The 257,197-nt window shown below is 39.5% G+C and overlaps 9 protein-coding genes across 21 annotated transcripts in view; 5 read left to right on the forward strand and 4 right to left on the reverse strand.

Annotated features, from left to right (window-relative positions):
- zcchc9 (zinc finger, CCHC domain containing 9) overlaps positions 1 to 1,931 on the forward strand; it is a 5,387-nt gene extending 3,456 nt beyond the window's left edge. For all 3 annotated transcript variants that reach the window (XM_085166168.1, XM_085166167.1, XM_085166166.1), the window contains 4 exons: positions 266 to 416; positions 499 to 591; positions 1,005 to 1,073; positions 1,346 to 1,931. In XM_085166168.1, coding sequence (XP_085022294.1) covers positions 266 to 416; positions 499 to 591; positions 1,005 to 1,073; positions 1,346 to 1,458 — 426 coding nt within the window. In that variant the 3' untranslated portion in view covers positions 1,459 to 1,931. The remainder of the gene's footprint in view (positions 1 to 265; positions 417 to 498; positions 592 to 1,004; positions 1,074 to 1,345) is intronic.
- Positions 1,932 to 9,203: 7,272 nt separating this feature from the next.
- LOC146513776 (DNA repair protein XRCC4-like) lies at positions 9,204 to 35,765 on the forward strand. Of its 2 annotated transcripts, none has more exons than XM_085166165.1 (8): positions 9,204 to 9,343; positions 14,514 to 14,651; positions 16,349 to 16,539; positions 20,431 to 20,597; positions 21,213 to 21,344; positions 21,587 to 21,726; positions 27,819 to 27,960; positions 34,742 to 35,765. In XM_085166165.1, exons 2-8 carry the CDS (start codon positions 14,516 to 14,518, stop codon positions 34,842 to 34,844), a joined length of 1,011 nt encoding a protein of 336 aa, XP_085022291.1. In that variant the 5' UTR covers positions 9,204 to 9,343; positions 14,514 to 14,515; the 3' UTR covers positions 34,845 to 35,765. The 2 variants fall into 2 exon arrangements, with proteins under 2 accessions (XP_085022291.1, XP_085022290.1); XM_085166164.1 differs by lacking the exon at positions 9,204 to 9,343 and adding an exon at positions 13,859 to 14,405.
- A 105-nt stretch (positions 35,766 to 35,870) lies between these two features.
- On the forward strand, positions 35,871 to 71,592 carry vcanb (versican b). Its single transcript, XM_085166159.1, has 16 exons — positions 35,871 to 36,552; positions 37,791 to 37,868; positions 38,829 to 39,251; positions 41,822 to 41,996; positions 42,769 to 42,896; positions 44,471 to 44,767; positions 49,601 to 50,305; positions 53,893 to 54,050; positions 54,317 to 55,640; positions 56,815 to 56,928; positions 57,032 to 57,145; positions 62,872 to 63,030; positions 63,700 to 63,782; positions 67,948 to 68,092; positions 69,507 to 69,689; positions 69,795 to 71,592. The coding sequence occupies exons 2-16, from the start codon at positions 37,802 to 37,804 to the stop codon at positions 70,040 to 70,042; spliced, it is 4,323 nt and encodes a 1,440-aa protein (XP_085022285.1). The 5' UTR covers positions 35,871 to 36,552; positions 37,791 to 37,801; the 3' UTR covers positions 70,043 to 71,592.
- hapln1b (hyaluronan and proteoglycan link protein 1b) lies at positions 71,577 to 93,899 on the reverse strand. 2 transcript variants are annotated; one of them, XM_085166162.1, is made up of 6 exons: positions 93,558 to 93,899; positions 81,012 to 81,144; positions 79,422 to 79,585; positions 78,875 to 79,073; positions 77,845 to 78,147; positions 71,577 to 76,344 (listed from the first exon to the last, which is right to left on the reverse strand). In XM_085166162.1, exons 2-6 carry the CDS (start codon positions 81,115 to 81,117, stop codon positions 76,055 to 76,057), a joined length of 1,062 nt encoding a protein of 353 aa, XP_085022288.1. In that variant the 5' UTR covers positions 81,118 to 81,144; positions 93,558 to 93,899; the 3' UTR covers positions 71,577 to 76,054. The 2 variants fall into 2 exon arrangements, with proteins under 2 accessions (XP_085022288.1, XP_085022289.1); XM_085166163.1 differs by lacking the exon at positions 93,558 to 93,899 and adding an exon at positions 81,540 to 81,785.
- A 25,213-nt stretch (positions 93,900 to 119,112) lies between these two features.
- cetn3 (centrin 3) lies at positions 119,113 to 124,121 on the forward strand. The gene is made up of 5 exons (XM_085169185.1): positions 119,113 to 119,262; positions 120,450 to 120,585; positions 120,782 to 120,896; positions 121,008 to 121,199; positions 123,494 to 124,121. Exons 1-5 carry the CDS (start codon positions 119,246 to 119,248, stop codon positions 123,535 to 123,537), a joined length of 504 nt encoding a protein of 167 aa, XP_085025311.1. The 5' UTR covers positions 119,113 to 119,245; the 3' UTR covers positions 123,538 to 124,121.
- A 12,859-nt stretch (positions 124,122 to 136,980) lies between these two features.
- On the forward strand, positions 136,981 to 178,917 carry LOC146513780 (myocyte-specific enhancer factor 2C-like). Of its 5 annotated transcripts, none has more exons than XM_085167148.1 (12): positions 136,981 to 137,224; positions 142,687 to 142,797; positions 157,890 to 158,059; positions 160,151 to 160,354; positions 169,912 to 170,055; positions 170,153 to 170,336; positions 171,138 to 171,182; positions 172,709 to 172,872; positions 172,974 to 172,997; positions 173,437 to 173,566; positions 173,650 to 173,770; positions 174,174 to 178,917. In XM_085167148.1, the coding sequence occupies exons 3-12, from the start codon at positions 158,006 to 158,008 to the stop codon at positions 174,511 to 174,513; spliced, it is 1,410 nt and encodes a 469-aa protein (XP_085023274.1). In that variant the 5' UTR covers positions 136,981 to 137,224; positions 142,687 to 142,797; positions 157,890 to 158,005; the 3' UTR covers positions 174,514 to 178,917. The 5 variants fall into 5 exon arrangements, with proteins under 5 accessions (XP_085023274.1, XP_085023278.1, XP_085023275.1 ...); XM_085167149.1 differs by lacking the exon at positions 136,981 to 137,224 and adding an exon at positions 142,514 to 142,534; XM_085167152.1 differs by lacking the exon at positions 172,974 to 172,997 and having other exon boundaries at positions 136,986 to 137,224.
- Positions 178,918 to 189,092: 10,175 nt separating this feature from the next.
- On the reverse strand, positions 189,093 to 197,685 carry LOC146513781 (arrestin domain-containing protein 3-like). Of its 2 annotated transcripts, XM_085168150.1 has the most exons (8): positions 197,124 to 197,682; positions 194,066 to 194,147; positions 192,378 to 192,525; positions 191,950 to 192,052; positions 191,580 to 191,836; positions 190,932 to 191,085; positions 190,691 to 190,845; positions 189,093 to 190,276 (listed from the first exon to the last, which is right to left on the reverse strand). In XM_085168150.1, the coding sequence occupies exons 1-8, from the start codon at positions 197,401 to 197,403 to the stop codon at positions 190,199 to 190,201; spliced, it is 1,257 nt and encodes a 418-aa protein (XP_085024276.1). In that variant the 5' UTR covers positions 197,404 to 197,682; the 3' UTR covers positions 189,093 to 190,198. The 2 variants fall into 2 exon arrangements, with proteins under 2 accessions (XP_085024276.1, XP_085024274.1); XM_085168148.1 differs by lacking the exon at positions 189,093 to 190,276 and having other exon boundaries at positions 190,283 to 190,845; positions 197,124 to 197,685.
- A 4,387-nt stretch (positions 197,686 to 202,072) lies between these two features.
- Positions 202,073 to 240,576, reverse strand: mctp1b (multiple C2 domains, transmembrane 1b). Of its 4 annotated transcripts, none has more exons than XM_085168140.1 (22): positions 239,907 to 240,576; positions 227,351 to 227,465; positions 227,115 to 227,257; positions 226,898 to 226,977; positions 224,831 to 224,954; positions 221,291 to 221,332; positions 216,007 to 216,045; positions 214,048 to 214,215; positions 213,824 to 213,954; positions 212,961 to 213,147; positions 212,778 to 212,871; positions 212,563 to 212,665; positions 210,128 to 210,230; positions 209,283 to 209,384; positions 208,961 to 209,035; positions 207,688 to 207,807; positions 207,484 to 207,594; positions 207,348 to 207,401; positions 206,670 to 206,779; positions 206,406 to 206,515; positions 205,631 to 205,728; positions 202,073 to 204,808 (listed from the first exon to the last, which is right to left on the reverse strand). In XM_085168140.1, the coding sequence occupies exons 1-22, from the start codon at positions 240,399 to 240,401 to the stop codon at positions 204,737 to 204,739; spliced, it is 2,676 nt and encodes an 891-aa protein (XP_085024266.1). In that variant the 5' UTR covers positions 240,402 to 240,576; the 3' UTR covers positions 202,073 to 204,736. The 4 variants fall into 4 exon arrangements, with proteins under 4 accessions (XP_085024266.1, XP_085024269.1, XP_085024267.1 ...); XM_085168143.1 differs by lacking the exon at positions 239,907 to 240,576 and adding an exon at positions 227,554 to 235,585; XM_085168141.1 differs by lacking the exon at positions 221,291 to 221,332 and having other exon boundaries at positions 239,907 to 240,575.
- A 4,232-nt stretch (positions 240,577 to 244,808) lies between these two features.
- septin5b (septin 5b) overlaps positions 244,809 to 257,197 on the reverse strand; it is a 14,859-nt gene continuing 2,470 nt past the window's right edge. The window contains exons 3-13 of the mRNA XM_085168152.1: positions 255,556 to 255,646; positions 253,466 to 253,552; positions 253,215 to 253,338; positions 252,760 to 252,894; positions 252,560 to 252,677; positions 250,409 to 250,510; positions 250,062 to 250,158; positions 249,817 to 249,952; positions 249,108 to 249,210; positions 248,549 to 248,909; positions 244,809 to 246,941 (exon numbers count right to left, since the gene is read on the reverse strand). Coding sequence (XP_085024278.1) covers positions 248,847 to 248,909; positions 249,108 to 249,210; positions 249,817 to 249,952; positions 250,062 to 250,158; positions 250,409 to 250,510; positions 252,560 to 252,677; positions 252,760 to 252,894; positions 253,215 to 253,338; positions 253,466 to 253,552; positions 255,556 to 255,646 — 1,056 coding nt within the window. The 3' untranslated portion in view covers positions 244,809 to 246,941; positions 248,549 to 248,846. The remainder of the gene's footprint in view (positions 246,942 to 248,548; positions 248,910 to 249,107; positions 249,211 to 249,816; positions 249,953 to 250,061; positions 250,159 to 250,408; positions 250,511 to 252,559; positions 252,678 to 252,759; positions 252,895 to 253,214; positions 253,339 to 253,465; positions 253,553 to 255,555; positions 255,647 to 257,197) is intronic.

A 257,197-nucleotide genomic window follows, 5' to 3' on the forward strand; every position in this document is an offset into this window, starting at 1 on the left:
ATAAAAAATTCCTAGGATAACTAAAATAAGATAAACAAAAACAGTAGATCAATTTGGGAAGCTGTGAGTTGACATATAAATATTGAGCTCACACACTTTTCAATGAAAGTGTTCAGTGCGCATCAAACTGGTATATTTTAAAAGGTTTTTAAAAGTTGTGATGTTTTTTTTTTTTTTTAAATCTTTGTGAACTTATAGAAATTCTGTTGACCCCGATGTGATCTATGATGCTCCTCTGAATCCTCACTCATGTGTCTCTTCTCAGTTCTGTTTTAACTGCAGGAAGCCTGGTCACGGGTTGGCAGACTGTCCAGAGGCTGACAGAGATGAGGAGATGGGCCGAGGCATCTGCTTCCGCTGTGGCTCCACTGAACATGAAATCTACAAATGCAAAGCTAAAGTGGACCCTGCTCTGGGTGAATAAACACAGAGACTAACACCTGAACAGCTGTATCAGATTTGCCTGTGACACTGCTGTAACCATGCTGCTTCTCTCAGGTGATTACCCATATGCAAAGTGCTTTATCTGTGGTCAGACTGGACATCTGTCACGATCCTGCCCTGATAATCCCAAAGGACTTTATGCTCAAGGTAAAAAGACAGATATTCATACATCATGTCCTCCATAAGTAATTTCACACTCGCATGAGAGGGGATAGCTGGTTCCATGTTGGCAGTTTACTCAGTCTTTAAGCTACAATGGCAAGAGGTCTTCATCTAACCTTTTAGCTCTCTGAGGTAGTTTTAATCAGAAAGGAGAACATTAGCATTCAAGTGTTTGTGTTTTAAAGCGCCTTGAGGCAACTGTTACGGTGATTTGGTCCTATATAAATAAAATTGACCCAGCATCTTTTTATGCATCCGGTTCCTAAATCCGTAAAGCAGATCCATTGTGCTCATTTCTAGCTTTATATTTGTATTTTTGGAAGCTAGCTTTGCACCATTGAATGTTTAAAATAACCCTTTACGATGACAGAACTGCATCTGCATCTTGTGTTTTGCAGGAGGTTGCTGTCATATTTGTGGCTCAGTGGAACATTTTCAGAAGGACTGTCCAGAGCACCAGACTCCAAGTGAGTACCTTTGGAATTAAACGTTTGCTTTTGGGATTTCAGTGCACCTGAAAAATGATCCATTTTAGATTAATTTGCAAAATCACTCAGAAGTCTTATATTAATTAGAGAACATCTTTGGCTTAGGAAGCTGAAGATGTAAAGGTCTGTTGTAGGTCTATAACAGATGTGTTTCTAGCCTGTGCTGTGGTGGGTAGCTAGAAATAATGGGAAAGGATTTTGGCGGGGCATGGCTGATGTTTCTTATTCTTTCCCTCTTCATATGCTTCCAGATAATCATGTGACAGTGGGCTGGTTGTCCAACAACATGAGTGCAGACCATGAGGAAGTGCACATTCCAGTAAAGAAAGCCAAACCCAAGCAGCCTAAAGTGGTGACGTTCTAATCACAGAACTGAGCAGTGCTAATGTGTATCCCTCGTTGTACTTCTCTGACCCATCTCAGCTTCTGGACTTCATAAATGGACAGATTACCCACTAACAGGGAATGAAGTCTTGTATACCACTGTATATGAATGAGATCTTTTTAATAAAAAGTTTTCCACAGCTACTTTTGATATGCTATAGTTAAGAATTCTTGTTGCAGGAAGTAGTCATAAGTGGACACAGACTAAGGCCCCTGCAATTTCCCTCAGCATATGGATTGCCCACTCAAACAGTGGATTGTAAATTAAACAATCAGAATGTGATTGAAGGGAATTTTTATTTCACCAAGAATTTTACAGTCATCCACTGGGTTGTCTTCAGTTGTCCAATTACTTTTGGGCCTCTGAAAATGACAGGGTGTATAAAAATGGCCTAAATGGCTTGTGCAATACCTTTGTTATTAAAGCTGTCATTAAATAAAAAGTCTTTGTACAGCAGCTGTTACTTAAGGACTGTATGTGTGGATGTGGACTCCACTTGCTGCATAATCAGCACATGTGTGGTTGTGATGCTTTGTGGAGCTGCAATGTGGAAGCACGGCCACTCAGAGGCAGAACAGTTAAGCTTTGGCCTGCAAAATGTAGAGAACTTAGTCAGTAGGCTGCAGGCCTTCCTCTAAAAAATTGTGTCTTTGATTCTCGCAGTGCTGAAAGTCCTGTTTTTATGTTTTGCATAAAAATCTGGTACAGTGTCAACAACCAACATCTTTTTCTCTTTAAGGGATGTTTTAAAGCTGCAAGGAAAATTTCCTTCTCATAGGCATAAGGGAATAATGTGATAATATTGCAGTGTGTTTTCAGTTTTCACAGCTCACCAGGGGGGCTTATATGACTGATCAATAAGAATGTCAGCAGTCCGACTTGATAATAAACTGAACCGCAAACATAATACACTGGCAGCTACAGTGAGGAGGCTCACAGACTCACAGGAAGCTTCAGGAATAACAGATCATTTTTTTGGACTTTACTCAAATGTTCACTCCAGACTTTTTCTTTCAAGATGAAGATAAATCTTTGTTTTCAGTGCAACAGCAAAGGCCTGTGTTGCACTGAAAACTTCCCCCTGAGAGCACAAAGAAAAGAACTTACATCATTGATGATGCAAAAGGTTTCTTGGAAATCCAGTGCAGTCCTCAGCAGACAAAACAGCTTTAGTTGATGAGAAAAATAGTGGCTATCAATGCTGATCTGATGTAGTGCTGGCCTAGAAAGATCTTTCTTCTTGAGTTTATTTATATTAAAAAGAAAACGCTTTACATATCAGAACATAATAATCATCTTGTCAACAATGAATAACAGTAGTCCAGCCTAGAAGTAATAAATACATGGACTAGTTTTTCAGCATTAGGATATTTCTAATTTTAGAGATATTGTGCAAAAGGAACATAGCACTCCTACATATCTGTTTAATATGTGCATTGAAGGACATATCCTGGTCAAATACGAGCCCAAGAAAAACATCAGCAATCTAATTACTCTGGAAAGAGTTACAAGGCTCTATCCGGACAATGTAAAGTCCATCATTGTAGCCCATGAAAAATTCTTCACGAGTGGAAAACAATTAAGACCCAAAGGTCTGACTGTGCAATGTTCAGAGAAACTGCAACAACCCCCCCTAAAAAAAAACAAAACTCAAGAGCTTGATCTTGGACTCATTACAGTCATTACAGTATGATTTCTGTAAGCAACATGTCAGCACAGAATCAGAATACTTTATTAATCCTTAAGGAAATTATGTAAAAGCACAGTGTAGCTTTGCAGAGCTGCATCTAAACAAAACATTAAAAACTTCTGGAACAATAAAACCAAACTGGAGATGTTTGTCCATAGTAACAGCAGCACGTTTGGAGTAAGCCAAATGGCACAAACACCTCAGACCAGCTGTGAACATAGTGGTGGAGCGATGAGGATTTGGGCACCTTGCAGGCACTGAGTGGAGCATGAACCAAAGTTTTCTAGAGTCAGATGTGAGGCCATCTGTATCAAACCTAAAGCCTGGATGAAACTGGGTCATCTACAGGGCAATAAATGCAAGCACAGCAGCCAATCTACAAACGAATAACTGAAAAAAGAAAGAATCAGTGCTGCAGTGGTCCAGTCAAAGTCCAGACCTCAAACACACCTGAAAGGCTGTGATGGGACCTTCATTGAGCTGTGTATGAACAAATGCCCACAAACCTCAATGAAATGAAGCAACACACTTACATTAAGTAGTGGAGCACAATGATGACATCGACTCGTCCCCATGCAATTCAGTTCAATATTATTCAAATAGTGCCAATTGATAACAACAGTTGCCTCAAGCCGTTTTATGTTGTAAAGTAAAGACCCTACAGTAATACATTAATGCACGGTTGAATTATGGCTCGTGTCTAAGATAATGCAACCACAGTCTTGAGTTCATATGCATTAGTCAGTTGTAACTAATCACAATTGTATGTTAAACTGATTTCATGAATTAGACCATAAAGTCCTCTGTTTCTCCATCTTCATCAGCCACATCTCTGCTTTACCTGGATGTGTTGTGTTCCTCTTGTTTCTCTGTAGGATTGCTGCCATTTCTCTCACCTATTCACAGCTATGGTTTTGGTTAAACCTGGATCATGCAGACTGAGTTGGTCTCTCTCTGTGACAGTTAATAAATAAAGGACTTTAATGCCTCTGTGGAACAGATTTGGCTGGTACTCCACATGTTGTTTATGTTAGGGTTAGGTTAACATCTTGGCTTCACTTCCAAAAGAGTTAATCAAAGAAAAGTCTTACAGAGGAAATTATGACAAATGTATATTTGCTTTATATGCTTGCCTGTTAATGATAGTATATTTTTCACACAGTTGCTCATAGGAAGGATAGTTTCTGAAAATTCTGACACAGTAAATCATAGCAGAGTGAGTGGGGGAGAGTGGCTATCCTCATAAGACACCCCCCCCCCCAACACACACAGACACACAGTCTGCACACAGCTGGATTCTTTCTCATGGAGGCAAAGTGAAACTGCAGCCAGACAGCTCCTGCACTGTGCCAGCTCGCAGCCCACAGTGGAGGATTACACAACTTACCAAAAAGTTTTCATCCGCAGGAGAGTGTGCCTTATAACAAAAGCACAGAGGCTTCATTCTCTTATGTCTCCTGGTTCCAATTTCAGAGAAGCTGAAATGGGGTCTTTCCTCCAAGTATTGTTTTATGATTTTGAATTGCCCAACATCTTGCCTCAGTCCTGTTCTCCTCTGAGCATGCATACATACGTAAATCTTCAGAACCTTGAGGTCATATCCCTACCTACCATAATGATGGCAACATTAAAAGTAATCATACACTATACTCTTTTCGATATATTAGCAACATGGCTCAAGCATCGATGCTACAAACAGCTATCAGATGCTAATGGCTTTTTGTACATTTTTTTTGTAGTTGTTTTGTGTTTCTTTGCTGTAGTGCTGTAATATTTTGCACTCTGTACTTTTTATGCATTTCTTTGCTGTTGTATTCTTCCTCCTTTGAGTTTCTTTTTATCTATCTTTGTGTCTTATTTTATTTTTTCTGCCTCTTTTGTGTCTCTTTGGAGTCTTTCTGTCTGCTAATAATTGCGTGACTTTTTGATTTTGTGTCTCTTTGTAATCACTTTATATGTTTTTGTGCAGATTTTAAAGTTAATGCTAACCACTAACACTAACCGTCTAGCAATTCTATGGATAAATGCACGTAAAATTTGTGCTGATTTTATAAGATGGTAAAAGAAACATGGGCTAGTAATTATATAACACTATTCTACTCTGAGTACTCAAAGCACTCTTTTACAAAAAAAAGCCTCATTCACCCAATCACACACACATTCATACAATAACTTTTTTCTATACCTTGTCTGACATTCTCACACACTTAGACTCTGATGAATATTTCAGGGACAACTCAGGGTTCAGTATCTTGCCCAAGGACACTTTGACTTGTGGAGAGAGGAGGCGAGCCACTCTACTCCCACTCTTCCTTAAAACTGAGCTTTAAAACATGTGTTTACTGTTATTAATTTAACCCAACCTATGATCTGTTTCTGACCCATGTCATGTTCTCCTTCTGTCTGCTCCTTCTAGCATATAATCTACCTCCATCTTCCCCTATCCCAGCATAATGGCCTCCTTCACTACATCCATGAATCTTTTCTGTTTCTGTCTTTGTCTTTTTCTGTCTCTCTAACTTTGTCTCCAAACTGCTAAATTGAGGCAGGCAGCCAGTGGAGTGAGGCTAGGACAGGGGTTATATGCTCTCTTTGAAGAGTTCCTGTTAAAAGTCATGCAGTATTTTGTCTCCAGAGGGTTTTGGAGTAGTCACCCAATGTGTTTGTTCAATATTCAGCTCTGTAGCCAGGTGAATCCCCATTGTGTCTTGTAGAAGCTTCTTCACAAAATCCCTCCATCCCTTCAGGAATAGTGAATATTCTTATTCTTTAAAGATCTCCCTTCTTTCTCAAGTAGTTGGTTTTCCTGATATTTCATCTTTTTATCATCTTGTCTAACTGTTCCACATTTTGAACAAAATCTTCCACCTTTTCAGTTCGTATCTCAGCCTCAGCTATTTGTCTGATTGATGTTAGTGAATCCTGATTGAAAATCATTTAGCTGTTATTTTTTAAGTTTTGTATGGACTCCAGTTAAACTTCCAGTTTCATTTACATTCATTTTAGTTTAATTTTCATTTTCATTTGCCATCTTGTGCCATCGGTTTTTAGTGGTGCTTTTTTTTGTTTCTTCCCATTGTCACTCCTCTTATAAGTTCAAATATTAACCAAGAGTTTTGAGAACAGCGGTTTAACATGACAAGATATGTGGGATTGGTTACTTTATGCTTTTAATTAATAAAAACATATAACCTTATAATTAACATAATAATTAGTAAATGACCTGCTTAACCCCCTCAGATACAGACATCCCAAGTCTTAAAAACAAACTGGATGACCTCTAATTCCCTGATGTTTAACGGACACAATAAGCACAGTTTTCTTTATAGTTAAATAATCAGTCCAACCTAAATTTGTTTTTCAAAAACCTGTCTTGTCTGGCAGCTTTTGCAATCAGTCAGAATTTTGATCAGAATATAATGTTATGACAAACACATTTTGCTTTTCCAAGATGATCTCTATAATTTCTCTATAGGTTGTTTGTGTGTATTATTGATTTGTTTATTTGTTTATTTCTGTTATTTTAGTTATTACAGTATATGTGGAGTATGGCAATGTCTAAGCTGACAGGCAAAAAATAAAAAACTGAAGGGGGGAGAAAACAGAAGAAAATATAATCAAAAATAAATAAATAAATAAATGAATAAAAATAAAAAGGTACCCAAGAACTGCCTGGCACCCAGTAGAGTTGTATAAAGTACTTACAACAGTACTGTACAACATGCCTCATTCACCCAATCACACGAGTGCTTTTTTATGTCCTTAAGTGCTTTCTAACATTCACACACACATTCATATGAGCAACTTAGGGTTAGTATCTTGCCCAAGAATATTTTGCATGCAGACTGGAGCACCCAGGAATTGAACCACCAACCACCACCAATTGTATACTCAGTAGATGACCTGGGTGTAGTGACAAAGTTGTTTATCTCTCAATAAAGGTCTTTTTTCCATATGTGCCATATGTGTTATGGCACTAAGGTTTCTGCAATTTAGGACAAGACCAGATCGACATCAGTTTAAAAAGAAGCAAGTAAAAAAAAATATTACTATGCTATTATTGTTTCAGTTTCCTTGTCACAGAGGCCAAGGCAACAAGCAAATTGCCACGTGTTGATGAAAGTGAAATGAAGACCTTACCACAAAACAGGGATTTAAGTTTGGTAAGCAGTTATTTCAAGAATAATGGCTTTGAGAGGCTGTCCTTTCACTGATGTGCTTTATACTATGTTAAAGCACACAGAAATACACACAGAAGCCCATAACAGCTGATTTTTTGTAGTGATTTACTAAAAGTGTGATCAGAAGTTCAGAGATGTATGTATGACAGATTTGATTTGGAGTAACCTGTACAGTTTCAGTTCTGATCTTGACGTTCATAACTACATGAATGGGACTGTGCTAAAAAAAAAAAATAAGACAACCATGGTTTCCAAACGGACAGGAAATGAGTGTATGCTAAATCCCTCCCAAAACACTGTCTAATTAAACTTTCATAGCTATAACAAGGTCAGACCCAAATGCCCTCGGTTTAGCTATCCATAAAGTTTTTCTTGCAGTTGGTAATTAAGTTCCTGTGGGACTAAAACTGTTCCAGTAGCAAACTACACAAGGTCAGACACAAATACATCTGAAGCAGTGTACAGTCCAGCCTGATCTCTTTTATTCTTTCAGCCTCAGTGGGATCCATTGTTTTCTTTGCTTTTTTTTTATTACTTGGCTGCATTTCCTACCCTGAGGTGGAGCCTACTAATGTAACGGGGTCACTCCAACAGTAATTCCTTCCTGTTTATCTATTTGCATTTCCCACAAACCCTTCATACTACACACCCAAAATCACTGGGTTAAAATGTTCCCAGTTTAGTTCACTGTTTACACACTTTTCTGACAGGATCAGATATAATTTTCTCTGTAACCCACTGTTGAATTGTTGGATGTTGTGAGTAATATATCCCAGAAAGTTGATTCTGTTCATCTGGATGTTGTGTTTTTAGTGGGAGAAACATTTCGTCACTCATTCAAGTGACTTCTTCAGTCTCAGTTGACTGCAGGTTTCCCCAACCTAAACAGTACAGTTGCATAATGACCAAAACTAGCATTACTGGCTAACAATGGGTCATGAACTCAGTTTCATAAACAGTAATATGCAAATTGTAAGGGCCAATGATCAAGGGCCATGAGTACCACTCACTGAGAGTTGGAGAATTGGCTGCAGTCACAGCATTTTAAGATGGTGAAAGATGTACCCTTACCTTTACCCTGAGATTTGATTTTCACTCAGGTGTCATACACATCCTTGAACCAATGTGCTGAATCAGTGGTGTTCCAGGATAGGATAACAGAGCCCTCTCTTCCATTTCCTCTATATACAAATTGGTCACAGTGGGGGAAACTGGGAAACAATGGCACACCCATGTTTCTGCCTGTAGTACTTGTGTGTGAAATATGTGGCATGAAGACACAGCAGACACACTTGGTTCATGCTGATCATGGTTCATGCTGTTTTTGGAGGTAAATCCCCTGTGGATAAGTTAATTTATTGGTCCTCTTGCTTGTCATCATTCCACACTGTAAGAAATCTTGTAGTGTTTTTAGATAGCTCTTTTAAATTAGAGAAGTAAGTGTCCACAATTGTGAAACCTGGACCTGGACACACTGGAATTCCCCTGGATAAGCTGAAGGAGGTGGCTGGGGAGAAGGAGGTCTGGGGTTCTCTGCTTAGGCTACCAGCCTCCATGAACCAGTTGCAGATAAGTGGAAGAAAATGTATGCATGACATAGCTGTTTATATCAAATGTGCAGTATTTTTTGGTAATAGTTTAATAAAACAGCTAGATATTCTAACTTGAAGTCTATTATATAGCAAATGCAGAAAAAATGTTTAAGAAAGTAAATAAGCTGGTGTTCTAAAGGATATGAATGTTTGCCTGCAGGACACCTGGAGAGATGTATATATTTTTCTCTTTTTCTTGAGTCTTGAGTGATATTTTCGTAGTTTCCCATCATTCTTACCACACACACACACACACACACACACACACACACACACACCTCATCTGTTTGGTTGCTGGATGTCGCTGGGTGATGACGTACGTCCACGTTCCCGGTGCAGCTTGTCAACAAAAACCCAAAACAAATTGGCGGACGCATAAAGGTGCAACTGAAACGCTGAAGGTAGGACATAAAGAGATGTGCGGTTCTCATATAGACGTGAAGGAGCACTTCTACCCTCGTGCTTGTGTTTACAAACAACTCGTGTCTCACTCTGAGCTGAGCTCGCTAGCATTTGCTAGCTGCTTGTTCTTGTCATGTTAGCATACAGTGAAGTCGCAGGATCTGTTCTCAGTGTAAATCTCAAATTGCCGCCAGTCTTGGAAAAGCAAAGATCGCTGACGCGTTTCAATAGTTGAGACTGAGTTTCCTGCAAGTAGCAGCAAGAAGTTTGTTTGATTCGGAAACAGACGTCCAACTGTGAGAAGGAGCGCATTTCTTTTAATCATTCATGGGACAGTTGTTTAGACATACATCCTAATACTGTGGACTGTGAGAAAACATTAAACGAACGGGATTTTAGTGCATATATTAGTTTCCCAAATGTTGCTGCTCAGCACACTTGCTCTGTAACTAGAAATCCTGTTCAACAAAGTCCGAGTTTAAAAATAAACTCTGAGTTGATCACCTCTGAGATGGGCAACTTTGAATTTTCTGTTTGAGAACAGCTGATCAGAGTAAATTTAATCAACTTAGAGTATGTTCACCTTGAGTTAACTGCGTGCGTGAGTAAAAGCCGTCGTCAGTGGAGCTCTATATATGTTATTTTATGACGTCTGTTATCATTTACTCAAATTTTCGTTAAGCTAATTATTCAGCTGTAACCTGACAGGAGCGAGATGTGGGAGCACAACCTGACGATCTGGAAAAGAGATCAGACACAGTTAGTGTGTCACCTTCTATTTTTAAATTCAGTCGGTTGAGTTGGTTTTGTTAAATTACTGTTGTGTGTTTCATGGAGGAGGCCACAGTGATGCAGTGGTTAGCAGTGTTACCTCACAGCAAGAAGTTCCATACCTACCCTGCTGCGGTCTTTTTGTTTGGAGTTTGCATATTCTTCCTGTATCTTTGTGGGCTCTCTTCAACGAATCCAGCTTCCTCCTACAGTTCAATGACATCCATGTTACTGTGATTGGTCATTATAAATTGATCATAGGCATGAAAGTGAGTGTAAATGATTGTTAGCCATTTACAATGGACTGGGCTAAAAACACAGGCTGTGTAAAGGGGCATCGAATTGAAGGGCTCACTGCATAGGTCTTATTTTCAGAAGAGTCTGCTCAAGTTTTTATTTTTCCTTTTTCAGTTTGTAAAATTCTGTGTTGATGTTGATGTTGAAGAGTTGGTGATGTTTAAGGCTTTCCAACGGTCCAATTCTGAAATGCAAAAACAATAATATCTGTTGCAGTTATCCAAACACTGAGAATCCATTGTAAGCAAAAACCTTATTGTATATTTGTAGTGTTTTTATTTCCTCTGGAAATCAAAGACCGTTGATTAAACCTTTAAATTGACCCTGTGCACGAGAAAATGCTAACTTCCTGGTTTGAGACCGGATGTGGGGTTGTACATTTCCGGTAGCTTTACTTTGCGGTCAATCGCTACTGCAAAGATATACTCCAAAATCATGTCCAAAACTCGAAAACGGAAAGATCGTGTTAAGTTACAAAGAGCAGAAGGTGGGAACACTCACCACTGTTGTGTCATAAAAAATCTAATGATCAATTTTGACGTTTAAAGAGTTTAGATCGATCAGTTGTTTACATCACTCAACACAAGCAGAACTGCATCACTGCAGCAGAAGGCACATCATCCACATTCAGAAGCACATCTCTGTACAGTGACTGGTCTTATGATTTAAACAGGTAAATGTTCAGCATTCAAACTACAGGTGAAGAATAGTCAAACCAGATGTTTCTCTGTTATGTCGATATCAGCTCGTCAAGTACACACCTACACAGCATGTTAACAAACCATGAAAAAAGCCACACAAAAAATGAATGATTGCTGGTAAGGGTTTTTATACATTAGTATTTACGAAGGGTATGTTGTGACTTCATTCATTCACTTAGGTGCACCTCAGCTGTATGTGTATAAAAGTTTATTGGTTACAAAAAATATGAAATAGCTATTTGTGATCTTTAAATTAAAATAAATTATAAAGCATGCTATAACCGGCCTCTAGCCACATACATAAAATGCGATTCATTGGAATGGCAATGTCAATTTTGGCTACTGTGTTGGCTACAGTGGCAACATGGCCAATTTGAGCTTTTTACAACCATGTTATCATAACTATGTAACTATGTAACTGCTCTAATGCACTGATACACAGCCTTTAATTAGGTCTAAACACAAGCTGTGTGCAGTGGAGAAGATTGTTGGATGGACAAGCAGCACCATGAAGCCAGACACGTTTTATGAGCACTGCACCTTTAATTACATCCTTCCAACATCTGCTTCAGTACTAAATGCTTATGTCAATGCTCTGAAGTGTGATGTGCAAAAATAGCAGCACTCTTACAAATTGAAAAGCAGTCTTGTAGACAGTGTGAGGACAGGTTTTCAGGAGACCCACATGGACTGATTCTTATATAGCGCTTTTCTACTCTTCCGGAGTACTCAAAGCGCTGTATACAACATGCCTCATTCACCCCATTCACACCCACTCATACAAGCACTTCTAAACACAAGTGCAAACTAACCAACATTCACACTCCGATGAACGCTTGGGGAACTTGGGGTTGTGCCCAAGGATATTTGGGCCCATGGAGACTGGGGAAGCCAAGGATCGAACCACCAACCTTCCAATCAGTAGCTGATCTGCTCCACCACCTGAGCCACCCCTGGCTTGAAAGACCTGTAGAGAGTCAAAGCTTCTTCTGTTTAGATCCTATTGACACAAGCTCTCTTTTAATCATTTTGGCTTGAACTAAACAGCAAACGAGTCTGCCAATTTTTTGTGACAAAAAGATGGGCTGAATTCCACAACATCAGAGAAAGTAATGTGAAGCTGAGACATCCAGCCATGCTTATGCTTATAGCAACTGACTCTTTTTAGTGAGGTTAATTAATTTCTTTTATTTTGGTTTCTAGTTTTGATGTATTTTTTGTTTCCCTAAGTTGGAATGAAACTAGATACTTATTTTTTGGTAATTTGTGAATACCCTTTGATACCTTGTTGTGTCCTAAATGTTATGCAACCATCTACCACGAGATGGAGCATTGTTGTAGGAATTAGACTAGCTGTCGTTTGGATTTTACAAGGAGGATGTCGAACAATTTGCAAATTTGCAAAACCTGTCGTAAAACTATTGCTGTTAAAGGTAGCACTACAAGAAATTTATTCCACTGAAAAATTAAGACTGTTTTCAACTCTGCATGTCAATGTCTCCCCGCATCCCAAAGAAAACTTTAAATAAAACCAGCTCTGTTACCTGTGACTGTTCTTCATCAGTTGTTTTTTTTGGCACTATCCATCTTCATGGATACAAGCAGTGGAAATGAGATTTCTGTGAAAGGTGGATGGGCTTTCCCTTCGTGACGGGGTGAGTTCAGTTAGTCAAGAGAGGCTCAGAGTAGAGCCGCTGCTCCTCTACATCAAAATGAGTCAGCTGAGGTGGGCGCCTCCTGGATAAAGTATTCCAATTAGTCATGTCCTAGTGAGACGAGGCTCCGGAGGAGACCCCTGACTAGACCCAGAGAATATATATACTGGATGGCCTGGGAGTGCTTCGATGTTTCTTTGGATAAGCTGGAGGAGGTCGCTGACAAGTTGAAGGTCTGGGCTTTCCTGCTTGTCTGGGATTTATGGTCCTGTAAATTTATGACCATCTGCGTACATTTTTTGGTTGGACAGAGGAGGGGAGACGTGGTTTTCACCGATGTGAGAAGAGCTGGCATGTAGTCCTTCAAGATCTTGACTGCACAGATGTCCGAGTGACATCTGTTGTCAGATGAAGGCAGTGTTCAAAGTATGTGCTACAGCTGGTCTGTGGGCAGCTCTTGCTTACGGTTTTGTTGGTCTGTAAGCCACCCACAGAAAAGAACGAAGTCATAACATACAAAGATCTGAATTGAAGCAGAGTGTTAAAAATAATAAGTGTCCGCTGCAACCACTATCTGTGCTTTTCATTCTTTAAATTGTTGGTCTTAGAAGTTTTTTTGCCATTCTCCCCATCACGGGGAACTCCGCTATGCGTCATGAAATATTAGATATGTTTACATCGGCAGGACACTGGTGGGACAGGGCACTGGAACATGTGTAAGGCAACATCAAGCATGCCCACAAAACGACACCCATCCCCTACCTGGGACTCTGCTCCTGCTGAAACGCATCCAGTCGTCAGGTCTGCCAATCCCCATGCTAACAGTCTCTAGCTTTTAAAGAGCCAGAGTTTTAGCTTTAGTTTCAAAAGATTTACATCAGTAATTATCAGACCATGGTCATACAGAAAATTACAAATTTACAAAACCAAAGAAGTAAAAACCATTTTATTTTATTTTCTGAAAAATACTTTGCATTCAAGAACCTCTTGGTTTCTTAATTTCTGTATGTGAGAGAATGATGAAGAGTTGCAAAATGAGACAAGCTCACTCTATCTATCTATATTTCTTTATGTCATAAAATAAAATAAAATAAATTATTGACCACTTTGACAAGTACAGTTACAGGTCAAGTACAGTGGATAGAAACATTGTCATTTTTTTTTTCTCTAATGAAGAGCACAAGCATGTGGCTGCTCGATGAGGGAATCCAGAAATGCGCTTCAATGAAAAGACAATTACAAACTTGAATCTTTTTTTATTTTTTTTTATTTTTTTTAGGTGGTATGTCCTCTCGACTTAATTCCTTAAAGCAGGCTTGGCCAACTCGAGGCTTCGAGGGCCGGTGTCCTGCAGGTTTTAGATCTCACCCTGGGTCTACACACCTGAATCACATGATTAGTTCATTACCAGGCCTCTGGAGAACTTCAAGACATGTTGAGGAGGTAATTTAGCCATTCAAATCAGCTGTGATGGATCAAGGACACATCTAAAACCTGCAGGACACCGGCCCTCGAGGCCTGTGTTTGGACACCACAGCCTCAAAGGGAAATCAGTACAAAGTTGTTCTGAGTGATCGTCTTTGTCCTGTAATCAAACATTTCTGTCATGCTGACCTCACACGTGGGGCCATTGAAAGGTTTGATGTAATAAAATGATGTTAACCAAATGCAGTAGTAAGTACCTATTAAAGCACTCGGAAAACTTAAGTGATCTTTTAATCAGTTTGTGGTCTGTCTGTCTGCAGGGATGCACACGTCAGTGCGTGAAATTAATCTCAGCTCAGACACCTCATACTTCCTGCAGGTGGACTGGGAAGGGTGCAACTTTAGTACCGGCTTCCAGTTGCTGCTTACTGATGGACAAGATGCATGGAGAGGGGAAGGTAAAAACAAAAATTACTCAGCATGACTTCACAGTTTATTACCTTATATTATATACTCTTATCTCTTTTGTATCACATGCCATTTTTATACACAGTCCTCAGTTTTCAGAGGCTCAAGATAAACTTCAAAGGCTTAAAGTCCTTTGAGATAAATGTTGCCTGGGACATTGGAAATTGGTACCAATTTCACTGAGCAACTGCTGGCAACCTCCAGTAACCACCTGCTAATCATTCCTGAAAATACATTTTTCCTTATCAACCGGTGGTTACCAAGGGGTCACTAATGGGCTCCTGGGCCTGTGTGACGGGGCCAAGTTGTTTTCTGCTGTTCTGGTGTAGCTGACTTGGCCATTCTGAAAGTTTTTGCTATATCTTTGATAGATGAATTTAGTTTGTTCTTCAGAAAGCTGCTGCATGCTAAGCTGAAAATTAGTTTAGAAAATGCTAAATGCAAAAAATAACGACAAAGAGTGTTTTGTTGCAAGCTCAGTAATTCAGACAAAAATCCTTGATACCATTTATCTAGACCCAAGTGACTTCTTCTGTCTCTACAGTCTGAATCTGAAGAGGTTCAAGAAGTCAGTTGGATGAGTGATGACTAAAAACCAGATGACTATAAACCAGTGAAAACCGCTGTATTCAGAGGAACTGAATGACCTTTTTGGTTGATTCAGTTCAGAAACTAACGATTCTTGAAATATATGTGAAACTTAAATCAGTAATTTGTAACATACTGATTTGAGGGATAGCTCAGGATGTAGGACAGGTCATCTACTAATGGGAAAGTTGGTGGTTCTGGGATGTACACAGTGCTTAGTAAATGTATTAAATCAACACACAGTGCAACGTTTATACCACAGCAGCCCTGTATTTACAGTAATTAACAAAATGTGTGAAGGCCTTATTGTAATCACTCCATTCATTATTGTTATTATTAAAGCAAATGAAGTGGCTTTTTGGAGGGTTTAACATATTTAAAAACTCATGAAATGTTGCACATGTGTCAAGTCTGGTGAAAATTTTATTATTATTTTTGTTTCAGACATGGGTGGGGCAAAATGGCTCGGCAAGCCCCCCTACACAGTGAGGAAAAATTACGTCTCCGTGCTGGGTTTCACATAGTTGTATGAAATTTGGTACACGCGTGTAACATGCAAATCCATGGGTCCGATAGACCCATGTCCCAAAGCCAACAGAAAGACCGCCACTTCGAGTTGAATGTGACATTTTGGCACAGATTTGACCATTTCCAGTTGTTGTACTTTCGAGAACTTCTCCTAGGGGTTTTATCAGAGGAACTTGACATTTGGTCAGTCTAAACTACAGACCTAGGCAATATTGAATTGTAGAGCTTTTGAGTTTTTGTCAATGGGCGTGGCCGTGGCGCCCTAGCAAATTTCGATTATTCGCCATCAAATTTTATTTGCTCAATTCACACATACATTGTCCAATCTGGACCAAATGTCTGGCTTCATTTTTTAGCACTGGAGGTTCCAGCCTTAATTCATTAACAGTAACAGATTCTGATGTTGCTAAACTTAAATGTGCCCACTGTACACTTATTTTCCCTCAAAAATCAACACTGTTTCCATCTCATTGAGTAACATGCTGAATTAGCTGCTAGAGGATTTGGGATAATCTTTTTCTTAATTTTAATTTTAGACGTGATGCTCTTTTTATTCATTTTTCCTATACAGTGAGGGGTGAAGTGGTGTGCAATGAGGCAGAGGAACTGGAGATGACATTGGAAAGATATATCGAGGACATCGAGCAAGCCTTTACAGGGAGAGAAAACTCGAACACCTACAACTTCACTTTGACACCTAATCCCCCAGGTCACAGTCCCACTTTGACACTGACATATGAGAAGATGCAGAAGGATATCTCAGTAAGTGCTGCATGTCTAACTCACGAATGTCACCCTTTCCCTAATATCTCACTATGACACCCAGATAGCAGTGGGTTAGATAAACAGTGTAGTGTGGTTAAGCTGGCCCATTTTTGGCCCATTTTGAGTCGACTTTTCAGTCGAGCAACGGTTTTGGGATCGGCCCGAGTTTCGCCTTAATCGTGTGTTGTGCATCGTGTAGTATACATGGGGTAACGAGAAGCGATTAACACCTCACGACGAGCTCCCGATCAACAATTGTATGGTTGCAAGAAAATCAAACCTGTTTGAAATCCTGTCGCCCGTCGTGATGGTATCAAAGCAGCCTCTCACACTGCACACGCGCAAACACAGAAATGAAAGTGAAAAAGATGGAGTAGCATGGCAGTGCAGCGTGTGATCTGGACACAAGAGATGGATGCCCAACTTGTAGAACTTTGGCAAGCACAGTGTGAGCACTCAGGTCGCATCAGAGCATCGGGCCATATAGTGTGAGACCCTGCATCATGACCTACAAACTTCTAACCCCTGCGATTTAATCGTACAGTTTGAGCAGGAGCTGAATAACGGGACTGAAAAAATCGCACAGTGTATGCCCAGCTTTAGATGTATTTCACACGTTTCTAACATTTTTCAAACATTTTGATTAGTTAAAAAATCAGCAAGCCTTGTATTTTGACTTTTGCACTACTTTTCTGCAGGTTAAATGAAACTACCATGTTTTCTGGTTGCCGTGGTTCCTCAATGTATTTTTTTGTCTTTTTGTGGTTACTTTGTATCTCTGTAGTGTGCTTATTTTTGTCTCTTTCTTCATATTTTGTGGTTATTTGTTGTAGTTTTATGAATCTTTTTGATTAGTTTCTTGTATTTTCTGTTGCTCTTTGTCATTTGAATCTTTGTTCTTGGTTTGTGGCTTCACATTTAATACTGATTAGTGGCTTTATGAAGTATGACCTTTAGTATATTTGCACTGCTGGTGTTTCATATTTTGACAGACGGAGTGATGGTATTTGGTAGTTGACTGAGCAATGCTTCTTTAAAGGTTCACTGTGTGAATACACGTACAAGATTTAGACACAGGGCCTACGTTCTCATTGTAGTTGTGAAAAAATGGAAATGTTGAGTGCTTCCATAACAGCAAAAGGGAAATGAATCTATGTTGCAATTTTTAAAAAAAAAATGAAAGTACCATGTGTCAGTTTACTGACGTGTGCAGCAATGTGTTATTAGAGGTGGCCAAGGCTTTTCTTCCGCAACAGAGAAAAGCCCAGTTATTCATCTGTCATAAGCTTTTGAGTCATAACATGAGCCTTCACTGTAATGTCTCCCTATTTCTGCTCCTGTCAAGCTCTGCTGAATGCCAGCAGAGCCCAGAAATGAGTCTCACACTTGGACATAGTCAACCACTTCAGGGAGCACCTAACTTTAGTATTTTAGATGGTATCTTTGGACACTGGCTGCGTTTTCTCTCCTTTTCACTCCTTCCAGTCCTTGTATCTGACTATTTGCAGCTGTGGTTTAGGTAGTAGAGCGGGCCGTTTACCATTCCAGAGTTTTGAAGCATTCCTGAGCAAGATACTGAAACCTGAGTTTTGAGTGTGTGAATATTAGATAAGGAGCTTGCATACAAAAAACAGCATGTGGATGAATGTGTGTGTGATTGGGTGAATGAAGCTTGTAGCGAAATGTGCTTTAAGTGCTCCAGGTAGAAAAGTGCAATATAAGTATCAGTCCATTTACCATTTCAGAGGAAAATTGTATTTGTTTGTTTGTTTGTTAAGCCACTCCTTCCATTTCTGATGAGGCTTTAAGAAACAACAGATTGATCAACTAGAAGCCCATATACAGCTCTCAGGTTCTGCATCAGGGCTGCTAATAACAAATTGCCTAACTATACAATGTAACACTGAATTGAGGAGCCGGGATTAAATTGTTTCTATGTTTAATTTTGTTTTGTTTTTTTGACACCCTTGAAAATGTGCATAAATGTGCATAATATAATGTTATTATGAAGGTTGCCGGTTCGATCCCCAACTCTGTCTGTCCTGGTCGTTGTGTTCTTGGGCAAGACACTTCACCTACCGCCTACTGGTGCTGGCCAGAGGGGCCGATGGCACGATATGGCAGCCTCGCTTCTGGGCAGCTGTGGCTACAACTGTAGCTTGCCTCCACCAGTGTGTGAATGTGAGAGTGAATGAATGGTGGAATTGTAAAGCGCTTTGACTGTCTAGAAAAGCGCTATATAAATGCAATCCATTATTATTATTATTATTATTATTATTATTATTATTATTAGTTGTTAATGGGAATACGTCTTAGATTTTTAGTGTTAGACTATTAGGTGGGGGGATAAAGGAGAAATGCAACATTCACTCTTCTTGGTTGTAAATTTGGAGTAAGTGGGGGGCCAGTCCTGAAATAAAAGTGTCTAGCTGTTAATTTATGTGAATCAGTGAGTCAGAGTTCCAAACAGTACTGTTGCTATGACGACATGGGAATATGATGATATTGCTCTCAATATTTTGTGTCCAGCCGGCCTGCTGGTGCCTAAAACCAGTCAACAACATCCAGTTTGATTAGCAGCTTTACAACCTACTGCCCCTTACATAAGCCCTCAGGTAACAGTTGGAGGTAGGCTTATGATGACTAAGAGCACAATACCAACTCAGTGAATATAACGAGAAGATAACTAGAACGTTTTTCCCAGAGCATCTTAGAAAAGCCATTTTCATTTCAATATGTAACATTTCAGTCACATGTTATTTACTTACCATTTGTAAGAGTTGATGAAGTAATAGCTGGCAAAGGTTAGACACTGAGAAAAAACAGAAAGTGTGGAAATGCAGTAAGGGATAAATTACTGGTTTGTCTATTCAGTAGAAATTGCAGTTCCTCAAATGTTCTGCTGAAGCTGCGTCCAAAAGTGAGTAAATAGTGAAATGTAAAGTCTTCCACTTCAGAGAAGAAAAGATTGTTTGTCTCGTAATTCTCCCTTCATACAACCCGAACAAGAGCCGAATTGTGACTGTAACTCACCACAATTGGCTTTGTTGATACTTAAAGTCGCGGTGTGGCTGTGTTGATTGAAACACAGGGTAAAACTATCCTTAAAGAATAAAACACTTTTTATTTCTTTTGTTTGTGCCATGCTTTAAAGATGCTTTTTAATGCTGTGAAGCTGAGTATTTTTACATTGTAGTCTGTGGGTAGTTTAAGTTGGCATCAAATGATTAATCCAGGAACTGCTACTTAATTAAAACAGTACGTGGGGGATATTATATCAGCATTTGGTGTTGATTTTCTGCTGTTTATCTCTCTTATCCAGTCTGGAGACACACAACTATTACTCCCCCCATGAAACACAGTTATTTAAGGAGCTGTGGATCACAGGGGTCAGAAGTTAGAGCTGATACCCACATTTGTGCTCCATGTCTTTGTGTGAATGCAAACATGTTTGAGAGAAACGTTTGTTTCCCAGAAGACACTGATCACTATGCTTGTGATGTGAGTGAGATGGCCCATAACCTCAAATTAAGTCTAAACATAGTAGTTTAACTTTAATACTGTCAAATCAGACAGTTTTGATTAGTTTTATTTCATTCTTTAAGTTTTCGCTCTCTCTAATAGCCTTTCTTTAGTATTTAACCTCTCAAAATAAATTTAGTAGTTCATCAGTAATGAAATACTTGGTAGTAGGGCTGTCATGTTATGATATGGTTATGACAGCCTAAAGATCTTATCAAGAATATCAAATCATCTGTCAGTTATTTTGGATAAATATGTTATGAACATGTGCCAGTAATACAGGTCCATGACAACACACAAAGTGACTGCCTTTACAAAACTAAACAAGTCAGTTTGTTTGGTTGATTTTTCACTCCTTTCTTCCAGTTCAGGCTGGGCTACGTTCTGCTGGATGCTGTCCCAGATCCAGCAGAGGCAGTGAGAAGTTTACTGATTTACAGTCTGCAGAGGGGAAATAACTTGCAGCACCACAACCAGAGACTACAGGAGGAGAACGAGAGACTTCGAGGAGAACAGCAACACATCACTGCAGAGTAAGTACATGCGTGGATGAACACACATGCATACAAAATCACAGTAAAGTCAACTTTACACCCAAACCACACAAACTGTGGAAGGTGTGAGTATGTAATCTTGTGCTAGCACATAGTGCACAGAAAATACAGGAATATTTTGGTCCACACCAAAACTGTTGCTTTGTCTTCCTGTCACTGCACACTCTGTTTCAGATGTTTTTTTTTCTATCCTTGGCTCTATATAATGTCATAAAGTGTGAGCATTTTTAATATGATCATCTAGTTTAGTCCATGTTAAATGGACTGTAATTTATGTTTTGTTTTGTTTTTTACTCTCAACCTTTTACACTTTTTCAAAATTCATTACAGGATAGAAGCAGCTCTAGTACATGTTACAAATGATCTCCTTAGGAATTAAAAGTCCTCTTCACACACTAAAGATAACGATAGAGTTCCACAGGGTTCCGTGCTAGGACCAATTCTATTTAAAATATACATGCTTCCCTTAGGCAGTATCATCAGAAGGCATGGCATACTTTTTCACCAACTTGATCTTTCCATAAAGCCAGATTACACAGACTAATTAGTATATTTGGGTTTGCTAAAGAACTTTTTTGTTTCTGTACATTCAAGACTGAAGCGTTACGTTGGTGGTAAGGAAGCCCTGGAGGCAGAGCTTTACTCTCGGTTTGTCCTGGTTCTGAATGAGAAGAAAGCAAAGATCCGCAGTCTACAGCAGGATGTCACAAACCTGGAGGAAATGAGGTGCACTGCTTATACCACATTGACTCTCAAACACTGAAGCTTTTCCAAATGTTTAAAAAGTAGTTTTTTTAGCTGTGAGTTTCGAGGCAAGCGTTTTTTAAAATGAAATATATGCCATAATTGCTTATTAAACAGGTCAAGGGTATTTTTCCTTAATTACAACATTCCTCTGATTTCTCTGTTGCAAAAGTTATGTTAAGCAGTCTGAGTGAATCATGTATAATGTATGGTTTCTGATACAGGAGTAATGACCAACGAAAGAAAGACTCAGTAAAGTCAGGCCAGACAAGAGGTCAGGATGATGGTGTTGAAGAGGATGATTATGGAGGCAGTACTGATGAGGACCCAGTGGAGACACAGTCGACTCCAGCCTCCAGTTTGGGTAAGACTGGTGACATTGGGAAAAAACAATTAAGTACAATTTCGTCAAAACATCAAAACAAATTACTAAAAATCAAACTGGGAATCATTGTTGGTGAGTTTTTAGCTGCTTTTAAAAAGAGATCAGAATCGACTGTTCTCAATCTCAGAGGAAGAGACTTTGAGAGTCTGGGGTTACAAAAGCTCTGTCTCAGCCTTGTATGATGCACAGGCAGCAGGCCCTCAACCTGAACACCCAGAGTGAAAACTGAGTCTGAAGTTACACCAATGTTCTTGACTGAAGATTTAGCACAAGAGGTAAAAGGACCTAGAGTTTCCATTACCTTAGCCATCAATCTGTCAGGGATACAAAAAACGAATTTCTGTTTTCTCTTCATTAAGTTGGAGAAAATTGTCATCCAAATAACTATTAATAGAGTCTAAGCGCCTATGTGGGATAGATTAGAAGTATCTTGGGGATTAAAAGAGATGTACAACTAAATCTCATCTGTGTAGCAGTGATAAGAAGTGTATTTAAAAAGGCTCAAAGTGTGTTGAAGAGTGTGTAAGTGTGTAACAGATATAACAGAAACAGTAAAGAACCCAAAACAGAACCTTGTGGCACAACCTCAATAAGAAAAGAAGGAGCTGCTCTTAGAAGCTGCCACAGAAAATTAAATAACCAAGTAAACTTAATCTTAATCTCTTAATTAATCTCTTAAATTAATCTCCAAACATTCTTGTTAAACCATTCCTTTCAGGAGGTACTTGTGCTCCTCTTATCATGACCAACTTGTTTTAGTTCATAAATAGATGTCACAATAATTTCCTTGCGAATTTACTGAAAGATTCCTAGCTTTTAATATCATTGATGGCAAGCTTTTCTGGTTTAGTGGTAACTAAACAGGTAGAAACCATAATACCACCACCACAGTGTTTTACAGATGTAATAATGCCAAATTCCGTTATTGTCTTTTCTCCAAACTAAACACTTATTTAAAGTAAACATGCTATTTTGGCCACATCCATCCAAAACATTGTCTTGTGGCTCATCTATGTCATCTTTAGTAAACTGTAGATGAGCAGCAGTGTTCTTTTTGGAGAGCAGTGCTTTCTCCTTCTAGCCCTGCCCTAAACACCAGAGAACATCAGGGCCTTCAGAGTTACCTTGTCTTCCTTTGTGACCTCCCTGACTCACATAGAGGGTAATGCCGATCTTCAAGTCATTTTGTTGAATAAAAACAAGGTGCTCACCTGTACTGGATCATCCCATTGATTAAAAGGCCTGACTCTAATTTCTGCTATAAATTTGCTGGTAATCCTAGAGGTTTGCATACTTTTTCTCCTCACTCATAATGTATTCTCAGGAAAATGTTTGTTTCATTTCTTTTACTGGTTTCAGTTTGTCTACTTTTAGATCTTGCACATATATTATTAAATATAAAAAAAAATCATGAAGCCATGTCCATTTTAATCTGAGTCTTACTTACATATTTTTGTACTTTGGAGTTTGGCGGAGAAGTGCTTTTACCGTTTTTCTTTACTTTGCTAGCTGATGGAAAACACCTGTTAAGATGAGTGTGACATGTCACTGAGAGCAGATCTGAAACACCACAACCTTCACATTTATTGCTCTAAAGTTGGCAAACCAGCAAACGTTGGGCATTTCCACACTTTGACTTGTCAGCTATGACTTAAAATACATCATTGGGAGCTGTTGTCGTGGGAGCTAAGTGTGTTTGGACTATCAAGAGACTTTGTTTTCCTACTCAGAAACTAGCCATGACCTCAGTTAGCAGTTATGCAATGCAGAGTAGTGTGCGTCCATGTAATGACTTCAATAAACACCTTTAAATGTGTGGTGGAAGCAGGGCAGACAGCAGTTTTGGAAGCCTCGGTGTATATCCCCGACTCCATTAATGAGAGGTGAGCCATTATTGAACAGTCATCAGCCTTTCTCTTGCCCAGTGGTCTGCTGGTGTTGTTAACCTGCCAGCTAAGAAGCCCTGTTAACTGCCAGTTGAATAAAAATGAAACCAATCACAACATTGTTGTCCCTTCAGGCTGTGTGCTAGCCAACATTAATGCCTTAACCCGAGTCCTACATACAGAACAAATAGAGAAGGTGCCAAAACCCTCAGACCAGTCAGAAGAGTCGTACTCAGTCTAAAAAGATCAGTTTTGACTTTGGAAGTAACTTGTCTGCTGAATGGAAAGATTGTGTCACAAATATGCTTAATTCAGTGCCAGAACTGTTTTCACCAAAAGAGCCATTTGGCCAGAGATGGACTCACAAATGATCTGTTTCAACGTTTACCTCAGCCCCAGTGTTGGGTTTTGCAGGCCCCAAACTCCCATATATCCTCCACACGGACGCTAGTACCATTGACCTCGATGCAGCTCTTTACCAACTTCAGGATGGACAGTTGAGGGCCATAGCGTTTGCTAGCAGAGGATTTGATCAGTGTGTGTGAGTGTGATGTCTGCCGGAAGTGTAGACGTGAGAGGGCAGCCCCTCTCATGAACATTCAGACAGGTAGTCCCCTCGAGTTACTCTTTATAGTTTATCTATCTATTGAGCCAGAGCAGTCTAACAGAAAAGATGTATTAGTTATGATTGATGACTTCACTAAGTTTGCAATGGCTGTCCCTACACCCAATCAATGAGCATGCACTGTTGCAAAAGTCTTCTGGGAAAAGTTTATTGTTCATAACGGTGTCCCAGACAGACTTAAGCGATCAGGGCCCCGATTTTGAATTGAACACAATAAGCAAACTATGCAAGATTGATGGCATGAAAAAGATACGTACAACACTGTATCATCCCAGAGCCAATGCCCTTGAGAGGTTCTATAGGACGCTCCTCCAAATGCTTGGTACTTTGAGTAACAATGAAAAGTTGCATTGGAAAGAATATGTAAAACCTCTAGTACATTGGTTCTCAAACTTTTCACAATGAGTACCACCTCTTAAAATATATGGCTCTTAAAGTACCACCTTTATGAACAACATTAAAGTACAGTAGTATAGGCCTATTTAACACCATATACAGTTTACACTAGAGATGGGCCGATCCGATATTACGTATCGTATCGGTCCGATACTGACCTAAATTACTGGATCGGATATCGGAGAGAAATAAAAAATGTAATCCGATCCATTAAATATCAAAAAAGCATCTCACAAAACTTGCGACATGGCGTAACTCGGCTCATAACCGTAGCACATCGGAGCAGTGTGCTCACGTGATAGAGCGGCTGTGGCGTACGAGACCTGTCGGTGGTCTGGTTGAGCATTTGGAGCCTCGCTACCAAACTGGCATTTCATCTCTGAGAAAGTTATCAAGTAAAGCAAGTGTGTAACTTCATCTCTGAATGTTTGTAAAGCATTCCAGCGTTAAGCTTAACAACCAATATATGGAGCGACTACCTCTTCTCTCCCCCTCCCTCTCCTGCTGCTACTTAAATCATGAAACTGATTAATGATCAGCTGATCGGCTTTTCTGTCGCAAGTCCGTCTCTCTTGCTTATTTTTGGCCCACTTCACGCCAGAAAGAGGAAACCAGCGGCTGAACAACAGCTTGATAATCTGTTGTTAGAATTTATTTAATATTACTTTCTACACCAGGATCTTTTTCTATGTAGCTGACGGCTGGTAACTGCAGGGGCAGATCTAGAAAAGTTTAGCCAGGGGGGCCGATAGGGCATGAACAGGGAAAAGGGGGGCACAAAGACATACTTTTCTTTTTTATTCTCATTTAAAATGTCTAGCTTTTAATAAATAATTATCTGAATCTTACACCCAAAGTTTTAATCTGATGTAAAATGTATAGAAGTCCATTACTGTATATAGTAACTGTTAAGTCTAATATACGCTAGTAAGCTATAGTACTTTTTCCTTTGGGAAGATACCATCTGGCAGTCTGCAATTCTGTTGAAGAAAGATGTTGAATCTATTTAATTATTCTTGAAAAATAATTGATTTCTGTGCATTTTTGTTTCACATTGCATCAAATTAAAGTTGATTACATCGATTAAGCATCATGAGGTGGGGGGTGGTTCCCTATTTTTTTTTATTTTTGCTGGGAGTATGAAACCCTATTAGTTAGGTTGCTTACTCTTTAAAATACCAGAATAGGGAGGATGGAGTAGGTTTAAGTTTATTAGATTGATCAGTATTGCTAAACTATGAAATATTTTGGGTGCAGTGTATTTTTTGCATACAGGTATAACAGAATAGCTTTAGTGTTTTGTTTTGTTTTTAACTTGAGTTTGAACTTATACAAAATGCAGCAAGATATTTAAAAAAAACAAAACAGTTTTATTGATTAAAAAACACACTATATCGGATTCATATCGGTATCGGACGATATCCAAATTTATGATATCGGTATCGGACATAAAAAAGTATCGTGCCATCTCTAGTTTACACAAGACAATTTTACTTCTTATATGAATGTAATTTTTTCTAACTGTCATAAACAGGATGTGACAAGTAATAATAATAACAACTGTACTGCTTTAAAACATTCACAGCAGGTGGGATATCCGGTCTTTAAGTGATGACATATGAACCCTGCTTCCGCGTCCAAACTACTCTAATGATGTGATGCGTTAAGTTCAAAGCTATTATCCAGTTTTGCTTCTCTCCGCGAATGTTTGGTTGTAGAAAGTCAGGGCTTAGAGGTGGTGCCATTTCATGCTACTGTGGTCTCATCTTGTGAGATCGGTGAGCAAATTATTTTATCTTTCCATGGTTTATTTGCACTTTTTATGAGTTCACTGTAAGTAAAACATGTCTAACCTTTACTGAAGAAATAGTTTACAATGTTTTGTACTTTATTTTGCAGAAAAACATTTTTATTCAGAATGTTTTTTAAATTGTAAACATTTAAACTATTGAGATTAACACTGAAGAAGCATTTAAAACCAATGTGAAGATTTTTACATACTTCACTATTTTATTTTCCATTGTAAACAAGATTAATGTTACAAGCAGTACTTTTATGTGCTATCAAATTTTGAAGTGTAATTATTTGAAAACTTGGTGTGTCCTATTTCACTGACAGGTCAGTTTTGTTTTTTTTTTCACACCCTTTCGACTTTCAAACCTTTGTTGAAGTCTCATTCATTTCACTGCTTCTGTACATAGCCAAACCTTCTGGTCCAAATTATTTGAGCTCCTTTAAATGTTTTGGTGAAGTATATTAAGGTGAAGTTAAGTTTTTTTTAAAGTAACTATAGTATTACATAAGCAGCTTCTACCATTGACATTACCCTTCATCAGCCACTAGATTTTTACTCCCAGATGGCATGGATGTAATTAGTGTGCCAAGTATGTAAGTGTAAGTAGTGAACATAAGTTAGCAATAAAGACACTGCAAGAGGCTTTTAGGGGCCTTTTGCCTTTCATGATTTTTCCACTTTGAAATGGTTTACTTCCAGATTAGATTTCTTTTTTATACGTCAACAATTTTTGGATGCTGTTTTCCTTGCTGGGCTTTCCCTTCCCATCACCAGGCAAAACCTGCACCATTTGTGTTTTTTCTGTTGCCACGACAATGACTCAGATGGCTAGTAGGGAAGGGGGGCGTGAAGGGGTAAAGTGAATTCTGTGAAATGCTGTGTGTCTGCATGGGTCCGTTTTGTGTAGTGTAGAAACTGCTGCTAAGGTTCAAAATGTGTTACTTAAACATTAGATTAGTTGGTGATTCCATTTAAGGTTGGAAAATATGTGTGTAAGATTCTTTCAGTGGGCTAATCCAATGGGACTAGTAGCAAAAACCACCCAGATGACATCCACTGAACGTGACACAATGAAAACAAACACAAATAGAGACCGCATCATTGCTTTTGCAGGGGGGCAATGAAATGAACATAATATATACAAAAATCCAAAGAACTGGGGTTTATAATGAATCTTTTTTAAAAACACATAGATGTAAATAGTTGCTGTATGTGTGACAATGTTGGTGCAAAGTTTTGTTTAGACTGGCCCACTGGTTAAGGAGGAGATGGTGTCCATACTGTACAAAGATTATCATCAGTATAGTAAGATTGCTCTCATTTTGTTTGACTACTGTTTTCCACTCTCCTGACTCCATGCTCTTCTCAGAATCACCGACTCCGGGACCACTGGATGAAAGCCTGAGTGACCTCACAGATGTGGCCCCGTCTCGCAAACGGCGCTTTCGTCACCTTAGGGCCCCAGAGGCTGCAGTAAAGCGACCAAACCCAGAGACATCTCAGAGAAAAAGGTATGAGTGTCTCTGCGCTGCCTCATTCACATCAAGATCACTGCTGGTTATGCTGCTGTACTTCGTCTTGTATTCAGAGTAGCTCCTCCAACTTAACATCGCTGCCTTTATAGTTTCAAACACATCATATATTGTTGAAATGTGTTCAGATGTGACGGGGAGGGACAGCTCCACCTGAAATAACACATTCTATATCAATGAACTTGATTGTCATAATTCACACACACACACATCTCCCTCTATTGCTGAGGAACTAAAAGCAGAACACAAAGAGCTTGATCTGTTTTTTAATCATTCAATGTCCCAGTCCTTTCTGCTGTGTCATATTTTCCTTTCCTTCACATCCATCATCCCTTCTCTTCCTAATCTTACCCAGGGGCGGCTCTAGAAGGGTGGCATGGGGTGGTATGTGCCACCCTAAAATGATCTCTTTCCACACCAAGTGCACCCTAGTTTTGCATATGACAGTGTTGTTTATTAAAACAAGATAGCATTTGTTAAGTCTAATTGTTGAATGTTGTCATTGTGTTTCTTAACTTTGTAGAGTCTTAGTTCAAGCAGTAGGATCAAAGCCATTCCTTTGATCCTGACCACCTCTCCAGCCACTCTGTGCTGGGGGAGGTTTTATTGTAGATACATTCTATCTGACAGATCTGTTTCTTGTGTTGTAAGCTTCCTGTTTCTATGATCCTTTTGGTCAGCAGGAGGTTACACAAACGCACCCCCATGACACACACGCGCACACACACACACACACGTTCTTGCACATGCATACAGGTGCTTACACATACACACACATAGGGCCTTGTCTTTGTAACCATTGGGGGGTTTTACGAGGGGAGGTGCTTGTGCAAACTTGTAACTGTTTTTTCCAATAAAAGACAGCGAGCGGAGGCCGGAGTCGGGGTCATTTTGTGGTAGGATTCAAAGTGTGTTCCTGAGATACCGACGAGGCTTCCCTTGCGCAAGTAAATCGATGGACCGCTGTTGCTTTGTTTTTCCTTCGTGAGAATAAGTCTCTAAACTAGCGGGGCATGTGGAAACACAGACCCAACAGCATTAACACTTTGAGCGTAGTTACAGTTAACAGTGAATATAAATTCTAAAACTAAATATATTGCATAGTGTCCACCCCCTCCACAATTAACAAGTGGTTCAGCCCATACCGCAGACTAGCTTTTTTTCTTCTTCTTGTTTTCAGTAGCATGTGATGCCTGTGATTGTGCCAGAGCACATTTTGAACAACACCATGGGATTTTCAGATTTTACACAGGTGGTTGGTTGTTACACTCTGGAAATGGAATGAGGGTGAGTGTCATTAACCCTCTGGGGTCCACGGACATGCCGCACCTCCAAATCACATGACTGATATAAGCTGACATCAAGCCGCAGAGTCTCAGCCGGTGTTTAAAGTTCTGACTTCAAAGTATACTTAAATAAAGTGTTAAAAATAAAGTGTTTAAATTTTAATGACAGGCCACTAAATCCAGAGTTTTATGATTAGAAAGTATATATAAGCAATGCTTTTTTCTAAATACTATTGTCACGTTTTTTGTTTTTTCTTCTTTTTTAAAAAGCATTTTCTAATGACAGCGCGAAAACAGTAAAGAAAAGAAAAATAGCCACCTCTTTCCTATTGGTGGAAAAATGTACCATGTCGACCAATTAAAAAAAGTCAACACGTGGGATTTGGTTGTTTAGGAAGAGGGGCACGTTTTGGGAGTGACAGCAGAGAGACAGAGCGAGCGAGTGAGTAAGACAGAGAGAGATAGAGATATTGATAGCGATTAGATTTGGGAGATTTGTGACGTTTAGCGTGGAGTGTGTAGTTAGTGTGTTGCGTTGTCTTGTGTAGTTAGTCTGTTGTGTAGTCGTTGTTTTGTTTTGTGTCAGTGACGGCACTAATGACTTATTGTGACACCTGATTGTTCTCTCAGTTCAGTTAGAGTAGTATTTTTTAAATGGTTGTACAAAATTTAAAAAACAGCAGGTGTATTGGCTGCAAAATGTGTGGATAAGTTTTAAAAAAATGAACAATTTATATTTGCATTTCAAGTTATAAAAATAATTTACTAAACATGTCTGTGGGTTTTACAAAAAAAAAAAAAAAAAACTACTACTAGGATTTTATGTCTTTTGTGTGATTTCAGATGAGTTGTGATAGTACAGTATGTCAATGAAAAGACATGTGAAGTTGTGCTGAAAAGAATGATACCAAGCTAGGCAAAGCAAACAAATAAAATTAAGCAATTTAAAGGTGAAATACAAATGTAAAATCAAAAGGAGTCAAAAATAGCCAGTTATATTTTGGACCTCAGAGGGTTAACTCAACAAATCATGAAAAATTAGGTTTAAAACTTTGTTCATGACAGTGCAAATTTCTGGCATTTTGTGAAACAATTTTCTAACAAAATACAGTGTGAAACTCAAGTTAGCTAGTTGAGCTACATATTTATTTATTATACAGGCTATGCAGTACATAAAATCAAAATTTTATATTATAAAATTAGTTATAGACTATATTTATGGAAAAATGTGTATACTTACTGCATTTGAATCATTTTAACAATATGTAACCACCTGCATATGTGTTTAGAAAAAAAAAGGCTTTGATTTTGCCACCCCATTTGTTTTCCTTCTCACCCTAAGAAAATTTCTCTAGATCTGCCCCTGATCTTACCCCTTGGTAGTTACTTTAATAAAAAAATATCAAACATTCACTGTAGGGAATCATCTTTATGCTGTGTTATTAAGCCCAGTGTGTAGAGACAACTAAAAGAGACCCCTACTGCCTTGCTTTTAATTTTTAAGGCACATTTTTGCATGGAAGCCACATCCTTCTTTTATATACAGTCTATGCAATGTGCAGATTTGGATAAATGTTTGTAACACAAATTTTGGATTAGGATTCAGATATGTGTGTTCACTTTTAAAAGAACGTGCTTTATTTTTACATAAGTGGATAATATATATTTTTTCATAATCAACCCTTTTAATATCTTGGATATCAGTGAATGCCGTTATTGTCTGGTTTGAAGACAGTTTGGAGTGGGGCTGCTAGGATGGGGGTGGGGGATTGTCAAAGGAGGTCTAGCATGTGAAGTGAGGAGCCAAAGAAACAATTGTGCAACTCTCTTCTATTCTCCTCGCTGTTGTTTCTATAGCCCCTCTTTTCAAGCTCAGTCAGACCATCACACTGCTCTGAAAGCCCCATTGCTGCACATCCAAAACCTCTCAATACCATTGCTCTTGTTCCCGTTTCGTCCATTTGCCAGCTTCTTTTGGAGGTGTCTGTTTAGAAAATATTCTTAAAAGCATGTCTCAATCTGACATTGTTCCTGTAGCAGTCCCTACCAACAGAGTAAATATACTGTGTCCAGGTTTCTCAGAGTGCCAGTGACTGTAAAACGTGCCACATGCAGATAAGTGTTGCCATCCATTTAAAGCTGCTGTCAGGATTTGTTACTGCTGCCCATTACCAGCTCTGCCTTCTCTAACAAGAAGCAGCAGTGAGCTAATGTACAGTTGTAGCTGCTGGATGTTTGATCACTGCAGTGGCTGCTAAAACTGCCCCCCTCTGAGCTGGCACACACAGCAGAAAAGAGGCCCTTCTCCTGGTGGTGACTATTAACCACTGTTACCTCCACAGAGAAGATGGAGACCAGGATGAGGAAAAGTTAACATAGCGAAAGAGCCACATAAACAGAAGCATGGCTGGCAATGTAAAAGAGTGCTCAGCATTTTGGGAAATTCCTTTTTGTGTCACTTAACCTCACTGTGACTCCAGCAGCACCAAGCAGGTGTATAAAAGCAGTCAAGTTTGTATTTAACAAAATATTTATACTTGAATGATATATAGATTAGAGATCAGTGGCTTAACAAAGAATCCATTTTTGTCAAATTGGTTAGGTACAAGGACTGAAAATGTGTGATAAAGCAGGGAATGCCAAAAGGAACAATTTTAAAGAGCTACAGGAAGCTGGAGAACTGTTGCTCAAGAGCACTTGAGCACAAAAATACAAGAAAGTCTGACTCCTTGGATACAAACTGTGAAGAAGTGAGTTTTTCACAGTACTGCAGGCTAGCAGCTGTTCTGCTCTTTGCAGTAAATATGTATTCCTACACTAAACTAACCATTTCCCATAATCTCTTCTTTACTTCACTAATACACATATTTCTAACCCAAACTCTTTGTTTGATGAAAGAAAGAAGGATTTCTCAGTTCCTCTGAAAATAAAGAGAGGTTTTCAGTTTACTACCCCATCTCCCTCTCCTGATCTTTGAACATGTGGTTAGGATATAATTGTTTGTGTACACAGAGGACTGTTTTCCCATGAAAGGAAACTAAAAGAAAGTTACAGTGAAATCCTTCCTCCCTTTTACACATGGACTGGTTCTGTAAACGATCAAATATCGCTCCAAGCCATCACAGATAATCACTACAAGCCATGGCACAGTGAGGGTCTCACAAGTGTTTTCATTTTGATTTATACTAGGATCAACACAGAGTTTATACATCCTTTGTCCTTTGAAAACAGTCGAAGTCATATATTTTTTCTCTCGATATTTTAGGTTTAAAGTGCCACAGTCTAATTAGCTAATTAATCCAAAACACCTGCATAGTGAGCCATTTAAATGGTCTCTTAGAAGAGGTTGGATGTTCCCAAAGTGCTCTATCAAAGCACATTAATAGAAAGTTGCGTGGAAGGGAAAGGTGCACAAGCAGCAGGGATGACCACAGCCTTGAGAGGATTGTCAGGAAAAGGAGATTCAAAAGTGTGGGGGACCTTCACAAGGAGTGGACTGAGTTAGTACATTAAGAGCCACCGCACACAGACGGATCCTGGACATGGGCTTCAAATGTCGTATTCCTCTTGTCAAGCCGCACCTGAACAACAAACATCAGAAGCATCTTACCTTGGCTAAAGGAAAAAAAGAACTGGTCTGTTGCTGGTCTAAAGTCCTCTTTTCTGATGAGAGCAAATTTCGCATCTCATATGGAAGCCAAGTTCCCAGAGTCTGGAGGAAGAGTGGAGAGGCATACAATCCAAGATGCTTGAAGTCCAGCGTAAAGTTTCCACAGTCTGTGTTGATTTGGGGAGCCATGTCATCTGCCGGTGACGGTCTACTATGCTTTATTAAGTCCAGAGTCAGCGCAGCCATCTACCAGGACATTTTGGAGTACTTCATGCTTCCTTCTGCAGACAAGCTTTATGGAAATGCTGACTTCATTTTCCAGCAGGACTTGACACCTGCCCACACTGCCAAAAGTACCCAAAACCTGGTTCAATGACACTGGGATTACTGTGCTTGGTTGGCCAGCAAACTTGCCTGACCTGAACCCCAGAGAGAATTTATGAGGCATTGCCAACAAAAAGATGAGAGACATGAGGCCGAACAATGCAGAAGAGCTGAAGGCTGCTATTTAAGCAACCTGGTCTATATATATATATATATATATATATATATATATATATATATATATATATATATATATATATATATATATATATATATATATATATATATATATATATATATAAAATCGTAAATCTGGGTTTAGTAGCTTGCCATTAAAATTTAAAACTGGTGTTCACTTTAGAGTCTGAACATTCAAAACAAGCTGAAATAGAGAGTCAGGGTGGCTGCAGCTTGTTGCTATGTCAGCTTAAATCAGTCATGTGATTTGGAGGTGTGTCGTGTCCTTTGACCCCAGAGGGTTAATAACATTCACCTTCTTTCCATTTCCAAACAACCAACCACTTGTGTGAAATGTGAAATTCCCATGGTGTTGTTCAAAAGGTGCTCTAGCACAGTCATAGGCATCACTTGCTACTAAAAACAAGAAAAAAAAACCCATTTGTTAATGGTGAGTGGGAGGGGGCACTATGTAATATATTCAGTTTTAGAATTTATACTCAGGGTTAACTGTAGCTACGCTCAAAGTGTTAATGCTATCTTATTATAACAAACAACATCGTCATGTCCAAAACTAGGGTAGCACTAGGGGTGGCAAGAGATCATTTTAGGGTCTTACATGCCACCCCATGCCACCCCTTTAGATCTGCCCCTGCTTATGGATTAACTAGTTTAAAGTATAAAATGTAAAAAATATTCATTGCTTGATGAAGCTCAGTTTTAAAGACCTTCAGTGTGACCTTCCACCAAGGCAGCTCACTGTCTGGGCATTATTTCCTTTTAGAGCTCAAATGTGACATGATATTTAAAACCCCTGTGTATCATTCCCTATATGCTTGTATGTAGAACAACAACCGTATGAAACATAGTTTTAAAAAGCTCGATATTGATTTACTATGGCTTTAACCATGTCAGAGGTCAAATGTGACATTTTTGTCAATTTTCCACCAATAAATCATAACATTTAAAATATTGCATACAACAGCTATGATGTATATAGACCGAACGCACGCTTATGCTACAGGAAAAAAAACCTGCTTTGGGGAGGTAACATCATCAGACTTAAAAACTGGTGGAGAACATGAGCCTCTATGTGGAAATGCACAAAAACAAACAGAAGTAGTGATGTCTTTGATGTAGAACACTTAAAGTAGGGGAATTGCTAGGCCACAGTTACACACACGCACACACGCACACACACACACACACACACATTGCCCATGTGTTTCTTGTCTTGTGTCTTATAGAGCACATGACATATTTCCTGTTTCAACAGGAAAACGGTCCTGTAAACCAGTCTCATTAGCCCACTGACCTCTTTTCTGTGTGTGTGTGTGTGTGTGTGTGTGTGTGTGTTTGACAGAAATGACTCCCCTGCAGGATCCAGTAAGCATCAGACTCCCCGGCTCTCTGCAGATGTTGCTGCAGCAAGTTCTGCAGTGGAAGACCTTTTTGAGGAATTCTGATGTTCCATGTCTGCACCTTATAGACGTAGACAAGACCACAGCAGTGAAATGCCAAGGCATCATATTTTTATTGTGATTGAATGCACCTAGTGCTGTATCTATATGGAAGGATAAAGCACTGCAAAAAAGGCGTTCAATGGATGCTGATGAGAGAAATGCTTGGTGATTCTTTATAGAGCACTGTAGAGGTTGCTTTTTTTTATGTAAAGTACACTAATGACCAATGTTTGGAATAGTAAAAATAATAAACATGTTTTTACCAAAGTTTACGTTAGCTCAGGACTTCTTTGAAATGTATTTTTTCTGATATACTTTGCAGGCTACACATCAACAACTAATTTTGATATTTGTGTAAATAAAAAGTGAAAACAAATAGTTAATGGACTGATTCTTACATAATTTTCTACTCCTCTGGAGCACATAAGCAAAGCATCTATAAAGCGCTTTTAGTACTTTCTGTCTAACATTTATGCTCTGATGGATACATCAGGGTTAATATCTTGCCCCAGGATATTTGGCAAGCCACCAACCTTTTGATTAGCAGAACTGATCTAACTCCTAAGCCACCGGGCTGTAGCTTAGGACTTGAACAGCCAGGGATCAAACCCACAACCAATCATCAATACATTTACAATTACTTTATTTTATTTGTCACATACACAGTACAACATATAGTGAACATGCAGTGAAATGCTTGTGTCCTGAACTGCAGACAGGCTGCAGATGTAGCCGCGCCATTCCAGGGCTGGTTTTTAGCAGTAAGGATACCCACCTGTATAGTGTATAATCTGGCTTAGACTCTCAGTGTGTATTTTGGCATCTCTAGAGGTTCAGGATAATTTGACTTTAAAGATTTATATGGTTTGAATGAATGCTTGCTGTAATTTTCACACAAAAATAATAAACAAGAAAAAGATTCTCACATTTAATTCAGTGTCACTTTTATAGTGCCCAATCACAACAGCAGTCGCCTGATATTGTAAAGACCCTGCACTGATATTCGTAATTTGAACATGAACTGCAGAAGCCCCTGGCTCTCTATTAAAGTGCATAAAACACTACTCCACAGTCCGTACAGATGTTCAGTGAACGTGTGTGTGTTCACGATCTGCTGATTAGCGTTACGGACACAGACAGTTATTGCCTTTCCCCCCCGGAACACCCTTCATTGTAACCTCCCCCTGCTCTTACTGATACACTTGTCCAGATGTTAACTTGTCGTCACTTAACCGATTAAATACATTGCAGACTGTGTTCCTACAGAGTGCGAGAACAACATTACCAAACAAATCACACTCGTTAAATGAATATGAGGCAGTTAGGGTTCCAAAGCCATCCCGCCCAGGAGTCAGGTCTTTCTGCCAGTAATACAAAGAAAAGTCTCTCCCTGCACTTCTCCAAATTCAGCCTATCTATACTTTCCTCTTTTTTGTCCCACTCAGATCTCCTTCCGCCCCAAGTCCCTCCCCCGTTTTTACGTTACTTTAGGGATTGTGCGCTCCTCCTCCTCTTCCTAATATCAAGATAATAACGCGTGCAGAGTGGATTTGAACTTCCAGCCAGACCAGTGAAGTGGGTGAGTACAGTGGTCTTAAAAATAAGCAGCTCACGCTCCGCGGATCATTTGGAGTCTCCGGCAGTTTCGTTTGGAAAAGTTTTAAGTGATCAACCCGAAACGAGCCAGCTGGATTGTGGATACACTTCCAAGGTTGTATTACATTATTATAATTATAATAATAATCATAATAATAATTATGATTATTATTATGTTTTCTCCGTGGCTCACCTGATGTTAACTAAGGGTAATATTTGTGTGGTTATTTAGCGATATTACTATAATGTCAGTGTTTTATTCCCATATCAGGAGCTGCTTTTTAGGTGACGGGAATGTTCCCACACTAATAGAGCCAAGTGATTAGAGACTCATTGATAAAATTGAGCCAGGGACCAATTACGTCCCCTCAACCAGCTGATCACTTGATAAGCGGTATCACTGCGGCAGCCTCAGTGAAGCCCTGGGACAGCTCTTAGCACACACGTGGTCTCAGAAGCAGCGCTTTTCTCTTGTTTTTGAATTATTTTTTAATAATAATAATTATGCAAACTAGAGCTATGTAAAACATTAAAGCAAAACCTAAATGTGATTCACCGACACGAAGTGTCCTGATAAGATTAAGAAAAGTTTCTCAGTTATTCATAATTACTCAGAGACAGTTAACTTTATGAATTAATAAATTTTTATTTAACGTTGAAATAGAACAAATAGTACTTTATATAGTCCAGGTAATGTGAATTCCAGACATACATGTCCTAGTTCATGCAATAATGGAAGAACATTGGGAAAACATGTTATTCCATTATGTCTGTTCATTTATTTTAGTTAACAGTATTTCAAAATTGTAGGTTATATGAGCTACAATAAAACATCTGATTTTATTTCCATGCGATTAAGTGAGTAAAGAAAAATACGATTTTAAAAGCCTATTTTTGTCCAAGTGAAACTGTCCTATAGATTGCTGAAATGCTGCATAAAAATCCACTTCACCTGGAAACACAGTCTAGTCTTTTTATTTACAGTGTAAGGCTACAGCGCAGCAGTATTTGTGCTTGTCTGCACCAACACTACTGGTTGATATTCCTGTACAAACTACTAATCTAATAAATAATGGCTTGATTGGTCAGTTGAGACTAATTGACTACAGTTTAGAGGGTATTACTAATTTTTAAAATCATTTTAGAGGTTATGCTACTAGGTACTACACTAGACTGCACTTTCTGTGGTTTGTGGTCACTGTGTTGCTTCTATGTTTAAAAAAAAAAGCTTATCTCATTCGAACATTATAACATATATTAACTAAAGTTAACTGTAGTCTTACAGTAGGCTAATATTTGGCATTTATTATAAGGTCCCACACTGACTGTCACTCCTTTTTTTCTTTCTTGCAGATACTGTTGAGATGATTAAACACATCCTTATACTCCTGCTCTGTCTTGTGTGTCCGTGTTCACCCCGTCCTCAGCCAGGTAAGTTGAGTCTAGCAGGATGTGATGATTTTGTAGCTGAATCCAAACTTTGTAACCCGCCCTGGTGCTTTCTCTCTGACGTAGCTGTAATTATGTGCCAGATTTTCAGATCCAAGACTGACAAAGTGGAAAATGATTATACTCTCAACATAACACAAATTCACTCTGCATACACACTTAACCAGCATTCCCTGGTTAAGTGTGTATGCAGTCACACACACACACACTCTTTCACTTGTTTTTTTTTTTCCATTTTCTTCTTGCAGCTGAACGCTCCCACACTTTCTCAGAGCAGGTATTAGTGCAATACTTCTGCAGATTCCACAGTTGTTTATGCAGGTTAAACATATATTTTTATATAGAATTGCAATTTATATTTGATTTATAGTTGAACTCCACAGAAACTGCTTTCCTGCTTTGAACCAAACCCTGCTCAGGTGTAGCTGGTCACTACTCTTGCTTTCAGATTGATCTGCAGCTATGTGTATATTGAGATCAATACAGCCATTAGGCCATGGGCATAGACTTCTGGGTATGACACATGGGCCTGAGGGGTCTGGTACTTAGCTATTGGCAGCAGATCCTACTTTTCCTGATTCTATTTGGTGTCCTGAGAGCTAAGGAGTGGGTTGCTGTGGATCAGTGTTTCAGTGGATGGGAAGTGACGTTGATTCACTGCATTGGGCCTCTGCCTTGTATTTTTGGAGCCAGACATGATCATATTTAGACAGGGTGGAGTACTAAGTTATCAGCTAATGTCAGCAAGCTGAGTTAGCTAGCCTCACACAAAGACTCGGTGTAACACACAGACAGAAATAGCAAAACTAGTAAAATACTGGAATTGCACTCATGAAAAGTGGAGTCTAGACTTCTTAGTTAGGTTGTACGTCCATTAAAATGTTGCAAAAAGCATTGCTTTTATTCATTTTAGACTCAAACTGGTTCCTGTTTTCCTTCCAGCACCTCCAGAGATGGCAGTGAAGATGGAGGAGAAATTGGCTGTAGCTGGCTCTCTAGCAGACACAGTGGTGCTACCGTGTTACTTCTCCATAACGCAAGCTTATTCCAGCAGTTCCGCACAAGCTCTGACGCACACCCCTACACCTGCGCAAACTCACAGCCAGAGCTCTGATGACTACGGCAGGATCAAGTGGACGAAGCTAGACGGGCAGGAGGAGAAAGTGGTGCTGGTGGCCCAGGGACTGGGAGTAAAGTTGGGGCATAGCTTTGAGAGCAGGGTGTCAGTGCTCAGCTACCCGCAGTGGCTTGGAGATGCTTCTCTGGTGATAGAGAAGCTTAGGGCCAGCGATGCTGGGTTATACCGCTGCGAGGTGATGCATGGGCTAGAGTCCACTCAGGTCACAGTCATCCTCACTGTCAGAGGTGAGTAAAACATACAGGAACACTAGCAACTCACCATTTTATAGTCAGGTTAGGAGTCTGTATGCAAATCTACAAACTTGATTGTCTGTATCCAGATGTGCCCAGCTGGCAGAGACTTCAAAGTTGAAGGTGTCGCCAAAAGTATTAACTGAAATGTGTGCACGTGCCATTTTCTTTAAAGTGCCCTTCCTCTCCGGTCATTGTAATGGTCTGTTTTCTAATCCATCTGCTGAAAGAGGAAAGATTCTCTGAGATGACCTAAAAACTTTTAGGCAACTAGTCCAAAGCTAACTGTGTCCAGGAAACACTTTACTCCAGTGTAATGTGGAAACCTAAAGTCTGCTTTACACAAACACTCGCACCAGTCCCAAAAAGCTGATTCTGTTCATCGTAGCGTTTTCAGTGGGAGAAATGTTTCAGTATCGTCCAAGTGACTTCTTCAGTCTCAGCTGACTGCAAGTTTCCCAACCTCATAAACAATACATTGTGCACAATGACTGAAACTAGCACCACTGGCAAACAATGTGATGGGAGGTCTCACATCAGTCTTTCACTCATTCAACTTGTGTCTTGTTGTGTACAAAGATATTACAAAGATATTACCACTATTTTAAGCAGTGTACTGTATTGTGAGGAGAGAGTGTTTTTTTTATAAAAAAAAAAAAAACATATGCTGGAGATCCAGATCTGCATTATTTGCAGCCTAGGAGAGTGGCTAGCATTCATTTTTTTTTAAAAAGTTTAATTCTGATTTTTTAAAATTCTCAAAACACAACCTTTCAATTTTAGACAAAACTTTATTTAACACAGGCATCACTAAAGTCAAAGCATGGTGGACAAAGAAATTCACAGGACTGGGAGCCACTGCGATAGAGGGAGAGGTGTGTTATTTCACAAGCTCAGGTAGAAGGTGTGTATGATTGCAATGGTGAGTGAAAGGAGAAGGGTAAGAGGGCGAAGCAAGGCTACAGAGAGGGGTGGTTCACCGGGTGAGAGGGTGAGTGATGAACGAGCAGATGTCCGACGTCCTCTTTTCCACAGTGGGGGTATCTTGCAGCAAGCAGGAGGGCAGGCAAGTGAGATTTCAGGCTTACCCCAGGAAACCTAGAGGTAAGACCAGTGGCAGCTGGCAGGTAGCAAGTGGGCGAGGAAGACCAGCATCAGAGGGAATTCGATTCTTAGTGGAGATGAGTGAATGCTGATCCAAGGATGCAAAACTGGAAACACAGAGCAATGTTACACAGGGAAATGAGTATGCTAACGGAACATGGAGACATAAGGAAAGGTGGACCTGGGAACTAGAAACAAAGCCTCAGGAGCAGAATGGAAAATATGCCAGAATACCAAAACACACCAGATCTTGACAGTACCCCAAGAGTTACCTCCAGGCACTGATCTGACCTGCAAAGACACTCGTAGAAGTAAGAGATTAAAGAATGGTCAAGGATGAATGCCCGCAGGACCCAGGAATGCTCCTATGGGCAGTACCCCTCCCAGTCCAACATGAACTGATTGCGCTGGCCTTGCTGACAAACGTTGACGAGCCAGCAACAATCATAGGCCGGGTGGCTGTCGATGAGCCGGGTGGCTGTTGATGAGCCGGGTGGCTGTTGATGAGCCCGGTGGCTGTTGATGAGCCGGGTGGGTGGTGGGGGAGGATCGCATAGAGGGCACAGTTGACTGGAATACACCGGTTTGAGTTGAGACACATGAAAGGTGGGATGACTGCGCAGTGATGGGGGCAACTTGAGTTTGAAAGTGATGGGACTAATTACAGTCTATTTCATATGGACCAATAAAACGAGGAGCTAGTTTTTGGGTTAATGATTTTAATGGTAAATCTTTAGTTGGAAGCCATACTGTCTGACTGGGTGGAAGGGAGCAATGACAATCAGTGTACTTTTTGTTGTGGTTTTAAGCAGATTTGAGTCCAGACCTGCTGACTCAGTTGGAGGTGATGTAAAAGTAACGCTGCTCATCACCCTGAACACACCATCCCCACTGTGAAACATGGTGATGGCAGCATCATGCTGTGGGGATGCTTTTGTTCATCAGGGACAGAGAAGCTGGTCAGAGTTAATGGGAAAATGGAAGGAGCTACATACAGGACAATCCTGATAGAAAACCTGTTGGAGGCTGCAAAGGACTTGAGACTGGGAAGGAGATTAACCTTCCAGCAAGACAATTATCCTAAACATACAGCAATAGCTGCAATGGAAGTGATTAGATCAAAGAATATTCATGTGTCAGAACGGCCCGGTCAAAGTCCAGACCTAAATCCCATTGAGCATCTATGGCAAGACTTGAAAATTGCTGTTCACAGATACTCTCCATCCAATCTGGCTGATTGGCTATTGATTTTGTTTTGATTTTAAGTTTGATTTCCTGATATGTAGATTTGTTTTTCAAGCATGAACTGAAACCTTGACTTTTGGATATTCATAATTTTGGTCGTATATGTTGATATTTTGTCTCGAGGACCTTCAATAATGGATCTAAAATTATGTTGATTTAATAAAACACTATTGAAGGCATCCGTATATTCCTGATTGTTGATAACCCTCCTGCAGGTGTGGTGTTCCACTACAGAGCTAGCAGCAGCCGCTACAGTCTGAACTATTCTGAGGCCGTGGAAGCGTGCCACTCTGTAGACGCATCCATCGCTACACCTGAGCAGCTGACAGCTGCTTATGAAGATGGCCTCGACCAGTGTGATGCGGGCTGGCTTGCAGACCAGTCAGTTAGGTATGTTCCTCCATTTCTTTAAACAAATAATCTCAAGTTTAATGTCCCTCGTAATTTCATGATAAATTAGCAGATAAAATAACCGAAATTCAAAAGTTGACGTGCCATTTTGAATCTCAGCGAGCCCAAATGTGATGGTAAATCAAGTGCGGTAGGCCAACTCTGCCACACCAACCCTCTGTATTTCCTCCTTCATTACATCCATGGATCTTCTCTGAGATCTTTCTCTTTTCCTCCTTGCAGCATCATCTTCATCATCCTGTCCTCTCTCTCGTCTGCTGTATTCAGACCACCTCAGCCTCACCTTTCTAATTTTGCCTCCAATGTGCTAAACCTGAGATGTGTTCTACTCGTTGCATGTTCACCTTTCCACCTGTCTCGCTCTTTTATTTACACACAGAATTTCATTCCTCTTCTCTCCAGAGAATACTTCCCCCTCTCGAGGCTCTCCTACACATGCTCCCTACTTTCACTAAAATATGTATAAAAATATCTGTAATTCCTAAATGGTCAAAGCAATAATTCAACTTGAATTAAGTTTGTTTTTGATTTAAAGCTGAAACTCTGCACTTAAGTCACATTTTCATCGTGTGCAGTTCACTGTGTTGGTGCACAGAGGCAAAACTACAAAAACTGTTATTGTACACGTACTTAGGGACCCAACTATAGAACATGAAAACGGAATAAACAAATAAATACGACCTCGTTAAATATCAGATCATGTCTTGCTCTGCTTTTAAAAATATTGTCATTATTATTGTTAATTTTTCAGATATCCACTCACAGTGACCCGTCCAGGCTGCGAAGGTAATCTAAAGAATCGGCCAGGTGTGAGAACCTACGGCATCCGTGACCCCATGGAGAAATACGATGTGTACTGTTATGTAGACAAACTACACGGTAAATACACATGCAAGACAAATACATACTGAAATACAGAATTATAGAGGCAGTGGTTAGCTTAGCTTAGCTAACCTGCTGCTAAGTGTTTAGCAGAACACTTTTCTGAAGTTAAAATTTCAACCTTATAGCTCCTCCACTAGGGATGGGTATTGATAAGATTTTCACGATTCCGATTCCATTTTCGATTCTGTTTAACGATTCGATTCTTTATCGATTCTCTTATCGATTCTTTTTAAAAAAAGGAGAACACTAAGGTCAAATAGCTTAGAACTTTGTTTTATATCTTCTCTTTGAATGAGATAGAAATTTAGGAGTAACATGGCCTTACAAACCCAACAGTGAGATCTTAAGAGATCCACAGCCTACGGCTTTTCAATGGGGTGTCACAGGGTCACCAGGAAAAAAATTGTAAATGTAAAATAATAAAATAAATATTCTTCTGTAGCAATAAAACAAGAATATCCAGTAATGTTCCTGCCTACAATTAAACACATTCACTTACCTAAAATCGGGGCATCTGCTGTGGCAAATGGGTGCAAACCTTTGACCACAAACTTAGTCACTGCTCGGTGACATTCGTCTATCCTGGCCTGAAAGGAGACGCTAACGGTAGACTGCAGCGACAACTGCCAGCATCTGAGCCAGACTCTGTCTGTCTCTCTCATCATGGTCACCTAAATGCAGCGCACAGTAATGGCAGGTTTTGTAATAAGGCAGATCGCGCTAACATAATATGCACTGTTAGTTGATTATTTACCTGCCGCATTAACGGGAGAGGACGTGCAAACGTTACCGCTGCTGCTGGGTTGAGATTCACGAGTCCGGAGCGGAATTAAAAACACAACATTCATTTAAGGTTATCGCGTGTTTTGTGAGCAAATGCTTTTGCATATTCGTAGTGTTTCCTCCCTTAAATGAAATATCTACTTTGCAAGTATTGCAAGTTGCCCTGTTGTCATCCTTTCTCGTAAAGTATAACCAAACTTTTGAGCGTTTGAGCCGCTTAGGCGCCGTGTTTCCTGCCAGGTAAATGACGCTCCGCAACGTGGTGACGTCATTCGGGGCGACTGGAATCGATAAGGGAATCGTTTGCAAAAATGGCAAACGATTCCAAGGAATTGAAACAGTGGGAACCGGTTCTCAACAAGAACCGGTTTTCGATACCCATCCCTATCCTCCACTAGTTTCTGCTAGTCTGCTGCGGCTCTATACCAGGGGTGGGGAACTCCAGGCCTCAGGGGCCGTTGTCCTGTAGGTTTTAGATGTGTTCTTGAAACAACAAAGCTGATTTAAATGGCTAAATTACCTCCTCAACATGTCTTGAGGTTCTCCAGAGGCCTGGTAATGATAATAATCATTTGATTCAGGTGTGTTGATCCAGGGTGATATCTAAAACCTGTAGGACATCAGCCCGTGAGGCCTGGAGTTCCCCACCCCTGCCCTTTATCCGGCTGATTTTGTCGAATTTGGTTGAAGTCAGCTTATTGTTACAAATGTAATTCATTTAAAATATCAAGTAAAAAGACTGTGGTTAGCTGTAAACTGACTTTGTGTATCTGCTCTGTCTGTAGGCGAGGTATTCTATCCTACTTCCATCAGCAGTAAGCTCACCTGGCAACAAGCAAGGGAAGAGTGCGAGAAGCATGATGCCGTGCTGGCATCGCCCGGTCATCTGTTTGCAGCCTGGAGGGCGGGGCTAAACCGCTGCGACTTTGGCTGGCTATCTGACGGCAGTGTCCGTTACCCCATCACCATCCCCAGGCCTCAGTGTGGAGGAGGCCAGTTGGGGGTCCGCACACTTTACAAGTATGAAAACCAGACTGGTTACCCAGACCCCACTGACAGGCACGGGGCTTTCTGCTTCAAGGGTAAGACAGAAACATACATTGATCCAAACTGGACAGTAATTTACTCTGCTTATTTTCTTATTTGCATGAACTTAGTCTTGCAACAGAGTGGTCTCATATCTATTAAGTGTTTATCCCATTATCTAGTTTCAAAGGGTGAAAAAGGCTGCGAAATAAACAGTTTTAAAAAGCATGTCAGTTTCGGCAGCTTCTTTCATTTAAGCCACATACATCGAGCTGGTTTCACAGGACAGGAGTCTGTCACTGTTATTTAAGGGTTATTTTACCTTACATAAATATTAAGCACGTTGACATGTCTGTGCTTGTGATTTGGCGCTAAATAAAATCAAATTGAATTGAATCGAATAGTTGAAGTCTCTGCATCCTAGTTGACTTTTGAAACTCTAAAAACCACAAGCTTTAATTACAGATACAGTCCCGCTCAGGACCTTTGCAGGTCACAGAGCAGTGTGTCACAAGACACCGAGTCTCAAAGGTAATAATAATTTGGAGATCTATAAGCATGTATGTGCAAATTGTTTGGTCATATTTTAATGAGGAATTCTGCTTAGAGCAGCTTTGTCTTTAGATGCATTGTGTAACCTGGTTAAGAAAATTAGTAATATTACAGATAAAAAATTAAGACAAATTACAAAGTGTATGGAATACAGGTCCATGCCGCACTGTTGAGCTTGCAATACTTGCCCTCCTCCAAACATCCACAACACTTTGTGGATGTTTGGTCAATGAACACTGAGGTGTCACAATCTGCAACCACTTAAAAGCCAAGTAAAAAGAAGTTACAAAGAACAAACCCAACCAAGAGAAGAATGATCTCTCAGTAGCCATGTTAATGGTGGGCCATATTTTTTACGAGGGGAAAAACCCAGCACGTGCACTCTAACACAGATAGAACAGAAACAGGACAGGTCCCTAATGTTTCACAGCTGGGACCCTGCCCAAACTCAGACAGACAGACGAAGGAGGAGATGTAAAAGAGGGGGATTTCTCCCATAAGTGACATCATTGTATAAAAAGCACAAAACTTTAACAGTGAGCCCAGCTCAGTCTGCAGTGTGAAGTTGCAGCATCAAGTATGAGGCACTAAACATATAATTTCACTCACTTGCCTTTCTGAACATGAAACCTGTGTAATGTGCTTTACCGAGACTTAAGTATAGTGGCAGGACTGCAAGAGAAAGTAAATGTACAGTGACGGTGTACGGACAGACCCCAGCCAGATGGTTGAAGCTCGCCAAATACATGACATCATATCTGGGCAGGACTTAACATGCAGCCAGGGTCTCCTTCACAGTGCAAAACGACAGACTCAACCACAGTTAAAGCACAAGTCTGCAGGCAATCCACACCTTTAGCAAGCTCTTTGATAGATGCAGTAATCAAAAAATGCAGTTTAACAAGTATTCCTTCAATAAAAGTCACAATAAAAGTACAGACGTATAACAGCTTTTACTTAGTAAAAGTAGTGCAGAAACATTTGATTCAATTCAGTTCAATTTTATTTATATAGTGCCAAATAACAGCATCGGTTGCCTCAGCATCTGCTCTGTGACTGCTTCACCTGTTCTGTTACAGACTTTCTGAGGACTTGTGTAACCCAGTGGAGTCTAACTGAATGGAGCATGACCGTAACATCATTTTCAGTTTTGTTTTAGGTTGTCAGAAAGGTATTTTCTCTAGATTATAGAGGATAATAGTGGTGTTGTACCTGCAGTATAAAACATCATATAAGAATCAGTCCATTTACCATTATGTTGAAAAGTCTTCCTTATATGTCTCTCTAGATCTAAAATTATGGCTATAGTGCTAAAGAGAAACAGGAAAACAGCACACTCACAAAACCCACCCAACCAAACACCCTCCTGCACATTCACACATGGAGGGGACTATGTTACTTCCAGTTTATTAAAGCATTATGTATGTGACTTTCAAACCCCCCACTCATTCCCAGGACACTAACCATTTGAACTCAGCACTTAGACATACACAAAGGAATGCATTGTATGTTCAGGAGCCCTAATTGTTAGTTTTTCATGTGGTATATGCTCCATTATAACAAGGCATTAATCTTCCCTATAATCAGAGATTACTTGGAGAAGGGCCTTACAACAAAACTCTTATGCACTGTCTAAAATTCTTTTAAAAGCCTGATCAATGTGAGACAGTTACAGGCTTAAAGAAAGTACATCTTTTTCAGCTGAAAGTTGTTGTTTTTTCACAAATCACGACATAAAAATTATCTGGTTCTCACCAAGTCTGAGATAAACAACAGCACATGTTGTGATACAGCGTGTCAATAACGAGAGTATCATTTAATAAAAATGGCAAAAGCATTGTGGGAAAAGCTAAGCACACCTCATGACTGAGCAGCTTCTAGAGACACCTGTAGCAGCAATAATTTGGACTAATTATTTTCTGTCTGACTTTATCAGTCTCTCACATTGTTGTGGAGAAATTTCAGCCCATTCTTCTTCACAGCATTTCTTCAGTTCATAAACTTTGTGAGGATTTAATCATGCACAGCTCTCTGAAGGTCCACATCATTTCTATCAGGTTGAGGTCTGGAGCACTGATTCTATGCTTTTTCAGTTATTCTGTTGTAGATAAGATGCTGTGTTTGGGATTATTGTCCTGTTGATGACCTAGTTTCACCCAGGCTTTAGCTGTCAGACAGATGGCTTAACATTTGACTCTAGAACTGTCTTGGTCCTGGGTCGGTGACCCAGTGTTTTGGTTTTTGTCTGATTATTGATCTTTGTTTTTATCTGGAGTTTGACTGCTAGTTTGATGGTTTCTGTTTTGTATTTCTAGTTCATAGGTTTTCGTCCCTGTACTCCGTGTCCCCTGTGTAGTTTCAAGTCCCTGCCCTTGAGCCAGTTGTATGTCCTGTTTTACTTTGAAGGTCCATGTCTCAGGTCGTATTCTGTTTTGCTTTCCCGTTGTCTTGTCTAATTAGGTTCAGCTGTGTCTCACTCCTGTGTGCCATCTCCTTGTTACCTTGTGTGAATATTTGGTGGCATTTTAGGTCAGGGATAGCTCAGTAGGTAGAGTGATGGCCCCATGATCGGAAGGTCGGGGGTTCGATTCCATTGAACGGTGACCCTGAGCAAGGTGCTGTCCCTACACACCACTGCCCACTGCTTCACAGAGTGAATGGGTTAAATACAGAGAGGAATTTACCCTCTGGGATCAATAAAGTATACGTTATTATTAGTGTGTGGTTACCTCTCTTTTTTGTTGGAGAATCTGTGTATCATTCTGTGTATTATGCCTGTTGGTCATCTTGTTCATCTTCCCCAGTGTCTCTCCAGCTAAGTTTCCATCTTTCAGTTTGTTTAGTTTTATGTTTCTAGCTTCATGTTTAGCTGTCCCCAGTTTAGGTTTTTATTAGTGGTTTTGAGGTAATTCTTACAGCCGCAATAAAGGCTCATTCTCAGTTTGAAACACTCTCCTTCATCATTGTCTGCACCTGGGTCCACGCCTCTTATCTCCACACTGTTTGTGAGGCAAACCGTGACAAGAAAGCAATCTTCTCTGCTAAGATGACTGGCAAAGGTCTTCTGTGTTTTCCACTTATGAATAATCGTTCAAACTGTACAATGATGGACTTGGAAAGGTTTGGATATAGCCTTACATTATAATCCTTCCTAGACTGATTAATTACTGATGTACAATTGATAATGTGATCACACTTACTGATGATCAGATAATCAAGTGAATTTGGTTTGCAGCTTAAGTCCCGTGGAAACACAGAATTTTACGTAGTTTTTCACACACTTTCTGTATTTTGTCTCAGTTGATACGGTGTAATATGTCATGTTTTTGTTCTTTATCTGAGGTTGTATTTAACCAATTTTAAGATAATTTTTATTATGTCTTGAGGGTGTGCTATTTTTTCTGGGGACTGAAACAGCATTTCCTTTTATAGCTTGCTGTGTGCTAGCTGCCGTCTGACAGCTTCCCAGACTCCTGTTTCTTTATTTAATGACTCATTGGTTTTGCTGATTTCATTCTGTGAACATTTTTCACTCAGTATAAATGTTGCTTGCTTGCCTAAATGGTTTTTAACACACTCATAGTTTTCCACATTTTCCCACTGCCAGTGCTGTGTCTTATTTTCCAAAGCAGACGGGTTTATTTTCTACCTAATCATTCTTTACATTATATGCCAGCTTTACAATATGATTTTTGCAAATACTCATTTGTAACTCACTGCTACGTTGATCACTAACACTTCTTCCTTCCCAGCATTTGTTTCTGAATGACTGACAATAACATGGACAAACTGAAATGAAAGAAAGGAGGAAATGAGAATGATTTACTTTAGTATTAAAGGGATGTTTTAATGTGAATTCCTACTTCCCGAGGTTTTCCTGTAATTATTTCCTAAATGCTTCTTTAATCACAAGTGCATGATTTGTATTTGATTTTGACATTTTGTGACCAATAAAGGTGAAAAGTGTAATCTTCCATATTGACCTTTTGGCCTTCGTTGTTCTTGCACTCATGTAGCTTTATGAATGATGCCACCCATTTGACATCAGCCCTGGTGTTGTTAGGCCCTTGCAGTGATTCAAACCAGTAGGGAGCGCTTCTTGCTGCCACCACATTTGATATAAAGAAAGACTTGTGAATATGGCTAGTTTTAGTGAAAATGTTGCTTCCTTACATTAGTATTATGTGTTTTGCAATTATTTTTTTGTAGTGACTAAGAAAAAATTATGCCTTTTTCATTAACAGAGTTGCAGTTGGGCAGGACTTCTTAACTGCCGAGCTCTTTGTAGGACCCACTTCTAAATTCTTGTCTTGCTCCTGTGTTCCCCTCTTTTACAGTTAGACTGGAAGAGCCAACTACTACGAGTTCCCTGATGACTCCAATTGTGTACAAACCTGATATTCCTACATATAGCCCCCATGCTACAATAGCTTCACATGTTGAAAGAGCTGAAATCCAAGGAAAAGGACCAGAACCTGTTGGACATTTACCCACAGACAGCCCACTTACTTCTACACACACCACAGCCTCAGCAACTCTTTTTACCACTTCACAAGAGCTTGTATCAGGAGATATCTTGCAGCTGCCTCCATTACCCACCACCCGCACTCAGCCTCCACGTCTGGACATCTCCCAATTAGATCCGACAGGATCAGGAAGGGGTGAGACCAGTAGCAGAGGGGAAGAAAGCAGCAGCCGGGGCAACTCTGGTGGGTCTGAGGTAGGAGCAACGGCAACCCCGGAGATCACATCAAGGCCTACTAAACTTCAGGACATCAGTGCACGGGTTGAAACGTCATCAGTTGAAGACGCCGCTGCACACCCAGTTCCATCAGAGATCCTTACACCAAAGCCAGACATCGCAGCTGGGACTACTGAAGTGGGGGAACAACCTGCAGTTGTTTTCAAAGAGGATTACACCATTAGAGCTCAAACGATATTTGACCATGAGGAGTCTCTGGACATTCCTGAGACGACATCAGCAAAACCTCCTATCCATCTCATCATTGTCAATGTGCAAAGCACCAATGGGTCAGAATCAGGTGAGCTGGGTGGGGTGTTAATTAAGTCATGTAGTAATTTAAGTCATACTGTTAGGCCCTGGAAAGCATTAAGAGAAATGACATATAGATGCCAGTACTGTGTTGAAAATTTGGTTGCAAGTACTGGCAAAAATAATAAGTACATGTTAGCATGTCATGTAAGCATCGTTCTCTAGAAAGAAGGAGAAGTATGATGACAAAAACACACATATGTCCATGCCAAAACATGTCTTTTTTTCTTGGCGTGATTTACGTAATGACCTATCCCACGACAGAACACATTAACCGGAAGCCAGCAGGCATTTAAAGCCCCAGTTGTGGGGGCTGTAGAGGTAGACCTCCAGAGTGGGAATTTTTCACCATTGGCAATAAAAAGATTATTATCTAACATGTGGTGCAATGTGCCCTCCTAAATCTTGTAAAAGGCTTTGGCTGAGAACATTTATCTTGGGAATTATGTTTGTTATGTTGTGCTGTCAAGGACTGAAGAACAGCTGATTTTGTTGTCTCAGTGGAGTCACATACACCACAGCCTTGAACTTGTCTAAATGCTAGTCTAAAGAGGTTTATGTGTAAACATAAGTGTCGACACAGCTTTAAAATGATTGAGAAATCTTGAATGTAAGCACACTGATTTGCAGCACTGTGATAATAGTGCAGATAATTCAATTCAATGTTATTATATGTTAACAATATTACGATACAGCGACAAATCACAACAACAGTTGCCTCAAGGCTTTATATTGTAAGGTAGACCCTAAAATAATACATACAGAAAAAAAACCCAACAATTATATGACCCCCTATGAGCAAGCACTTTTGCGACAGTGGGAAGTAAAAACTCCCTTTTAACAGGAAGAAACCTCCGACAGAACCAGGCTCGGGGAGGGGCGGGGCCATCTTTCACGACCAATTGGGGTGAAATGGCGATAACAGCACCTCGCAAGTGGCTCTCCTGTCTACTGCATGTTATACCAAGGCAGCATCCATTGCAGCAGTGCAATAACACTGAAACAAACTGTAGACTGACCCGATTCTATCAACAATTTGTAGTAAGAACTTCATGTGTAAAATGGCAAAGGACACAGCTCATGGTGTGCAACCTTTTTTTTTTATATGCTCACACATTTTCACACAAAACATGCTGTATTTGTAGAGCCAGATGTGGAAATGATGAAGTCAGTCATTGCTGTGCAGCCAGTTTGTAGTTAAACACACTGTAAACACACCACAGCACTGGAAAAAACAGGATGGGTTCGACAAAAGACAAACACTGTATATCAACAGTCTTTCTGAACACTTTCTTTTCTTTTCACTCACACGCAAAGAGACAGTGGTGGTCTGATGGAGTGATTAGTCTGCTGGCTTTAGACATGCCTACAGAGTTTGGTCTTCAACTTTCCCATCAGGATTTCTGCACAAAGAGTTGCCAACCAACCACAAATACTGGACTGTAATAATCTTTTCTCCAGGGAGCAGTTTGAGTTGCTAAAATTAACAAGTTCTCAAACAATCCCTATATTCTACACTTCATTTTGCCTTAATTCGTGTGAATTAGCACCATTACCACCAATGTTTGATTACATTAAACAGGCTAACCAAGAACTGGCAGACAGTCATGTTATTTTTTCCCCTTCTGATTAGGCTGGATATGACCACAGTAGGTCCTGTGTTGTGTCTTTAATCTAGGTTCTCTAGAGAGAAGAGAAATTTCTCTGTTCGAATTACAACCATATCAAAAGTACATATTTATAATTAAAAAATGAAAATCACTTGCTGACAAATGTGAGATGTAGGGCGTGATTTGCAGTGAATGCAGTGGGATTTACAGCAGTAAAACTAAGACACTTTATTTTCACCAGCTTGCTCAGATCTTTGTTTTGGCATATTTTGTGCCTGGAAATGGTTAATAGCACTTGACAAGAGAGAGGCCCTGTCTGCCCAGAGCCTAATAATCATTGATTCAGATTACAGTGCATATGTGTTTGCTACCCTTAGCCAAGTGGTACCATCTTCCAGAAGTTGTTTGTTATTAAAATAATGAAGGCATGTTCTGTTACATGTGTAATATACCATCACATGAGGCCCTCCAACTCTCAGTCTCCATATCCTCAGGAAATTAGGAAAGTTGAACCATTGAGTGTTACAATGAAGAAGGACTTCTTCATGTGGTGTCAAGTTCAGAGTGACACAGAGGCTGACATGGACCAATTAACTAGTCACTTAACAGTAAAAGCATGCTTCTTGGTCAACTCTTTTTTTCTGCTGAAGTTTTGTATATATTTATTCAATTTAAGGTCTGTAAGTTCTCTGTTATGACTTTGTATACATTTGCATACTCTGCTTCCCCTCTGTATAGCTTCCATGTGTACCACAAAGTCTTAATGAAGAGACACAAGCATGCATTGTTTTGAGAGAAGCCGCTGGCACAGACTGACCTTAATCATAGGAAACTCAAACTTTTAACTGTTAACCATCTGAATATGCTCTTCGGCTCATTTTAACAAATATCAGAAATGCGCTACTGTGGGTTTGTGCCAGAGCTGTAAGATCTAAGATCCTTCACTGAAGTTGCAGTACCACAATGCAAAAGCTCTGCTTTCAAATGCTTTACTGATGTTAAGGTGAAGAAATGTCATCAGGAATATTAAAAAATTAAAAATATAAAAACCTCTGCAGGTTTACGATGAAAAGATCACCATAGCTAGTGTGTCTTCGAAGTGAAGCCTTTAAGCTTGGATTCTGATGGCAAACCAAGATTTCCAAATGTATTGTAGTCTGTGGTGAAGCCACCCTGGCTGGATTTTGTGAATGTAGTACAAACTCTTCTGATTAGTCAATGGTCTCGATCACATTGATTTTTAAAGCTTAGTAAGCAAGATATGCTTTAAAATGGCTACCTTGATTCTAACTATAACTGCATGTCTGTCAGTATCACAGTCAAATCTGACCCTTGGTCTTGAGTTTTAAAAGTTTAAGGCAGCAAAAATGTCTAGCTTGACGCATTATAACAGAACTTAACATAACAACATATGATGTTATGGTGGATACATCCATCTTTTTTTCTGCTGTCTGTGATTCCTTCGCTCAAGAGCACACTTAACTACGACGAAACCACCAGAATGTCACCTGTTGTTTGGGATCACTGACTGATCTTTAGCCTGTGCGAGTGGGGCTTTAGCAATCAGTTTCACATCAACTGCCAGCAACCTGTCTAGGAACATATGTATTTCCTCTCAACTGCTGGTTGCTAGTTCATGATTGACCCGTCTCTAGACCTGTGTTTCCGAGGCCTTCATTATACATGACTTTATGCTACAATACCAAATGATCTAGTTTAAATATAATAAGCAAAACTTTTTTTCTACCAGGCTGCAAACAATTTTAAATTTGCTCTAAAGTTAGTCATTTTAACATAGAGGCTGTATGGTGATTTATTTGATTTTTCCCAAGAGGCTGTGGCCTGGTACTGACATTGCACTTTAACTAAGGAATAAAATCATAACACTTGTTGCTTGTTTTTCTTTTCTTTCTTTCTTTTTTTTTTGCCTTGATGTGTTATATGGCTGCTTCTCATCTGCCTCTAGTTAATCGTCTCCTGGACCTCCTGAACCAGCCTGTGAACGGCTCTGACATTTTCCAGATGACCAGTAAAGGTATCCAGGGCAGCGGGGAGATCACTTCCCTTGAGGTGCCTCCGATTGATATGGCACAAATAGTCAGCTTTGTCAATGGAAAACATGAGGTACTTTCTATACACTGATATGTCTACTAAATAATTCTAGTTTAATCCTCCAATATACATATATATGTATGTCTGTGTTTGTGTGTTCTCCCATTTTTTTCTATTACTGCTAGTAAACACAGCTGTGTCTTCAGCAAACGAATTCATTCAAATCATTCAATCCTCTCCGTGAATGTGTAAAATAGTCTAATCTGGTCTGAGTCAAGCTACTGGCTCTTTGTCATTCTTTCTCATTTGTTAAAAATAGCCAATTTGTTTCAATCCAGGTAACACCTGAACCACAGCAGCCAGAGGAGGCCAGAGGAGATCAGTTTGAGACGGCCACTCCTGGAAATGTGATTGAGACAGAAGTAGAGGAGGAAGAAGACATCAGCATGACTCCCTTTACCTTTGAAATTGAAACCGGGGAGATATTTCCAGAGGAAACCACGGACAAGATAATTTATCTTCAAGCTACATACCCAGATGATGTTGCAGTCTCAGGCCTGGATGAAGACACAGTTTCTTATGTTTTTACAGATGCCATGAGAATCAACACTCAAGAACCACATGAAACAGCAGTCTCAACCACATACACTCCCCCTGTCTCTACAATATCAACTCCAGTCCTGCTTGGTGTTTCCAAGGATGTTGCTCATGTTGCCTTAACTGATGAGGACACGGAAGGCTCTGCAAGCAACTCCACAGATGATGAGGTTGGCAGTATGCAGGAGGGCTCTGCAGATGGTGCTATACCCACCCTGGCTACCGGACACCAGTTGGATGCGAGGACTGATGAGACAGAAATCGGAGGAACAGAGATTGCGACTTTTATCCCAGACACAAAGTCACAGGAAACCACTGAGCAGGCCCAGACTGAGGACTTTGAAGGGTCTTCCTCTGGAGAAGATGAGGCTTCAGGTCAAGATGTATACCCGTCAGACACACCCAGTCTTAGCACCATGCTTAGCACTATGATTTCAAATGACCTTTATACCCAACAGCCTTCACCTGCAGTACCTACAGAAATCACAGATGTGCTTGGAGTTTCATCAGGTGATGTTGCAGTTACAGACCCAGACTCAGGTGCAGACCAGCTGTCTGATGAGGAGGGAGCTTCTGGGGAACTTTTCAGAGAAGTCGCTATTACTGTTTCACCAGCCATGGCAGCTGTAACCTTCACCAATATAAAGAGCACAGCTGCAGAAATGAGCAAACTTAAACCCTTTGCCCATCCCTCCTTTGAAAATAAGAGCCATCCAGCTGTTGCTACTGAGTCTCCGTCTGCCTCCTCTGACATCCACGCTCAGTTTTACAGAAAACATGCTGACCTGTCCACCATGGAGAACATAGACCAGACCACACTCTCCACTACTTCACCCTTTTATACTTCTGAGCAAAAAAGCTATTCTGTCCCCCAGTGGGCTCTAATTCCTGACCCAACTGCCACTGCTGTACCAGAGGAGAAATTTGTAGACTATGATAAAGAGATCACCCCCTTTTTTGTGGAGTCCCAACCTCAGATGCCTGAAAAGACAGTGGCCACAGTTCAACCTGAGACCAGCTCGGACACAACTTATTCAGTCATGACCAGCACTATAAACATTACAGGTACATGAACTCTGTTGTTGTTGGTTTGGTTCATAGCTGCTTCAGTTGTTTTAAACAGCACAGCAGCTTGGTTTGGTTCCCCTGCTTAACATTTTTGCCAGTTACTTGAGTCAGCAGCTATAATGTTTGAGCTGAGCCCTCTCTCAGCCTTCTGCCTTAGTTAAAAGGGATAGAACATGCCTTTTCAATGATAATATCCACTTGTGCTATCAAAAGTCTGTAATACACTTTCAAAGTTCCCAAATACAAGGTTTTCCCTTTGCACATCAAGTATTAAATAGACAGCTTAACAGCTGCTCACAAAAAAATATTACATAGTTTCCACCTTCATAACAACCCACCCATTGTTAACCCACCCTCATGGATTTGTAAACCTTTAGGGGCATGATGATTTCAGTCAGATGTGAGGTAGCTAGCAGGTGTCTGGTAGGCCTGACCTAGCAGTTTTAATGAAATTATACGACAAATAATGTACTGTCAGATCCGTGAGCTGACCTTACTGTCCTTAGCTGACATGTTAGTCCACCTGCTTGTTCAAATGCGGTTACTTCATGGCTCCAAAAAACGAACATTTTGGCATTGTGTGATGTTTTTCAAACCAGAAGTGACCAAATCCAGCTTAAAAATTCAGAGTCTTAAACCCAAAACATTCAATTTAATTGTATTTATCCATCCATTCTCTTGTGCTTATCTTTGTCAGGGTCGCGGGGTGGCTGGAGCCTATCCCAGCTGTCTTAGGGCAAGAGGCAGGGTACACACTGGACAGGTCGCCAGTCTGTCGCAGGGCTGAGCAGCATTTAGCATTTAGCTTCCAGGTTTTCCTATGTGATTTGTTGCAACAGTGTATTTAAGTTGTCCCTTGTTGGCCTCGCTTTTCTAGAAGATGGAGAGGTTCTACAAATATATGCATTAAAAATTCACAGCAGGATAAAAGCCTGTCCTGTTTGCAATTGAAGGTTCCTTGTAAACATTTGTGCAGACATTGAATTTTCTGATATACTTTAATATGAGCAGGTCAGCCCACCAACAAACCGAGTGTCTATTACCACAAACATGGACAGCCCTGCTGTGCCAATAAGGAGCTGCAAAGCCTTTCTGAACTGCAGTACGTTTCACTGCTCTTAATGATGTTGATGATTTTAATCGTTTTCCATTCTCATTGTCTCCTTGGCAGATCTCCTGCCATGCTCAACCAATGTGTGTCAGAACGGAGGCTCGTGCTACAAGAAGGGACCACAAAATGTCTGCATCTGTGCACCTGGATACACCGGGTGGCACTGTGAAACAGGTACAGAGTGCCTCAGAGCCAGGTGTGCTCTTTTAACAAGCCATCCTGACCCTTCCTGACAGGTGGATGTATAATAATGCTGGTCTGTGTTGTATGTCTGAAGATATTGATGAGTGCCAGTCTAACCCGTGTCTGAATGGAGCCACTTGCCTGGATGGGATCAACTCCTTCACCTGTCTCTGCCTCCCGAGCTACAAAGGAGAGTTCTGTGAACAAGGTCAGGAAACAGAATTAATAAACAACTGTGTCAAAATCCTTCATCTATGGAAATCAGTTCTCAGATATATATTCTGACCACCATTCTTTTCAAGTAAGTCTGAAATTACTGCAGAGTTTGGGTCTTTGGGCCATCATTCAGCTTTGGGCGTTGGCTCTTCAACAGATGAGTTCCAGCCGTAGGACTAATATTTCTGCCGTTACTCAGCAGATAATCAAAACTCAGGCGCACAAGAGGACTCCGAGGATTAATATTTTCCAAACAAGGAAACAGCTCTCAGCAGCAACAGTTTTTTTTTCTGCTGCTCTGAGCAAAATGTTTGGTTTCAGAATGAGGCCCCATAGTTTTTCTTTTGTATCATGTAGTCATGATAAGAAGCCATTTAACTAAATTCTGCTTTTATTTGCTTGCTTCAATTATTTTACTCAGTCTATTAATGGTTTGGAGTCATACATTATACACTACTTAATGTATTCATATGCAGTCATTGTAGAATAAAAGTACAACAACTGGATCTGTCAATTATGAGGTTTTAAAGGATATTTAAAAAGTTATTTGGTCCTTTGCAAGTTTTGAAATGAGTTAAATACAACCACAGATGAGCAAGAACAAATTACATATTATGTGCTATTATTTATTTAACAAAAATGTGGCGGAGGTGTAGTGTGGTGTGCCACTCCACTTGCTAGTTCAGTGACACTGGGACCTGGAGAAGGGTGTGTGCCAAGCAGAAGATGCGACAGCTGTAAAGTTTCCGCCACGAAAAGCAAAACCACAAAAGTGTATTTGTTGTGGGGTCTTCCAGTCACAAAAAGCTAAGCCAAAATGCAGAAGAAGTTGTAGATTTGCTTCTGTGCTTGGGATCACTGTCCTGTTGATGACCCAGTTACAGCCAGGCTTTAGCTGTCAGCCGGTGGCCTTACATTTGACTCTAGAACACTTTGGTATACAGACGAGTTCATGCTCCACTCAGTGACTGCAAGGTGCTCAAATCATCATCGCTCCACCACTGTGCTGACTGCTGGTCTGAGGTGTTTAGGCTGTTTGGTTTACTCCAAACATGCTGCTGTTATTATGGTCAAACATCTTCATTTTGGTTTTGTTGTTCAAATTTATCTCTGCAAAGCTAAGCCATGCCAACATCTTCTTTGGGGAGAGAAGAGGCTTTCTTCCAAACATCCTTTGTGCTTAATATTGTGGTACCTACACCCCTGAGGAAATTTGCATTTTGTTCTGCTTATCCAAGTCAGCATTGTTGGGGTCTTGTGGAAAAAATAGAAACATTGGTGCTATAAGAATTCCTAGTTTGCAGGGCGTATCTATTTGAATGATGAATACAGTGTGTAAAACTAAATGTAGACACTCAGACATAAATTATGGACTGTTTACTGCTTATATTTCCTACCTAATATATGCAAGAGTTCAAAAATCAGAGACACAGCTGTCCTCTTGCAGCTTTTTGCCAATGGAAAGAATGAGGGAAGAAAGATAATTGCCCTCTATTTTTCCAGAAAGCTTTTGCAGCTGTGTGTGGAATTGAATCAATACTGACAATACTGCTTCAGTTTTTTCAGGCTGGGCTTAATATCCTGGGTGATGCTGAGTGATGCTATGTTTCATACTCAACTGACCACTCTGCTAATTTCAAACTGGCAGACAGAGAGCTGTGGCTTATAGTGCTGCATTCATTAGAGACCTCACCTTTCATTCCAGGTAGCTGCACAGAGGCAGGATTAAAATGAGGTCAGTTGATGATGGCTACTACCTTACAGATACTGTCCATCATGACTTTACTGGCATGTATAATTCTGGTGCCACTGATACAAAACAGCCATTGTTTGTATGGTCAGACAAAGCAAAGGGCTGATTATGTGACTTGTATATGAAGTTGAATGTGTGTTATACATGAGCTCTTTGTGTGTGTCTCTGTGTGCTTGACCTGCAGACAACTGGATGTTTGTGAGACTTAATGAAGTCCAACTGTGTGTTGCTGAGCTCATTCAGTGAGGGGCTTTCACTCCCCAGCTGGACCTCAGCTCTCTCTGTGCCTCTCTTTCTCTCTCACCGTCTCTGGCCAGAGCACAGAAATAAAATTCAGAGCTGTTGTGTTGCTGTTAGCTTCACTGTTACAACAGCATGTTTCCAAAACAACATGTAACTTCATCAACAAATGAAAATCTGATTCCAGATTATGAAGTGTACTAGAAGGCAGTGATAGGCAACCAGGGAAATGTAGTATAGCTACTTTTAGACAGGAGTTCGATTAGCTACACATTAACACCTAAGGAGTGGGTAAAATGTGGTTACGAAGCAGCAAAGTCTAAACATTTTCTTGAACATACCACATGAAGTTTGAAAAAAGGCACTTATTCATAGTAAGAGATATTGTGTCTTACAGTCTGTTTAGTAGAAACCGCATACTAATGCTGGTTGAAGCTTCCCCATATGGAAAAGAAATAGTAAAAACTTATATGATTTACTCATGAAAGTGGCCACTTTCTCATTACTTTCATATATTGTTTTAGTAAGTATCCAAAACATACAAGTTTCATTATATAATTTTTCAAGGGATCTTATATCTGTTTTCACTCTTGTATGCTTTTCATACATACTTTATAAGATTTATATATATCTTTTCCATATGAGTCCCTTTGCTCTCAGACAGCTTCAGCTCTTTATTGTCATGATCCTAGTTTTGGTTGTTATAGTTTTGATTGCTAGGTTTTAATTTGTTATCTAGTCTTACATTTTCCCTTATCCTGTCATATTGTGTCTAGTTTCCGGTAGTCGTATCCCTCTTTGAAATCAGTCCTGTCTCAATGCTCAATTTGTCTGTTTCCCGGTTATGCCTCCGTGTGTAGTCCATGTCTGTTATGTATTTTAAGTTCTATCCCTTGTTCGGTGTCTCCATAGTCTCGCCTCCGTCTCCATGTTTATTCACTTCTTTCCCAGTGGTGCCTCTGTCTCTTGCTCCCTCTGTTCCTTGTATTTAGTCAGTCTGCATCTCAGTGTGTTTCTCATACTTCCTGTTTTACTTTGATAATCTTCTGTCCTGTTTTCAGCATGTTCTGTTTTGGTTCCCATCTCGTTAGTTAGACTATGTTCAGCTCGATCCCCACCCGTGGTCTGTTTCCTTGTTTGCCTCTGCTCATTGTCATGATCTCCCTCAGTTTTGTGTGTTCTGCCAGTATGTTTGTTTAGTTTCTACGGTTTTTATTTTCATCATCAAATTAGTGCTGCTGTCCTGCTGTATCAGATCCTGTGTAGTATCAGGTCCATAGACCATACTGTATAAACACTGATTTACACCTGTGGTCTTTCTAATGGTGATGTCTGCAAGAGCAAAAAGGTTGGTTCTGTCACGATCCTGGGTCTCTGACTCAGCGTTTTCAGTTTACGTTTTGAGTTCTTAAGTTATTCCTTTATTATGTTGAGTAATTGGATTATCTTTTGGTTGCCTTTAGTTTATTTATTTTTCACTTAGGTCTTCGGTGTTAGTCTGTCATGTTTCTTTTTTTTTTTTTTTTGCCTGTCCCGTTTGGCTCTTTTGCCATCAGAATTATTGTCTAAAGGCGAAGAAAGATGCCCAACGGATTTTCTTTACCAAATTGACCATCCCGGCTTTGCCGTAATGGTCCATTTGATTCACCTTTTATTATTTATTTTATTTTCACTTGCTGAATACGGGACATACTTTACTGGGGGAAAGAAAAGGGAGAAAGAAGGAGGGAAAGAAAAACAGTTGAGAAGAGGGACGGGGGAGAAGGGCAAAAAACAAAAAGCAACAGAATAAGCAGAAAAAAAAATACATATATCGATCACCTGGATCACCTGTTGAGAAAGAAAAAAGAAAACAAGCAGAAGAAAACGAGAGTAATAGAATAAACAACATCACAACTTCTGTCATGTTTCTTGTCTTCTTGTCCTTGTTGTGAAGTTGTATTGTCATGTCTGCTTTCCGTTCAGTTTCCTGTTTTATTTTGAAGGTCTATGTCCTATGTCAGTGTAGTCAGTTTTGCTTCTTTTGTCTCGTTATGTCAGATTAGTGTCAGCTGTTTCCTCCTGTGTTTCCACTTCCCCTATCACCCTTGTGTGTATTTGTTAGTTTAGGGTCATCTTTGTTTGCCTTAGTATTTTTCTACCAGCCTTAATAAACAGCTCGCCTTTCGTTAATATTCAAGTTTTGGTACAAGTTCCTTGGTGTCTACATTTTGGGTCCTCTTTGCAAATTCATACAGTGTGGTGCCGCATACTGTGACAGGTTCTATAGAAGTCTTTCCCTCCTTTGAGTTGTGATATTGGTAAACACTTTATTGATTAGTTTAAGATCTCAGTCACAGCTTTTAAGTGTTAATGAATACACTAGGATCCATCCATCACAAGGAGAGGTGACTTGGATTAGTTTGCTTTTGGCTGACACTACCACGTGATAAGCTGTGATAAGGCATGCAGTGTCAAACCTGGTTTTATAACACCAAAAGAATGTGCTCAGCTCAAGGCTTTACAATGCGACCTCACCAACCAAAGCTGAAGTCACTATCTAATATTTTATTTCCAGTCAGTGATCTAGTTACTCAGAAGGCCACTGAAAGCCACTAAATTAATTTTCATCTTCATTAAATTGATTTGCCAAACAATTTCTTTCTGCATTATCCTGATGAAAGTAGCTGTTAAAAGTTGCCAAAAGGGATTCAGGTGATCTGTCACAATAATCAGTCAGAACGTGGTATTTAATTCAGTAAATGGCCTGTATTTGTCTAGCGCTTTACTTGGTCCTAAGGACCCCAAAGCGCTTTACACTATACACAATCATCCACCCATTCACACACTGGTGATGGCAAGCTACATTGTAGCCACAGCCACCCTGGGGCACACTGACAGAGGCGAGGCTGCCGGACACTGGCGCCACCGGGCCCTCTGACCACCACCAGTAGGCAACGGGTGAAGTGTCTTGCCCAAGGACACAACGACCGAGACTGTCAGAGCCGGGGCTCGAACCGGCAACCTTCTGATTACAAGACAAACGCCCAACTCTTGAGCCACGATCGCCCCACCCACGATGAGAGGTGTACTATGAAACAGATGTACATAGTCTTTGTTAGCTGGCCTAATAAAACCAAGAACCCTAGTCAGAGATACTGGCTATCACAACAGTGGTTCAGTTTTTTGGGTTAACCCATGGTAATGTTAATTTCTATTGTAACAGCTGTATATTAAAGCTAAGTCCTTGGAGTTAGTCCTACGAAATGCACAACGTTTGGTGAATTGAAGATTCTAGACTGGCTGTAGGTGTGTAAGACTCTTACCTGTTAATCTAATAGAAGGGCATCCCACGGATACAGGCAGGTTGACATTCAGGTTGCAAGCACGGCATCTGCAGCCAGATTAAATGTAGCTTTATCAAACATGGCTATGGTTTTAAGTCTTCAGGAGTGCAGTTTCAGTGAAACTGTTCATAGTTAATGACAGTAGAAACAAACATTCTGAGATGTAGTTGTTAACCGAAGCTCCTGGCATGTCCTAAATTTGATATTGCAGTATGTCGATTTTGTTTTATTGCCTTAAAGATATGTAGGGACTTGTCATTAGTTATGATATAACCACATACACACCACATTTTTAATTCTGCACCAACACAAGAAGTCAAGATAAAGTGTATATGATATGAAATATTTTTTCCACCTGCTTTGATGGTTCTTTCACATTTTGTTTTTCTCTTTCTGCAGACATTGAGATGTGTGGTTTTGGTTGGAAGAAGTTTCAGTCTCACTGCTACAGGCACTTTACGCACCGTCGGACCTGGGACGCTGCAGAGAGGGAATGTCGGATACACGGAGCCCACCTGACCAGCATCCTGTCGCATGAGGAGCAAATTTTTGTCAATAGTAAGTTTGTGTTATTTCGATGAGGTGTCTTAAATGTTGATATAATGCTCAGTCGACAGTATAAGGAATTATGGGTCTAGAGAGTCTGTGAATAAGTCCTTTGGGGTACAAATACTACAAATCCATATCATAAATGGAACAGTTTTTGGCCATGCTAGCAGCACAACTTTGTTGTTTGTGGTCAACCACTCGTCCAGACTACTTTTGGTTGGATAGTCTAAAACTAAATCTGATCATATTTTTGAAAATACAGTAGAAATGGCTACCTAAAACATTAGTTACATTTTGAGTAGCTGCTTTGTTATTTGATTGCATTGATTTCAACATGTCTTTGGGTTTCATTCACAACGAATGTACGTAAAAAAACAAACAAGCAAACAAAGAAACTTTGATGATAAATAATAATTTGATTGTTAGTTTTACCAAATTTGAAAACGCAGGCAAATGCTACACGATTTGCAGTCACTGCTCTACTACAGAAATCAGTCTGAGAATAGTGATGGAGCTGCAAGTAAACTCTGGTGAAGCTACTGACACTGAGCTCAACGGTGCTTCTCCATAATTCTTTGTCTGTTTACACTCCTCTCCAAAATGCTTTGTTTGGTATTGATCAGGTTCTGCTTCAGTAAAATGATCTCGGACTCAGTGCATCGTGCTTTTTCCCTGCAGATCTAGGAAGTGACTACCAGTGGATTGGCCTGAATGACAAGATGTTTGAGAGAGACTTCAGATGGACTGATGGCAGACCAATGGTAAGATAAGCACTATTGATAAGATAAGTGGCTATGGATATAGTTACATTTACAGACATCAATGTTTATTGTTCCCCAGTGTAACCATTTGCAATTTGATTTAAAATCAGCCTTCAACAATACATGATGGCTCTCATATAGCAGTAGCAGAGATGTTTTATTAAGGTACTGTTAATAGCTAGAGTATAATAGTTTCATATTTAACTGAAAGAAAGAAAAACACATGGCGGCTTTCCAAGTCTTTAATAAATTTAGAGCAAACATGTTACAAGAAATGTCTCGGCTCTTAGGGAGCTGTCTACTATCTACATTAAGATGAACCATTTTACATTAATGAATCCAAAATAGATCAGAACCAGATGAAGTGCCTGTTTTTTAATGCCGTGCCACCTGAGGGCCCAGATTGATTTTTTTTTTATTATGAACTGTAGCTGATGAAATATTGAGGCCTATTTTTTCTTCATTGAAGAAAATTATTCAGAAAATGTCCCACAATTAGTAGACAGGGTTTTTTTTTTGCAGATTGGGGAACCTCTGCCCATCTTTACTTCTGCATCTCTAAGGTGCTGATTTTATCCTCAGTCAAGTTTACGACCTGTTGCTATATTTAACTTGCTGCTGTACCACTCTGAGCATGCCTGATCTCATTTGATCTCAGACTCTACGCAGGCCTAGTTAGTACAGTACAATCTGGGAATACCAGGTGCAGTAAGATTTCAATCTTAAATATCATCAGCCTCTCTCTTTTAATGGGTTATGTGCCACAGGCGTTCAAGCTGGCAGTAATTAAACCACTACTTAAAAAGCTACTTAAAAAGCTGGGTCAAGATCACCTGAGTTAATCTGCAGGAATATCTTAAAGATATAATGATGTGGATGATTAATTTCCTTCTTCTAAATTCAGATAAAATTGGGGTTATTTTACTCGGCCATAAATATCTTAGAAATATGATATCTTACACTTACACTAGATGGCATTACCTTGGCCTCCACTGTTAGAATTCATGGAGTCATTTTTGACCAGGATATGTACTTCAATGCGCAAATTAAGCAACTTTGTAGGACTGCTTTCTTCCATTTGCGCAGTATCTTTAAAATGTAAATGTGTTTCAAAGTGATGCTGAAAATCTAGTTCATGCATTTATTACTTCTATGCTGGACTACTGTAATTCATTATTATCAGGATGCCCTAAAAACTCCCTGAAAAGCCTTCAGCGCTGCACCAAGACTACTGACAGGGACTAGAAAGTGAGAGCATATTTCTCCTATATTGGCTTCCCTTCATTGGCTCCCTTGTAGATCCAGAATAAAATCCTGCTCCTCATATACAAGGTCTTGTATAATCAGGCTCCATCTTATCTTAAAGACCTTTATAGTACCATATCACCCCATTAGAGCACTTTGCTCTCAGGCTGCTGTCTTGTGGATATTTAAAGTAGAATAGGAGACAGTGTTGAGCTTTCAGGCCCCTCTTCTGTGGAACCAGCACTTAGTTTGGATTCAGGAGACAGACACTTTTAACATTAGGCTTAAAACTTTCCTTTTTGACAAAGCATATAGTTAACTTTGGCTCAGTTGACCCTGAACCTGCCAAAGTTATCCCACAGCTAAGAGAAGATTCAGGCTACTATGGGGCTTCTCATCATGCACTGAGTGCTTCTTCTTCACTGATCTTTTATCACTCACTATGTGTTTATAAACCATTTTGCATTAGTTATTATTACTCTCAGGCCACCCTTCCCTGAAGCTGGTTCTGGTGGAGGATTTTTCCTATTAAAAGAGAGTTTTTCCTTCCCACTGTTGCTAAAGCACTTGCTCATAGAGCGGCATGTGATTGTTAGGGTTTTCTCTATATTATTGTAGTCTTTACCTTTTAATATAAAGCACCTTTGGTGATATATAAAAAAAAAGTGAATTGAATTTAAATTGCCAATAAACCTTATTCGGGGCAAAATGTTCATGTGATGTAGCAGTTGTAGGCAGTGATGACGCAATCTCAAACACATGGTTCATCTGCTGGAATCTCAGAGCAAGAAAATTGAAATCTGATCCTGAAGAGGGAGGACTGTGTCATGTGTTATCATTCTTAATACAGACACACCCTGAATGGGGTCAAATCGGAGCCATACACCATGTTAAGTGCGTGCAGTGATAAGTAGATATACAGTATAAAATGAACAAAAATGAACTTTTTGTGTATTTCGACTGGTATATAAGGCCACACAACCTTGGGTTTGTTTAGGCCGGTTGTTTTTTGTCTCTGCAGCACCACTGTCTGTATATTTTATGAATTACATCCAGTCATTTGTAATGAGTATTGACTGCCTTCTGAAGAGGATAGGTGGGGACTTCATAGTCTGTATTCACAAAAGAGATATTGTCCATAAGTAGATACAGCTATCAGTAGGTACGATCGTAAAGAGGACATTAATGAGAAAAATACTGGCAACATCCAGTGCTGCCCCTTAACCACCCAGCAGTTTCAAAATCCTACATTACCTAATTTCTGAGTTATCGCATTGACAAGTTTTTCAGAAAACCTGACTTCGAATTTGAGTTTGAGGCCACTAAGATTCTAACTTGTAGATTTTTAGCAGATACAACTCAACTCAAGTTCTCTTATTCACAAACCTTGGTGTCCACACAGTGTCAGGCTGACAGGTTAAAAATCCCCCCAAATTATCTTGTTTTTTGATGTGTGATTTGACTCTATATAAATAAACCTGAATTGAATTTGTTTTTTTTCTGTGCATTTTCCGAGAACAGGAAAGGTGTTTAAATCACAACTAAGATCACAAGTGCCTAAAACATTTGGCCAGTAATGCATGTTTTTGCTAAATATGCAGTTCAAGATTACTTTATTTCTATCCCTAGGTAAATTTGCTTTACATAAAAAATTATAGCATTTGGCATCCCCTCACAAAGCACACACACACCCATTAAACCTGACAAACACATATTTGATAATTAGATGCATGATTAAAAAACAATATAAATAAGATGAAGATCAATCAAATAAAACAGTAGCACCAGTAGGGACAAAGCTGTTTTTATAACGCTAACTTGGGACTAGAAACCTCCGTCCAGAGGAAAGAAGCTGAAATTCACCCCATAGAGGATGGGGGGCCATTATTAACAATTGATAAAGCCATCCTTTGTATCTGTTTAAAGTACAGGGAGGCTAGACAGGGCTGTGACTCACCTGTCAGGACCATCTCACTATCTGATTCAATGAGTTTTTTCTCTGTGACAGAGGTCTGACTGAACCATGCCACCAAACAAAAAAAGTGCCTGCAGCTTATGCCCTACTTCTGTGATAATGTTGAGGTGGAGGGGGAGAGGTGAGCCCTCGGGTGAACATAGACTATAGTACTGAAAAGTTGTGGAAACTCATGAGGGGGGCAAAAAGGGCACAGTGGCAACCGATAAAAGTTTAACGTCTGGTTTGCAAATAAACTCTCTAACAGTCACAGCGCTATAGTAACGTTTATTCACATACAAACATACTCCCCCTCCTTGGGATTTCCCCGTTACCCCCACATCCCGATCCCGATCAAATGGAGCTCTAAATCTGTCAATTGAAAAATCGACGTCCTGGTCCTGCTCTGTCAGGCATGTCTCGGAAAAGTCCTCACACAGCTGTCCCTGTGTGAAGTCTTTCTGGAACGTTCCGCTGGAGTTTATGCAGTTTGCTGCTCACAGACTGAACATTTCCCAGGATAACAGAGGGCAGGGGAGTTCGACTGACCTGTTGTCTCCTCAGACACAATTTGACACCTCCGTGTCTCCCTCTTTTTGTCTTCCTCTGATCACTTGTTCTGTCTTTTGGTATAAAACCCAGCATACATGGGGTGAGGTCCTTACCACCATACAAGAAGTTAAGTTGTAGCAGCTCCTCACGGGAGTAAACAATCCTCAGGGGGCCTCACCTTACTTACAGCCTCACACGCATCATGGGAAACAGATCAGCACAGCTGGGGTGTTATTTAGAAAAGGAAAAAAAACAAACACAAAAAAACAGAAAAACAAACTTAGGATGCTAAGCTCTTGTTCATTGCTGGTCGCTAAGTGCACATGCCATCTTAAATGTAACAGCACTACTTTGTAAACTAATTTAATTAGACAGTCTGTAACATAATGCCCTTTGTAATTTGTCTTCTGATAGCAATATGACCATTGGAGGCTAAACCAGCCGGACAGCTTCTTCCAGTCAGGAGAGGACTGTGTGGTGATGATCTGGCATGAGGGAGGACAGTGGAATGACGTGCCCTGCAACTATCACCTGACATTTACCTGCAAAAAGGGAACAGGTATGCACATGGAAAAACATATGTGTCCTCTTTGGAGACTAAAGGACAGCTGGGGAAAATGCTTTCTTTAAGTAAAAAAGTAACTTTGAAGCTTAGCTTCAAAGTTATTGGCTAGGGATAGTAAACACAGAATAAGCTGCATTCATAAACTGTGCAGGTGTAATACACAGACACATATTAGCTCATTTGTGCAGACTAAGTCTGCAGACCAAATAACAGTCTTTTTCAATTTAATTCAGTTTTATTGCCAGCAGTTGCCAAAGCTGTGTTCTGTACCAGACTCTTCAACATGGATTAGGTTTAGGGGCCAGCCTCAAGTGGCCACGAGAGGAACTGTACTTTTGCGTTAGCTTTGTTTTGTTCAGTGCAGTACTTAAATGGGGTGTGGATGAAAAAGTAAGTGTTGTCTGTTGCTTCTAATTTTGTCTCGGTGATCAATCTAAACTTAAACAACAAAATCACAGTACAGTCTTTATCTTTTACTTATCTTTATTTTATCTTTCACTTACAGTGCTGTGCATTGTATTAAAAAATGCACATTTTTTGCATATTTGACACATGTTTCAGATCATTAATCAAATTTTGACAAAGAGTAAAAACAAAATACAAAGATGGTGGTGTGTGGTCTAACGGGTGCTAGTTGCCATTTAACACATCTATAGTCACATGGAGGTTGAGAACATCATATTACAGTGTCAGGGTATAGTTATTAGAGAGTTCCACTGGAGTCATGTTGTACAGCATGCCAGATATAGCCAGACTGCCAGAATGTTCCTGGTGTGTTCTCAACCCTGGAAAGTAGCACAGGTGGCATAGGGAGCACAGACAAAAGCTAGGATGCCAACCAAGCATGCTAACCATTTAAATCCCCATTACTCACCATATGGAAGAGCCATCTTGCATATGAAGACCAACAAACTAGAGCTATTGCTGGAAACTACCTCCTCTATTTGGAACTGCTGCATGTTAATAATCATGGAGACCTGGCTACATCATTAGAGACCATGTTTATTCACACCAGAAGCTAAGGATGACATGAAGTCCAGTTACCACTACTGAATTCCAGTCACCATAGTCAGACTGGTAGTCTGATGTTCTGTTTATGAAATGCTGTGTTAGTTTGATGCCAGATGTAATTGGACTCAAATGTCCAAAAAGTCCAACTTTTGCCTTGTCAGTCAAAGTCCAAAGTATAAAAGTCTTGGAGATCATCAAGATGTTTTTGGCCAATCTGAGATGAGCCTTTGTTGTGTTTTGGGCAGCTGTAGTTTTCTCCTTGGGACTCACAGAACTGCAGCAAATATGTAGAGCTTTGCTTATGTTTAGAGTTTCCTGCACTGTCCCAAGTGTCAATGGAAATGATTGGTACAGGTTTGAGAATAACATTATTAAACTCTGCATCTCCTGCCAACAGTATCATGCAGTCAGCCTCCTGTGGTGAAGGATGCCCGAGTTTTTGGGGCCACAAAATTGCGCTATGAGATCAACACCCTGCTCCGTTATCAGTGTAAGCAGGGCTTCATTCAGAGTCACACCCCAACTATACGCTGCCAGGCCAACGGCCAGTGGGACTCCCCTAAAGTCACCTGCACAAGCCGTGAGTCTCCTCCTAATTGTACTTTAGCTAACTTTTTAATTAAAGGTCTGTAAAGTATTTTCAACTGTACTCACTTTTAGTTAATTTCTACATCTGTGCTCTCAGCTGCAACCTACCACAAGACATTTGTTCTTCAACGCCGCCACACCCAGAACAAGCATCAACACAGGCACTATCAACACCACACCAAGAGTCAGGAGGAACAAATACAAAACCAAGGGCAACAGCAGATTTCCAACATCCTGCAGAGCAACTGGATCGCCATTCAGAGTTATCGACAGCTGAGTAAGGAGAGGCAGCTGCAGGGCCGCACTCGCAGCCAGGATCAGATGAAACACTCAGTGGGTTTGTAGTTGTGGACATCAGATTTTTGGTGATGACTAATTGCAGTAGGCTATCTACAGTCTGTCTAGAGGCATTGATAGAGAGTGATGTTCCACTGAACTGTCTATCAGTGTCTCTTGAGGGGACATTTTTACAATTACATTCCAGGATCAGACACCAAGGACAGTTTAGCTCAGGGGTGGGCAATCTCTGACCACGAGGGCCGGTGTCCCTGCAGGTTTTAGATGTGTTCTCGAACCAACACAGCTGATTTAAATGGTTAAATTAGCTCCTCAACATGTCCTGAAGTTCTCCAGAGGCCTGTGAACTCATGTGATTCAGGTGTGTTGACCCAAGGTGAGATCTAGAACCTGCAGGGACACCGGTCCTCGTGGACTGAGATTGCCCACTCCTGGTTTAGCTTCATTTCCAAACTTCATGTATTGACCACATCAGTCTCCCCACAAAATCATGGTGCTCAGATTATTGATATGCTTCCTTTTCACTGCTTCAAACAGCAGCTAGTGCCATTGTTCAAATACTTGGATATGTTGTGTCTGATATAGATATACACAGCCATGTCTCCTAAGGAGGTCGCCCTAAAACCAGGTCTATCAGTCACAACACAGGAGCACTGCAGCCTTTAGCTCCTCACTGTGTTGTACACTTAATAGTGTTCAGTGTAACTTAAGCCATCAGCTTTTAACCTGTGCTCATAAGTCTAGTGCCTTCTGTCAGATTTTAATGCAGCCCAGTGGCAAATTTTTCATTAAAAGGAATTCAAGTCTTTATTCTTTGTTAAACAGTGTAGTCACGTCCAAGCTGGTTAAAGACACTCACACTTTGTTAACTTTGAAAAGGGATGGAAATGGAAAAAATAAATGGAAACATTTTAGCAGTTCTTGAGCAAAACTAACAAAAAATGACAACTCTGATGAGCAAGAATTCCTCACCTCAAATCACCTCAGATTGTTACCTTTGACCACATTTTCAATGTGTCTGCCTATCTGAACTCATTGTTTTTCATTGTTTTTCTATGTTTGTCTATGATTTTGTGCAAAATATTTTACCTGAGTTTTTTTCTTAATTGAGATTTGATGAACACAAATAGGAAATTGTGATGAATATGTCGTCTGTCTGTGCTGTGGCTATTAATCATAGGATATATATTATAAATATTATCTGAAGCCATAAGAATTTAATTTATTGTATACTTCAAAACTATGAAAGGACTGTGATATTGAATAAAGGTCAATGGAACTGAAGTGATATCTTCTGCACTGTTTACAGACTCTTGTCACCTTTCTTATTGAGAAATCATGTTATCATTGACAGTATGTATACACAATGCCGTCCTGTAGTTTTATTGAGATTGTTGATTTTCTTTATTGTGCTGTGACTCAAAATCGACTTCCTCCATTGTCAATGAAAACACTTCTGGTTATTTCTACATTATTTTTACATTATTAGACACATACCTTCATGTTGCCATTTCCTGTAGATCTGGAATCAGTTTTATTGTTTTCAAGGAATAAGAGAATGTATAAGAAACAAATAAACATGACCACCTTCTCTATAAGATTTTTTTTATGCATCTCACATTGTCTTCATGTCCTTCATACATTTCCCTCTAGTATGTAGCATGATAGTATGTAACAATATGAGAACAGCACCACCAAGGCTGGAGGCGGAGCAATATTGGAAAAGCACATGGGAGAAGGACGCAGCCCATAACTGTAATGCTCAATGGCTCGTGAATCTAAGAGCAGACCACAGCAAACTCCCTGAACAAGGTCCAGTAACCATCACAGTGGCAAACATTCAAGAAAGGGTCTCCAGTACTAAGAGCTAGACAGCACCAGCCCCCGACATGAGTTGCACCTACTGGCTGAAGAAGCTGACGGCACTCCATGAGCATTGGGCAGCACAAATGAACCAGCTGCTAGATGATGAGAGACACCCAGAATGGCTTACTGAAGGCCAGACAGTCCTGATCTCCAAGGACCCCCAGAAGAGAACTTTCCCATCCAACCACTGGCCAATAACCTGCCTCAGTACCACATGGAAGCTCCTGTCAGGCATCATAGCAGCTAAGAAGAACAATACATGAGTGGGGGGACAAAAAGGAATTGTCAGGAATACCGGAGGAGTGAAAGACCAGCTACTGGTAGACAGGGCAGTGTGGACTAGGCTGACCAACTTGAGCACTCCCTGGAATGATTACAAGAAAGCCTATGACTCGATGCCCCACACCTGGATCCTGGAATGCCTAGAACAGTACAAGATCAACAGGACCCTAAGAGCCTTCATCAGGAACTCAGTGGGGATGTGGCCTGAACCCCCTCAGTGAGATCACTGACAGGGCTGGCTACGTATACTAACTACAGAATGGAGCAATATGTATATATACATACACACATATATAACACATAACACTGCTGTTATGCAGACAGAGGGGGTTGTAAGTGATCCAGAAAAGTTGGAACACCTGTAGGAATTAGTAGCACGAGCTTTGAGGGCTTGATCAACCTCCATTGCTGCAGAACAGCTTTAAATTGTTAACGCATTTTGTGTTCCCTGAAACAGGCCTTTTTGTATAATTCTGAAAACTTTTGACCGATACTGCTGTCTTTGTTGATTATGGATGTCTATATATAATCTGTGCTCTCTTTGTAATGTTAAACAGACAGCTTTCCTGAAAATAGCACAAAAAAAAGAATCAGCATGAAAACCAACATGCCGTCACTCAGCTTTTAAAACAGTCATTTACTTTGGCAACATGCTGTATTTCAGTTACAGAATTAACTGATGCAGCACCATGAATGGCCTCAGTGTTCCCCCTGGAAAAACATTTTCATGTAAGCAGGACCCCTCCCTCTGCAAACATTTACACATTACAGCATTACCCAAGAACTACAGCTCTGCAAATACACATCCTAACAAATAAAGGGCAGACATTAACTTTGATGATTTTTCTTTTCCGCTGCAACTACAGTGGAATCGCTCATCGTTGCTATGCTGTATTTATGTTAATTCAGTTATGGTTGTATAAATTGATAGAGGCTGAGTCATGGTTTATATATTCTTTTATTATCCCTTTGTCTGCAAGTCCCTAAGATTTTTTTCTATGCTGTGGTTCTCGAAGAACAATATCAGAAAGACAATAGAATACAAAATAGAAGCTTTTAAATGAACAGTTGAAATGGTGAAAACTTCATTTAACATAAAAGAAAGGCTAGTAAAGAGACGTGAAAACATTTGCTGAAATGTGATATTCCTGACAACTACTTGAACTTTAGCTACACACAGAATGTAGACTAGCAACTGGTAGAAACAGGTAATCTGGTTAGGAAAAATGTAACATACTAAGTAAGGCAAGTAACAAATGTAAACAGGTAGCTGAGCTGCACTAAACTTGAAACACTGGACAACTAATTAGCAAAATTTCCCCACTATTTTCTTCATTTAACGAGTAGCAGGTTGAGACAACTTGACTGTAGGAAATATGGATGATGTAACATCAATTGTAAAATTGCTTTCAATCCGCACTGATGCACTGAAGAACTGTCTTGCATATCTTATTATATATCTTATATATTAGTTTCATTCTATTTATTTTACAGGATTTTCCAGGTATTTTTCTATGCTAGCTAATGAGCTTGTGGGTGTCCTAAATTTAAACACTGGTGTGAGCTTGGTGTCAACATGTAGCTCAGAATCTTACCAATTAACACATAATACTGTTTACTTTCAAAAAAATCTTGATTTTATAGCCCATTATGAGATCTAGCTATTACACAGCTGTGTGTTAGCATACCAGTTTGCACTTTCACAAATGTCAAACTATTCATTTAATTGACTGTAACTTCTGCAATAATTTTAATCAATACACAAATACAAAAGGAGTGAATTAAATAAACAGATCTTAGTAAGGGTTTACTTCATAGCTGTTATAGCATTTATCTTCCACATCATCAGTGGTGTGATCATTACAGGCTATTTTCATCCAGCAGTTCACTGATGATAAGTATAGCAAAACTCTGATTGTGCAGTGACTTGAGTAGCCAAGTATAGCCAACTCTGCACCATTCCAATTAGATTACCTAAACTTCAGTCTTTTCCATCCTGGGCTGTGTACAGTGAGCTTACACATTACATTTACTGTTATACCCTTAAATGGAAGAAACCTTTAGAGGCTCCTGCAGGAAGAACTGGTTGGCTGCTTCATGGCTGTGCCTTGCAGAACTTAGATTCTGTTCAGTTCAGGACCTTAGACTTCATCTCTATATACATTAGTGTGTAAGTCAGTCACAGAGTGTTATCTCTGTTAACCTCAGCACCTTATTCTTTTACCTGGTATCCATTAGTAGGTTTTCTGAATACTCTGACCTAGCCTAGCATTAGTCCCAATTTATTAAAAAAAAAGTTGCATATTATTTTTAGTCACAATTTAGTTTCTTGTCAACAAAAACTAAGACTTTATTAAATTTTTTCCCTAATCCCCCCCCCCCCCCCCCCCCACACACACACACAAAGCATCAATACTATATGACTTGTTAAAGAGAGGGTAGATTTTTGGGTCCAAAAGTTTGCAAGTCTTGTTTAGGCTGACAATCCACAGTGTGAGTAGTAGTCATTGGCCATGTGTGTCTGTTAGCATAGTAACAGTCACTATTTTGGTTTTTTCTTTGCATTTGGCACAAAGAACTTCAGTGGTACAAACAACTAAATCTTTGCTTTTGTGACATGACTAATATTTATTTATTTTTATTGTTTTGCTTTTTTGTTGACTAAAATAGATCAAACATAAACCTGAGCATAACCTGGATTTAAATCTAAATTTTCCAATGCTAGCTACAATTCTAGTTAACAGCAGCCTAGCACCATCATAGGAGAGGAATGCAGTAGAAAAATTTGATTTAAAGGTCAAGCAACACTGTATGCAGAAAGCAGATTTTTATGATATTACAAACACATGCTGAAGGTCAAACCCACAACTGAATAACAGGATTTTTTTGATTGTCCTCTCAGGTTGCACTGGGATTGCTGGGCTAATGAGCAACATGAGTCACAAGCAGGGCAAAGCCTGGCTCTGGTAATAAGCTAGAAGAATCTATGGCATTTGTATCAAAAATAGCAGTCTATAAGGCGCTAAATAGATAGCAAGAGTAGCTATACTCTAATAGCGATTTTGCTGTTGAAGTCAAGGCATGCTCTGAAGAACAAATCGTACTCTAGCACTGCAAAGTATTTTTTCATGCCAGGCATTCTGTATTGCTGCAAAGAGCAAACTGCTGTCTCTCCTCTATGCATCATATTCGGTAAATTCAGTGCAAAATCATTTTTTGTGGTGTTTTTTTCCACCGTTATTGTATGTTTCATGTAAACCCAATAGACTTGGATAGTTTGACCAGAAAGATAAAAATTATATTCTAAATATTTCTACAGTATATCAAAAAATAGTCATTAACAGAAATACATTTCTAGATTATCACATTCTAAATACTTAGAAAACATAAACAATGCTAACAGTTAAATGATTTCTTTTCATTTGGTGATGAGACTAGTGTTTGGTTCATCACGTTTGTATAAAAATAAAACACTGGGTGGTAGGATGATTTACAAAGTACCTGTCTTAGCACCTTGTTAACATTGAACAGCAGAGATTGGATTAGTTACGCTTCAGACTTTCAGACTTTCAGACTTTGACGAGCCTAGTCCATTTGTAAATGACAGTATGTCTGTAGCCGTAGGTTATCTAATCCCCACAACAATGTGCCCACCTCTCTGAAGGGCATTGATTAAATAATATAAACCTTAAATATGTGTAAACTATCCCTTGTAGAATATAAGGTCCCAGTTTACAAAGCACAACATGAATCGGTCTGGATAAAACATCTTAAGGTTTCCATTAAAAAAAAAACTATCACAGTTTGAATGTGCTTTTTTCTCTGTTTTTTCTCTCTCAATTATTATGCTCATTATTGTATGTGTTGATGCATGTTAGTGTATGTAATTGTTTGCTGGATGTGTGTTGTGGCTCAGTTGTGGCCCTTGAAACAATACACTCCATACAGCTTATGCTTCTTGTCAGGGAAGCCACTGAACCTAACAGCAGCTTCAGTGGGACTGCAGCGCCGGCGCGGGTGGGAGATGGGGTAACGGACACTGCCATCTTCCAACCAGCCTGCATCACAGCGGTCATAGCCCAGCAGCTTCCAGGCAGCATACATCTGGCCAACCTTGGCAATTTGAGCACCATCTTTTTGGCATGCCCTGACTGCCTCATCATAGGTCAGCTTGAAGGGTTGGATCAGGTAGTAGAAACGACCTGAGGTGACAAGAAAACAGAAGGATGAACATAATGGGTTAGAACATACAGAAGAAAATATATCAATGTATCATATTCCTGCAACCTAACCAGAGTGACATGATCCTGTCACCACAACAACACAGGATATACATGCTTTGATGCCTTTACAAATTTGACGAAGTTAAAACATCCATCATTTCATATTATACGCCATCGTTTGTTTTGTGGTGTTGCAAAATACACTGTTCACGGCAATATTGAGATGATGAAGATCAGATGAGAAGCAAAGAAGAGCCATCAGGTGCTCAAAAATAAACCTTATACTCAACGTTAGAACAGCCCTTTTCACACGGCACGCCATGTAATAAATAGAAAGTAAATGGCGACTGTTACAACAATCTAAAGATATATAGTTTCATGCATCAGTCACAGGTACACTCCAGGTACACAACGCCCAGCTGAAAACACTTTACACAAGTCGAGTTGCCCGAGATTCACAGAATTTACCGAAATATAATATATATAATATATAATATAAGATAATATATCATTATCTGGATGAGAAATGTCTTACATCGGAATAAGAGATTTTGGTCATATCGCACAGCCCTCAAAATCTGTTGAGACCATGTGTAACATTCAAACATTCCAGAATATAATAAAATAACTGTAATTTGTCATTTTCATCAAAAACTAATGATGTGATTTACTATCTTTTTTCAGCTATTTTGTAAAACTGTACATTAAAAGAATTTGGACCAGACTATTTGTATTTTATGATTAAAAATATCATCATAAAGAGCTTGCAAATATTGGTGGAAGCATAAAAAAATAATTTTGATAATTACCAGTACTTAGTACGCAGCTGCGACATAAAACTTACACTGAGTGGTAGTCTAAAAAATCAGATATCACATCTTAACCCCCCAAGGTCTAAGTTACCCTCTGTTCCACACTATTCAGTATTGTGGCCTGGGACACCTGAACAAAGAGGGAGGAGTCCAGTGGTGGAAACCATGGTCTGTCTCCTGAGCCACATCTATTCTAGGTGCTACTAGTAGGAAGTAAGATGCAAGCTCACATGGCTCTTCATACTAACTCATATTAAAGCTGGATTGAATAGTGTGTAAAAAACCAAAACAACAAAAAAAAAAACAACAACAACAATTTGATAAATATGAGGTCACTAGCTACATTTTAAAGACATGTTAATACCAAGTATTAATTAACTTCTTTAGTCTAACCTGCTATCCATCAGGGCACTAGCATCCCATTTGTGGTTAGGGCTGGATTTTGTTTTAGCCACATAAAAAAGAAGCACAACTCTTACATGTTGGTATTATAGTATTAACATTCGTTTCTTTTTCAATTTTAGGTGGCCAAACAGGTAAAAATGTTTTCAATCAACTCATAACCCAGTAACCACAGAGAGGGTTACAAACCAGGGCATGTTGCCCTCAGTATTGCAGATGTGTTTGTCGCCAATACCTAAAACACAGTTTTAGTGCTGTTCCTCACCTTTGTAGTGGGAGGTAAAGCAGAAAACATCATAGTGGTTCTTGTCCTTGTCTCTCAACCCATAGTTCCGAATGCCTGGCACTGTGTTCTTGCCACCACAGGGTTCTCTGGGGGTGTTGATGGGATACTGGACTGTGCCATCAGACAGCCAGCCAGCATTGCACCAGTCCATCCCTCCACGCCATGTGTCATACAGCTGGTCAAAAGATGCCACGATAGCATCCTGATCGTGGCACGCCCGCTCTGCATCGTAGAAATTAAGGTTGTAGCGTCCCAAGCGGGGGTAGTATGGGAAGACAACACCTGCACAGACAGGGTGAAAACAGAAAATGAGGGCAGAGAAGGAGATGCAAAAGAATAGAATATAATTTATTTTGAACATGTCAATATAACTAAAATAACAAGAAAACACATACACAAAACAAAGGCATCAAAGTTATCATTAATATCTCTATATCCACTCAATTAATACGCTTGAAAAGAGGTAGAAAAGGTTTACACCTATTTGTTGCTACCCGTTGTTTCAAATACCAAAATTTGCTAAAAATATAAAAAATGAGACAAGGATTCAATAGAACACAATGATACAGCAATATTCATGTAACTTATTGTTTTTACATGAATCCTTACTACATAGGGTTTCCTCTAAGAGTATTTGGTCTTATTTGGAACAAGTTCTGAATGTTGTGGCTCAAAGATTTGTTTCCTACTTTATACAGTATTTGTGCAGTTCAGGTCAACCAAGTCTTTAAATTTAAGAATATTTAATTTAATAAAAAGTGGATTTGATGGTTCTTTTTTGCAGAATACATATTGGATGAGTGTGTGTTCTATAGGTGGCTTCCCACAATTCCACACAGTACAGAACAGAAGTATAATGGAACAATACAAAGTATATAATGATGTTTGATTTAGAAGATCCTTAACTTTATAGAGATGATCTGCAGCCAGGATAAACTGGATGTGTTTGCCCCCCGCCTTTTCCATATTTAAATTCTAGTAATTTTTGAAGTAGTTCCAAATATTATACCTTCAAGGTCCAGCGACACCACTGCTGTTCCATCTTCCAGCCCGTCAATGACTTCACATTTATACCTCCCATAATCCTCCAAAGTGATTTCTGTAATGACTAGAGAAGCATCCATGGCCGAAGAACCTTGTAGGTAGACACGTCCATGGAATCTGCCATAACTCCTTTTGTGATAATCCATGGCAACAAACACATCCACCTAGAGCACGATGAAAAGTGTTCATGTTATACTTTTCCACTGCTTTCAGTTTTTGGAATTTCTTAAGAATAGTCCAGCACATTTTGAACAGAATAAACAAGAAATTCAATTAAATTTTATTTAAACAGCGCCAAATCACAACAACAGTCGCCTCAATGCACTTTATATTGTAAGCTAGACCCTTCAATAATTCAACAGAGATAAGATAATAAGGCCACCATTAGACATGTGTAACAAAACTAGTTTATAATGCTTCTACATAAATGATATATTGATACTTTGGAACGCTACACACAATGTTTTGAAAAAAAAAATACTAATGACAGTTCATTTCAAATAAATGATAACCTCTTTTAGATAGTCTGAGGTCAGCTTGGTCCATTTGATCCGCATCTTACGGTTTTGTGCCAGTGTTTGGTCCCTTAGAATCGTGCATGGTAAAGTAGCATTTCCCCCTCGTCTCGACACCACTTTGGTTTTTTCTGCTACCACTGACAGTTGGGGGCCATTTTCTGAAAAATAGAAACAAAACATTACCTGAGACATTGACTGGAGATCCACATTCATTATATACATAGGACAAACCTAAGATAGTGATGTGATCAGTTGTGCGATGAGGAGAATAAGAATTGATGAAAAGGAAAGGGATTATTCAGGGACACCTGATTCAAACTGGGAGTTCATTGCACAGAAGAGGGGCCTGAAAGTTAAAGGCTCTGCCTCCCATTCTACTCTTAAATATCCTAGGAAGCACAAGTAAGCCCGCAGTCTGAGAGCAAAGTGCTTCAATGGACGGTTTTTTAAGAAATGAATGCAGACTGATTATTAGCGACTTTATATGTGAGAAGAAAGGTTCTAAATTCGATTCCATATTTACCAACGAGGCAGTGAAGAGAAGCTAATAGACAGACAGGTATTTTAGAAGTATGATTTTCTTTCTAGTCCCAACCAGAACTCCTGTCGAATGGTTTGGATCAGCTGACAAGATGTTTCTAGTTTTAGCAATTGTGCAGGTGAAAGAAGACAGATCTGTGGGGTATGAACCCTCTAAAATGTTTTGTCCTCCAGTTTAAAGAGGGAAATTCTATTACATTTTAGTCTCTAACTGAGATCAGACTATAACAAATTTGAGAATGCTGCAGCTATACAGCTTGAATATCCAAGCCTGCTAGCTTAGCTGAAAACTTTGAGGTTCTGGCATTCTGCCATCTTCTGTATGTATGGTCACTTTAGACTAGAAAACAAAAATAAATAAATGAATAAACAAACAAAAACAAAAAACCCCCAAATGAAGCAAAAACGTTAAGAAATGCTAGTCCAGTCAAGACAAAACTGTTCCAACGTCTCAAACCAAACAGCAAAGAATATTTGTGCCATAGATCCAAACAGTGCCAAAGACTCAGCTGCTGCTAAACTGCTTTAAACTTTACTTTAAACAATAACTAATAGAGATTAATTTATCATGTTTTATTTTACTAAAAATATTATACATTAGCTAGTGATATTGAAAAAAAAAGGAAATTGGAAGTCATGCTGGTAAAGATTTATATCATCGTTCTCACTGAATCACGCAGCCTAAATGAAAAGGGCTTTGGTTTTGTTTGTATCTCACAAACAAAGAAAACCAAACAATAGATAAATAAATACATTTCCGAAGTGACTTGCATATCAAAATAGCTGTTATGTGTTGTTGGTTTTTTTTTTACTATGTAAAAACTAGAGATATACAATGTTTTAATTTGCTGATAAAAGCCAAACTGGATAGCTCTGTCTAAGTTAGCTAAAAGTCCCTACATAGCAGTCTTATCACTGAGAACATGCTGATAAACTGAGGGAAGAAAGGACACTGCAGAGTGAGTGTTGTAAACGAAACACAGAAACAGACGCTGGAATGACATTGTCACTCTCACAAAGAAACACAAGTGAACATGTACTCACCTGTGACATAAATGGTTCTCGAATGCTCCAGGTCAGGGTACAGAGCATCTAAGTCATTTTCTGCTACATTCAGTGATATCAAAGCCCAGATCAGCACAGGAATCATCTTCACTCACCAGCTAGGTTCTGACCACTGCAGAGACACAGACAGAGGGTGGGGTTATGCTACAGTGAGGATGCTAAGGAAAGTTTTCCATGTATAAGCTAAAACAGAAAGCCCGTTTATAAGCTTCTTCTGTATGCAACTGTATGACCCTGTGTTTTTATCTGCAGTGCTTTTTCTCCCGCGAGAGCTCCGTAATTACAGTTGGTTAACAGGACGCCTGCCTGCTGGGTACTGAGCACATCTAAAGATAACACACACATCTCAAAATCCCATTTCTAAGTTGTTGAATGCAGTTAAACATACAGTCAGACTCAGCACATTAAAAGAAAGCTTCTCAATGCACAAAAAAGACATCCCTACAAGCTACAGCCCACAGAAGACGTTCACACAATACACATTCTGTGTAAGCATATAGTACATACTGTGCAGGAAGTATTCTGTCATTCAGCACTGTGAGAAAGCAGCATGTCCTGATGACAGCCCACACTTTTAGAAGGAGACTGCCACCGTGCAGCGTCACCCCTGCACCTCAAGCTTCATTCACACTCACACACTGGCGTAGCTGTAGTTGCATCCTTGTGAGGACACCAGCTGACACAACAGAAATTCTTGACTTAACAGCTAACTAGCCCTTTGAGGTTCCCCACATTCTGTTCATTGCCCTCAAATTGACTTAAAAAAAGTCCTCACTATTTCAAGTGGCATTACATGTAAATATACATGTAATGTATTTACATGTAATCTATATATATATATATATATATTGGTGTTTTTGTGGTATTTGTTTAGGTGATGATGGGTGAAAAATTATTGTTGTACCCTTATATATCTTATACAAAATATAACAGAAGAAAAAAACCCAACAATTTCATTTTAATATTGGCAGGACAGGTTTTGTATATGTGCTGGAGGATGGTTAGGAGTGCTGGCCGACTTTGCCAGGTGGAGTTCCTGAAGTCAGCAGAAAAACTGCAGCGTATACACACACACACACACACACACAACACACACACACACACACACACCACACACACACACACACACACACACACACACACACACACACACACTTACTTTATACCCCTCCCAGCCTGAGAATAGTCGTTATGGGCAGAACAACTGGGGAGGGTGCAATGATAAGGAAGTGAAGTATGTCATTTAAAAAAAAGGTAAAAATGCTTGAGTCAGAATGTGCACTGCAGGACACAAGAAGAACAAGTGATGTGTGAAAATGATAATAGAGAAGCAGACAGAGAGAGACTAAGACTGGGAGATACGGCGAAAAAAAAGAAGCTAAAGCAGGGAGGGAGGGAGGTGGAAGAAGCTGAGGGGACTGCAGCAGCAAAAATGATGCAGTTTGAATCTTCACTGGCACCATTAGTAGTATGTTAGTAGTAGAGGGTTAGTAGTAGTAGGTGATGAGCTTCAGCACCTCATCATCCACAGCTGTCATGTGCTGACTTTATTTGAACAAAATGTTAACATTATTAAATAAATATAAAAGTTAATAAGTAGTGTTTTTTCCATACAGCTGAAGAGTGGAAGTTTAGATCAGTTTGATAACATTTGCATTTATAGTACACCTCGTACAAAGAACCATTTCTTTTACCTACGTAGATACTTACCAAGTTATAAGTTCATTGAGTCTTTTTACTTATCCATTTAATTCATGTATTTCAGTTGTGTAATTCTGGACATGTTACAGCAAGGGAATGTTTTTAATGCCTCTACATTGAACTGCAGGTATGTCTGTGATGTTTTATCAAATTCTTGATGCCTGATTTACACTCACTTTTAAGACCTTGTAAGAGAAAGTCTTATCTAAGTTTCTGAAGATGTTTCAACTCTTATTCAAGAGGCTTCTTCGGTTCTAAACCAAAAGGTGGAGTGCGCCAGGTATTTAAATCCTAGTGGGCATTGTCCCCTTTGGAGATTAAATATACTGATCATGTGCATAATCACATGAGCCGAGGTGTGAAAAAGGGTATGACTCAATGCCATCACTGGGGGTTGAGGATAAAACCACTGTAAGACTTTGCCTCACCCTATCATGTGACCTATTGAGTCATCAGATGCAAGTTGTGAGTGGGGGTTTAGATGCCTGGTAAGGGATTTCAAGACTTAATTGTAGGTGTCATAATTCACCAAAACATGGTCAGTCACATGGCCTTTTTTGCTCCTCTTTCAAACCATCTGTCTTCTCTGTCCAAAATGTGAACATTGGCATCCTCGAGTGACCTTTGACTCTGCATTAAATTATTAGTTATAATTAATCTCTGGCTATCTACTGCAAGATCTCTTTGATCTCTTTCTCCCCCCCCAACCAGTTGCTCAGATGGCCGCCCCTCCCCGAGCCTGGTTCTGTTGAGGTTTCTTCCTATTAAAAGGGAGTTTTTCCTTGCCTGACCTGCTGTAAAGTTTGGTTTGGAGAATGAAATGGACAAAGGATGTTGAGCATGGAGCTGCCAGGCAAGAGAAAAAGAGAAAGACCAAAAAGAACATCCATGGATATAGTGAAGGAAGACATGCAGAGGGCTGGTGTGACAGTGGAGGATGCTGGGACAGTGAGATGGAGGCACATGATCTGCATTTGGTGATGAAGACATGCCAAAAGAGATATCATGTCATTTTTCAAAAAATAATACATTTATACATTTGTTTTCCTAACGGCATCTTGAGGTAAAGCAAACTGTACCAGAAACAAGTGCATTCATGGGGTTCCTACCATTTTCAGCATTGCCTGTAGTCACTTAAAATGAGTGTTTATGGTACAAAATTACATAAAGCATTAAGTTGGATATCTTCATGCTTGACTTTGTTTTTAAGCGTATTAGCAAAAGGCACTCAAAGTACAGGATCTCCAGGATTTTGTCAGACACGGGAACAGAAATACTCTCTCTTAGTTAAGTAAATGGTAAATGGCCTGTATTTGTATAGCGCTTTACTTAGTCCCTAAGGACCCCAAAGCACTTTACACTACATTCAGTCATTTACCCATTCACACACACATTCACACACTGGTGATGGCAAGCTACATTGTAGCCACAGCTGCCCTGGGGCGCACTGACAGAGGCGGTCATCAAAAAGGTTTGCTTCAAGTGCATATATTCAAAATTTCCACTCCTTGTTTGTTTATGAAGATTTTTTTAAACATTTTTTAATAGCAGCAACCAACCAAATTTAGTTTAACAGTAATTAAAGAAATCGAATGTCCAGTCACCGTCTGCTAAATCTCTCATATTCTAATTAGCAAAAAGAAAGAAAGCACCTTTTTAAAAAGAAGCTATTGAGTTGCATAAGGAGGATTGAAGGACTGAGTTTTTACACAGTTTGTATTATGCCATAAAAATAGAATTAAACCCATTTGGGATATATAAGTAAATTCCTTCTTTAGCACTGAAAAGACATTGTGTATACATCATAATGTGCCTTTACCCTCAGTTTTGGTTGAGTTTGATATGCTCAAAATGAGAACAGCGGGTATTGGTGAAAAGGGCATATATAGCCTGAGGCCGGAAGGGGTGTGAATGGTCCTGTTCCTGAAATTCAGATGCTATCTCCACTTGCTTCTTATCTGCATTTACATATAGATAATTGATAATATGCTAATATGTCCTTTGGGCATGCTAGCACAGGGGTCACAGCAGTCATAGTTTGGAATCTCTTGAACTTTTAGTGTTCCATGAATAACAGAGGACCAGAGCACTGATGTGATTTACAAACATAGCTGTTTGAACATGTGTTTCTTGGTAACATCATTCTCATGAAAATGGGAGTTTTCCAGTTGAATCTCCAACTTTAAGAGCTATTCCAGGCTACTTTTTCAAACAGACTGGATTATGAGCTGTGAGTTGAATCAAATGCAGCATTAACCTTCTTTAATTAGTCTTTAATCAACTGCCACTGGAACACTGTGGCCTATTTTAAGTGGACCCTTGAATTCATTAAACCTTTAACATTTCTAATAAACTGCTGTGGCAGTGGATGTGGATTGGAGACGGGCATCTGAACCACCTCAAATCGCTCCTTTTAATGTGGGTGGAGTAGCAGCTCTACTCTGAGCCCGTCATGAACGACTGAACTTCTCGCCCTTTCTCTGAAGGCCAACCACCCTTCAGAGAAATCTAATTTCTGCTGCTTGTATCCATAATCTTATTCTTTCATCACTGCCCCACATAGCAGACAGGTCTGACCCGGATCTGGTGTTAAGCCGGCACTGCTGGCTGACTGCTGGTATGGCAAGTGGTATGTCATCCAGATTTGGCCAGGCCTGGCAATGATAGCACTGTTTATGTGATGGCATGCCACATCTGGCCCGATTGTGGATTGGTTTATCTGGCCAAGGCTCATAGAAAACAGGTCTGGCCTGTAAGCTGGCACTTCTGACTGACTGGTGTCATGTCAGGGTGTATGTCAACCAGATGTGGGCCAGGTCTGGCAATGATAGTGCTATTTATTTTCCTATTTTCCTATTTTAGTTAGAGGACCCAAATGCCATGTTGCAATACTATACTGCTATGGTAGCCAACTTTTCAAATGCCGGTTTGACAGGTTTGTGAGTGTACACTTCATCCAAAACCTAGTGAGGGTTTACTTATGTTTACCGCCGGGTTCCTGTAGCTCAGGAGGTCGAGCGGGTTATCGACTGATCGGAAGGTTAGTGGTTTGATCCCTGGCTCCTCCAGGCTGCATGTCAAGAGTGTGAATGTGTATGAATGTACAGAGTTGGCCGTTGGTGATATTAAAGTCCTTTTGTGGCACATTAGTATATGTGAGGGGGAAACTCCTCAAGATGAATGGTGGCCATCTTGGATGTAACTTATGTTTTTTCTATAGGAAGAGGGCCATGTGACAACTTATTGGTAATGTCACAAGAAAAACAATGGTGTGCTTGGTTTCAACGTAACTTTATTCTTTCATGAGTTATTTACAAGTTTCTCTTTGTTCACAGCCATGACATGTCAAAGGGTTAACACGTGAGGAGCGGATCGAAATTGTGTTGATATCTGGTGAACGCAGTAACCGGGTCATTGCAGCAGATTTCAATGCAAGACACCCTACGAGACCACCCATCTCCCATGCTACAGTTAGCAAACTGCTTGCTAAGTGTCGTGAAACTGGTTCAGTGTTGGATTTGCCAAAATGTGGATGCAAGAAAACTGTCACTAATGAAGACACATCAGTGGCTGTCCTAGCTTCATTCAGCAAGAGCCCACAGCGTAGCACTCTCACTCACTGGAGAATGGCATTAGTCGAACATCCCTTCGGCGGATATTAGCTACTCACAAATGGCACCCTTACAAACTCCAGCTACTGCAAAAAAAAAAAAAAAAAAAAAAAAAAAAAAAAATCTCAATGAGGATGACCCATATTGGCGCACAGAATTTGCAGAATGGGCAAAACAAAAATTGGAACAGGACCCTCAGTTCACGCAGAATATTTTGTTCAGTGATGAGGCAAACTTTTATGTGAATGGTGAAGTTAACAAACAAAACCACCTCTATTGGTCTGACACTAACCCACATTGGATGGATCCCTCCAAGACTGTTGGAACAACAAAAGTGATGGTTTGGTGTGGTATATGGGGTACAACGATAGTGGGCCCATTCTTCATCAATGGAAACCTCAAGGCCACTGGATATTTGAAATTGCTACATGATGATGTGTTTCCCTCTTTGTGCACTGAAGTTGGCATTTTCCCTGAGTTTTTCCAGCAAGATGGTGCACCACCACATTATGGGTGCCAGGTCCGAGCATTCCTAGATGAACAGTTTCCTGGAAAGTGGATTGGTCGTCGTGGGCCAGTTGAATGGCCCCCAAGGTCTCCCGATCTGACCCCCTTAGACTTTTATCTTTGGGGTCATCTGAAGGCAATCGTCTATGGTGTGAAGATACATGGTAAAAATGGTAATGGTCTGTATTTGTATAGCGCTTTACTTGATCCTAAGGACCCCAAAGCACTTTACACAATCATCCACCCATTCACACACACATTCACTGCATTGCATTGACATGCTCATGAACTCGGCGGGCAGCCAGCTGCGCCAGAGTGACCGAGCCCCGGGCCGAAAGGCTGAGGGCACCCGACCCCCGAAGTGGCGCGAGCGAGCCCCAGGCTCCAGGCCCCGATAAGCAGCCAACAAGGAGTGAGCCGGTGTGTACCTGGGCGCCCACCCCCGGACACAAAGAACCACCAACGCACCGATGTCTGAGTGCAGGGGAAGTGGTGGGGGGAGATAGGCCTCCATACCTTAGAGGGCCTGAGATGTCCCCAGAGAGGTGGCGTCTGATACCCAACCTGACATATAGACGCAGACATACAGGCACACACAGATACAAACATTCATTCCCACCCTCATGCGCTCATATGCACTTACTCAACACTCACCCAACTGTGGAGACAGACATAGAAGAGACACTGTACACACAATCAACACTCCCCAAGCGTACTCTACAGAACTGGGTCTAGGTACCTTGCCCCTGGAGGGGGAAACTGCACCCAGACCCAAGTGGTGTTACCCTTTTTCCCTGCGGTGGGGAGAAGCAGACCACCCCGACTCCGCAGCAGCAGGGAGGCCCCACACTCCAGACCCCAGTCGGACGGCCAACTCCTCCTCTCTCCCCCCGCTCCAGCCGGTCGCAGAGAACGGGGGTGTGAGAAGACTCCAAAACCTCCCTCTGCCCGCTCATATGTAGTGTTGATGCATGAGTGTTCTAAGGTGCATTTAAACCCCAGGAGGGCATGGAGCTACCTGCCAGAGAGCAGCAGGTAAGCGCATAGCCCCTCCTGATAGCCCTCAGTGTCTACGTGTATTTAAAATTGAGAGGTGGGCAACGACGCCAGGGGTGAGGTGTACACCCTGATGGTCTTTTGGACTCCGTGTAGCACGCTACACCCCAAGATCCTATATGTATGTGTTATGAGAGTGTGAGTAATGTGAATGTCTAAGTTGTGAGATGCACCTTTTTCCTACTGAGGACCACGGCAACAGATCTGTGGGTGCTGATTCTCATTCCCGCCGCTTCACACTCAGCTGTGAGCCACTCCAGTGCAAGCTATAGAACACCTCCTGATGGCTAACTAAGCCCAATAGGACGGACTCCTCCTTCAGCTTGATGGCTCTCTTCTCAGATTACCACCACAAAAAGCACCAACCACCTTGCAGTAAAACTGCAGTAAAAAACAGATGCCACAGATGTTCAAAAGCAGCAACAAAGCATTAAAGTAAATAATAACCACTTAAGTGGAAGCATTCTCCAGCTGCACGCTGGTTTGCTCAACATATTCTAGAAGACCCGTGCTGGCTACAATATTCTCATCAGGTTGAAAAGAAGAGTAAACATCCTTTAAACTTCTTTAATGTCTCCTTTGCACACGTCATTACTACATGTGATGCAATTTTATCTTATGTATTCAGAACTGTTTTTTTTTTTATTAATATCCAGATACTCTGGGTTTTTTTTTTTTAAATTTAATGTTCTTTCCAAATTCCAGGTTTGGAATATGGAAATTGTTTACATTTATGACTAAGCCACAAAACAGAGTAACTTGAACCTCAAAAAACCTCCTTTAGAGAGAAAACAAAATTTAGTGTAAAAACCTTAAAAGAGAGACCTGATGAGCCACTTAGAGAGAAAGAAAAGTCTGTGTTATTTTCTTTTTTATTTGTAAGACATTTTCTCAGTTATGGGTTATCTCCTTTAAGGTACACATTTGTGTGTTATAACAGGGAGCCAAGCATCTCTGGACTGTTGCCTTCTTTTTAAACAAAAGCAGCAAAACCTCAGGACAATGATAGATGGAAAGGAATGCATGGATAATGACATTAACGAGGCAATGAGATGTGAAGACCACCACAAAGAGACAAAACAATCATTTATGTCATTGTAAAGTGACACTACTTGTTCTTGTAAGAAAGTGATCATGAGATTTGGAATGTTTCTTTGAACACTCAACTGTATAACTAGAAAATAGTTCACAGGTTAATGCAGACATCTCTCTATCTTCTTCCACTTATACAATTCAGGGTCACAAGGAGTTTAGAGGCTATCACAGAACAAGGGACAGACTCCACCTGGGAGAGGTCACTAATTTCTCTTAGGGCTAACACATACAGACAAACAACTATCACCAATGCATGTTTATGGACTGTGGGAGAAAGCAGGGAGTCCTACAGAGAAGAACATGCAAACACCACACAGAAAGGCTGGATATAAGCCCAGGACCTTCTTGCTGTGAGGCAACAGCAACCACACCACACACTTCCCCAGTGTAAGCTTACAAATAAAATAACCATTATGAATTAAAGAGGCGGAGTTTTGTTCTGCTTGAATGGACCTCTCACTTCTGACTGAGTGAGAAGATGATGTAAGAGCTCCTGAGACTTTGTAGCCTGAGCAATAAACACAATACTTTCATTACATGCAAGTTGTTAACCTGGCTTATGCTGAAAACCAGTACAAAGGAGATGCTTTTTTCCACGTGTTTATAGACCACTCTGCATTTAATTGTTAATCATTTTAAACTGTAACTCTTTTCCACAGCGTGTCTTTTATCCTGTCTTCCTCCTCTCACTCCATACTGGTCGTGAACAAGAAAAAAAAGAGTAAAAGAGTCTGTGGAAAACTGGTTTCAGACAGGTATCAATTTGTAGGTTGAATGTGAATTCAATAAATGAGATTGCATTCAACAAATGTAACAATGCAACTGGCCAGATCAGGCTGTTGTGGTTGGGTGAATGACTTCATGGTACAGATAGTGACAGACTCCTTTAATGTGCTGCTATCTCTACTGCAACCTGCAAATCTTCAGAGCTCTGGACAACATTTAGGGTTACCTGGCTTACACTGAAACTTCTGGCAAACAGAGAGGCATTCAGTCTCTGCAGCACCAGTGCAGAAGTATAAATGCTAAACATATTTATTTTTCTTATGAAGGAGTCCACAAAGATCACATTAAAACTCTGGCACAGAAAAAAAAACATGTAAAGATTACATAGGAGAATAATTCTTAAAATAAACTCAATGGAAACTTGGAGGTTTAGTGTAAACCTTAGCCTAGGGTATGCTTATGCATTTCCTTTCCTCGTGTAGTCTTTCCACAGGGAAATGATGCAGAAAACATTCTATATTCAGCATCTCTAAAGTGGAGTATGAACACCCTGTTGGAGAACGTTTTTTAAAAGCTGTGAGGCAACTTGCTTTGGAAAAGCAAACCCTGCCAAGCATACAGACATTAGCAGTCACTAGAATCTACTATGTGTTTGCATGTGGGTGGGGTGCAATTTGATGGGTGTGGTATTTACTGTATATGCGGCCTTAGGTATTCACAAATAGTCTGTGTCCTTATTGCGCAGCTGATATATTTTCCTCCTATGGTTGACGTGGTGAGTTCAAACTAGTCTATTGAATTCTTCATTATACATCACCAGCACACCACGTCATACCTGCTACAAAGAGCCCTCAGTACAGAGCACAAGATTTTCCTTTTAATATTCCATATAAATATTATGAGAAAATAGTAATACTGTTGGTGACACTGATTCTATTGCAGGAACGAGAATAGCTAGAAATGGATGATCCTACAATCCTGCCCATCTGTTTTTGTTTCTGCTTTTGTTTTCTGTGGGAAATCAAGCTTTGGTTAGGGTTAGATACACTCCTTATAAGCATCTAAATGGATACAGGGTACTCACTGCTAGCTAAACACAGGAGGCACTACCAGAGCTAAAAGTAACTAAGTGTTCAAGTGCTTTTTAAATTGCCTTGCCTTGTTAACTGTCCATCCATTTTATTCCACTTATCTAATTCAGGGTCACGGGGTTGCTCTCCGATGTGTTCATAAAGGTGTGAATTTAGATAGAAAGCACTTAGACTTAGAAAAAAAGTGCTTCTGTGAATGGGTAAATAAGGTAAGAAGAAAAGTACTATATAAGAATCAGTCCATTGGAATGACCGGCCGCATCTTCTCCTTAAATTGCTGTCTGTCTGAGTGTTGTCCAGAAAAACTATGTGGGCTTTATAGATAATTGGGAAACTTTCTGGTGGAAACCTGGTCTTGTTAGAAGAGACAGCATCCATCCCACTTTGGATGGAGCAGCTCTCATTTCTAGAAACCTTGCCAAATTTTTTAACCCCCCCCCCCAAAACGTGATTATCCAGAGTTGAGACCAGGAAGCAGAATTGCAGTCTTACAAGCCTCTCTGCAGCTTCTCTCCTCTTGTTATCCCCCAAAACCCGATCCCCTTAGAGACTGTGTCAGCTTCCAAACAGACAAAAAACAAACTAAAAACCAGCAAAAAAAATAGCTTCAGTATGAGAAAAAGTTACCAAGAAAAATATTTCACAAATAGTCTTGTAGTGAGAAAAATCTCGACCTTGTGATTTCATCCATCCACTCAACACCACAATAGACTCGCCTACAGCATTTAACTGGGAGCACGGTTAAATAATAAATAAGGTAAGGTAATGTTACTGAAGAGACAAAACGTTCAGAAAATTTGGCTCATATGTCTTGCTCAACATTTGCTATATAAAGGCGAATACACAGACATAGACACACACAAGACATACTGATGCAGATTTTCCCTTTCAAGCTAGTAGCCAGTAGATGCTGCTGTTTCCTGCTCACTACTAATTCATATAAAATGTGTGTGTGTGTGTGCGCGTGCGTGCGTGTGTGCGTGCGTGCGTGGTGTGTGTGTGTGTAGAATAACACCCCCTTTTTGATTAAGGGTTGACGTGGTCCACTGCAGGCCCCAGTCTGAATGTATGTTTGTGTGTGTGTGTGCTCTGGGTGGGTGCAGGGGTAATGGGTGGGGGTCCGGGTGGAGCCGCAGAGTCTAAGCCAGCACACAGAGAGGGGTTGTTGAGCTGAGAGCTGCTCACAGTCCTGATGTTTTCAGCTCTAAATCACTTGGCCTGTTGCTGCACAACATGGTCGACCACAACTATTCTCAGAAGTCTCACAAATATGATCAGCTGCACGATTCCATGATGAGCAGATGAATGAAGATGGGGAAAGAAAACAAAACCTTGGTTTATAGCGCAATAGAGTTTATAGAAGCAATTTCTGCATTCCACTTGCAATAGTCCAATAAGTCAATCAGTGAAAACTGTCAATATCAACTATTCTTAAAAAAAAAAAAAATTCATCCTTGTTATGTGAGACACTGCTCTTTGCTCTTTGCAGGTTGCTGCAGTGGGACATTCTTCTTTATTCATAGATATTCACTTCACTTCTGTGGCTTGGTTAGATGTTCCTCCAGAACAATTAGTGTTTCCATGGCCGGGCCCCTGAACAATCAAGCAACCTGGCTTTGAATAGCACCGATTTCCAATTCCCTGTTCGCAGTGTATAACAAAACCTGTATGTACATCAGTTGTAATATGTCTTGGTCTGCTCATGCTACAAGAAAAACTACCTGACTGCCTTTACAGATATTAGGAAAAAAAATTCAGGTTGTATTACTTTGCTTCAGAAAACAGTAGACTTATCACTGATAAGTTGATAAGTATCACTGAGCTGCAAGTCCCTCAACAGATGTTCCTGAACTGTGTGAAAGTACTACCCCAAGCAGGAGCATTTTGTGGGTAAAAACTCCTGAAACCTAAGCGAGACCCTGCCTCTTCTTCACTTCATCAAAAGGTTACACCCTCTAGCATGCATATTGAAAACTCAACTAAAGCTCAAGTACCTTTAAACCTATGTCTAAATATAGCACTCAACGAAGGGTGTTTGGAGTCTACTGCAGTGGAAATCCTTAAAAGTCCAGCTCCACAAGGAGACAAATATTTCAGTTACCTTTTACAAAACCCCCCAAAATGTTCCAGACCTGTACACAGGACACCACCTCAGGCAAGTATTTATGTTGAGGAGGAAAAACAAGCAGGACTTTTTAAAAGGAAAAGTAAATAGTTTTTGATCTGTGGCAGTCAGAATGCTTTTTGTTTTTTTACATTTTAATATTTGTTATACGATAGTAGAGTTGATAATAATAATAATAATAATAATAATAATAATAATAATAATAACAGTAACAACGTAACAACAACAACAATAATAATAATAATGATAAGAAGAAGAAGAAGTAGATTTACAAGGCGCTTAGTGAGTGAACGTTTGTTTCTGCTGTTAAAAGGACAAGTCGGTTTTCTTTTATGAAAACAGTTATATAGCAAAAACAAAAACAAAAAACAAACAAAAATAGTGTTACTGCTTATTCCTAGGTTTGGTTTGTGATATGCACTTTAATGTTTCATTACTGTTACACGTCTTTCCTTTTCCCTAAAACACCTTGAGATTATTACAAGGTGTTATATTTATCATTCCAATTAACATCGCATTAATTCTCATATTCTTTGTAATGCGTCAAAGTGACAAGAGTTTCACAAGACTTTTTTTGTAAACACAAAACGAAATAAAAAACCCAGCTCTTTACCTCGCCCTGTGCGCTGTTTGGAAGCTTCAAACCTGCGGCAGCCAAGAAGGTGATTGAAGCGTAAACCGTTTACGCACCAAGTTAAGAGCAGCAGGCGGTGCGGGTGTTTCTCTATCTACTCCAATAACAGGTTCCACTATCAGCACTAATAGCAGTGCGGCAGCGCGGTCCTCCAGTTTACACGCACGTGGGTAAGAACAGTCCGACTTGCACGCGGCACCGTGCGCATGCAGGTGAAGTGCGTGAAGTGCAAATCCACACTGTGAAGTGGATGTTTAGCCTTTTTGGACAACTATTTCCAAATGCCTCACACCCATTTCAGGAAAAGTGTCAAACAAAGGAGGTACCCGGCCCTGTTGCTCAATCTGTGCTTACAGACTAGATTTGCACAAGCCCATCACCCCGCCTTCTCGTTGCTTCTCAGCGCCTCTCAGCTTTAATCACACGTCGTGTTTAAAGTTAGTAAACATTCAAACGTGCCTTTGTCAGCAGTAGTGATGTACTGTTTATGTGTTCTTCTCTTTTTACCTGAAGAGAAAAAAAAATCAGACATCAAATCACAAACATGCTCATGAAAAGAATGACGTGTCTCTGAGAGAGAGTCAGTCTTTCTTACACTCAGTAAAATGTAGTTCAGTATTTGAGTTCCACCATGATGAGCTCTTTTCACTGCTATGACAGAACAAATCAACAAAGTATTATAAACTGAGCCTTTACAGGGTCACCAGTAAACTACTTTACTGATATTTGGCATGCAGAATGGAGCTACAGCCACCCCATAGTTTAGTTCAAGTTTGTAACAGGCATAGTTTCAGAAACTAGTAAATGGGAGGTGCATTTTGGCCAGCGATTTTAATTCAATTCAGTTTTATTTATACAGCATCAAATCACAACAACAATCAACTCAAGTTGGTTTATATTGCAAAGTAGACCTTACAATAATACAACAGAGACCCGAACAATCATAGGACCCCAGAAAGCGCTTTGGCGACAGTGGGAAGGAAAAACTCCCTTTAATAGCAGAACCAGGCTCAGGGAGGGGTGGCCATCTGGCATGACCGGTTGAGGTTAGGAGAGGGAGACAAGACAAAAGACATGCTGTACAAGACAGCCACAGATTAATAACAAGCATGATTCAAAGCAGAGATGTCTATTAACACATAGCCAGTGAGAAAGGTAGCTGACTAAGAAATACTCAATGCATCATGCGAATCCCCGCAGTCTACGGCTATTGCAGCATCACTAAGGGAAGGATTCAGGGTCAAATGATCCAGTGAAAAGGAAAGTTTTAAGCCTGATCTTAAAAGTAGAGACAGTGTCTGTCTGCCAAATCCAAATTGGAAGCTGGGCACGTGAAAGCTGAAGGCTCTCCTTCCCATTCTACTTTTAACCTCTTAAGCCCCAACACCCCCTGATACGGGGCAAAAGGCAGGAGATCAGTTAGGGCCTAACTGATCTCCAGGCTTAAGAGGTTAAATACTCTAGGAACCACAAGTAAGACAGCAGTAAAAGAGCAAAGTGCTTCAATGGGATGATACAGTACTATAAGGTCATTAAGACAAGATGGAGCTTGATTATTCAAGACCTTGTATGTGAGGAATATGACTTTAAATGCAATTCTGGATTTAAGAGGGAACCAATGAAGGGAAGCCAATATGGGAGAAATATGCTCTCTCTTTTTCTAGTCCCTGTCAGTACTCTTGCTGCAGAAATTTGGTTTATCTGAAGGCTTTTCAGGGAGTTTTTAGGACATCCTGATAATAACAAATTACAGTAGTCCAACCTAGAAGTAATAAATACATAACTAGTTTTTCCCAAGTCACTCTGAGACAGGATATTTCAAATTTTAGAGATATTGTGCAAATGGAAGAAAGCAGTCCTACATATTTGTTTTAATATGTGCGTTGAAGGACATATCCTGGTCAAAAATGACTCCAAGGTTCCTCAAAGTGATTACTGGAGACCAAGGTTATGCTATCAAGAGTATAAGTATCTGGTTAGATAACATGTGTGCTATCTGGCTTCATGAAAAGATAAAGTTGGGTGTCATCCTGCATAGCAGTGAAAATATATGCTATGCATACTAATGGTACTGCCTAAAGCAGTGGTTCCCAAACTTTTTTTTGCTAGGCCCCCCTTTGTTTTACAAGAAAAATGTTGCCCCCCCCGCACGCACACACGCACACACGCAAAAAACACATCCTCCACACACCATATTTTGCTCCATTGCAGTTTATTTCACACCTCAAACATTTAGTAAACAATTAAGCAAATACAAGTAATCTGCAATAAATTACAGGTAGTAATAAAATAAACTACTAACTCTTTTACGCTACGTCCGCACCTACACAGGTATTTTTGAAAACGCAGCTGTTTCATCCACACGTAAACGGCGTTTCGATCACCGAAAACTGAGATTTTTAAAACTCCTTTTTTTGCGTTTACGTGTGGACGAGGAATACAGAGTTCGTCACGCAACGTCAAAGGTATGTGCCTTTTTCACGTCACGCTGTGTGCCACGTTATTGTTTACATGAGATAAATTGCAGAATGGCAGATCGAGACAAATACTGTTAATCTGACTATCTGCAGGTTTTACACGCTAACATACACACACAGTTACTGTCGCTCCATTTACAAAGGCAGAGGCGTCGCGGTGTGATTATTTTACGTGTAGGTTGTTTTTTTGCTGTGAAATAATATTCAACATTGCTATCAATACATTTTTCAAAAAATGCCTCTCTGTGCAAAATGGGTTTAAAAACATAAACAGCTGTGGGATACTGTTTGTCCCGTGATTTGAACGAGGGAACAAATCGTGGCAGGATCAGCCTGATATTATTTGTATCCTGCTGTAACTTTACTGTATAAAGAGCTAACATCTCCAAAATGTCAGGAGTAGTTAGTCATTACAACAAGTGTTTGTGAACTAAAAATCTAGAATGGGGATACGGTTTGTCCGTGATTTGGAGAGCCCAGCTCCGACGAAGGAAAATCAATTCTGCTGAGGAGACCTATCTCGGCACTTGTGCAGATGAAGCCAAAGGGAAGATATGCTTCACCATATTTTCTAGTATTTGGCTTAGAATGAAGTTGGTTTGGAAACATATTCAGCTTCATCTCCTGCTTTGCGTTTTGTGGGAGCCCCGTGCTAGCAGTGTCCAAGCGTTGTTCCCCCACACCCTTTTCATACGCCCCCCCGCGCGCAATGGCTCTGCGTCCCCCAGGGGGCGGGCCCCAACTTTGGGAAGGTCTGGCCTAAGGGAAGCATGTATAATGTAAACAGAATTGGTTCTGCCCTGAACCCTGTGGAACTCCATAATTAACCTTAGTGTGTGTGAAGAGGACTCTCTGTTTACATGAACAAATTGGAGTCTATTAGTTAGATATAATACTGTACCTGTAATACCTACAGCATGCTCTAAGTGCTCCAGTAAAATATTGTAATCAACAGTATCAAATGGTGCACTGAGGTCTAGCAGGATAAGCACAGAGATGAGTCCACTGTCAGAGGCCGTATAAATCATTTGTAACCTTCACTAAAGCTGTTTTCTTTGCTGTGATGAGCTCTGAACCTGACTGAAACTCTTCAAACAAGCCCTTCCTCTGGCAGATGATCTGTTAGGCTGTTTGACAACTACTTATTACGAATTTGTTGAGATAAAAGGGATAGAGATACATTTCTTCTGTTATCAGATCTCCACTCTCTTAAAACAGAAGTGTGGAAAGCAGTTGTAGGTAATCCCATGCACCCTTTGCAACAAAACAACCTAGATAGAGTATCTCTTTCAGTTAAAAAAAAAAAGTGCTTGGCAGGCAATTTTGGTTACAAAGTATTCCAAAATAACCAGTTACTGTAATTACATAAAACATTTCAGTAACATGCTAAATTCAGTTATCACAAAAAAGTTGTAATTGTTGCTTTTGTTACAAAGATCCTTCAGTTAGGCTGCTCACAACCGTTGGACCAAAGAAAAACAAACCAAAACAAACAAACAAAAAAAAACCCCAGGCATACATTTTTTTCCCTGTGCAGATAGTCAGCTGATTTCAGTTCCTATGCAGGGAGGTGGAACTTTTAAGGGGTGGAGATATGGACATTACTTTTACTTTTATTGCACAAAAGGACAAGAGCATGATGTTAAAGTGTAAGTTGTGTCCAAGACATAAAACAACTGCATTATGCTGCTAATACAACTTTATCTCTTTGCAAGCATCTCCACATATAGCACGCTAACGCAAACCTCACCCAGAACCTAGTGAGGTGTTATAGTTGAGTGCATGCTGCTGTTGAGCCAAAAAGCGATCACCTGTCAAAAAATGATTGCAAGTGTTTCTACTCATTATTGTAAAGTGTAATATCTTTGCTTATATTGGGAAATAGACATTATAAATACACACTGGGAAATTGGGTATAGACAACAGGAGTTACAAAAGGATTTTATATATTATTGATAACATATAAAAACCATTTTAACTAGCATCTTTAAAGAAATCCAAGGATACTTTACAGAAGAAAAGAATTAATAAAAATATGAAAATAAAAAGGTTTGAACTACAGTTTCTCTTTGTTCTACATTAGAATAAATGCATTTCTTTTTCACCACTTAAAATATTTTTGTAAATAGCATTATGTTTGTTGCAATTTCTGCTTCCCTCTTCACCACATCTGTCTTGAAAAATACATTTGTAACTTAAGATTTGTAAATTATGTTTTTTAGCTGCAAAGACAAAAAGAATATCTAAGAATCACTTTGCCAAAATTGAGCAGTGTCACAGGCCCGGTGGTCGATGTGTTGTAAGTAAGAACTAAATGTAGTAAAACAAGACAAGGAAGCGGGAACTTAACGAAAGGTGAAGCGATTTATTGGCTGATTCAAGGATAAGAAACAAAGGCCACGGAAACTAAGGCAACACTAACACTAAACACTAGGGATAAGAGACAAAAAAAAAAAAAACCCTGAACATGAGATACATTGAACGTGATACATGATAAAGAGATAAACATAAGTTAAGCATTACGAGACATGAGGAAGCAAAACAGAACACACTAAACATAGCACATGACACTGTCAAAGTAAAACAGGAAACACAAGATGCTGACTAATCACACACCAGGAAGGAAGGAAGGCTCAGGGAAACTGGACGGGCTGGAGAGACAAAGAGGGGGGACACAAAGAGGGGAACACAGTAAAATGTCAAGGGAGATGAGAGGTAAAGAGGGACGCGAAGCGAGAGAGACACAAGAAGAGCTGGGGAGAACATACACAAAGGAAAAACAAGGAGGGAAACATGCAAACAGGAAGATAAGATAAGATAAGACTTTATTGATCCCACGGTGGGGAAATTTGTGTGTTAGGGGAGATGAGACACACCAACAAGACAGAATGAAAACAGAAATATAAATAAAAAGATAAAGCAATACTAAATAATAGAAAGTAAAACATTACAACACAATGAAATCACAAAAACACCATAACCCAAAATGCTGGATCAAAATGACCCAGAACCATGACATGCAGTTTCTACCTTGTGACAGGAATGCTCATTCCTGCTCAATATAACTTAACATCATTCATAAGAGATATAGGCAAACAACTCATTCGAAATATTTTAAATACTGGCATTGAGTTTTTGGCAAATACTGGAAATTGCAACCCACCAGCTAAGTCTGAACTTAAACAGGTAACAGAGGTACCAGTGAGCAGGAGGACTGTAGCCTCTGTTTCTACCTGTTTACGTAGAATCACTGTGATGATCATCTCGAAGTCTCTTTGTGCTCATCTTTGCTTTGCTGGTTTTATGTTCATTTGTGTGGTCTCACTAGGGCAGGAGTTTGTGTTGGTATGTGGAACTGTAGCCTCAGGTTTATATTGTTAACTAATAATTATGGGGTCATGTATCTTTGGTCATGTTATGAAGTAGCAAGAAAGTAATGTAACAAGTTACTTTCTCTGAGTAATTACTGCATTACTGTTAAAAAATAAATAAATAAACAATTTTTAATAGATTGCTTTTTTTAAACAACTACATCCTTTGCCATGGTCCCTGAGATTAAATGTGTTCTTTGCTTAAAATTCTTAGAGAATATAACTGAGGTTGAGTTCTAGTGTTGGGAGATTTTGACTCTTGTGTAATTCTTTGATTGTTGTTTTCATCTCTTGCTATCCTGGTATGTTAAACATCAGTTTTACGGTATTATTTGAATCTCCTTTAATGCCGTTTTGTGGAATTTGGCATGTCTGTTTTGATGATGTACTGATTTGACTTTCTTTGAGTTGGTTAATTGTGTGTTTGAACCTTTGTGCTTTCTTATTTATGCATCCCCTTTCTTACATTTACTTACTTTGCTTTCTTTCTTTCTTTCTTTCTTTCTTTCTTATCCATCCGTCTATTTTCTTCTGCTTATCCAATTCAGTTTCAATGGAACATTAAACGAACAGTAAAGTGGAAAATTAAAGTACTTATTGTGCTGTGATGAGATGTAAACGTATTACAGAACATTATGTCCATAGTGAACAAACAGGCACTGCTACTTGCTTTTCAACATTCAAATTAAGAAACTAAGAGCTAAATGGAAAGTGTCCTATAGGAAACGACCTTCTTCTGTATACATCTGTTTGCCCAGTCTTTAGGCTAATTAGGAGCATTTCTCAAGTGCCTCCAGTATGAACCAAATGCTGTGGGAATGTTTCACAACACCCTAAGCCTAGAATTAATTACACTCTTGTTATCACACCCCATCCCTCCCTCTATGTCTCTCCAGCTATCATTACTTATCTTCTTCTAACTGCCTCACCATTGTCTGCTTTACAGCTTTTCTGGACACTGTGCTTCCTTCTTTTTGTTTCCCTATCTTCTGATCCTGTTGTTTTGGGGGTACAGTACGAGACTGTTAAAGACAAAAAGGCACAAAGCCGAAGTCAAACAGTTAAACAACAAATAATCAAAGCAAACAATTACTTAAGCTTAGAGTGCAATTCAAACTTTTTTTTAGAAAGCATTATACTAAGTAAAATGTAATCTGTGCTGAATGAAGACAGACAGACATAACCCTGCTAGCTGCTGTTTTTCGCTTCTTGAGAGTCGTGGAATAAGCTTTTTCAATTTTCGCCCATTAACTTGGGCTTCACAAACAACCTCTACCCAGGCTCTGGCTCCAACAAGGATGGCTCTAATACAGTCCTGATCAAAAGTTTAAGACCACTTGAAGAATGGCAAAAATCATATTTTGCAAGGCTGATATTAACAAGGTTCCAAGTAGAGCTTCAACATGCAACAAGAAGAAATGGGAGTGAGACAAAACATTTTTTTAAGCATGCAACTTATTGAAAACAACGCTTAAACTGAAACAGGCTGTTTTACAGCTGATTGAAAGTTTAGGATTGCATGCCTTTAAACAGTTAAATCTGTGCAAAAATGGGGATTCTGTCACGGCGAGTGGAGTGAGCAGTGTGGAGAAAATAAAGGAGGATCCAATTGCAGGCAGTCGTGAAGGTAGTTTTTTGAACACAGAGCACAGGGGAAAAAAATGGCAAACGAAGATTAAACTAAACTATACTGGGAATAACTAAACTACTAAACACAAACCAGAACACGAACATGAAGGAGGGTGGGCAGAGGCAAACGACGGTTGACAGCAGGTAGAATACACGGGTGAAACATGGTAGATACACAGACAGACCAGCAACTATTACGACAGAAGACACGGCTTAAATACACTCAGAGAAAAACAGGGAGATTACACACAGGTGGGGGACACAGCTGGGAGTAATTAACAAGACGAGACAAGGGAGGTAAAACTGAATACACTCACATGAGACGCAGACCTTCACAATAAAACAGGAAACAAGAAATCACTACACAAAGACGCAGACTGGGCACAGATCAAAAACCACACCAAACATGAGAACACAAAACCTGAGAGCAAAAACCAAAACCAGAATCACAGAAACAATAGATAAATAATAATAATAATAATAATAATAATAATAATAATCAACAAAGTGCCAGCGAACAAAACGATCATTCAAAAATAAACCAAAACAAGAGAACTCAAAATGCTGGGTTGAACCGACAGTCAGTTTCTGTCAGGTAGTCACACTGTCATGACTTTTTGATGGCAAAGGCAAAACACCTTTCCCTTTTTGGTCGAGTTGTTGAGCTGCATAAGCAGGGTCATTCGGTAACCTCAATGGCCCTGATGGTTTCCAACATTACTGGCATGACAAGCAAATCCTACCTGAGATGAATTCTACGCGCCACAGTGGAGGGGGCGCCATAATGGTCCAGAGTGCTTTGTCCTCCAGTGGAACAATGGAACTTCAGGAGGATCCCTATCAGGATCCAACAATGCAAAATATAATTTTTTTGCCATTTTTTAAAGTGGTCTTAAACTTTTAATTGGGGCTGTAAATGTGCAGTCTTTTGCAAATAAAACATTCATTATACATTTTTTTTCTTCTAATGGGTTGGATCTCCTTTTTGAAACATGGATGAGAGTTGGTGAATCTAGCATTATGTATGAAATGTTACTCTCCAACTGCTCATTTCTTAATGCTCCAAGGATGTCAGGTAGAGGAGGAAGAATATTGACTGTTTTTAAATATAATTTTCACTGCAAACTACTCCAGGTGCTAGTTTCCTCCTCCAGCTTTGAACTTGCATATTTGAACAGGGATGTTCTCAACTAGTAGTGTACAGTAATCTAATCTAATCAGTTTAAAAAACATTTTTTAAATGACTTTTCATGATTTTTGGCTGAAATTGTGCCTAAATATTTTAATAGTTAGTGATTTTAATATTCATGTCTGTTGCCCTGATAAACTGTTAGCTTAATTTATTTAGTGTTTTAACCTTGTACAAAAGACCCTACACACTGCACACTCTTGGCCTGGTGTTATCATGTTATATGGTTTATCTGTTTTTAATTTGGAAATTGGGATTCAGTGTTTTCTGATCACAAACCTGTTTTATTTGAAATTTCTCTTGTGCAAGCTTGCGTTCCACCCAGGCGCTGCTGTACAATTAACTCTTCCATTGCGGCTCTCTTCTCCTCCACTTTTATGAAGAAAATCTTTAGGCCAAGCACCCAAAACGCATTCCTCAGTCCTGGTTAAATGAATCGTCCCAACCCCGGCATCAGTGTAAGAGAGCAGAGTGAAAGTGGAAGAAAGACAAATTGCAGGTTTCTTTTGAAATGTAAATAAAGAGAAAAACAGAGATTTTTCTCAGATCACTCTGCCATCTGTCATAATCCCTGTGTTCTTTTTAAGACTATCAGCTCTGTTTTAAATGTGCCGCAGTCTACCACCCTGAAAGCCTCTGCTGACTCATGTAATCAATTCCTTTCTTTCTTTGTAAACATGTTGAGGTCAGGTCAGCAATAGTACTTCCAACATATGACCCACCCATGCTAATTCCCTGCTCAGCTGTTTTACATCAGTTTGAGCTTGTTTCATTTAAGTTCTCAAAGAGGTGGTTAGGCAAATGAAACCCTCTGGCTCTCACGAGATGTTATACCTGCATGGCTCTTTAAAGAGGTTTTTCCCTCGACTGGAACATCAGTCCTTGCCATTATAAATAGCAGTATTACTTCCAATGTGTTTCCTGGTGGTTTTAAACATGCAATTGTAAATCCTTTATTTTAAAAAAACTGGCCTTGACCCTTTACTTTGCTCAAATTTTAGATCAATCTCAAAACTCCCATTCCTTTCAAAGTTATTAGAGAAAATAGTTTTTACCCAGTTGAATACCTTTAATGGTCTCATCGAGGATTTAAACATTTACATTCCACTGAAACAGCACTCTAATGGGTTTTTAATTACATCCTTATAGCAAATGATTCTAGAAGCTCTGTGATTCTTGTGCTTTTAGATCTTACTGCAGCATTTGATACTGTGGACCACAGTATTCTTATCTCACGTTTGTAAAACTGGGTTCCAACTGGGTGGAAGAACATTTAGTGTTACTATTGAACATTTTTTATCCACCTCTGTCCCCCTTTCCTGTGGGGTACTTCAGGGGTCAGTCCTTGGTCATCTTTTTTTCCCTAGTTATTGCAGCCTTTGGGCTCTATTCCTAGAAAACATGAGATATCCTTCCACTGCTACGCAGACGACTGCCAAATTTACCTGCCTTTAACACCTAATAATCCAGGCACCATCAAACTCTTTTAAAACTGCCCTTAAGATGTCAAGGCTTTGATGGCTCTGAACTTTTTGAGCTTCAATGAAAGCAAAACAGAGGTAATTATATGCAGGCCTAATAATACCTGACGCAACCCAGTTATTAATTATGGTTGGCTTGGGTCATACATCAGACAGCATGTCACAAATTGGGGAGCCATTATGGACTTGGATTTTAAATGTAATAAAGAAATCAGTTCTGTGTTGCAACAAAACTTTTTCTACTTAAGGTAAATAGCAAAGCTTCAGGCAGTTTTGTCAAGGCATGGCTTGGAGAAAATAATACTTGCCTTTATCTCAACTCGGCTTGAGTATTGTAATGCACTTTATGCTGGAGTCAGCCAAGCATCCCTCTCACGTCTTCAGCTTGTTCAACATGCTGCTGTCCAACTCTTAACTGGTACACACAGGCATGAACATATCTCTCCTATCCTGTCCTCTCTTCACTGGCTTCCTGTTTATCACAGAATTAATTTTAAAGTCCTAAAGTTGGCTTATAAGTGCCTAAACAGTCTTGCTCCTCCATACTTTTCTGATGTACTTCAGTCTTATATTCCCTCCTGGGCCCTTAGATCTGCCAACTGCTTTCTCAAAAACAAAGCTGGCACTTAGAGGAGTACAGTCTTTTTCAATTGTGGCTCCCAAATTTTGGAACATGTTGCCTTTGAGAGAGGCACCTTCACTTCCTGTTTTTAAGTCTCTTTTGAAAACACATCTTTTTTCAAAAGCATTTGGACCAGTGTGAGCTGACATACTCTTTTTATTCTCTTTGTTTTACTGGTGGTTTAGTGGTTTTGTCTTTCGTTTTATCTCTTGTTTTGTTTTTGTACAACACTTTCTGTTTTTTAAATCTGCTATATAGTCAGTATTGCATAATAAATGCCACTTCAGGAAGTTTCAGTTATCTTTAGTGCACAATTTTTTTTATTTGACCACATTTTGAAATAGACTGTTAGTAACAACACATGGGAAATACAGTGGAACCCCGGCTTACGAAGACCCCATTTAACGAAAAATTCAAGTTATGAAATCACTTAATGGCAATATTTCTGCCCGTGGTACGGCAAAATGCCCACGTAATGTACACGTACGTATGTATGCTTTCTTCAGCCTCCACCAAGAACTTCGTCTTCAGCCAGCATCGCCTCACTCAAAAAGGCGATGGAAAAAGGCTCTTCGAAAATTTGGACTTACGAAACACCCTCTGTTCCACTGCATATTATTCTGAGACAGAAATTGTGGTATTATGATATGGAAGGCAAACGTCTGCAGTTAACACCACTTTCCTGATTAGTTTATTGGATGAAAAGTTAATTTCACTTCTTGAGGGAAACAGTAAGCTGTTTAGTTTATTTTGTAGGTTAGAGGTCTCATTAAAGTGAGAAGGGGGGTAAAGCAGTGTATGCTTATCAATCACTTGTCTGCCATTGCAGAGCAGAGTGTTGGTTTTCCACATCTGTGACATGTGATTAAAAAAGCAATTGATGCTCAGCTTGAGGCTTTGAAATGACACTTGACTAACAATGGTTGCATCTGTCTTGTATTTACAGTCTACAGTTATCTCCATCCACACTCAACTCTGCTGCTTATAGGATAGGTGCGCTGCTCAAGCTGGTCTATAGTCTGCATAAGTATATTGATAAAGAAAAAAAATATTATTTTGATCAGCCCACAAGTGCAGTGGCACACCAGACAAATACCCGGTATTCCAGATAACCAGTGCAGGACTGCTTGAGACTGTGCGAAGATGTAACTGCCATTAATTAATGCTTAAATATGATCAACCTAATCGGTTATATACCACAGACCTTCAAGTCTCAACATCTCTTGAACCAGCTGTCTTGGCTAATTATAGGCCAACCTTTGTTTTATCTTAAAAAATTCTTGAAAGAGTAGTTGTAAAACAGAACTAATCCCCACTCCAACCACTCCAAGAAAGGCCAACAGCAAAGCAGGTAAAGGTGCTAAGCAGCAATTTATTTCCTTCAGATGTAAGCAGTGCCCAAAATAACAAAGAAAAAGTTTCTAATTTTCCTTAATCTTTCCTATCAGAAAACAAACAAACAAACAAACAAAAGACAATTCTCTAACCTAAGCTCCTATCCAAAAACCATGAGAAAAAGGGTTAAACAAAAAGGACTTCTTACTGCTGCAATGCAATGCTCAATATATACAGTGAATAGGAAATTACAAGAAATGTTTACAACAACTATTTACAAAAACTCTTAGCTCCAACAACATATCTAAATTATAAATGGCTTTCAGTTTACAAAAAAGACCAAAGATTCTCACAGAAATGCTCAAAAGTACAAACAACTAGATGGCACTTTGTTGGTATAGATGAGACATGGAGAGGGGCGAGGTGGCTGGCAGGTGTAGGTTAACAGGCTGCTGTCCAGTCAATCATCCAATCCTAACTTCAGGAGCTTGTTGGAATCAGCCAATCACAGACACACCCACACAACCACACCAACACCCCAGTGGGAGGAGCCACACATCAACAGAGACGGCATGTGATCACAAACCACAACACTGAATCATAACTAAGGTTAAAAATGATCTTCTTATGGCCTCTGTAGTGGACTCATCTCTTGTTGACCATAATATTTTATTACAGTGAGAAGCAATGTTCCCTCTAATTTTTCCCGTGTCTGAGCGAACACACAAACTCCCTGAGCGATCCCTTGGACCACTGTGAGCAACAGCAGACGTGTGCACTGTGGTCACGCCAGCATCGAATCCATCCAAGTTGCATTGTTTATTAAAATAATCAAATTACAGCATTTACATTTATGTTAGACTACTTTTAATTAACTGCTTTAGCCCACTTACAATGAAAATTTTAATAAATATTGTTCATGACCTGTGTAGTATGTTAACACTATTGGAAGTAAAAATAACTTGAACTCCAATTTTGAAAACAACTTTTTTTTAAATTTTTTTTTATTATTATTATAAAGCTCTGACTTGTATTATGAGTCTGTAGTCTGGGAGAGAGTCCTGTAACTCTCTGTCTGCAAAATACAGTATATAATGACCACTATTCCTTCAGTGGGCTGGTTTCAGTCATTATGCAAATGTACTGTTTATAAGATTGGGGAAAACTGCAGTCAGCTGAGACTGAAGAAGTCACTTGGATGAATGACGAAATGTTTCTCCCACAAAACGCTACGTCCAGATGAACAGAATCAACTTTTGGAGATTTACTTTCCTGGATGATTGAGGATGCATCAAGACTGCAAAACAGAATTGTTAAAGTATTAATTTTAATTTCAATTAAGGTTTGATTTTTTTTCTGTGCGCAACGCAGATTTTCTGCGCGCAGAGACCGTGCCAGCAGTGTGCAATTGCGCACGTGCGCAGCTTACAGGGAACATTGGTGATAAGAGCATTCTGTAAATATTAGATATTCAAACCTGCAGTGGTTTGAATCATATCTATCAAATAAATCCCAGTCTGTTCATCTAAATGGAGAGTCCTCTTCACACACTAAGGTTCCACAGAATTCTGTGCCAAGACCAATTCTGTTTACATTATACATGCTTTCTTTAGGCAGTATCATCAGAAGGCATAGTATACATTTTCACTGCTATGCAGATGACACCCAACTTCATCTATTCATGAAGCCAGATAATACACACCTATTAGTTAAACTGTAGAAATGGCTTAAATATTAAAAGACATGGATGACATCTAATTTTCTGCTTCTAAATTCAGATAAAACAGAGGTTATTGTAGTTGCCCCTAAAAATCTTAGAAATATGGTATCTAACCAGATTCTAACTATAGATGGCATAACTTGGACTGCAGTAACACTGTGAGAAATCTTGGAGTCATTTTTGACCAGGATGTCTTTCAATACAAATATTATACAAATATATAGGACTGCTTTCTTCCATTTGTGCAATATCTCTAAAATTAGAAACATTCAGAGTGACATTGAAAAAACTAGTTATGGGTTTATTACTTCTAGGCTGGACTACTGTAATTTGTTATTATCAGGATGTCCTAAAAACTCTATGAAAAGCCTTCAGTTGATCCAAAATGCTGCAGAAAGAGTACTGACAGGGACTAGAAAGAGAGCATATTTCTCCTGTACTGGCTTCTGTTTTTTTGGCTCACTGTTAAATCCAGATTCTAATTTAAAATCCAGATCCTCAGATACAAGGTCTTGAATAATCCGGTCCCATCTTGTCTTAAAGACCTTATAGTACTGTATCACCCCGTTGAAGCACTTTGCTCTCAGACTGCAAGATTATTTTTGGTTCGTAGAGTACGTAAAAGTAGAATGGGAGGCCGAGTCAGCTTCTAATATGGACTCGGGAGACGGACACTGTCTCGAAGATCAGGGTTAAAGCTTTCCTTTTTGCTAAAGCATATAGTTTAGGCTAGATCAGATGATCCTGAATCCTCCCTTAGTTATACTGTAATAGGTATGGGCTGCTGGGGGATTCCCATGATTCATTGAGTATTTATTTTTCAGTCGCCTTTTATACTTAATAGGTGTTTATACACCTGTCTGCATTGAATCATTACTTGTTATTAATCTCTGGCTCTCTTTCACAGCATGTCTTTTGTCCTGTCTTCCTCCCCTTACCCCAACCCGTTGCGGCAAATGGGCGGCTCGCCCTGGGTCTGGTCACCAGTGTTGCCAAAGTACTGCCTCTTAGGGGGTTAAATGATTATTGGAGTTTTTTGTGTTGTATTATTGTAGGGTCTTTACCTTACAACATAAAGCACCTTGAGGCAACTGTTGTGATTTGGTGAACTGTCACTGACATGTTGTTAGGGCGATTCTTGCAGATATTATGGTATGTAAATAGGGACGACGGTAAAAATATTAATTGCATATATAAGTTGCTGTTTATAAGTGTTATAATTGATTGCGGTAAAAGCAATACTAACCAGCAGCTGATAGTGTTTGTACCACACTTAACATGTTAATAATTGTTAACTGTAAAAGCTTTACATCAATAGTGTATGAAAATCTTTTATGTTTTCAGCATTTACAAAACAGTAACGTCATACCTTTGGTAGGCCCAGTCTCCAGGACTAAATACAGTGTGGTTGCTTTTTTTCCCTATACATCAACCCATTTCTTCTACCTTTTGAAAACACTCCTGATAACATGTAAAGATCACTTGATGCACATTGGTTTATCCAATGTTTGATTTACAACTTATTGGTGCCAGAGAACAAGAAAATCAGCTACACTTTAGATTAGACAAGTGGATCTTGATTTGCACAGTTTAAAATCACTTTGATAAAAATGTCTAATGGATCACCAAACAGCATACATGACTCAGGACCACATGCAATACATGCTTTAGTGTCGCTCACTCTGCTCAACTTGCATCATTAACTACACCATTATGTGACTTTTCCAGCAGAATAAGTAATAAAACGTTGTAAGTGTCAGCAGTCAGGCTGTGAGCCGTAACAGCTGAGGAGGAGGTTTGTCAGAGGAAGTAAATCTTCCTCTGAACTTAATGAGTTTTGCTTGGAAAAAGTGCTGTTGTCATGTTACAGTCAGCGCTTCAGCAAAAACTGTTATTCTTCTGAATAACAAGAATAACAAAAATGAAGCCGGTTTTAAAGACAACCCACATTGCATAAAAAATTGAAATGGGCACCCAAAAGTTCTCCCTGTACATTAAAGTGATCTTAAAGGTATTCTTGGTGTCATCGTATAACAGCCTCACTTTTCTGATTTCATTTCACCACAGTCACGTCACCATTAAAACTGCGAAACATAACTTTGAAATACATTCATTTCAGCAGTGTAGTAGAGTCCCTGGCAAGGAGCTTAAATGAACCCCCTGAGGAGTGGCGACCCCAACCTGATCTGAACACTACACCTAAGAGACAAGGAAAAATAACTTTTTTGAAAGACATATAAATACTTCTTAGGCTTGTCAATTAGAGTGATTACTGTCATATTCCCATGACAGGAGACTATCAAGATTTTGGAGAACAATTCAAAAGCAAAAAAAATGGTGGCAGACATCAGACTGGATTATGCCCTAATAAACGTGTTGTATGTTGAGTGTTATCTAGGCAACCAGTGCCTGGAGTACTGACTAGTAACTGACTGTCAGTCATAAAGCCATGCATGTGAGTGTCTTCCTGTATAGATATCCTTTTTTGTGTTTTTAACCTCATAGATTTAAAAATAGTGTTATTGAAAATCTTTAAGCAAATCTTTTAGATTAGATTTTAGATTAGATCTTTTAAAGTTTGACAGCTATAAGTAGCTAATTATAACTCAATTTATAAAGGTCTGCTGAAAAAGAAATACAGTACACTGTACACTGAAATAGCCCAGGGTTCATGCCTCAGACTCAGTTATCTGTGTATGTAGAGTGGAGTCCTTCAACAAAGCCCCTTTAACCAGAGCTAAGCTTCTGAAAAATGTGAATCAAACTCTGTCCGAGTAGAAACAAGCACTCCTTTCTGAGTCCAGCTTTCTAACCTGCCACTGATGTCTCCATTAGCCTACCTCAAGCAAAGTCAGACACACACACCTACATACATGCACAGGCTGACCGTTTGCTGATCTGTTTACATAGCATGTGCTTCAAGCGTTACGCTCACATGTGGCTTCTTGAGAAAGCCACCTCTGTGCAGCCTGCTGATCCTGAATGTGCTTGTTTTATTAGACCTAAAGAACTGGGTTCAACCATGGAGAGGGGGTATGAAATACAAGCTTGGTCTGAGGCATGGAAGTCTGACACACAACTAGCTACAGTCAAATGCAGTACAGCGCTGCGGGTTATTTTTATTACTCGGCTTCCTCCTCCTGACATAACTAGAACACATTACTGATTGTATTCACCTTCATTTGACAATGAAGTCCAAGTCTTGAGATTTAGACTCTCTTTTGTGAAGACCCATGGAGACAACCAGCGCAACCACCGGGAAAACATCCAGAGTTAACATACTAGAACCCACCATAGGTTTAGTAAAAAGCAACAGTCCTAACCACTAATTAAACAGAGCTTAATACTCCCAGTTGCTAGTTTCAAGTCTTCTTCAAAAAGCATGGATGGCTCATATGTAAAACATGTGTCCATTTAGAGTAGAATGGGTGATTAAAGGTGTGCTTTAAGGCATGTCTGTCATGATCCTTACCCACTGTTTTCTGTTTCATATATTCCGTTTGAATTTGTTGTAGTTTTCAGTTTAAAAGTGACCTTTGCTTAAGTTAGGTTATGTTTATTTTTTTCTGTCAAGTTTATGTGTGTAGTCTCAGGCTTTTAGTTTCCTGTTTTATTTTGATAGTCTTTCATCCTGTTTGTGCCATATTCAGTTTTGCTGCCCCTGTCGTTAGTCTGATTTAATTCACTTGTGCCTTGTTTTCCCCAAGTGCATCCCATCTCTTTAATTACCTCCTGTGTATATTTATATCCTCAGTCTCCCTCTGATCCCTGTGATATTGTTCCCATTTGCTGTGTGTTTCCATGTGTTCAGTGCTTTCTATCAATTTTTCCTCATTCCCAATTTCTAATTCTTGGAATTTTGTACTTTTGTATTTCTTTTTAGTCTAGCAGTTACAGCAAATAAAGCGGCATCTTTTAGTTACCGCTTTGCTTCTGAGTGCTGTGTTTGGGTCCTACCTCTGCTTGCCACTGCCTGCTATGATGACAGTGACTGATGAGGTGCTGCTTTGTTAGCATGTTTTCACATTACAAACTGAACACCTTAGCTTACAACATCACAGGAAGAAGCCCAAGAATTCTCCATAAATAAAACTGTTAGATCCAGCCTTTGTCTGCAAGGTCAAGTTAAAAAAAACAACAACCAAACAAGGCATCTAATCTAAAAATGCCACGCTTCAGTTTTCAGAAGTACATAAACCAGTGAGCGATGCCAATGACCCATCGTTTGGCCAATTTCTCTCATATGCTGTAGATTTTTATTTTTTCAGACAGGAGGAGAAGATTTATGGAGGGCACGCAGAGGAGGATATTGGAATAGTCATGGCAAGGCAAAATTTTCCAGAATTCATCTGTAAACAGCCCAGGATTTTTTTTCCTCCAAGTACTATAAAAAGCAGTAAAATAATAACAACTACATGTTTGTGTTTGTAGCTGACCAAGTGTTCACGTGTTTTGACTTTTACGAGTGTAATTCATTTGACCTGCTGTAGTCCATCTGTTATGTTTGTGAAACAATATTTTGCAGCAACAGCCCAATTGAAAGCCTAACAGTGAACTCTGGGTTTTCCACTGTAATGCTGAAACTATTTCTAGATATGAATACCATTTTTGAAAGCTGCAGTGTCTACAAATTAAAGACCACGCCACAAATTTCTGTGATGATGGATAAACCAATAAACCTTCAGAGTTCTCTTAAAATGACAATACATAACGACAATCTATTTTCATAATCTGAATGAAACACAGCTTTAAACACAGCAAATAATTACTGGTCATTTAATCTCACCATGTTCAAACCGATGGAACATCTGTGCAGGAACAGTCCCACCCATCTCTTCTTCGGTATGATGCTTTACTGCACTCGAGGGAACCCATTCACCGCAGCACGGTGTAGTTTGTCATTTCTGTCATTTTGCTCGTGCAAAAGGGAATGAAGCCTCTCTAGGTAGATTTACAAGAACAGTTTACGCCTGGTTGGACATCAGGACATTATCAAGTAAAGAAGAGACTTTGAGGAACAGAGATCTGCTTTCCTTCCAGCTTCTATCTCAGCATACACATGTGAAACAGGAGACTCACTTGGAGATAACCAGAGACCCAGTGGCACCTACTTCACACAGTGCTGTCACTGCCAGTGAGAACTCTCTGTAGGAAGTTCATGACAGTGGTGAAGAAAGTCTTTGAAGAGACAACATTCACATGGACTGGAAAGATAAGCAGATCTAGAACCGTTTTATCTGAAATGTCTGCCTTCAGATAACTACAGAAGAGTGGTCAATGAATGAACCCCCAAGCACTATATACAATAAACCACATTCACCTACTCATACAGCTTTTATTATATGTGCGTAAGTATTTAAACACCGTGCTTCATCTATTGCAAATTTAGAACCACCAGATAATGGAGGATGCACGTTTTTGGAACTATCTGGCTGTGACTAAAATATCTGAAACACTTGTGATGAGATAAATGACAGAGATCATCTCATAAAAGCTCCTACCAAGAGTTTTCTAATGTTTGATCATTTCACTGGTTATACATACTTTCTGGACTAATCAGACAGGAGAGTGTGCTTTCAGCCATCTGATAGCTTTGTCTTGTTTGTTTTGCTTTTTAAGTTTCGAAACTTAGTCAATAAACACTATGTTTTTAGGTTAATGTTCTGAGAATTACTTGGTTAGGCTTAGGGAAAGATAGTGTTTTGGTTTCATGGACGTTGCCTGCATGCAAACAGATCATACGCTCCTCACAGCAATCCCATAATTCAGCATGTCAGAGATCACTGCCAGAAGACACCTTGCACAGAAATGAGCAGTGTCTTTGGCAGAAAAGCATGAATTGACGTCCTGGAAAATAAGATAGGCAGATACTTATTACCTTTCGGGCAGATAGTATCTCTTAGATGGACTGTGTGAATTACATTTTTAAGTTGGGTTGTTTGGGATAATTTTGTATGGGGTAAATTCTGTGTTTAGTTCATTGGCCTCCCCATTCATTAGGTCTCAGTCTCACAGAACACCTTTGGAAAGCGCTTAAAGATCTGCTTAACTGATGTGATGCAATGACATGCTAGCATATGTTAGCAGATTATCAAAGAAGGTTCACCTTTAATACAGAACTGAGTCTTTCTGAAAGTAAGGAGCCATTCCTAATATAGTGGACACTGTGTGTAATATATTTGAGCAGTGCAAAATAACTGATGGGAAGCATAGCAAGCATTGGTATGTTTTGTTTCATAGGTGTTTCTCTATTGCTGAAGACAGAGGCAGCTCACATAAGCAGCACAAGAAGCCTCTGTCTGCTGTTCCACAGCTGACTGTTTAAGTTGAACTCAGTTCTACAAGAAACAGACTCGGTGGATGTCTCCAGGTGTGTGTCTCAGTTCAGCTCTGACACCCTTAATGAGATGAATTTGTTGCTTTTATATACTGTGTTCCCATGTTTGGCTGACAAAAATAAATAAATAAATAAATAAATAAATAAATAAATAAATAAATAAATAAAAGCCTAGTTCAATCTCAGTGAAGTTATAAAAAAGGTAGACCAGTTTTCTAATTTGGTTTGGTTTAATGTATGTGAAATATTAACTGCTTGCCTCAAAACAAATATGCAAATACTTTTTGCAAGCTTGCAATGCAAGCTTTTATTGCATTTTATGGGAATTTTGGTAAGGAAAGCAAATCTTGAACCCACAGTGAAAATGCAGGCTACAACATGATGGAGGAAATAAGCATGAGATATCTCCATGGTGTAAGTAATGTTCATTTGGAGCATAATCACAGCATAATCCCTCTGCTGCCCTGCCTGTAACAAAAGGCTCAGTGAAGAGAGAGGCTTTCTCATCATTATTGAAATACTCAGTTTTAGACAGCAGATGTCTTTATCTAATTTAGAGAAAAGACTACAGTTTTTATCATAAGTGGTATACACTGTATACTGCTAAATAAAGATATAATAGAGCAATGCAGCTAATGTCTTGTAAGAGAAACTGCAGGTTTTGGCACTTAAAGCACTGCCTTCATTTTTCATCCCTTGAGGTAATTAATACCTCAGTTATACAGTACTGACGGAGGGGATGGCTGTGGCTCAGGCAGTAGAGGAGATAGAGTGGCAAGTTGGAGGTTTGAGTCCCACCACTGTTAGTTATGAAGTACTTAGAGCAGCATAAAGTATCACATGCATGTATGTGCCAATGGGTAAATGTGGCTTTTATTAAAATATGCTGTAAGTGTTAGAATTGAAAGTGTAGGTGATAGAAAACAGAGAAGCTCATTTGGTTAGCAGGAGAAAGATGCCCATTCAGGAAGTGCTGGGGATGCACCTGCTACTGAAATCAAACTCATGTCTGCACCTCATCAAAAGGTTCACACTATGATATCTGCAGACAAATAAAGATTCAGATTGAAGATTGTTATTAGTGTATGTATAAAATACATACACTTGAAGTGATCTTCTCAAACAATAATCCATACTTTGCATTTCAGAGAGAAACAGATTTTTCATTGCACAGCATTCATCTTATTCAATTCAATTCAATTCAATTTTATTTATATAGCGCCAAATCACAACAAAAGTCGCCTCAAGGCGCTTCATAGATACAGAGAAAAACCCAACAATCATATGACCCCCTATGAGCAAGCACTTTGGCGACAGTGGGAAGGAAAAACTCCCTTTTAACAGGAAGAAACCTCCGGCAGAACCAGGCTCAGGGAGGGGCGGCCATCTGCTGCGACCGGTTGGGGTGAGAGAAGGAAGACAGGATAAAAGACATGCTGTGGAAGAGAGACAGAGGTTAATAACAGATATGATTCAACACAGAGAGGTCTGTTAATACATAGTGAGCGAGAAAGGTGACTGGAAAGGAAAAACTCAATGCATCATGGGAATCCCCCGGCAGCCTACATCTGGGTCACCTGGTCCAGCCCTAACTATATGCTTTAGCAAAAAGGAAAGTTTTAAGCCTAATCTTAAAAGTAGAGATAGTGTCTGTCTCCCGAATCCAAACTGGAAGCTGGTTCCACAGAAGAGGGGCCTGAAAACTGAAGGCTCTCCCTCCCATTCTACTTTTAAATACTCTAGGAACAACAAGTAGGCCTGCAGGGCGGGAGCGAAGTGCTCTAATAGGGTGATATGGTACTACAAGGTCATTAAGATAAGATGGGGCCTGATTATTTAAGACCTTGTATGTGAGGAGCAGGATTTTGAATTCAATTCTGGATTTAACAGGAAGCCAATGAAGGGAAGCCAAAACAGGAGAAATATGCTCTCTCTTTCTAGTCCCTGTCAGTACTCTTGCTGCAGCATTTTGGATTAGCTGAAGGCTTTTCAGTGAGTTTTTTGGACATCCTGATAATAATGAATTGCAGTAGTCCAGCCTGGAAGTAATAAATGCATGAACTAGTTTTTCAGCGTCACTCTGAGACAGGATATTTCTAATTTTAGAGATGTTGCGCAAATGGAAGAACGCAGTCTTACATATTTGTTTAATATGTGCGTTGAAGGACATATCCTGGTCAAAAATGACTCCAAGGTTCCTCACAGTGTTACTGGAGGCCAAGGCAATGCCATCCAGAGTAAGAATCTGGTTAGATACCATATTTCTAAGCTTTTTAGCGCCGAGTACAATGACCTCAGTTTTATCTGAGTTAAGAAGCAGAAAGTTAGTGGCCATCCAAGTCTTTATGTCTTTAAGACATTCCTGCAGTTTAACTAATTGGTGCGTGTTATCTGGCTTCATGGACAGATAGAGCTGGGTGTCATCTGCATAGCAGTGAAAATGTATGCTATGTCTTCTAATGATGCTGCCTAGGGGAAGCATGTATAATGTAAACAGAATTGGTCCTAGCACTGAACCCTGTGGAACTCCATAATTAACCTCAGTGTGTGAAGAGGACTCTCCATTTACATGCACAAATTGGAGTCTATTAGATAGATATGATACAAACCACTGCAGTGCAATACCTGTAATACCTACAGCATGTTCTAATCGCTCTAATAGGATATTATGGTCAACAGTATCGAACGCTGCACTAAGGTCTAGAAGGACAAGCACAGAGATGAGTCCACTGTCAGAGGCCATAAGAAGATCATTTGTAACCTTCACTAAAGCTGTTTCTGTGCTGTGATGAACTCTGAAACCTGACTGAAACTCTTCAAATAAACCATTCCTCTGCAGATGATCTGTTAGCTGTTTGACAACTACTCTTTCAAGGATTTTTGATATGAAAGGAAGGTTGGAGATTGGCCTATAATTAGCTAAGACTGCTGGGTCTAGAGATGGCTTTTTGAGTAAAGGTTTAACTGCAGCCACCTTGAAGGCCTGTGGTACATAGCCGATTATTAGAGATAGGTTGATCATATATAAGATTGAAGAATTAATCAATGGCGGGACTTCTTTGAGCAGTTTTGTAGGAATGGGGTCTAAAAGACATGTTGATGGTTTGGAGGAAGTAATTATTGAAGTTAACTCAGAAAGATCGATTGGAGAAAAAGAGTCTAACTTAACATCAATGGTACTAAGAGTAGCTGTAGATAATATTACATCTGTGGGATGATTATTGGTAATTTTTTCTCTAATGATAAAAATTTTATTTGTGAAGAAGTTCATGAAGTCATCACTGGTTAACGTTAAAGGGATGGTTGGCTCAAAAGAGCTCTGACTTTTTGTCAGCCTGGCTACAGTGCTGAAGAGAAACCTGGGGTTGTTCTTATTTTCTTCAATCAGTCTGAGAAATCAGACAGAAACTCTGTGTAAGGCCCAGGTGGACGATAGATGATAACAAGTAAGACTGGTTTCTGAGTTTCACAGCTGGGGTGGACAATGTTAAGCATCAGGCTTTCAAATGAATTAAAAGTCTGTCTTGGTCTTTCATTAATTAATAGACTGGTGTGAAAAATTGCTGCCACACCGCCCCCTCGACCTGTGCTTCGAGATTTCTGGTAGTTCGAATGACTCGGGGGTGTTGATTCATTTAAACTAACATAATCATCCTGCTGCAACCAGGTTTCTGTAAGGCAGAGTAAATCAATTTGTTGATCAATTATTAAGTCATGTACTAACAGAGACTTGGAGGAGAGAGACCTAATATTTAATAATCCACATTTCACTGTTTTACTCTTTGGTTCAGATGTGGATACTGTATTGTTCTTTCTTTGTAAATGTTTAAGTTGTTTGTTGCTGGTTTTTAGTTTGTTTTTTGTCTTTTTGGAAGCTGACACAGTCTCTATGGAGATGGGTTTTTGGGGGGGTAGCAGGAGGAGAGAAGCTGCAGAGAGGCGTGTAAGACTGCAACTCTGCTTCCTGGTCCCAACTCTGGATAGTCATATTTTGAGGGGTTTAATAAATTTGTCGATATTTCTAGAAATGAGAGCTGCTCCATCCAAAGTGGGATGGATGCCATCTCTCCTAACAAGACCAGGTTTCCTCCAGAAGGTTTGCCAATTATCTATGAAGCCCACATCATTTCTGGGACACCACTCAGACAGCCAGCAATTTAAGGAGAACATGCGGCTAAACATGTCACTCCTGGTCTGATTGGGGAGGGGACCAGAGAAAACTACAGAGTCCGACATTGTTTTGGCAAAGTTGCACACCGATTCAATATTGATTTTAGTGACCTCCGATTGGCGTAACCGGGTGTCATTACTGCCAACGTGAATTATGATTTTACTGAATTTACGTTTACCCTTAGCCAGCAGTTTTAAATTTCCTTCAATGTCGCCTGCTCTGGCCCCTTATATGAAGGTAATTGTGTACAAAACACCTTAAAATATGATAATTAAAAAAATTGTTATAGATTTAAAAGACTATGTTTGACTTCAAAGTTTATGTTTGAAGTTGAGAGTTCTTGTTAAAAAGTCAATAAAATCTGAAAAGATTACAAAGAGACACAAATGACTAAAACAGACACAACAAACAAATGAAAAAAACAACTACTGATTGCTGAAGAAATAAATAAAATGAATTTTTTTTTTTATTCAGGTGGAGGAGATCTAGAGTAGGAAGATGGAGACATAAAATACACATATGTGAAAACATGAAAAATGGTTCATGGTTCGACATTTTCTTTTTGCATTGACTGCAAAGGTCCAGCATCATTTTCTAAATGCTTAAAAAACAGTCAATCAACTTACCAAGAAAATATCAGCACAACAATATTAAAAATACTTTATTTATCCTAGATACTTTTGTTCAGCAGTTGAAATACTACTACTACTACGACTGCTAAAAAAATAAATAAATTAATAATAATAATAATAATAATAATAATAATAATAATAATAATGATGATGTCAAGTACATTTTAAACATTAATTTAAATAATAATTAGTCGCAGCCTCGTATAAAATAGCTTTTAAACATAGCTGGCACACAATAAAATGCGGTAAAGAAAAAAAAAACCCAAAAAACACTCACAGGATTTTGTTCTATGGTGAATACTGTTCAGAATTATACTTAAATTCTTACAACATTTTAGGGACCTTTACGTGTTATAATCGTCGTAGTTTAAATTATTTGTATTGATTTGGCAAACACATGTGCATGTCTACTGCATTGTTATACAGGGCAGCACACGTGGAGCTGGCGGCGATACTGCTCCGATCCGCTGCGATTGCACTAGAGGAAATATTAAAAATAAATAACTAAGCAGAAGAAGAAGAAGGCGAAAAGAACACTCTAAGCCAATCAGAAAGCAATTTGCTGCTGCCTGGTGACCAGCTACCAATAGGAAACGTGAATGTGAGCGCGGATAAACGGAATTGTTGTGTGTCGGCCTCGGTGATATTGTGTTTGGTGACAGTAATAAGAGTAATTGTTTCAGGGTCGTTAAATCCCCTCACAATGAGCCTGTCTCTGAGGTAAGCCGATTTGTCGCAGTTATTCCAACATTCCTCAAACCAGCGCACAGAGCTGGTCGCTAGCTCTTTCACATAAGAGGCGCTAGCATGTTAACTTTGCAACGTGTTTGCTGTGTTTGTTCGGGAGGGATAGTGCATAGGAATTAGCTGCATCTACTAATCCATGTAGAGTCGACGTTAGCTGCTTACCGTTTTTTCGTTTTTCGTTTCTTTGAATGTGACTTGGACGACTACAATGTACTGTACTATAGACCACATTTAGTTGCAAAACTACTGTTCAGATGCCACCCCTGTGCGTCGTTTGTCTTTCATCAGACGTACACGTTCAAGGATCGACTGCATAGCCACAGCACAAAGTCATCAGTACCAGTACAAAGGAGCGTTTTTTCTCATTTATTTTTTAAACAAATCAGCATTCTTGACCAACATAGTTGCTGATTCCGTTTTATTCAGTGTATGTGTAGTGGAATTGTAAGGGGAAAACCCTATATTAAATATTATACATGGATAATCTTGTGTTGAATTGGCACAAAAAAGGGAAAAAGGATCAAAAACAAAGAAAATCTAACCGAGGAAAGTAGCTGTATCAGCTGTCAGCCAAACACTTCAGTGTTATGTGTATCTGACAATTAATGTTATAATGATACTACAGTCAATTTGTTTTGTTATGTTATTTTGTAATGTTATTGATATTTAGATAAACAGGTGTCAGAGTATTACTCTATCATGTTGTTAAGTTGCTGATAAATCAGATATTATTGAATAAGTATTTGGTCGTAGATACTTCGTTAGATTGCAAACGATATATCCACTGCACTCTGCTTGTGTTGCAAACATAGTGTAGATACCTGTAAACTTCAGTCTGTAAATAGTTACAGATTTTAAGTTTGTTTTCTCAGGCTGGGTAAAACTGATCACAAGGCTGTGTACGTTGTCTAAACACTGAGTGCACTGCCTGCATATTTGTCTATTGTGTGTTTTGTCAGCCCTTTGCTTTTTAGCTAACCTTCTTCTGTAAAGCTGTGGTGTTCTGCCATACGCTGTACAACATACTCTGTATTGAAGCTTTAATTTGGGGTAACAGCAGATACGTGTGTCACTTAAATTAAAGAAAAATGTTTGCAATATGATTGCAGCTGAAACCTGTGTACATTTGTGTATCGCGTGCTGCATGTGTCTCTCTCCAGAACGGAGCTCATGGCAGACAAAACCAAGCGTAAGAAGAGGAGAGAGCTCACTGAGGATCAGAAACATGAAATCAAGGAAGCATTTGAGTTGTTTGACACAGACAAAGACAAAGAAATTGACTACCACGAGCTGAAGGTGAGCACTGGATGATGAGAGGAAAACAAGTTTGAAAGCTAAGAACAGTCCGGTGACGCAGTATTTAATCTGCTGTGTATAAAATGTGCCATATGTCTGTCATAATGAACTCAAAAAGCAGTTTTCCTCACATGTTTACATCTGCTGTGCTGCTGTTGGAATACAGAAACATCTCACTGTCACAAACTGTCAACAGGTGGCAATGCGTGCACTCGGCTTTGAAGTGAAGAAAGTGGATGTTCTCAAGATCCTTAAGGATTATGACAGAGAGGGAAATGGGAAAATAACATTCGAGGACTTCAGCGAAGTTGGTAAGTTTGCATGTGCCCCTGTGCAGACAGGGACCGAGAGGAAGAAAATCTCTGACATCTTTAACTGAAGTGTTTCAGTAACTCTGATGCATGTTATGTATGGTTCTGCAGTGACTGATCGCATCCTAGAGCGAGATCCGAAAGAGGAGATCATGAAAGCCTTTAAGCTGTTTGATGATGACGAATCAGGAAAGATCAGTTTGAGGAACCTGAGACGTGTGGCTCGGGAACTCGGGGAGAATATCAGCGATGAAGAGCTCCGCAGCATGATCGAGGAGTTTGATACTGACGGAGATGGTGAAAGTAAGTCAGCACTTGCTCTTTTCTTTGACATTGATAATTATTGCTATACATTTAATCCCTAGAAGGGAAATGCATTCAGTTTGTTTAAGTGAGCAGGAGTGGATGAGCGGGACTTTTGTTTGTTTTGGTGTACGTACAAAAGAGGCGTATGAACACCATTTATAAGGTGCTCATATGGAGACATATTTATCGTCAAGTAGTTTTAGAAAAATACATATCTTAATAGTTTTTTATCTTTACCTTGTACGGCTCTGGCTACTGAAGCTCCTCTGAAAAAGAAAGCCTCAAATCTCAAAAAAATTTTGTGGTTCTGTTAAGCGCTATTGAGTCAATCATTCTTTAAACTTACTTAATAATGCCTTCATGAGATTTTAACCATTAGAGCAAAATTACTCATAACCATCTCACAGACGTACTACTTTCAGGACCATTGATTTTACTCCTATTGATCTTTGAGTTAAATTATGCAATTACTTCCTCCAAGCTGTCAATGTATCCCTTTTTTTCTACCCTGATTTTATTTTTTTTTTCTCATTTTAAATCTGAAATATACTCAAATTTTAGAGCCAGTTAGGGGTTAAAGTGGGATTCAGCTGGTGGGGGAACCCTTAAATTGGTTGTAATGGCTTAATGTGGGGAAAAGACTCATAACTCACAATAATTTCTACTGAGACTTCAGTAGATTTTCTTAGTGTAAAGGCTGTGATCAGCTGATCAGATGTACACAGCTGAATTCAACCAGATGTAAGCAGATATTTTATGAGTTGTCCTGACTGATTTCCATCTTCTATGCTGATAGTAAACTATTTAAGCTGTCTTTTTCCTATACGGTATAAAGTGAGTATGAAGGTAGAATTAAGTCAGTGGATTTCAGCATCAGTGAAAATTCATGTGAATTTCTGCTACACTAAATGTAACCTCACACTGACCATGGACCCACAGCCAGTGTGCGCTAGTCACACACTGTTCTTTATTTTAAATCCATCACAGTACAGCAAACTAACTTGTTTACCTGCACTAACCTGCAGAGGATTTTCATGCAACTTTTAAATAACACAACAGTTAGTCTATCTCAGTTTGATTTGCAGCATGTTTCACAATATGAAAAAACATAATGTCACATGTACAGACCTGATATCTGATTTAGAAACATGAGGACTGACATGGAAGCTTTTAAATCTGCATAATCTGCATTTAAATCAAATACCATTGAGCAGTCCTTACCTTTAAATCTAAGCTCTCTTCTTCCTCTCCTGTCCTGTCTTTCTAATCTTTCTCCATCTTTCAGTGAAGTTAGCTCTCTTTCTTTTATCTTCCCTGTGAAACACAGCAGCTGGACCTGTAGCTAGCAACACACTGTGAGACAAACTGCACACAGTTTGTGTGTTTGTTGACCTGATAGAAACCTTGCATTTGAAATTACCTGACACAAATAGCTTGACCCAAATACATTAAAGCAAAAGTAATGAACCTGTTTTGAGTAAAAGTAAAAAGAAGTTGGAAAGATAAATACTGAAGTAAAGATACCTGAAAATTGTACTTAAGCACAGTAACAACGTATTTTTTACTTTGTTAATACTTCCTACTTTTGGAAGCTAGGTTGCACAGAGAGATGGGGGTGCTGGATTTAAATGCCTGCGTGTCAGGAAAATGTGAAGAAACAAGCGAAAAAGTAAATTAAGCAGCATCTGGCTGCATTTCAGTGATTTTGTAGACTGCAAAGCTTAGTGTAGAATTGATTAAATGGCTGAAGTGATACCCTTTCCATTTTCATTTTAGGGGGACAAAAGGTTTCAAACTGAATGGCAGAGATGTAGAAATGTCTGCATGTACCACTTTTTTTTTTTTTTTTAAACCACTACAGTTTAAAACAAACAAACAAAAAACCCTACGGGCAATTAGCTACCAGAACCATTTCTGTAGTTTTATTTCTTACAATTTAAGTCCAAAGAGTCCTGTTGACAGATTTCTTTCTTTGTCACAGCAGCTTTTTTTTTTGTCATGTAAAAGAACAGTAAATTATGTAACATGTTCACACTGACAGAAAAAGGAGTTTCACAGCTCCAGCCCACTTAAGGTCAAAGTGGGCTGAACAGAGAAACTGTAGTCAAAAGAAAAGAATTTAAATAAATGAGATAAAAAGATTACAAGAAATTCATATATACACATACATGCAAAAAAAAAAGGGAAGTTTTTTTGTATTTTAGAGAACTGAAACTGACATTTTTAAAACTTTTTTTCTTTTGTGTTTGGTGCTCTCATTGACTGACTGGACTTGTTTACCCCCTTTCCAGTAAACCAGGAGGAGTTCCTTACAATTATGGGCGGGGAGTCCTGATGAGGGATTTCTCTGTTGCTGAGGACTTCTTGGTTGGATTGGTCGTCCAATTTGTGAGCAGTTAAGCGACTTGACTGTCAACAAGGGCGCACAGCTTCCTCTGAAGCATCGCAGGTGGACAGAAGTTGTTTCTTTGACCCTGAGGGTTGTACTTGAGTCATTCCATAAAAGTACTGAACTGTGTGACAGATTTAAGGTCAGCCAAACTCATTTCTTATTGAAGGTGAAAGTTAAAGTATCAATATCATGCTAGTCTTTAAAATTAGCTAATTGTTGTTGGGTTTTTTCCCCCATGTCATAACATCTTTGTTAAATATTTAATGTGTTTTGCAACCATTTCACACCTTTCTGTAATTAGATCTTGTAAAAAGATCTTTTCACTCTTTTATAAACACATTAATTTACTGTTGGGGAAAATATAGACAAATAGGAGTAAAATGTTGTTGCTTTTATCAGAAGTGTCTGTATATTGTAAAGGACACATATTTCATACATGGCTATTTTGAATGGTTGTATTTCCAGTTTACATGTGCATGTTCAAGTGTTCTATTTATTTTTGACACAATAAACTGGTTTCCCAGCAAGTCGCACCATTTTTACCATTTTACTTTCTCTGAGTGCTGGTAAGTGTGTCTCTGTTGTGGGACCTAGTTTGTAGTGATGGCCAAATGAAGCCTTGTGAAGTATTGAAGCTTTTATTGAAAAATGGTTCATCACTCGAACCTTTTCAACACAGTCATCTTCAGTGACATCTGGTGGCCTTAAATATGATGAACACCTTAAGTCTACAACTTACAATGAACTGCTTCATTATGATTGCCCACTCTACAGCGCTGAATTGACAGCTTCTGTGTGATATTGGGCTGATATGGTGCTTTGTTTAAACACGTGCCATAGTGTGTTCTGCTTTTGCTTGTGACTTTAAGTTTATTACTAATAAAAACAAACAAACACTATATATAAGATGTACAACACAACCTTATAATAGGTGTCTTGTGCTGTGAGGTCCCTGGCTCCACGTGATTATATAATTAGCCAAAGGACAAGTACACTTATTTATTTATATATATATATATATATATATATATATATATATATATATATATATATATATATAAATAACTTCTATAATTATAGCTATAGTATGTGTACTTCTTATGTACATTTTAGACCTGGGAGTAGAACTGCTGATAAACTGTTTTTTTTTGGGGGGGTTTAGGAATAGGCAGGGCGTCCACTCTTCCTGGCTTTATGTCTGTAATTTTGTCACACACTGATTTGCTATCACACAAAATCACCACCAAAATACAGCATAAATCCCACCAATGATTCAATTCCTTAAAAGCCACTAAATCAAGTACTGAAGCAGTCGCATGACAAATGAAGCTTTGATCACGTCATTGATCATGTGACTCTTTCAGACAAACAAAGCCTCGACACTGTTTCTGAAGCAGTGTGTTGATTTTTTTTTTTTTTTTTTTTTTTTTGACACATGAGCTTCAGCTTCAAACGCGCCATCATTTCTAGTTTGTGTTCGTATTCTCTGCCATTTCCTCGTTATGTAAACCTTTTCTTCTGTTTTGTGGCCAGGCACAGGCATAGTACTTTTTCTTTGGTCTTAACCTAGAATTTAGTGTGTTCTTGTTTTTCCGGGAGGAGTGGGGTTTTTGTTTCTTGTTTTGGCCTTGGAGACCCTGAAAATTAATATGCTTCCTTTTCCCCTCCTAATTAAGTTAACAGTGTTAAGAATTTGTAAATGGTTTTCTGGAAATTGTAAAATCTTTGACGCTGTTTGTAGTCTGAGCTTATATAGCTCGTGCTGTTGCCCTTGTTGTGTTGCACCCCTCATGAACCCTAGACTTTGCAGATAAGTGGGGACATAAGGGTATCGGCACTCTGCCGGGGTCTCTCTGAACATGTTTTAGATTATCCTGTAGGCTCGGTTGTTCAGTTCATGTCATACGGTACAGAAAGTGGACTCCATTTTCTTAATTTTGGTTGTTTTGCAACTGTGAGAAATGAGGGCTATTTTTGATCTTCTCACTGGGTACCAATTTATGGTTGACAAGCCATTAGCCAATGAGCATGCAGTTTCAGTCAGAGCTGACCCTGTTCATTGCATCTGGTTTCGAAACACCAAAATGATGTCCTGCTAGCTATATCCATACTATATACTGTAATGTGACTGTGATGAGCTTTGAATTCTTCTTCACTGATCCAGCATGAATGACTGATATGAGGTGTGCATGACTGCACAACCAGTGAGACTGTGGATCTTGATTAAAAGGAAACAGTGGATATTTAACGTGTGTGAGCAGGGAGCAGGATGTTACATGCTTCAGCTGTGCCCTCTTCTGGAGGGTGGGTGTTGTTCAGCTGCTTAGGGCTGCCAGTAACAGTGAGGGGATTGGTTGTTCCTAAATTAAGAGTGGAGGCTTGTTGCATCACTCAACTTCCAACCAGGGCCACCTAACTTCATAGTTGAGTGATGCCTTACTCAATTATGTAGAGACTTGCTGTGGGATTTAGGAGGGATTTCACTGTGTTCAACTGAAAAAAAAAAGCATTTTCCCTGCATTTTCTGTGGTTGTTTCAATCACCAGTTATTGCAATACTGTTATTGCTCATGAAAGATGACTAATAAAAACAAATTTCTATGTAGCAAAAATAAAGGGCATGTCTACTTATTTTTTATGTAGTTAAATATGGGCTAAAAAGGCAAGGCTTGTGGAGTCGGTACTGAAGACGGTTTCACTCTGGAAATTAAGCATGACATTTTGAGCATCGATTGTTAATCTCTTAACAGTTTATTTCTTTTTTAACCTCTCAGCCTTAAAATGCTCAGGGGGCAGGCGTGGACACCCAAATAAGTGGTTTTTAAAATTTAAGTTTTCTGACATTAAGTGGGAAGTCCTCCTTTATTAGCAGCATATGTGATAGCATGGGATATCAAATATCTCCTGTGTCTGTGCTCATGGGAGTGGAGCTGAAAAAGATGGCACAGTCCCTTGTGGAGCTCCTTTATGCACATCAGACATTTACTTGCATACTGTGCAGCTTATCTCTTTAGCAGTGGGACGGTGTGGGGTGTACTTAGGTTTTCACAGGACTGTGAAAACATTCCAAATGGCTGCATAGTAATATTCAAGGTCATGTTAGTTACACTGAATTAGGGCACGCCTTTGCCTCGTGTACATTGCCTCGTAGTGGGAAAAAAATGACATTCAAAATTAATGGTACACAATATAATTGATACAGACTAGTATAGCAAAACCACAAATTACTACAAAATATTTGATACCAGTTACTTAAAATAATATGTAAATCCAATCGGTCTCCTGGCTTGGCAGTTATGAATAAAGCAGACAAAGTGTTTGCTGTATGTTAATGTCTCCACCTGCGGACAGAATGCAAACATTGCATGCAGTAGTTTTGAACCAAGCTTGTACAGCCTTCCTGCTGTACTTCGGCTGCCCACAAGATGGAGGGATGTGTGCCAGCACATTATGCACCTGATCACTGCATGCACTCTGTGTCCTTCAGGTCTTTGTGATCACTACTTCTGGTAAAGTTTCTATTTTAATTTTATTACTTTATGTTAAAATTGAAATAAAAAAGAGGACAGTGGATAAAAGTACAGTAAAATTTTAGTTGAGTGTGATTTACAAACTGCAAATGATGTCACAGCATAAAGCCACTAAGCTCATGTTTAAAACAATAAAGGACCTTCCATACTGACTATAAAAATTAGATACTGCTAAGAAATCTCATCTCATAATGTGATGTATGTGATGAAATAATAACAGCAGTTAGTCAAGGCCTTTGTCACACACTGCACTTGTGATGCAGAATACTGCCCATAGAGCTTTTCGGCGAATCCTCATGAACGCCGTCACTTGACACCCCACAGGCTTTTATATATTGGTTTGGTTGAAGGCATCTGGATCGCATTGCTTCACACTTCATCTGTCCCAGCCCCCATCAAGTACTCAGATGTGGAAAAAAAAAGGCTGAGAAACAAAGTACTGTATGTATGTACACGACTAGGCTGAAAGTCATCATTAATGTTCATTATATGAACGTGCATGTGGTTATTACAGTGAGGCCCTGAGCTTAGCCTTCCTCTGGTACATGCTCAGCTGTCACGTCCCGGACTGGAGCAGCACATGCTCTAGAAATAACCCAACCCAGTTCCTTCCTAGTTACAACCTCAAAGTCGCCCCCCTGTGGTTTCCACTATATGACTTTCCACACTCACTCTCATGTATTACTAGTAGTAATCTGTGCTGATGAGAATTCTACAAATGCGTCAGATGGCAGACCAAGATCTTATTGCTCTGTGATTGGGGGTAAAAACATAGGTTACCTGGGGTTCCACATGTAGATGGGCTATTGGGCTTGGTTAAAAAGCTTTCTGGTTTCTATGAACAGTCCTTTTGCAGTTGATGGTTTAATCATGTCATCCTTGAATTCATCTAAATAATCTGTGAAGTGAGAAAACCATCTGCTAACATGTAATCTTGAAATAATTTGATGGGATCAAATAATTTAGGTCTTTATTCAGGTATTAACTGCATTTGTACGAAGAAAAAGTCTTAGACAATAATGGTGGGCCATACAATATTATTACCAAGGAATGAAAAAATGGGCCTTTTGCACAGCATTCTGTGTTTTTATCTTATCTACTTTGTCATAATGGTTAAAAACAGATGATTTGTATGGGACACATCAGTGAGACTAACATGCTAGAATCGTTTTGAGGACTCAAAACAAGTCCTTCACCAGATGCTCCTCCATTTTTGTCTAGTATTTAGTTGTACTGAAATATACTGTATGGCTGTTCAGTTCAGTTGCTTCAGGTGCTCTGCTGGGCTCTTCTTCCTTTGGTTCCATCAAGATCGCCAGAGGTCTCTATTATACAACAGCCACAGAAATCTGATGTTCATCTGGGTGTCATGAGATGCCATCAAAAAAGTAAGCAACTGGACTGAAACGCTAGCAAATCAGTGGCTTACTGCAAAAACATGAAACATGTCTGCAATGGATGATATTCTTCTGAGCTAATACTTGATGAATCTTTCTTGTTCCTGTGATGTATTTCAATGGTTGCACGAGTATAGTGTCATAAGATATAATGATAATCTAGTGTAAGTGTCTGCCATCTACAATGTCCTCACCTCTCAACACAACGGGGTCTGCACATCTCTTCCTGTCGCCCCAATGCCATCTGGGGCACCCTTGCCATGGGATGGCATTCCATGTTGCATTCTTGAATCTCAGTTGGAGGAAGACAGCAAAACTGTTTGCTTCGACCATTATATCTTTCAGGACATGATCCATGTCGGTTCATATGGCTGCTGCATCCTGGTGCTTGGACTGAAGTTGTGAAGAATTCTACCTTTTCATGTTTGGTGTAAAACATGCCCGTGTGAAGTGTTATCTGTAGGAGGTTTTGTCCATAATGGCAGGGTTGTATTTCTGAGCTGAATTTGCATTTCCAGGCCTCAGAAGTCGACATGCACAATAACTGTTGTTTCATTGCAACTTCTTATGTTCCTGTACTCCTCATGTTTGATTTTGAAGTAGGTGGACATGGGCGGTTGTTTCACTTCTTAATTTGTCTTGGTTGAGAACCATAAACTCTGACAGAGTACCACTATGTTTCTGACGTTTGGTGTGAAAGTGAGCTCCATCTTCTGTTTGCCTTTGAATGCTTTAATCTCTTTGTAATGCATTTTTTCAAGCTATGTATCTTAATGATTCGCCAGCAAGTAGCTGCCTACTACTGCTCAGTTCCTCAAAACTGATGTCTAAAGGAGTCTGTGGGTTTATGTTTACATACTGCTGGACTTGTTGATTTTTTTCCTTCAGATCACCAATGTTCTTTAATTTTTCTCCACCTTTCTGAGCTTTGACTGGCTGTTAATTTTCTTTCTCATTTTTTGATACTCCCTGTTCCTACTTTCCTTCTTCTACTAAAAAGTTAAGTTTTGCCATTCTAGCCTGAAATTGACCATTTTATACTTACTAGAAATTTTTCTGACACGTATTTATCCTTAAGTGTTATTTATATGCATATATACAGATTATGTATTAAGCAACAGATCCTATTACAATGAGACTGTAAAGCTAAATTATACTTTTGTTGTATAAACATTGCCTTGGTTTGCCTTTTAGTTAACTGGATTAAGACTTTTATGCGTGTTTTTAGCCCAAAGATAAGGTTTTATCTGGGGGACATGTTTTGTCCATTATTTTGAGAATCGCTCAGCTACATTTGGTTTCAAAAAAAACCTTAAAGACAATGGATTCAGTGAAAAGTCAGAAATTATTGAAGCATAACATTCAATCACTAAAACTAATTTTTCAGGAATGCAAGTAAGTATCTGTTTTCTGGCATCTTAATAAAATGTTTTAAAAAGCCAAATATTTTTACTTTACTTTTTTCAACTTTTTTTTAAACAGCATGGATAACGACTCTAATTAGATTTTAATATTAAAAATATCCTTTTGATTATACTAGTCAATTAACCATTACAGATAGATTTTTTTTATTTTAAAAGGAGTTTGGTAATTATCAATACTTTTAATTTAAGGCAGCTGTGGAATAAGCCTTACTTTCTGTATTTGCAGGAAAATACTGAAAATGTCAAATATTGTTAATTACACAGGTTGACCACCAGAGGGAACAACAAGATTTCTTGTTCTTAACCAAAAATGTCAGTGTTATTATGTATCTTAATTATAATTCACGTCTCACAAAAATGTATCCCTTTTTAAAAGAAGCTTGTTGAGTGACTATTTTCAGACAGTCCCTTAGTTGTATGACCTAGACATGCACCTCATGGGGGTTGACTTAAAATGCACTTCATGAAATGTAACAGGAATGCCTCCTTAACTGTGGTGTCTCCAGCTGTTTGTGTCCGAAACAGAGGGTAATCTTAAAGAGGTGCTTGTAATCAAGTCCCAGTCCAAAGATAACTACAGTTTTTCATCACTTCTTGTGAGCTATGTTTACTGTTCACTCAGATTTTGTTGTTATGCAAAGTACATAAAAAATATCGTGGTAATTTTTAAAAACTTCAATATCCAAAGTTATTCCTATTCATGAGAAACCATCTAATAAATTCACAAAAATGTATCAGCAAGGATTTCTCAACATTTTATATTTTTCAAACATTTTCAAAAGAATGATTCTACAATACTTTAATTTTTAAAATTAACAAATATTTTACTAAATAAAATATTTGTTTGGAATAATTCTTCATTTAGTTGGGTTTGTGTATATCTGTTTGAACAAAACCAGACCAATATTTAAATTTGTATGTCAAATGCTTCAAAACTCTGATGGGAAACCAGTGTTCATATCTGGTGCCCACCTGTCAGTCATTAGGCGAGCTATCCCAAATATGTGACAACAGTTACCCTCTAACCCTGACAGGAGAACATGGGAGGAAAGACCACTGGACTGTTTACTGTTGTGCTTGGTTATATCTGAATGAAAATACATTTTATATATACTATTAAAAAAAGAAAACATAAGACAAATTTTACTAATGGGTAAATAAAAAAAATGGGGGGAATGTTTTAAAAAGTCTTTTTAATATTTGTTTTTATGTCACATCTGTGGCAGTTTTGATACATTACTATTTAATACACCAAGTCAAAAAAAGGAAACTATATTGAATCAAAAATGTAAACATTGGATTAAACATCTGGATTAGACTGTAAAAAGTTAAAAGGTTAAAGCGCATACAAGTAAGTTAAATCAAATGGTTACAAATCTGAGACTGTGATGTATAGCTATTGCTTAAACATTAAATATGTAAAAGAAAATGTGGTCGGTGTTTTTTTGGGTTTTTTTTTTTTGCAGCTTATGAAGGTGAAAAGGGCAGTTAATCATGGATGGACAATGTTGGGTATCATTTGCATAGCAATGAAAATGTATGCTATGCCTCATATGTAAACAGAATTGGTCAGAGTTTAGATACAGTTCTTGCCTTATGTTTGTGTCCTCTCTCTTGCTCCCTCGGCTCTGTCATGTCTCTGTCCATGACTCAGTGTTAACGATTTCCTGTTTTATTTTGGTAGTCCTTGTCCTGTGTGGTTCATGTTCAGTTTTGTTTCCCCTTGTCATTCAGTTCAGCTGCATTCCCATGTGCCTCCACTTCCCCTAATCACCTGCCTGTGTATTTATTGTCTCAGTCTCACCTTGTCACTTGTCCGATCATTAAGTCAACTTTCCTTCATGTCCTGTCTCCTCTAGTTTAATTTCCTTGTTCCCTTTTGCTTTTTATGTTTTTTGCCTTATGTTTGTACCGGTCGTCAAGCTTAACAAACTCAAGCTGTTTTATCAACACCTGCCTGTGAGTTGACATTTGGTTCCTTTACTCCACAACACCTGATATGCGTTCCTGTAGATCATGACATAGCTGGATCAGGTGACCCTGAATCCTCACTTAGTTACACTGCAATAAATATAGGCTGCTGGGGGGATTCCCGTGTGTTTAATTCAGTCACCTTTTTCACTCACTATGTGTTTATACACCACTCTGCATGTAATCATTAGTTCTTATCAATCCTTGGGGCTTTTCCAAAGTGTGTCTTTGTGATTTGGCATTATATAAATAGAATTTGAACTGAATAACTATCAGGTAATTCAACAGAGGGATAAAGCATTTTAATTTCTTATTTCATAGCATAATCTCATCTAAATGTTTTTATATAAATTGGCGGCACAGACCACTGTCCATCCTCGAAGCCAACAGACATGCTGGGTCTCCAACTCCAACAAACACACAGCACCTGAAGGACACATAGGGAGGTACACAAATAAACACATAATTTTGCTGTGTGTTACACACACAAAAGACCCAGGAGACCCCAGCCATTGGCAACAAAAGGGCTGAAGACCCAAGGCCACACATCTCGTTGACAACCATGCGCTCACCCCAGCAGAAGGAAGAGGGAGGCCATGTTCCTGCATTGTAACAGGAACATAAAGTGATAATATACCACTGAGAGAGCCAAAACCAAGTAATGGCCCTTGAGACAATATTTTTGTTATGTTTTTTGCACTTGTGAAGGCCATGAATTCACAAAATTGTTTTTTTAATGGTCTTAAAAGGAAGGCTGGCTGGCACAGCTGATACCTGTCATGCTAACCACACCTTCCCCATTTCAGTACCTGCTGGGGCCTGGAGGTTCGAGCCCTGTGGTGTGAGCCGAGCTGGAGCAGAAGGCTGAAAAGCTGCACATACTGAGCTAAAAAATAAATAAAAATCACTGCCATCCAAACTGCCGAGCACCAACTCCTCCTTTTTACACACACTTGCAAACAGCTTACTGAGCGACAGTGACACAGGGAAACCAGAAACAGACTGTTCACCTTCAAATAAAAAGTTGGGCCTTTTCAATTCCTTTTTATTTATTTGTTTTGTTTCTATGACTTTTCTACCTCAACTCACAAGTCGGGAAAACTCACAAATCTTTTTTATGAACAGTTGGTTGTTCTGGACTATTGGAATAAATGGCATTTATGATTCTCCTGCGATGCGATATAATACGGTTCTAGTCCTGGCTGGGACATTTCTGCATGGAGTTTGTATTCTCTTTGTGTGGACTTCCTTCAGGCAGTCAGGTTTCTTCCCAGAGATATGCATGCTAAGTAAATGGTACTAAAAAGGAGGACAATTTTGCAACTATTTAATTAAATAATTGGTGATAGGTCAGTAGCATAATTGGGTATAAAAAGAGCATCTTGGAGTTTCAGAGAAGTAACGATGGGCAGAAGTTCACCAGCGTGGCTTTGTAGTAGAAGAGTCCGAGTGCTGAACTAGGCTGCCTGCAGTCCAGACCTTTCATCAACTGACAACATTTGGAGCATCATGAAACCAAAAATGGGACAATGAATTTGTGAATAAAAGATTGATTTATAAGATTCTAAAATCATTGCTACTCATCTCAACTCTTTTGGAACTGTGATGGAACTGTGGAGAGTTAGACAATATCTGTGCTGTGCATGCTTTATATATTCACCATCCACCCCAACCACCTCTTATTAATAAATCAAGTACTGGATTTTAAAACAGTGAGTATGATTCTGAGACTAATGACCCTACATACAGTAGTGTCACAAGTATTATGTTGTTCAGCAATTCTTTGCAATAAAGTATTTCATAAATTGTATTGTATAAGATAAAAGAAATGGTTAATGCTGATGGAGGAGCTGGAGGAAAACACAGACATGAAGAGGGAATGTCTTGACACACGCAGTGGATTGTGGACTATGCTTGGCAGCTGGGTGAAGATGGATTCGTTTTCACACGCTCATGGATTTCACAGTAACTTCATCTCTCGACATCCCAGCTTCACCCAACCACACTGCTGTGGACCCTCAATGGCACTGAAAGAAAAAAAAATCCTCCTAACAACATTGTAGTTTCCATACATTTGATCATTTTATTGGAATTTGGCAAAGTGATGGAGTGACTTTTCTATTATAGTGACACATACTTTGCAATAAAGCACACAGAAAAGTTGTAGTTGGACAAAAATAAAACTTGCCTCTAGTAATAACATTTTTAGGATTATCTGTACATTATCTGTACATAGCAGGGGTGTACCCCTGCTATGTGCCTATTGTGGGGAGGGAGCCTGTGACCACTAGGAGTATTAGGAGGTGGTCAGAGGAGGTCTTAGCAGAACAGCAGAGCTGTTTTGAGGTTGCAGACTGGGAGACACTCTGTGAACCTCACCTCACAGGACATTAATGGGCTTACTGAGTGTATCACTGATAACCTTCTACATCGACTCCATTTTCCTAGCTTGGACTGTCCATTGTTACTCAAATAACAAGGACATGACAGAGGACATCAAATCACTCCTGAATGACAAGAATGGGGCCTTCAGAGTGGGGAACAAAGTGGAGGTAGCCTTACCTGTAGTCAGCCTGCAATCCACAGCCACACCACTCTCTCTCCACATTGCACCATAGCCTCCTGTGAAAGTCCTGACACTCCTTCCCCACCTTTTACTTTCATTCATGAACAAGTTCAGAGACAAATGAGAAGATTCCACTCAGGCAAGTCTGCTGGAACAAAAGAGGTGAGTCCCCGTGTCCTTAAGGCCTTTGCCTCCAGCTTTGTGGAGTCTTTCATAAACTTTTCATGATGAATCTGAGTCATTCCTGACACCACGTCCCAGTGGCCGCCAGGATTACAGACCTTTGGTACTGACTGTGGTTAACTGCTTTATCACGTGGTGTGAGCTGAATCATCTGCAGCTCGACATGACAAAGATCAAAGAATTGATTGTGGACCCCTTTTTCAATCCAAGAGGTTGATGTGGAGGACTATAAATATCTTGAGTACACACTGACAATAAACTAGGCTACCTCTATTTTAGAATAGAATAGAATAGAATAGAATAGAACAGAATAGCCTTTTAGTGTCAAATTGTGTTCAACAAAATTGTGGGGTTTTTTTTATTTTTTGTTTTTTGCTTTTTTTTAAAAGAATAGAATATTTTTTTTGAGATGGTTGAGGTCTTTTAACATCTTTTGGACAATGGTCAGGATTTTCTCTGAGTCTTTTGTGGCCAGTTCCATTCTCTAGGCCGCTGAATGCTGGGGCAGCAGGTCGAGGGTCGCAGATGCCAACAGACTCAATAAACTGATCCGCAGGGCCAGTAACGTTGTGGGGATAGAGTTGGACACCCTTAATATGGTGTCAGAGGTGGATGTTGTCCAAGATAAAGACAATGCTGGAGAATACCTCTCACCCACTCCATGACCTGCTGGCCAGTCACAGGAGCATGTTCAGTGACACACTGAGTGGCACCACTGAACGATCTCCACTAGTTTCCCTGTTCAACAGTTCTATCTAATGTACAGTACACACTGCAATAGTTACACCCTTTTGCACATCCTCTAAAGTGAAAATAACAAGTAGCAAAGTTGTACAGTTTGCAGTAAAATGTCAGTCATATATATTCTGTATTATTGTAATTGAGCTATTTGTATATATTAGAGCTATTTCTTATATTTTGTAACTTATATATGGAACTTATACTCAATTCAGTTTAATTTTATACAGTGTCAACAACAACAGTCGCCTCAAGGGGCTTTATATTGTACCTTTTTCTACTTTTTTTATATGTTGTACATATATTGGATATATATTCTATTATTTAATTTAGTTCAGTCTGTTACCGTTCTTATTGTCTTAGAGGAACTGTAGTCACATAATTTCCTTAGAGATTAATAAAGTATTGATTCTCATTCTGATTCTAATTAGACATTACAGCACATGTAAAACAATGAGAGGCAATGTGACGCATGGGTATGTGTGACTTTCAAGATCCCTGGGTCATTAGTGTTTATTAAGGATATCAGGGACAACATAAGCAGCCTGTTGAATTTTCAAGTATATAAGTTTAAACTTTATGCTCACACTCAACAAACGCTGCAAACTACCGGACAGAACTCCAGGCTCATGAGAACATAAGAAAGAGAAACCGCATTGTTTGATGAAATTGCAGTCATTTACTCAATACAGAAGCAATCACAAAGTTATTAATGTTAATGGTAGTACCAAACAATATTATTTAGGCCAGTGTTGTATATACTAATGTGTAGCTCAAACCCTGAGTTCCTGCTATGATGTTAGTCACCACTATTGTTATCATTCAGCCTGTTTAACATTGTGTGTGTGACAGGCTGTTGAAAAATAGGAGTACATATAATATTTTAATTGATTTTATAGTATTCAAATTCTTATCACCAGTGGTTGTTTTTAAATGTAATGGAACCAACTAGTAAATGTATGATTTTGTGATAGCTCTAATTTCCATCTAAAATTTCAATTAACCTGCTTTGGCATAGTTGTCTCCAGTCTAGAAACAAGTAGGGCTGTTGTCTTTGGGGTTTTCAGACGCTCAGCCTGCACCCTTGTCTGATGGTTTCATAGACTAAGGAATTCAACCGAACACGCTTGTCCCCTTTCCTCCCTCTGCTCAGAAGTGACAGAAGTGGACAGCTGACCTAATCCTCTGCTGCAGATGCTTGGAGTGCTGATATCTACGACATGCTCACAGGTTTGATCACTCTCTCTATCTCTCTGTAATGTGTAGAGCCGATGGTCTATGGGAAGTAATCCAGGGTTCTTACACCACGGCCCATGTAGGCTTCTGAGTGTCAGCAACACATTTCTGTCTCTGTAGCACACACACACACACACACACACACACACACACACACACACACACACACACACACGCACACACTGGTAGCATCTGTGGCAAATCTAAATATACCATGAGTGATAACAACAGGTGAGCCTGCTCCTTCAGATACATACACTCAGCTGGCTCGGACATAGGGGGTCACTGGGTGTGTGTGTGTGTGTACAACTGTGTGTGGTGGTGGAATGGAGTGGGCGGTGTTTGAGTGTGTGAGGGGTATCTGCTGCTCAGTGCAGAGAGAAAGCTCAGATCCAAACACTGCCCAGTTCTGGGTACCCCTTCTTCTAAGCCAGCTGGTCTGGCTTAAAATCTCTTCTCGTGTTTGAGTTCTGTTTTTCTTTTATAAAAAGAATCCTTTCTTGTTTGATACAAGGGATTGACTGAGCAAACCCACAGCTGGAGCTGCTGGGGAACCTTCCAGGTGAAGACTGAACCAAAAGCACTGGTGAGTTAGAGAGAGAAATATGTCTGTTAGTAATGGACAAATGGAATGACTGAATTAAACTAGAACACTCTTGTTTAGAAGGTGATAAAGCGTTGTTATTACACGGGAAACAAATATTAACTTTGAAGACAATAAGTAAAGTTGAGGTGGAAGTGGTAGACTTTTGACCACTTGGTGGCAGCAGAAACAAGCTGTTAACGAGCTAAATACAAATATCCATGAGATATGAACACTGACACTGATCTTAAGTCACTTTGTTCTTTATGTCTTTTTTTTTGTTGATGTCTATCCACTCCTGAAAAAATGCTTTAGTTGCTAAATGGTCCACTTTTAAAAAAAAAAAAAAAAAAGTATCTAATTCTAGTATTAACAAACAAATTTCCCAGAGGAACCCACCCGAGGGATTAATAAAGTTTTATCTTATCTCTTATTAAAGCACAAAATGGTCTGTTTCAAAAAGTTATGTAATGAAAATAAACTAATATAGAAATTGTGTATGTATTTTCACAGGTGGAAGTATTTTATTTTCATGTTAAGGTAGTAGACATGCTAATTTTTCTTATTTTATATACTATTTCCTCTTTAATTATTACTAGAGCAATGTTTTATAAATTCAATTTTTGTATATGTGGAAAACATTTATTTTGATTGTAATGATCACTGCCAGTGTTTCATCTGACAATCACGTTACAGTTTTTTTATACATAATTTTATGTTAAATTATGTCATGAAATCTTTTTTTTATTAAGTTATCAACTAGACCGTACCACAGTTAATAACATAATCTCCTCGGTGCTCTCTGGTGGACAAAAATATAGAAAAAAGGCCTCGTTGCGGGATTTTGTTTTGTCTTTACTAGAGACTTGTGCTGACATACCGTATATATAGATGAGCTCTATTAAACCAAACCAATGATCATTTGCATTGTGTTGGCCATTCAAGTGAGGCTCATTTGATTCAGTGTTAATACAAAAAATATTACCTCCACGCTCACTCCCGTACATATAGTGTAAATATTGCTCTTTGTTCAGGATGTTTGATGGGCTGGGGTTCGATGCTGGTATGTATGTGTTTACTGCTCACGGAGTGAATTGCACAGTGTGTTTTTGAACTGTATCTGCTTTTGTATGTGCTTGTTATATAGATCAGAAATGTGCAAACTGTATATATTGTTATTTAAATTAACGTGTACAACAAAAAAAATCCAAATAAGTGAAAGTTGCTGAAATTTAAGTACTGACATACATTTAAAAATTTACTTCATATAAATGAAGGCAAAATAAAGATACTTTAAAGAAAAGTTTTGCAGATAATACTGAACATAAAGGAATAATAGTATAAAAAGTGTAAAGGAGAACTTAAGGATGAGTAATATTATTTATTTTATTTAATGTACTTATTTATTTATGTGTATAAATAACACAAAATCACAACAGCACTCACCTCAAGGCGCTTTATATTGCAAGGTAAAGACCCTACAATAATTTGAATCTAACACACGCACACACACACTACCAGTCAAAGGTTTTAGAACACCGAATGACATGTTGCCTAATTGGGCAACATGTGATTTCTTCTTCTATAACGTCCTCCTCTCCCTTCATATCTCAAATTTGTTCACAGTATGAGCTGGATACATTAATGCATACATGCATAATAAATCATCTGTCAATCAAACTTTATTCATATAGCGCCTTGCGCACAAGTTTGAAGGCTCTACAGCTGACTGAAGAACTAATAATAAGAAAATGTAAACAGTATAAGAAATTGGGAGTAATGCACAAGAGAAATAAAGTTTTATAAATGAAAATTGTGGAATGATGGGCTGTGGTTCACAGCTAATATATAGACCGATGACAGGCAGATGAAAGTGTCACCAAAGCTGTTTATGCTGCCTGTCAGATAAAATAGGAAAGCTGATGACAATTAAAGCAGATAAAACCATCACTCTATTATGTATCTGTTTATGGTGAAATCCAACTAAACCAAGTAGAAGAAGCCATGTGTCTTTGGGTTCATTCAAAGAAGTTATGTAGTAGTGTTTGTGACCAGCTGTTTTCATAAAAAAATAAAAAATAATCTTATAATTATATGTGATATTGTACATGCTGCATTTATCCAAGACTTTTACATTTTTAACACTTTTAACTTTTTAAAATTTATACCCTGCACAGCAACAGCTACCTAGTGATATGTACAAAGCAAACATAACCAACATATGCCACATATTTCAGCATATGATGACATTAAATTGTTGCCATCAGGAATAAAGATCTAAAAATATAACAGATAAAATATTTAAAAATATAACGGACACTTCTTCTGTACTTTCATGGAAATAAAATAGACTTAATTTCTGAGAAGTCTTCCACTTACTTTCTCCATATGAAAAGGGGAATACACAAATTTCCACAAAGGGATTTTCCAGTAAAATGTTTTGACTTGTCATCCTGTCAGCATTTGTGAGGGGACCTATTAGATGCAAAGTTACTCCAGTAGTCTCTACTAGAGTAGCTTTGTATCATAGTTCAACAGAATCCTTATTAACCTTATACAGGGTGTTGGTGGAGCTTAGGTTCATGACTGAATCCATCAGTTTTAGCTTGAGCTTCTGTTTTAAACAACTTTCTTCTGATTGGCTGCACCTCATAAACAAAAGACCTGAACAGCATGTGGACCAGGAGTCAGTGCTCTTGAGGAGACCATATTAGAGATCTACACACACTATATGATGCATGGCATCATATAGATCCAAGAGTAGAAAAAAATGTGTGTTTAATGCACCCTGAAGTGTTGGCTTTTTACTCAGTGATACTTGTACATACCTTGAGTTCAAGTGTTAAATATAAGCATTCACCAATGAAACAGGACATAGATGACAGAAGATAAATTCCCTTTGAAATAAAGACACTTAAATGTTAAGTTCACACTATGAGCAACAAAGGCTACATTCTTACCAACTTGCTGCAACGTCGTCTGTGGACTCGTGTGTTAGTGTGACAACATGGCATGTTTCATCACAACTGCAGCACTGAAAAATTATAGTCGAGGTCAGCTTTGTTGCTGTCAAACATACATTTATAGCTTCCACTGAAAATGAGTGTGAACACATAAAATACTCTTGAGAAATTAATAAATTATGACAGAAAGTGAAGAAAACAAAACAGAAACTATCACCAAAAAGTGAAGCCTAATTAACAGGTGTAAATTATATTATGTCTTTGACAGTTCAAATTCTTAACTTAGTTGTCTTGTTGCATCACCCAGGCAAGGAAACCCCCAAATGTTGATTCTGTTCATCTCGACGTAGCATTTTCAGTGGGAGAAATGTCTTATCACTCACTGACTTCTTCATTCTCAAATGACCAGTGTTGGGTAAGTTACTTTAAATTAGTAACTTAGTTACATTACTAGTTACTTCTATCAAAAGTAACTCAGTTACTTCAAGTTACTCGTTACTTTCAGAGTAACTAGTTACTAGGGAAAGTAACTTTGGTTTTACTCAGAATTCTCTTGTTAATGTGTTGCTTCCGTAACTGGATACCCAGCAAGATTGCCAGTCTTCTAGCTTGCTTACTTGCCACAAGTGCACTGTGCCACCTACCAATAGAAAGGAAAAAATAATGTGCACATTTCCACGAGAGAAATCCCACGCCTGATTCTATCCTAGCCTGCTTTTTACATCCAACACAAAAACTGCAGTCATGGTGTTTTCGATTGTACTCAGAACTCGGAAATTCTGCCTTCTGAATATGAAGATGTAGGTAACACCAGACTGCAGATGAGCTGCATACAGGGCTGGACTGGGACAAAAAAAATCGTCCCGGGCATTTTGGCTAGAGACCGGCCCACCATTATAGGAAAAATCATAAAGCCTTTGAATGAAAATAAACACTGTTGTGACAGTGATGTACACTGTTCTGATGGTGTATATATATATATATATATATATATATATATATATATATATATATATATATATATATATATATATATCAATCGTTTGTTGTAAGACTCAGATAATTATTTTTTTTTAAAGTGAGACATTTTAAATAAGAATAAGAAAAGTATTTCCTTGTGCCCCCCTTTCCCTTTTAATGCCCTACATGGAACCCTGGCAACACTTTGCTAGACCCGCCCCTCCACAGTTACCAGCTGTCATCTCCTGGTTTTATCTTCATGTTTCCCTCTCACCACATATTCAAACCGATATCATGACCAGCAGGTTTACAGCTGTGGCTCCAGCAAACATCAGCTGATACTTAATTAATATTAAATAAATTCTAACAACAGCTGATCAAGCTTAAAAGTGCTGCTGTTGTTTACCGTGACATCCGCTGGTTTCCTCTTTCTGGCGCAAAGTGGGCGATAAATAAACAAGAGAGAAAAGCCGATCAGCTGATCATTGATCAGTTTCATGATTGAAGTAGAAACAGGAGAGGGAGGGTGAGAGGATGAGAGAAGAAGAGGCAGCTGTGCAGCGTAAACACAGAATAACTCCAACTTTGTGTCTTTTTCATTGTAGCTGAAGTCCGGGACAAACTGTGTTCCTTTTCAGCTCACCCACCCAGCTGTATAGAAACTCCGGCATGCTAGCTAGCAAGCAGTACGAAAAAGTCAGCATAACGAAAATAAACTCCACCTAAACTTGGTTCATATCTGACCCAGATGGACTGCAGGTTATAACTTCTTACCTAAAGTTCAGTTCACCTGACACTCTCGGACCAGCGGCCGCTTCGGGTCTCTCCTCTTGCCTCCCTTTTCCTTCATCCACCTGCTGGCTTCCACCACTTGCTAATGTTATTGAATCTGTGGAAGCTCCGCGATAGCCACCACACGAAGTAACGAATAACGAGCCTATCTAAATCCCAGTAACGAGTAACGCGTTCCTGGTTTTGGCATAATAACTAGTTATCGTGCGCGTTACCACAATAATAACGTAGTTACTGTAACGCGTTACTTAATAACGCGTTAGTCCCAACACTGCAAATGACTGCAGGTTTCCTCAACATTATAAACAGTCCATTTACATAATGACTGAAACTAGCACCACTGACGAACAATGGACTGTGAGGCCAATTTCCTGATCATTAATATGTAAATTGTCATGACCACTAATCAACAACCACTCATCATGAGTACCATTTGCAGAGAATTGGTGCACTTTTCAGTAGTTTCCACAGAGAGACAGTAGTGAGCCTGAACAAGAGTAAAGAGTGTGTTCCCGTGTTTGTAGACCTGTTGAAAGTATGAATTCAAATGGAAATAATCAAGAAACAATCTAGACTGTGTCTCTTCAGTCTAGATTGGGTAACTAGAATCTAGTTACACATTTATTTTATTTAACCAATATATCTCGTTGTTTTCCCTCGCAAGTTTCGTTTATTTCATTTTTGTGTTTCTGCCTCTGTGTGTGTGTGTTTGTGTGTGCCCGCGTGACGATGCCGCCTCCTGACGTCCAGGTGCTCGTTGACAGTCAGAAGCGCGTGCTCTAGGAGGAGACTCACCGATGGAGTGATCCGCTGGACGGAGGGAAGTCACAAATAATTAGACATGCGGGAGTGAGCGTGGAGGTAAGCTGGTTCACCTCACGGTACCAATGCGCTTTGTGTGTGTGTGTGCGCGCGCGATGCTGGCTTGACACGGCATTTGACAAATAAACAAGAGGAAGCAAACAGCAGCGGGTTATCCTTTTCTGTCTGCACATCGGATTCCACAGTCAGAGGAGGCTCGCCGGTTTCCGGACAACTTGTATTCCGGTGTCTGCTCCCTGCTAACTTAATTTAATTGTCTTTATTTTGTCCGGCTTGGTCGTACTATCGCGTAGTTTATTCGGATCGGTACTCGACTTGCCCTCCGGTTCAGACTGGTGGAGTCACTCGGGACCTTTCCTGTACCGTCGCCGCTCCGCCTCAGGAATGTTTCCGCTGTGCTGCAGCAGCGCAGGTAAGACAGCTGGAGTGAGTGCTTGGAGAAAGTTTGCAGCTGATGGAAACCACTGTACTTATTTATCCGCCTGCTTATCGAGGTGCTTATCTGGACGGGATGAATTCCTGATGAGGCAGGTTTGTTGTAAGTGACCACTATTAAAGGCTGAAGCTGTGTAACCCAGAAACTGACCAGCTGTAGCCACTATGACAAGAATCTTGATAAATAAATAATAGTTGAAGTTATATGTCTGTACTGCATCTTCTCAGGTGATCTCGTTCACCAGTTAAGGATCTAAAATTGTTGTGTAAAAAAAATGACAGTATAATCACTGAAAGTTTAAAAAAATAATCATATTTAAATTTGGAAAGCAGGCATCATATATATATATATATATATATATATATATATATATATATATATATATATATAGAGAGAGAGAGAGAGAGAGAGAGAGAGAGAGGGATATATATATATATATATATATATATATATATATATATATATATATATATATATATATATTGCTCATAGCAACTTTTAGAATTACATTGGTGAGATTAACAGAGACAAAACATACAGCATGCATCCAGGGGGCATGTACAGAGGTGGTCACAGGGTGTCCCCCACCCCCTTTTTACTTAAATTCTACTAGAAACACTGTCAAACCTAAATGAAGTTGTGGTCCCAGCTAATAATATACATTTATAATAGGGCACGCAGCCATACACAAGCCTGATGTGTTCCCCATTATATCTATGTAGTATTCTGAGATCCAGAATCAGAATAATTTATTAATCCCTGAGGAAATGATGTGGTCAGAGTTGCTCTAAGAAAGTAAGAACAGTAACTGACTAAACTAAATTAAATAATACGAAGTGTTGAAATATATACACTACCGGTCAAAAGTTTTAGAACACCCCATTTTTTCAGTTATTTATTGCAGTTCAAGTTGTTCAAGTCCAATGAATAGCTTGAAATGGTACCGCCATTGGTCTACTGAAAACTGGAAGAAGGTATTATGGACTGATGAATCAAAATTTCAAATCTTTAGTTCATCACACAGCATCTTTGTATAATGTCCAGTAGGCAAAAGCATGGTTATACAGTGTGTGGCATCAACTGTCAAACATGGAGGAGTAATTGTGATGGTCTCGGGCCAGCAAAACCCCATCAAGCTGGTTTGAGATGAACTGGACATAAGAGTGAAAGCAAAGCAACCTACAAGTGCCACACATTTATGGGACCTTCTGCAACAGATATGGTCCCATAAATATTTGATTTCCATTGTAGAAAGAAAGCCACGGGTGTATTCAGCTGTTATACCTGCCAAAATTTGTGTCTTCCAACAACAACGACATTTACTTGCACTCCAGTTCATCACAGCTTTGCACAGATAAATGTAAAACCCTTTAAAGATGCTGCAAATGTCTGTATGATGTCATTCCCTTATGCTGAGCATGTGTTTTAGTGTCTGTGCCACAAAGTGACTCATCTGCTGCTTATAGAGGGATGTCCCTAACCAAACCCCATGTATTAGATCAGGTTACACATGTCTATATCTGAAGCCTTAAAAGGAACTTTAATCAGTAGTTTAGCCTTGCATACTTATTTGTTGGTAAAAGTTTATGAGAGACTTTGAACTTTGCTATCATATTGCTCTGCCTCGTATCAGGCACCCAAACATAACCAATATGCTTTTTGCACTTTTGAAGCATATTGCACAGCTCTCCCACACCACACACCAGCTGTTAGCCTGCTGTGTGCAGTACTCATGAGGTTGCTTTCCTCCCAAAGTTCAAATTTGCCAATAGTAAAAGTCTTCCAACATTTTTTTAATGTCCACTTCCACAGTAGGTAGAAAATTGAACAAAGTATTGTACAGAGGTATCAAAACGCCCGAGGTCTGAAATGATTTCTTAATGCCACCGCTGGACAGAACAGCCTGGATGTTTAAGTGTACAATAGTAGGTCCCTTATCAGTGTTTCTGTGAGACAGAGCTGGGTGGAGCCAGCTGGTTTACGGAAAGTAGGCTTTCAAAATAAAATGCACTGGACTTTTCTCAGCGAGTTCTGTTTATTAGCAGTAGGTCCTCTAAGAGTGATGAGACATCCACTTCTTCTGTAGCTTCATGTGTTTTTGTCAAAGTGCAAACACAAAACAGCTAAACTTGATTGTAGGTTTTTTAAAGTGTGAGCTCAGAAATGCTGTAAAAAACACTAAAGTAACATTTTTATCTTTTGGGGGTTAAACATTCTCTCTGAATTTTCATTTATATCCTGGTTCTTCCAGGATAAATCCCCCAGAGAGGTCATCTCCAAAGAAGATCAGGTTACCAAACTTCAGTGTAAAAGTGCACCCTATAAAGAAAACGCTGTCAAAGACAAAATGGGTGCTTTATAGAACAAAATACAAAAAAATCATCATAATAGTATCCAAGTTATCACGTTTTTATGGTCATTAAAATCCAGAACGTCAATTAAGATTAAAATCCAGCAGGGAGAAATCAAGTGAGAGTTCATTAAATGGGTTCTTTTGCTCCAAAAATGTGTTTTGAGTGCACACCATTAAAAAAAAAAACTACTGTGTGCTGTGTGTTACTGAGATATTTAATAATTATCACATGGCTACACAACCATAAATACTTGTTGATCTTTGCACCACCATTACAATGTGTTATCACTGGGTCTGTCAACTTAGCAACAGTATATTTGTACTAAATCAGTTAAGTTGCCAGTGTTATCTTCTACAATAACTTTCAGACAATATCACCTCATAATAAAAATCATCTTCAAAGTTTCTTAACTAGCAGTGTCTCGATAAGCTGAGTAAACTGATGCTCTATTTGGAGTGTTCACTGTCTTTTAGCTCTTTTTTTGGTCATCACCTTCACAGGTAATCAACCTGTTAGGAACAATTTAGCAGAGGTCTAAACAATTGTTTCTCTCTACCTTGAGGAGTGTTGCTAGCAGGAACGAGTCCACACATTCAGAACCAGTTCTGGAACTGGAACTCATCAGGTGTGATTTGCTCCTGTTCCTGATGTCTGGTGGTTCTTGTGAACTGGGATGCCTGGGATGGAGTCAGATTTCCGGCATGATTTACTGCTGTCCTATGCCTCACTGTGTCCACCAGCTAGTTGTTAAGTCTGCCTGCTGTTTGTTGTGTCTGTACTGTAGCTTAAATGGAGTTTGTTTGCTGCGAAAACGCTGAGAAAACTGTTTGCAGTCAAGAAATATCAGAAAATTCCCATCTAGACCTGAGATTAAATATTTTCTATGCTTACAGCTAATTTCAAGCTTTGTGGCTTGTAGCGGAAAATCACATTTTGTGACTTTTGTTGATACCCATTTAGTAAAACATGGACAAATCCAGAGAACTGCAGTACCTGTTACCAGTGTTGGGAAAGTTACTTTGAAAAAGTAATTAATTATAGTTACTAGTTACTTCTTCAAATAAGTAACTGAGTTAGTAACTGAGTTACAAGATTCTAAAAGTAATTAATTACTTGAAAAGTAACTATTGCGTTACTTTAAAAAAATGTTTAACCATGGGGTCCAGGGTATAATTGGCCATTTTTTAACTACTTTTGATTTGACCTCTGCATTTCACCTTTAAAAACTATTTACTTTGCCTTGTTTGGTATCATTCTTTTCAGCACAACCTCACGTGTCTGAATTTACAGTTGTGTTTTCATTTTGACATACTGTCTTAACACAATTGATCTAAAATCAGACAAAAAACATAAAATCTGAGTAGAAAAAGTTATATTTTTTACTGTAACAACCACAAACATGTTTATTGAATAATATTTCATAACTTTAAATTCAAATATAAATATAAATTTTAAAATCATATGCGCAAGTTTTGCAAACAACAAAGTTATTTGCATCCATTTACCTTTTACCCTTTTTTTTAAATAACCTTCAAACTATTTAGATAACCATCAGCTGTTCTGCATTCAATAAGATGTCACACAAATTATTTGTGCCACTCCAAAAAAATAATTTCTGTCCACTATAAAGGAGAACATCACAGCCTGATACCTGCAGGTCTGACAGCAGCAGGTGTATCACTCCTTTTTTCATTCAGCAGTCGCCTCATTGTTCTGACACACAACACAAAACCATCCACAACACTACACACTAACTACACAAGACAACACATTAACTACACACTCCAAACATGCTAAACGTCACAAATCTCTCACATTTCAAAACTCTCTCTGTCTCTCTCTGTTGCCGTCACTCCTAAAACTTCCCCCTCTTCCTAAACAACCAAATGTCATTGGCTCAATTGGCTCTTTTAAAGGGAGAGTACCCAGCCACTGGTACAGATATGTAGACGACACCTGGGTCAAAATCAAGACACAAGAAGTACAATCCTCCACTGCGCACATTCACGCCGTGGATAAAAACATCAAGTTCACCAGGGAAGACACAAAGGACGACTGTTTGCCTTTCCTGGACTGCGCTGTGCACATTGAAGAGAATGGCAACCTCAACATCGAAGTTTACCGGAAGCCCACACACACGGACCAGTACCTCCTATTTGACTCCCATCACCCTCTGGAACACAAACTTGGAGTAATTAGGACCCTACACCACCGGGCAGAACATGTTCCCTCTAAGCCTGAAGGAAAAAAGAAGGAACACACACATGTAAAGGAAGCACTCAAAACATGCGGTTTTCCTAATTGGGCATTCATAAAGTCAGCAAAGAGGCACAGAAAAGAAGATCAGACACCAGCGAGGGAGGATAAGAAGGACAGACCCAACAACACTGCCATCCCCTATGTAGCCGGTGTATCAGAAAAACTCAGGAGAGTTTTCTCCAAGCATGACATCCCGGTGCATTTCAGACCCAGCAACACGCACAGACAAAAATTGGTTCACCCGAAAGACAAAACTCCTAAACACAAACTTAACAATGTGGTGTATGCTGTACAGTGCAGCGAGGAATGCCCAGACCTCTACATTGGAGATACCAAACAGCCACTTCACAACCAAATGGCACAACATAGAAGAGCCACCTCCACAGGACAAGACTCAGCAGTCCATCTGCATTTTAAGGATAAAGGTCACTCTTTCGAGGATGCCAATGTTCACATTTTGGACAGAGAGGACAGATGGTTTGAAAGAGGAGTGAAAGAAGCCATCTATGTCCACTGTGCGCGACCATCTTTGAACAGAGGCGGTGGTTTACAACACCAACTGTCTGCCATCTATAATCCAGTTTTGAGCTCCCTCCCCAGACGCCTTAACGCCCACTCACATCCTGGGCCATCTGACTTCAGGAATTCACATGATAAGGTGGGGCCAGGATTCACAATAAGCTCGCCCGAAACCCTGGCTGATTGGGACCCACACCCAGTTTCACACCTTGGCTCAGGCGATTAGAGGATCATCAGGGGGTCCTTTTGTCCCTCTTTGGGGGGACACTCCCACTAGGTTTAAATCTGGGACTCCCCACCATTTGACCTTAGAACTGAAGAAGCTTCTCGGATGAGAGGTGAAACGTCTTCAAGCAACTTAAAGAAGTCCAGACGCTTTTCTTTGCAAGCTCCTTTGACTACGATGACCTGGATGACTGAGAACCTTCACAGACAAATGTCATGGTGCGATATCATTTTTTGATTGGTCGACATGGTGCCTTTTTCCACCAACATGAACGGGCTGTTTTTTGTTTTGTTTTGTTTCTTGTTTTTTGGTCATAAACAGAGAGTACTTGCTAGCGCTGTCCTAGTAAATGTGACAAAACTATTGAGGAAAAAACGCCGCATATATATTGTTTATCATGACTGAATCAACACAATTTAAAAACTGGTATATGTCACCTTGTTACTTTGTCATCTTGAAGTGGTCATGTGATTGGCTTACCACGACTACTTTATTGTTCCTCAGTCAAAAAGCAGCACTCAAGCGATGTTTTGCCCCCTTAACTCCAGGTGTTGTGCCAAAAGTGACTGCCACCTGCGGGAGCGCGCGCAGCTGCTTAAAGCTGCAGCGCCCAGATTACTTACAGCTACTTCCGTGCAGCTGATATAAGATGCGATAAGCTGAACACAGCTTCAACCGTCTGTTGAAAAATAGACATTTTCTTGTTAGTGACGGTAACAGCGTTGTAAAGATACAAATAGTAATTAGTTAGATTACTCGTTACTGAAAAAAGTAACGCCGTTAATAACGCCGTTACTTGTAACGCCGCTATTCCCATCACTGCCTGTTACTGAGAGAAGACTGATCACAGCAGGTGGTATTAGCAGAAATAACACTCATGCAGTCTTCTCGCATGACACATTTGATTCATTGCATGTTGATTCCAGCACCCTTAGTTCTGCTCACTCTGTAGCTGCTGCTTTTCAAATGATTCCAGGTTGATCTAAAAACACTCAACATTAGACTCACTGAAGGCAGTGATCACATGGGACCATTCAGAATTCCCCATCCACATCCTGTATCTGTCAGACCCCTCACACCCGCAGTCTCCACCCACCCCCACCCTCTCTGGCTCTATGTCTCTATATAGAGACATGCGGTGTCCTGCCAAGAAATACAAGGGCATTGCCGCATGTCAGCCATTAGCCGTTCCTATGTAACAAGGCACACGCACACAGAAAAAATGTACAGCACATAGGCAATCACATACACACAGCCACACTCTGTCTGTGAGGTTTGGTGTGTAGGAAAATAATTGCCGAGGGAGCAGCTGAGGGCTGCGTGAGACGGCTGATTTTCATCTTTTCCTTTGTTTAACAGTTGTTCCTCTGTCTGCGAACCAAAAACCAGCCGTATTGTTGTTCAGGGTAAAAAGTTCATTCTTGTATTTTTGGAATCCTGTTTTAAAACGAGTCTAAAAATACCTGGGAGGTTCGTGCATGTGGGCGTGTGGAGTGTGAGCTGGGTGTAGATTTGCCGTCATCCAAGAAAAGATCAAACTCTGCGTTAAATCACTGGCAGACAAGTGCCCACATACTGATTTTTATTGTTTTACGCAATCTTCCTTCACCAGCTTACATCTCCATTTGGCCTAAAATTCCCTACAATATGCTGACTGTGCTCGCCTGTGAGGCCCTAAATTTAAACCATGTTGTTCCTTGTAATGTCCTAAAATGAGGAAGGCTCACAGGCAGGATGACTCACACACTAGATATTCATGTAATGCTCTTTAGTCGGCATGCTGCCACTTGCTGCAGACGATTTTGATACTGTAAAATAACTGCTTAATTTTGGTCATTTGTTGTGGCAATACCAACAACAACTATGGGGCTTCATGTCATGAACAATCATTCTGTACAATACGATAATTATAATTCTACAACTGTTTACAACTGTTTATAGCTTGCATATTTCTGTATAGCTCTATATTTATATCCTGTTCATAGCCTGTACATAGCTTGTATACCCACTACAGCCTGTACATACTTTCAGTTATAGCATATTCATAACATACCTTCTTACCGTGTACATTGTAACATACCCATAATCAGTGTTGGGACTAACGCGTTATTAAGTAACGCGTTATTAAGTAACGCGTTACAGTAACTACGTTATTATTGTGGTAACGCGCACGATAACTAGTTATTATGCCAAAACCAGGAACGCGTTACTCGTTACTGGGATTTAGATAGGCTCGTTATTCGTTACTTCGTGTGGTGGCTATCGCGGAGCTTCCACAGATTCAATAACATTAGCAAGTGGTGGAAGCCAGCAGGTGGATGAAGGAAAAGGGAGGCAAGAGGAGAGACCCGAAGCGGCCGCTGGTCCGAGAGTGTCAGGTGAACTGAACTTTAGGTAAGAAGTTATAACCTGCAGTCCATCTGGGTCAGATATGAACCAAGTTTAGGTGGAGTTTATTTTCGTTATGCTGACTTTTTCGTACTGCTTGCTAGCTAGCATGCCGGAGTTTCTATACAGCTGGGTGGGTGAGCTGAAAAGGAACACAGTTTGTCCCGGACTTCAGCTACAATGAAAAAGACACAAAGTTGGAGTTATTCTGTGTTTACGCTGCACAGCTGCCTCTTCTTCTCTCATCCTCTCACCCTCCCTCTCCTGTTTCTACTTCAATCATGAAACTGATCAATGATCAGCTGATCGGCTTTTCTCTCTTGTTTATTTATCGCCCACTTTGCGCCAGAAAGAGGAAACCAGCGGATGTCACGGTAAACAACAGCAGCACTTTTAAGCTTGATCAGCTGTTGTTAGAATTTATTTAATATTAATTAAGTATCAGCTGATGTTTGCTGGAGCCACAGCTGTAAACCTGCTGGTCATGATATCGGTTTGAATATGTGGTGAGAGGGAAACATGAAGATAAAACCAGGAGATGACAGCTGGTAACTGTGGAGGGGCGGGTCTAGCAAAGTGTTGCCAGGGTTCCATGTAGGGCATTAAAAGGGAAAGGGGGGCACAAGGAAATACTTTTCTTATTCTTATTTAAAATGTCTCACTTTAAAAAAAAATAATTATCTGAGTCTTACAACAAACGATTGATATATATATATATATATATATATATATATATATATATATATATATATATATATACACACCATCAGAACAGTGTACATCACTGTCACAACAGTGTTTATTTTCATTCAAAGGCTTTATGATTTTTCCTATAATGGTGGGCCGGTCTCTAGCCAAAATGCCCGGGACGATTTTTTTTGTCCCAGTCCAGCCCTGTATGCAGCTCATCTGCAGTCTGGTGTTACCTACATCTTCATATTCAGAAGGCAGAATTTCCGAGTTCTGAGTACAATCGAAAACACCATGACTGCAGTTTTTGTGTTGGATGTAAAAAGCAGGCTAGGATAGAATCAGGCGTGGGATTTCTCTCGTGGAAATGTGCACATTATTTTTTCCTTTCTATTGGTAGGTGGCACAGTGCACTTGTGGCAAGTAAGCAAGCTAGAAGACTGGCAATCTTGCTGGGTATCCAGTTACGGAAGCAACACATTAACAAGAGAATTCTGAGTAAAACCAAAGTTACTTTCCCTAGTAACTAGTTACTCTGAAAGTAACGAGTAACTTGAAGTAACTGAGTTACTTTTGATAGAAGTAACTAGTAATGTAACTAAGTTACTAATTTAAAGTAACTTACCCAACACTGCCCATAATAGACCCATTTCTGTAATATATATATATATATATATATATATATATATATATATATATATATATACCCATATTATTGCTAATATATATTTTGTAATGTATCTATATCATGGCTAAAGCACTTCTGGATGGATGCAAACTGCATTTTGTTGCCTTGTACTTGTGACATGTGCAATGACAATAAAGTTGAATTCTATTCTATTCTATTCTATGAGCTGTCTGTTTGTTTTTGACACAACAACAAAAAAGTAGACAGTAATGGGGACGAGGTAAAGGAAATTACACAGTGTAAGTTTTTCCTCCATTGTATAAGTGAGAACTGAGGCGGAGAAGTTTGTTTCTCTGTCTACAAAGGAAGAAGCCTTTTCTGTGTGGCTGTAGCTCATGAGGTAGAACTGGTCATCTACTAATTGGAAAATTGGTGGCTTGATCCCTGGCTGCTTCAGTCTGCATGCCAGACTTGGGCAAGATACTAACCCCAAGTTGCTCTTAGATGCATGCATTGGAGTGTGAATGTGTGTGAAAGTTAGATAGAAAAAAGTGCTTGTATGAATGGGTGAATGAGGTATGCTGTATAAAGTGCTTTGAGTGCTTCTTGAGAGCAGAAAATGTGTACAGTATATAAAAATTAGTAAATTTACCATGAAAAAAGTTACACTTTGGCATCTATTTAAGAGTGAACCCCATGAGATCAGGTGATACCTTATGATCAAACACTGGGTGAGGGCAAAGTCCCTTTTAACAGGAAGACCTCTGGCAGAGTATGGCTGAGGCAGTGGCGGCCATCTGCTGCAAACACAAAACATTGAAAAATGTCTTCTTACTCATTGTTCTTGCTTTTATAACTCGGGCACACAGTATGAACCACTGAGGGGTTTTGAAGCACATGACGAGTGCAGAAGCGTCGTGATCAATATGAACAAACCACTAAAGCCAGCACTGCAGTTTCAGCTTTAATCATTTAAAGTAATGCTGCCTTTCCCTCCTGTTACTGAATTCTCAGTGGTCACATTGAGCGACTGGTTGTTGTTTTATGGATTATTTATGTGTTATTTGTGACATGGCAGACTGATTCAGCTCACACATTTAGTGTGAACTAACACACTATACAAGAGTGTTTTGGTAGTAATTATTATTTGGATGGATCTTCTCAGAGTGCAGTCAATCTTTGTTCTTTAGATTGTGTAACATGAAAACAAGTAGAGATGTGAACACCAGGGCTGAAATGAGAAGTAGTTTTCATAGGTAATTAAGGTTCAGAACCTTCTGTTTTTATTTTTAGATTGGTTAAGCTGAAAAATAGTCCCCAGTACAGTGTCCATTGACGTATACTCACCTCTTGCCCCTGCAGGCGGTCTATCTCTCAAGCTCAGATCCTCTACCAGATACCTGGGAGGGTCCTTAGCTGTTCCTAGGACTGCGCTCTTCTGGACAGAGCTCTTGGATGTTGTTCCTAGGATCTGCTGGAGCCACTCACCTAGCTTGGGAGTCACTGCACCTAGTGCTCCGATGACCACTAGGACCACTGTTACCTTCTCCCTCCACATCTTCTTGAGCTCTTCTCTGAGCCCTTGGTACTTCTTCAGCTTCAAATGTTCCTTGTTCAGAAGATGCCATCATTCGGTATCTCTACGTCTATCACTACGGCCATCTTCCTCTGCTTGTCTACCACTACTATATTCAGTTGGTTAGCCACCACCATTTTGTTAGTCTGTTTGTATCTGGAAGTCCCACAGTATCTTAGCTCAGTAATTTTCAACCACCCTAGGTGGGGTGTTCCATTTTGACCTCGTAACTTCCAGATGTTTCTGTATACAATGCTGACGACTTGGTTATGGCGTTTCATGTATGTCCTGCGTGCTAGCATCTTGCACCTTGCTGTTATGTGCTGGATTGTCTCGGCCTGCACCTGGGGTCTTGCCTGGTGTGATAGACCCCAGCCTCTATGGATCTTGCACTTAGAGCTTGTTCCTGTGCTGCCATGATTTATGTCTGTGTGCTGTCTTTCAGTCCAGTCACTGGTAGAACTTTGGGATGTCACCAACTTTCTCTATCTGCAAGTGGTATGTACCGTGCAGGGGCCTGACCTTCCATGATGGTTCCTCCTCTTTCTTGGGTTTCTGCTGCCTGAGTTATTTACTAAAACTGCACAGTCTCATCCTGGAATGTGGTGCTGACACTCACTAGTCCCTGGCCACCTTCCCTCCGCTTAGCATACAGCCTCAGGGTGCTGGACTTAGGGTGAAACCCTCGATGCATGGTTAGGAGCTTCCTTGTGTTGATGTCAGTAGCTTCTATCTCCTACTTTGACCAGTTTATTATTCCAGCAGGGTACCAGATCACGGGCAGGTCGTAGGTGTTGATAGCCCGGATCTTGTTCTTAACGTTCAGCTGTCTTCTCAGTACTTGCCTGACTGCAGGTACTTGGTGGTTGCAGCTTTCCTAGAGGCCTCTTCATGGTTACCATTTGACTGTGGGATCCCCACGTACTTGTAGCTGTCTTCTATGTCTGCAATGTTGCCTTCTGGTAGTGCAAACAACATTCCGATGTCATTGCTGTATATCCTGGTGGTGGGTGTAGCAATGAATTGATTGCTATTCATTGCTATCCCGCACTTGATGGTGACTTGTACTATTGGCTTGAAGTTGGCATCTAGTGTTGTACGCCACATCCCCCATACATTTCTAGGCATACCAGGATCCAGGTGTGGGGCATTGAGTAATAGGCCTTCTTGTAATCAATCCAGGCGGTGCACAGGTTGGTCAGCCTAGTCTTTCAGTCTCGGCTGACTGCTCGGTCTACCAGTAGCTGGTGTTTTGCTCCTGTGGTATTCTTGCCAATTCCTTTTCTGTGCCTTTTCATCTTAGCTGCTATAATGCCTAAAAGGAGTTTCCACGTGGTACTGAGGCAGGTTATTGGCCAGTAGTTGGATGGGATATTTATATATGTATGTATGTATATGTACATTTGGGCCACTTTAGTTCCATGGTAGCCTTCATACCTTTTAAATAGTGATGATGATGGTTATAAAGAGATGAGGCAAAAGAAGAAGTACACTCTGTAGCAAAGTCATTCTAGCTTTTGTTTAGAGAGCACACACCTTCGTCATCGCTTACATCGGCATAAATCCTTATTTTATTGTTCGTTTCATCCTGTTTGCCCAAAGGCTGACACCACCTTAACAGTCACACCTCTTCTGTCCTCGCAGTGCGGCGATGATGATGACGGCAGAGAAGCTGCCAAGAAAACCTGCCATGTGTGTTTGTTTGTGGGCGTCTGTTCCTGCATGTGTGAACATCCAGTTAATTCAGCGTGCTCTTAAGCGCCACTTCAGGAGTGTGACACAGGTCACATGGCATGCACAGTCTCTCTTACTCACACTCACACACACACACGCACACACACACACACACACACACACACACACACACACACACACACACTGCATTAACTGGTACATAAATTTTCTATGTCCCCTGTTTAGCTCACATCCTGCTTCATGCTCTGTGCAACACACACTTTGCTTAGATTCATGCTGCCACTAAGAATTGTCACATTCTGCACCAAGAGGACAGGAGGCTCTTTTCTCTTAAATGTGAGCTTTAGTAACACAACGCCACATACTGCTCACTGTGATTCTTCTCACACACTCACTGCATGGTCAAAAGTATTGGATCCCTCTTTGAGTTCATGTGTTTTCAGTCGATTTGCGTCAGGTGTCTAAAATCAAGCAACTATCCATGCAGTCTGTCTTTACACATAGTTGTGAAAGAACAGGTCATTTTAAAGTCTGTGCCTTTTTCCAGAGAATTAAATCTTTGCATGGGTCATTTAAAACAAAAAATTAGCCCCCTTTCAGCTGCATTAGAGGCACTGGTATGTAACTTGCATTACATTTTGTGCAATTACAGAAACAATCACAAAAAGTCGGAAGATGCTTTTGGAAGAAATGGAAGAAATGACATATGATGATGTCCTGTACCTGATTTTTGTGTTAACTGTTAGTCACAAGATAAGCCAGTAAAAATGCATGTGCAGGGAAAGGAAAACTGCCTTAGATATTATACCGTTGAGCTTAGAATAAGCAGGAGAGTATGGTTTTGTGTGTGTAGAGTTTGGAATGTCCGCTGTGTGGGTTTTCTCTGATGTCCCACCACTGAAAACCTGCTACATTAATGTTTTATATATCGACGCTGCACACTCTTAACATCACTAGTTTCACTTCCTTATTTCCTTTGTTTTTTCTTACCGGAATAATGGCTAGATTTCTACTTGCAACTAACTCCTTGTGGTAACAGTGCCCTGAGAGGTTAGCTCCTCATTGTAGCGTTTGACCCAATAAACATACGCTGGAGCGACTATTTTGACAGCAGAACTTTTATTTGGAGTTGTGGTTCCATTCACAGCCACTCCCGCTCTCTTTGTGCTGTCACGTCCGCTCCCCCTCCGACTGTCACTGCCAACATAAAAAGACACACAATCAATGTCAGATCCCAACACACCTGTTGACCCCGCCCCTGCGCCGCCCCGGGAGCTCACTGTGTCACCCCTCCTCTGCAGCTGGCCAGAGACCACACCCACGCCACACTCATGTTGCCAAAGCAAGTGAAATTCAGTTGTCCTGAAATCACTTACCGGATCTGTGACCGCAATCAGCCTTTGCCTGATCAGTTTATGGTCTTGTTGATAGTTTCAAGTCTTACCAAATACAACATGGTGTTGGTTTTATAAATCATGGTCCTACTTGAATTTATTTTTAACTAGTTGCTGCTATTTGAGTGTGGGCTGTTTGTCATTCAGTTCTGTCCTTTGCTCATCAAGATTTTGAAGGCTAGATTAAAGATGGTACAAAAAAATAACTGTTAGTTATGGAAGTTCTACTTGTGTTATCAAATTTTAATTTTCATCAGTGAATTGTCCTTTTTTAAGCTCTGCTTAGGACTGATTTTCAAAGACACCAGTCTGAGGGTAAAGACTGTAGTTGGAGTTGGGTCGTGGTGTTTCCCGCTCTCTTGTCCGATTCAGCTCCGCCCAAAGAGGAAGTTTTCTGGTGAGCGGTTGAGATGTACCTAATTCCAGTCTGCGACTGTGGTTTTTCAAACATAGATGTTTTTTTTATATACCGTATGACATTGCCAGACTCCTCCGTCTTTATCATTTGCATTCTGACATGCCCAGTTGTTTCACTTCCTCCTGAGTGTACAGTAAACCCCTTGAGGAAGCTGGGTTTATGGGTGTGTCTGGGGGATACAACAGCGGTGACATGCAAACAGACAATGTGCTGCCTGACCACGCATGCATGTCAGTTAAACTGTGCACTGTAGCATGAGAAGATACCCACTCACAATAAATTTTTTGGTAATTATTTCAATTATGCATGTATGTGTTCATACATGTTCCTGTTGGAGTCTGTTTTGGTTAATTGGGAGTGGGTTGAAATGTAGAAAACCACACAGACACACACATTTCTTTGTGCGTGTCTGTGTGTGTGTGTAAAATCCCATTTGTAAAACAAAAAACGTTCTGAGTTTTGATCATCAACACGACTTACAGACAGTGAATTTTGTAGTATACATAAGTTTTGTTAATCTCGATTTGTTTATTGCTGTTTTTCTGCAGGAACCACACAACAGTTCGAAAGTGAGAAGTGAAAAATCGTGAGGACTTGGAAGTAAATCGAAGGAACCTGAAAATACGACAGTTCTGAAAAAGAAGAACAGTCAACGATTAAAAAGATGGGGCGAAAGAAGATCCAGATAGCACGGATTATGGATGAACGGAACAGACATGTAAGTGATGTAAGACTCTGACTAGCACTTATTTCACAGTGTGCTTCCAGTTTATTAGTTTAATCACTGAGATATGAAAGAACAGAATCTTATGAGGTACACTTTCGCAAGTTTAAATTCAATTCAATTAATCACTCAGCCTCCATGCTGCCTTGTTGCAGGTAAAGGATAAACTAAGGAGCTGCACCGGGCCAAGTATAAGCTGAAGAAGGATTATTTGAATTGAATTGAGCTGGAAATGAGTATAAAACATCTCCTTTAAAGTACTTAAATAGTTTTTTTTTTTTATATTTACCAAACAGTTTTTCTGGCTCAGCCTCTGACTGAACTTAGGACTCATCTTCTTCCTGTGATTCCCCCTCAGTCTTTCCCCTGTTTATTCTCACCACAGTGTATTTATAGAACAAGTTCATTAAGGGTACATTTTTAGCTCCACTTGAAAACTTCACAACTCGAACTGAAGTGTTTTCATGTCAGTTTCCAAAGTGCGCATTGTTTAAAATAAAAAATAACCTTAATAACACACACAAAGGAAAAGCTGCTGCACTTAAGTAAAAATCAAAAATCAAAAATTAAAGGATAGGATCAAATCAAACAAAAAGATCATACAGCAGAAAGAGGAATTATACAAATTGATGGCCTCATTAAGAAAGGAGCTTCTGTGACATGCAATGAAACATTTAGTCATGATTGCTCAGAGCAAGAACCCTGTGCAGAGGGATGTCTGTGTTTAGGTGAACACATGAAACGCTGCTGTATATACACGTTCACGCTCTTTCTTTCGCCTGCTTTCACTCAAGTACAACACAAACCAAGAACACTTAATACAGACAAGCTAGCAAAACCATGTCATGTGACGCCCACAAACACGACTGTGTGATTGTGTGTGAGAATCATTTCAAAATGTGCCAGCACCATCTAGCTCATGGCAAAATAACAACTGGGTTATAACGACTGATTGTAAATAGGTGCACTGACACACACAGGCGCAAACACACACACACACACACATATCTTTTCTGGGGGAGTGGTTCCTTTCTTCCTGTTATGACAGGAAATGCAGGCACATGTGCTTCCTGACCCCCCTGACAGGGCAGAACTGACCTCCTAGTCCTTCCCTAGTCTGTACCAAGGTATACCAGTGCCTCTTTGTGTGCAGACTTGTGGTGTGAACACAGTAAAAGTATGTGTACTTGGTCATATTGATGACAATTATTCATACTGAAAAAAAAACTTTCCTTTTTTATGTCAGCGGCTCAGTTTATGATGACTGACATGTGTGGAAAATAGCAGCAAGCACCAGCGATTGCTGACCTGACACACTTGTACTCTTTGTAGTGCAAATGCAAGCTGGTTTGCAACCCACCTCCACCCAAGCTACCAAGTTGTTGAGATCATCTTGTTGTCCTGATATTTATTTATTTATTTTTTACTTTTCTATGCTTTATTCCTGTCTTCTCTGCCCCTCTCTGACTCTGATTTTAACCATATTTTCAGCATCAAATCATTGGAACATACATTTATCAGAACAGTGTGAAAGGCAATAATGTTACTTATTATAAACATTTGGCCTTCACTTGCCTATCCTGTTGACCGAGCAAGATTATTGGTAGTTGTTATGTGTTTTTGAAGACAATGTAAAAGAATTTGTTGTAATACCTTTGACAGTAACCTAGCCACAGAAACCTGTAATTGTTTAAGCTGGACATTTTATCAGTTTCGTCTTTGACTGCTGACACCAATAGTTAGCATGGAGTTAGGAAGGATAAAAACATTATGCCTTTATCTTATATGCTTTTATTCTATAGCCTCTGCTTTCATACTCAGATTCTTCTGGTGGCACACTGTACTTCAGATGTTCTGTTATTTTGTCAGGGCCACATGCAATATCTCAACAGCAGTTTACACCTGTTCACAACCTTTATGGCTTTCCAAAATTGATGAAGATGATTCTGTTGCATACCTAAATCCATATATATGACCATATAAGTTATATATAATATGTCATAGGGTGACGATTTGCAAAATGGTAGATGGACTCATTAATAACTAGACATTTCACGGTTCTCCTTTTACCTTCCTTTCTTCCAGGTGACTTTCACTAAGCGTAAATTTGGCCTAATGAAGAAAGCTTATGAGCTCAGTGTGTTGTGCGACTGTGAGATTGCACTGATCATCTTCAACAGCACCAACAAGCTGTTTCAGTATGCCAGCACAGACATGGACAAAGTTCTGCTGAAATACACCGAATACAATGAACCACACGAGAGCAGGACCAACTCCGACATTGTGGATGTAAGTAAAACACACACACACATTGAACATGTATAAGCTGTTGACTTTGGTCTTTTCAGTTTCCTGATTGAGCAAAAAGAATTCTGAGAAACCATCCATTAATCTTTTTAATACTATTCTTACTTATTCTATTTGATGTGGACACCCTGTCGCACCAAGACTACTTTCTCCCAACTAGCTGCCCCTCATATCAGAATTTCAGGAGCGAGACGCCTCCAAACACGCTCCCTCTGGTTCTCATCTATTTATGTTCCCCCAGTTCTACAAGCTGTTCATTCTCGTTTACGTGCCCCACCGTCCCTCCCCTTTTCAGTTCTTTAACTTCTTTACTTTTATTTAGTACATGGGGATCTTCCAGGCCCAGGAGCCACCGCCAGTCCCCTCCGAGGCCTTCCCCAAACCGCAGCTCAATTCATGTTTAAGCCATTCGCCTTTATCTACTAAAACACTGTCAAACCTAAAATGAGGACGTGGGCCCAGCAAGTTAAAGAGCAGTTTTGAACAACTGGTGGGTGGAGCTTATGTCCTCACAGCCAGTGTTGTGTAGCTAAAACTCTTTCTGTATAGTTTATTAATCGGAACTATGATGCTTTGAGGATCTGACCTCAGTGTGCAAATGTGTGTGTGACACACTCAGCACGCAGCATTTCAGCAACACACAGTACTAAAGTTTGTGCTGGACTGAACCTTGTTCTGCCTAATTTTAATAGTCATAGTATTAGGAAAAGAGCACAATAGCAACTGCCTCTGCAGACACATGCAAACACACTCTCTGTGGAAACACGCACCCACGTTTTGGACACTTGCTAAGCACACCATGACACCAAGGTCAAATCTAAGCTGTAAGATGTCAGAATCCAGGCAGATCTGATTGAAACATGTGACATGTTGCTAAACAACAGATTATGTTTAGGAAATGATGAGGAAGATGACTCAGACAATTAAATGTAAACATCCAAGGTTTGTTCTCATAAGCAGGACTATCCTGTTGAGACGAGAAGGCAGAGGACTGTGTTGATGCCGTTTTCTGCTCTCTGCCTGCACATGGACACACCGTATGCGTGCATCACCTGAGCTTTTCCCCCACATTGCCGACCACATGACCTTTCGGGCAACCCCATCAGAGCCAGCTTTACGCACTATGTAATCCTCTGTAATCTACTACAATCCTGTTTAGCTCATTACTATAATCTATACCTGCAGTCCCTTCATCTCTGTGCTGTAAAGACACAGTTTGAACAGCAGCATTATTTACTGCTCACTGCTGTCGCTGCCACTGTAACCTCTGTACAATTTATCCTCCCTCGCTACTGTCCAGCTTTCTTTTCCTGTGTGTGTGGACACTTTTTCTTTTGCCTAGCCATGGCGTTTTTGTTAGTTTCCTAACCTTCGTAAAATTGTAGTGGAAAGGAGTGATGAATGAGTGGATCGTTTTGATAAAGCCAGTGGAGTTTTTCTTCTCCGGACTCATTTTAATTCCAGCTCTGTATGTAAGGGTGCCATTGTTAATTTGTTTTGCCAAATGAAATGGACTGAGACTTCTGAGCACTCAAAGCACTTTTTACTTGAAGCCTCGCCCAGTGACACAAGTGCTTTTCTCAATACCTAAGCATCTTATCTGCATGGTAGCTGCATTTGAGCACAACTGTAAATTTGTGCCCCATAATCTATGAAAGATGGACCTTTTTTTAAAAAACAAAACAAAACAACAACAACACTTTTTTTAAATGTATTATGATACAGTGTTATAGTGAATTGCCATACACCCTGAGCTGTGGCCGCATGAAGAAAGCTCTCACTTTAGCTGTCATACTCACATTTGATTATTTGGTTTATCGAAGAGTGCACCACTCACTGACTGCAAGCTTTCTCTGATCATTGTATTGTGTGAGCCTGGGGTGAATGTGCTTCACTTCTGTGAAGATCGTGATATTGTGTTAGCACACATCTGAATGCTTCAGTGCAGCAAACTGTCAAAAGTTCGGCTTTTCTTTAGGTGCACACATTCACTGATGATCAGTTAATCAAGTGAATTTGATTAGCAGCACCTGGCTGCTAGCTTCTCTCTTAATTCCTGTGGAAGCAGTAAGATTGAGTAAGGAAGCAGTTGAATGTCCTGTGGAGACTATTTTTCATGTAACTCTATGTCATGGTATAAATTATAGATATTAGACTAGACTTGACCACCATAACATCATCTATTGCATTTTTCACTGTTCAATATGAAGGATTGGTATGTTTAGGTCTGTCTCAGGGTTGATTTTAATTACTTATTTACCTTTTTTAGCATAGGACTGATCATTTTTGCCAGGTTTATAAGCTAACATGCCAGGAAGTGTAGAAATGAACTTAACCCAGACTTCTTGGTCAGTCTATACCACACAGTAAACCATATCTTTTGTGTCCTAATCCCTTTAAAAATGCCCCAAAAGGGACCAACAGCACAAACAAAGGACTAGTATTCAAATGTGTCAGTTATGTAAAAAACATTCACCCACAGCTGTCATTAAGTGCAGAGTATCTTTAAAGACCAAGAGGATTTTTTTTAGTTCAATTTTATTTATATAGCACCAAATGACAACAACAGTTACCTCAAGGCGCTTTATATTGTAAGGTCAAGACCCTACAACGATACGAAGAAAACAGAGAAAAACCCAACAATCACATCACTCCCTATGAGCGAAACGCTTATTTATGCAGGAGTACTGGAAAAACTGAGCTGGATGGGGAATGAAGTGTAAGTTCTAGATGATAGTATGTCCACATAGATGTGAAAAGACTCCGCCAATGAAATGTCTGGCAGGCAGGAATTTAGTAGAAGAGAGGCTCCTTTGTTTTGGTTATCTTTTTTGTTCTCATATGCTTGTTTGTGTGTGTACAGGCTACTGGCCAGATAACTATCAGCTTATTGTTTTGTGTTCATTTAGACTGGGAACATTGCTGCTATTTATAAGTCTGCATTCCTCACTTTTACTCTGTTAACCTTCTTTTGCTTTAGCCCGCTGTGTGTGTTTGTGCGTGTGTGTCTGTGTTAAACTGTGGATCCGTGCCGTGTTCTGATTAGAAACAGATGAAACCTACACTCACATATGCTTGCGGAGTGAGTCCAGTTCCTTTGTGTTGGCTGAGATCCCTCCCTGCTAAATGGCTGGAAACCGGTAGTGGTCTAAAAATAGCCCAGAACACAGCTAAGAATAGCCATGACGGGCAGTGAGTGTGTAATTGTGGTTTGCTGTGAATGACTGTGTGTGTGTGTGTGTGTGTGTGTGTGTGTGTGTGTGTGTGTGTGTGTGTGTGTGTGTGTGTGTGAACCACAGGAGGAAAATAAAGAATAGGAAGAGAAGCAACTTCAGACTGAGTAACCACATTGAAGTTCCCCACAACCTCCTTCTCTTCCCTCCTTCCCTTTTCCCTCTCTGTCCAGTCCAGCACATACCTAACCAGAGGAAGTCAAGGACTTCATGTAAAAGTGTGTCCGATATTTATATATACACAATGAGATGTCCTTTTTTATTTCTCATTCAGCAGTAGTGGAGGAAAAGCTTAGATTCATAACTAAATATAACAGCAGCATTGCAGAAGCACTCTTGTGAGTTCAAACTAATACAGAAACACTGAAAATACCACATTAACAGTAGAGAAACTAATGTTACACTACTGTCTCACTTCTTTAGTGTTGTGGATGGAAATCTGTGTGCTGTTAATGTAGTTAAAAAATAATCACACATATAAACATTTAGATGTGTGATTACGGTTTCATGGACAGGTGTGGACTGTTTTTAGTTTTTCGTGGCAAACTAAGGGTCAGAAATTTATTCCAGGTCCTTAGTTATGTTACATTCTTTAAAGGAAATAATCCCCTGGGCAGAATTGGGGTGTGGTCTGTAGCAAGATGGTTCTGGGTTCGAGTCCACCAGCTGGCCTTTTTGTGTGGATTTCATGTTCTCCCTGTGCCTGCATGGGTTCTCTCCAGGTATTCTGGCTTCCTCCCCAGTAACATGGTCAATTAACATGGTCAGTGAATGCTTATATGTCCCTCTTTGTTAAACAAAGTGGGTTGGAGACCTGTTAAGGGTGTTCTCTGCATAGGTGGCAGTAGGATGGAGTGACTGATTTGATATGAATTTCAAAGCTGTTTTTCGGACCTCTCAGTGTGTGGTCTAAAAAGGTACTGCTGCATCACTGAGCTGAAAAAAAGCAGACCTATCAGACAGAGCAGACACTTTGGAGGTGATGAAAGGAACATTCTTCAAAAGAAAGGTAGTCAGACATACCTTTCATGAGCAACATTACCCAACAGACTGATTCTACAATTAATATAGAAGCTGTCATAAAGGGGACAAAACTGCTTAATGATATATGAACTTTTCCAGTACTACAGCATCATGTTGGAATTTTTCCCTTCCCCTCAGCTATTTCTCCTCCCATTGTCTCTGAAAGTAGCAGGGAAGACACCTAATGATGGTAGCAAAATTCTTTCCTTAGTTCAAAAAAACAAAAAAGATGAGGATAGTTTTACAGCATATGCAATTATGGCAGCTAATGAAACAGGCTCACTGGTCCTTATTGTGATTGTGTCACTGCTGATAGAAGCAGCAGGATGAATTCTAAAGTGTATGAAGCTATGCTGTCTGCTCAAATTCAGTCCAGTGCTCTACTGATAGCAGGTGAAACAGTTTTTCACATAGCCTAACCCCTCTCTACTGGAAGCATAAGACTATTGCACAGTGGAGAACAGGAGCATCACATGATCCAGTACAAATATCCACCTCTTTAAGGCGCTACTGCAAAAACAGGACTGTAGGATTCATCCTCCTGAGAACATGAATGTATGCAGAATTTAAAAAAAAAAAAAAAAACTACACGAGAAGGTGGAAAATCCAGTAAATGTGAATATTTCTAGTAATAAATGTTGACTTCAGGGCTGAAAAGCCAGTGTAAAATAAGGTTCCTTTATTGACCTCTACAAACTGTCATTCACCAACCTCAGTCAGAAATAACAGGTTTACAGCTGATAGCTACATAGAAGCTATTTCTTAAGGAAATTATGAGGAAAGTTTCAGAGAAATGCGTGGAAAGTTTGGGATCCATAACTTGAATGTTTACAGTTGTTTCTTGTGTCTTTGTAAATAACGTAGGTCTAATTTTGGACAAAACTGCCATCTGCTGCCTGCGATGGTGTAAAAGTTGCGTGTCATGTTCCTTGGCACATGCTCACTTTCAGAGCAACTGCGCACACACACTGACGCTCACATAGATTTAAAGTATCGTCTGATGTTAAAGAGAAGGAGACGGCCCACGAAAAGAGATACCAATGGAGCAAGTGAAGCCAAAAAGAGAAAACAAAATGGATGGAAAAGCAATGAATGGTGGAGTTGGGTGGGAGACGGGCAGCTGATTTGATATTATGGTATCTCCCTTTCCCTCTTTCCTCGTCAGCTGTCTCCCCCTAAGTTGCAAATGCCAAAGCAGGAATCTGTTCCAGCCACCTGCCATTACACATATTCAGCCCTGACAAACACACACTCCTCGTCAGTGGTTGGAAATAACTAAGACCTCAGAACATGTACTTATGTATTTGCATTATTATGTGAAGACTGTGATATCGCTTACTGAACAGAGCACTGTCCAAATATCTGGTTACTTTGGAGCAGTCAGGGATCAAACCACCAACCTTCTGCTCTATCTCGTGAGCTACAGCCACCCGCAAATAATGCTTTTGAATTTCATTAAAACACAACAAGACTAAAGTAATTTAATGCTCTTTGTATTCAGACATATTTTGTACAAAGAACCTGAGAACCTTGCACCTTAACAGCACTGTCTGACAACACCAGCTCACACCACTTAATGAATGTGCTGTGATCTTGGCTATATTTACAAATGATCACTGAGCGACAAAGTTAGACACAACAGAGTGACTCTCAAACAGGGCGTAGCTTTGGTGTGGGCACAGCTGCTGCCCAGAGAGAGAGAGAGGGAGCTGGAGGTCAATGAGGGCAAGAGTTCTGCTATAGAGCAGTACTCTCCATAGATATTTCACTAGGTGCCTTAAAAGAAAAGCACCTAATGCTGTATAAATGAAATAGAATTGAACTCTAATGAATGTTAGCGGAATATTTGCGTGCGATTCTATCAGTCTCACCACTGGCAGCTAAATTTCCCCACTACCTTTTACAAGTAATTGACTGATTGAAAACCACCAGTTAAGTTTCATCCATTCAGTTTATACAGTAAGAAGCAATGATGTATATTGCAGAACCTAGAAGTATATGAATCTGTAACACATTAGCTTCATCTCGGCAAACTACAACATAGTCCCTTGGAAGAATTTAGTGTATACTGTGTACTTGTATGTTACAACTTGAATTGCTTTTTCTTAAGTATCTTGTTAGATGGATGCAGTAGAGATGGACGGGATATGTGGGAAACAAATAGGATTCAGTCAGATACGCTATGGAAAGATGAGTTGGATGGAATTTTGTAAGGTAGATCTTACAATAATACAACAGAGAAAACCCCAACAATCATAAGACCCCCTCTACGAGCAAGCGCGTTGGCGACAGCGGGAAGGAAAAACTCTCTTTTAACAGGAAGAAACCTCCAGCAGAACCAGGGTCAGGGAGTGGCGGCCATCTGCCGTGACAGGGGTGGGTGAGGGGAGGAAGACGGGACAAAAGACATGCCGTGGATTGGAGGTGGGTCTCAAAGCAGCTGTTTTGTGCAGCAACTGTAGGCAAACCAAAGCAGCTTAAATGATGTGCATAGATTTGTCTGCCGGATGGGTGAAAGTGAGCGGGTGAAGTTGCCTGGCTGCAGTTAAAGCTTGACTGCATGGCTGCTGATGTAGCTGACAAACAGCTACAGATAGGTTTCTGTTAAAGAAAAGAAGCTGCAGACTGAACTACTTGTGAGGCTTGTTGGCAGATTTGGCTTCTTGGTTGTGGAACCTTTTAAAATCCTGGAAAAGTTTTTTGTTTTCTTGTCAGTGATTGTTGTCTTTTAACAACAATCGCCTCATCTTGCACACTCTCCCCATGATCACTTATTCTAATTTTCCGAGAGAGATAGAGAGCGAGAGAAAGTGCGTGTGTTGTCTTTTTCTTGATCTTTGTGAACATTTTATCCACATAACCCTGATGCTGTAACCTCAGAGGCTAATTGTACAGATGATTGTGCAGACTGCCAATTACTCATCAGGTTATCGTCATTATTATACAGGTAATTTTTCCTGTGATAATTACTGAGATTAATTTATCTCTCAGCCCTAATTACAATTTTGTTTTTCTTCTATCCTCTCAAATGAATCATTTCACAATTGCTTTGGAGTTGGGTCAAACCTAAATTTGAAACCAGCAGACTAAGACTAATGTCAATGCTTAAACACTGTTTACAGATGTAATATTAGCCATTAGGAGACCTCTACTTTACCTTAAATTCACATTTTATTGCATAAACGCGTGAAGTATTTTAACAGTTTGCTCCTTTAAAGTTAATAAGTGAAATGTTTCCACCTGACTTCCTTGCATTCAGTCTTTATTTCCACTAAAAAACAAAGTGAGGCATAATGTAGTAGCACTGTGTGCTCTGTGTGTATTTGATGAGGGAAAAGTAGGCTAGTGGAGTCGGTTTTATGTTTTAATAAATCAGCCAGATTGACAAATTGCAAGGGAGTGACGAGGAACACTGCGGAGCACAGGGGCAAAAAATAACCTTCTACGGCCATCCTTCCAGTAGCCACACTGGTATTGGTGGAAGCTGCCTCACCCCTCCCCTCACTGCAGACCCTAAAACCCCCTCCCTCCCTTTTAAAGCACAACAGGTGTACATGACTGGGATGAGTGGGATAGCTGCTCCAACAGTCATATTTGTATGTCTGTGTTTGAAAGAGGCACTGCCATGCCCATACAGTGACAGACTGGACTAATGGGCTGTGAAGCGCTGAAGCAGGCCACCAAGACCCAAACCACACACTGTACAACACGTAAACACACACATGCACAAACAGACGCACACACACTCACATCACCATCATCATCCAAAATCTGTGTAAGAGAAGAGATTTCCCAATATTCACATGAAGCATCTGACCTTTGAGACACACACACAAATTAAATTCTGTTTATTTTTCACGCATAACATGAGTATAAAAATTCAGAGACCTTTTTGTGAATGCTGTCACATGCTGGTGAAACGAGTATGTTGGGTCTGATTGTACTTTTACATTTTAAACTGGTGTCTGGCCTATAGAAGTCAGTTTGGAGCCTCACTGGTGGGATAGCTGCTCATTTATCGCCCTCTTGTGGTTGGAAATGTTTGTTCTAAGTTCGACCTCTTCATTAGAAGAAGAGTCCTGGTGCAAGATCAAAACTTTCTCAGAGCAGACTAACTAACCACACAGGGCCTTTAATTCATAAAAATCATATTTAGATTGCATGTTTTATAGTTTTATAGAGCTACTAATTGTAGTAGTCACAAGGAGCAGTGCAGTGCCAGTCCGATGCCTGTATAAATGGAGAGGCTACCATCAGGAATGGTAGTCAATGTTAGTTTGAATATGTGGGTCATCAAGAATGAGATTTCCATACCAGATTCTTCTGGACCGGGTAACAATTACTGCCTCTGATGCTGTTGGCTAACAGGGTGCTGGTGGAAACTGTACTACTGCTGGCTGAATACATAGGAACAGAAATAGAGGGAGGTGTGTTAGGAGGCAGCGAGAGGGAAAGAAAGGCAGGGGTGTGGAGTTGAGAGTAGGGACTATGGCTGCTAAAGGGAAAGCTGATATGATGGAGAGAAGGATGGTCGATTTTGACTTTGGACATCAAGACGAGGAAGCAAGTGAAGGCAGACGTAAGGATTTAAATGATTTAAGTCAAAAAAGATAGAATTATGCACTTAGTTCAGGGAGGAATTGAGAAAGGCTCTGGGTGGTAGGGAAGACTTACCAGATGACTGGAAAAGTACCATTGAGGGAAACTGCCAGAAGGTGTTTGGTGTATCAGGACAGAGCAAAGACAATGAGTCTTGTTGTTGGAATGAGGAAGTTTTAGCAAAGGAAAAGTGCGATAGCCATAAAGAGAAATAAAGTAGACAGGAGTGCTGGAAGGCTAGATGTACAGCAGAGAGAAGGGAAGCAACAAAAAGGCTTATAGTGAGTATGGAGGAAAGTTAGCAAATGAAGAAGAGTTGGATGAAGATTTGGTCCAGGTGACATACCTGTGGAGTTATGCAGATGTGTGGGAGAGAGGGTAATGGACTTTTAGACCAGGCTGTTTAACAGAATCTCAGAGAGGGTGGACAAGCTTAGAAATGAGGACATCAGAGGGACAGCTCAGGTTGAGGGATGTGGAGACAAAGTTAGAGAGGTGAGGCTGAGATGAGGTTTAGGCCATGTGCAGAGGAGAGATAGTGGACACACTTTACAAAAAATGCTGAAGATGGAGCTGCCGGGCAGGAGGAAAAGAGGAAGGTCTCAGAGAAGATCCATGGATGTAGTACATACAGTAAAGTCACCCTGCTGTGTTTGTCTCTTTTGTTTGTCTTCTTTTATCCAGACCCTGCGAAAGAAGGGTTTAAACGGCTGTGAAAGCCCTGACATCGAGGCTGATGACTCTGCTGGCCAGAGCCCAGAGTTGGACGATAAATACCGGAAAATCAATGAAGACATTGACCTGATGATCAACCGACAGAGAATCTGTGTATGTTCACACCTGCTCTTTTTGATGCATAGTGTTGTTTTAAGCAGCTTCGTGTTTCCTTACCAGTGACGACTGGCTTTGTTTGTTCTATGTGCAGGGTCTGCCCTCCTCCAACTATGACATGGGTATATCCATCCCAGGCAGTAATCAGGGTGGGCTGCTCTACTCCCATCAGGGCATAGGGGGCAATCTGGGTAACCATAGCCTGCTGCCCATCTCTCACTCATCTCTGCAAAGAAACAGCATGTCGCCTCAACGTCCTTCCAGCACAGGAAATGCAGGTATGTTTGTGGTCAGTAGCTTTTACTTCAGTCCTCATCAAAGACCTTATTAAATGTTCAGCTGTTTTGGACTGTAACAGCTAGAGCTCAAAATGGGCCTTTGGGCAAATAAGCAGGCTGGTCCACACCTAGCAAATACTCGGTGTTAACCTACCTAGCACGTGTTTTCCTGTTTTTTGTCTTCTATTTAAAAATCTTTTCACGATCCTGCTGATTTTCCTTTCATAGAAAGCCTGACGCGCTGAAGTGTTTCCAGATTTTCTATATGAGAAAAAAACCCAGTATTGGCCAACATTTGGTCCAGCAGTGACAAAAAGGTGTAGCAGTCAGGCATTAATGGCATTTTAGACTTAAGAATACAACTTAAAAAGTGACTCAGCCGTGAGTGTTTTCCTACTTTTTTCTATGATAATGACAATCAATAGATATGCTAAGGCCATAAGAGGATCATTTTCCCAGTAATCTTTCTATTGTGGGTTTGTGTTAACTTTGCATTTCCTAACACGGTTAATAAAACTACAATTTTGCCAGCTGTGTTAGGTTCTCTTGAATCTTCCTTTTCTTTGGTAGTAATTTATTGGGAGACCTATATAGTATGTTCATTTGAATAATTATTATTCTTAAGAATGAAGACAATCTCTGCATATCAGGTTTGGAATAACAGCTGAGCTCTACATGATAAATAGTTTGCAAAGGTTCCTGATCAAGAATCTAACACCCAAAGTATTATGGCATTGTATAATAAAAATGAGCAACAAAACCCAGATTGTATACTCATTTGATGTGTGTTTCTGTCTGTAGGACTGATGGGTTCAGAGCTGTCGAGCACTGTTTTGTCAAGTGTGGGTAAGAACGCAACTCTGTCTTATTTCTTTATATGTATCTCTCTATCACTCTCTTTATATAGATAGATCTTCCTCATAACAGAGTAAACTGAACACTGTCTTTAGGTCACATAAATATTAAATGACATAAACACGTGAAATATCAGATAACAGAGCAGCCATAACTACAAATGTAGATGAAGATATTTTACATAATAGTCGGTTTTAGGCACTCAAAGAACAGCCAGTTCTTGAGGGGCTTCATCTACATTCCTCCACTCCGTCAGTTGTTGCTGCTGTGGTGAACATGATAGTGTAGTCTTCTAGTGGAAACAGGTAAAATGTGAGTGTAGTCAAGTCAAGTCAAGTCAAGTCAACTTTATTTGTAGAGTGTAGTGGATCCAGCACTGCTGATTAGGGCATCATTATGTATATGTTTGTGCCACCTTGTGCTCAGTATGAGAAGAAATATGCCTGCTCTAAACAGTAGGTGATACCAGTGGTAAATGTCATCAGGGCACTGACTGCAGCAGCATTTCCTTAATACAGTTTTAGTTGCTAGAGATGCACTATAGTGCCTCCTGGAGGGCAATGAGTACAGTAGCCATAAGCTCAAATCTCCTCTCTCTTAAAAGTCTTTATTTTTCCAGCTGAAAACACACCATCCTCTTTCAGGCTCTTCTCACACACTAGGATCTTGACAAGATCAAAACTGGTAGCACGTGGTTGGGTGTGCAACTTTTTTTTTTTTTTTTTAACCTGGAACCCTTTGGTTGCTAAGATATAGAACATCCATCGATGAAATATCTTGCATGTACCTCAACAGCTTACTGCTGCTAGACCCACAATTAAAAAAAGGTGCTTCTCAGAGTGTCATTTTTCATTTCATTTGGTAATTTGAGGACATGCATGAAGAAAACTGTAGCGATAATGTCTCTTCTTGCTGTTTACATTCATGTAAGTCTCCTCCCCTGTGATTGGACAGCTAGGTATCTCCCCTGTATCCTGTTCAGATGAGGAATAAAGCAGTACATTGGGAGTCTGTCATTGCTCATTGTTCAGGTGCTTAAACTCTGAAAACCTTGCAGAGAATTAAAATATAAAATTCATTTCTGAGACAGACAATCTTCCCTCTCTGGTTATTGGCTTCAGCTAGAGTTTGCAGTTATAAAACTTTGAGTGGATGAGCACGTTTTCAGACTTTTTGATTGGAGTGATGCACTTTGAACTTTCTCCCCAGATGTTCCGTTAAAGAGTGCTCCAGCAGCATTCAATCGACTATACATCTGCAGATACTGAAGTTAAAGACACTTTTACCAGCCTCACACTAGAAAAAGGGAAGATTCACCTATTTTATGTAAAAATGGTGTCGCACAAAATCTTAGAACATCCTGCTAAAGTGGTTGGTCAGAATCAGAAGTTTGAAAACAGCAATGATAAATATACTTCCATGAAATATAGGCACAAATAAAAATGGGTTTGGGCTACAGTAGTGATTTTGTAGTCATTTGTAATGAGAGATACCTTTTTAAAACTTTGCCCGACAAGGAAACGACAGCTACAGCAACCACTGCACCTCCCCTGGACTGCTGTCTCCAGGAGGCGCCCCCAAGAACATGCAGGATAAAAGTCCTTCAATGAACATGAGCCGTAAACCTGACCTGCGAACACTGATGCCCCCTTCCAACAAGTGCAACAACATACCAGCTGTTGTAAGTGCTTCCTTCTGCTTAGTCTTTTGATTTGTTTGATTTCATAAGTTGATTTTTATGTGCGGACTCATTTGAGTTTGTGCTTTATTGCTGCCCTGCAGTGTGAGGACTTTGACCTGATGTTGGTAAGTAGCTCTGAATAAAATCTGAGGATCAGCAGAGAGAACCATACTTTTCATGTATGCCTCCTTCTGCTAGTTTATAGATGATATACAAGCTACAAATATGTGAAATTAGTGCCAATGTCATTTACATTATTACCTTAAGTATAAGGGAACTATTTGTACTTTAGAGATATTTGAAAAATTCTGACGCTGAAGTGATTTTAAGGAACCATGAAGAAAGGCTCCTGAAGATGAGCTTGAAAATTTAGGATCTCTAAAGGAGTTATTGGCGTGACCAGGTTACCATGAATACCAGCAAACGCTAGAAGTACCACTTGAGATTACTGATTTTCTAAAATGAGCAAATCATGATTACCAGGCGTGGCAGATAACCATAAAATGCTGGCCCTGAATCAGCTTTCACTGTTTAGCTTGGTGACATCTTACCTTTTCTTTGCAGAACCAGAGAATAAATCACTCCCAGACAGCTCAGACCTTGTCAACCCCTGCTGTCACTCTCTCTGCCACCACTATCCCCAGTCAGGGGATGGGTGGGTACCAATCTACACTTTCCTCATCTTATGGCACAGGTGATTACAACAAAAGCACACTGCTGCTGGACTCCACAGGTTTCCTCGTCTTTGCTCAAGTTTCTCTTTTTGTCCATCTTCAGATTTCTCCCTCAGCAGTGACCTGCCATCGCTGTCCAGTTTTGGAGGTTCTGTTCTGGGATCAGTGAACTGGCAGCAACAGCAGATACAGAATCTACAACACTCAGCACTGGGACACATGGGGTAAGCAGCTGTGTATATTACCTTCAGGCCACAGGCCAAGCCTTAGAAAGAATTGTCCAGAATCAATGCAATAATTTGAGCTGTTAGTGTCCTGGTTTATCCAACATACACTGGAAAAAATGAAAAAAAGTTTAATTAATAGTAATTGTTACTTAATTATTCAGAAATCCCCTTAAAAAACAGACATTTCCATGGAGCCCAAGTGCAACATGATCACATTTCTGTAAATCAATGTTTCCATCCACTTGTATGTTCAATTGGAAACAGCAGCCAAAAACAAGAATCTTCATATTCTCACCAAAGAATTAAAACAAGCGTTTAATCGATATTTCCTCTAAAGACGTTCTTAAAATTTGCTTTGCTCTGAATTTAAGATGCTGTTTCTCTTGCTTTGATCTTACAGGAATTTGTGCCAGAACTCAAACCTAAACCTCTCCTCTGGCCATCAAAACGTCCACATCAAGTCTGAGCCAGCCTCCCCTCCCAGAGACCGGATGGTTGGAACAGGACTTGAAGGAGGCATGACCACAGTTGGATACTCCACCACAGGCCGGGGGTCCCATGAACAAGGGCGTTCCCCTGGTGACAGCGTGTCCAGCTGTGGGAGCTCATATGAAGGCAGCGATGAGCGAGAGGATCACCATGGGAACGACAGCTTCCTCCTCCACCCCCTGTCCAGTCATGAGGAGCGCCACAGCCCATCAGTTAAACGGATGAGGCTATCAGAAGGGTGGACGGCATGATCAGAGCCTCTCTACAGCCGTGGGAGGAGTATTAGTAAAGTTACCACATAGTGTTATTATTATTATTAATATTATTAACATCATATTCTTCTTGTACTGAGTGGGTGTGCTATATGTGTAACATGTACATGGGGGTGGGGGCTGCTATGTGTGGATACAGTGATTGCTCAGCTGTATTTCCAGCATATACTCTTGGTAGACTTCACACTAATGACTCCTTGAAGTTCAGAATCAGTTTTCAGACATCGAGAAAGAAAAGGAAGAAAACTGTTTGACTTAAATCCAACTTTTTAGTTTTCAGAGCTTCATATTGTCCAAGGAAGTTTTTATTCATTTGATAGTAACAGTGAACCAGGCCAATCCCAACCAGACCCAGATTCTAAAACATCCAAAAGCTTTAAATGAAAGAGTTCAGTCAAATTAAAGAAGTGCTCAGTGAGTTAGATGAGACTGTTGTCTGGGCCTAAAAGTATTCATAATCACTTTTTCTTACTGTTCCAAAGGCGGGTGTTCATATCATTCATTTCCTGAGTTTCCGATGTTGAGGTCAGTGAATATATGGATAATCCCAAAGAGTCAAGAAAGATGGATGTATTAGAGGAATGTAGGAGTGTAAAAAGAACAATATAAAAATTCTCCTGAAAAGGAAATACTTCAGTAAATCACAAATATGTGAAAAAATTAAAAACAACTAGTTTAAACTTCAACTAGTACAAAGCAAAAAGTAAGAAGGAAATATCCAACTGTTTCCATTCATAAGTAAAAGCTTGAAATTGTTAAGAGTTTCTTTTTTCCCCACCTTTTCTACAAACACTGTTGGTCCAGGATATCATTCGGGAGCCAAACATATTGAAGCTGTCAGAGGGGCTGTTGGTGTACATGTATTGCTTGTTTTATGCGTGTGTGTTCGTGTGTGTGGGTATAAGCAAATAACATATGTACATATGTGCTGCATATGAGCATATGTATGCAAAGCAACAAAAAGATCAAGGTGAGAAAATCTGGTACTCTGAATAGTGACGCTAATGGTGAATTTAAGGTCAGGTGGCTAAATGGAGCATCAGTTCACTGCTGCAGGTACAACATATTTATGCACATAATCAATCACTCATGTAACCAGAACATATGGAAAGTAAAGTGTGGTGAAGAAAATGGGTTGAGAAAATGGGAGTATGAGTAAGTGCAGGAAGAGAAAGTGATGTCGAATCGTGAGAGGTTTCATTGTGAGGGAGAAGAAAGTGATCTGGAACAAGTTGGATAGAAAACAAGTTTCATTTAATGTGAAGACAATTTCAGAGCAAAAGGGGGGACTACAGTTAATTCAGACATGATACCAAAAACATTAGAAAACACTGAAGCAAAAAAAGCTGTGATTGGAAGTAACTAAGTAAGTAATTCTGACAATGACCCACCTCAAAGTACTTTAGTTAAAATGTCAGTCACACAGGCTACATATGCACAAAATGTATATTAGCAGAAGGAAGCTAAAAGCTGTAGGAATTTTATTATTAATTAGAATTGTATCATTAATTATTATTATATAAATAATAAAACCAAAAGAAATTAGGAAATTAGACCCAAATTCTGGTTCTAAATGTAGTTTGTAAAATTAAACAATAGGTTTACTTTTTTTCTTTTTAAAATGTTCAAATGTAAGTAATCTGAAGTGAAGTATAGTTCACAATTTTGTATCCAGTTTATAAAAAGACAATCTAAAAGTTGTTATTCCTAAGAAAACAAACGAGGTCGTGTGTGGAACCAGACAGCAGAGGGCGCTCGCGTGAGGCGACTGTAGCAATGAAACTGTTATTCGTGTCTTTGTAATTGATGCATGAAAGTTAGCATGTGCTGATAGCTTTGCAGGATTTAGCAGTCAGGATGAGGATCCTAAAAGCCATATTGACTGGGACAAGTGATGCTTTGCTGCACAGAGTTTGTAGTGTAGTGTTTTTCAAACTAAACTTGAGTCTTTGCTTGTTAGATCAGATTGATATTTTTGGATGTCTGCAGTCCCGTGTAATAACAATGATATAAAAAGCAGCAGCAGAATGCACACATGCACACCGTTTCCCATCAGATGTTCAGGGAGACGTTTGCTCTAAGGTAGAAAAAAAGTTTGTTTAGCTGGTGTCAGACCCAACGTGATCTCACAGCGACAATCCGTCAGAGCACAAAGGACAAAGTTCCTGTTTTCCACTTACCACTTTCATCATTTTTAAATACTAGCAGTGGTGGAAGAAATCCTCAGGACGGTTAAGTTCAAGCTAAGTACCAGCCAAAAATGTTACCCGTTAGACTGTCCACGATGGTTTAGTCTAGTCAAGGGCGTAGATTTGGCATGGACGGATGAGACATGTCCCCACCAATATTCAGCAATTATTGAATTGTCTCCACCAATAATTTGATCTCTTCCAGTAAAGAAAAACAAACCCGATAGAAAGAAAAAAAAACGATCTGTCAACGTCTCATTCACCCAGCGGTGCAGAAAGAGTGAAATTACATTTTCTACTGGAGTCCTCCTTCATGTGACAAATATGGCAAATGTGTGTATATATATGTTTATGTATACCCCCTCCCCCCAACGGCCCTTTTGAATGCCTCCCTAATTCTGAGGTCTCAAGGTTTGGCCCACATCAGTCTAAAATTGTATGTAACCATACTGGACAGTATAGATGTAAAACAAATATGCCAGCAGTTTATCTCAGTTAACGAGATGAGAAGGCATGCGTTTGGCTCCTTCACATAGTGGACATTGAGTTGTTGTGTGGGACACCAGTAGTCATGTTTAGAATAAAAAATCCCAGCTCACTGATTTGATAGAGGCAATAGTGCCTAAAATGTTGCATCATTTTGGTGAGAGACTTTGTGGTAATCTTAGATGAGTACTTTGTGGACAAAAACCACCAGGTCATTCAGTGTTCCCTTAGTGCTAATGTATCAGAGATGTTGGTGTACTATAACTGAAGTAATGTTGTTAAGTCTTTAAAGGCATATTCTTTTATTGTCATGACTGTATTTGAAGCTATTTTTATTTTTGTATGATACCTGATTTATATGGAATATGGCTGAAGTAAACTAAAGCCAAAAAATACTTAGTCAGTCATTTGTTTAATAGTAATTTAACATTATATAATTCACATATAAAACTATGAATTGTAATTTTAAACGGTTTAAAAGCATGTAGAATAGCATATGTAGGCAAGTATATTTCTCCCTTTTTTTATCAAGAAGCAAAGAGAAAAATGAAAAAAAAATAAGAAACAGGGCAGCGTTCAGTGGTTGAATCATCTGTCCCCACCAATGCCAAAACCAAATCTACGCCCTTGAGTCTAGTGCTTCCCATGGTCATTTTACAAGATTGTTCATGATTTTACCTTTTTATGCAACAGCAATAATAGAAGCACATGTGAATACATTTTAGGATTTGCCGCCATATTTAGTAAAAAAATGTACTAAGAACAAGAATTTTGTCCACCATACACTATAAGTTTATCTTTGGATATAAAATCTTGCAAAATAAAGAACAAAACATACAGTTATGAAAAGTTAAAGTACTCAGCTACTTTCCACTACCGCGTGGTTGTGTTTGTGTAACTCTACAAGTGTACATAAATGACTGAGTTGTGCCTTGCATGTCAGCTGGGTCTGACGCCAGCCACAGACAGGCTGAAGGACTGCAGAGTGAAATCCACTTATTTTTAGTTTTTAATACTGAAGAGATGCTGGTGGCTGAGGCTTGTTCACATTTGAATATTTTGGTTTTAAAACTGTATATTTGGAGCTCAAACCCTCAGCCATCATCTCTAATGTAAATCCAGCGAATAAATTCTCTCACTGAAAATCCCTGTAGCTGTGATGGGATGAAGTGATGTCTGTTAACCAGGGCAGAGCCCAGATGTGTTCACTTCTGCACCCTTTTCCTTTTCATCAAGCTGGTCTTACTGTACCACAATGAAGTGAGAGCCAGGAGCTCATCCTTGGGCTTCAAGTGGGGTGGCTTGTGTACGGGTGGAGGTGAAGCTCACAAAACAGGGAGATGCAGTGTTGACATTGTGAAAGCCCCTCTGTATCTGTTTTCAGTTTGATTACTGCCTGTACCTGAAGCGCCCCAATGAAATACTTTCATTTCCTCTTTTTGGCGACATCAGTGAATGTCCTCTGTACACTGGGGGAAATGTACACTTTTGGCTCTGTTATGCCATTGTTTCATGCACTAATGCTTCTAATAACTATTAAGTTAGATATTCAAAGAGATTGTTAGCGGCATAAGCTGGCCTTTGTCGCCAATTTGGAGACAATGAAAAAAAATTAAACACACTGTTGTTGCAGATGTACAGCAATTCCCTCACTCAGAAATGTGGTAGTATTTGTATTTTGCAAAAAAAATAAATATATTAAAATATATCGGTCTCTGTCTGATTTGTTATCATTGCCTCGTTTTAACAGGATTGTGTGAAGACAGATATACTGCAGTTTCAGTCAAAATGATGAACCCTACTTAGTATGTATAGGTGTACACATCAAGAATTTTTAAACTTTCACATACGCTCACATATAATAATATCAAAATGCATTAAAAATGGTTTAGTGATGGCATAGTCAGACTATGGGATGACATAGTCTGACATTATTTTATTTATTCAATTTTAGTTCAATTTTATTTATATAACACCAAATCACAAGAGCAGTCACCTCAAGATGCTTTATGAGTAAGCACTGGGCGACAGTGGGAAAGATGGCTCCCTTTTAACAGGGTAACATATTTGTTTCGTATTAAAGGACATTTCCTGATTAAAAGCAACTCCACCATTCCTCACTATGTTACTGGAGGCCAAGCTAAGTAAGCATCTGCTTATGAGATCCAGATCCCACAAACAACAGAAAATAAATTTTGATTTGAGCTCTCGATTTTTGCTGCATTGCCCAAAATAAGCAAGAAGACTTTAGCTGATAAACAAGTTTTAGGGGGGTTTCAAGGATTCAGTGAACATCTCCAGACTTGGAAATAAAGACTCTTCTCTTGTGATTCTCAAAGACTGGATTGAACTCATTTTACACTAGAAGCACAATCTGTGCTGTAGCCTGCTCTGCTCCAGTATCTTAGGACATTACCACATGTCAGTCACCGTACAAAGTTGTTCTTACTGACCACCTTTATCCTACTGTAACAGATTCCTGTTCTAATGGCAGTAATCTTTTTCTGGATGATGATTCCCATGAACAAATCCCTTCATGCTCATCAGATCACAGCAGAGTTTAACAGCTATTGGAGCAAGGTGTTAGACATCCTCTCACCAACAACTGGTTGCAGGTGATGGCTGGCCCTCACTGAGCCTGGTCCTGCCAGAGGTTTCTTCCTGCTATTACTTCCTTTATTATTGCAGGCTCTTTACCTTACAGCATAAAGTGCTTTGAGGTGAGTGTTTTTATAATTTGGTGCTTTATAAATACAATTTGAATTGAATTGACAGTGCTGAGAATGAAGAATGTTGTTCAACCCTCACGCAGAGAAATGGAGAATTGCTGTGTAGGAGCTGGTCTCACAGCTGTAGCTCAGGAGGTAAACAGTAAATGTACTTATCATAAGGTTGTTAGTCTTTCCTTTGTTTTTTCACTCACTAGTATTTATCTGGATAAATATATGATAATTGCAAGTAATCCATACAGCACAAAGAAATCTTCATGTCTGTTTCAGCAGACTAACCACCAGAGGGCAGAAAAGACCGACAGCAGTATAAACATTGGTCCTCGTTTGTTAGGAATTACACCCCATTAGTCCAGTTTCAGTGGATATTTCTTGGTTTTAAAGCCAGTTTTACTAATTGTGTTTTTCATTTGTTACTAATCAAGTGTTTAAAGTCTTTGAATCCTTAAAAAGTACATTTGATCTCTCCATGTACTCTGAGGCCTTATACAACTGAGCTTAATACGATAGCGTGTGTGTGCAGATTGGAAAAGCCTGCATACCTTCACCACCTCTCCCAGATCTCTAATGCAATCACAGATTGCTTTAACTTTGCATTTATTCACTTACCTGTAAATATACCTGTTTAATCTTTCCCAGTACTTAGCAAGTGGGTTTATGATTCTGCCGATCCATGACAGAAGACTCTGCCTAAAATTCTGCTTTGAAATACCCTAGGCACCACAAGTAAGCCAGCAGTCCTCTATTGTGGTGATACAATACTATAAAGTCATTAATGTCTGTCTATGAGGTCTGTCTGCAAACTGTTTGTTACCCCCAAGCTATAGCTGTCTGTGAACGTTGCCTGCTGACATACTCACTTTTACAAGCTGATATGCAGTGACCAAAGTGGGAACTTATCATGGGATTTTCATATGTGGCTAACACAAGAGAAGCACCTACCGTCTCTACACATCTCCTGCTGTGGAAACATCGGCAGCCGCCCCTCCACTTAGTGCTCGGTCGCAGCTCACTGTAACACCACACTCCTCTGGTCCGGTTTGGCCACCTCTGGAGGACATCCAGTCATCGCAGCTATCTCCTGGCTCTGGCCGATGAGATATGCCAAAGTCCCAATTGTGCTCTGCACCCTGCAACCCAGAGCCTGGTCCTGGTAAAGGACAGTAAGGAGCATACTGGGGAAACAAATCAACAAATTTGACCCACTGTAAAATGTTGATGTACCATGCTTTCCAGTGCACAACCACCCAAATAACCAGTTAAGTTCTGGTCACGCGTCTGCTCCAAAGCGGTTGATGCATCTGCCTCAGGGGTTACAGTTTGAGTAGTGAAGAGGGGACAGCTGCCTGACAAGCCTCTCCAACATCTCTCTTCATCCTGCCACTTCTTGTGATAGCCTGGTTGCCACTGGATTGGCTACTGCAGCTGTGTACCCTCTACACTCCCTCATCACTACACGTCTTGGCTGCCCTTTGTGGACATAATTTCGCATAATTTCTCAACTGCACTGAACTTTTTAAACAAGATCACCTTCAACAAATCCACTGGGGTTCAAGTATTCTGTCTGTAAACACTAAGCTAACCCTGCACTCATATTGCACTCGTACAGCACGACCTCTGAAAAGTTTCTTATCATCACTACTAGATAATACTTTAGTTGACAAATTGCATAACCACTTTTATACCACTAGCACAAGTCTCAAGGTCATCTTTACCAATTCCAGTGATTATAAGGCATATTGTTTTTATTTTCCCTACAAGAGACAGTATCGCGCTGATCGGGTCTACACAAATTTCATGAGAGTTTATGAGCCACATCTATCAGATAGCCATTTGTAATGAAAGATAAGAACATTTAAAATACAATAAGTTGAGGTAATAGTTAATGGTTAATTGGTGAATTGGGGCTGTGCCCCAGTCTGTTGTTGTGAAGAGAGCTTTCCATTAGGGGTGCAACGATACACAAAATTCACGGTTCGGTTTGATACTTTGGTGTCACGGTTCGACATTTTTTTGGTACAAAAAAAATGTTCAGGCTTTTTTAATTTGTCATTTATTAAAATTATAAATATATATTTGAACTCAAAAGTACAGTTTTTAAATTTAATGTTGCTGAAACAACAAAGTAATAAAATAATAAATCTATCTGATCGAAAAATCACTCATCTTTGGAAAAGAGAGTTTATTACAGAGAAATGGCTCTTTCCAAAATAAAAGCTATACAATACGCTTCTTCTGGGGTATATTCTCAGCAGCATATTAAATATATCAGGTCCCCATAAGAAGAATCATGTGCTAATGGCTGTCTAAATGACTCGGGTAACGTTTGTAGCATGTGTGCTTGTTGTTTTTGTCTGCTTCCACTTGTCTTTGCACTAGGATGATGTCGGTGTAAATGTGCAGTCCATGACGAGCTTACCTTCAGGGTCATACCTCACATGAAAACCAAAATAGTTCCAAAGGCCAGATCTGAATGAGGATGGGGGAGGTTAAATTTGCCATGTTGCAACGAGCTTCGCTTCTGTCTTGCTAGCTTGCGCTGCGTTCAGTGGATCTGCGCTCGACAGTGCAGCCTAGGCGGAGTAGTCGAACGCAGATCCACTGAGCTCTCAACACAGACAGCATCGTCAGAAGAAAAGTTGATAAAATAAATTAAAAAATTTGTATTGTTCGATACATATGCGTACCGAACCGAAAGCACTGTATCGAACGGTTCAATATCGATACGAGTATTGTTGCACCCCTACTTTCCATAAAAGCAAAGTGATTGGTGTTCTGCTGGAGGAGGTTGATGGGGAGAAGCTTGGAAGTTGTTGGGGAGTCACTCTCTCTGTGCAGCTGACACTAACATTCCCCAGGTAGACAAGAAGGCACAACAGAAACTCTTCTTCCACAGAAAGTTGAAACAGGCCAAACATCCAAAGAAACGGCTGCAGAGAAGAAAGTATTATTCTACTAACTATAGCAGGGGTCCCCAATCCCAGTCCACGAGGGCCGGTGTCCCTGCAGGTTTTAGATGTGTCCTTGATCCATCACAGCTGATTTAAATGGATAAATTACCTTCGCAACATGTCTTGAAGTTCTCCAGAGGCCTGGTAATGAACTAATCGTGTGATTCAGGTGTGTTGACCCAGGGTGAGATCTAAAACCTGCAGGGACACTGGCCCTCGCGGACCGGGATTGGGGACCCCTGATCTATAGCGTTGGGATGGACTCCATCTATGCCATCAGGATGAAGAAGAAGACACACAGTATCAACAACAATGTCTCCCAAAGGGTCCAGGACAACAGGAACAACCTGGGCCGGGTCATGGGGGCAGCAGCCTAAGAGGAGAAGCCCAGACCTCCCTCTCCCAGGCCACCTCCTCAGCTTGTCCAAGGGAATACCAAGGCATTCTCAGGCCAGTCATGATATCTCTCTCCAGCATGTCCTGGGTCTGCCCCGGGGACTCATCCCGGTGGGACATGCCCAGAACACCTCAACTGGCTCCATCTTTGAAAAGCAGAGATGAGATTCTGAGACCACTCAGAGAAGTGGTGGCTTCCACCAACCGAAATTTCCACATGGCAAAGAAACCTCAATACACACAATGCACGTTATGGAACTGAGGACACTTTATCTATCTATCTATCTATCTATCTATCTATCTATCTATCTATCTCTCTCTCTCTCTCTATATATATATATATATATATATATATATATATATATATTTTCTTTTTTTTTCTTTTTAAAAATTTATTGTTATCATTATTTTTATCCTAAGATAAAGCGAAACTGACTTTGATTGTACTTGTATAATGACAGTCAACAAATGATCATTCATTCAAATTTACTGTCCACTTTTGCGTAATCAATTATTGTAATATTAGGGAAATTGGAAGAAATAAACACTAAAACAATATAATAATACCCTAAGCCCAAAAATCAAACAACCCAGTTTTGAGCAAGGGCAGGCATCTGTTGCAACTGGTTAGTGGTGAGGGGAGGAAGACAGGACAAGACACAGACTCAGACTGCACGTCCTCCTCACAGTCACTTGGGAGGACAAAGCTTGGTTTTCAAAGCAATGAACAAGCTACAATTATTACAAGTACCATTAGCTCTAAAATAGGGCAAAAAAAAGTCCTGTTATGGAGCCTTGAGTTTCACCACAGCCTTGTTGGCGTGGATCTGACTGAGAAACCAGGGGGCAATGCAAATCATAGGTTAATGTCTTCCTTCAATCAAAATGCAGTCCCTACATTTAGCTCGTAGCTCATGTGGTAGAGCAGGTCATCTACTGATCGGAAGGTTGGTGGTTCGATTCCTGGCTTCCCCCTAATCTGCATGCCAAAAATCCTTGGGCAAGATACTAACCCCATGAGTGTGAATGTGTATGAATGCTAGATGTTAGATAGGCACTCACACCTTAGAAAAAGTGATTGGGTGAATGAATTAGTTGTATAAAGCGCTTTGAGTGCTCAGATAGAGTAGAAGAGCACTATATAAGAACCAGTCCATTTACCATTCCCTAAAGTGTACCTTGCTTCACTATTCTCTTGACTCTAAGCAAGTTGCACAACATTCTCTCCATTTTACAAGTGATTCCTGTCCTCGAGGAAAACAATCAAGAGCAATGATACTAACAATGTCTGTATGGCATACACCATTAACAATGACATTTAAAGCACAAGTACATGCTTGCATTAACAACTGCCAATGTGTTATTGTACCTTGGCCCAGTTCAGTTCCTCTAAACAGGTCAAACCTTTTCCAATAAGCCAGTCACTGATTTCAGCAGCGATAATATGGTAATATGAGCATATTTTATGCCACTGTTTATAGACCCAGATCGACGCCAGTAAATTTTGCATCAACATAACTACATATTAATGCTTGACATGTTTGCTGCTTGTGTGGCTGAATAAATTCTGCATCACAACTTCAGTGTGAACTCTGTCTCCTTGTGTCTCATTTTGGCAGTCTGGCTTAGCTTGTTGGTCATCCGCAGGTGAGCAGGATACTACAATAAAGGTCAAAGGTTCCAGTACATTTCATACTTGAAGTAAGATAAATTCGTTGGAAATAAAATGAGCCACTGTGCACATTAGCTCAAAGATTAAAACGTATGTTAGTCCATGTGGTAACCTTTTTTTTTTAAAGAAGCTTTTTTGGGCATGTTCAGAAGCAGTTCAAAACACACAGATCTCACCCAGCAAACCTCAGCTGTGTTTAGAAGTCATCAAGGACAGCCTGCCAATTGGCCAACAGCCCAGATTCCTGTCAAGCACTTTGCATGAATGTGTACACGAGTGCCTGGACTTCACCGTCTGCAACATACGCAACTTGCTAAAACACGCAGACACAGCAGAAAACAGGGCTTCATGCTTGTGTGCTGCACAATGAACAGACAGCTTAACCAAAGTTACACTTTAATTATTCATATTAGAAAGATGTCTGTTCAGAGGCATTGGACACAAGGTAACAAAGAGATCCTCCACTTAGATGAGAGAAACCATCACTTGCTGAGATCAATGTAGCCACAAATGATGATATTATCTCTACTTGCAGCATGTTATAGAACCTGGTTGGAGCTTTTTTTCACATATCTGTATTTGCTACATCTTGCATGACTTTGTTGTGTGTGTGTGTGTTTTTTTATTTGGGGGGTGGGGGACCTAATACACAGTAAGAGATTTGTAGGTTTTGAGTTTCTTTATTTGCTTCTCATATTTAGGTGTATTTTGTGTTATTAGATTGATGCACATTTCTTTGTACTTTGTTTTTACCTGTGTTCTCTTAAACTGTGCTGAGTTGCCACACACTAAAACTGGAATGCCAGAATCGTAATGCTGCACATACCTGTTTGTGTGTTTGAAAATGGTCTTAAAACAAACCTGTTTTCTTTTAAAGCAGTCCTGCCAGGCTAACTAACATGTGATAAAGTTGGAATTATCTTCAATACTTTCAATATAGTATACTGTTTTAGTCAGCCAGACACTGAAAAAGGCAACATTTCAAGTCAAATAACAAAGTAAGATTCATCTTTCATGGCAACACGATCAGGTCCTTTTAAAAATGTAAAGCCTATCTTTATGCCTGTCTCTTGGCACATGCCCTGCGTTGTCTCTGCCTGTGTTTCTTCATCCAGTTCAAACCAGTTTCTGTTTATCAGCCGGACAGAAGCCGCCTGTATAGCGGAAGCCAAAACACTATTCATGTGACCTCTCATCATTGTGTACTGGGTGGGTGGGGTTGTTTCGTGTGTGTGTGTGTGTGTGTGTGTGTGTGTGTGTGTGTGTGTGTGTGTGTGTGTCTGTGTGTGTGTGTGTGTGTGTCTGTGTGTGTGTGTCTGTATGTGTGTGTGTTGCTGTGTGAAAGTCTTGTGTAGTTAGATTCAAGGTAAAACTGAGTGAACAGAGGTGCAGCCCTCATGCACAGTTTGTTTTTCACGGTAGATGAGGAAGAACAGCTTGTTCTTAGCATGCATTATTATCCAAGGTGTGCCCTGCTCGTCTCCCAGTCACAGCTAGGATAGGTTCCAATCACCCGTCACAGGGTGATTGGAACTTGAGCTAGAAATTAGATATATGACTGAAATTTTATCAGAATTAAAGTTCTTGTTGTGCAATAAACCTTCTCTGTCACTGATGTAGGTGTTTCAGTGGCTGCATGGCTCTGTTCCTTCCTGTGCTTTGAATCACAGATGTGGAAAATGTTGGATGGGAGTGTTGCAACTCAAAAAAGTAATATATTCCACATTACTTGTGACTTTCTTTAAAATAAGTCAGCAATTACATAATTGCTTTTTTCACTACTCATTACATACACATATAGATTAAAATGCATTGTTACATAAATACCAGTGAACAATATTAACTATACACTGACAAACACAAGTACCTATCTTAATGAGGACACACACATATGAAAACAAAACAACAAAAAGCAAAGACGAAAACCTTAAACCAGTCCAAAGTGACTTTAAAGACTCTACAAGAATAGGTGTCAGTAGTTTCAATGAAGCTGTGTCTGTCCTGGACAGAGTTTGCATTACAGCATCACATTCTTGTCTTTTGTGCAATAAAAATCAAGGTAATGTCCTTATCTACACTCCTCAAAAGCTGTAGACCCACTGTTTCTCCTCCCTGTGCAGGAACTGAAATCAGCTCTTTGTACTTAGAGTGCAGGAGGAAAGAAGAAGGTTTGACTGATTTTTTTTTTTTTGTTTGTTTCACAGTGTGCAGAGAACTGAAGAACCTTTGTAATACAGGTAAAGACATAAATAAAGCTTTAAAGTGATCTCTGAACTTAGTACAGTAACATGTTACATTACTGTGTTACTGAAAAATGCAACATCAATTTATCTACTATTTAACATTATAACAAGCTACACTGGATATTAGATATCTACTATATTCCCCCAAATTACTTCTTTTTAGCTGTTGCTGACTGCAGCTACAAGATGGCAGTACTGTCTTTACAGCACATGGATGCAAACAGGCAAGATGCTTTATGAGCGTGCTCTCTGAGATCAAATGAGATCGCTTTACTTCGGTATGTTTTGTAATTCACACCTATTTTTAGATTTGACATATGTCCTGCATCACACTCAACACTGGTAACAGGTCGGCTAGACACAGCTGATCAGACCCTTTGACTGTACTACATTGTTAGCATGCTTTTAAATGCTATCAAGTTGTCTTTCTTAGCATTGGTTTCTTATCTGTAGCCAAAGTCAAGTGGCCATTCTAAGAAGTGCAGCTCTGACCTTAAAAATTGACTGAGTTCATCATTTGAAATCCTGCTCTGCATGTTTTCAGCAGCTGACAGACAATCTTATCACTGCAGGCTGTGATGCAGCAGCAAAAGTCATCAAAAGAATGTCAGCCAAAGGCTATGAGGTGTTTCCTGGGGATTCCATGAGTTCACACAGAATAAATGAGTGTTTACCCTCTACACACAAACACTCTATTTTTTCATGTAAGTAAGAGTGTACAGCCAGCGTAAGACCAGTTTTTCAATTCAATTCAATTTAGTAACACAGCGCCAAATCACAACAACAGTCACCTCAAGGCACTTTGTATTGTAAGGTTGACCCTACAATAATACATACAAGACTGTTTCTGAGAGAATGGAACAAAAACACATTCTCCAACATTTCTATTTACATCTTTTTCCCTGCGAAGCTATGCCACAGCTCGAGTGAAAACAGCATTAAGCAAAAGCTTGACTCTGTTTTTCCCTCCTTGCTGTTTGCCAGTGAGCAGTGGGGAACTAGGTCAGCAGCTCATGTGAGCTCTGTCCTACATCTGCTTTGCTACATCTCCAGCAGGCTGCTTGCTGGAGAGGAATCTTCAGCTGCAGTAACAAATCACAACAGGGTGTAACAAAGATTTTTACACAGTGGCGCTACCTCCCTTTTTTGTTTTTTGTTTCTATTAATGTGACACATTTTTGCATTTTACACCATTACTCAGTGATGAAGGCCTCTTCTCCTTAGCAGTGTTTTTTTTAAACTCCTGAAATATATAAATAAGATACCAGTATTTGTACTACCACTTGATAAAGAAGTCAAATCAACACAAGTTGGAGAGCTTTACCTCCAATGGAAGAGCCACACGCCACATTATTTTTCTTTAATAAAAGTTCTGAAACCAAGTCGTAACATGTACCTTTAAGCAGTCTCCAAAAAAAGGCACAAAAGCAGGCTGAGATCAGGCAGAATTATGAAATTGCTGCACTCTGACTTGAGCATCTAGAACCAGAACAGTAAGTTACATGTGTGTCGAGAAAGACACACATGTAACACATAAAAAAAACTTATTATTTACAATTAAACCAGAATTTAGGCATTACTGGTTGTCTACATGTCTGAACTTAAATAATAATTTTTTTGTTATATTATTCTTATTTTTATTGTTTATTCTTAAATCGTGAGCAGACATACCTCCTCATACATAACGCTAAAATTTAGGAAATTCTTTGTACTGTACTGCTTTTTGATTAATATTTTAAATTCCTGGAGAATTCCCTGCCCGTGATGCTAAGCTCGATTTTTGCAGTTTGTAATCACTGACCCACTGCAGTAGTTTCCTGGGTGTTATTAACACATAATTATTAATTACTATTAACATATAAGAATGATAACAAATACTCAGATCCACCGTCTTATGTTATAAAATAAATCTTTTATTTTTATCAAAAGTTGATCATGACAACAATATAATGCGCAAATGGAATAGACAGCAACAGAGTATATGAAAAACTAGTGCAAAAGAAAAATCACAAATACAAAAATATATTGCACTTGGTAATCTGAAGTTTTACGTGGAAGAAGTCATGTTTGGACAACATTCTCAATTTGATATATGCAACTGTAAACATTTACCTTTTATGCTTTGCCTTTGCCTTTCTTTTTTTTGCAAGCACAAAGCTTCTGGATAAATCTACAGCGAGAGAAGCTCTAGTTTAGAGCTGAAACCAGCAGGCAACTTGTGGTATTTTATCTTAGTTAGTTGCAGTTGTGCTTTTTCTGTGGACCCAGTTGGGGTTTACACCTGGTCTCTAAACTTTCTTTCCCTCACACACACACACACACACACACACTATGTGAGCTCTAAACGCTCGAGGTGGTCGTTGATGTGACACATTTCTGCATCAGTGATGCCATCTGTCTTTTTTTTTTTATGAATTTTCAATGAATTTTCATCTTTGTTCAGGGGGGACAGTGGGGACAGTGGGGACAGTGGCAGCTTCAGGCCACAGTCACAAGTTCAGCCATCTGAACTACTGCAGATAGCTCTTATCCTGTCACTAATGTGCCCATTTAGAGTGAAATATTCTATGTATACATATACATATATATATACTGTAGCGTATAGGCCTGCGGCAATCTGCAGTATAGAAAACCACTGATAGTAAAACAGTAATAACGGCATGTGCAAAATTCACTGTGAGGCAGGAGGAGGCTTCTTCTGACCACTTGGAGTAGTCTTTGTTCTCTGCCTTGTCAGAGTCATAAAGTGGTGTTAAAAAACTGTCTTTTTTTGCCATGTCTTGAGCACACGATATGGTGGATCCAGCACGGCTTGAAATCCCTGGTCCATCACTTCAATGGTCACCAAATACTCTCTCAGCTGATTTTCCCCGGGTCAGGCAGAGTCCAGCCTTATTTACGGTGATATATAATCTGGTGAGAAGCTGGCTGTGTGGGCCAGGTGGCTGAGAGCAGCTCTGTCTTTTTGTGCACAGGCTTCAGCGATCCCGGACTCTCCTCAGCGGGAGGGACAGGTGTCAGGTCTCCTGACCTCCACAGTCCCTTGCACCTCCAAGGGGTCAGGATAAGGATCGACCTAGAGGGTGGAAGGGGAAAACGCAGCTTTATGACTACAGGATCCTCGTGAAGTGATAACTATAACATTGAAAAAAGGTGAAGTTTGTTTTTGTGAGGCAAATGTATTTTTGTGTGTTATTAGCCTTTATTAGTTGCGTCTACATCTTGTACCCATACAGGTGCTGCTTCCTAATTCTGTTTGTCAGTGATTTCACTTTGTTTTGAATAGTTCTGAAAATCATAAAAGTGGTTCAAATTTTATTTGTGAATTGGGCTCACTGAATGACACATTATTTTAGATGTTTTTGTGTCTTGTCTGGATATTTTTTGTACAAAGATTGGATTTCATTCTAGGTCTGTTTATGTTGTTTGGGCACTTTTCCTGTGAGGTGACGTGTGTGTTTGTGTGTGTGTGTGTGTGTGATAAAAGTACCTCCGAATACAGTGGCGGAGGCAGATATCTGAACTCTGTGATGTATGTTAGCAGAGATCCGCGGTCCTCACCCTCCGCATCAGACCTATCACATCCGTGCAGATAATCCTGCCTGTGAGACTCTGATATGGCCAGATCGCTGTAGCTTGGTGGAGCTGCAATAAACAAACAGGCGTAAGTTGACATTCTGTACCCTGTGCACATAAACATGCATGCAAGCATCTGCATTTACAGTGCATACCCTCAGGTCTCTCTGGCAGGCCCAGCCAGCTCAAAGTGCTGCAGTTGCTGCTGATGCTGGAGGTGCGGGTGGTGCAAGCATGAAGAGGTATGGTTCCTATCACCAACGGCAATGAGAGTGACAAATTCAAACCACCTGGAATGTCCACGTACACCTGCAAGCAGGAAGGAAACATGCAAGGGAAACAAGTGAATGAATGTTTTAGTGTTTTAAAAGCAGGTTTATGATGAGTTTATTATTGTTTAAGGTTATCTGTACATCACAAAGAAGTAATATGTCTTTTGTTTTTGTACCAGCTTATTAGCCAAATAGTCCTAGGGTATTATAAAAAGGTTAGTCAGTTAATCAGATAATCAGTTCATATAATCAGTTAATCAGATGTCAGTAGCAAATAATTGTTTTTCTTTTGTTTTCTTTTATTTTTCGAAGGCATTTTTCATTGGATTTTAAATATGCTTAAGTCCAACTTATTTATAAAGTTGACTTTAAATGTGGAATATGCAGTTTTATCAGACAAATGTAACCTTGCAAATATCCTGTATTCTGAATCCTTTGTTTTATGCTCCTGTCAGTGTCCCTGAATAAAATCAACAAAGGGAGGCTTGGTATCATATTTCATTTAACATATGAAAAAACATGTGAACTCACCATAAGGGCATATTCTACTTTGATGATGGGACAGTCCAGGATGGAGGGGGACACAGGAGGGATTTTGAGCAGTTTTCCCTCCCAGCTCTGGCTCTTCCCTTGTGGCAGAGGATCTCCTCGCACATTAGACACCAGCTGCTGGATCTCCTTCCCCTTCCCCTTAGCAAAGAAGGTCTGAGTCTGGTAAAGCGCGGCCTTAGGGACCACAACGCGTGATGAACAGTTCTCCACCTCAGCAAAGATTTGGATTGACTCACCTTGGAAAGAGGGGAGAAGAAATCAGTCTGTCAGACTGAGAGAGAAGCAAGATAAGTGAATTCTCAAAAATAGAAGAGAACACCTGGGGGAAGTTGTAGGAGGTGTGGCTTACCTGGTGTGTAGCCCTTTCGCTCTATTTTGGCACTGAGGGAGATAGGGCCTGAAGCACAGAACCAGCAGCACAGCGTTTTCTCCTTTGTACCAGCCTGAGGGGCCTGTTAACACATATGATCTCTTTAAACTGCTGGCAAAAGATTTTAAAGAAACAGCATTCAACTCAGAACCTGGACCCTTTAAAGGAGCAGTTTGACATTTTTAACACCACTGTTTTCAGCATGAGAACAATGCAGCAAAGGAAGAAGAACTAAGAGTAACACCACAATAAAAGTTGTCTATCTTTTTATTTGTGTGGATAAATAACATGTTACTTGTAGATGTGCTAGCAATGTTTCCAGTCTTAATGCTAAGCTAAGCTACACGGCTGCAGTGCACTGGGAGTCATACGGATCTGAACTTTCCTAGTAAAGTGAACAGGCTTACCAGCAGCAGGGGGGTGTTGATGTCGATGTGTTCAAACACAATGAACTCCTTCTTCACTTTGACGGGGAGCAGCCATGGACGGTGCAGTTCAGCTTTCACCCAGTACCTCACACTGCCATGCTTCCCTTCAAAGGAAGTCGCCAGAGCCCTGAGAAAGAAAAAGAAAAGACGGGAAGGGAGGACGATTAAAAAGTGTGGGTGGTCTGTGGTTATGCTCTGTGTGCAAGTTCAACATCCTTTCCTTCAGAACAAGAATCAGTACAAGAAGTCCTGGTACTCAGAAAAAAAATAACTGAAGGTCAGCGTCTCTTACTGCTGTCCCTCATTTTTAAATATACTATCAAAACCTAGGGGTCAAATACCTCCAAAGGGTCACAAGGTAAAACTCAGGGTCCTGGTATACAAATCTATCTCTAATCTTTGTTTAATCTTCAAAAAAACAAACAAAATTAGGTAACTGTACCTGTCTGGGCCTTCAAACCGTTATATAAACAAAACCGTGTGACAAATACAGACGGCAACAGTTACTTTAGTAAAATTTGCTTATAGACATCTGAAACATGAAGCCTCAGGTACAGTTACACAGGTCACGGAGCAGGTTCATATTCGTAAGCGAAATCTTTATCTCAAAAGTAACCAGTAACCACATTATTGTGCCTCTATACTGATACTATTTATTTATCCATACCCGCTCCACCCCCTTATTTTCCTAATTTTGTATTTCATCAGATACATTTGTCTGATTACAAATGTTTTGTTATCCAAGTTTCAGATTTTTTACATCATCAACAAGATTGATGTATCTCTCAATTACTTTGGTTATGTGAATATTAGAAGATAGTATCTGTGGAAGATATGTTTTTAATGAGACAACATCAAGAGTGGAGACGGCAGTTAGGTTAATGTAGATCGTACCGAAATAAGACTGATTTCTAACTGAAAAGTTTTATGTAATGTGAAATATTAGCTAATGGATACCACCATGGCAGTTTTGTATATTTTTGTATTACAACAAAAACGTATTAGCTTAAAAATGTTAATTATACATAATCTTGTCCACAATGTGGAAGCACTCATTTGCAAAAATGTCCAGTGAAGAAACTAAATGTCAATTTTGGATAATGTGGGAAGAAAATAGAAAACAGCTCCTCACAAAACACATTTTTCTCTGTGTTGCGTTACATTTAAGCTCCAGCAGAAAATATTAAAAAAACAAAACAAAAAAACAAACAAAAACAGGAAGTAGAGAGCATTCAGTTTTCTTTATTAATGTATGCATTTATTTCTTCACAGTCTTGTCAGCAACCGTGTCATGAACATGTTTTCACATCACATTTCTTCTTGTTGATCTTTGAGAATTTTTTTTAATCCTTTTGTTACATTTTGATTTCTAAAAACAATTTTGTGAGTTTTCAATACAGTTTTAATGCAAATTATGTAATTAAATGACCTAAAATCAGGTGATTAGCCTTTTAAATAAAACTGTGTGGAATAACTAGTTCACTGACATGAGGCAACAACTAAAGATTGTTTTATTGTAACAGGACAATAGTTCTAAATCTTAGGTTTAATCTTCAAATGTTTCTTCTCAAGACTGTAAAATTGTAAAAACTCAGCTCTGACGAAAATAAAGTGAAATGCAGTGAAGGGCAGAATTAATGATGAAATTCTCATGTACATGTACTCACATCTGAGGCAGGTTGAAGCTGAAAGCAAACTCATGTAAGCCTGGGTGCAGGACAGTCACGCCCTCCTCTGGACAGTCCTCATCTGAAAGACAGAGAACACTGAGACTGAGACTGAGTACACCTGCACACTGCACCTAGCCTCCTACATTTTGGTACAAGCTATGGATGCACAATGTCACGTAGCCTTATTACACAATGAACTCCAATTCACCTCAGAGGGATTATTAAACACACACATGTACACACACACACAAAGAAAGGCATTTGATCACGAGGACAAAAAGGTTTGGAGATAAAAAAAAAAAAAAAAAAAAAAAAAAAAATGGGACAATTGGAGATGGAAAAATGGCCATAAAAGATTTTTTTTTTTTTAAAAAAAAGCAAAACTGCAGATTCTCCATTTGTAGCTTCCAGATATGCTGCTCTTTGTCATATTAAACTTTGCTATCAGCTGTTTTCAGCCTCTGAAACAAACAAGCCCTGCGTTACCTGTGCCTGTAGGCTATTTACAATAGAAAGCACCATAAGCCAACCGTACTGCTAGATAAATAAAATTGAATTGGTCTTTTATGCTTAATATATTTGCTTTGTTGGTCAATCACAACAAGAATTAAAGATGCCAACCTGGAGACCTTCTGAATTTTATGAGGTTATGCCCTAAAAAATGGGTTGTTAGCTATATCTTACACTTTTTGGGAAGCACTCACATCCAGTCTTCTCTCCACCGTCACAAAATTCATTTGAGAAACTCTAGTAACAGTTGTTTTGCCTGAATGCGAAAAAGCAGCTTGTTTGCGGTGTCAGAGGGCTGCCAAAGCAACACACCCTGTGGGAGAAGCAGCACTTCCTCATTTCATCTCTTATTGTTTGTGTGTGATATTGCGTCTAAATGCTCCCGCTGAACTTCAGCTTCCTTCCACCTCAGCTCTGCTTCGACCTCAGTCTCTGCTGTTTATGTATGTCTGTGTTTGCTATGAGAACTGTCATCAACGGCCAGTGTGTGTGTGTATGTCAGTGCGCGTATAAGCGTGCGCCCTGTCAAGTCACCGGCAACACGGAGCAAGCAGGAGTAGACCGGTATGAACCAGACTGAGCAGCTTCCTTCAGCTGGAAACTCCAACGCACGCATTACAACTCGTCCTCCCATTGGTGGACAACGTGACATGGATTTGCAAGTCTCGCTCTGATTGGTTCAGCCCCGGCAAGCCCCTGCCCACAATTAGCCCAGCCATGTGGTGTGTGGCATGAAAGAGGAGAAGGTGGGGGAGGTAGAGAGGAAGGGTGTTATAGACACAGTGACAGCAAACTCCAGGTAACCTGCAGCTCTCACGCAAACTCTGAAACCACTGAACGGATGAAGGAAAAATGTCCTCTTCTACAGTCATGCCCTGTTATCAGAAGACACCCTGCTAGTTTCATCTTTCTTTTCTTAAAGGCACTTTTGTGCTTAGAGAAAAGAGATATGACCCACGTAGAAGCAGAGTGAGAGTTTAGTGTTGAGGCTTAATTTTACCAGTTGAGCTGAAATAATACTTAAAGTACTTTTAGCAAGCAAAAATGATGATATGTCTCCAAAGTCACCTTTTAAATGCGAGTGGTTACATCATTAGACGCTGGATATGTTCTGGTTTGGTTGATGTAAACTGTAACAGCCATTATTCAACTGAGCAAAGGATGACAATAATGAAACTGGATTTTTTTAACAGGAGATATGTGGAATATCCTGCCCTTTCATTATCTGCCCAAACCTGACTATATCCAGTCACACTTACCAAGAATTTTTTTTAAAATCAATGAAATGACAAATAAGCCACTTAAATTTAGTTTTCTATATACTGATTAAAAAATTGCATTTGTTCAAAAATACTGACAGACCTTTAAAAACATACAACGACTATTAATGGTAAGTTAATCAGTTAAACTTAAAAAATTGCAAATATCTGATACTTCAAGGCTCAAACTTTTGAAAATGTGTTACTTTTTGTGTTGTCACACTATTGTACTGTGATTTGGTCAAAGTGAGATCTGCAAGGAGGCCGTTTCGAACTCCAGGATGTTGTAAAGATGTCTTCAACTTACAACAAAGAGCCAAGCTGCATCTCCTGGAAGCTCATGAGATTTTTTGGAAGTCTTCAGAGACAGCCACCAGGTGGATGCAGCACTTTGTTTAAGTCTAAATACTCTGCCAGACCTGTGAAATTGTCTCTTTTCTTATTGACCTTTGACCTTTCCACCATCCATCTTTGAGTAAACAAAGAGCAAAAGCTGTGCCTCTAGACTGCTGGGAAAAGAAGCTCTGTCCACAGACCAGACTCCTGCAGGCTGCATCCTTTCAGTTTTGAGATTATTCATCTTCCCAACCTCTAATAATTAAAAAAAACAAAAAAAACAAAACCCTGCTGAACAGACAGTTCACGTGTGACCTAAATGCTTGATGTGACATGTTTTACTCATACCCAAATCATCTGGTCCTCCAACACAGGTATACAAGTGTTAGGAGCAGCAGCTGATTTCACAACACACACGCTCGCTGAGCGTCAGCCTGGTCCTCCCCCCTCCCTCTCTCGCTGGCAGTTTCTGAACAGGTTTGAACCGCTTCTAACAAAGGGAGTTGCCTGTGCTAGCCTAGTTGAAGATGTCATCAGTAAAAAGGTCCTTGTGCCATTAGTTCAACCAAAATGTTGCTCTAAAACACGAAGCGCCATGTTTTCGATTTTGCTCTTTTTCATCAAGTGTTTCACTGGAAGATTTCAACTTTTTCCCTCCTCACTGTGATGACAACATCCAGACAGTCCACATATAAAAGCAGACTCCCTCATCCCTTCGCGTATCAAACGTTTGCTTTAATAATTGGTTTTAAGTGAGGATGGATCGCGCCTACAGCTGCTGCATCAGTACCACTGCGCGGAGGGTCCCGGTGTTCTGTGGCTCTGGCACATGCACTCCGCGTTAAGAAAGTTTGGGGACGAGCTTCTGTCAAAAGTTTGCAGTGATCAGTTGCGCCGCATCACTTCACACAGATCACGAAACAGCAGAAGAAAAAGGAGCAACTCCTTACCTCTCTCCTCTCCTATCAAGGTGTCGTAATGATGCAGGTATTCCACCTCCTCTGTGTAGTTCTGAGTATAAGCCGTGTTTGCTCCGGCGTTTCTCGACTCTGTCCACCGGACCTTGGCGACTCCTCTCGCGGTTATGTCCAAGCTCTTGACCCGCACATCCCCAGTGACCTCCACAACAACCCTCCCCGATACCAGGTCTCCTCCGGAGAACACCGGCAGGTTGTTCTCATTCAGACTGTCAAAGTAGATCGCCAAGGCCCTCACTTTGCCCAGTACCATGATGACAACGAATGGACAAGTAAACAGGATGAGGAAAAGTGTCTATGGAGAACAAGTTGTGAGTAGAGCCGTGTGGCACAAATGCATGCGCCTCGCTCCGGGTGCCCAGCGCAGAGCCGGGTCTGCGGCTGTCAGTGATGGCTCATCTGGTAGCTGATGGTCCGCAGGAGATCTGCGCCCTCCTCCTCCGAGTGCGCCTGTGCTTCTCTACCGATCTTTGCTGGCGTCTGCTTCCAGCGCTGCGCTCTTAAAGCTTCCGTGCGCACAAATGACCTCACTGAGCATGTGCGCACGAACTGGCCAGCCTGCTTACACAGAAAGGAGCACGGCTCAGCCTCCGCCGCTGACATAATACGACTTACAGACAAGACGTTTGCCAGCTTGTCCCCACAGGGTTTGTCACAAAAAGAGAGTTTTTAAAAATAATCTTGGAACGATAAGACGGTTTGTGGAAACGAATACACAGGCACAGTGTGCAATAACGAATTAAATAAACTGTTTTAATGCTTCCAGTTCCTTATTAATGTGACGTGTTGTCACTTAGACGATTAAGTGACTGCTGCAACAGGCATAGGCCATATTTACTGAGGTATCAAATGGCGATTTAAAAGCTATAGTTTTACTTTGTATTATTTCTACCTTTTTATTTTATGTTTTAATTTATTTTTTATATCCACCTTGTAAACCGCTCTTGGGTGACTCTGTCTTTTTGAAAAGATGCCTTTTCTCAAATGGCAGTAATTTTTTTTAAGTAAACATCCCAGAATACTAAGCTAACTTAGTAAACCTGCTGTAAAATAGACTAAAAATAAGAAAACGAAATCTTAAGAAATACATCTCAGAACATCAATACCCTGCTGCATGCAGATGATGATGTTTTTTCTACCTGGCAAAGACTGATATGGAAGTTTCATAAAAGCTGACAACAGCAATGAAGTGTATTTATGAGTGGCTGACTAAGTCATCTCTATTACTTAAAAAAAAAACTGTTTGCATGATTCTATCAAAACGACCAACATCAAGACTATGCTCTGATGTCGTTCTGAAAGGACAAGAACTTAAGGTTTTACACAAATTTAAATAGCTTGGTGATTCCACCTTATCATTTGAGAATCATGTTAAGAACATATCATTTGACCTACACAATATTAGACAAATTAGCTCACCACTGCCAAAAAATGCAGCCAAATTGTTTCTCTTTTCTATGATTTTATTCTCATATAGAATACTGTTTCAGTAATTGATCAGTGGCAAGTACACCTACTTTAAAACCAATATAATCTTTATTTATAAAGGCATTTAAAGTGTTAGACAGCAAACCATTTCCCTTCAATATGTTAAAAAAAGTGTTAAAAATGTAAAATATTTACGTTAGCTTTTTCTGTTTATAAGGTGGAGCAAGTCCATGCAGGACTGGTTGGGGGAGTTTGTGTTTAAATGCAATATCAATTCAATTCAATTCAATTCAATTCAATTCAATTCAATTCAATTTTATTTATATAGCTCCAAATCACAACAAAAGTCGCCTCAAGGCAATATCAATGGAAGAGTATCCAGAGGGGATTGTGCAATACCTTTTAGACAAACAACATTCAGTAAACAGGTGTTATCAGTTAAAGGTAGTGAGTTTTGGAACAATATTCAAGCTGTAATAAGAGAATTTGCTGCCTTCAACACATTTAAAACTAATCTCAAATGATGGCTAAAGAGGAACCAGATTCATGATCACTAGTTTGATATTAATATGTGTTATCTTTAATGTTGTATGTTTTTATTTATTTGTTGTTTTCTGTTTCATTGTATTATAACATTCTTTGTTGTAATTTTATGTATTTGTTGCCTGGATTAGATTGTTGTACATTGCCTGATGGCGTGCTAAATTCCTTATTTATTGTTTTTGTCTGACCTGCCAGGGACTGCAGATGAAAAATAGACTTTTAGCTAATTCTAGAATATTTACATTTATCCACTGTCCCTTTTAAATAAATAAACTATTGTCCTGTTGATGACCCAGTTTTATCCAGGCTTTAGCTGTCAAACAGATGGCCTCACATTTGACTCTAGAACACTTTTGTATGCAGAGGAGTTTATGCTCCACTCAGTGACCGCAAGGTGTCCAAATCATCATCCCTTCACCAGCAAGCTGACAGTTGGTCTGAGGTGCTTGTGCTTTTTGGTTTTCTCCAAAGGTGCTGCTGTGGATTCTCAACAAACATCTCCACTTTGGTCTCGTTATTCCAGAAATCTTGTGGTTTGTTCAGATGTAGCTAGGGATGGGAATCAAGAACCGGTGCTTGTAGAGAGCCAGTTCCCAGTAGTTCTATTCGTTGGAAGTGTTAGCCTGCCTATCTATCCTGCTTATCGATTCCACTTGCACATGCACTACAATCAGCTGAATTAAGTGTGCGTGTTGGAGAAGCCGATTCAATTCAATTTTATTTATATAGTATGAAATCACAGCAACAGTTGCTTTTTCACAACAACAGGTCATTTTACAGAGAAACCAGAAAGTAATGTAACAAGAATTAATGAATTACTTTCTCCTGGGAGTACTTAAGTAACATAATCCATTACTTTTAAGAAAGTAAGTAGTAGAACACTTTCTTGTTAAGTGAGACCTGCCCTCCGCTTGGAGATTGCACAATGATAAATTTACAAAAGAAAGAGCAGCTCATGAACTAACAGGCATTAAAGTCTTCTTCTTTTACTCTAATTGACGGGGAATGACAGATTCCCAGGAGAGTGTTATAAGTACTGAGGGAAGAATTGGTACCATTATTGCAAAATATTTTTAATTATACTTCAAAACAAAGAGTCCATACCCCCAGAGTGAGGCAGTCATTTTGGTTGTTCCCAAGAGCTGATCTAAATAGAGTCTGTGTGTGAGTACCCTGAGTGATGGGAGTTACTCAGACCATGGCCCAGATTTGTAGGCAGGGTGTGGAGTGCTAATGTTTGTTAACTGTCCAAGTGGCCCAGGAGAAGAAGCTGTTTGTGAGGTTATAGTTGTGTAGTCATTGAGGCTGTCTAGTCTAGTCTTTTTGTTGTTGGGAGTGATGCTAGAGGCCTTCAGACAGGTGGGAATGGTGCTGTGAGTCAGGGAGAGGTTAAACAACCTGGTGAGGATCCCTGCCAGTTGGTCCCACAGACTTTGACCTATAGCATACCAATGTGTGGTGCATATTGACCAGTCAGTGTAACGAGCCAGGATTTTAAAAAAAATATACACAAATATACCATTCTAACAAAAAGACTGGAGGAAGTGATGCCCTTTTTAATTGATGAGGATCAATCCGCATTTAGAGCTCAATGTTATTACAATAAGGGAAACGGAGTATAACATTTTTCTTCAGGCAGACAATACCATGATCAGAATTCAGAACGAGGAGTTTCTAGATTTATTAACTTGTTGCAGATGCAGGGTATACTCTTAATATTAATGTTTAAACTTCCCCTAGTCTCTCAAGCTATGAAATACTAGGAGACCTTGGGAGCTACTTCTATATGTTATTTGGGTATAAGATTATGAATGTAGTCAATTTTTATTGAAAATTATGCACATATCAATAAAAAGAGAAACAAGGCTCTTGATAGATGGGCTCTCCTGCCATTAGAACTTGAGTAGAATAATGGTGGGAAAAACTAATATCTTGCCCAGACTGCTCTGTTTGTTCTAGTTTTGCTTATCCACATCCGTGATTATCAGTTTAGAGAATAAGACAAGGTGATAAATAGATTCATTTAGAAAGGTAAATTTCCTGGCGTGAATTATAAGCTCTCCATTATGACACAATGAGGGAGGGATGGACTTACCAAAGACTATTATTTATCAGCACAAATAAAACTGTTATACTTTGATGCAGTCAGAAAAGAGGAAACCCATAGAGCTGTCTTTATTAGACAGGCCACTGCAGATGTTTACACAGTGCCATAAAATGTGCATTTTATGGCAACCAAGAATTTATATATTATCAATACTAAAATCATCTCAGACAGATGTGAAGTTCCTCATCAAGATTTCTTCTTATATCTCCAATTCAGACATTACTTTGAAAAGAGTATCAAAGGACTCATATGAAGTATATCAACTATTACATTATTACATAGATGGCTTCTTTCACTTCTCTTTGAGTGACCCACACCTGTTTTCACACCTTAACTCATGTGATTAATCAGACGATCAATAGCGGGTCAAAGACATGAAAGGACGCTCCCAATAGGGCTTAAATCTGGGACTCTCCACCAATTGCTCATAGAACTGAAGAAGCTTTTCAAATGAACCATTTAAAGCGATTCAGTGGACTTGAATGACTGGAATTGCAATAAATAACTGAAAAAATTGGGGTGTTCTAAAACTTTTGACTGGTAGTGTATACAGTATATAATAGCTGAAATATCCCAAACATGAAATAAAATAAATGTGTTTATACTGATACACATGGAAGCTGTAACCTATCCTAGGTGACTTTGGGTTAGTGGCTACACGCTGGACAGATTCATCACAGGGCCTTTCTTGCCATGTAAGAGTCTTCTAAATGCTTGACATGAAGATAAAAGTAAGTCTGTCAATTCAAAAGCACAAGAAATAAAAGTTTTACTTCTTTCATAATGGTAAGATAAAAAAACAAACAAAAAAACATCCCATTCTCCGTTTGTTTTCTCTTCCTCCTCACCCCCAAACTGGTCACTTCTGGGATCTTCTGTTCATGAAGAGATTTCCTTCTCACCACGTTCTCCCTCTCTCTTCTCGCCATCCTCATAGGGGATTGTTGGGGTTTCTGTCTAATCCAGTCTTGACCTCACAGTTCAAAGTGGCCTGACATTCAATATTTTGGTGCTATATAAAACTGAGCTCAAATAGATGGGTAGAGAGCAAAGAAAAGACATCAGTTAAAATCTGGCTTTGCACAGTTTTGCCTGTTTTGGTACTTCCTCATTCAGCATGTGTCTGTATGCTTTCTAAACTAGTTTGCATGGAAGCGATATAACTATTCACATAACTTTCTTGCATATTGGTATGGTGCAGGCTTCTGTTGAAACAGCTTAAATCCACTGTTTTTTCACATTTCACACCCAGAATTATAACAACAAGATTTTCTTAAAAGCGTAAAACTGAAATATAATAATGTATTCAGAGCTCACTCAGCAGGCTGCTCAGTTAAAGCAGTTACTTTAGCAGTGATTACATCAAGTGATTACAACAAGTGTTGATGGGTTAGTACTACCTATGGAGCAGCTCTGATCTCTGACCTTCAGCTTTCTCAGAAGTGCAGTGCCACGGTTTTCTCCAGACATGGCACACAAAGTGAAGGCCAAATAATTAAATCCCTGGCTATTTTAAGACTTTCAGCAGTTTTCAGTCATTTCAACTCTCATTTTTTCCCTCCTTTTCAAACTTTAAACACAAGGCACACAACACCTAGTGAAGGCAATCATGCTCACATCCCAAGTCTCAAATTTTTCACTAAAATCTCATCAGACAGGCTGTGAGAACATTTGATCAGACTGACAAACTGAGCTAAAAACATTTCCTGTATACATTGATTTTCTTTCAGGTGAAGTTGAGAGTATATAATAATGTTTCAGTTAGCTCCCACTTTCTTCTCAAAATGTAGCTTTTTTTATGCTAGTGAATTTAAAATGTTAGCACATTTAGTTCAGTTTTAGTCAACTGATACTTCTTGTTAAATTGACTCCAACGCATCTTCTACCATCCACCATGACTTAAGGGGTCCCCCTGCTGGTAGATAAATACAAAGCCGTTACTGGCAAAGGGAGTTAAAACTCAGAACCTTGTTGCTGGAGTATTGAGATGGTAGTGCTAACTGCTGCCATCCATTTATCAGTGAAAGTAAATTTTGAAAGTAATCTTTTAGTTGGATGTTTGAGTTACAATCCTACCCCGGTGTTTCTTTGTGCTACAATAAACTACTTAATAAAAAGAAATCACTGAATTAATTTCATAAACCAAAATTTGCAATAAAAAGTCAGAAGACTACAGCTTAAAAACAAAAATTTTACTTGCAACACAAATATTTGAAATTGAAATTTTCTACTTTACTCTGAATTTAAGATTCACTTTTCTCATTAACAGTTTTTTCCTTGTGCTAATTTACTGAAAGTTAAAAGAACTCATTGGATTTATTTAGTCTGTCAAACATTATCATCACTGACAGACTGCAGGCAGTCACTGTTTCACAAGAAGTGAACAGGAAGGGTGTAAATCTGTCGGCTTCATGGTTTAGGCTGTTTTAATTTGACCAGAGAGAATCCAGCTCCCCCAGGCCTGGTCCCAGTAAGCCCTATTCATGAGTCCCTCTGTGTAGACACTACTTACCACCTTTGGAAATATAATGAATCTTTCTAAGGGATCTGCTCAAGCTCACTTTGTAAACTGCATATCAGACACCGAAAGCCATGTGGGTCTGTGTAGAAATATATTTTGCCAGAGGAATGCTACACACTTGATACAGTCTGTCCTACTTTTGGCTTCATTCCAACCACAGTAATTACAGACAGTGCAACAGGAAACAGACAGAGATAATGTGCAACGCGACAGACGTAATGATCTGGTGGTAAGAGTAAACAGTATCAGGTCAGTGCAGTTTGCAGAGATAAACACATTCAGCACCTTGCATATAATTTCTGTTCAGTCATGCAAAACACATATAACCAGCAGCTTACGCAGACATGCAGATCACATCATGAAAACACGAGTGATTAAAAAGAACAGATGACGAGTAAGTCGAGTAACACTAAGATGTGGTCCAAAAAGGCAAAAAACAAAAAGAAACAGAGAAAGCAAACTGAGGAGGTGAGAAGCAGACAAAAAGAAAAAACCCCCACTGAGCTGAGATGTCAGGATTTCATCTTTAGAAAAGAATGTTTCCTGAAAAAGATAATATTCCCAAATAGGAGATTTTATTTACTGTAGGTGTATAAATGCATGCAGCTCTATCTTCAACATAGCATGGGACGCTGGCATCCTGTTTGAAATGGCACAAACATGTTGAGAGAAATAAAAAAGCTGGAGATGCAATGCTTACATGCAAACAGAAGCACATCTTCATTACATGCAGACTCTGGGACACACTATACATGTATACTCATGACAATCATTATTATTACCACAGTTACTTAGTTTGTGTGCAGAGTTCTTATGAGAAATGAGAGAGATTAAAAAACATGAACAGGTTTGTCTTGTCTTTTAAAAGATTTAGAAAATCAGTGTCCTTCCTCAGTAACAAAAAGAAAACACTTAACAGTTACAACTTCTCATAATAATTAAAATTTACAAGAAACATATAAACAAGATAGTTTACATTGTTTACAGCTAGCTCGGGTTTGTCCTCCGGCGTTTGCTGGGGCTCTGCCCGGGGTCAACTTTCAGCTCGTGATACTGCATCTGTCCATCAACACAAACAGATAATACTGTGACAACAGACAGACTCAAGCTCTGGTTCATACAGTATAGAATCTACCTAGAGCAGCACCAGAGACCTAATCTAACAACACAGGCCCAGCTTCACTTTCTTACAGAGAAAACACTGAGCGTTCACTCTGGAAACAGCGTGAAGGGGAAATGCGCAGTCAGAGGTTGAGGGCAGCTGGGCAGGATCAGGAAATTCATTCACTGAATGATTCCTAAGAGCTTAGCTGGAGCACAAGAAAATCCAGGAAAGTCTCCCTCTGAAAAACCACCACATAAACCTGAAACCTGTATCTAACCACACCTGTACAAACAACCACAGAGTATAATTTACTAATGCGCTTTAATCAGGTTACATGTGTGTGTGTGAGCAGGTCTCATGTTATCTGCTGTGTGATACCTGTAGGTGTTTATTAAAGCCACACACAACCCTAATGCTCAGGCAGCTGTCGACAGCAAACAGGACACCTGTGGTGATTATGTGCTTCATCTATCATATAAATGTGACTTTAAAATGCTTTTCTATGAGTTTAATGAAGATGCAAACACAGTAAATGACAGCTGTGTGATTCACTTAAAAACTGTTCTTCCAATATGTTGAAAAGGAAACATTTCCAGTATTAACTGTGTCCATGCAGTACACTAACTGAGAACTCAGGGACTGAGGCGTGAATGCCTCGTGAATGACAGCCGTTGTAGCCTGAGGATTCGTTTTGTGAAAATTCCTGTTCTGAAGTTCTCCTACATACGATGTACCTCTATTTACATGCATCCTTCATGGATTACAAAATTACCCACCACTTGAACATCAGAGGGGACTCTGGAAAGGAAGTCAAGAAGCTCGTTGTTGTCGATCATGTATGGATCACGAAGTTTCTTGGTGAACTTATTCACACCTGCAAAAAAAAACAACTGTTTGAGGAATAGCAGAGACCAAGCAGTCCAAGCTGAGACTGAGTCACCATTGTCCATTACATGATATAAATACAACAACACTAAGGCAAGATCTACAAGATCTTTTTGGTAACCATCAAATCAAGTTGCTTTGATAAGGTCCCATGTAAAAATGCTCATTTGCACTATGAATTAAGATGGTTGCAGCCTGGTATTTTAAAGAATGCCATAACTAATATAGTTTTTATTCTATTACTGTGTTACCAGGCAATAAGTAGCAGGTTTCTCTTCCAGGAAACTGCTTGCTTTAAAAGCTAATTCTACTCTCACAAATATGGTCCAAAAACCAACATGGTGAGCATAAATCATTTAGAACATAGAGCCCATAAACCAGTGAGTGACATCATAGAGGCTCTTTCCCTCATTTGATAACATCCATCAGATAGAAACATTTAAAAAAAAAATATGAGCACTAAGTATTTCATTAAACAGCTAGAAGGGCAGAGACCTCATCCCCCTAAAGCCAGGGCCATATTTCATAATTTTGAGGTAAATGATCTGGAGCCTCACAAAAATGTAACTGAAACTCCCTTTCTCGTGCACCAGCTCTCCACCAACATAGCGTAACATTTTTTGTCTGTCTGTGCAGTCGTCTATGTGTTGTGAAATCAAGACTCACCCCATGCAAGCACGAGGTATCGTAAAGGTATGAGGTAGAGAAGAAATGTGGCCAAACACAAGGCAGTGATTGCCAGCCAGCTTAGAAAAGGCACTGTCCAGTTAAAAGTGCTGCGGGTAGAAAAGGACAAGCACAAAAAAGCTTCATAAAAAAAAAACATTCAACTGGATGTATCTGAAAAATCACAAGTCACACCTAACAGCTTCACAACAAACAGCTGCAAAAAGAAATCAGAGAGGAAACTTGTTAACCCAGAAAACGTACTTCTTCACTCTCTCTCCAAAGGACGCCACCTCATGCAGAGCATTCTGAACACTGATAAACACGTCCTGAATGGCGTACAGTTTATCCATAAAGCCTTTGGGCTCTGAGTCCTGACAGGGACAGGAGAAACATCATGAATACATAAGCATCATAGGCATGACTGTCCAGATGGTGATTGAAGTAATCTTTCCATGTGTTTGTGTAGGAAAACACATCTTGACTTTGGAAGCCTTATCTTGGTTTTGATGAACTTGAGACAGCTAGCTAGTTGTTCTTTCTAAAATGTCAGTCAGCAGCATCTAAACCTTCAAAATAAAAGCCCTAAAGACCTTAAACTCTTTAAAGACTTGAACCTCGTAAGACTGTACACAAAAAGACTTTCTCTTAAATGTTTGAAACACTTGTACTACATAAATTTCTAACAAAGAGCTATTTTTATTATTACAAGGTTAATGGTCACAAGAATGCCAGATGCTACTTTTGCATATTTGCCTTCATATTTTTTAGGAAATTAATATTATATAATGTAATACTTAGCATGCAGATAGGCAGAAACACATTTTTATCTTTGAAGGCCTAAAAGGCAATCTGGGATAAGCCAAACACCTGTGTTCCTCTATTAAGAAGTCTCTTGGTTAATATTACATATTAATGTTTATAGTTTTAAAACATCATTACCTTTTCCTCTTTATCATCTTCATCAACTTCCCATTCAAACATGCCATCCATGGACTACAACAGAAAATGAAGCGATTATAACGTTGTCTGAAAGAGGAGCGCTTATAGAAGGCCTGCGTTTTACTTGTTTTCTCACCACATCAGCTGCATCCCTGCTGGAGCAGAAGAAGTAGTTCCACACAAGTAGAAGCAGCAAGGCTAGTGGTAGCATGTAGAGCTCAAAATTCCACACCACCACCACAAACAGCTAATAGAAAGCAAAACAACATGACACTCAGTAGATCATTCATCGGTCATGTGTACAGGGATGTGTGTGTGTGTGCATTAGTGCCTTTCATACCACAAAGGAGACAATGCTTCTCTGTGCAGACTCCCATTCAAAGCAGCTGTTGATGAAAGTTCCCCAGCTAATCAGCACCATAATGCAGCGCTTGACTCTGTTAAAGTTCTGCTGGAGCAACTGAAAGACACAAAGATGTTTCTAAACATTTCAGTTGTTACATGACCTAAGCTGCTCCCCGGGGATGTATGCTTGGACCACTCGTGTGTATCATTTACATACTGTCACAGATAATCCTCAACCATGGCTTAACTTCCACTTCTGTGCAAACGATTAGCAGCTCTATATAACTACCAAACGCTCTGCCTAGCAACCCCCTTGATCCCTCTTCACTCATTAAATGTCCTTAGGATGTAAACACCAACAATATAGAGCTCCCGGTTGTGGCAATGCTTCAGAAGGTTAGATTTACCTCTTCTAGTTAAAGGCTACGTCTATGGTTACCAACAATGGTCCACACTCTGAGCATCATCCTGGAGTGCTCTTGTGACCAACATAACAATATAGAATAGAAAAGAAATATGCGTTATTGTCCCTCATTGGGGAAATTCAGCAAAGAGACAGGCAGATGGAGCATGCAAAATCACACAAAGATTAATAATAATAAAAAAAACAAGAAACAAGAGACTGTATGGGGCAAATTTACAACATAAAAAAATACTGTACAGCTATTAAAAATAGCATATTCAGATTCAAAGAAATGTGCAGCTGATTAGGATAATTTAAAAAATGTACAAATATATTATATATTACACAATTTCCCTAGGGATTATTAAAGTATTCTGATTCTGATATAGATACAACTACAGTATATACTTTTAGCACATAGTTGGCTTTCACTTTCCTTTCACATTGTCCTTTCTACTGGAAGTCCTGACAGTCCCAGTGACTCTGCAGTCATGGTTCACAAACACTCACATATGAAGTCCTGTATCTACACTGGCTCCCACTAAAGTATCACAAAGACACAAGATCACAACAAAGTCTCTCTCCTCCTCACTCAACATCTCTTGAACCTTGTTCATTTCTACATCCTTCCCCCCCAACCCAAACTAACCTAAACATTGGGAAAATGACAGATCCCTTGGCACTTTGGAAAAGTTTTCCTCTTAACACCAGAAATTTTGAAATCTATGACCCACCCCCACCTTTTCAGAACCTTTACTCATATTTGTATTGTACTGGCTGGTTGTTTTTTAGTCTCAAGTTATAGAAGAATGATAAGTTTTGTCACCAGTTTGAAAAAACATCAGTAGGAAATACTGATACATACTTGCTTGGAGACTTTTGGTTCTTCTTCAATATATTTCTGTTCTGCAGGAACCACAGTCCTCAAAGCAGCTTTAACCTTAAAAAAGAGAAACACACAATACGGTCTGGCATAACATTTTCTATCTGGTCCAGGAGTTTGTAAAAAGTGGATGTACGTATTGTAGAGGTTTTACATTTTTATTGATTACATTTAGAAGCCAAAAACCTTCTTACGCATGACATAAATGTCCTGAAGAACTATGTAAAACCACAACAAAAGCCAGCCTAAAGTCTTGCTTTGCTTAGTTCTAAAATGAGCATTCACAGCACAGTGTGACTCTCACAGCGTTGTAGATGACATCAATCTCTAGGTAGATGCACCCTTTGGTCGGTGCTGTCAGCTCCTTATTTTTCAACAGGTATCCCTTCTGCTCGCCATTACGAACCTAAAACACAAAAACATAATTGGGTTTGGCTTTAGTTACTTTAACTGGTTATCAATTGTGGGGGTTTGTCTGTATTAATGTAGTCGCTTTACCTTACAATACAAAGCGCCTTAAAGCGACTTTTGTTGTGACTGTTCTCTGTGATTCAAAAAGACTTTTACATGCTCAGTGGATGCATGTAAGACCAATCTAATTCTCTGTTTTTTTAAGCACCTTGTAAGCTTTCAGTTTTCATGCTGCCATTCAAGGTACTACAAGCAATAATAACAGTCCAGCTACACACATGACATTTTGATCAATTGAGTTTCTGAATAAGTTTAATATACTAAACATCCACAAAATAGCTACTACAAGAAGGAACTCTATTTTTTTTCAAAGCCTGTCTGGGTTTGTTTTATTTCTTAAAGATAGGAGCATCGTAACGTTGGTACTTGTGCCAACTCAGCCAGCTGTAGCTTATTGCTGTTCTCTAAGTCTCAGAGTTTCTGTGTTGATGGCTTCTTAACCCCTTTAATGAAATGATCAAACACATAATATGGCTTGCTGTGTGGTGCTGCCACTCTAAGAACTGTGTGCTATAGATTTGGAGAAATTCCAATATTTTCTTTGTCTGATAGTTTGCACAATTTGCCTAGTGTCTGTTCATTACACCCATACAGCTGGATGCAACTCAACAACCAAACATGTTAGCACTTCACACACATACACATCGTGTTTCTTTCATATACTTTTATTACACTCACATTCAATAATGGAATTGCCACTTTTCCCAGGAAGTCTGCACTCCTGTCTCTGTCTTCATCAAACACTGTCACCTCCAACACAGAGTGAATGTCTTTGACATTACTGAGGAAAAAAGGGAAAAGTATGGTAAATGGACGGGTTCTTATATAGTGCTTTTCTACTCTAACTGAGCACTCAAAGCCCTTTATACAACTTGGCTCATTCCTCCATTCATACACGCACTTTTTTCTATGCTCGTACTATGTAAGTGCTTTCTATCTAACATTCACACACATTCATATAGAGACGGATGCATCAGAGAGCATCTTGGGGTTAGTATCTTGCCCAAGGATATTTGGCATGTAGATGGGGAAGAGAAAGAGGGAACGGTTCATATGTGGAAATTTATTCAATATTTGGGAAGTGGCATCCCCTGCAGCTTAAGAAAAACTATCTATGAACACTATAACTTTTCTTGAAATTAATAAACCCACCCTTTACCCTTTATATAGTGCTGTGTACCACAGCTTTGATCCTGATGTCAACTGTGAGTATGCTAAAACAAAAAGTTATCTAAGAGCTCTGTCAGAATGAAAGACAACAAGGCCAGAGGAAATGGACGACATCTTGTTGTTTGATGTGTCTGACTGAAAATCAAATTTTGTTGTGTTTCTGATTGGCTACAGGAGACTTTCAAAAGCAGCGCTAGTTCCACTTCTATTGGCATCCACCTCAGAAATCACCAGTCGGTTTGGCTCTACTTCATACATCGCTCGTGGAGAAGCTCATACAGAGATACTCATGCTTAGGACTGGGTATCGGCTCTGATTTCTATAACTGATGGCCAATGCGATTCAATTCAGTTAGATTCAGTTGTGACTCAGACAGTCAAAAATATTATAATTTGATTATTTATCAGCACATATCCATATTTTATATCTATGTATAAAAACAAAGCTGACACTTATGAGACTTCCAGAGAGGTGTAAGCATCACAGTAGATGCCTTTGTGTCGAAGTAACTGAGGATAAAACACAAAAACATAAAGGAGATTTTCCTGGCCTGGCTTGTTATAGATAACCCCGTTAAAAATATTCCGCAGTAGATCAAAAACAGAGGAAAACCATGAATCAATATATGAACATTACCTGATGCTGCTGAAGTGAAACAGAGCAAAGTTACAGAGGTTTTATTAGAGACACAGCAGAGCATTTTGTAGTTTGGCATGATTTGTAAAAGTTTAAATTTCTTTGGTATTAAACAGCAGAAATTAGGGGCCAACAGCACTGAACACAACGGGAAACTGGTGCGTAATAAACAAGCGAATAATGCAGAAAATAGAGATTTTTTTATGGTAAACTGGTAAATTCACGACAATGTTTTTGTCAATGTTATTTTGTGAAGCATAGTTTTGACCTTCTTTTGCTGCTGGTTCAGTGAATTAGGCGGGAGTGACGAAACCTGCAGCATCAGAATCTGTGAGATGCCTCTTTCAGCACGCTATGTAAATGGTAAATGGACTGATTCTTATATAGCGCTTTTCTACTCTCCCGGAGTACTCAAAGCGCTCTATACAACATGCCACATTCACCCAGTCACACCCATTCTCACAAGCACTTTATCTATACTTAGTGCTTTTTCTAACTACATTCACACACATTCATACTCCGATGGACGCATCGGAGAGCAACTTGGGGTTAGTATCTTGCCCAAGGATACTTGGCATGCAGACTGGAGGAGCCTGGGATCGAACCTCCAACCTTCCGATCAGTAGGTGACCTGCTCTACCTCCTGAGCTACAGCCACCCCAAATGTGTATGTGCCACCATATTAACATGGGGATTCACACTTTGTGTTTCCATCTTTGTGCTGAATCTGCTTACTGGCTCTTTAATCATTTGCTGTTTTAGCTGTTTGGAGGTTGTTGAAATGATTTCATGAGCTTTAACCTGAGATTCTGGCTTTATAAGCAAAATTACATTCATATTTAAAAATCACATTCTTCAAATTAAAACCAATTTGAGTCGGGAAATCAATTTTTTAAACCCACCCCTCCTCATTCTACTCATCCATAAACTTTTTCCTCTGACAGCCAAGAAGGATATATATGTATCACAAAAAGCATCCAACTCAGTAATCATCATCTGTGTCACCTGCTTTTTAATGAGCTTTGTTTTTGATGATTTGTTAACAGCTTATCTGCACTGAGCAAAGATTCATGAAGTCACAAAATTGCCGTGAAGTCACTAAGGCTTCAGTAACAGCTAAAGGTCCAGGTTCTTCTACTACCTAATTGAGTAGCAACACACAACCCCAGAACAGTTACTAGAAAACCATAACCAATAAAATACGGCAAAGTGGCAATTTTCATGCATATATATTTTTAATACAAGGAGTCGAAACAAAGGAAATGGTTTGCTTTTTTGCTGGTTTTCACTGATAAATGTCAACTCACAAGGTGAAGACTTTGTTCCACTCTGGATTGAGGTTCTTGTAAACGGTGTGTGTCTGCAGCCTGTCATTGTTCAGCTCCAGCACACAGAAAGGGTCACTTTTACCTGAGCGACCAATCAAGATAATGATAATGGATGAATCACAGTAAGAATGAAGAATAATGCAAAGTATTATGAGCAAGCAAAGGCAAGAAATCAGAGTCATTTTTTCATTTACCGGTTACATCTGCAGCCATGAGACCTTCTGCTCTCATCACCTTCACCTGTATTATGCCCACATCTTTTAAGTTATAGAATGACTTCATCACACCCTGCACAAGAAAATTGAGCACAACAGTGTAATATGTGTGTTAAGATGGTGTAGTTATTTCATCTGAGTTGCCCTCAGGGTGCTGTTTACATATCGTTGGAGTATCTCTCTACGCTCCTGTGGGTCATCCAGCGGGGTCACAGAGAGGTCGGCGATAGAGACAGCAGCCGAAGCGGTTAATGTGACCAGCAGCACAACAAAGCCTTGAGACTCCTCTAGTGGCAGCTCCAGGTGATGCGTCTGCTCCTTAGCAAGAGTGGAGAGGTCCAACTGGCAGCTGAACCACATTCAAAACAAAACACACCGAGCTAATGAGCTGAACATTTAAGTAAAAATGAAGTTTGAACCAAAAACTGTTGCTATCTATCTATCTATCTATCTATCTATCTATCTATCTATCTATCTATCTATCTATCTATCTATCTATCTATCTATCTATCTATCTATCTATCTATCTATCTATCTATCTATCTATCTATCTATCTATCTATCTATCTATTAGTTCTAGGCATTCCAGGATCCATGTGTTAAGCACTGACACATGGGTAAAATAAAATCCACTTTCAAACTGAGAGAAATGACATTACACTTATACATTACCATTTGTGAAATGTCAAATGTTCAACATGAATTAGAAATCAAAATCCTTTCTCCCAATAAAATAATAGCACACATTTCTGAAGTTTGTGTCCAAGAATGAGAACACAGACAGAACATTAAACACCACCTAACTAATGACACCTCACTAACACCTATTAAAAGACAGTTTTTTCTCCGTCACTTTTGCCATCTGTTTCCTCCTAGGGGACTGTTGGCTTGTTAGGTTTCTGTCTGCAATAATATAGGATATTTACTTTGATAAAGCAACATAATAATGACTATTGTTGTATTTGGTGCTATATAAATAAAGTTGAATTCACACAGAAATCATCCAAACATAAGTAGAGACTAACCGCCCAATGAAATCGTCCCTTCTTCCAGTGTCTTTGTCCCACACCGTGATCTCTAGCACCCCACCTGTCTCTTCATACAGATGCAGGTCAAACTGCTCCCTCCACTGTGGGCTCAGGGTCTTTGGCACTGTCTAGACACACACACACAAATACTGACACATCTCCTCATTTGAAGGAGCTGGGCTTCAAACATGAAAGTATGACCTTAATTGCACATGCTGTACCTTGCTCTTGTATTTCTGGGGCCCGAGTCTGAACTTGACATATGGGTCACTCAGACCGTTGGGATCCATGGGCATGAGGTTTCGACCCTCGATTAGGGCGATGCTGACTATCCCTCGCCAGAGCTGGGCTTTTCGATGCAGCTCTGACAGACGTATAGACTGCTGTTGCTGGGCCACACACACACACACACACACACACACACACACACACACACACACACACACACACACACACACACACACACACTAACTTTATTTGCCACATAGTAACAACAAGGACACAATGCAGGGCTCTGTTCTTCCTGCTCTAAAAGATGATGATCAATCAAACCTCGAATCATGTTGCTCTGAGGTAAATACAAAAAGTAAAAAAAACTGCCAGAATAGAGGTAAAGTAGATAAGTCGATAAAGTCCAACAGCCTTGGGATTGGAGAAAAATAGATATTTATTTAAGATTTTTGTATGTTATCAGGCCATACATAAAGGTGAATTTCCTGAAAACTGGCTCTTTTTTTAATTCACTTTATGAACATTTTATTGCACAATTAGAATATTTTAGTGCTGCAGTAGCAAAATAAAATTTGTGTTCAGCACATGTGCTTTTTATGTCTTTACATACTACACAAGTTTACTCAGCTGAGTTCAAACCCAATAGAGAAATGCAGAAATGTTTTCTCTGAGCAGATCCTTTTGTTTATGTCAGGAGGACAAACTGCTGGACATGCTCATATCAGGTAAACCATACTTGTACTTGGTAAATGGACTGGTACTTCTAGTAACACCTTTCTACTGAATATGAGCAGTTAAAGCACTTTCTATTACAAATCCCATTTAACCAATCAAGAACACACATTCATACAGGCCTTTTATCTACATAAGCACTTTGTATTGCTTTCACACAAAATCCACCAACCTTTTAAATGGTAGATGACAAACTCTACCAGCTGAGCCACAGGTGCCCTGGTAATGGGACTGTTCACAGTAAAATTGCCAAAGTGAGAGTAGGAGAAAAGACTATACTAAACTGCTCTAATGGTCAGGTTTAGCCACAAGGCTAAGAGGACTCTAGGCGTGTTGGGTGCCAAAGGGGTTTGCATTTCCTTGATCTTGGGAAAATAATATTGTCCTCCTTATTTCTATATATAATATAGAAATATGGCTAAATAATGTAAAATAATACGATCATTTGAACTGAAAGTTATTCGATTCCTCTCATAAACCTCATAGGAGGCAGTTACTGTACAATGTCTAGACATTACCTACGCCAGTATGCCATCTGTACAAACTGCCTTTCCACTCTTCCTGCTCACAAGTCTCTTCACATTCTTCAACTTTTCTTTGTTTGCTCCTTTTATGGGCATCTCATCGTGTGTTGATTAGTAAAGTTTATTCAAACAGGAGACAGAGCATTTATTGGGGACATGTTTCAACAGTAGATTAATGAATGTTAAGTCATATTATTATTATTATTACTTGGAGCAGCAGGACTGTGGCATTAAGTTAAAGTCTCACTCGTGTTTTTTACAACAGTGGAAGTCTAAGCAGAGAAATACTATCTCAGTCGCGCACTCGGGTCAGGTCTTTTATTGACATTTTGACAATAAAAGATTAAACATTAAGAAATCATCCAACTTTTATTTGAAGAAGTAAGGAAGAAAATTAGCTTGGCCTGATAACACCATGTTAACATGGATGAAGAACAGAGCCCTGGTGGCAGATAGTGGGTGGAAATGACAGCAGCAAGAGCAAAATATCTCTCGTGATAAAAATATGAACTCAGTAGGGAAAAAAAATCTCTGACACAAGATGGTCCCAAGGCTGTCAAGGTAAAGACACAATAAGGTGAAGAGCAGAGTGATAAGCATAAAGCTGTAAGGACAGTTTAAGGAAAGCTGTTACTGCATGCACAGATGATGATGATGATGATGATGATGATGATGGGCATGGTGATTATTTACCTTAGTGGATCGTTTCCAGGACCTCCTGAGCAGCATAGTCTGAATATACATAAAAATGGATTATTTCTACTGACTTATGCAGGGTGGAAAAGTTGAATGGATAGCTGTAACTAAAGGGCTGCAACGTGTGTCTGCATTTTAATTAAATAATATGAAAACAGCCAAAACCTCTTTCATTTAAATAGGGTACCGTTGTGTTTAAGCCACTAGGGGAAGCTGTAGGATGGGGTTCTGTTAACTAAACAGGAAATAAAACTAAGGGGAGGTGTCCTGCTTCAATTAAGCTTTATAAATAAGGCACCAAAAAAGAGTCTACGAAAGAAAAATGATCTTCACCAGAACTGAGCATTCATTATCTCAGCCTCAGCGGTGTGCCAATTAGAGCCAATGAGACTTTGATCTGTCCAAGCTATGATTTGAGTGTCATGGTTTTCTGTCTGTTGTTGTTTGTTGTCTTCCTTTCTCTCCGTCTCCCTCCAACTCTCTTTTTACTGCTGTTTCTCTGTATCTGTATCTCTGGCTGCAGCTGGAGAAGAAATTCAGACTTGGCCTATTATGAATTTATGTGTTGAATTAAACATGAACAAGATGTGCTGTTTTTAATATCTCAGAGCTGAGGATGCAGTTGGAAACCATCTCTTCATGCAGCTCCAATTAACTGAGCAGAAACTATAATCACAGCTAAGCAGACCAAAATAAATAGAATTACTGAGTTTATTCAATACAGTGCAGTCTATGTCTGCTGTATGCAGCTGTTTAAAGAGTTCTCTCCAAAGCCATCCTACTACACTTCTTTGTATGTTAAAGGTTAGCCCTGTCAAGTTGAGCAACTTGATTCATTTCATATCAAGTATTATAGGGCAAGGTTTTGTTTTATCCAGAGTTGGACAGTATAGCAATGTTAGGAAGTCAGTACAGAAAGAGAAAACAATATGTTATTATCGTGTTATAATCATATTATACACTGCTTTTCTGAAACACAAGTAATATATAAAGATGAATGTCAAGACAGCTCCACCTAATGTAATACAAAAATGGGCACTCGCATCTCACACGGCTGACCCAATTGCAGCAAGAGTCAACTAGTGCTGTGGACAAGTTTCACAAGGTTAAACTTTTGCTTTTTACATAATTTGGAATCCATTCATTGTGAAACATTGTGGGGCAATGTCACCACATTTTTGAAACATTTAAGTGAATTTTCATTAATAAAAACTGTGTCATGGTCCTAGGTCGTGTGACCCAGTGTTGAGGAGTTTTATGTATCTTTTGTTTTCATTTATGCTTTAGCTTAGTTCATCTAGTTAATTTCTAGGGTGCTGTTTAGCCCTTTGTTTCTTAGTTGTTTATGTCATCTCCCTGTACTCAGTCTCCCTGGTTTGTGCATCTACCTGTCATGCGTCATGTCTGCATGGTTGTGTTTAGTTCATGTCATGTCTGATCTCCATGTTTCCTGTTTTCCTTTGAAAGTCTGTATTCAATGTCAGTGTATTTAGTTTCACTTCTCCTGTCCTGTCTTTAGGTTCATGTGTGTCAGCTCTGCTCCCATGTGTGGCCACTTCCCCTGATCATCCCTCATGTGTATTTAGTCTCTGTGTTTCATGCAGTCTGTGTCGCGTCGTCTGTGTTCCCATCCTCCATGTCCTCACGGCCAGTCTTTACAGTCATCATCATGGTCCTCTGAGTCTTCTTAGTTTATCAGTATCTGTTTCCCAGTTTAGTTCAGTTCAGTTTAGTCACGGTGTTTCTGCTTTGTGTGAGACCTGTCATCAGCCACAATAAAGGCTTGCTTTCAGTTTAAGTTTACTCCGGTCTACTCTCTTGTGTTCGCACCTGGGTCCACCACACACACCACCGCACGGTCTGTCTCCTCAGATTGTGACAAACTGAGCTGGCTGCTGAGCGGAAAGACAGGCCTAGATGGGGATGTTGATATGTAACTCTAGCAACCGAACTGTGCAAAAATACCTCCCCTTAATTTGTTACATTTTGTTTGCAATGATCTCTGTTCTACAGCTTTCCAGAGGTCTTTCAAAGTTTTTCACTGATTTTAGCTACGTTTTCACAAACTTTCTTCTTTGTTCTTTAATTGAATCTATGGAAATGCCAGATGTTGGGGTTTGGGGTTGAATTTCACCCAGATTTTGGGGATCTTGTAAATATTGATGAATTTTGATCCATCAGACACAATACTACCTGGAAAGCATCTGATCAGCAACATTTTTTTTTTCAGCACAGTAATTAACTAAAACACACTGCCAACACAGTGAGAGTTAGCTGGATGGGGAAAAAAAGACACACAGTGGTACACTATTACTCATGCACTGGTCTCCCCAGAGTCTGAACCTAAGCAGTATTGAAGTAGTATGGAATGATCCATATAGAAAACAAAAGAAAAGGCAGAAATATATAAAAAAGAAACGCCTTAAATGTCCTTCAAGAAGCCTGGAAAACTAAGGATTTCTGAAGGCTCCTTTCTGAAGAAAGCTGCCTCAGAGTTTACACTGTGCTTTTATTTTATTTTATTAATTTTATTAATAAAATAGATTTTCTTAATAATTATTAGTATTAATTTTAATCTAATATGTTTGCCCACTAACAATGAAAGGTCAGTCTATAATTTCAATGGTAGGTTTATTTGAACAGTGAGAGACAGAACAATAACAAAACAATCCAGAAAAATGCATTTCCAAAAAGTTATAAATTAATTTGCATTTTCATGAAGGAAATAAGTATTTAAGGCCTCCCTATCAATCAGCAAGATTTCTGGCTCCCAGGTGTATTTTATAGAGGTAATAAGCTGATATTGTGATATTGGGAGACTCAACTTGTTACCTGTATAAAAGACAGCTGTCCATAGAAGCAATCAATCTATCCAGATTCCAAACTCTGCACCATGGCCAAGACCAAAGAGCTTTCCAAGGATGTTAGGGACAAGATAGTGGACCTACACAAGGCTGGAATGGGCTACAAGACCATCGCCAAGCAGCTGGGTGAGAATGGTAAATGTAAATGGTAAATGGCCTGTACTTGTACAGCGCTTTTACTAGTCCCGCCTAGGGACCCCAAAGCGCTTTACACGTCCAGTCATCCACCCATTCACTCTCACATTCACACACTGGTGGAGGCAGCTACAGTTGTAGCCACAGCTGCCCTGGGGCAGACTGACAGAAGCGAGGCTGCCATATCGCGCCATCGGCCCTTCTGGCCAACACCAGTAGGCGGTAGGTGAAGTGTCTTGCCCAAGGACACAACGACCGAGACTGTCCGAGCCGGGGCTCGAACTGGCAACCTTCCGATTACAAGGCGAACTCCCAACTCTTGAGCCACGATCGCCCGTGGTGAAAACAATTGGTGCGATTATTCACAAATGGAAGAATCATAAAATAACTGCCAATCTCACTCGGTCTGGAGTTTCAATGATAATGAGAACGGTGTGGAACCAGCCCAGAACTACTCAGGAGGAACTTGCCAATGATCTCAAGGCAGCTGGGATCATAGTTACCAACAGTTGGTAACACACTATGCTGTGAAGGACTGAAATCCTGCACAGCCCGCAAGCGCACCATTTGAAGATGCTACTGAACATCTCAATGAGTCAGAGGAGGACTGGTTGAAAGTGTTGTGGTCAGATGAGACCAAAATTTAGCTATTTAGCATCAGCTCAACTTGCCGTGTTTGAAGGAGGATGAATTGCTGCCTATGACTCCAAGAACACCGTCCTCACCGTCAAACATGAAGTTGAAAACATCATGCTTCGGGAGTTTTTCTGCCAAGGGGAGAGGACAAGTGCACTGCATCAAAGGGAGTATGGATGGGCCCATGTTCCGTCACATGTTGGGTGACAACCTTCTTCTCTTAGCCAGGGTATTAAAAATGTGTCATGGGTGGGTATTCCAGCATGACAATGATCCAAAACACATGGGCAAGCCAACATGAATTGGCTCAAGAAGAAGCATATTAAGGTCTTGGAGTGGCCTAGTCAGTCTCCAGACCTTAATCCCATAGAAAATCTGTGGAGAGAGCTGAAGGTTTGAGTTGCCAAACATCAGCCATGAAACATCAATGACTTGGAGAGGATCTGCAAAGAGGAGTGAGACAAAATGTGTGCAAAACTTGACCGACTACAAGATATGTCTGACATCTGTGATTGCCATCAAAGGTTTTGCCACCAAGTACTAAAGCATTAAAGCAGAAATTTGCAAAGGGATCAAATACTTATTTCCTTCATGAAAATGCTAATTAATTTATAACTTTTTTGAAATGCATTTTTCTGGATTTTTTTTTAATATATATTGTTTTGTCTCTCACTGTTCAAATAAACCTACCATTCTAAGGTATGGCTATTTAAGGTTCTAATCATTTTTTTCCTGACTGTATGTAGAAAGTGTCTGCAGTCCAAAAAAAGTAGTGGAGCAGCATGTAGCTAAGGAGATCATTATCGCCCTCGGGGATTAGTAGGCTCTAAAATCAGAGCACTGTAAATATTGAGTGATTATGTGGAAATAAATAACAGAACTCCATATGACTATAAAAAACACAAAAAATTGTGTTTCGGTGGTGTTTCATTCATTCATTTCATTTCATTTGGAGAGTTTTTATCTTTCAGTGGAGTTTTTGGTGTCTCATCGAAACAACAACTGTGACAGTATTTGTATGTCAGAAAATCAAGCCTACTTTGATGAGGCTCTATAGTCAGTTTTCTGATTATTGCGAGAGCCAATCAGCCTGCAAAGACTCATCCATAAAGTTGGATTAGGAACTAAGATATTTGTTCCCTATAATCCCAAGTGAAGCAACCATATGTTTCTGGTGTTAAAAATGTTGGAATTTAACAGCCAGCAGATATATCAGAAAAGATGCTACCCGTTTGCAATTTGAGATTAAAAGTTTGCTTCAAAATAACGTTTATGTAAAGAACCAGGACGAATTTCATCTTAGCCTTTTGATCAGTGGTGCAGGAAAATATAGTAACAGTGTTTATAATTCATGCTGATTTTATTTTATTCATAAGGGGTGCTGAGAAAACATGAAGCCAAAAGATGAAGATAAAAAAAATTGAGGAAATGCTTTGAGAAACCTGAAAGTAAACAGCAAAGGCTACAAAGACAAACTGACTGCGCAAAAGTTATTACTAGTCTATACAAGTCTGACAGATGACTCTACTGCATTGTCCTCTCTATCATGACTCAAAGCAGCTACTCAACTAGAGGTGACCTAGGAAAGGGTCAATCAAGGTGAAACTATGGAAAAGCACTAAGAGCCTGATCACCACTACACTTACTTTATGCACATAATGTTTTAGTCCATACTTCTTAACCATCATCTGCAGCAGGAAACATAGAGACCCATCTTTACTGAAGGACAACAAAACTAAAATCTACTTCAAATTAGATTTTTTCCTATACTTGTGCAAACCTGGAAAGTAACTAAATGTTTTGGGTTTATTAATAATAACATAATTATTAGTAAGCTACTGTATGCCAATTTTTCAATTCAATTTTATTTATACAATGCAAAATCACAATAACAGTCGCCTAAAGGTGCTTATATTGTAAGGTAGACCCTACAATAACATACAGAGAAAAACCCAACACTCATATGACCTCCTATTAGCAAGCACTTTGGCAACAGTGGGAAGGAAGAACTCCCTTTTAACAGGAAGAAACCTCCGGCAGAACCAGGCTCAGGGAGGGGTGGCCATCTGCTGCGACCGGTTGGGGTGAGAGAAGAAAGCGTTACTCTGAGACAGCATATTTCTAATTTTAGAGATTGTGCAAATGGAAGAAAGCAGTTCTACATATTTGTTTAATATGTGCATTGAAGGACATATTCTGGTCAATAATAACTTCAAGGTTCCTCACAGCGTTACTGGAGGTCACGGTGATGCCAACCAGAGTAAGAATCTGGTTAGATACCATATTTCTAAGATTTTCAGAGCCGAGTACAATAACCTCAGTTTTATCTGAATATAAGCAGGAAATTAGACCTCTAATTTTCTGCTTCAATCCTGCTTCCAGGTCTTTATGTCTTTAAGACATTCCTGCAGTTTCAAATTGGTGTGCGTTATCTGGCTTCATAGATAGATAAAGTTGGGTGTTTGCATAGCAATGAAAATGTATGCTATGCCTTCTGATTATACTGCCTAAGGGAAGCATGTAAAATGTAAACAGAACTGGTCCTAGCATGGAACCCTGTGGAACTCCATAACCTTAGTGTGTGAAGTGGACTCACCAAGGAGATGAACAAATTGGAGTCTATTAGACAGATATGATACAAACCACTGCAGCACAGTACCTGTAATACCTACAGCATGCGCCATTCGCTAATAAAATACTATGGCCAACTGTATAGAACACTGAGGTCAAGCAGTACAAGCACAGAGATGAGTCCACTGTAAGAGGCCATAAGAAGATCATTTATAACCTTCATTAAAGCAGTTTCTGTGCTGTGATGAGCTCTGAAACTGACTGATACTCTTCAAATAAGCCATTCCTCTGCAGATGATCTGATAACTGTTTTACAACTACTCTTTCAAGACTTTTTGAAATGAAAGGAAGGTTGGAGATGAAGGCTGGCCTATAATTAGCTAAGACTGCTGGGTCTAGAGATGGCTTTTAAAGTAAAGGTTTAACAACTGTCAGCTTAAAGGCCTGTGGTACATAGCCGATTATTAGAGATAAGTTGATGATATTTAAGATTGAAGCATTAATTAATGGCAGGACTTCTTTGAGCAGTTTTGTAGGAATGGGGTCTAAAAGACACGTTGATGGTTTGGAGGAAGTAATTATTGAAGTTAAATGAGAAAGTCCAATTGGAGAAAAAGACTAAATAAATATCAGTGGTACTTAAAGTAGCTCTAGATAATGTTACATCTGTGAGGTGATTATGAGTGATTTTTTCTCAAATGGTTAAAAATGTATTTGTGTTGTGAACTTCATGAATTTTGTGAAGAAGTTCATGTAGTCATTACTAGTTAACGTTAAAGGGATGGTTGGCTCAACAGAGTTCTGACTTTTTGTCAGCCTGGCTACAGTGCTGAAGAGAAACCTGGGGTTGTTCTTATTTTCTTCAATCAGTGATGAATAGTAAGATGTTCTAGCTACAGGAGGTGATCTTTTAGAAAGCAGCAAACTATTACTCCAGGCTAAATGATAATCTTCTAAATTTGTGATATGCCATTTCCTCTCCAGCTTACGAGTTATCTGCTTTAACGTGTGTGTTTGAGAGTTATGCCAGGGAGTCAAATACTTCTGATTTGAGGCTCTCTTTTTCACTGGAGCTACAGTATCCAATTGCTTATTTGTACTATGCTTTCATTTCAGAATGCAATGAGACACTAAAATACATAATTTTCAATAAAAAACTGGAAAAACTGGGATGTTCTAAAACTGCTGACCGGTAGTGTAAGTATTATTAGGAAATGATCAGACAATACAGGGTTTTCAGGAAACACTGTTAAATGGTCAGCTTTTATGCCACATGTCAAAACAAAATCTAGAATGTGAGTAAAGTGGTGGGTGGGTTCTTTTCCATTTTGAGAAAAGCCAATTGAGTCTAATAACAGATAAAATGCTGTATTGAGGCTGTCATTTTTAGCATCTACATGCATGTTAAAATCCCCCACAACAATGACTTTATCTGACCTAAACACTAAATCAAATAAAAAGCCTGAGAAATCAGACAGAAACTCAGTTTAAGTGTGTGCTGGAACAGGAAGTGATACTCTACTGCAGAGAGAGCAAACACTAATGATAGAGAAGACATTGTACATCTATCGGACAGTTCTAATATTTATGTTACAAATGAATACAATGGATTGAGAGTCCATAAATCACTAAATCTATATCCAAGCTTCAAAAAGTCATCTCCATCATATGTTTTTTTTACAGTGGGAGGAAGTGATGACTTAAAAGAGACAATAGATCTTTAGGTGCCATCCACACTTCAGCCTCCCTTGAAATTGTATTGGATGCAGGTACCATCAAGTAAAATCTGGTGTCTATCAAAAACATAACAGACAGTTACTGTTGGTGGGATAAGTAGTTGGATGCATAGTTGGAAATTCCATGCATAGGAAGCAGCATATGCTACGCTCTGAAAGTTGGTCTTTTCTTTGACTTATGCATAAGAAGTTTTCCTCTGTGCAAAATGCAGCAACAGCCGAAGAGCATCTGCACATGCCACAGAATGGTATGTTTACTAAAAAATTACTAAAACTAACTTTAAAAAATAAACTAAGAATGCAAAATTAACAATACAAGTAAAATAAAAATCAGGGTTGCAGGCAGGTGATACAATTTGATATCATAATGGGAAAACTGAATAACTGAAAAACAAGAAATACAAGGATGTTACTTTAGGCCATTCATAAGCCAAAGATATTAGAAGAATATTAGTTAGATTGATCTTTATATAACATCATGATGCAGCTTTATATAAAGAGAAAATTGCTCTACCTCAACAAATCAGCTTATCCACCAGTGCAAGAAAGAAAGAGAAACAGTGGAATGTTTTTCTACATAAAACACTTTTCATTTAATACTTTTTCACACTAACAGACTTCCTCTAACAGAACATTTTCTGTGTGTGTGTGTGTGTGTGTGTGTTTAAGCTCTTTACCGTGTCAACCAAATTTCACAGCTGAAATGTAAAAATGATTCCCTTTCAACCTGCCCCTAAGTTCTGACTGCAATAACTCATGTCAGTGTATCAGTTGTGGTGTTTTTGACATTTATTTAACTAAAGCAGGTCAAATTAAAATAAGATTAAAAAAAAAAGATCAAGTGAGAGAAATATCGGCTGACATAATCTGCGTACATACTGTTGAGTCTCGGCGTTCCTCAATGGGACTGTCTTTTGGTGTCAGGTTGACGGCCAGCTCCAGAGTACCGAGGTCCTGATCAGGATACTGAGGGTCCTTCAGCACTAAAGTCACAGGTATCGTCCTGGAACAAACAGTCATGAATATGTGCAGGTGTGTTTTCTGCTCTGCTTTCTGGCATGCTTTTTTTTAATAAGGCCAGTGTCACTACACGATGATTAGGTTCAGTAATTCACCTAATTACGTTCAGTAATTACGTTCAGTAATTAGGTGCAACCTAATTCATTCGGTATTAAAGGTACCTGTCTATGTAACTACAAATCATACCTATCAAATAGACTCCAAATTGTTCATGTAAATGGAGAGTCCTCTTCACACACACTAAGGTTAATTATGGAGTTCCACAGGGTTCCATGCTAGGACTAATTCTATTTACATTATACATGCTTCACTTGGGCAGCATCATCAGAAGGCATAGCATACTTTTTCACTGCTATGCAGATGACACCCAACCTTACCTTTCCATTAAGGCCAGATAACACACACCGGTTAGTTAAACAGTTTGAATGGCGTAAAGACATAAAGACCTGGATGACCTCTAATTTCCTGTTTATAAATTCAGGGGGGGAAAAGACACATAAATGTTTTAGATCGTCAAACAAATTTAAATATTAGACAAAGATAACACAAGCAAACACAAAATGCAGTTTGTAAATCAAGGTGTTTATTATTAAGCGGAAAAAAAAACAACAACAATCCTACATGCCCCTTTGTGAAAAAGTCATTGCCCCTTCCTATTATAACATAAATTAACTGTGATGTATCACATCTTTTGGGAAGTTCAGCTCGAATAGGACCTGCCTGACAAAGCCTAAAAAAAATCCCCAAGACCTTTGCACAAATACTCTGTGGACTGACGAGGTAAAAGTTGAACTTTTTGGAAGGTGTGTGTCCCATTACGTCTATCGTAAAAAGTAACAGCATTTCAGAAAAGGAACATCGTACCAACAGTAAAATATGGTGGTGGTAGTGTGATGGCCTGGGGCCGCTTTCCTGCCTCAGAACCTGGAAGACTTGCATGGTACATGGTAAATGGAACCACGAAGTCTGCTGTCTACCAAAACATCCTGAAGAAGAATATCCATATGGGCTCAAATTGTTGTCATAAATGTTTTGCACTTGTAAATCAGACTGCGTAGTTGTGAATTGAGTTTTGTAACCTTGTAAACCAAAATAACCAAAGTAAGTAGTTTTTTGCTTTGTATCTGTAACCAGACCTTGAAAAAATGTGTAACTTCTGTAAATATTTTTTACAAACACACAAAAAAAATTTCATTTATGAATGCACAAACATAAAAATTTTCAGATATTTTGGTTTACAAGGTTATATAACTCAGTTCACAACTACGCAGTCTGATTTACAAGTACAAAATATTTATGACCACAGTTTGAACCCATATATCCGGCCATCTGTTTGTGACCTCAAGCTGAAGCACACTTGGGTTCTGCAGAAGGACAATGATCGAAAACACACCAGCAAGTCCACGTCTGAATCGCTTAAGAAAAACAAAATGAAGACTTTTGGGTGGCCTAATCAAAGTACTGACCTGAATCCAGTTGAGATACTGTGGCATGACCTTAAAAAGGCGGTTCATGCTTGAAAACCCTGTGGCTGAATCACAACAACTCTGCACAACCAGTTATTAGGTTTAGGGGTTAATCACTTTTTCATTCTGGGCCATGTACGTTTGTACTTTTTTCCACCTTAATATTAAGCACCTCCATTTAGAAACTGCATTTTTTGTTTACTTCTGCTATCTTTGTCTAATATTTCTTTAATGATCTGAAACATTTAAGTGTGGAAAACATACAAAAAAAGGAAATCAGGAAGGGAGAAAACATTTTTTCACACCAATAAAAACATACATACAACAACATTTTATCTGTGTTTATTCTGTGTCTTTTTTTATTTCATGAAACATGCAAAGAATCTCTATATTAAAATATTTCTTTATTATTTTGTTCTTGTTTTTCAGAACATAATGTTGGCACTAATATCTGACATACCTCTGCTGCTCTAGAGACTCCAGGTAAAGAAAAGCAGAACCCATGAAGTCATCCTGAAGGCCGAAGTCATAGTCAAACACCTGCAGAAGAGAAACTCCACTGACCAATGTTCATTAAGAATTTATATGGAAAAACTGTGTGTGTGTGTGTGTGTGTGTGTGTGTGTGTGTGTGTGTGTGTGTGTGTGTGTGTGTGTGTGTTAGTTCTAAGTCTTTACCTTGACATACAGAGGTTCATTCAGACTGTCAATGATTAAGGTCGTCTTCTCATCCCACACTGGGTTGAGGTTTTTATGGATGATTTTGCTCCTAAAAACCTCTTTGCCAGCAAGCTTGATCTTGACATATGAATCACTTGTTCCTACATCGACGAATAAAAATAGACAAATAAAGCTTTCACACATGCATAAAAGCAAGAGCTGAAAAATGCAATTAACTACAGATGTCACTGCACCTCCTCTGTCTCGGACAGCCAGGTTGTGTCCTCTTTTCAGCTCGATCTCCAGCTTGTACATCCCCGACCGAGCTTGGTCAGAAGAAAACCCCGAAGGACATGAAGCACCCATTCCCTGTTAGCACAAATGAATGCATTAAATACATGCAATAAACTGCTTCTCTACAAAAGCCCTCACAGCCACATCCTGACTTTAAACTCACCAACATTTTTTATGAGAAGTCTCTACCAGCCTGTCACTGACGTGTAGTTTTCACTAACTCATGGTAGCTATCTACATCTAAGCTTTCACACTTCCTATGGCCAAAGTGTCTAATTCAGCTTGGTATCTTGTCCCAGGGGTGATTACTAACAGGAAATTACATGAAAGAAGCTTCCTCCTATCTGATCACAGTGCTGAGGTGCAAATTGTTTTCCATTCCCTAAAACTTTCATTGCTGTTGCAATATGATCACCTCTGTGGCAATGCAGAAACAGAATATAAGTAACAGCATGGGCATGAGTGGCCTAACGCTGCTTTAATACCTGTTATACAGTTTCTGCAAGACAGGACCGTTTGACTTCATTGAACATTTCTACACATATTGAAAGTGGAACTGTCACAGGCACCTGCACTCTGCCACGCCAACATTAACTATACATGGATATATACAAAGACCACAGATGGAGCTCAGTCCATGGGTCAGTGGGACATGTTCTGGAGCCTGTGATCAGGGAGATTAATATAAGAACGACACAACTAGAGACAATAAATGACTATAAAAACTTACATACAAAGAGACACTAAATGACAGATATATAAACCTCGTTTGTGGTCCCTGGATTGGCTGTGTGTCGTGACATGCTGCAGTTTTGTTATGGTATCCCTATGCATCACTAAAACAAAACCCTGCCTTAATGCTGGTAAAGCTGTTGAAAAGATCAAAACAGGAAGTAAAAGATTAAAGACTTTCTCAGCATCAGAAAGCCTCATCTTTCCAGCTAGAAGCTCCTGCACTGATAAATGATTAAAATGATGCTAAAGACTGACCCAGTCTCATGTTTGTGTCTTCCACCAGTTTGCATCTGCCTGCAACGATTCGTTTATTGAGTTCAGTCACTAATCCACAACTGAAAGGCACAAAACAACTACAGAGACACACAATACAACCATGGGTTCACCACTGTCAGTAAAACGCATTATATAATGTAATGTAATGCACGGTGCAGTGAGTCATTTAATTCTTAGGTTTTCTTAAAACACCATACAGATGGTATAACTCATCTTATTTTTAATTGCTGGAATTATTTCCATGCAATATTAAAGCTAAGACACTTCATTGAAAACATGTATGTAAGCAACACTGACAATGAAACATCAATCTGCATCCATCACTGCAAATGTAACACAACTACTCTGCTGTGAGAGCGGCATCCTGTCAACACAAGCACTTCCACTCAGAGAGATGCTCTGATCAATATTTCTACAATATGATATTATATATGAGCTCCTTACAGTGGACTCACTGGAAAACAAACTGAGCATGTGTACTGTACTGTACACATATTCACAGGCTACTTACAATAAATTTTTGTATTGCACTGTATTGAATAATGTAGTGACAGCTGAAACTAATTTTGATTTTTGAGTAACTTCTTGATTTGTCTTGATTAATGGTGCAGTTTGACAACACTTTGAAAAACACTGTAAAATACCAAAATGTCCACATTTCTGATATAAAATGGGAAAAAAAACTGCACACTGCAGAAAGAAAATTGGCAACAGACAAGTTCATGATCTAAGTTTTCTAATTATCTGTTTTATTTAATTGAGTAAACAGGTGCTACATTTCTTTCTTTTTTTTTAATATCCTGTCCTGTCTGGCAGCTTTTGTAATCAGAATTGCGATCTGAATGTATTGTGGTACCAAACAAATTTTGCTTTTGCAAGAACAGCTATATAGAATCTCTATAGCCTCCTCTTTCTTTCATGTGAATCTTTATCGTTTATTTATTCATTTCTATTTGTGTTACTTCAGTTATCACATTTATAGGCAAGAGAGCAAAAAGAGGAGGAGGTGGTGCGGTAGAGGAGAGATACGGGGAGATAGAAACAAATAGAAATGCACAATGTATCGCCAACTACCTGTTAGAGACAAAAACACCCCTCTAATACGAATTGAAAACAGGGTCCCAGGGCCCCAGACCACCAGGCAGAGCCCTCCCCCCCCGATAAGGGGGAGGTCCAGGCCACAGAGGGCCACCATGGGAGCGGCCCAGCGGTCACACGAGAACATCAAGCCAACACCTTATTGTTCTACACTTTGGGACCAGAAAGAAGAGGAAGAAACTGAAACTCACTATGCAAAGAGAGTGAGTCATCAAAAAAAACTGAACCAGCAGAGCGCTGCAACTCAGCGCTGTACAGGGATGCTAGGTTGAGCTGTGGTTCACCAATCAGCTCGTTTGACCACTTAATTTGATTGAGTGAGTTTCTGTTCTTTAAAGATAAATCTCTAACACAGAGCAAAGGCATAAAATAAATTCAGTAAAAGTACAATAAAATCAAACCATCATAGTTTTTTTTTATTAGTTTGGCTAATCGAAGTCTTGTCAAACATAATTATGAAGTAGCACACAGCTTCAGAGTCTCAAAGCTGTAAGATACAGCTTTAAATTTTACAGCAAACTGTGAATAGAAAGAATTTTGTCAAATAAGTCAGAGATTAGGATTTTGTGGTTAGAGTTTGGTTTTTTAATGGTGGAAGGTTTCACATATTGTGTTTTAGCAAGGGTGAAATAAGGTGACTGAGTTAAGACCTTAAGTCAAGACTATGTAAATATACATTTACAAAAAAAACTGTGGTAAAAGTGTGATTTTATATTGATGCAGTGATGTAACAACATAAATTATAAACCACCTTTAAAGCTTTAAAGCATCAAGTCTTACAGCTTTCCTGCTCAGCTATAAATCCGGTAGACACATTATGAAACACAGGCTTGCTTTCTGAGGGTGAAACTTCTGAAGTGTGCCAAGTTCTGCTCTGGCAAGCTGTGGAAATCCCACTGGCGGAAACAGAAAACATGATAATAAAGTGAGAGAGACTATCCTGTGTAACATGAGGAGGCTGAGTGTGTCAAGCTGTCTGTGTGGAGGCTGGATTGTTGGAGGAGGGCTGTTAAAGTCTTATGTAGCCTAGTCTCCACCCATAGCTGCATGTAACAAGTAGGGTAAGACCAGTTCAGAGCTCATGATGGTAAATGAAGAGATAAAATCCAACCAGCAGGCAACTTGTCTGAGAGGAGAGTATAAAGTACTGTAAAATTACTGTGCATGAGTCTTGAGCCACTCCTCATATCTTTATGTGAGCTTTCTGAACGTCTTTCAAAGTCTTTCTTTAGACACTGGCTGCTCTTTCACTCGCTTTCAGTCCACTTTCGCAGGACATCGCTTTTTCTTGTTGTTTGTCAAACCACTTAACTCTGACCTTCTAACTATTCCCAGATCAGTGTGAGTTCATTTTGTCAGAGAATCGACCGAAAGGCAGCGAACATCCAAAGAAGAAAACAAAGTCTATGTTACCTTATAAACTGTATGTGTTTTTCTATGTATATATTTTGAATAGCGAATGAAATGCAGACCTCCTTTTGCGCATTTGTCAGTGGTTGCGTTCATGATAAGGTTACATTGCATACTAAGCCTTTCTTGTCTGGATTTGGATCCATGTTTCATGTCCTGTTTACATTAGGAATGAGTGCCTCTTTTTTAACTCATTATGAGAGTCCACTATTTGTGTGGGTTAACACAAGCATGTGCAGGACATATACAAAGGACAGTCTTGTGTAAAATGTAATCTACAGAGGTAGCTCTGGGTTATTATCACCTGGCTTTCTCTAAAATTACCTCACAATGCTGGAAGTGATTGACTGTGTGCCCCAAAATGAGTCACTGAGCACATAAACTCAGCGGGAAAGTGTTTGGAGAGGTTAAATCCAAGGGCCGTTTTCCCACTGACTTCTGTAGGACCAGATGTCTGTTTACAGCCTAGAAGAATATACAGGAAGACAGTATGTCTTCCAGAATGCAGCTTTAATGCACTTCCACGTTGGCTTTGGGTTCAGACCCAGAAACTGAAATGTCCATTTTTTATTCTTTCTGTGATCCAGATCAAAGTACTGGATCACTGGTAATGTAGTCCTTTGCACATTATTATCATTTTTTAAAACATTGGGCATCAGAAGAGCTAATGACCTTTACACACCAAACACTTGAAACTCATGCAAATATTTTGTGTAATAAAAATTATTCTCAGTTATTGTAGTTATTATAAAATGTAGCCATTTACACTGCCCATGAACTCTTGCAGAATTAATTTGCAGCATTTATTTTTTTGGAGTCAGGCTTGATTTTTCAGATGGGAATAAACAGATCTGACCAATCATACCACTGCATTTGGCAACAAGCACACTCATAGCTCAAAGCCCACACCAGTACTGAATATGCAATGATATGGAAATCTTTTCGCAAGCCTCAACAGTTTCCCCTGTTTCAACTATTATGCTAAGCTAAGTGGATTCTAGCCTCAGCTACTTACTAAACACCCAGACAAACAAACAATAATTAAGTGTGTTCCCTAAGTCTGTTCCTCTGAGTTGTGAGAATTCATGCCAGTTTTACACTTGGTGGCATTGGTGATTGTACTTTTGCTTTTAAAGCGTGACTGACATCTCCTGTGTGAAGCTGTTTGTTATCTCTCATCTTGTGAACAGGCAGTCAACAGGAACCATCTATTGCGGTGTTACTTTGGCTGTCATTGCAACAGCTCACAGGTTTTACTGCTTCATTGTGACCCAGCATTAAAACGTCTTTGCACAACATGCAGCCTATCACTTTGGCCGGTATGAAAGACAAAACAGATGACTATGGAGGCCAAAAAGTGCACAAACCCAGTCCGAGGCTAAATCAGGATGTTTACATTACAGGAGTAACACGTTCTGCCAGAATTAACAAGCAGCTTAAGAAAGGCTTAAATGTCCTGTGGTACTAAATCAGGAAGCAAAGCGCCAAGCTGGGAACACCCGCCAGCTACACTGATACATGCCTATTTTAGGACTGGGCGTCCATGTTTAAACACTCACCTCTACATCACATCTATAGACAGATATCATATTTTAGTAATACAGTATTTTATCTAAAGTAGTTGGTGTCACTGATACTACTGATACTATGTGTTAGTGTAAAGTAAGCACATCATGACAATTGCTATTATATTACTATATCACTACTGTTATACACTTATAAGCTCACTAATTAATTTTAATTTTAATTTTATAATCAAGTATGAAGGTCTGTAGTAATGCATTTCTGATGACATGAGTTCACTCCCTTTAGCTGAAAGTAGTAGAATGGCTACTTCTTGGTTTTAGGAGATTTCACCCCAAATTTAAACTAACTACCTTAGGAGGAACCTCGTGTAATACTTCATAGATAACAATAACAGCACTGCTTGTCTTTGTTCTTAATAACACTTTGGTTCTGACCACATCCGTCATCATTTTCACTCTGAATCTGAAAGTCTTTCAGTTACTGATTGTCAAGCAGACAAGAGTTTGATCTGTAATGTGTAAAAAAGAAGGTTTGTTCGACAAAACTCTGGATTGTTATCAGTAAAGTAACAACTGCCATATGGAACCCAACCACTATAGGCAATATTTTGACATTAATACAAATATCTGATCATTTAAAAATCCGATTTTTTTTCTTTCAGACACAAAAAACATAAACAAAGTTCCCTACCATTTGATGTGTGCAGTTATGTCCCTGTTTACGCTCTGTTTACCCAACTGTGCTCAGCTGGTTGTTGTGTTTGTAGCATTACAAACATATTGGCAACAGGGAAAGTGCAGAGTGCCCTTTGGTGGACAAACTATGCAACATCAAAGAAACACTCTTTAACATTGTTCCTTTACTTTTTCATTTTCATTTATCAACTGTTATGAATGTTAATACAGTCTGTCGGGCAAACAGCTATCATCAGCAATATCGTCCTACTAATAAACCTGTGAGGCTGAACTACATGCGTCGTCAATGCACCCATTCACCATCTTGCACTTATGTGAAGAAAATGGGAAAATACAGCAACATTTTCCAATTTCTCCCTGAGGGTCCCAGGTCATTTTAACCCTTTAAAACTCAACCCATCAAAAAATAGCCAGAAAATTCGATTTTCTGGGGGGGAGCTAAGATGTTTATTAACCCTTAAAACAAAATCCACATTTTTTTTTTTTGCTATATCATGTTGTGTATGATCGGCAAAGACATGTCCGATCATAGTGTCCAAAGACATGCAGTTTGTGGGGATAGGTTAATTGATTCGTCTAAATTGCCCATAGGAGTGAATGTGAGCGCGAATGGTTGTCTGTCTCTGTTTGTTAGCCCTGCGACAGACCTCTCGCCCTATGACAGCTGGGATAGGCTCCAGCACCCCCGGCGACCCTGAAAAGGATAAGCGGAAGTGAATGGATGGATGGATGGATTGGTTTTTGGCAACTTTTTGTTAGCAACAATGTTAATTTTAGATTTTAAAAAAGTTTTGTCCATAACATTTTGAAATGATGACAAGTATTGATCATGTTGAGGAAATAGAGGTCTCTGAAACTCATGTATCAAATATGAAACAAAGGGCGTTATAGGGTTAAAGCCAATAAGTTCTGGGTCTACTCTGCAGATTATATAAATAATTGAACAACTTATTACTGTTTAACTGTTTAATAACTGTAATGTGATTAAAGAATTTTTTTACTAATAATAACGTTTCACATCATAGAGTTACAGAAAAATATAATGGAATTACAGTATAACAGTTCTTTGTAATGCCCTGGCACTGCTAATAATCTAATCTTTGTGTGTACTGTAAGTATATAGGACACCTTTTAAATGGTGCTTACAGGTACCTTCGCATGAAGCTGAAAATGAATCCAATAAAACAACAGAAAACTCAAGGTAGGAAATATCTTCAGCACTATATCTCCTTCATGTCCACAGCAGAGCCCTCTATAACATGTTAGCTTAACCTAATGTCCCCAATAACATAAATATCCCTGCTTATACAGACTCTGTGATCAATACAGTAACTAAAAGGCTGAGAACAAATCCGATTCAACAAAGAGAACATAGATGAGCTAAAGGAGTTCACTTTACACTTTTTTTTCACGGCACCTACAAAGTAGCTGGACTGAGGAAACGTGTGAAAATGTGTGAGTTGTACTCTTTCATATTCAGTTCAGTTATAGCCGCGTTCAATATGTGAGCTCTAACATCATCCCGTGGTTGTCAACGCTGTGTGGTTAAAGTGACCAAGTAAATGGTTGCACCTGTGAGTGTGTGCACAGAAATGCACGCTTCTCAAACGCAGTTTCTCACGTACGCTCAGTAACCCCTAACACACACAGCAGATTTGTGAATTATGAGGCTGCTTCCTGGGTAGCAGAACCACTATTTGCAGCAGTATAAATGCTGCAATAACCTGAATGCCCAGGAACACAGTCAAGCAAATCTAAACGCAAAAAAAAGATTTTTTTTTTCTTGTTGTTGTTATGTGCAGCTAATCTCAAGTTTAAGAATGCTAGCCAGAATTGTTACTATTATTACTGTCTCCTGTTTTTGAGAAATTACATATCTAGTGGAGCGTAAACCAGTTACCCACAAGATTAAAACCATCATCAAGCATCTCTCACACCAGGGCATAGACGCAGGACTTCTGGGATTGTCCTGTGTTGCCTCAGTGTTTATCCTTGGCCCTGACTGGGATCTGGGGAGTATGAGACCAGGACAAATGTTTGGTTGTATTTCTAGTCCCTTCATGTCTGCTTTAAGCAACTGCAGCTGTCAGGGAGCTCTCTTTAGGTGAGTGGTCTGTAACACTGGTCAGGTGGCTGGTATCGTTCCTATCGAGCTTCTCCAACAATTACTTAATACTAACTGCCTGGGTTCCTGTCTGAGTCACAGCTCATCTCATCATATTATTCAGAACCAGTTTCTTTCTCCTTATTTGTTTCATTTTCCAAAGTCAACTGCCCCAAATAGTCAATAATTGACATAAGAATGCTAGTCAGAATTATTACTAATATTAATATTCCCACAAAAACACAGAAAAAAACACAATCACAGAGCTGAAAGAAAGGTGGATAAAAACAAGTGATGGTATTAATGCTGGAATCCACAATGGCGCACATACTGAAGCACATATTAACACAGCTCACCGACAGCAGCCGTCCATATGAGGAGATAAGGGGAAAAGAGTCATCCCTAGAGGCACAGCGGAGTAACCCCAGGATCGCTAGACGGGATTCTGCCACTGAGGCCTCACAAAGAAAGCGATCCAGGGTCGAGCAGGGCACAGGAAGATTATACAGGCAAGGAGGTAAAAGGTGGAGTGAGGGGAGGGCAACTCTGACAGAGAAGCTCCAAAGGCCGGGACTCTGAGGATACTTCTGAAGCAATTCTACCCTGGCAGATGCACAAACTTCAAAAACCAAAAATGTTTCTCCCATGAGAAGTGTGGCAGCTGAAAAGGAGCAGGTGCAGTAGAGGAGGTGAGGAGGCTGAATGAAAGAAGCAGCAGTGCATGAGTGGGAGGGAGCAAGGTGAAGAATCATCCTGGTTGGCTTGCCTGTAATCCTTCCCTGGTGGATAAGCCTGACTGATGGCTGTACTAAGAGGTACACTAAGGGAAAACACCACAAGAGGTGTCTTAAGGTCACAGACCAAATTAAGGCCACAAAGCACAGCTCTAAACTAATATACGTAAGACTAAAAAGTCTCACAGCCAAGCACTCAAACATTATTCAGAGATAAAACTACACAAATAGGCTGGTAATAATATTGAATGTCAATTCCAATAGTGCTGGATTTAAAAAGACAAGGCCAAAAATGAAGCCTTAAAACTTTAGTGAAAGCACCAGCATTTACCCTGAAATCATGGTGGAGACATGCTTATGTAAAAACATGCATGCTGAATACTTTGAACTGAATACTGACAAAATACCAGTCTGTAGCCTGCAAACACACAGCTGCAACAGGTTAAATATATCCTACATTTATGAACTCTGCTAACAGATGCTGTTATGTCTTATTTAATTCGATTCAATTTTATTTATACAGCGTGAAATCACAACAACAGTCGCCTTAAGACACTTTATATTGTAAGATAACCCTACAATAAAACATACAGAAAGAAACCCAACAATCATATGACCCCCTATGAGCAAGCACTTTGGCAACAGTAGGAAGGAAAAACTCCCTTTTAACAGGAAGAAACCTCCGACAGAACCAGGCTCTCGGAGGGGCGGGGCCATCTGCCACAACCAGCTGGAGTGAGAGAAGGAAGACAGGAAAAAAACATGCTGTGGAAGAGAGCCAGAGATTAATAACAAGTATGATTCAATGCTAATCATACTTGTTATTAATGAAACGTTTTCAACTAGAAACAATTCCTCAGTGAGAGAGATATCCTGCAGTTTTCACCCTTTAATCAAATCGACCAACCTTAATCTAAAGTGACATTATGATCTTTTTTTAGCGTGAGCCAGGACAGATATAAATGATACATATATCGTAGCACAGTAGCAACTGAACAAATACCCTGAAGTCCCTCTGCTAACAGTGTGACAAGAATGAGTATCACATTAGCTGATAGAGAGCCAGTCCGGTTTCACTCTTGTCCTCTCATGCTTCAGTTGACTTGCACACACAGGAGAGTCAACATAAGCTAGTCTTGTTGAGAAAAGCTGGTAAATTTACTGAGGGGATTGGTTTCCCTTAGTCAGCTGCTCTTTGTACCTTACAACATAAAGCACCTTAATGCAAGTGTTGTTGCTCAAACAGCTCAAACTCAGTAAGTGGCACTTCTGTTGCCCACAGGATCACACTATTCACTTGTATCCACAAAAGGAATCCACAATGCTCCCAAAAACAAAACTCTGTATGAACGGAGCAGGACAGACACCCAGCAACAACCCTCGCACATGGACCTCATCTCGCCTTTATAATGTCTGAGGGCTTTTTGTTGAGTGACCGCAGGTGGAGAAAATGAGTGGCAGCAGGGTCCTCGAGAGAGCAGCACCACACACACATACACCCACACAGCTCCACAAAATCTAACCAAGCCCCCTTTTTTTAATTATTGCACTGTAGTAATGGAGATTTGCATAATTCAGATTTTAAAATAAGCAATTATTAATCTTGTACTCTTCTTCTTCTTCCTTGCGGTTTATATCCCGCGTCGCAGGGTCCGCTATCTTGTGTCTTCCTCCACTTCTTCCTATCAAGGGTGTCTTCTGGTGTAACATTCACAGCCTTCATATCATCCTTGATTTGGTCCATCCAGCGCTTTATTAATTATTAATCTTGTACTAATAGTGACTTTCATTTGAAGTAAGAATTTCTGAGTTCCTAGTAAGGAACCCTTCTGTTTTAGCTCCTTGCCCTTTAAGAACACCTTTCTCGTGAGAAAAATTTCAGGGTGATATGTGTGATATGATCCAAATGGTAAACTAAGATTTACAAATGTTAAAAAGATTTGTGTGTGACTTTGGAGGACACACAAATGTGTTAATTGGGGTTCATTGAGTTACTGATTTAGTCCACTTAAACATGTTACTATTGACTAGCTACCAGGCCGCCAGGCGCACCTCTCTCTAGCCAATCCATTCACACTCCCAAGTCATCACATACAACAATAGCAATAATATTATTTGTATAGCACTTTTTAAAAATACATAGTTACAAAGTGCTACACTGTTGAATCACACATTCAAACATAAAAACACAGAGTCAAACACATGCCCTTATATTCATTACAGCAGACATACATTACCAGAACAATTATAGACAGAAATTAGAATGAATGAATGAATTAAAAGTTATTAAATTATTGTGGACTTCTTTCGAGTCAATAAAGGTTTTGCAATGCTTCTGACATGAAAGAAAAAAACTGGGTGAGCTTTGAAATGTGAAATTCAAAATGAACTGTTTTCTCAAAAATAACAGCAGCGTTCTTAGCAGATGTTAGTGTGATAGTGTCAGTTCATTTAAAAGTGTGATGTGACCACAGTGACGTCCCATTTTAAAGCATTTCACTTGCTAAGCCCACGTCCTCGTTTGAGGTTTGATAGCGTTTTAGTAGATAAAGGTGAATGGCTTGGACATAAATTGAGCTGCGGTTTGGGGTATGGCCTCAAAGGGGACTGGGCCCTGTCCTGGTAGAGAAATAAAGAAGTTAAAGAAGTAAAAAGGGGAGGGAGGAAGGGTGGGGCACGTAAACGAGAACAAACAGCTTGTAGAACTGGGGGAACATATATAGATGAGAACTGGAAGGAGGCGTGGCCCCGCTCCTGAATTTCAGATACTTTATCTCCAATTAGCTGACTGATTTGCCATCTTGGTGTTTTGAAATCAGGTATGAGAAGCAAAAAAGTGACAAAAATATGAGAAGCAGGCCAGTCCTGCTTTATTTATATTTTTCACTTTATTAGGGACCAAAATGAAACTCAACATTTAAATTTAAACATTTCCGTGTGTTTATAGAGCTCGTAGAGGAGGGAAGACAGGGGTCTTTTTCCCAGAGAAGCCAAAGTTGTCTGGATCCCAGCAAGGATTTGAGAGAGATCTAAATGAGAGATGTGATATTGCTTTTGTAAATTCAGTCTAAAGTGATGCCACTCACTTATGGCGTGCTGATGGGTGGGTCTTTGTCAAGTGACCTAGAAATCTATTTCTCTCATAGGCCTTCAAAATACAAGAAGCCTAAATTCTTTACATGAAAACAGAGCCCCTTATTGGGAGTATTATCACAGTTTATGGGTTATGGCTATTATTTAATATTATTTTCAAATATTTTAACTTATTTATTACAATGTAAATAATTTTATTTTTTAAATCTGCACAACAAAAATGCACAACAGAAGACGAATAATGCTAACTTCCACAAGGGGAGACTAATATAAGCTAATTCTATTCTATTTAACTGTCTGTGTAGTAACGGGATTGCTTTTGGGGGAAGTAATCAGTAATTAGTTATTGATTACTTTTTTCAAGTACTTGACCAACACTGATTGCTATACTCATCTTTGTTCCTGTCTTTTCCTTCACCCTCAACCAACCAAATCTCCTGAGATCTCTTCTGTTAAAGGGGAGTTCTTGTACCCTGATTGCTTGGTGCTTCTTCGTACTCTGATGGTTAGGGCTCTCTCTGATAAGAATACCACACAATAATTAAACACTTTATACAATGACTACTCTTAACTACTTAAAACACAGTAATGTGATGTAAAATGGAGATCACGGAACAGTTTTTTATTTTGTCATTATCTGTTAACCTATCAGATTTTGACGCATATGCCATTTGACACTTATCGCGTTACAAATCTTGTCATGTACTTGCTTGTTTCCGCTCACACACTCAAAACTTGTGATCGTTAACCTGTCAGTATGAATGAGGGCTAATCTAATAATTACTGAACTGGATCTCTCAGACATATATATTTAAAAACCCAAATCATCGAGGCAGGAGCTCACCAGCTGATCCTCACTGCTCTCCAGATGTGTCTCCTCCGCTGCGGCAGCTGTTGCTGCGTCGCCCCCGCCATCGCCGCCCGGAGGCTCGGCCAGCCTCTCCAGGCACGCAGACCCCAGAGAGGAGCTCTTGTGGTGGGACTGCACCAGCTGAGACAGCGTGGGTTTGTTTGGGCTGGTGGACTTGTGCTTGATCGAAAACTGCAGCTTGTCCCGGCCGACTGCTTTGCCGCAGAGCTGTGCCTCCTTAATGTCCACATCAGCCGGAGAGGAGAAGAGCAGGTCGGGCTGCGAGGAGGAGATCACCCGGTCCAGGACGACATTTTCCTTCCGCTTCATCTTCTTGAACATCCACATGCCTCGCTCCTTCTTGTCTTCTGGCTCTCTGGCGCCCAGCTTGGGGCTGAGCAGCGGCTTGGCTTTGGCTTGAAGCTGTTTCCACATCGTGTTTTGTTGGGATGAACTGCTCTCATTCTCGTCCGCCTCGCTCCGCTCCATTCCCGCCTCTACTCGGAGCTCCGGCAGGCTGTCACATCGGTGGACAGGACCACTGAACTACCCCGTTTGTCCTATTTCGCCGCATCAGACGGCTGCAAACCTGTACCCACATGCACGGAAATACTTCCTCCAGCCAACAGGGCTGTACGTAGCTCATCTGAAGACCTGAAACTAATGACGTAGTGCCCCTTACCCTGCACCATCAAACAGTCTACCAATAAGATCCGTTTACCATTAAACTTTAGATACTTTGTAGTACAGAAAGTTTAATTGCACACCAGTCTTTCATTGACAAAGTATATAACTGTATATGAAAAATAAATGTTTAGACCTCATCAACAAAGAGATGAGCTACAATATTCTGACATGTAACCCTCAAAATATATAACCCCAGCAGAAATATATATTTTTATTTAGTCTCTTTGCTTTTTATACAGTGAAATTACATTATTTACTCTCCTGCACTGAAAAAAACCTTTGTACACAGTCTGGGAGAAACTTTAATTTTTTATTTGAACATTATTTGCATTATTTTAAAAGAAATCAAATAATTAAAATTCATTTTACGGGACCTTAGAAACAGTGGGTCAGTGTAATAGTACAAATAATAACCAGTCTTGTTTACGACATCTATTACTTTTTTTTTTTTTTTTTTTACCTTTTATAGTTTATTTTATTTTATTTTATTTTATTTTTACTTGTATTACTCTTTTTGGATGAGACGACGAGATCAGTGACTAACTTAAGCCTGAATCCAAATGGACGGGGTATTACTCAGTGGGTGTCCTCAGGATGAGCACCAGACACAAGCGTTAAAGCAGCTGGATAAAAGGGACATTCGTCTTGTGCCAACAGAAGGTTGGCAATGAAGCAACAAATTATGAAAAAGCATCCATGAACCCTGACTTTAGTGTGATGCATGTCGTTATGAAAGTTTAAATGGCAAAGAAACATCTTCAGGATCTAAATTAGTTTGATGAATTTCAATTTCAGTTCAATTAACTTCATTTTATATATCACCAAATCACAACAACAGTTACCTAAAGCCACTTAATACTGTAAGGAGGAGACCCTACAATAATACAGAGAAACCCAAACAATCAAATGACCCTCAGACAAGCACTTTGGCAACAGTGGGAAAGGAAAACTCCATTTAAACTTGAAGAAACCTCTGGCAGAACCAGCTTCAGGGAGGGGCAGCAATTTGTCAAAATAGGTTCCTATGTCATCTTAGTCTCTTACTGAGCATGCTCCTGTGACTGGCCAGCACATCATGAATTGGTTGGGAGGTATTGTCCAGCATTGTCCTTATCTTGGACAGCGTTCACCTTAAGGAAGTCCAGCTCCGTCCCCATAACATTACTGGCCTTGCAGATCAGTTTATTGAATCTGTTGCCATCTGCGACCCTCAACCGGCTTCCCCAGCATGCAGGATGGCACTGGCCACAACAGACTCATAGAAAATCCTGAACATTGTCTGACAGATGTTAAAAGACCTCAGCTGCTTCACAAAATAGAGAGGACTCTGGCCCTTCCTGCAGGGCTTTTTAAATTCAGTCCAGGTTATTATCAGTGTGTACTCCGAGGTAGTTATAGTCCTCCACAATGTCCAAATCGACCACCTGGATTGAAACAGGGTCACAGGTTTCCTGGTCCTCCAAATGTCCACAATAAATTCCTTGGTCTTTGTCACGTTGAGCTGTAGATGATTCTGCTCGCACCATGTGACACAGCAGTAAACCATAGTCCAGTACTCTGTCTCATCACCGTCACCAATGCATCCAACTACTGCAGAGTCATCAGAAAACTTCTGAAGATTGAAGGGCTCTGTTCAGAGACTATAGTCCTCGGTGTAGAGGGAGAATAATAAAGGGGAGAGGACAGTCCCTTGTGGTCGCCCAATGTTGCTGATCACCTTGTGACACACACAATGCTGAAAGCACACATGTTGTGATTTTCTTGTCAGGTAATCAAAAATCCAGGACATGTGAGAGGCATGTACCTCCATCGCTTTCAGGCCTGATGGTACTGAATGCACTGGAAAAGTAAAAAAACACAACCCTCACAGTGCTTGCCAGCTGGTCTAGATGGAGGTAGACATGATTGAGCAGGTAATGATGGTTTCCTTAACTCCAGAGCACTGCTGGTAAGTGAACTGAAGGGGGTCCAGATGTAGGTTGAGCTGAAAAAGTTTAAAGTATGGAGAAAGAGCAACAGAAACAGAAACAGACTGCATGCCGGTTAGTTCATGTGTCTGCAATAACGGACACATGGTAAAATAAGAAGACGGACACAAAATAATTTTACACAAAAGAATTGTTTTATTTGTACCTATTATGGCCTTGTTATACTGCAAATCACTATGTTACGCTGTTCCTGAAAAGGGCTATGTTATAAAGAAAACTGTATCATCACCACATTATAAAGCTAGTATGTTACAAATATGGGATGTAGAACAATTTTAATTCAGGAAATATTCTCTAAAGCATTTTCAAAACCTCTGACATGACAGTCCATAAAATAACATCTGTAATATGGTAAGCATCAATGTTTCTTACACAGTGAGGATGTCGCCATTTAACCATGAAATTAAAAATAAAATACTGTGTCATTGTTGCACATATGACCAGTGTTGGGACTAACGCGTTATTAAGTAACGCGTTACAGTAACTACGTTATTATTGTGGTAACGAGCACGGTAACTAGTTATTATGCCAAAATCAGGAACGCGTTAGTCGTTACTGGGATTTAGATAGGGTCATTACTCGTTACTTTGTGTGGTGGCTATCGCGGAGCTTCCACAGATTCTGTAACATTAGCAAGTGGTGGAGGCAGCAGGTGGATGAGGGAAAGGGGACGCAGAAGGAAAAGAGACCCGAGGCGGCCGCCGGTCCAAGTGTGAACTGAACTTCAGGTAAGAAGTTATGACCTGCAGTCTATCTGGGTCAGATATGAACCAAGTTTAGGTGGAGTTTATTTTGGTTATTCTGACTTTTTCCGTACTGCGTACTAGCTAGCATGACGGAGTTTCTATACAGCTGGGTGGGTGCTATGAAGTTAATGGTGTTGAACTTTATTTTGTTTATAAGTTATTAGAGTTGCCAACCGTCCCATCTGGTATTCAGAGAAAATATTACGCGTTTCTTATTGAGGTGAAAAGGAACAGTTTGTCCCGTAATTCAGCTACATTGAAAAAGACACAAAGCTGGAGTTATTCTGTCTTTACGCTGCACAGCTGCCTCTTCTTCTTTCATTCTCCCCCCTCCCTCTCCCGTTTCTACTTCAATCATGAAAACTGATCAATGATCAGCTGATCGGCTCTCTTGTTTGTTTATCGCCCACTTTGCGCCAGAAAGAGGAAACCAGCCGATGTCGCGCTAAACAACAGCAGCACGTTTAAGCTTGATCAGCTGTTGTTAGAATTTATTTAATATTATTTTCTAGTATCAGCTGATGTTTGCTGGAGCCACAGCTGCAAAAAAGCTGCTGGTCATGATGTCGGTTTGGTTATCTGGTGAGAGGGAAACATGAAGATGAAACCAGGAGACGTCCTTACTGAATCATCAGAGCTGAACAGGTGATGGAGAAACAGGTTTACCTTTTAGGTGACATGAATGAGTTGAAGGGAAGTTATAAACTGTTTCTGAGAGACAGATAACCCCAGGATCCTTTTTTAGGTAGCTGACAGCTGGTAACTGTGCAGGTGCGGATCTAGCAAAGTTTTGCCAGGGGGGCCAGGAAGGGGATTAACAGGGAGAGGGGGGCACAAAGAAATACTTTTCTGTCTTATTCTCATTTAAAATGTCTGGCTTTTAAAAAATAATTATCTGAATCTTACTGTCACTGTCACAACAGCGTTTGTTTTCATTCAAAGGCTTTATGATTTTTCCTATAATGGTGGGCCAGTCTCTAGTCAAAATGCCCGGGCCGATTTTTTGTCCCAGTCCAGCCCTGTATGCAGCTCATCTGCAGTCTGGTGTTGCCTACATCTTCCTATTCAGAAGGCAGAATTTCCGAGTTCTGAGTACAATCAAAGCACCACGACTGCAGTTTTTGTGTTGGATGTAAAAGGCGCACATGACGCTGTGACGTAGGCTAGAATCATGGCAGCAGTCAATGACGGTCCACACGTGGGATTTCTCTCGTGGAAATATGCACATTATCTTTTCCTTTCTATTGGTAGGTGGCACAGTGCACTTGTGGCAAGTAAGCAAGCTAGAAGACTGGCAAAGTTATGGAAGCAACACATTAACAAGAGAATTCTGAGTAAAACCAAAGTTACTTTCCCTAGTAACTAGTTACTTTGAAAGTAACGAGTAACTTGAAGTAACTGAGTTACTTTTGATAGAAGTAACTAGTAATGTAACTAAGTTACTATTTTAAAGTAACTTACCCAACACTGCATATGACAATATCATAGTTGTAGTAAATAGTTGTCATAAGATCCATATAAACAGAAAAAGTAACTAATGAACAACAGACACAAAAAGCCAAACAACACAGCGTTCCTCTAAATCCAAAACAATTTGCATAAAATTAAATCCTCAGTTGAGGACTTATAGCCAAAGACGCTTGGTTTAAAGAAGTACTCTGACTGAGCCTTCGTCCTTTAATGTTTATATTATTCCTCGTACTCGAAGGTTCGCCATCACTTGTCTTATCCTGCAGGTAACATTTGGTCTGTGATTTTTTTTTAATAGCTTTTTGGATTGAAAAGACTGATGTTTACCAACATATATGTTTTTATTATAACTATATTCTGTTGGTGAGAAACAAAGATTTTGTTGACCTTTTTCCCATATTGTTTTCATCTTTTTACACAGCCAAACACACTGGAACAGTGTTCATCTATAAATTAGAGTTACCTGTTAATGATTTATGGTAATATATACAAGCTGATTTTTAATCTTGTGTGGAGATTTCAGTATTCCAAACTTTGGTTCCATATATCTTACTTATAATGTAAAATCTCTGATGAACATGTTGCAAAAAGAGTATAGAGCTCTGATATGATGGCTTTTTATTGTTTTTGTACAGTTTCAGTGAAAGTCTCATCAGCTCAATGTATATTTATTTTGACTTTAAATGCATACATAAAACAAAGTTCCAGATGAATCTGACTGGTAGCATTATTGCTGTAATTATTATTACCATTACTGTTATTATTATGATAGATATTGCAACTTTTTTGTTACCACAGCAATCATGAAATAGAAATCTGATATTGCAACAGTCCTGTTGTATATAATACAGAAACTATCTTGCACTGAAATGCAAAAAGGCAACATGAAATACACCTGGTAACCCACAGGTGATTATGTCTTACTGGATTCAAGTTGGTCTTAAAGTCAATTTATGACTATCCCTCTATAGTAGTGGCCACTTGGTATATGATCAAAACTAATTGTAACATTTGTAACATACAACAAGCTACAAGGACTGCATGAACAGCATGCTCTGCTTGTGGCTTTGTTGGCTCATTCAGGTATATCTTTTTGCCAAACAGTGGAACTGCTTCACCTGTTTTGATGCTGCAGACCAACGCTGATCATTCATTGTGAATGTCACGAAGATGATTTTATTTTTCTTTGTGTGGGTTTGTAGAAATATCAAATATTCTTAAAAAAAATAACAACATAAAAAGTTGAATTTTGCATATTATGCCCCCTTTAAATACATGGATTTAAAAAGCATTTTGGCATTATCTTGTTTACCAGGCAACCCTTAAAGAGAGCCTATTCTGCTAATTTCCAGCTTTACTTTTATTTTTCTACAAACAGCTAGGCCAGGTAGGAGGTGGTTCTGTACTCACGTCTGTGTGCGCCAGATGACCACATTATGAAGACCCACTCTCACTGACATCATGCAGAGCCAAAACCAGAGCTCATGTGAACCTCTGGCCATGTTTAAATAAATAAATTCAGTTGTGTGAACATCGAACACTATAACAGCACTGAAACAAAATAGGTCCCCTTTGACTTTTTAGGATTGATATCTTTTTAGGTTGCACGTTACTCTTCCTAGTCATAAATGCCTAGATTATTCACAATGCAAGACAACTGCAGACAGATGTGTAGGAGACTGTAATGTGCTTATTAACTGTACATTATATAAAAGATGGATGCACCACCAGGTTAGAAAAGTTCAGCCAATGCAGAAGAGTCTTGATGTGTAATACCCCACCCAACCATCTCTGGGTTTAATAGAAACCCATTTAAAAACATCAGCATGTCCACTCAAATACAAAGTACTTTATATTATAATTTCAGTATTATGGGAAATAAGTTATTAGACTAGTCCTGATCCTGAGTCCTGATCAGGACACTGATTATATTAAGCCTGATTAAGCAGATATTAAACCTCAAAGAGCAGTGTGTTTCTCCAGTCAGCATTTCAGTTCCACTCACTGTATAATCTGACCATTGTAGGAAAACCCCACATTCTGAATAAGTATTATTAGTATTGGTATTATATTACCAGCAGCTGTTCCAGCTGTTTGTCAGTCCACAAGTACAGTACAAACAATCAGTGAATAAACTACTTACAGTGGGGCAAAAAAGTATTTAGTCAGCCACCGATTGTGCAAGTTCCCCCACTTAAAATGATGACAGAGGTCAGTAATTTGCACCAGAGGTACACTTCAACTGTGAGAGACAGAATGTGAAAAAAAAAATCCATGAATTCACATGGTAGGATTTGTAAAGAATTTATTCGTAAATCAGGGTGGAAAATAAGTATTTGGTCACCTCAAACAAGGAAAATCCCTGGCTCTCACAGACCTGTAACGTCTTCTGTAAGAAGCTTTTCTGTCCCCCACTCGTTACCTGTATGAATGGCACCTGTTTGACCTCATCATCTGTATAAAAGACACCTGTCCACAGCCTCAACCAGTCAGACTCCAAACTCCGCCATGGCCAAGACCAAAGAGCTTTCGAAGGACACCAGGAAAAGAATTGTAGACCTGCACCAGACTGGGAAGAGTGAATCTACAATAGGCAAGCAGCTTGGTGTGAAAAAATCAACTGTGGGAGCAATCATCAGAAAATGGAAGACATACAAGACCACTGATAATCTCCCTCGATCTGGGGCTCCACGCAAGATCTCATCCCGTGGGGTCAAAATGATCATGAGAACGGTGAGCAAAGATCCCAGAACCACACGGGGGGACCTGGTGAATGACCTGCAGAGAGCTGGGACCAAAGTAACAAAGGTCACCATCAGTAACACACTACAACGACAGGGAATCAAATCCCGCAGTGCCAGACGTGTTCCGCTGCTGAAGCCAGTGCATGTCCAGGCCCGTCTGAAGTTTGCCAGAGAGCACATGGATGATACAGCAGAGGATTGGGAGAATGTCATGTGGTCAGATGAAACCAAAGTAGAACTTTTTGGTATAAACTCAACTCGTCGTGTTTGGAGGAAGAAGAATACTGAGTTGCATCCCAAGAACACCATACCTACTGTGAAGCATGGGGGTGGAAACATCATGCTATGGGGCTGTTTTTCTGCCAAGGGGACAGGACGACTGATCCGTGTTAAGGACAGAATGAATGGGGCCAAGTATCGTGAGATTTTGAGCCAAAACCTCCTTCCATCAGTGAGAACTTTGAAGATGAAACGAGGCTGGGTCTTCCAACATGACAATGATCCAAAACACACCGCCCGGGCAACAAAGGAGTGGCTCCGTAAGAAGCATTTGAAAGTCCTGGAGTGGCCTAGCCAGTCTCCAGACCTCAACCCCATAGAAAATCTGTGGCGGGAGTTGAAAGTCCGTGTTGCTCGGCGACAGCCCCAAAACATCACTGCTCTTGAGAAGATCTGCATGGAGGAATGGGCCAAAATACCAGCTACTGTGTGTGCAAACCTGGTAAAGACCTATAGTAAACGTTTGACCTCTGTTATTGCCAACAAAGGTTATGTTACAAAGTATTGAGTTGTATTTTTGTTATTGACCAAATACTTATTTTCCACCCTGATTTACGAATAAATTCTTTACAAATCCTACCATGTGAATTCATGGATTTTTTTTTCACATTCTGTCTCTCACAGTTGAAGTGTACCTCTGGTGCAAATTACTGACCTCTGTCATCATTTTAAGTGGGGGAACTTGCACAATCGGTGGCTGACTAAATACTTTTTTGCCCCACTGTAATTCATTGAGGGCATACATGGAGCATTTCAAGTAAAACTAACCATCCCTAAGCCTGTGGTCTAAAGATAACAAAGTGCAAGCTACTCCCTATTGTTTAACATGACTATCAAACGGCAAAAACATCATGCTGTCATTCATCTACTATATTTTTTGTGACCAGAGTTTAAAGAATTGGGTGAAATATTGACACTGAAGAATTTTTTATCTCAACCCCTAAAAACATGGCATCGGTGAGGGAACACTGCCATCTAAATAAAGATATAAAGGGACAGAGATGCTGTGGGAGAGGGGAGTCACAGTTCCTGTTCATGCATCTGCTGCTGCATCTTCTGGAGCATCTGCTGCATCCTCCTCAGCTACAGACACACCAGATAAACACAAGACAGAGACAGGGGAGCAAGAGGAGCATGAAAGACAGTGTTACATAATAACACATATGGGTCATCAATTCACATCAGTGTCTTGGTTATATAACACCCACTGTAATGTATTATTGAGCATCTGAGGTATATCACAGAGTCACAGAGTCACAGAGTCGCGTTTTTGACACTCACTTCTTCATCTTTCGTCTTGATAAGCTTCTCAGCCTCAATATCTGGTGTAGACAGTGGCAGAATCGGGTTGGGGCTCTCCACACGCTTATCTGCATTCATCTTACTGTAACAGGACACATAAACATGAGGGATGAGAATAACAGGCTGCCGGCTTCCATTTGTTTCACAGTCATCCATCACAGTAACACTGGATTTTTTTGTCAGCAAGACAGGAAAATGAGCTAACTCGTTCTTCTGTCTGCAATGGAAGCACAAAGTGTTAAAGCCTTTACTAACAGGATTGTTATCTGATAATAACTTCATTTGAATTATTATGATGGTAAATTCAAATGCAAACAGAAACCAAGGCTACAAAGTAAAATTGATGAGATAACAAGTCAAACTTTTGACTTAGTAATAAAGTCACATAATTTGTCTACGCAACTAATGACACAAAATTGTGAGATTAAAAATAAATGTTGTGTTATTAAGTAAAAATGTATGCTCACATTTGGAATATACATATATACTGACTGCTCAAGAAAACTTTAAAAAATTACGAGAAAATCATGGTCTTAAGAAGTGTAATGTAATGAAATGAACTTTTTGTCATATACTTTTAGAATATGTCAAAGATCTACTAATCGCCCTGGTTTTGTTCTCCATATCTCAGTTTTACTCATAATTAACCATGTTTTGTGACCGTGTGTAGGTTTTGTCAGGTTCACACCTCGTCATGTTCTGGATGCACTGTGCCCTGTAGTTCTCATAGTGACAGTCACTGGTGATGTCCTTCAGGTCGTGCATGTGGGTTCTTATCAGCATGGTTCTCAGCTTCACAAAGTCGCAGTGAGACGGGTTCTCCACTGCACGCAGGACAGGATGAACGTGAGGGTGAATCCAGACAGACTGTTGGCCAATCAGAATTGGGAAAGACAGCCGCACAGCTACAACCTCCAGTTTAGAGCTGCTTACCCTCCACAATGCCCCAGGGGTAGACTCTCCCTCTCACTCTATGACCTCGAGCTTCTACCACAGTGTTGCTACCAATCACAGCAAACGGCGTGCTCTCCTGCATCACAAGCAGCAGCCACAGAGGAAAGATTCAGATTCCTAATGTCAGAGTAAAAGTACAAATACTACTGTTTTATTTAGCGGTACTTCATTCCAAATAAATGTTTTCAATTTCATGTTTTTATTCAGCTAGAAGTAAGATTGTATTGAAGCAGGGGTTAGTTACAGCTATCATCTGAAAACAGAAAACCATAAGGAAGTAAATTAAAGATGCTGTTTTGAACATATTCAATGTGAATCCTGCTCACCTTCAGCTCTTTATCTTGCTGCTTGAACTCTTCATCCTCATCCGAGTCACAGTGAGGGAACTGATAGATCTTTATCTCATATTTATCGATCTCGTCCCTCACCTGGAAGAAAAAACACATACGAGATGTGATGGATAGCAGCAGAACCACACACACACATACGCCCACAGAAGGAGAAAATTTAGCAGGAAGTCAGTGCCCTTCTGTACTGTATATGAAGGCTTTAGAGAGATGTATGAATCATCCTGTGCTAAAAAGAGCTTCAAAAGATTTGCATGTCATCACAGAACTGAACCACAATTTAGGCTTCAAAAATGAGACAAAAATGGATCCTTTATTTTATATTTTTTTGTTATGTATTAGAAAAAAAACAAATAATAAATCATCAAAAACAACAAAGATTTTTCCATCTCAGACATCAAAGGTACACTTTTATGAGACAATGTAGCTGTTGTGTGCTATGCTTGGAGCACCCAATACCAATAAAAAAGTAAATTTGAAAAATGTTGTTTAGGAAATTGTTGATTATTTTGTTATGTAGAGTATATATATCTTCATAATGAATACTCTTTCTTTGAGTAATTTTGTATTCAGGGCCACAGAAATGTTGTTTAATAGTACTTTATATGTTTTTAACATTTTAATATTTGTTTAATTCCTATGCTTACAATATTATAATGCAATGCTAGCACTAGGCTAAATAATTGTGTATTGTTTCAAAAAGATGCTAGCTGTGGACTGTCACATAAATAAAGGAAGTAAATGTTCAAATAAATTTGTATTCTTTTGATAATGTGGGTAACAGGGTTGCATTGGTTGAGTGACACTCAGAATAGTCAGAACAGATGAGAAAAACACAAAATATGTCAAAGAGGAGGCCATGAGGTTAAAACAGATCTCAATCATGTCACTTCCTTTTTGTTATGTATTTAATGTGTACTTTACGTCGGTTTATTTAACATTTATGTGTGTTTTTCTTGAGTTTTTGTTTGATATTTAGTCTCCATTAAAATTACAGTGCCATAATACTAGCAAAAGCATCTCCTAGTGAAAATGCTGAAAATGTGAAAGATTTTGCCTGAAAGGTTTAAAAATATTTGAAATATTCAAAGCTCAACTTGCAGAATAATCTTAATTGCATAAGATTACCAAAATAACAGCCAGCTTAAGTGTAATAAACAAGAGTACCAAAACCTGAAAATGTGCTAAACAAAACAAAACAAAAATACACAAACTAATCTTAATTTGTAGTCTAAGGAAGACTACGATGACCTGGATGACTGAGAATCTTCACAGACATAATCTTAATTTGCTTAACTTTGTGTAAAAGAAAGAGAAAGACTCCACCCTCTTAGAGCCGGTGATGTCATCATGCACTGGAGGAAAAAATTCCATTAACTCAGTTTTCATGTTTGTAAAGTTTATTTATGGATGTGAAAGGGATTACTACTGCAAAAAAAGTAATTAAATTACTGTTACTTTCCCATAAGCACGCTGTGTCACTGCGTTACTAAACTGTGATTTTATTAGTGAGAGTATCTCATGATAATGACATATGTGACGTTCATGGTAACAGATGTGTGTAGATCCACAATGGATAATATATAGAGTGCGAGAGAGAGTACGACCGTGCAGCATTTAAAGCTTAAGTGCTGACATTACTTTGAGTTTGACTCCGTAAAAAGTGACAAAAACATTAGCGTCCACTGTTTACTGCGTGGGAAGAAAACTTCTTTTTACAGTGAAAAAACCCCCTAAACTCCTGAGCAAGTACTGAGCACGCTGCCACGGGAATGTGAAATGTTTCATGTTTTTACTTTTTTTTTTTTACAGTAGGTAATGACATGCAGTGGTGGGGAAAATGCCAGGAATTAAACTCTTCAGAAAACTTAAATTGTAACTTATAAGTTATGGTGGATTTAAAGAGGATTTAAAGATTTCTCCATTAATTTGACTGTAACATGAAGTATGCAGAAGTAGTTAAGTGCTGGTTAAGGATCTCAGTAATGTGAATTTTTAAACAGCATTCACATTAATTTGGGACTTTTCATTTATTTTACAGTGAAAATACTTCAGCATAAATTCACTTTTTATTTTCCACTTATAAAGCTGTCATAATTGCAGTGAAATCAAGTGTCTTTATGATCTTACCCTTTCTTTGAGTTTCTTTATCTCAAAGGGAGTGAGGCAGTCAGCTTTAGCGATGAGAGGAACCACATTAACTTTATCCTGCAGGGCCTTCATGAACTCTATATCAACAGGATGAAGCCTGCAGGAAGATATGAACTTCCCTGAATCTGTGTACAATACATGTGTGCATATGTGTGTGGAAGAAAATATATATATATTACCCATGTCCGAATGGGGGTATGAAGTAGAGGCAGCAGTGCACTCTGTTGTCCTGGATGTTCTTCCTGTTGAGTCCGCTCTCATCTCTGAAGTACTGTTCAAACTGCTGGTCGATATAATCTGTAATGGGCCTCCAGCTAGAAAATAACGGCATATTTACACATTTACATGTTTTGCTAAAAAACTGATCTACTTTTCTAACGACTCATTTTGATCTCGAAGGTGGTTTGCTTAGCTTACAGTAATAGCAAGTTTGTGTCTGTCTGAGCTAGCTTAACCAGTTCATTCACTCAAACATGGTCCAAAGCAGACAATCTGACCTTATGAAAGAAGAGTCTACGTGGATTTAATCAGGAGGTGATAAGTAAAGTCCACTTTACTTAGAAAAATAAGAGGGCTTCTTCCATTTGATGTTTATCACCATGCTGATCTTGTTCGGTACAAACTCAACCCTTACCACGCCGTGTTGTTGACAGCATCTCCAAATCCTGGGGTGTCCACAATTGTAAGTTTCAACTTCACCCCCTTTTCCTCAATGTCCACAGTGTGCTTTGTGATTTCCACTGTCTGACTGATGCGCTCTTCAGGGCAGAACAACAAACAGATATGGATATTAAACCAGAGAGTTATACAATACAATAACACTGTATAACTGATGAAAGAAACAAGAAGAATGGTGTGAAGACGTCTGATAGATTAGTCACTCACCTTCAGCGTTGAGCAGCTTTCTGTCTTTATGAAGATCAGTGAGGAAAAGGCTGTTCACCAGAGTGGATTTACCTAGGCCAGACTCACCTGTAGGATACATATTGATCATTACATCAGTGTAACATGCTCACTGTCACATGGAAACTAATTTTATTGTCAGTTAAAGCAAGGGAGTAAAACTTGTGTTATTAATTAGTGAGGCTCGGATAAAGATTATCTGGGCCAATTGTTGTGAAGACTGAAATTTCTGGTGCTTGAATCTGCAATTTGACATGTTTACAGCAACGCTTTTTGCAGCTCATCTACCCCTGAAATAGTCTCACACACCAAAACAAATCCCTACCCTAATGAGGACACACGCATGATCTTTCTCTTAGAATGTAGGTATGAACAAAGTCAATAGCACAAAGCAAATATAAAAACCAGCAGAAAGACACTTTAAAGTGATCACTACGGTGATTCCACCTTAGAAACATAAACAGGTAGAAACAGAGGATGCAGTCCGACTGCTCATCAGTTTGTTGTTACCTTTTGAAGTTCACAGTCTGGTTGCTGGGCTGGGGTCAGCATTCCCTCAGCTTTTCCTCAGCCTGCACCACTATTTCCTCCCTCAACATAAAACTGAACTCAGTTGATTGTAGTGCATGTACAAGTAGAATCAATAAGCGGGCTCAATAGGCAAGCAGACTAGCAATTCCAAGAAATTGAACTACTGGGTACTGGTTCTCTACAAGAGCCGGTTCTTGGTTTCCATCCCATTTTTTGGTGTGTGTCTGCACATTACCAAAGTGATAGCTAAATCACACAAGCATATCAAGCATATAATTGAAGTGCAATCTCTCAGCCTTAACTCAAGGGCTTTAGCAAAAGATTTGTATTAATTAACTTTTCTGTTTTATTACTCAGTTACTTGCCATTAAATATCAGGTATCATCAGGGGGTTGCAGCCATAGAGTTTATGGATGCAGCTGGCTATTGAAGTTTGCTAGCATTAGCTGATAAGCTAGCACTTAAGAGCCTGTCATCCAAATAAGGCCATTTCTAATCTCCAAAGCTATTCCTTAACAGGCAATATCAATTTCCCTCTGTCTTTATAATAACAGGACTGTGGGTCAGATATCCATGAATCTGTTCATCAATCCACCCATCAACACCTAGTCTATAAGGTGCCCAGGAGGCATTCTCATTAGATTCCTGAAGCACTTTGCTTATTTCCTTTCAATGTGGAGGAGTAGCAGCTTCTCTGTCTAATGCTGAGCAAATATACTTTTTGATGTTTTCTACTGCTTGTAGTCAAAATCTCATTCTTTCTACTCTTCACCACCCTGAGCTTGTGGCCATGCGTTAGGGTACAAATGTAGATTGATCACCACAACAGACTGCAGAAGACACACTAATCCATCTGTCAGTCTTCAATCCACATGACCTCACTCCTCCTCTTGGAACAGCAACTCATTCCCAACCGAGAGGGAGCTTTCCACCTTTTTCCAGTTTAGAACGATGGCCTTACGCTTGGAGGTGCTACTTCTTATTCCAGCAGTTCACACTCAGCTGCAAGTCTCTCAAGTGCAAGTTGAGGTCATGGTTCAGTGAAGCCAACAAAACTACATCATCTCCAGTAAGTCGAGATGATATATTAAGACCATAAAACCCAACATCCTCTACCTCTTGGCTGCACCTGAAAATGATGAACAGAACTGGTGACAGAAGACAGTCTTGGTGGAGTCCAGTACCACTGGGAATGAGTCTGACTTATTGCTAGCAATAAAAAACAAGCTGTTACTACACCAAGCTCCCACAACAATGTGCATGATACCTCACATGAACTTTGATGGCTGTGAGTTCTGGCCCTGATATGTTGATGGACATATTCTGAAATACCCACATATATACTAACTAGTCAAAGTTTTTAAATAAAATGTGACAGACTACTGTTAGCCTTTTGCCTATAATATGTAGCTTGTTAGATGGCAATTCATATTTAAACAGGCTGTGCAGAAAGTGTAATGTGAAAGTTTGATATAATGACATCCTGTCTTGGTTTGACACTTTTGGTGCATGACAAAGTTGTGTCCTTTTAAACCTCATACCTGCCACCAAGAGTGTGAAGTCAAAGCCTTTTTTCACTGACTTCCTGTGCAACTGGTTGGGCAGTGTGGCAAAACCAACATATTCTTTTTCCTGGAAACAACCACACAGATAGAAAACAAAGCAGCAGTGGTTAACCCAGAAACTTTGGTTGACAAAGAACCACCTGTGTACACCAACACAGTGGATTTCAACTCAAACAAACAAGATGTGATTGAAGTGCAGATTTTTCAGCTTTAATTTAAAGGCTTAAACATCTTTCTCGGGCAATAATGCTTTATGTCTTAAAGATATGCCTATAGTTTAACTAGTCGGTATATGTCATCTAGCTTCATAGAAAGATAAAGTTGGGTATCATTTGCATAGCAACAAATATGTATGCTATGCCTTTTATTGATACTTCCTTAGGGAAGCATGTAAACAGCAAAACAGAAATGGCCCCAGCATAGAACCATGTGGAACTCCATGACTGACATCTGTGTGTGAATAAGATCCCCCATTTACATGAACAAACTGTAGCTTGTCTTATTATACGTGCAAAATCTCCAAGTATTCATAATACAGTATAGCAGGCAGTTGTTTCACAACAGGAGGGGGTGGAGAGAGTGTACAGTGAGTGCAGAGGCATACACGTATCTGGAAAGATGGGGGGGAAAGGAACAAGAACCTTCAAACAGAGGCTTGAAAGAGACAGATGTCTCTGATACGAACTCAATAGCAGGTCAAATATAAATCCAGGCTCTCCCGTCATACATGAGATTTTCTCCAAATGTTTTCATCTGAGGATATTGCAAGCTTTTAATATCAAATCTTATACACAGTTCATTAGCTGTGTTACTGAGCAGAGGTGGTTCTGAAGTTGGAGAGTGTTTTTGTGTGTGTGTGTGTGTGTGCGTGCGTGCATGCGTGCGTGCGTGCGTGCGTGTTACTGCTTTGCTTGCATATTGACAGTTTGTCTGTGAATGTGTTTGTAAGTCACACCCACACACAGATCATAAAACACAGAGATGCAGACTGCTGCGTCTGTGTCGGCTGCTCTGACTCAGCCTCAGCGCTGCTGTCCAACATGGCACCACAGCAGAAAACAGTGAAGCAGGATGAAGGCAAAAAAAATAAATTATTAACCACTCACGGGATTTTGGAAATATAAATCTGAAAATAAAGAGTGAAGAGCTGCTGTATGTATGAGCTGTCAGAATATCTTTTTGTGAAAATATCAGCTGCAGGGGAGGGGTGTAGAGGGCAGTTCAGGGGGCATGGCTAGGGGAGGCTGGTCAACATACACCTGGAAGTAATTGTGGGATTTCACGACTCCTATTTCCTCCTAACAGTAGATGCTGGGACCTGGAGAGGGGTGCTGAGCCGTAAGCAGGAAGCAGTAACAGAGACAGGATGATAAGCCAGACACTGTCGGCCTGTGAAAATCACTGTGCTCGTGTGCATAGCGTAAATAAACTTGTCATCACTGCAACTCTTTGGCTGAGTATCAGGTCGTTATGCTACAAAAATGTTCCCTGAATCTCTGAAAAGCAGTCATTTACCAAACTGCACCAAATATCACAGTAACATATTACAGTGGCTAAAGAGACTAACATAAAGTGATAAGAAACATTTTTGGAGTTGAATTCATTGGTTATGTTATGA

Source organism: Neolamprologus multifasciatus, chromosome 7 (assembly GCF_963576455.1).
Source record: "Neolamprologus multifasciatus chromosome 7, fNeoMul1.2, whole genome shotgun sequence".
Classification (NCBI taxonomy): Eukaryota; Metazoa; Chordata; class Actinopteri; order Cichliformes; family Cichlidae; genus Neolamprologus; species Neolamprologus multifasciatus.

What these genes read in the sequence shown, in the direction of transcription:
- LOC146513780 (XM_085167148.1), top strand. Translation starts at nt 158,006, where the DNA reads ATGGGGCGAAAGAAGATCCAGATAGCACGGATTATGGATGAACGGAAC. An exon ending in CACTGTTTTGTCAAGTGTGG is followed by an intron (nt 171,183 to 172,708) that starts GTAAGAACGCAA and finishes TTGCCCGACAAG; the next exon opens with GAAACGACAGCTACAGCAAC. An exon ending in GCAACAACATACCAGCTGTT is followed by an intron (nt 172,873 to 172,973) that starts GTAAGTGCTTCC and finishes GCTGCCCTGCAG; the next exon opens with TGTGAGGACTTTGACCTGAT.
- cetn3 (XM_085169185.1), top strand. An exon ending in CGAGGACTTCAGCGAAGTTG is followed by an intron (nt 120,897 to 121,007) that starts GTAAGTTTGCAT and finishes ATGGTTCTGCAG; the next exon opens with TGACTGATCGCATCCTAGAG. An exon ending in TACTGACGGAGATGGTGAAA is followed by an intron (nt 121,200 to 123,493) that starts GTAAGTCAGCAC and finishes CCCCCTTTCCAG; the next exon opens with TAAACCAGGAGGAGTTCCTT.
- LOC146513776 (XM_085166164.1), top strand. Translation starts at nt 14,375, where the DNA reads ATGCTGACCTCACACGTGGGGCCATTGAAAG. An exon ending in AGATGCATGGAGAGGGGAAG is followed by an intron (nt 14,652 to 16,348) that starts GTAAAAACAAAA and finishes TTTCCTATACAG; the next exon opens with TGAGGGGTGAAGTGGTGTGC. An exon ending in ACAAACCTGGAGGAAATGAG is followed by an intron (nt 21,345 to 21,586) that starts GTGCACTGCTTA and finishes TTTCTGATACAG; the next exon opens with GAGTAATGACCAACGAAAGA.
- vcanb (XM_085166159.1), top strand. Translation starts at nt 37,802, where the DNA reads ATGATTAAACACATCCTTATACTCCTGCTCTGTCTTGTGTGTCCGTGT. An exon ending in CGGGGCTTTCTGCTTCAAGG is followed by an intron (nt 44,768 to 49,600) that starts GTAAGACAGAAA and finishes CCTCTTTTACAG; the next exon opens with TTAGACTGGAAGAGCCAACT. An exon ending in CAGCACTATAAACATTACAG is followed by an intron (nt 55,641 to 56,814) that starts GTACATGAACTC and finishes TCTCCTTGGCAG; the next exon opens with ATCTCCTGCCATGCTCAACC.
- mctp1b (XM_085168139.1), bottom strand. Translation starts at nt 236,173, where the DNA reads ATGTTTGAGTGCTTGGCTGTGAGACTTTTTAGTCTTACGTATATTAGT. An exon ending in TGGCAATTCCATTATTGAAT is followed by an intron (nt 209,385 to 210,127) that starts GTGAGTGTAATA and finishes TTTGTGTTTTAG; the next exon opens with GTTCGTAATGGCGAGCAGAA. An exon ending in TTGATGTCATCTACAACGCT is followed by an intron (nt 209,036 to 209,282) that starts GTGAGAGTCACA and finishes CTCTTTTTTAAG; the next exon opens with GTTAAAGCTGCTTTGAGGAC.
- hapln1b (XM_085166162.1), bottom strand. Translation starts at nt 81,117, where the DNA reads ATGATTCCTGTGCTGATCTGGGCTTTGATATCACTGAATGTAGCAGAA. An exon ending in CCTCAGACTATCTAAAAGAG is followed by an intron (nt 79,074 to 79,421) that starts GTTATCATTTAT and finishes ATCGTGCTCTAG; the next exon opens with GTGGATGTGTTTGTTGCCAT. An exon ending in GGTGTCGCTGGACCTTGAAG is followed by an intron (nt 78,148 to 78,874) that starts GTATAATATTTG and finishes CTGTCTGTGCAG; the next exon opens with GTGTTGTCTTCCCATACTAC.
- LOC146513781 (XM_085168148.1), bottom strand. Translation starts at nt 197,403, where the DNA reads ATGGTACTGGGCAAAGTGAGGGCCTTGGCGATCTACTTTGACAGTCTG. An exon ending in TCAACACCCCCCTGCTGCTG is followed by an intron (nt 192,053 to 192,377) that starts GTAAGCCTGTTC and finishes ATGTGTTAACAG; the next exon opens with GCCCCTCAGGCTGGTACAAA. An exon ending in GCGAAAGGGCTACACACCAG is followed by an intron (nt 191,837 to 191,949) that starts GTAAGCCACACC and finishes CCTCTTTCCAAG; the next exon opens with GTGAGTCAATCCAAATCTTT.